Source organism: Furipterus horrens, unplaced genomic scaffold (genome assembly GCF_987537825.1).
Source record: "Furipterus horrens unplaced genomic scaffold, mFurHor1.1.pri manual_scaffold_2, whole genome shotgun sequence".
NCBI classification, from domain to species: domain Eukaryota; kingdom Metazoa; phylum Chordata; class Mammalia; order Chiroptera; family Furipteridae; genus Furipterus; species Furipterus horrens.
This window is the reverse complement of record NW_028327172.1, coordinates 193,783,904-194,003,086: the sequence shown is the minus strand read 5'-3', so window position 1 is coordinate 194,003,086 and position 219,183 is coordinate 193,783,904. Positions and strand designations below refer to the sequence as shown.

General features: G+C 38.4%; 2 protein-coding genes and 1 pseudogene across 2 annotated transcripts; 2 read left to right on the top strand and 1 right to left on the bottom strand.

The window, feature by feature from the left end:
- Window positions 1-8,643: 8,643 nt before the first annotated feature.
- Window positions 8,644-51,832, top strand: LOC150020226 (kelch-like protein 5). The gene is made up of 10 exons (XM_090268188.1): window positions 8,644-8,822; window positions 12,251-12,387; window positions 12,910-13,106; window positions 17,390-17,602; window positions 23,559-23,745; window positions 29,803-30,027; window positions 35,844-36,006; window positions 43,638-43,850; window positions 47,427-47,598; window positions 51,774-51,832. The coding sequence occupies exons 1-10, from the start codon at window positions 8,680-8,682 to the stop codon at window positions 51,828-51,830; spliced, it is 1,707 nt and encodes a 568-aa protein (XP_090124314.1). The 5' UTR covers window positions 8,644-8,679; the 3' UTR covers window positions 51,831-51,832.
- Window positions 51,833-66,629: 14,797 nt separating this feature from the next.
- On the top strand, window positions 66,630-129,707 carry LOC150020225 (WD repeat-containing protein 19-like; annotated as a pseudogene).
- Window positions 129,708-132,176: 2,469 nt separating this feature from the next.
- On the bottom strand, window positions 132,177-189,973 carry LOC150020224 (replication factor C subunit 1). The gene is made up of 25 exons (XM_090267392.1): window positions 189,965-189,973; window positions 189,224-189,352; window positions 188,218-188,293; window positions 186,430-186,552; window positions 172,528-172,760; window positions 171,634-171,711; window positions 166,520-166,597; window positions 160,659-160,746; window positions 157,306-157,586; window positions 154,785-154,892; window positions 152,944-153,123; window positions 151,673-151,777; window positions 148,674-149,073; window positions 146,922-147,034; window positions 145,495-145,609; window positions 144,082-144,173; window positions 143,740-143,877; window positions 143,510-143,605; window positions 143,289-143,387; window positions 141,640-141,794; window positions 141,395-141,512; window positions 139,836-139,981; window positions 137,062-137,275; window positions 133,749-133,940; window positions 132,177-132,646 (listed from the first exon to the last, which is right to left on the bottom strand). Exons 1-25 carry the CDS (start codon window positions 189,971-189,973, stop codon window positions 132,566-132,568), a joined length of 3,447 nt encoding a protein of 1,148 aa, XP_090123518.1. The 3' UTR covers window positions 132,177-132,565.
- Window positions 189,974-219,183: the final 29,210 nt, after the last annotated feature.

Below are 219,183 nucleotides of genomic sequence, written 5' to 3'. Positions count from 1 at the left end.
AGGTGCGCATAACGCCGAAGAGGTTGCACCACTCCAAGATGAAGGGTCGCCCACGCATCAATACCAGTTGTGCCAGCAACCCAGTTAAGACCCAGCAATTCATCAACAGGATGGAAGATGCACTCGGCGAGGGAATGGCGGCAGATGACATTATCGAATCCAATTGGCCACGTCTCCGCGACGCCATATACAACTCCGCCATTATTGCTTACGGGAAGAAAGAGCGGAAGAACGCTGACTGGTACGAGGCTCACTGGGAAGAAATGGAACCCGTGATCGAGGCTAAGAGGAAGGCCCTACTGGCTTACAAGGCCACGCCCACTCCCAGTACACTTCAAGCTCTACGGGCTGCCAGAAACAAAGTCCAGAAGACCGCCCGCCACTGTGCCAACACCTATTGGCTAAACCTGTGCAGAAGCATCCAGGAAGCCGCCGATATAGGCAACGCACGAGGAATGTATGAGGGTATCAAGAAGGCAACAGGCCCAATCCCCTCCAAGATCGCCCCCCTTAAGTCCAAGACAGGTGAGGTCATCACTGACCAGGAACAGCAAATGCGGCGGTGGACCGAGCACTACCTCGAGCTGTACGCGACGAGGAACACCGTAACAGACACTGCTCTTAACGCCATCCCAGACCTACCAGTCATGGAGGAGCTAGACACCTCACCTACTGCGGCAGAGCTCGGCAAAGCCATCGACCGCCTCGCTTGCGGGAAAGCACCAGGAAGCGACGGAATCCCTCCAGAAATCCTAAAGAGTGGGAAACCAGTCCTGCTACAGCCGCTCCACCATCTACTCTGTCTCTGCTGGAAGGAGGGTTACATCCCCCAGGATATGAGAGACGCCAACATTATCACCATGTACAAGAACAAAGGAGACCGCAGCGACTGCAACAACTACCGGGGCATCTCTCTCCTCAGCGTCGTCGGCAAAGTATTCGCCCGGGTCGCTCTTGCCCGCCTGCAGACCCTTGCTTCCCGCGTCTACCCAGAGTCCCAGTGTGGCTTCAGAGCTGGCCGATCAACAGTGGACATGATCTTCTCCCTACGCCAGCTGCAGGAGAAGTGTCACGAGCAGCATAAACCACTCTACCTCGCCTTTATCGACCTCACGAAGGCGTTTGATCTGGTCAGTCGAAGCGGACTCTTCAGCTTGCTACGGAAGATTGGCTGTCCACCACATCTGCTTGCTGTGGTCATGTCCTTTCACGACAACATGCACAGCACGGTGTCCTACAACGGCGCAACCTCTGAGGCCTTCCCAGTCAGCAGCGGAGTAAAGCAGGGCTGCGTCCTCGCGCCTACGCTGTTCGGAATCTTCTTCTCCATGCTCCTCCAATACGCCTTTAAGGACTGCAGCGAGGGTGTCTTCATTCACACCAGATCCGATGGCAAGCTCTACAACCTGGCCCGTCTACGAGCCAAGACCAAAGTCAAAGAGGTGCTCATCCGTGAGATGCTCTTCGCCGACGACGCAGCCTTGACATCACACTCCGAAGAGGGACTCCAGCAGCTAGTCACTTGCCTTTCCCACGCATGCAAGGAGTTCGGACTAGCCATCAGCCTGACGAAGACGAACGTTATGGCTCAAGGCACGGGGACTCCCCCATGCATCACCATCGACGGATACACCCTGGAGGTTGTCAACGACTTCACTTACCTCGGGTCCACCATCTCGAGCTCTCTGTCAGTTGACTTGGAGGTCAACCGGAGAATCGCCAGGGCAGCCACAGTTATGGCCAAACTGAACCGGCGAGCGTGGAACAATTCCAGCCTCACTGAGAAAACCAGACTGCGCATCTACAAAGCCTGCGTGCTCAGCACTCTCCTCTATGGCAGCGAGACGTGGACCACCTACGCAAGGCACGAAAGGAAACTCAACAGCTTCCACATGAGGTGCCTGCGACGCGTCCTGCATGTCGCCTGGCAGGATAAGGTCCCCAACACCGAGGTGCTGAAGCGAGCCAACATGAGCAGTTTGCATGCAGTTCTTAGTGAGAGACGCCTCAGGTGGCTCGGCCATGTCAAAAGAATGGATGCAGGCCGTATTCCCAAAGACCTCCTCTACGGCGAGCTAGCAGAAGGCCAGAGGATGACAGGGCGCCCAAAACTGCGGTTCAAAGACATCTGCAAAAAGGACATGACACAATGCTCCATCAATCTCAACACATGGGAAGTTCAAGCAGACAACCGCCTAGCCTGGAGGCTCGTGGTCAGGCAAGGTACGTCACGCGCAGAGGCTGCGCGCAACGAGGAGGCGGTCCAGAAAAGATCGAGGCGGAAGCAGCGTCAACAGCAGCAACAACAGCCATCTGCCTTCACCTGTAACAAGTGCAGCAGGGATTGTCACTCCCGAGTCGGACTGCACAGCCATTCTCGGTGGTGCAGATAGACTCTCAAGAAGCTACGCCATCGTCTCTCGAGACGGACGGCTGCCAATGATGATGATGATGACGATGAATTTAGTTATAAAAATTGATAATGCTGACATCATTTTTAAACAGACAACCAACCAGTCCTGGCCAGGTGTCTCAGTTGGTTGAAGTGTTATCCCAATTCACCAAGGTTGCAGGTTCGATCCCCAGTCAGGGCACATATGAGAATTAACCAATGACTTCTGGTCAAGATGGAGGCATAAGTAGACATGCTTTGCTTCCTCACACAACCATAGAAAAAATTATAACCAGATCTCAAGAACAAATAACAATGAGAACCATCAGAAAACTGAGCTATATGGAAGTCCAACAACCAAGGATTTGAAGAAGCCACAGTCATCCAGATGGATAGGAAGGGCAGAGAGGTGGTGTGGCTTGGACAAGTGGCAGTGTAACAGATGGTCCCACGTTCACGTGTGGTGGGTAAAAATCAGGAGGGATACCCTGGGAGCAGCCTCAGGTAATCCCAGCCCCAGGCCAGACTCCATAGCCAAGGGTTCCAGCACCATGAAGATAAACCCCTATTACCTCTGGCTGTAAAAACCAGTGGGGGTTGGGTCGGCAGAAAAACTGCAAGATTTTTCCACTTAAAGGGCCTGCGTGGTCTTAGAACATGTGCAAACCCCAGGGCAGCAACTGGAAGGGCACCAATCGCATATGAGAAGTGGATGAAGTGACTGGAAATGGGGCAAGTGCCAGGCACATGACCAGAGTCACGCAGTGGCATTGTCCTCTCTCCGAGCCCCGCACCACAAACAGAGCTACAAAGTGGTAAAGTGGGTGGCCCCACCCTGGCAATTACCTAAGGCTCTGACCCACACAGTTTACAGGTGCCTTTGCTACATAGGCCACGCTGCTAAGACGGAGTAAAAGCAGCTCTACCTAATCCACAGAGACAAACACAAGGAGGCTGCCAAATTGAGGAGGTGAAGAAATAAGGTCCAAATGAAAGAACAGAACAAATCCCCAGAAAAAAGAACTAAGTGAAATGGAGATAGCTGACCTATTAGATGCAGAGTTCAAACACTGGTGATAGGGATGCTCAGAGAACTCATAGAGTATGGGAAAAAATAAAGGAAGAAATGAAGGTTACACGAAGTGAAATAAAGAAAAATCCACAGGGAACCAACAGTGAAGGGAAGGAAGCTGGGATTCAAATCAACGATTCTGAACAAAAGGAAGAAATAAACATTCAACTAGAACAGAAAGAAGAAACAAGAATTGAAAAAAATAGAGGAGAGGCTTAGGAAACTCTGGGACAACTTTAAACTTACCAACATCTGAATCATAGGAGTGCCAGAAAGAGAAGAGGAAGAATGAGAACTTGAAAACTTATTTGGAAAAATAATGAAAGGAAACTTCCCTAATTGGCAAAGGAAATAGACATACAAGTCCAGGAAGCACAGAGAGTCCCAAACAAGGTGGACCCAAAGAGGACCACACCAAGACACATCATAACTAAAATGCCAAAGGCTAAAGATAAAGAGAGAATCTTAAAAGCAGCAAGAGAAAAGTGGAGTTACCAACAAAGGAGTTCCCATAAGACTATCAGCTGATTTTTCAGAAGAAACTTTGCATGCAAGAAGTTTTTCAAAGTGATGAAAAGCAAGGACCTACAACTAAGATTCCTCTATCCAGCAAAGCTATCGTTTAGAATGGAAGGGCAGATAAAGTGCTTCCTAGACAAGGTAAAGCTAAAGGAATTCATCATCACAAAGCCATTATTACATGAAATGTTAAAGGGACTTACTTAAGAAAAAGAAAAAAATCAAAACTATGAATATTAAAATGACAACAAACTCACAACTCTCAACAACTGAACCTAAAAAACAACAAACTAAGCTAACAACCAGAACAGGAACAAAATTATAGGTATGGAGAGCATTTGGAGGGTTATCCACTGGAGGTGGGAGGAGGGAATGGTGGAAATGGTGCAAGAATTAAGAAGCAGAATTGGTAGGTACAAAATAGACAGGGATGTTAAGAATAGTATAGAAAAGGGAGAAGCCAAAGAACTTCCATGCACAACCCATGGACATGAACTAGTGGGGGGGAGGGGCTGGAGGGAATGGGGGTACCAGACAGAGAGGGGCAAAGGAGGAAAAATTGGGAAAACTGTAAAAGCATAATCAATAACATATACTTAAGAAAGAAATCAACCAATGAGTGCATAAATAGGTGGAGCAACAAATCGATGTTTCTGTCTCTCTTTCCCTTCCTCCTTCTCTCTCTAAGATAAATAAATAAAGATGATTAGCCAATCAACATTATATAAAGACAAAAGACTGAGATTACAGGCCTTCTCATTGGCCATAAAAAGTGCAACTCTACCAAAAGTAGCTTACCTTGTTTACTTATTTTTTGCTAGGGCGGTGCATTCTTTATCTCATTTAACAATCCCCCAATAAGGGATCCTGTGAAAGAAAGTACTAAGTATTATTTATTCCTGTTCTGCTATTGAAAATGGTAAGGCTTAAAGGAGTTAAATAATTTGTGCAGAGTGATACACAGTGACAGGGAATTTGAATCAGCACTGTGCAACAGAACTTTCTGCATTGATAGAAATGTTCCATATCTGCACCACCCAGTTTGTCATCCACTAGCCCCATGGGGCTATTGAGCATTTGAAATATGACTAGTCCAACTAAATAACTGAAATTTTTATTTTAGTTAATTTTAGCTAAATTAAAATAGCCACATGGGGCTAGTGACCACTGTATTAACGCAGTTCTAGAACCTTCCTAAATGCTCCTAATTACTACATCATACCTGTTCAGTTCAGCCCTCCAGACCAAAGCACATAAGGAAAATAAATGGTAAAGAAGTATTACCACTGTAAATTACACAAGAGCTGGAGTTCTAAAAGCAGTTCTACCTCTGTCCCATGGTAACCTAAACAACTCTTGCTCTCTTATACCTAATTAAAGAGCAGTCATGTTAGCAGTAGGTTTTTGTCTAACATTCTTAATTCTAATGTCTTTTTTTTTTCCTGTTCAATTATCCTCATTCATAGTGTACCATTTCTTTCCCTTCACCCCCTTGTGCTCACGGATGCCTGTGGGTTAAGTTGAGCAAGAATTTTCACTCCTTTGTGAGTTGTTGGCCAATACTCTGAATGCCTCCTGGTTCTGGCTTTGTAACCAGCTGCCTTTGTGTCCACGATCATTTTAGCTACTTAGGGCCTGGAATGTTCTCGTCTGCAAAACAAGGGAGCTGAATTAAATGATTGCATGGGTTCCTTCTAGATGTAAAAATTCTGTATGTAGCCGTTCGAATGCCTAAGGTCGTATAGTTGTATGGATATGCAGTAAATAATGTAGTAGTAAATTTTTACATTGTTGATATGTATATGCAAAGTCCCAAATTTTTAAGTAACCAAGAAATGCTCAAAAGCTGTGCAGCCCTTAAATCTATTGGGTAGCTGTTCCTCCCTCTTTCATGCTCCTTTTGTGAATGAATGGCTTCCCTTTTTCATAGGTTACAGATCAGAAGCCTGCACTTCTTTGGTCTTTCATTTGGAGCATTGAAAGTGATTACTATACCCAGAAATCTCAGTGATTTCATTGTCACATTGAAATAATATGTTTATTTAACATGTGAAGGCAGTTGAAGCCTTGAAAGCAAATAATAAAGGTTGAAACATTATTTAAGATGCATAAATTGTTGTTTTAATGTGTCATATATATAAAAGATTTGATGTTTTACCTTTCTGTTCATTTTGAAAATAACAAATATTCCATTAAGTTCTAGTTCATTTAAAATACTTTATTCAAAGAAATTAACTTTACACATGTTTGAAGTAAAGTATCTATTGTGTAAATCAGTGTTTTGAACATGTAAGTTCATCACATGCTGATTTGTGAAATGTATCTGTCTCCTACCTAAAGTGCACATCAGTGGTCTTCAACCTGTGATGTTAGGATCACCTATAGGGCTTTTAAAAAATACAATGTTCAGATCTCACCTCAAACTTAGTAAATCAGTTTTCAGGAATGAGCCTCTGAACACAGATGGTAAAAATGCTCCCTTGGTTATCTCACTTCATGTCAGAGGTTGAAGAACCAATACCCTGAATATTCTTGATGAAAAAAGAGATGGTCTCTTTATTAATTGAGCTTATATAATACTAACATCAAATAGTCTGTAAAAAGTTAGTGATGATAGTATTATAAAAATTCTGTTGCTCTTTTAGAACTTAACATTAATTAGCATTTATGTTCGATGATGGCACTTCACTCAAAAAATATTCAACTAATTCATTTTCTAGCTTTTACTGAGAACTTAATATAAGAAATGTGATACAAAATATAGAAACCCTAGGAAAGAAGTACTTGATTTATTTACTTCACTTTATCTTGTTCTTGAAAAAGTTGGATCTTATGAAAATCAGATGTTCTAGTTTTCTCTAATCCTTAGATTATTAACACTCTAATAATCACTTGTCAGTATTATGACAGTATGAAACTTTGTGTTATTGGAAAAATGTTTTAAATCTTTGAATTGTTATTTATCAAAGTCACCTTTTTTTGCTTATATTTTCTTCTAGATTTTAAAGTGATTTCTAATTATCATTTATATATATAAGCAACATATAGTTACACATTACTCAAACATTTTTATGTTAATGATCTTAAATGTAAAGTTGAGTATATTATACTGAACTTTCCAAGTCATTACAATAATAATACTCACAGTATACAATACATCCCTTCTATATAATATATATATTTTGCTTCTATTATCATTATTGACAGTTATCCTCCAAGAACATTTTTTAAGTCCTGTTTTTTTTGTTTTGTTTTTGTTCGGCACTGAAAATGCTCTAGGCTGTGAGGACTTAGGTAGAAATGTGTATTAGTCAAGGCACCACTAACTTTCAAAACTGATAAATCTCAATGCGATGTGAGAGCTCCTGCGAGTACAGTCTGTGTGAGTGCTCTTGCTTGAGTGACCTTCCATGTGGGTATTTTACCTCTTCCTTCGTCTGAGTCCTCAGTCTTCTCCATTCCGCTCAGGGATAGAGAAAGAAAGAATGGAAAAGGCGTACCTGCTCTTAGCCACGTCAGCCTCGAGGTGATACAGTTCATTCCACCATAAGACCACACCTATCTGCAAGAAACACTGAGAAAAATAGTCTAGGTATATTCCGAGGTGGAAAAGAAAAAGCTGTTTTGGTGAACACAGAGCAGTCTCTACAACAGCCCTGTTTCTGCCATGAATGAACTCTGTGACTCCTGGCATGGCACTTAATCTCCTTGGCTTCAGTGCCCTTTACTTTAAAAGTAAAAGATCCAATGACTTCTTTTTATAATGTTATTAGAGGTTTGTATTAAGAAAATTCTCTTAAGATATATTGAGACTTGACTCAACAAAGCATTTGTCAGAATCATAATATCCTTAAAAGTGAATCTGATGAGAAATGAGAACTAAGTTATGGCACAGTTGGTAGTTGTAGAGTTAATTGCATAGCCAACAGACATTCATTACTTAATTCTCAAGTGATCTTGGAGAAGAAATCTTGGAGGGCAGGGGGAAGGTAATGAATTTATTATTTCATTCTTAATCCTCATCTTTTTAATTTTTTACTATCAGTAAGTCATATAGACAGAACTCACATTCTTCAAATTATAATTTGTAAATTTCAAATAATTTTTAGGTTAGGGCATCAAAGTCCTTTAATCTATAATATAAGTTATAGTTTAGCTGGGCTTTGGAAGACTGACCAGAAAATGAATTACTTATAACATGGCTTTTTAATGATAATATATTTCATATTTTAAATATTTTATAAATTAGCTGTAGAACATAACCCATTTTTAAGTAAAGGATGACTTGGATTTATATCTGCTTTTCTGCCTACACAATTAAATATAATGTTAGAAGCGATGGTTATTAATATGAATATAGCTTGGCTCTTTTTCAGCAGAGATGTTGCGCTGACCAGAGAAGAGACCTCAAAAGCAGGCACTATGTGTAGCTATTAACTAACGGATGTCACATTCATTCACAGTGTTTGCGAGACACATGTGTGATTTGAGCCATCATTGATTTTAAAAGACAAAAATGATGAATGATTATACATTAACAATGGCAGGTAGCACTGATTACTTCTGTTGCATTGGAAGGGTTGAAAGGGACTTGATAGGAAAGATCTTTTTAATGGAATAGTGATATTTCAAAATGTGTGTTCTCTTTTCTTCCAGGACTTCCAATAGTAGTCAGACGTTGTCATCCTGCCATACTATGGAGCCATGTTCATCAGATGAATTTTTCCAAGCCCTTAATCATGCTGAGCAAACATTTAAAAAGATGGAAAACTATTTGAGACATAAACAGTTGTGTGACGTAATTCTAGTTGCTGGCGATCGCAGAATTCCAGCTCATAGGTAGTTGTTTTCTAAGTTTTTATATGTGTGAAGTATTTCCTTGATAATTGAGTTATGTATATTTAAGGTAATTTACCCCAATTTGTTATTAGGACAGAATGTTTTGAGGAAGAGGTATATTTCATGGAATTTTTTTCAAAGAAAATAGTACATATGAAATTATTACACATTCAGTGTCCCCCGAAAGGTCACGTTCCCTCTGTAGAACCACAGAAACATAGCACATTAGCCTCAGATCAGTCAGTATTGTTTGCCATAAATTTCCGTTACTATAAGCAGCATTCACCCCATCTAATTCTACATATTAAATAACTTTAAATAAACTCAATGGAAATGAGAGCTGTGGGTATTTAGAAGCAAAAGGCTGGTGGAATTGAGTGGCAAAAACTTAAGAAGTTTTAAATAACCACAGATCTCTCAACTTCTATTTGCTGACCTCCAAGAAATATGAAAAGCAGTGGCGCTAGGGACCAATAACCTTTGATGCAAATGACAGAAGAAAAAGAAAAAAAGAGCTGTTTAGTAAAAAACAAGACATTATCTTTCTTCTGATAATTCTATATTCAGTTGTTCAGTGTTAATCACCATTATGATCCCAAACATTTTGTTATGCCTTTAAAAATTAATTAACACTCTGTCCCAGAGGTTTTGTTAAACCCTCCAAAGTGGAAGTAAAATCAGAAAGAATGGCCTTGGTCTTACAGTTTCCAGTAACTTAATTGGCATGAAGTGCTTCTACATACTGTGACAAAAAGTTCAGGTTATGAGCATCAGTTTATTAGGAAAGATATTTCAACCTGAATTTCATAGAGGCATCTCAAATTCTGTATTTCCACAACAGAACTCATTACCTTACCTGTCACACACAGGCCATCACCATGTTGTTACAGAACCCCTGGGCTACTCCAGTTGAAAACAAACCCACGGGCTCTTTAGTTAGGGGCCCGATTGCCCGCCGCCAAAATTATAACTCTCAATACCAGAGTTTAGTGAAAAGAAAAAGAATTGTTTATTTAACAGTTATATAGATTTAGTTATTTGCGGATTTCTGTTAAGTCTTATGTTCTTTAAAACACCCATAAACACATATCCTTGCCTCCCCCCTACCAAACCAGGCTAGTTTTAGAAAAGTCAGAGAAACCCTTTCCCTACTTTCCAAACACAGTTCAGCTTTACCAGTAGCTGCCAATCATTCAATCCTGATTGGGGAGACCTCGTCTGTGTTATGGGATCCACCAGCTTTTAATCCAGAACCTCATGGATTCTCAGCCTCCTTGTAAACTGTATAGTTAGTCCTATTGTAATCCGCACAGTCCGCCTTAACCTTAGTTAAATCCGCACAGTCAGACCGCCTAAAATGTCTGCCGCTTATTTTTTTAAATCCCGGACTACATCCTCTGATGTCGTGGGTGCGGTAACCAGTTCTGACCATTCACAGAACCTTACGCAGGTTCTGTGTGCTTTCTCCATACCATCCCCTGGTTCAAGACTCCTCCCATCTACCTGAGGCTTTGGATGCATTAAAGCCATTTTGCATAAAAAAGACACTAGCCACCGGCCTCAGGCATGTGGAGGCATTCTGAAAAGCTGCTTCCTTCTCCCCATCCCCCAGCTGCAAACTCTGGGGTTTTTTGGAACACCCCTGTTTCTGTAACAATGTCACGTAGGTTACCAGTGTAAAAAACCCCTAACCAGTCTCCTTCCTTTGATCCCTTTCCTCTACATCCTGTTTTGTACACAGCACCCAAGTGAGCCTTGAAATTAGAACTCGGATTCGGTCACTCCTCTTGATCACACCGAGTGTGAAACCCAAGTCCTCACAGAGGCTGTGTGAGCCAGCCTGTCCTTCCCTGTGTGCTGTTCTGCTCCACGGCTCTCCTTGCTCACTCTGAGCCTCACAGACCCTTTAGTGTTCCTTATATGTGCCGTGCATTGGCTGCTCTGCTGCCCGCATGCTGTTCCCAGGTCGCCGTCTGACTAATTCCTTCACGGCCTCCAATTTTCCGCCCAATTGTCACCTTCCAGCGAGACCGTCTATTTAATTAAACCCGCCTCCACCCTCCATTTGCCTTTACCTGACTTTTTCCCCCCATGGAATTTATCACTTTTAAATGTACTACAGAGTTTATTTCTGCTGTGTATTGTTCGTCTCCCTTCTTTTTAGAATGTAAGACTCAGTGGGGAAGGGATCTTTTGTCTCTTTTTTTGCACTGACTATATATATCTCAGGTATCTAGAATAGAGCCCATTACTTACTAGACATGCATTAGCATTTGTTCAGTGGATAAATGAATGAACAGGCAATTCTCAGAAGAAAACTGAATGACCAGTAAACATTTGAAAAGATCATCAGCCTCACTAGCAATCAGGTGAATTAAACGATGAGATACCATCTAATACCCTGCAGAAGACAGTATTCTGGGGAAATATTAAAGTAACTCTTGTACAATTCTGGTAGGGATCCAAATAGGCACAGCACTTTGGAGAGCAGTTTGACAAATCTTAGGACTCAACAACGCACTCTTGGGGAGGGCGGGGAGTGGAATTACAGAGGAACACAGAGGGAGTTTCAACAATGATTTGTATCATAATCTATTTCTTTAAAAAAATGAATAAAGTAGATCTGTATAAATGTGCTGACATGGAAGTATGATATCTTCAAAACATATTATGAAGTGAAAAATGCATGTTTTAAAAGTACACATTTATAACCTATTTTGCTTATATGTAACTATCAAAAATCTGAACACAAACATAGCTAATATAGAATATTATATTATAACAAAATAGTATAGTTTTGTAATATTACAACAAAATATTATAACTTTATAACAAAATATACTATAATAATAATAAATATCATAGAAGTTAAAAATAACTTGCTAAAACCATTTTCAAATGTCTCCCATATATTCACTACTTGTTTGATTAAATAAAAAACTTAGTTTATTTATGAAATGATAAACAGAAAACAACCTTTATATTTTTCCCCCTTTTTTCATATATAGTCAGTTTAATGCTGTGGGCTTGTAACTTTTTTTCTCTAGATGTTAGAAATTGATATTTGAGTAATAGAAGAATAAATCATTTACCTTAGCAGAAAATTTTCAGTAATGATAATTTATTATTCAAAGGAGGGAACTAGAGCATAAAGCAATTTGTCAAACTTAAAATGCATTTCCCAGTACCATGCACTTTTTATGGGTAACAAAGTGTGAGAGAAAAAAAAGTAGAATTTATTTTTTTCATCTCACTTAGAGTTTATTTCATGTGATTCTCAGCACACAGTGTACTTTCTTGGCGCAACATTTTTTTTGTTCACATTATAAATTATTTTACAAATATAGAACTGTGCCAAAGTGCCATTAATAATGGACATCATCTTTAATATGGTCATTGATTTTTCTTTTCTTCTAATATGTTCTCAGATTGGTGCTCTCCTCTGTCTCAGATTATTTTGCTGCCATGTTTACTAATGATGTTAGGGAAGCAAGACAAGAAGAAATAAAAATGGAAGGTGTGGAACCAAATTCACTATGGGCCCTGATTCAGTATGCATATACAGGTAATAAAAATGTAAAGCCTCTTAGATTTATGTTGTATTATTAGATTTCAGACTTCTGCTTTTAATAAAGCCTGCAATAGCTGACAGTTAATTCTGCTATTATAGTCACCACCCCTTGGTGAAACCTGTTTAAGTTAAGGTCTGTGTATTTGAACCTTTAAAACAGTTATCATAATTAAGCTTTTGGATTATATTTTAAAATGTTAGTATAATAATTAAATAAATTCTATGTGTTTTAAATTATTGCATTAAAAATTTTTTATTATGCACACTATTTTACTAATTAAATCATCCTTTAAAAATCCTGAAAACTAGCTATTCGTTTTTTATTTTAGCAGGAGTAACAAAAAGTGAATTTTTTTATAGTTAGTACTTTCTTTCTTTTTGGAATGTATTAAATCATCTAGGTCTGAAATGCATATAATGAGTTGTTATTAAGAATTATTCCTATTAACACTGATTAGTTTATAAACTGAGGTTAATATAATTCCATAGTTAATGGAATTTCTTTTTATCATTAAGGCCGCCTTGAATTAAAAGAAGATAATATCGAGTGCCTGTTATCTACAGCTTGCCTTCTTCAGCTTTCACAGGTTGTGGAAGCATGCTGTAAGTTTTTAATGAAACAGCTTCATCCATCCAACTGTCTTGGAATCCGTTCTTTTGCTGATGCCCAAGGTTGTACAGATTTGCATAAAGTGGCTCACAATTATACTATGGTACGTATTTCTTGAAAGGCAGGAAAGCATACGTTCTTTGGCTATTCTTTATTGTTGCAGGCTTATCTTCGTGTTGCTGTTTTTCCAGGACTCTGCCATATGTCTTGAAGCTCAGGTTCACTGTCAATGTGTTATATGTCATTGAGTTATGAGGGGAAAACACCAAGTAATATATCTCCTGGGATTACAAGTCAAGCCTTACATTTTCACAGTCAGTAAGAAGCAGAACGGTGGCCTAGGACTGTTCCAGTTAAGATTTTCAGATCTGGTGTTTTTAATGCAGAATTTCCAGCAAACATTTTACTTGTAGCACATGGGTGAATTTCAGAATTTTCCCTCGTATTCACTGTGGAAGTTGGTGATTGTGATTGTATTAGTGCAGTACTAGTACAGAATACAGGAGGCTGAAGGGGAGACTTTTAATCACAGAGAAACCTCTTATGTAAGAAGTGTTTCTAGCTATATAGAAAGATGCTGTTATGAATTGTAGCAAATTATATGCTCAAAATAAATCACAGTGGGGCTGTGATTCAGAAGCCTGGGCCTGGAGGATAATGGGTACTGATCGATTTAGGATAGCAAGAAAATAAGGGCATGTTGAGAGCCTATTGTTAGGACGAACCTCCATGGTCTTAATAGTAGAGGGACTTGGGGAAGGGAAGGTGTGTGGATTTTTAAGGAATAACCATCTGTCCACACGTGGGTCTTTACTTCTGGACACTGGTTGAAGACTCTTGCTTTAAATGCTTCATTTAAGGCAATACAGTGCCTAAGGGAAGAGAGAATGTGAGCATACACATACACATAGACAATTATCCATTTTACTAATTTTATCAGCCTTTAGGAGATGTTTTTGTTTACCTTCTCCTCCATCCCCCGTCCTTCTGTTGAGTTATTTTGTCTTCAAGGGATTGACAAATACTTTAGGAATCTTTCACTAGAGAAATAAGAGACCTGGAAAAATTCTAAGAATCCATATTTACAACTATTGAGAAGGTTAATGCTACCTATTTCATAAGCTTACTGTGAGGATTAAGTGATTTAATAGAAGTTTAGCACTTGAAACAGTGATTGACACATAGTATACCCAGTCACTAACTGACATCATTGTCGCCATCATTGTACAGATTTACTCTCTTCAACACATAAGAGATGTATGTGAATGAACAAAAGCACAATCTTTATGATCCATTTTGCTCCCTGGGGTGTAATTATTTGTCAGAAATTATCTTGTTTGTGATGGTCACAGTGTTTCAAGTGAAAAAAATAAGAAAGAGCGTGTACAACAGGGCAACACTGGACAATAGCCCTAGCTAGCATGGTAGTAGGTTAACATCCTTTCAATTAAGTCCTTTGAAAGACTCCTCTCTTTATTCTTCCTTGTAGCGTTCTCATTTTAACCTTGCAGTGTTCTCATTTCAAGGTCAAATATTTTTTGGAATAATATGAATATGAATAAAATGAAGCTGGATATTTTTTACCGTTATAATCAATTCATAATTTAAGTAATATCTCTTTCCTAGGAAGGAGTTTTATTCACGTGGAAATATTTCTATGCATTTAGGTCATTCCTGTTGTTTACAGTAGAGGCTCTGCTCTTTTAAGACTTAGACATAAATTAAATTTAAATTAACTTGATGTTTTTAAAGCTTTTTTTGTAGCCAATTGGTTGTGGTAGTTTTTTTATTTCCTCAAGCCATTATTTGACATTATTCAATTACAACAGAGACATAAAACTGAATTCTAATAACAATAAGTAATTTAAAGGTAGATTATGTGATTTGAATTGTTGCTATGGGAACTGAATGCAAATGTATAACAGAATTCAATCTTCAATTTAAATAAATCCCTCAGTAATTTCATTTGCTTAAAAACTATTCCGAAGGGGAAAAGGACATAATGCTAGCAAGTGTTTGGTAGCATGAAAGCTATTTGTATCATAAAGTGGCTTCAAAATATGAAGTAAGCATAATTCCACACAGTGAATTCAGTTGTCACAATCAGTAAACGGTGCATGTACTTGGGATGTTCACTGATCCTGAATGAAGGCAAGTAGGAAAGAATGAGGAATTCCTTCCTGTAATCCTAAAATCTGGAAACTTTTGTTTTTGTTCTGACTGCCACTGAAGTTGATCTGGAGCAAGTCATTAAACCTCTACAGAAATGTCTGTGACTAGTTATGTCATTACAGATGCTTAATGTCATTATGGATTCATAAAATAAATATAAACATTTAATTTTAAAACTTGAAGTTTTGTTTCATGATCTAGGAAACCTATAAAAACATCAAATTCTGCTAAAAATGCCTGCTTCAAAACCAAATACTTTTGAAAAGCACTTCGCGTTTAACCTTAAATTCAGTAGTATTTCCATAAGTTATTTTAAAAACTCAATTTTCACTAAATACAAATTATACTAAAATGTAAAAGGTACTGTTCTGAAATAGATATATCAACAAATAAAACAAGCAAATGAATATTTATATAATAGGTTTTCCTCATTGATGAAATGCAATGAATACCATATGAAAGTATGGCAACAGTTATATCAGTGTTGTATAAATGTTGACTATACCATACACTATACCTTTGAGCGATTAGGAGTGTGTATTCTATTTCTTCAGAATCTCATCTAACATTTTAGAATAAGCATTTTTCCATATATCTTTATGATCTTTGTTCTTTAAATGTTTAATGTCTACTTAATAGTCCATTGAGTTACAACCTCCTATCACTGGACATTTAGGCTATTTCTCATTTTTTACTATTATAAGTAATAATATAGATAAGCATCATTAGAAAAGCATCAGCTTTTTTTTTCTCTTGTGAATTATTCATTAAGGATTAAACTACTTGTGGAATAACTGGGTTGAGAACTTCAGCATTTTTATAGCTCTTGCTATGTGGTACCAAATCATTTTATAATGTCATTATACAGTGGCATAGAAAATTTTGCTTGAAGCCATTCCAGCATTGAGGTTTTATTAAAATACAGTTCTGAAAAGGATAATCAGTCATTTAAAATAGATTGTTTTGGGCATCTTTAACAAATCATGATGAATTGAAGCAGTTGAATTTAGTTAATTATTCATGTATGGTTTCCCTCTTAAGAATTTCTGCAGAAAAGAATGTCAACCCAAGATATATTTTATATCAGTACCTAACTAGGGTTACTTGAGACTGTATGGAAAATATAATTCTCATTTTAATATAGAAGATAGTTATTGATAGTCCTTATCTGTAGCTCTAATTTAAACAGCCTTAGCTTATTTTACTAAAACTCTGTATGCTGAGACAGTCTTAGCACAGTAGGAAGTATAAGAAAACCATTAAGGAACAATATATCTAGCATTTGCATGTATAACTATGTAATCAATCCATGCATTAAGACTTGTAATCTTGTATAGCAGAGAGTAAGCTTCCCTTCTCTTTAGATTGCTTAGCATAATAGCCTCATGAAAGTCACTGTCTCGTATCTAAAGACATTTCTATCTCCCATTTCAAATTAAAGTCACATGATTCTAGCATGTGGCCAGGACTGAATCACCTTCGGTATAAGACCCTGGAGTCCCAGTGCATTCTAGGTCAACACTTTTACTTGGTCTCTTTTTCCTATGAGACCAGTAGAACTTTGTACATATATCAGAGAAAATTAAAGTTTTCAAACAGACCTCAAATCCTGTGTGATCTGACAGGTAACGTGAAAACACTCTTAAAGGCCAATTTGGTTTTCGGATAGCCCTACAGACACACACTCTTCCCTGAGCAGAGTCTGAGAAGATTTCTGTGGTCCAGAATGGTCTTGGGAAATCTAGGCAGCCTGGAGGTCATTTCTGGGTAAGAGAAATAGCTTCACAGCTCACCCAGGTATTGGGCTCCACGGTTGGTCAAATTCTACGACAACCACAAATCTAAACTAGCTTTTAATGTTAGAGCACGGTACATCTCAGTGACTAATTTGTTTATCTTCCTTTGAAAGACATGGCAGAATTAATCCCTAACTTGAACAAAGCTATACCTAAAAGTCCCACGTCCATTTTTAAAATTAATAGGTGATATTCTTTAATTCTACTTAATATAGAAATAAAAAGTTTAACAACATGGTTGTAGTTTACTTTTTATTTTCTACTGTGTTTCTTTCCTAGCAAGCAGTAATAAATTGTAAGGAAGGTTTAAAGTATAAACTGGGTTTTGGCATCTAATTCAGAACTGTTTAGTTTCTTTTAAATAAACTTGATGGACAGAAAAACAGTATTGTTTATATGATATTTATTTCCTCTCTAGGAACATTTCATGGAAGTAATTCGAAACCAGGAATTTGTATTATTACCAGCCAGCGAAATTGCAAAGCTCTTGGCAAGTGATGACATGAACATTCCTAACGAGGAAACGATACTGAATGCACTTCTTACTTGGGTCCGTCACGATTTGGAACAGAGACGGAAAGATCTCAGTAAACTTTTGGCTTATATTAGGCTACCTCTTCTTGCACCACAGGTAAGCAATTTTTGATTATTTAAAAACAATGTCATAATTTCAACAAAATTTGAGTATTTGCTTTATGCTAATTACATTATATATACTTGTCTATAGGGTTTTTTTCCTTACTATTCTATCCCATAGGGTTATTTCACATATGTTCTCATGAAGTGTTTAAGTGAAAAGATAACTAAAAAAACATTCTGTTTATGTTTTCAACTCAACAGGTCTGGCTGCATCAATTAAGTAACCTAAATTGCATCAATTAAGTAACATTGTTGCTTTGGGGTTAGTAATTTTATTTGACTCAGCTACAAACCTACCCTAGCAATTGAAGAATTAGTAAAACTGCTAATAAAAGGAACATTACATGCTAGGAACCAGAAATTTTAGATTACTTCATTTACAACACACTTATTACGTATTCACTAAATGCTGAATTCTGTGATACATAAATTAATGAGACACGATAATAGTTCCAGCTCTGAGATTTTAAAATTCTGTGACCTAGCATATTCACACACCTCAGTTTCTTCATCTGTCAAGTGGGGGTAACATCCTCTCTGACCATGTCACAGGATTATTATGAGGATCAGAAAAGTGCTCTGTGTGCTATAAATAATAGTGGTACGGAGAGATCCAAGACAGTAGCAAACTAGGTAGATGTTATACTCACCTCCTTCCAGGACCAAACTGGAATTACAGCTGAAATGTAGAAGAATCAGCCTGAAAAACCAACTGAAGACTAGCTGACTGGAAGTCTTATAACCAAGGATTTACAGCACAAGCTACATTGAGATGTTAATGGTGAATGGCACCAGATGTCGTAACTCAGTCCCTGAGTTTTGGCTAAGAAAGAATTCAGAGTTGAGACTTAAATACAGGCAAAAGTTTGTTTAGAAAGTCACAGAGGTAGAAGAAGTGAGCCAGATGGGCTATGTGGACTCAAGAAATAAGTTATAGAGGCAAAAGAAGGGCCCCTGGAGCTTATGAAAAAGGCAAAGAAAACGCACCTGGGGAAAAGATAGGAAAAAAGACACAAACGTGCTCCAGAGAGAACATGCCTGTGGATAGAAGGGGCTGGGGAAAGGCATGGGCATGAGAGAGAGAGAGAGAAAGAGAGAGAGAGAGAGAGAGCGGGCGAGAGAGCAAGCGCCTGCAAGCATACACTGGGTCCTTTGTCTTAAGGGTTTTTTATCTGGAGGTCTCAGGAAAGGATCTCAATAGAATATTCATCAGCTTTTCAGGTCTGTCCTTTCAGAGTCGGAACCTCTGCTGATTGGTTGGCGCTGTGTGTGTGTGTGTGTGTGTGTGTGTGTGTGTGTGCGTGTGTTGGGGGGTGATAATTAGTCATTGCAGCTGGTCTTGATGTCAGCCATGGCATAGCTTCATCTGATTTTGCTGCTTTTCTGGGCCTGGAGCTAAAACACAGCTGAAACCTAAATGTTATCTCTAGTTTGACCAAAACTCTGTCTCTGTTCAGCAGACTCGAGGCTTTGTCCCTAAGGCTATTTGAGGCAGGCCAGATCCTCACTATTCTTGGAGCTTAATGCTCATGGGAATGGCCATGCAGGGGCTATATGGGAGTCATATGAGGCTATTCTCTGGCCACCTTGTTCCTCCTTTAAGGGGGTCTAAACCACATGACTAGTGATATAAAATACCAAGGGTCTAAACCGCATAACTAGCAATGTGAAAGATCAGGGAGTCTAAACCGCGTCAGTAGCAATGTGCTAAGGGTGGAAAGGTCAACCTGAGGGATCAGGTAAGGTCCTAGCCTAAAATACTAATTTTCTCAGTTTGCCTGTTGCTAGGCACTCAGGACTGTCCATCCTGGATGACCTTCAGTACTTGGCCTGTCATTCCTACTCTGTCCATGCCTGGCTAACTGCCTATGGCAGAGACTGGTGGGAAAGGCAAAGATGTGAAAAGGGCTCGTGCCACTCCTGCAGGCAGTGGCTGAGGTTCCAGAGTCTCAGCTACAAATGTTCCCCCTGAGGGAGAGGAGTGTGGGCCCTCAACCCCACATCGGGCTCCCCAGCCCAGAGCCCCAGAGCCAGGAAGAAGCACCCACATAACATCTGGTGTTGGGAAAACTGGACAGATATATCCCCCAAAAATGAAATTAAACCACCTTCTTACACTATACACAAAAGTAAACTCAAAGTGGATTAAAGACTTTGACATAAGACTCAAAACCATAAAAATCCTAAAAGAAAACATAGGTCGTAAAATCTTGGACATTTCTCTTAGCAATATTGTTTCTGATACAGCTCCTCAGGCAAGAGGAACAAAAGAAAAAATAAATGGGACTATATCAAACTATAATGTTTCTCCTCAGCAAAGGAAACAATCAACAAAATAAAAAGACAACCAAAGGAATGGGAGAAACATATTTGCTAACTATACAACTGATAAAGGGGTTACTATCCAAAATTTATAAAGAACTTATAAAACTCAACACACACACACACAAATGCAATTTAAAAATATATCAAAGGACCTGAATATACCCTGTATTTACCTTTAGTGTTTTCTTTAATTTACAAGCTTATGATACCAAAACATTTTTTAAAGCCTACAGAGTTCATAAGTCATTCATATTCTGTATTGGAGAGGGGACAGTTTTGGAGAAATAGTCATATGCTGAACAAGTGTGTAAGTAGAGGTAAAATTTACAAATTGAAAACATTTCTTTTATTTTCAAAATACTTTTATTTTTCCCTTCTTTTATGGGAGAGAAGGCACATAATATTCACCTAAAATGCAGAATATACCCCGATCTATATTTTGTGCTTCTCCCTTATTGCCTTGTGAATGATTTCCCAGATGATCTGCGGTATCTTCCATTTGATTAATTTGATACGTGGATTAATGGTTTCATATTTTCTTCTATTACTTTTCTCTTTCTACTTAAATATAATTAATTCCTTCGGGAGGAAAAAATATATAATTAATCCCACTTATTCATAATTATAGACTGTCAGCATGCTAATATGTTTTACTTCAAATTGCAGTAACCTAAGTCTCTCAAGACTTTACTTTTTACAATTTTTTTCACATTTATTTATTTATCTTTATTGTTTTTCTATTACAGTTGTCCCACTTTTTCTCCCATTGCCTCCCCCCCTCCCTGCCCACTTTTTTCACCTTTATTTTTATTTAGAAAAGACTAACGTAATGTGTAATAGAAGTAATATAAACATTAAGATTAACCTAAACAAACCAACTCAGTTTAAATTCATTAATGCTTTCTGGAGCAAGCATAACTGTATTTGTGTGCACAGGAAAAATATGGAATAACTAATACCAAAATGTATACTTTAACATAAGTCCTGAGGCTTATGTCTTAATTTGGCTTTTTGGCCTTTACTGTGGTGTTCTTGGTTTCCAAAGGCCACAAATTATTTTACAATGACTTCTTTTGGAAACTCTTTAGTTTCTTCCATTATCAAAACATGAACATGTTCTCCATATTGTTAGTCATTAGGGAAATGCAAAGTAAAACCACATTTCCCACTCACTCAAATGTCTGAGACAAAGGAGATGGTAACATTTGTCGGTAAGAATGTGGAGAGATGGGAACTCTCATACACTACAGGTGGGAATGTAAAACGGTGCCAGCACCTTTGCGTACAGGTTGGCAGTTTCTTAAAAAGTTAACATAAATGTACCATATGCCCCAGCAATTCTACTCCTAGATGTCTACTCAAAAAAAAAAAAAAATGAAATACATATATTCACATGAACACTTGCTCACAAATGTTCTTAACAGCTTTATTCATAGTGGCCCGAAACTGGAACAGCCTAAGTGTCCATCAGCTGATGTACAGATAGACAAAATGTTGTAGAACCATACAACAGAATATTCAACAATAAAAAGAAATGAAATACTGATACATGCCACACATGGGTGGACCTCAAAACATAGTGGGCCTCAAAAACAAAAATTTAAAAAGCAAGATATAAGAGACTACATATTGTAGGGTTCTATTTATATAAAACATGTAAAAAGGCAAATCTATTAAGACAGATTGGTGGTTGGGACAGAAGATGGGGAGAGAGATTGACAGTAAACAGGCATAATTTAATTGAGGTGATGAAAATGCTCCACAACTGTTTTACGGTAAATTCCTCAATTTACCGTAATTGCTCAATTACTAGAAACCACTGGATTGCATACTTGAAATAGTAAATTATATGATATGTAAAATATACCTTCTTATTAAATGCAATTCTGTAGTGTATCAAAAGGAAGACCAGGAACGTCTTTTTTCAGGAATGCAAGAATGGTTGAGTTTCAGGAAATCCATTGAGGTAATTATTAATTATATTAATAACTTAAGTGAGAAAAAAAAGCCATATGATCATATCAATAAATGTATAAAAGATATTTGGAAAAAAATTAACAATCATTCTTAATTTTAAGACTCTAAAGTAAAATAGATAAAGAAGAAAACAACCTAAATATAATAAAGATGGATTACTAAATGTTACAGCAACTATTATCCTAAATAGTGGAACACTGAAACCATATCAATTAAAACCAGCAACAGAAATACTCTGTCACTCGAATTACTTAACATTGCTTGGAAGGGTTTAGTAATTGCAATAATAAAATAAAACTGGAATAATAGGCATACACATTAGAAAAAGATGCCAACTGGTGATGATTACGATTGTATGCCTAATAGCTAGAAGTTTATAAGGGAATGTGGTAAAGTGTAGGTTATAATACAGATATAAAATAATCAATAGATTTACCTCTTTTCCAGTAAAAAAAAATATGTAAAACAAATTTAAAACTTTATTTTCAATAGCAATAAAAATAATAAAATACATAAAAATATATTTAATAAAAGAAAGGCACAAGACCTATATGAAGAAAGCAGTACAACAAAAGGAAAGGCTTCTTCAACAGAAAAACTTAATAGCATAAAAATGTAAATTCTCCTAAAATTAATAAAGAAATTTAATGCAGCTTTTATTAGAATTCCAAAAGGACCAAGATGGTGAAGGGGAATTAGATAAATTTATCTCAAGTTTATATGGAAAGTAAAGATTCAAAAATAGCAAGAAAACTATTAAAATGAACAATGAGGTTCAATTTATATCAGATAATTAGAAATGCTATAAAAACACTAAAACTATATGGTATTAGAATAGGAATAGACAAATAAGATCAATGGAACAGAACAAAGATTCAAAAAATAGATCTCATTTATCCAGAATCTATTTATGAGAATGTAATATATGACCAAGCTTCAACTGGTTGGAAATGAAGGGGATCATTTCATACATGGTGCTCATGCAGAACTGGCTGTCTATCTGGAAGAAAATTAAAATGTTCTTCAACTCATACTCTATTTAGAAATACATTTTTTAGAGGAAGGGTATATGCATTTACATAAAACCACACAAGTTAAAAAAATAGGATTTGGTGACTCACAAATGATTTTAATTCTCTTAGAATAATCACCAGTTAGAGTTCTTTGCTCCTTAAGAAATTGTTAAGTTTGTTTTTGCTGTTGTTTGCAGATTGTAAAGAGGACAGATAAATGCAGTCTATAATTAGTCAACTTATAATTATTCCTCTTCAGTTAAAATTATTTATAATTAAGAAAATAAGATGATTTATTTTAGAAAATCTGGAAAACATAGAAAAATAGTAAAAAAAAAAAAAAACAATTAAAAAAGCACCAGTCTCCCTATTACCCAGAGATAAACACTATTAAGATTTTAGAGCATACCGCTTATCCCTCACAGTTTTTTTTTTATTTTCAATGAAATTTAAAACATAACTCTTATAAGTGTTGCATATCTTACTTGGAATAGGTGTCCAGACTTGGAGTTTTTAAAATTAAGATTAAAATTTAAATGAAATTATTTCCATTTGTGAACTATGTAGTTTATTCTTTTACATTTATCATTTTCTTGATCATTCAGTATATATACTCACTTTTTTTTTTCCTAGTTCCTGGCAGACATGGAAAATAATGCACTTTTTCGGGATGATATAGAATGTCAGAAACTAATTATGGAAGCAATGAAGTATCACTTATTACCAGAGAGACGGCCCATGTTACAAAGTCCTCGGACAAAACCTAGGAAGTCAACTGCTGGTACATTATTTGCGGTTGGTGGAATGGATTCAACAAAAGGTATTAAGTAATCTCTTATTTGGGGAAACAGAAGAAAAATGGATTTGAAATAGTAATAAATATGGCCAAAGAGCTCTTTGGAGAAATGGTTGGCTCTAACGTTGGGGTAGAAAAAGTACAACACAAGACTAGAACATCTTGTAGAGCCAGAAAGTAGGAAGTGCTCAAAGAATGATGAAGATGGGTCAAGGAACACAGTCTGTAGGGGCTATCATGGTCCAATCTAGGATAATTTCAGCATCAAAATAAATAAAGATTATAACTTTTAGATCAATAAGTATTGATGATCACACTGATTCAGATAAAGAAGGGAGAAAGGAAAGCTCTTCCTTATAATAGTAGAATGCCAACTAATAAATGTAGAAGCAAAGATAAGATGAGAAAAATCACCATATGGCAACCGTCATTATAATAACTAATTCAGTCAAGAATCATCAATGGATGCTGAGGCTAGTAGGTGAAAGTTTGGCAACAGGATATTTAGCCTCAAAGGATCTCCCAACCATCTGCTTGTTAGTTACAAAGGGTAAAATAGTATTACTACGTTGGAGAAACCTGGCACGTAACACCTTAACCAAGTGATCGGAGGTCATATGCCAGTAATGAGACTACCCAGCAGCATGTGCACTTTATAAGACGCACAGGGAACCCAGCTGCACATCTGTGGTGCTCATGCAAAAGTGTATAAACTGAATTTATTCATGAGAAAAAGACAAATCCAAGTTGAGAGACATGCTACAAAATACCTTGTCTGTAATATTCCAAAATATCAGTGTCAAAAATACAGAAAAGATTTAGGAATTGTTTCAGGTTACAAGAAACTAAGGAGATATGACAGCTATTATAATGCATCATCTTGGATTTTCTTTTGCTATAAAGGACATAACTGGGACAAATGACAAGATCCAAATAAGGTCTGCAGATTAGGTAACAGCATTGTATTAATGTTAATTTCCAGATTTTGGTGATTGTATTATGGTTTTGTAAGAGAATTTCTTTTTTTGAGGAAGATGCACTGAAGTATTTAAAGGTACAGGGGCATCATTTCTGCAATTTATTCTGAAACAATTCAAGGAAAAAATACATACATACATAGAAAGAATATGTAGTAAAATAAAAAATTTGGGAAATCTGGGTCAACAGCATCTAGAAATTCTTTGTACCATTCCTGCAACAGTTATTACTAGTAATAATGATAGACCCAACACCGTACATACTGCCTACCCAGTGCCAGGTATTGTGCTAGGAGCTTTCTAGGTATTATCTCTCAGTATACATTAATCTCTTCCTCTGAATTCTAACAGTCTGCAATCCCCTGACAATACCGCCCTGATTTTGGCTGCCTCTCTGATCTCAGCTCGTTCTCCCTGTCCCCTCCCTCCTTCTGCTTCAGTCCCATTGGCCTCCTTGTTCCTCTAGCATGCCAAGCATCGCATGTCAGACTTATTACCCTAACTATTCCTCTCATGGATGTTCTGTGCCTTACAGAAATTACTCACTCAGATCTCTCAAATGTTAAAGAGGACTTCTGTAACCATTCAGTAGCAACCTCTTGCCCGTCACTTTCTAATCTTTTGCTTACCACTTTCTATCTCTTTACTCCGCTTCATGTTTCTTCGTAGCACCTGATACTTTCGTTTATTAAAGTGTGTCTACCTCTTCCCCTCAAGCAAGCTCCAGAACAGCAAGGATTTTGCTGTGTTCACTAACATATTCCCAGAGCCTAGAACAGTGCCTTGCACTTAGACAGCCTCAGTAAGTATTTGTCTAATGTATGAAGATTGTCCTCTGCCTTCTCTTGAATTACTTGTATGGCTAATGCACTTGATGCATTAATCACGTCTAAAGGTTTCTCTTCTCTGCGACATTTCTAAGGAATATAAAAATATGAACTCTTATATAAAGTCTTATATTGTTACTTAACTTTTAGGTTTGTGGAGACAAAGATAGATATAGATACAGACATATGGATATGATTCCATTTAACACATAGCATAGTGTTATGTATATATAGATGCTTAAGTTCTAAATATAGGCTTGATGAGTAAACAGTACAGAAATGCATAAAGTAAGATAATTGATTTGAGTTATAGTATAAATAGTAGATCTCCACAGTCCAGATAATCAGTCTGAAAAACTAAGTATTAAGTATCTGCTCTGAACCTAGAACTGGTGCTTAGCTTTGTAGTGATTCCTAGCGCTGCTTATCTTTCCCTCTCTTTTCCAAGGCTTTAACTGTTATCCCCATATTAATTATACTCTCTAGCTTTGATTTTATTTTTATATTTCCAGCTTGCATAAAATACATTGTTTCGTGTTCAACCTTCACCTCAAATTTTGTGTGTTCAAAGCTTCTCAGACCACATCTCCCAGACTTGAGAACTTGGATTTATAATTCATCATTCTTCGGTGGACACCAACTCTGCCTCGTATAAGTAGATAAGAAATTTATTGGAAGGCTATTGAGAAACAGGCAGGAGCTACATCTTCTTTCTAAATCCTGCTTTAGATTTTAAATACTAGCTGCAAGCATCCATTTGACGATGTTTAGCTCAGTCCTGTACCCTAAACTTCCAAGAACAAAGAAAATGTTTATCTGTCTTTTCATCTTTCCGGGAGACGGGCTCCTGCCTCTCATCAAGACTCATACATACAGTGTAACATTCCCCAAGCATGGGAAGGGAACTCAGATACCAAGTACCCAAAGTAGACAATATATATCTACTGTTGCCGCCCCCCCCAACCCCTTCTCAAACCTTAAAATCTGCAGTCACCAAGTGACTTTTTTCAAATGGGTCTTATATTTCCAAATTTCCATTACTATCTTTCTAATTCCAATGAGCCTCCTAGCAGCCCACATATTTGGATCATGTTTATTTATGTTGTTAATGTGGGCAAGGCATTATGCTAAGCACTTGACCTGTATTATTTCATTTTAATAGCAACTCTAAGAGTGTTATTATTACCCTCTTAAATAGACGAGGATACCAAGACAGAATTTCAGTAACTTCCCCAGGATCACGCAACTAATTAATTAGTGGTGAAGTGAGGATTCAGTCAGTTTGACTATGGAGACTATAATGTGCTCTGTTAACTCTTCTGGTAACTTGTTACTACTCTGCTCAAAAACTCCTGCAATTTTTTTATTTCTTACCACAGAAGGTGTTAATTCCTCTTTCTAGATTTTGAGTCTTTCTGTAACATGGCCCTTGTGGTTTGACCAACATTATTTCTGAGTCTTTCTTAGCAAACAAACACTCAGACCTTCCACCCTCTTCAAGCTGTCTTCCTGGGCCTTACCTTATTTCCAGTGTCTGTGTAATGAAAAGCATTAGTTGGATAGTAGTCTGCTCATTGGGTTCTTGATCGCTTCTGTTTAATATAGAGCCCAACAAATAAACTGGGGCTGGTTCTAAATAGCTACTAAGAAAATGTTAGAATACAGTAGTTCCTCTCTATATTGCAGTTCACTTATTGCCGCCTCGCTGTATCACAGGATTTTTAAAAATTATATTTAATTATTTATCGCGGATTTTTCGCTATATTGTGGGATTCTGAGGTACTGTATACATATGTTGTTAAAGAGACATAGGTTTAAGAGTGTAGAATATGTTTAAGACATAGGAGTGTTTATAAAAGTGTGGGAAAGGTTAATAAGGGACTGGGAACAGTTTATAAGTGTGTGGGAAGGGTTTATAAAGCCTTAAAATATATATAAATACTAAATAAATGCAAGGTTCCTGCTTCGCAGATTTTCACTCTCGCGGGGGAGTCTAGAATATAATACCCGCGATAAGTGAGGGAATACTGTATATTTGTGCCTACTCTTTTTAAAGGTTATGTTAGGGCCAGAGACCCCATGCTGCCTGCCCTGTAACCTGCTGCCTGTGGCCAGTGGTCACTGTGTCCTTGGAAACTATGGCCTGCAGTCACACAGTACCTGAGCCACCACTTGTGCTAAAACAAAAAGGGTCTGTGATGCCGGCCATGCACCCAATTACAAGGTTCCCCATTAACAGCGGCAACTATGGCATAGCCGCCACATCCTACTGAGAGCTAATTACACCCCCATTGCCTCTTCCCCTCTCTTTAATCACTTACGTGAGTCTCCTGACAGCCATCCCCAATCAGGGGACATTGTTCTTTCACAAACACCTGAGCTGACCAGCAGGGTGGCCCATCCCGCTGAGGGTTTGCTTCAAGCCCTTAAAAATCCCTCTACCCCTTCCCCTGGTGCTGTAGTCTCCTCCGAGTCAGTCACCTGCTTGAACATCCTTCAATAAAGGCTTTGAACTGGCCCACCCAGCTCCTGGCACAAACCTAACAGGTTAATTCTTTAGTATAAATTAGGGAAGTTCTAAACTTTTACATAGAATTTTGCAGTTGTTAAGAATTTATTATGCTTTGATATATACTAAGATACATGTTTTAGACAGTGTTTTCAGATTTCATATAAGAATTATGTTTGATATTAGCAAAAGAATTTTTAGTTACCGATATATAAGACTATGATACTGTTGAGTGAACTAGATATAAAGAAATAAATTAAAGTTAAAATATTTCTTAAATCCATTAGTGAAGAAGAATGATTGGCATTGTCTTCTTATTTAACAAAGAAAGTTTTTAAGATCAGATTTAGAGTGATGAGTCAAGAATACTATTATTAAAATAATCTGAGTGCAGGAGAAAAATCTCCTTATAGCTAAAAATAATAAAGATTATTCAAATTCAAAAATATTTTTGAACAGCTACTATATACTAAGAAGTCTATTATATGGCCCTGTGAGAATATAGAGATAGAAAAAGACTTGGGATTTATTTCAAATAACTTAAAAATTTTTGTAGAGGAAATAAATAATAGAACTACAATAATAAGAAAATATATAATAAAACTATTTCTAAATTTTAGGAGATTATCAATAGTATCAGTGCTCTGATGACCTAATTATAACAAATTCATTAGGATAAATGTTTGTCCTGATTGTAATTCTATAAGAATAGCACCGATTGCATAGTGTATTAGAAGCTTAGAAGAGGGGAATAAAGTAGACATTAACCAAACTCTTCCTAAGTGGGGGTTGGAGTTTTTTAAGAGGGGTGGGGCTTTTCTTCCCCTTAACTCCACTGGTGTCACTTAATAAAGACAACAAGAGTTCTTTGAATCTTCCAATTCTTAAAAAAATGTAGACCTCATCAGGCAATTACTCCCTAAACTTCCCACACCCATAGTTCCCAAAGCACATGATCCGAACTTTCGCTTTCACCCTTCCTGGTCGCAACAGGATGTGTATTCTCTCCCTTCTGTCAAAATCAGCCCTCACCTGTGCTCTGACCCTGCCCTGCCCTGCCTCTCAGGATCCCGTCAAAACCTATATTTTCAGCTTCTTTCCTTATAACTAGATCCTTCTCATTACCATTTAAGCAAACTCAAGTTTCTCCAATTTTAAAAGCAAAGCAAGACAAAACCTCTCTCAACCCATCTAGTAATTCCCATCATTCTCTCCTCCCTTTTAGAGCCAAACTTCTCCAAAGGATCATCTCCATTCCTCACCTCCCAATCCTATCTCAGCCACTCAAACAAGGGACTCTTCTTAAAGTCACCAGTGACCTCCACGTAGCTAAATGTAGTAATACTTTTTAGATTTCATCTTACTTGACCCTCTCGGTAGCATTTGATACTGATACTATTCATAGTCCTATCTGTTCTAAACATTTTTTCCTTTGGTTTCCATGACACTAGACTACCCTGCTTTTCTTCCCACTTCTAGCTATTGCTTCTCAGCCTCCTTTGACAGATAATTTTTCACTTACTTTTTGATACCATAGCATGGTGTATGCCATGGAGAATAGTAGGAGATCTATGCTCTCTTGTATGCCCTGGAGAATATTAGCAGACAAAGTCAAGGATATAAACAGGGGCCAGATCATGAAAGGGTTTATTGGAATGTAATAAAAGTATTATCATCAATGCTAATAAAACTATACTTTTGTATGTATGATTTCATAAAATAATCATGGTGAAATTTTTATTCACATAACTTATATATTACCATTAAGGAGCAACGAGTATTGAAAAGTATGATCTCCGTACAAATATGTGGACTCCTGTCGCAAATATGAATGGGAGGAGGCTACAGTTCGGTGTTGCGGTGTTGGATGACAAACTATACGTGGTCGGAGGGAGAGATGGACTGAAGACTCTGAACACTGTCGAATGCTACAACCCCAGAACAAAAACCTGGAGTGTGATGTCGCCTATGTCCACCCACAGGCATGGCCTTGGTGAGCGCAACTGCAGATTGGTGCATAGTACTGTGTGTTTGGGCTCCACAGCGTTTTTACATCTGTACCAGGCAGAAGAAGATCAGTGTGGCAGCTGCAGGGTCAGCAGCAGTCACCACGCATTCCTTCACGTGATCTGTTATCTGAGAAGTGGGAGCACAGAATACAAGCATATGCATACATGTATATGTGCAATGAGTACAAATAGAAGCATGAATATTTTTTTTTTAATCCAGAGGATATGTTTATTTGATTTTAGAGAGAAAGGAAGGGACAGTGAAAAAGAAACATCAATGTGAGAGAGAAACATCGATCCTTTGCCTCTCATATATGCCCTGACCAAGGATCGATCCCACAACCTAGGTATATGCCCCGACCGGGGATCAGACCCACAACCTCTTAATATAAGGGGTAACACTCCAAGCAACTGAGCCACCTGGCAAGGGCAAAAAAAACATGAATGTTTTAGTGTAGAATGATAGACCAACAAGCCACCTTTGGACATGTATGTTTCATGTTGACAATTAGTATTATCTAACTTAATTGAAATGTTATTTTGAAAATTTTTAGCATTATGGTTTTCTATCTGTATCCCATGGTTTTTAAGCAGAAATGAGTAAAACCCAGAACAATTTGGAGGTGGCACAGAGAATGTAATGATAGATACTTTTCATTTTTACATTTAGTAATTCACTGAGCAGACACCAATTAACATGTGCCGTGTGCCATACTCTTTGCTCTGTAGGTATGTAAAAATGTGGAAGACACTATCTTTACCCTCCAGAAACCAATGGCTCACTCTGAGATGATAAAAGAGAATTTAGGGATCTTGTATCAGATGACCTCTCTTTTTCTCATAAGAGAAAGAGTAGGTGAAATAGAAAGAATTATTTGGTGAGAGTGAAAGAGGTGGAAATAAAATGACATGAGGCTTGAAATACATGAGTATCACCCAGCTTTTGCTGTATAACAAACCACTGCAAAACTTAGAGGCTTACACCAACTGTTTATTTAGTTCATGGATCTGCAGGTTAGGCTGCTCTGGTCTGGGCTGTCTTGGATCATCTGTGCTCTGTTTTCTCATTAATCTGTGGAAGGCTGATGGGTTGACAGGCTGGCCTCACTCACATGTGTGGTGGTAGGCAGGTTGCTGGCCTGTGAAACACAGGCAGCTGGCCAGCACCGCTAATGATTCAGCAGGCTAGTGCAGGCTTCTTCATGTGTGGCAGTCACAGGATTCCAAAAGCAGCAAGCAAAGGCAAGCCCAGTGCACAAACACTTCCAAGCTTCTGTTTGCATCATGTTTGCTGACACCCCACTGACCAAAACAAGTTACATGGGCAAGTTCAGATTCAAAGAGTAGAGAAATAGACATCTCCTCTTGATGGAAGGAGCAGCAGAGTCACATCGCACTCAAGGAGAGGAAGAATTGGTGGCCCTGTTGTCAATTTATCACAGTTTGGAAAACGTTTAAAATAGTTGCAATAAAGAATTTGATAGGCCACCATAAAAGATGAGTTTAAAAAATGGATGAGTAACAGTGAAGGCATAGTTTGGATAGCGTTCTACTAACTCACTTTATTAATACTGAGCACCTGAGTAGAAGCTACCCCAAAAAGCCAGTGAAAATTATCTAGGCATGAAGATACCATCTAGGTAGTGGTAGAGAGTATAGCAAAAGGTCAAAGAGACAAGGGACTCTACTATTTGCAATTAGGTTTCAGTAAAAGGTGGTCTTAAGTTTCAAGTTTGGTAAGGAAGTAAACCAGAGGGTCACAGCTAAGGTGCAGAGAGGGAGCTTAAAATTAACTATATGATTTTAAAAAGAAAACTATAAACATTGCCCTTGAGTCCATAAAATTGCCTATTACATAAGCACAGAATGTGGGAAGATATATCTTAAAAGCAGCATGAATGAGGCTTATAAATTTGAGTTAACCATAAAATTCAGGGACAATGGTGTGATTCAACTGCAAACCTTCCCCTTCCTTGGGGAAAAGAAACTTAATTCTAACTTAAGGTAAATTCTTATACATATGGTACATGGAATGAGAATGTCCGTGATCCAGCTATGTTTTATGCGAACTAGATTGAGCATGGAATCCTATCATTAGTCCCAGGTACCCTACAAAAGACATTTTTTAAAAACTAATTTTATTTATTTATTTATTAATAATTTATTTGTTTGTTTATTTTATTTTTAGAGAGAGGGGAAAGGAGAAAGAGAGGGAGAGAAACATCACTGTGTGGTTGCCTCTCACTCACGCCCCCAGCTGGGGACCTGACGTGCAACCTAGTCATGTGCCCTGACTGGGAATCGAACCAGCGACACTTTGCTCGCAGGCTGACGCTCAATCCACTGAGCCACAGCAGCCAGGGCCTACAAAAGACTTTCATTGAACTGCAGCAAGTTCAAAGGAGAATGATTACATAGCTCAAAGTGTCTACTTTAAGCCTTTACTTTAGATTTTTGCATCTTTTAAAACAGCCTTGTTCTTATTAATTTACCTTGTAATAAATGTTTTAAATTTATAAAAGTTCTTTATAAAAGGAACTTTTATGTAGGAAACACTCCTTTTATCACTTTGCATATGGAAATTATATGAAGACTTCCTTTGAAAACGTGGTTCTGCTGCTAATATTTCTTATCAAAGATACTATTTAAGGTGTTGGACTAAATGGAACCATTATTTTTTCCTTCCTGTCCTTTGATTAGTTGTACACACACATATAATTGGATGTATATTATATATAATAGGACCTATAGATACATTGGCGTGTCTGCAATAGCCAATACTGACTGGTAGGGCACCAATGAGTAGAATAATATGTTAATTTGGGACATGTATGAATGATGAATATTTATATCACATCTGGCCATGATTTCACAAATTAAAATGTATTTGTAGTGCAAATTTTGTATTTTGACCCACTAGTGTTCATATTTATATCTCACCTGACTGTGATCATGTCACACCTCATCTCAAAATCTTCTACTGGCTCTGTCTCATTTAGAATAAAACCCGAAACCCTTGCAATAGCCCCAACCATGCTGCATGATCTGGCTCCACACTCTCCCTCACATCCTACACTCTCTCTGTCACTCACCCTGCCGGCCCAGCTGGCCTCCTTGCTTTATTGCAGACATGCTGAACAAGCCTTGGGCCCTTAGTACATATGATTCCCTTTACCTCACCGTCTCTTCCCTCACATATCTCCATGTCTGGTTTCCTAACTTCACTTATGTGTTTGTTCAAATGTCACCTTATCTGAGAGATCTCCCCCTAACTCTCTACCATTAATAAATTCAGTTTTTCTTAATAGCATTAACAATACCCAAAATATTTGTTTCCCAACTGAAATATTAGCTCCATGAGGGCAGAGCCCTTATCTGTTATGTTCTGTTGAGTAAATGAACAAATGAACCTGCCTTAGTTTCCCGATGATGATTCATCAACAGATAGTGGTATCAAATATAACTGCAATAAAAATCTCACAAATCTGAATTAATGGGGGAAAGGAATAAAAATGCTTTCTCAAATATATCTTAAATCCATATTATTGAAAAATGTTTTAAATATGGGAATTGTGCACTTTGTGTAGTTTTTAATAATTTCCCACTATATGACCTCAAAACATTGCCTCTAAAATATTTTTAAAGTATATTTTATTGATTATGTTGTTACAGTAGTCCAATATTTTTCCCTTTGCTCCCCTCCGCCCAGTACCCCCTTCCCTTCAGCAATCCCACACCCCCTAGTTAATGTCCATGGGTCATGCATATAAGTTCTTTGGCTTCACCCTTTCCTATATTATTCGTAACTTCCCCCTGCCTATTTTTACCAACTATTTATGCTTCTTAATCCCTGCACCATTTCCCCATTTCTCCCCCACCCCCCTCCCAGCTGATAACTCTCCAAATGATCCCCATACCTATGATTCTGTTCCTGTTCTGGTTTGCTTAGTTAGATTTTGTTTATATTTTTTAGATTCAGTTGTTGATACTTGTGATTTGTTGTCATTTTAATGTTCATAATTTTTATCTTCTTTTTCTTAAGTAAGTCCCTTTGACATTTCATATAATAATGGCTTGGTGATGATGAACTCCTTTAGCTTTACCTTGTCTGGGAAGCACTTCATCTGCCCTTCCATTCTAAATGATAGCTTTGCTGGATAGAGTACTCCTGGTTGTGGGTCCTTGCTTTTCATCACTTTGAATACTTCTTGCTGGTCTCTTCTTGCCTGCAAAGCTTCTTTTGAGAAATCAGCTGATAGTCTTATAAGCACCCCTTTGTAGGTAACTCTGCTTTTCTCCTGCTGCTTTTAAGATTCTCTTCATCTTTAACTTTTGACATTTAATTATGATGTGTCTTGGTGTAGTCCTGTTTGGATTTAGATTGTTTGGGACTCTCTGTGCTTCCTGGACTTGTATGTCTATTTTCTTTGCCAAATTTGGGGAGTTTTCCTTCATTATTATTTTCACATAAGCTTTCAGTTTCTTGCTTTTCTTCTTCTCCTCCGGCACCCCTATGATTTGGATGTTGGCATGTTTAAAGTTGCCCCAGAGGTTCCTATGCCTCTCCTCATGTTTTTCAATTCTTGCTTCTTCATTCTGTACTTGTGTTCCAGATCTTTAATTTGAACCCTGGTTTCTTTCCCTTCACCATTGGTTTCGTGTGGATTTTCCTTTGTTTCATTTAGCATAGCCTTCACTTCTTCCCCTATGCATTTGCCATACTTAAGCATATCTGTCAAGCCTGTGAGCATCTTTATCACCATTGTTTTGAACTGTATGTCTGTTAGGTTGGCTATGTCCTCATCGCTTAGTTCTCCCACTGGAACCTTGATCTATTCCCTCTTTTGGGCCATATTTCTCTGTTTCCTCATCTTGACAGGTTCCTGCGTTTGTTTGCCTCTGTATCTTAGGTAGAGCTTTCACACCTGTTACGTTGTAAGGGGCGGAGCCTTAGGTATTCATCAGTACAGGCGACCTGTTTCACCACGTTGTGGCGCTGTATATGGGGGAGAGGTCTGAAAGGGAACAATGCCATTTGCTCAGCGCTTGCCCCTTTCCAGGTACCTCTCCCAATTCTGTATGGGCCTGACGCCTCTCTAGCTGCTGCCCTGGCCATTGTTCCCAGAGTGGGTGGGTCTGCAGACATTCTAGGACTGTGGGGGCCCTCTAGTAAGCTGACTCTGCTGAGAGAGTGGCAGCCTCTTCCTCTGCCCCAACCCCCAATGGTTTGCACAGTCAGAAGCAATGACGCTTTATTTTTCCTGGCGCTGGGACCATGAGTTGTGTGGTCTGGTCTACTGCTGGGAGCACTCCCCAGGTGTCCCTCCCTAGTTTTTAAAATGTGTGACCATGCTTTCCAACAGCTTGCTATTGCCCCCGCTGCTTCCACCGCCACACTGTGTCTTCTCCGCCCCGGCTCCGCCCCTTCTACCTGTCTGGATGAGTATTTCTTCTTTATTTCTTCAATTATTGGACTTCCGTGCAGCTCTATTTTCTGGAACTTCGGTTGTCTCTAGTTGAGGTAGTTGTATTCCTTCTTAGTTGTGGAGAGAGATGCAGCGTGTCTGTCTAGGCCTGCATCTTGGCTGGAAGTCTGCCTCTAAAACTTTTAAGACCAGAGTTGTAGTGCTATTTCTTCCACTCACTCACCTGCCAATATACTAAGAAGAGCTGTGAATAAACCAGATATCCATATTATAAAGTTTTGGCTTAGTTAAATTTGCATGTTTAAGATTTATTGTACTTACATTTCAGTTAAAATGCCATTCTTAAGTGAGTATTTTTTCCTGTCTCCTTGTAGGTGTGGCTGTATTGGAAGGTCCCATGTATGCAGTCGGAGGGCATGATGGCTGGAGCTATCTGAATACAGTGGAAAGATGGGACTCTCAGGCTCGCCAGTGGAACTTTGTTGCCGCTATGTCCACCCCCAGGAGCACAGTCGGTGTGGCAGTACTAAGTGGAAAGTAAGGAAATACTTAAAGTTCTATTTGAAACACAATAAACTAAATTTATCATGCTGTGTCATATCCAACTTAAAAACATACATAAATAAATCACAAAAAAGAAATACTAAGTGATGTAAACAAATTTTCAAAGATGGAGGTGTAGGTAAACATGGCTCTCCTCCTTGCACAACCACATCAAAATTACAACTAAATTACAACTAATTATGGATCACTGAGAAATTGAGTTGAATGAAAGCCCAACAACTACACAACTAAAGAAACCACATCAATCCAGAAGGGTAGGAGACATGGGGACGTGGAGATGTGGGGACACAGAACAGGCAGGTCCACAAACCCATGTGTAGTAGATATAAATTTGGGAGGGATATCTTGGGAGCAAGGGGTCGCAGTCCCACACTAGGCCCCCAAGCCCAGGGTTCCATTTCCTGGAAGATAAGCCCCCATAACTTCTGGCTGCAAAACGAGCATGGATTGAGTTGGTGGAAAAGTTTCTGGAGTCCCAAGATGTTCCTCTTAAAGAACCCAGACATGAACTTAGACTCACTCCCTATGAGCTCCAGCACCACTGGGGTAGCAGCTTGAAAGGCACTAGTGGCATATGGGGAGGAACTGAAGTGTCTGACATCAGGGCTTACACTTTGCCTAGCCCTGGCGTTTACCTGGGCCTCTGCCCCACACAATTATGGCTTGCCCCCAGCCCTTCTATCTCTGACTAAGCAGCCTCAGGGCCAGCACTAGCAGCAGCCAGCTTTGGATCACAGTTTGGCTCTACCCAGCACAAGAAGCAGCGAGCTGCAGATTGCTTTGTAGTTCACACTGGGAGTCCCTAGGCATAACACAGGTGGTGGCTGGTCCTGACCTGTACCACTGAGGAGACCCCAGAGCCTGTGTACCCAGTGGACAGCTACAGACAACCTCAGAGCACCACCACCTTGCCCTGGCACAGCTGTTCCTCCACAGAGGGTGAAGGTTGGTGGTCATTGGTCACAGCCAGTTCTTCAGCTTACTGACCTGGGTAAATCCCTCCCATAGACCTGCCAACAGCAATCAATGCTCAACTACAAGAGGAGGGTTTACTCAGCCCACACAAAGGTGCACCTCCTATACCCAGTTTGGGTGATAGGGGAGGCTATGCTACTGGACCCTACAGTCCACTCTTCCAAGACAGGGAATCATAGAGGCTCTACCTAATACATAGAAACAAGTACAGGGAGGCTGCCAAAATGAGGAGGCAAAGAAACATGGGCAATTGAAACAAAAATTAAAACTCTAGAAAAAGAACTAAAGAAAATGGAGATGAATAATCTGTGAGGTGCAAAATTCAAAATACTGGTTATAAGAATGCTCATGGAACTCAGTGAGTACTTCAACAGCATAAAAACGTGCCAAGCAGAAATGAATGAAGCCAAGAGTCAAATCAATGATATGGAGCATAAAGAAACAAAACACAACCAAGCAGAACAACAAGAAGAAGAAAGAATCCAAAAAAAATGATAGTGTAAGGATCTCTAGGACAACTTCAAGTGTTCCAACATTTGCATCATAATGGTGCCAGAAGGAGAACAGAAAGAGTAAGGAATTGGAAATCTATTTGAAAAAATAATGGGAGAAAACTTCCCTGATTTGGTAAAGGAAGTAAACATGCAACTCCAGGAAGCACAGAGTTCCAAACAGTTGGACCCAAAGAGGCCCACACCAAGACACATCATAATTAAAATGCCAAAGGTTAAAGATAAAGAGAGAGTCTTAAAAGCAGCAAGAGAAAAGCAGTTACCTACAGGGGAGTTCCCCTAAGTCTGTCAACCAATTTCTCAAAAGAAACACTGCAGGCTAGAAGGGACTGGCAAGAAATAATCAAAGTCATGAGAACCAGGGACCTGTAGCTAAGATTGCTCTCCCCAGCAAAGCTATCGTTTTAGAATCAAAGGGCATATAAAGAGCTTCCCAGACGAGAAAAAACTAAAGGACTTCATCATCACTAAACCATTATTATAGGAAACATTAAAGGAACCTATTTAAGAAAAAGATCAAAACTATGAATAATAAAATGGCAGTAAACACATACCTATTAACAACTGAATCTAAAAAACTAAGCAAACAAAAAGAACAGAGAGACGATCAGGGATACAGAGAGCATTTTTGACGGTGCCAGGTGGGAGAGGGCTATGGCTGAATGGGTGAAAGGTGAGGTCATAATTTTACAAGTCAGGTAAGAAGTACAAAAAGGTAATTACAGAATAGTCTTGGGGATGTAAACTACAGTATAGGAAGTGGAGTAGCCAAAGAACATATACGCATGTTCCATCCCATGGACATGAACAATGGTGGGGAGATTGCCTAAGGGAGTGGCAGGTGTTGGGTGGAGGGTGACAGATGGGGAAAAATTCAGGCAAGTGTAACAGCACAATCAATAAAATATTTTTAAAACAAAATTTTTAAATACTCTCTTTTATAAGGAACTAAATATAACCATCTCTACAGTAAGTTGAAGTGCGCAGCTTTTCTGAGACTATCCTGCTGCCCCTTAGCTGCAGTGGTGCTCAGGTCACCCCAAGAAGAGTGTGTGTTCTCATCAACCAGCATTTTGCTAAGCTTGTTCTAACAAGGTAGCAATGTTTTAAACTATTTTGTTGGTTTCCAGTATTAGGTACATAGTCAGAATCAGGAAAAAAATAGAAACTATGTTGTTTGAAAATAAAGCATGCTGCTGGTTGAAAATTTTTAATCATGCATCTTCTATCATTCTTTTGTGATTTAGAACAAATCATTTCTTCGTACCTCAGTTTTTAAAATCTATAAAATGAAAAGCCTGGATTAACTACCATTTTTGTTATTTTAATTTATGTTACAGTGCTTCCTGATCAAAACGTAGTTGTTTCTTTAGGGAAGACCTGTTTCAATGTCCTACAAGTTTCATTCTGTATCTTAAAAATTTTTTAATGTTAAAATTTTTCTTTCTACCATGTTTGACAGAAAGAAACTTTATTTAAACTTCCAATTGCTCAGGCTACTTTTAAGCTTACAAATATTTTTGGCAATAGAATCTCTCTTTCTAATGAAATCTTATGGAAACCTCATTACTTAAGGCAAACAGAGGTTCAAATTTATTATAAGCTTTAAATTTATTATAAGTTCAAGTTTATAATATTTACTTATAAATTTTAATGTAGAAGAATAAATCTGTTTTAAAGATTATTTCTATGTTTTGTTTTGGTAGCCCAGTGTGAAAAAAATCCTGATTCACAAAAAAGCTGAAAACAGTTACTTTAACTACTAGAGCAATTTAATTGGAATCTCAGGAAACTTCAGTTAAATTGTTCAAGTAGTTTGCAGACAGGAGAAAAGTTTTTTTCTAAGTTTAATCTCAAATAGTATCTACCCACTGTTGGCATTCTTGATCATAATTTTACAAGTCAGGTAAAATGTAATTATAAAAGTTAGGCAAGGCCTAAATCTTACATTTTAAAATATTTAGTACAAAACTATCACAATTTGACATACTATTTCTTTTTTTATTGTAATAGGTACTGTCATAAGAAGGAAAGATGAGTTCTGAATTTTGCATGGTATTTAATTAAGCCAGCTGATATTTTTGAAAATTAAAACTACTTTTTAAAACTTGAGGGGGTCCCCCAAAATGGTTCATTTGAAATTCAAGTCCTCAGAATCCTGTTCTTAGAATACAGTTTGAAGACCATTGCTTGAGATAATGATTCTTCAGAAGTGTAATCAATGCAATTTAGCCATTAATATTAGCATAGACTAAATGTTGTTCATACATCTGCCATTTCCTAAAAATGCAATTTTCTAAAAGAATGAAAATAGAGACAGAATTAATTTTCCCCTCAAATACTTATGCTGTATTTACTGTGTGTAAGGTATTGTTTAAAGTACTTGAAATATGATCATTAGTAATCATCAGAGGCAGGGCTTCTAGATGTTATGTATGATAAAATTCAGGCAGGTGGAGGTTAAATAACTTGTCCTCAATCACAAATGGTAAGTGATAAGTGGCAGGACCAGGGTTCAAACCCAGAGAATCTGGCTTCAGAGTTCATGCACTTTTCATAGTGAAGACCCATGAATTCATTGTGAATAGCGTAAGGTGCCTTGAAGCCTGTTGCAGAATGTGTGCACGTGTGAGTATGTGTGCATGTATTTTTAATTAGTGATATTTTCTAATTGTTGATGCTTTCTGATATTCTGTGATCAGTATTTAGATAATTATTCCATCAAGTATTGATTAAAGATTAAAATAGTTTAATATTAAGAATAGTAACACAACTTCTGGCCAAGATGGAGGCCTAGATAGACACGCTGCATCTCCCTCCACAACTAAGAAAGAATACAACTATCTCAAAACTAGAGACAACCAAAGTTCAGAAAATCGAGCTTCAGGGAAGTCCAACAAACAAAGATATAAAGAAGAAATACTCATCCAGACAGGTAGGAGGGGCAGAGAGGACATGATGTGGTGGCGTCAGCAGCAGCAGTGGCAGGGGCAGGCCGGCAGAAAGTGCAGTCACACATTTTAAGAAGTCAGGAGGGACACCTGGGGAGCACTCCCAGGCACCAGACCAGACCACACAGCTCACAGTTACAGCACTGGGGACAATAAAGCCTCATTGCTTTGGCCTGTGAAAACCAGTGGGAGCTGGGGCAGAGAAGAGGCTGCCACTCTCTCAGCAGAGTCCAGTTGTTTAAAGGGCCCCATGGTCTTAGAACATCCGCAGACCCCCCGATTCTGGAAACGACAGCAAGGGCAACAGCTGGAGAGACGCCAGGCCCATACAGAAGTGGGAGAAGTACCTGGAAAAGGGGTGAGTGCTAAGCAAACAGCAATGTTCCCTCTCAGACTCCTCCTCCATATACAGCGCCACAACGTGGTGAAACAGGTCGCTCTGTACTGACGAATGCCTAAGGCTCCGCCCCTTACAACGTAACAGATGCGACAGCTCTACCTAAGACACAGAGGCAAACACTGGAGCCTGTCAAGATGAGGAAACGGAGAAGTATTGCCCAAAAGGGGGAACAGATTAAGGTTCCAGTGTGAGAACTAAGCGATGAGGAGATAGCCAACCTAACAGACATAGTGCTCAAAACACTGGTTATAGAGATGCTCACAGCTTGACAGATATGCTTAAGTATGGCAAATGCATAAGGGAAGAAGTGAAGGCTATGCTCAATGAAACAAAGGAAAATCCACACAAAACCAATGGTGAAGAGAAGGAAACCGGGGTTCAAATCAATGATTTGGAACATAAGGAAGAAAAAAACAGTCAACCAGTACAGAACGAGGAAACAAGAATTTTAAAAAATGAGGAGAGGTTTAGGAGCCTCTGGGACAACTTTAAACATTTCAACATCCTAATCATATGGGTGCCAGAAGGAGAAGAGGAAGAGCAAGAAATCAAAAGCTTATATGAAAAAATAATGAAGGAAAACTCCCCAAATTTGGTGAAAGAAATAGACATACAAGTCGAGGAAGCACAGAGAGTCCCAAACAATCTAGACCCAAACAGAACCACACCAAGACACATCATAATCAAAATGCCAAATGTTCAAGACAAAGAGAGAATCTTAAAAGCAGCAAGAGAAAGCAAAGAGTTACTACAAAGGGGAGCCTATAAGACTATCAGCTGATTTCTCAAAAGAAGCTTTGCAGGCAAGAAGAGACCAGCAATAAGTATTCAAAGTGATGAAAAGCAAGGACCTACAAGCAAGAGTACTCTATCCAGCAAAGCTATCATTCAATGGAAGGGCAGATGAAGTGCTTCCCAGACAAGGTAAAGCTAAAAGAGTTCATCATCACCAAGCCATTATTATATGAAATGTCAAAGGGACTTACTTAAGAAAAAGGAGATCAAAATTATGAACATTAAAATGACAACAAACTCACAGCTATCAACAACTGAATCTAAAAAATATAAACAAAATCTAACTAAGCAAACCAGAATAGGAACAGAATCATAGGTATGGGGATCATTTGGAGAGTTATCAGCTGGGAGGTAGGTGGAAGGGGGAGAAATGGGGAAATGGTGCAGGGACTAAGAAACATAATTGGTTGGTACAAAACTGACAGGGGAAGTTAATAATACAGAAAAGGGTGAAGCCAAAGAACTTATATGCATGACCCATGGACATGAATTATAGGGGGTGGGATTGCTGGAGGGAAGGGGTTATTGGGAAGAGGGGAGTAAAGGGAAAAGAAATTGGGGCAGCTGTAACAACATCATAAAATATACCAAAAAAAAAAGAATAGTAACACAAAAAAGTGGTTTTTAACAGATAAAAAAGTTTCAAATAAATTTAAATGTTCATATTACAATATAGCTTAAGCTTACAACAAGGTATTGCTACAACCTTATATTGCTGTTTAAAATATGGTCAACCTCTTATTTAAAAACCAGCTTGAGTGTCATGGTGTACTTTAAATTATAAATTAAAATTATGAAAATTCGTCTTTATAATATATATATTACCCAAATATAAATACTTAGTGTTTTAATGGGCAGAAAATTGGTAGTTTAAATATTATTTCTTGAGACTGTAACAATAGTTAAATATTATCTAAAGTCTATAAATTACAACTGTATGATCTTTAGTATTAGCAAAGAACTGAATTTATTACTCTTTTAAAAAACCTAATAGAAAAATATCTATAAAGAGCTTCCCAAGTAAAAAGTAGGTACAAGAAGATTTTGTGCTTAATAAAAAATACTTGAATGTTCAAATATTTAAAGTACTTTACATATATTTAGAGTAAAAGACTTTCAAATTAGTATTATATGTTAATTGATAATGAATTTAAATTGATCAAGGGAACATTTAGCTCATTAACATACTACATTTATTTTAGATAACTTACAGTATCTTTATCTGCAGTAATTTAAATTAATGGAGGATCACTGTTTATATATAGTAAATATTAATTTATATACCATTGTTTCAAGCTATCCTTTTATTCTCCTATTTTATTACTACAAGTACATCCCAGATAACTGCTCATTGTACAGTTGCTCATTATTGTAAGTCTGTATCCTGATTCTGCTTCTTCGTGGGTAACCCCATTCAAGTTTCTTAATCTCCATGAGTCCCAATGTCTTCAGCTGTGAAACAGTGATACAAATGGCTTCTCATAGCATCGTTGTGATAATTAAATACATGTAAAATGCCTTACCTGTGATAGGTGCTGAGAGGTTAGTTTCTTTCCTTTATAACAAAGTCCTATCTTAGTTATTTAGGAAATAAGGCATGGTTTATTTATATACCATATGTTCTATATTCTAAAATAATTTCAACATCTCTAAAAATGCAATGGCATCTTACAATTAAGGGTGATGTATCAGACAGATGTCAAACAGATGGCATCTGTGAAACAGCTGTCATTGCTTTCATGTGAGCTTATTTTCTTTCTTATGTGTGTGTAGTGATATCTGATATATACATATATATATATGTGTACATATGACATTTAATTGATGGCATATCACCTTCCTAATGAAACATAAATTGACACTGTGTCTTATAACTGATGGCACTTTAAATTCAAAGAAAGACTGTTAAGAATAACCTCTTTGTCTTAAGCATAGATATCTGCTTTATCATTTTGCTTGTTCTTTTTACAGACTTTATGCAGTTGGTGGTCGTGATGGAAGTTCTTGTCTCAAGTCAGTAGAGTGTTTTGATCCTCATACGAATAAGTGGACACTCTGTGCACAAATGTCAAAAAGGAGAGGGGGAGTAGGAGTGACCACCTGGAATGGATTGCTGTATGCTATTGGAGGACATGATGCTCCCGCATCCAACTTGACTTCAAGACTCTCAGACTGTGTGGAGAGGTAATTTCTTGTGAAGGAGAACTAGGAATAAAAAAGAACAAGTATAGGCCTCTGACACTTTCAGAAAAACTAGTAATTCTTTACTGATCATCCACCATATGCAGTTTTCCTTAGGAGCTTTGTAAATACTGGATTATCTGCTCTAGCCATCTCTCTGTCTCCTCCTCAGAGCCTCTCTAGGTTCTGCTTTCATAACTGCCTACTTAAACTGACCTTAGAATTGGTAATATAATTTATTAATTGAATCAGAAGAAAAACATTCATTGTATACCATTTTGTACTGGATGTTGTACCTAATAAAAGAAAAGGAGCTTTGTGAATTTCAGAGATAATGAATTAGAGGCCGGAGGCTGAATAACTGAAAAGGAGCAGGGCATTTCTAACATATTTGGATATAAAATGAAATAATAAAATAAAAGGCTCATGAGGTTTAGAAGCTTTATCAAGTCATCCAGACTGGCCTCATGAAATCCAAGTGTGCAGCCAGGTAAAGAAACCTAACATCAGTGGAAGATTTAGACAGTAGTTCAGACTCCACCTTTTGTGCTCAGTGTAGTTCAAGGGATAGAGAACATTGAGTGGATTTAGGAAAGCCAATAGGAGCATGTATGAATGCTCCAAAGCAGAAAGGAATATGACTCATTCAGAAACTCAAAGGCAGCCGCTGTAGTCACAGAATACAGAGTGATGGAGAGAGTGGCAGGAAAGGAGGAAGACTGGGATGGAGGTAGGGGCAGGTCATGTAAAGTATCGAGGTTTTATTAAGAATTTTGGCGACTTCTGGTCAAGGAGGAGGCATAGGTAGACATGCTTCACCTCCTTGTGCAACCACAGACAATTACAACTAAACCTCAAAACAAATAACACCCAGAAGTATCAGAAAATCAAACTGTAATTGAAGTCCGAAAACCAAGGATTTAAAGAAGCCACACTTATCCTGACAGGGAGGAGTGGAGACGTGAAGATGGGCAGAGAGGTGAGGAGACATGGTGTAGCACAGAGAGGTGGCAGCAGCAGCAGAGTAGGAATCCCACATTCATGTGTGGTAGATACAAATCAGGAGGGATACCTTGGAAACAAGCGATAATAGCCACAGGCAGGACAACATAGCCCAGGATCTCAGAACCAGGAAAATGAATCCTCATAACTTCTAGCTGTAAAAACAGGTGGGGGGTTGGGGTGGCAGAAAACTGCCAGATTATCAGGAGACTCCTCTTACAGGGCCCAACAGTCCTAGAATGTAAGCAAACCCACCCACTCGGATTCAGCACCACAGCAACAGCTGTAAGGGCGCCAGTTGCATACGGGGAGTGGGTGAAACAAAGTGACTAGAAACAGAGTGAGTGCCAGGCAAAACTCCAGAAGTCAGGCAGTGGCACTGTCTCCTATCTGAGGCCTCCCCCCAACACAGAACCACAAAGCAACGAAGCCAGTTGCCCTTCCATGGCAATTACCTAAGGCTCTGCCTCACACAATTTACAGGTGCTTTTCTATTATACAATAGGCCACACTACTAAGACAGGGAGTCAAAGCAGCTCTACCTAACACACAGAAACAAACAGGGAGGTCACCAAATTGAGGAGACAAAGAAATATCGCCCAAACAAAAGAACAGAACGAAACCCCAGAAAAAATACTAAACAAAACGGAGATAACTGACCTTCAGATGCAGAGTTCAAAACACTGGTGATCAGATGCTCAAAGTACTCACTGACTATGGCAACAACATAAGGGAAGAAATGAAGGTTATTCTAAGTGAAATAAAGAAAAATATACAGGCAACCAACAGGGAAGGGAAGGAAGCCAGGATTCAAATAAATGATTTGGAGCATAAGGAAGAAATAAGCATTCGACCAGAACAGCAAGAGACAAGAATCAAAAAAAACAAGGATAGTATAAGAAGCTTCTGGGACCTCTCCAAAAGTACCAATATCCGAATCATAGGGATGACAGAAGGAGAAGAGGAAGAGCAAGAAATTGAAAACTTATTTGAAAAAATAATGAAAGAAAATTTCCCTAATTTGAGAAGGAAATAGACATACAAGTCCAGGAAACACAGAATCCCAAACAAGTTGGACCCAAAGAGGACCACACCAAGACACATAATTAAAATGCCAAAGGTTAGAGCTAGAGAACCTTCAAAGCAACAAGAGAAGAGCAGAGCTACCTACAAAAGAGTTCCCATGACTATCAGCTGATTTCTCAAAAGAAATTTTGCAAGCAAGAAAGGGCTGGCAAGAATAATTCAAAGTGATGAAAAGCAAAGACCTACAACCTAGATTACTCTTTCCAGCAAAGCTACCCTTTAGAATGGAAAGGCAAATGAAGTGCTTCCTAGCTGGATGAAGCTAAAGGAGTTCATCATCACCAGGCCGTTATTACATGAAATGTTAACGGGGCTTATTTAAGAAAAAGAAGATCAAAACTATGAACAATTAAAATGGCAACAAATTCACGACTGTCAACAACTGAATCTAAAAACACAAACTAAGCAAACAACAAGAACAGGAACGGAATCATAGATATGGAGATCATTTGAAGGGTTATCAGCTGGAACGGGGATTAGGAAGTGTGATTGGTAGGTACAAAATGGACAAGAGGATGTCAAGAATAGTAAAAGGAAATGGAGAAGCCAAAGAACTTATATGCATGACCCATGGACATGAACTAAGGTTGGGGGTGGGGATTGCCAGAGGGAAGAGGAGTACTGGGTGGAGGGGGACAAAGAGGGGAAAATTGGAACAACTGTTAAGCATAATCAATAAAGTATATTTGTTAAAAAGAATTTTGTAGTTTTAGAGCAATGGGAATATAATGTATTTATGTGTGTTATTTAATAAATTAGAAATAACTAAAAGAAGAATAAAAAGTAAAGTTGCTGGGACAATAATTGCTTTCTGTGAAATAAGAAGCAGAGTTGGTTTTTTGGGTGTGTGTTTTTTCATTTTGTTTTGTTTTGTTTTTTGTAGAAAGAAGTAATGTTACACCTGCATTTAACCTGCACTGGGGAGAAACTAATTCAGACTATGCTTATTGAATATTATAATCCAGGATAGGATTATGGAAGTTTTTATGCACTTTGCCCCATAAATTATCACTGGTTCAGTGTTGTACTGCACACAGTGAAAAGTTACTCATTGATGTGAGACAGTAGAAACAATATAGACATCTAAGCATGTATCTGATCTTAGGTACACAGCTTTAGGCAGTTCTAGTAAACATACTTCATGAAGGTCCACAAATGAACAGCTACCATGGTTGAAGCTATAAGTTATCCTATATAGATCTGCATGTATTGATTTCCTCAGATTTTCAGTAGGCAATCTAAAACCTTAAAGCAGTTTTCAGTATTTTCCTTAGCATGTTTGAAAAGTTCTAGTGTTACACATCTGCTAAATGAATCTGTAATGTTGTAAGTTAAAAGTTTTCAGGAAAACATTGATACTGTTCTCTGAATTATGTCCAAATGTACTTTATATAGCAGATAATAAGACAAATGATAAGCTTAGAGAACAAAACTTTTTACAGAAAATATTGTGAGAATGAGGTCAACTCCAGTTCTAAAATTTTCTTTCAGATATGATCCCAAAACAGATATGTGGACTGCAGTGGCCTCTATGAGCATCAGCAGAGATGCGGTGGGGGTCTGTTTACTTGGAGATAAATTATATGCCGTTGGAGGGTATGATGGACAGACTTATCTTAATACAGTGGAGGCTTATGATCCCCAGACAAATGAGTGGACCCAGGTATGTCATTTCATTTTTCATTATTCCACTTACTCTGTTTTTGTTTTTTTATTTTATTTTTAAATTTAAGTATAGTTGATATACAGTCTTATATTGGTTATTTAGTTTTAGTTGTACAATATAGTGATTGGACATTTTTATACCTTACAATGTGATCACCTCACTAATTCAAGTTATCATCTGTCATTGTGTGAATTTATCACAATATTATTGACTATTCCCCTTTTCTTTTTCATCCATACCCTCTCCCTTCTGGTAACAACCATCATTTTCATCTCTACTTATGAGTCTGTTTTTGTTTTGTTCATTTGCTTATTTTTGTTTTGTTTTTAGACTCCACGTATAAGGGAAATCATACAATATTTGTCATTCTCGGCCTAACTTATTTTACTGAGCATAATATCCTCTAGATCCACCTATGTTGTCACAAGTGGCAAGATTCATTCTTTCTTGTTGTTGCATAATATTCCATTATATATATATATATATATATATATATATATATATCGTCACATCTTCTTTTCCATTCTTCTATCAGAGATACTTAAGTTACTTTCATATCTTGGCTGTTGTAAATAATTCTGCAGTTAACATGGGTTGCATATATCTCTTCAAATTAGGTTTTCTCTCTCTCTCTCTCTCTCTCTCTTTTGTTTTTGGATAAGTATCCAGAAGTAAAATTGCTGGATCATATGGTATATGTTTTTAGTTTTTTGAGGCATCTCAAATACCGTTTTCCATAGGGTCTGCACCAGTTTTCACTCCCACCAACAGTGCACAATGATATATCCAATAAAGACTTGACATCCTAGCCCTGGCCGCTGTGGCTCAATGGATTGAGTGTTGGCCTGCGAACCAAGTGTCACTGGTTCGATTCCCAGTCAGGGCACATGCCTGGGTTGCAGGCCAGGTCCCCAGTTGGGGGCGTTTGAGAGGCACCCACACATTGATGTTTTTCTCCTTCTCTTTCTCCTTTCCCCTCTCTCTAAAAACAAATAAAATCTTTTAAAAAAAAAAGAAGAATTGCTATCCTATATATATAAAAGAAACTCCATAACAAAAACAACAACAATCTGATTGAAAAATGGGCAGAGAACACAAAAAGACATATCTCCAAAGAAGACATACAAATAGCCAACATACATATGAAAAGATGTTCAATATCACTAATCATCATGGAAATGCAAATCAAAACCACAGTGAGAACCACCTCACACCAGTCAGAATGGCTGTCATCAAAAAGTCAACAAATAACATATGTTGGCGAGGATGTGGAGAAAAGGGAAACCTCATGCACTTACTCGGTTTTTGTTAAAACAATTCTTTTGGTAAAACATATCCTCTCAATTTTGTCCAGTATCAAAATATATAGCATCAACATGATAAAGTCATCTCTTAATTAAATATAAGAAAACAAGAGGAAATGTTTAATTTTATAACATAAATAAAATCCAAAATTACCTTTAAAGAGTAAGTTAATACTACTCAAATTATTAGTAGTTAGTCTGCCACCATTTGCTTGCTGGGAAATTGATGAGATGTTGTAGCATTGCTAGAGCTGGTAGAACCACAGGAGGGCTCTAAGAAAAGGAGGGGAGACTGTGGAAAACTAGAAACAAAGACAGTAGTCAGAAAAATTTGAGCTGCTTACCCATACATGACCAATAACTTTTAAATACTCGAGTCATTGATATTTGGTAGCAGATCAAATGGCTGGTCATAACCTAATTAAGATGATAATCCTAAATTACATTAACAAGTAAGAAATTTGACCTGGCAAGTTTATTAACAGAAAGCGTTCCAACGGTGCCTATTTCTGGGAGGGCCTAACACTTCTAGGAATGATCTCATCACCAATAACAGGATCAGGACTTTTGTGCCCCAATTCAGTATATAGTTCATAAAAGACATTCAAATGTTTAACTGAGCCAAAACTTACAACCTCAACTGTCGTAAAACTTAACTACTTAGGTAGGTATGGTCTGCCTGTGTAAGGAGAGAACCACAACGTAGAGTGGTTGACAGGAAGTGTCCCATGGTACAGGCAGTGAGTGGTAGGGAAAATCAAAGAGAAAAAAGAAAAATGTTATTGAGAGGGCTTCAGTGAGATAAAGTTGGATTTAAGCAAAGCCTTAGTGTATCCCATTCAAAAAGGTAGGAGTAACCTTGTGAAAACATGAAAGAAATAGCACTGAAGCCGGACTATGTGGGCTACATTGAGGCAGTGCAGCTGGTTGTAAGGATCCGTGCCTGAGAAGAGTAGGAGTTCTTATTGGAGAGAAAGTTTGGGGTCAGGATGGATGTCTGTGAAGGTCCAGCTAGAGAGTTTGGTATGAGAAGCCAGTGGAGACTTTGAACCAAGAGAGTGATACAGTAATAAAAAGTTCACGTGGCAACAGTTGGGGACAGGATAAATTGGGTCAGGGACAGAACAAGTGAAGGTTTGAGTGAGAGCTACAGGCTTTCATTAGAAATTACGTGATTACCTCCCATCGTCCTTCTACCATGGCAGGAGCAGTTGTGAATGATAACCAGGGAGCCCAAAACAAGACAGAAGAATCTCTTTCTCAGCTGTACTTGATTTAAGCCCTTAGGCCAGTTATAAGGAAATCTATTGGCCAGTATTTGAGCCTTGTTATTACAGATAATTAACACTTTATGCTGAAACACTCTGTATCAAAACTAATAGTCTATGACCACATAGCTATTTTACATGGATGCTACCTCTATTACTATTTTAAAGCACCTAAAAGTGAATTTAGAACCATAGTATCTGAAAAATTAATATTTTCATTCAGTGTTCCAACAAATAGATGAGAGCACATTTGTGCAGGAAACGAAATGAGATTACTAACTCTTAAGCCACTACCCACTCTACTACCAGCCTTGACCAAAAGCAGGTGTCTGCATTGTATTTAATAAATTCTCTAAGCTAAACTTTCTAGCTGGTTGTCCTGACAACATGTACATTAACAGTGTGGAGACTTAGTGTATTGGGTGTTTTGAGAAAAGTTGCTAATTACAAACAGATGCTTTGATTTAAGTGACTTAGAGGTCACTCCTGGAATATTATAAGTAGATGATGGCATTAAAATAGATTATTTGTTCAAGAAGATATAACAGTGATCAGAACAACTGACTCAGATAGAGAATAACTGAGAATTCTCTTATAATTGAAGTCTGATGTGTTTTTAAAATCCTCTCCTTGGTACAAAGCAAACTTTCTTAGTACTTTATATTAGTTACTCTTTCCTAAATGCTAATGTTTTATTTCTCTTAGGTCAAATGATTGGATTCTTACTATGTTCAAAGTAGTCCTTCTTTGAAAATTATTCTTCCTACACTTATTTTCTCTATTAATTGCCTACTATCTAGGGTACCTTTTTTTAATGAAAATAAATGTGAGATTTAAGAGTTGTTTCTTATCCATAATAAGTTTATCTTCCTTCACTTAGCACCCCACACTTCTCTGTCACTGTCATAGAGTTTGTTCATGAGGTTTGTTTCCACTACTAGGGAGTTGAATAGATTGTATTGATTATTCATTTACTCTGCTAAAAAAGCAGTGGAATGGATTTAGACTTTTCAGTTACGCACAGAGAAGGGAGCCAGTAAGTGGGAAGTTACTGTTTCCTCTGGAGTAAGCAGATCTCAGGCCTGCAGTTACTCTCTCTGAGATAATACTTCTCTTACAGGGCCTCTCAAGATATTACTTTATATTTTCTCCACATTGCTCACAAAGTTGCTTTTAAATACTCGGCATTTCCTCACATCTATGTTGTACATCATTGTGCCCAAAACTGTGCTTCATGTAGAACAATTTCTGAGCTATTAAAACACCTTTTTCACAATATATATAAATATTGAATTATATTGTACACCTGCAATTAATATAATGTTATGTGTGAATTGTGTATCAATTAATAAAAGAGAAAAAATCACCTTTAAAGAAAAGTGAATAACACATAATTATGTGATGTGCCCATGTGATATGGGGTGTCTGTGACAGTTTGACATCAGGAGCGGGGTTTGGGAGAAGGGACCGGGCCGGCAGTAAGCCTGGGGCAGCAGCTCTGCCAGCAAGCGTGGGCCGTTTCAGTGTTTCACCAACTTGTCTAGTGTTATCAACATTTTTACCTACAACTCCAACATGTATGTCTTCTTGTTTCTTCTAGGTTGCTCCACTGTGCCTAGGAAGAGCTGGGGCTTGCGTTGTGACTGTAAAATTATAATTTAGTGCTATGGTTTCTAAATGAAGATATCCTCTTCTTTTATGAATTTAGAACCTTTATCCTACTATCGATGGGTACATTTTTAGTAAATTTACAGTGCCACATTCCTGGGCACAAAGTGCCTGCTCTGAAAGTGAAGATTTTAAAACAAAGGAGGATGAACCAGGATTACATACTTTCATGTCTTAGTAAACCAAAACTATAGCTGGTAATTATGAACATATATTTCACATATAAAATATGAGAACAGACACACTGTTCCTAAACACAGCCCTATGTTAATTGGGAATTTCATTTCTTAATAATCAAGCACATTTTATTCACTTTATCCATATTTCTTTTATTACAGTGCAAACACACCAGAAAAAAACTTGTAATATTATCCTTCTTATCATACATGAGTTACAGTAATTTTTATTCATTTGTTTACTTGTTTGTTTAACCACAACTGCTCTTTTAATGATATACTAAATACTAGGCCATTTAGATTTTTCAGAAATAGCTGCACTATATGTGCTTTGGTTGCAGATATTATTTCTAAAATTGGATTAGTCCAGGGAATAAAGAAAAACATTAAAGAGCTAAAACAGTAATGACCAAGTAAAAACATATGATCGTTGGGGTCTATTTAAAGATTCATCCTATTACATCTAGATTCACCAAGAACTACGTGTTATAAAAGTCTCAAATTGGAATTGAAACATGGTATTTTGTGTTAAGATATGCAAATTTATGTAGAGAAAATAAATGTTATATACTCTATAATGTTCTTTCACCTAACAAGTATTTAATTATATGAATTTCTTTTCTTTTATAAGAGATGTTTTGATTTTTGTCTTTTGATATTGACAAAACTGGTTAAATATTCTTATTTGCCTCCCTTGCCTTGTTTGTTATGTTTTGCAACTTAGTAACCCTTTGTGGTTTTTTGTAATCAGTTTGGGGGGAATGGGCTTATTGAATGTTTGAAAAATAAGTTTTAAATGTTTATTACCCAATGTTTTGTACATTTGTAAACTCTAATCACATATGTGAATGTTAATACTCTCAGTGAATTGTTTATTATTCGCAAAAATGCACTGGGCAGTAACATTTTATGATAAATCCTCTATGTTCATTAATTTATATCTTAATATAAAATGAGTATAATCTAAATGCCCATCTTTTAAAATACCAATGTTGTGGTTAATGTGTTTTTGCAATTTATACCAGGGTAGCCTTTATTTTAGTTGCTTTCTTTAAAAATTAAAACAAACTTTTTTAAAGCTAATTTTGAATGCTCATGAAATGTTTCTTTATTCTTTCTACTTTGGAAACACCAAGAAATTGAGTACTTCTGTTCCCACAAATAAAACCCGTAGTTATTTTACTTGTGTGGCTGCTAAGAAAATAATAGTGATAGTGACAAATACATTAATATATTTATTATATTATGGATATGAATTCAATTATTTTCCTGACAAGAAGGGATCAGCTGTGGAGTATATTTATGTATTTAGGAGAAGGGAGAGAAGAAGAGGAAAAGCTGTAAGAAACAAAACAGTTTTCAAAAGCAGAAACATGTCAGTACATTACCCCTTCTGTGGAGGCTTAGACCTGTGACTTGAGAGGAAGTACTTGGACATGTACTTGTGATCATTCCTTTGAACACTCAGCATCCACTCTCTGGTTCCCTGTGCCCAGAGCGGAGCCAGACTCATATTACAGTAAAGGGACTGATTCCCCTCTCTTCCTTTCTTTTATGCGATTCACGAGAAGAGCAGTCCCTTTGATTTTCTATCTCGCTAGAGGGCCTCTCTGATGCAGTTTTGTAGTCAGTAGACCTGCTCTCCTGGATACTAGTAAAGAGAACCATTTCTTTTCTAGTGATAGAACATTTGCCAAGCATTCTTTCTCCTAGCCCAGTATCTAATAAATCTAGAGGAAAAAATGGCTCTACCTTGTAGCCATCATCCAACATTGATGTCTTCACTTTACTATTAGTCTCTCCAATGAGATGTCTAGTTGCTCTTCATTTTAACCCCAGTTAATGACCATCTTATGAAAAACAATATTTGCTAATAATTTTTGAATGCTTTTATGAACTAGGAACCAAGTTATTGCATGCTTGAATGCACTTAATCCTCATAACAACCTTATGAGGCAGGTTCCATTATTCTTTTTATATATAAAGCGGAGGAAGCTGGGGCACAGAGGTTGACCCAAGATTATATATAGCAAGCAAGTGGCTGAGCAGGGGTTTAATGCAGGCAGTCTGGCTCAGGAGTCCACGTCCTTATCATTCTGGCTTCTAGGTAGAAAAAGGGAGGTTTCATTTCATATGGGGAATCATACATTTTAGTCAAAAGACAAATGAAGTTTATGCTTTTTAGAAGGAAAATTTATACCAGTCACACTCCTCCCAGAAAATTTTCGTTCCTTAGTATTAAGGGAGATTTTTGCTTAACTGTCTTATGAAATTTTATATGCATTTTACTTTAGAAAACTAAATGTAAGAAAACATGACGTACATTTCAGGTTCTACAAATATTAAATAAATTGCACAGTATTTTCGATGACTGAATCATACACAAATTTGTTCACCAAAAATAAGCTTTATTACCTACAAATTAGGTACTCTATATGAAATGGACAAATTCCTAGAAAAAAAAATTACCAAAACTGAATCAAGAAAATAAAAATCTAAACAGATCAAGAGATAAAAAATTTTAAGTAAAGATATTGAATCAATAATCAAAAATCTCCCAACAAAGTACAGAACCAGATGGGTTCATGGATGAATTCTTTCAAACATTTAAAGTATTGACACCAATTCTTCTTAAACTCTTCTCCCTACCCCCAAAAAAGAGGAGGTAACACTTCCTAATTCATTCTATAAGGCAAGCATTTCCTTGCTACCAAAACTAGACAAAGACAGATTATACACCATGACAAACTAAACTTTATTTCAGGAGTACAGGGGCGGTTCAATGTACAAGAATCAAATCAGTGTAATATACCACATTAATAGAATGAAGGGAGCAACAGCTAGAAGAATTTAGGACAGTAAAATGAAAATAAAGCTCTTTGTTATTAAAAATAGAATAAAGAGAAAAATAACATTTCAATAGATAAGAAAATGCATTTGACAAAATCTAACACCCTTTCATGGTAAAAACACTCAGCAGACTAGGTAGACAATGGAATTTTCTCAACCTGTTAAAAGGCGTACATGAAAAACCCACAGCCAACAACATACTAAATGGTAAAAGATAGAAAACTTTTCCTCTGAGATCAGAAAAATGCTCACTTACACCACTGTTAGGCAACATTTTACCAGAAGTTCTAACAAGAGCAATTGGGGAAGAAAAATAAATAAAGGAAATTCCAATTAGAAATAAATAAAACTATCTCTATTGGCAGCTAATATGATCCTATATATTAAAAATCCTCAAGAATAGACACCAAAAATAAAACTTTTAAAGCTAATAAATAAATCTAGTAATGTTACAATACAAAAATCACACAAATGTCAGTTGACTTCTACACACTGGCAAAAAAAAAAAATCTGAAAAAGGAAAAGAAAACAATGTTATTAAAATAGCATCAAAAAGAACAAAATACTTGGGAATAAATTCAGCCAAGGAGGTGCAAGTCTTGTACACTGAACAAAACTAAATAAACATTGCTGAAAAAAACTAAAGAAAACCTAAATAAATGGAAAGACATCCCATGTTCATGAGTTAATAATGTTAAGATGGCAATATTCCCCAAATTAATCTACAGTCAGTACAATTCCTGTCAAAAACCTAATTGCCCTTTTTTTTGGCAGAAATTATAAAAGCTGATCCTAGAATTCATATGAAATTGAAGGGAACCAAAAGAGCCAAAACAATCTTGAAAAAGAACAGTCAGATTTTCTGATTTCAAAATCTGTTACAAAGCTACAGTAATCAGAAACAATGTGGTCCTGATGTAAGCATAAACATATAGGCCAATAGCATAAAACAGAAAATCCAGAAATACTCCATAGTAAATTGATTTTTGACAAGGATGCCAGACCATTCAATGGAAAATATATCACTAGGATTCGTCGGCAGCCGTCCATCTCGAGAGACGATAGTGTAGCTTCTTAAGAGCTGAAGCTACAGAGCCTGGGCAGGGTGATATGGAGGGTCTGCTGTTGCCCATGCAGCAGACCCCCCCCTCTCTTCGCAGCTGAAGGGTCCAAGGGAAAGACGGAGTCAATACAGCTTGGCTTCAGGTGCGCCGCAGGAGTTGCCGGTGTTGACTACAACGTCAAACCGCCTTAGGGACTCCGGCTCCTGATTTTCTGTCGGGGTTTACTCCCTTAGCCTTTCCCCTGAAGAGGTATGCCGCAAGGCAGCGGAGGTTTTTTGGAGTCAGAGTTTTCCTTCTCTGATGTGCCCTGACTGGAAGATCGAACCAGCGACACTTAGCTCGCAGGCCGACGCTCAATCCACTGAGCCAAACCAGCCAGGGTTTCACTAGGATTAAAACTCAGCATTTATAGCCATCTCAAAGATAATTTTTTAATGTAATTTGCAAATAAGTGAATTTTAAGATCTGACAGAAGGGCTCTTTAGATCTTAATTCTAATCTAAAAAGAGAGTGATAAATAATGAAAAACAGAAGGGGAAAGTTTAATTGGGAGCTCTTCCCCAATGCCTGGTACACAGTAAGCATTCCATAAATGTTGAAAATCAAGATAGATATTTTTAAATAATCTATAATGTTTGGAATTGTTGGTAAAAACTCTTACTCAGGAACAAATATTCAGTAAAATGATATATAATTGTACTGTGACTAGATTATTAATTCACATGGGATATTTTCATTCTATTTGAGTTTTTAATTAGAGTAAAAGAAATCAAATACCATGAAAAATTAAAGCCTACTTTGGCATTTCAGCCTTCTGGATCTCAAATACCTTTATCTATCTAAGAATGCTCGAAATCACCCATCAGAAACCCTTACTGGGCCCAAGCAACTCTGACACCTTGTGAGTCTCTTAAAGATATGAAGTATTGATTGATGCGTCATGATTAGCCATGACTGCCACCCTATCTTCACCAGCCCTGGGTAGTTATTTCTTTTGGGCTGATGAGGTACATCTAGAAGTGAAGCCAGGGAAGCTTAGGAACCATATCCAGTGCCCTTGGTCTTTGCCCAGGCTGAAGCTGGTTTCATTTGATGACATTTCTTTGTGGATAATAGACAATTATATTTAATTGAGGTATATTAAAACATTTTATATTAGAGAATAAATATTAATTATATAATATTTGTGCCTTAAAATTCTGTAAGTTGCGAAGGCATACAATGGCTCAATGACAGTTTGGTTATGCTGTAAGTGATGGCATGCTCAGGGTATTAAAAGTTATCATGATGACCCTATGTTTCAAAACTAGTCAGGTTGTTTATCTTTTTGAGTGAAGCCTACTCATAAAGAGTCTATTGTTATTTTTTAAGGTAGTAAAAACATTCTACTTGAAAATAAGGAGAACCAATATTTTGTATATTCACCCAATTAAATTTATTGGGTGACATTGGTTAATAAAATTATGTAGGTTTCAAGTGTACATCATCTGTTATACTGCATTGTGTGCCCACCACCTAAAGTCAAATCTTCTGTCACCACGTATTTGACCTGTTTTACCCTTCATTGACCCCACGCCCTCTTCACTTCAGTAATCACCCTCCTGTTGTCTGTGTCTATGAATTTTTGTTTGCTTGTCCCTCTTGCTTGTTCATTTGTTGCTTTCAGATTTATTTCTTTAAAGTTACACATCCTAAAAAAAACATATATGCATGACCCCTAGAAACTGACAACGGTGTGGGGATTGACTGTGGGAGTGGGGGGAGGGCAACTTGGGTGGAGGGGGACAAAAAGGGAAAAACTGGGACAAGTGTAATAAAATAAACAATAAAAAAATTAAATTAAAAATAAAATTATGCATCTGCATAAGACTACATGATCAACTGAGCAGTTCAAAAGAAACAAATGGAGTGAATTTTGTGGAAAGAAAGCGGACCTCACTTAGTGGTAGCAGGAGCAAGGATGTTGGAGAGAAACTGTCATTCAAAGAGCTGCCTCTGTGCCAGTGACAAGAATAGCTGTGCTGTGTGGGAGCTTCAGAGAAAGAAAATGCTAGGTAGTAAGTCTGGCAAAAGCTGACCTACTTATTTGTATGATTCTGTATCAGAAACTCAGTAGCAGAACCACAGAGGAGGACTGGGGGAGTGAATTAATCCAACTGAGATTTCATTTACTCAGAAACTTTCTGATCAATAGGACATCGAGCAACACAGGAAGACTAAAATCTTATACCATAATAGATCATAAAGATGGGCAATATTAGTTCCTTAAGGGCACATACTGGGGTATATTTTTGTATCCCCTGAAGCACTTAACATTTTATTCACTTTTATCTTGACAGTAATAGGCTCTCGCTAATTGTTGGTTGAATATAAATAGGAACTAAACTTGGTCTTTGAGGTAAGTCACCACTGAGTTATTGGAATGCAGGTTTACAGTATTACAGATTCTGAAACACAGAGCGAAAAGAATTCATGAAGTTTCCTTTTTCACATATGGGGTGTGTATGTGGAGGGGGCGGGTAATGAATTTAGGAGAGGGCTGGTAAGCACGAGCATGGAAGTGGGAAAGTCAGAGATGTTCGGGAAGTGAGGAGGCCGACAGCAGCACCACATGCGCGCAGAGGAAGCTCATGCACTGTTGTATTCAAATTGAGGATGACAGTTATGTCTCCTCTCTGTACATGACTTGAAAATAACTGGGGAAGCCCAGATGATCATAACCATCAGGGAAGCAGTTTGCAGGCCGTCTCCATATAGAGCATCTACTTGCTCTTCCCTTCTGACCTTATGTAAGTAGCCATATGGACCACTTACCGCTAAAACATAGTAACAGAACGGACTGTTTGCTCTCCTCCCAGCAACGTTACAACTGATTTTCAAATGCCATGAACATTCTACCCAATATTTGGATGGTAGGGATACTTTATAATAATTTATCTATGTTACATAAATCTTTCACACTAAGAAATTGTCATTGCTTACTGGACTTAGTGTGGCGATCACATTGTGAGGTATATAAAAGTCAAACCACTATATTGTGCAATTGAAACTAGCATATCATTTTTTTACTTTTTTTTTTTTAAGAATTAGTCATTGCAAAGATTGTACAAGATGGTTGCTCAGGTCCCTTTCAGGCTCCAGTATTCAGTAAAGCAGGTTGCATATTTGACTCTATAATGCTCATACCCATTCGACATGACATTTCGGGATATTTACCCCAGCTGGAACCCAGAGTGCCACAAGAGTTACCAGCACATTGCTTGTACTACCTAGTCCGGTGAGTCTATATCACGGTATCACACTAGGATTACGTAAAGAACATTAAAAATACCTAAATGCCTGGACTCTACCCCAGATGTGATATTTCAGGATGTCAGTCCAGTCAAAACCCGGGTGACCCTAATGTGCAGTCACAGCTGAGAACTATTACCTAGGCAAACCTCACACAATGGTGGCTTACCCTCCTCTCAAACAGTCACCGATTTACCAGTTTCTTCAAATCAAGGCCCTCTTGTTTTGCTATAGTCTGAGTGTGCCCCGCAAAGGTCATCTGCTGCAATCCGATCCCCGAAGTTATGGTATCAGTAGTTGGGGCCTTTGGGAAGTGCTGAAGTCATGTAGACCCCTCATGAATGGCATTAGTGTCCTTTGGAAGAGGCTCTAGAGAGATCCCTGGTGCCTCCCACCACGTGAGGACGCACGGAGAAGTCTGCAACTGCAAGGGGGCTCTCGCTGGATCCTGCTGGCGCCCTGCTCGCAGACGTGCAGCCCCACAACTGGGAGCAAGGAATCGCTGCTGCCTATAAGCCGCCCAGTCTGTGGTATCTTGTTATTGGACCTGGACAGACTAAGGCAGTGTTACACCAAGAGCAAGCTTTTCAGGCAAACTTTTCAGGCACCCTCAAGCGCTTTTCGGAGAGCCATTTATACACATCGCCAGTCACTCTTATGTGCTCAAGTTTCCTGAGGGCCCCTATGAGATAATACTTTCCTGGCTTTACTTAGTATGTGCAAGATAGTTAACTTATTTTAAAACAACATACTGTTAAGAGGTTTTCACTAGTTTAGATGAGCTTTTCCCAAATTATGCAAAATTAGTGAGGCTGTCTAGTCTTTGTGTAGAAGAAATGGAGTATTTCTAACAAAAGTTATTTAAGAAGATTTTTGTGGTGGTCTAAAATGGAAAGTAGCTTTTAAAAACATGGATAAGAAGATAAATAATAAATGAGATAGATTGTGACTGTTAGAATACAGAGGAAAAAGTGTGGTAACTAAAATAAGAAAAATGAGGGTCCCTTCAATGATCAGTGCACCCTAAATAATATATTAAGATTTATGCCACACATTAAATTGATTATAGACAAAAGCATCTTCAGAAATTGGTTCAGTTTAGTCTAGCAAACATGTGTTTAGTACCTACAAGATACAGGTTGAAGAATGCAATAATTTTATTAATTGACATAACTTCGTAATAGTTTTCTCCAACCACCTTATTAATCGCTGCTTCATGTGGCAACAATTTTATAAATTTTCTGTAGAGAGAATAGAAAGGTAGAAAGTGAATTCATTCTTCTCTACCATGGTTAATGATATATATCTTTTTATTACTGATGGTTTAGAAAAGCCCCTTTCAGCTTCACAACCCGTTATTGGTAATGTCATGTAAATTCTTAGGATTGGGAAAAACATCACGTTTGTCTCACGTGTATGCTGTATCTCCTCTATTTCCCCATATTTCTGTGCTTTCCCTGCTTCTAGGACGTATTTCTATCCTGATACAATTCCTGGAGCACCTTTACAGCATGACCTAAGCCAAGACTGCTTGCAATAACTTAATTATGGCAGTGGTGGTGCGGGGGAGGCTGAAAATTGACCACTGATTTTGGCAATTAGCAGTTTCTATGAGGCAGAAGCAGTTGTGTCTTGGTAAATGTTTAACAATGGACTCCCTGTGCAATAAAAAAATCTCTGACTAGTAGCATTTGCCAATTTCAATGGCAACAATATCAAGCTGCTGACAGGACGTTACTAAATACTAACTTGCGAAGAGATGCACAGCTTTCACGAGCCAGTGTTGTTGGGCCCCAGCACACCGTTGAGAAGTGGGAATAAGAGCTAGAATGCACAACCTTGAGTAAAAAAAAATAAAGAAGTGAATGGAGTACTTTCTCCCAGAGAAAAATGAGGTATCTAAGAGAGGTCCATTGGGACTGTAGTTTTATTCATTCACATCCCCCCAGAATAATTTTGTCATTTCTTTTTAAAGCATCTGAAAATGCAGATTTGTGATTGCAAGAAGCTGGCGATCACAAATCTGCATTCTATCTAGTCTGGATTTACCTAGTCTAGATTATTTCATATAAATAGAATCATACGATTTGTGACTCTGTGCCAAGTTTCTTTCACTTAGCATATTTTCATGATTCATCCATGTTGTAGCATATAATGTATCAACACTTCATTCCTTTCTATGGCTGAATAATACTCTGTTGTATGCGTATATCACAATTGGTTTGTCCATTCATGGACATTTGGGTTGTTTCCACCTTTTGGCTACTGTGAATGGAGGTGTTATAAACATACATGTACAAGTATTTGAGAACTTGTTTCAGTTCTTCGGGATATATATGTAGGAGTGGAATTGCTGGGTCATTTGGTAATTCTATGTTTAGCTTTTTGAGGAACTGCCAAACTGGTTTTCAAGGCAACAGTCATTTCACATTGCTGTGCATAGGCTTTCTTTTTAAGAGAAGAAGCTATTTGCCTTCAAAAACAAAACAGGTTTGCCATTCATTTCCTTGGGTTTGGCATACTCTATAATAAATCACTGGTTTTCAACTCTGGCTGTGTACCACAGAGTTTAAAAGAAAAGAAAGAAAGGGAGGGAGGGATGGAGAAGGAAGAAATGAAAAGAGGGAGAGAGGGAGGTGCCAGGCTCCATCTTTAGAAATTGTTTCAATAAATCTGGGTTGAACCACCCGGGGTGACCCCAAGTAATTCTAGTAGCAGCCAGGATTGAGAGCTACTATTCTATATGAACTCAAGTAATGCAAAAATGTTCCTCTTGAGAATAGAAATTATTAAATTGTAATGAATCCAGAACTAATTTTAATTTCTTAATTTCCTTGGCTGTTTGATTCATAGCCATGTATCTGCACCTGGAATTATGCTTAGCACAGAAGTGGACAAAAATAATTGGCTTAATGTCCAATATCAAATTTTATTTTAAGCTTAAAATTAATGATTTTTAAGAGTAATTAATAATCTTTAAATGACATTAATATATTTAGCTACTGATGTGAGTTAGGAAACCAAACGGAAATATCTCCAATTTAGTATCTCCTAATCCAATGTTATTTCTGAATACACTGTCTTTCCCCAGTTATTAATTGTTGTGCTCATTAGACTTTCTTTCTATATAATATTAGTAGGGAATTATTTCCCCAAATTGCCATCATTTTAAAAACTGGAAGTCTGATAAATTGGAAGTAAAAATATAAGATGATCAAATACTAACATTTACTGGAAATTAGTGTGCAATGAGAAGCTCTCTATTTTTAAAATCTGAATTCTACCTAGATTTCCTAGTTTATTTATCTAGTTTTAGTATTAAAGGTCATTATTTTTCATCCCCAATCCCATGATATCCATCTTTCTCTTCACGTTGGAAAGTCTCCTTTCTCTCTGGAAATTCATTTTTCCGATATTACAGCAAGTTATGTTATTTGGGTTTTTTTTTTCCAGTATCCTTTTGACAAGCTTCATGCAATTCTTACCAGTTTTTATAGCAGATTTTGACAAAAATGCTTTTTCCTAATGCCCTATTTTTCTAAGTAAATTATAGGTTTCTGAAGATTGCCATATAACAGGTATTTATTCCTAAATAAGCAATCAAGTTGAAGGTGTATAGCTTAAAAACAAAACAAAACAAAACTCTGTGCACTCTAGAATTACCCCTTTCACAGGTTGTATAATGACTTGACTAACTCTTCAATGAATTTCTCCCAGACAAGTGGACACAAGAGCCTTTCCCAGATGGACAGGCTTAATCATGTTGCTGGATTTCCCTCCTTTCCCAAATATTATATTACAAAAGATCATTTCCAAAAGTGCAAATACTTCTAGAAGAATACCACAAATTAAAACAGTTCCACCCCTGGCTGCTGTGGCTCAGTGGATTGAGCGTCGGCCAGCGAGCCAAGTGTCGCTGGTTCAATTCCCAGTCAGGGCACATGACTAGGTTGCACGCCAGGTCCCCAGTTGGGGGCACAAGTGAGAGGCAACCACACAGTGATGTTTCTCTCCCTCTCTTTCTCCTTTCCCCTCTCTCTACAAATAAATAAATAAACAAACAAATTAATTAATTAATTTAAAAAAAGTTTAAAGAAAAAAAACAGTTCCATTAATTTTCAAGCTCCACTATGGATAAGAAAACTGAAGCTGATAATTATCACTACAATGGCAATTATATTAAAATGTATCAGATTAACATGTGTATACCTTACACCATGTTATATGTCAAATATATTTCAATTTAAAAAAGAAAAGTGAAGCTGACAAAGTTAAGTACATTATCTAAATTACTAAATGGTTATCACAAATTAAAACAGTTCCACCCCTGGCTGGTTTGGCTCAGTGGATTGAGCGTTGGCCTGCGAGCTAAGTGTCGCTGGTTCGATCTTCCAGTCAGGGCACATCAGAGAAGGAAAACTCTGACTCCAAAAAACCTCCGCTGCCTTGCGGCATACCTCTTCAGGGGAAAGGCTAAGGGAGTAAACCCCGACAGAAAATCCGGAGCCGGAGTCCCTAAGGCGGTTTGACGTTGTAGTCAACACCGGCAACTCCTGCGGCGCACCTGAAACCAAGCTGTATTGACTCCGTCTTTCCCTTGGACCCTTCAGCTGCAAAGAGAGGGGGGGTCTGCTGCATGGGCAACAGCAGACCCTCCATATCACCCTGCCCAGGCTCTGTAGCTTCAGCTTCACCCGAGAGGACACTCCAGCGTCATCGCAAGATGTCGATTCAACACGGGAGGAGACAGATACCATGTCACTCCCGAGTCGGACTGCACAGCCATTCTCGGCGGTGCAGATAGACTCTTAAGAAGCTACACCACCATCGTCTCTCGAGATGGACGGCTGCCGCCGCCGCCGCCGACGTATCACTGGGTTCAAATTACCTTGTCTACTTCTTCCACTCTACTTCACTACTTCTAAATTCCTTTCTTCTCTTTTATCCACCAGCTGAAATCCTACCTATTGTCAGTCTAATGAGAAAAACAAAAATAATTTTTTTAAAAAACAAGGCATTAATTAGGACCCCTGATTTATATAAAATAATACCAAATGCTTCTCAAAGCTTAAAAATAAATTGAATAGTGACTTTCAATAGGCATATCTAGGAAATTTGTTGTAAACAATATCAATAATAGACTGCTTTTAGTATAACACATATGGAAAAAAGCAAAGGGGATTTATGAAACAATTAACTAGAGATCAGTGGCCTCCAAGTGTAATCTGCAGGTGGGCATGATCAGCATTGCCTGGGAACCTGTTAGAAATGCAAATCTCCAGATCCACCCCAGAACTACTAAATCAGAGACTCTGAAGATGTGGCTGGCAGTCTGTGTTTCACCAGGCCTCCCAGGCAATTCTAACACACACTGACCATATCGGATACGTACTGAAGTTAGAGAACCAATGGCCTAAATGATTCAGCCCAAAACCAGCAGAAGGGAGTTGAAGAAGAGTGGATGTACTTGACATGGGAAAAACTAAAAACCCATTTTGTTAGGATTGTTGCTTTTCTATTGCTCAGGACTGAGCAGCCTAATAAATGTGTTATATTTATTATTTGACCTAAAGAAATGTGTTAAACACACACACACACACACACACACACACACACACACACCATAGTTATAAATACATAGTGCAATTGGCATACTTAACGGCAAAAACTGGAAATATTTTAAAAATTTATGTTGATAATGGGATTTTGTTCTCTTTTTTAAAAGTAATTTCCCTTGAATCAAATTAGGTAGGTATCATCACTCTCATTTTAGATGTGAGCGCACAGATTCAGCAGAGGGAATTGGCCCAAGGTCAAAGAACTAGTAAATGCCATGAACTGGGTTTAAACAGGGAGTTTATGACAAAGTTCAATTCACTGTTATACTATGCAGTCTTTAAGGGAGTAATATTTTACAATAGAAAAACATTTCAATATATAAACACATATTATGAGGCAATGTCCCAAAATAAAATCATTTGAAAAATCCAAATGTGGTACTTAATACTCATATTTAAATGTTAAATGTGCCATAGACATTACCTGCCAGCTTTGTTTAGTTACTAGGTTATTGAGAAAAATTGTTCTCAAGCCTGAAAAATTTCTCAGCCTATTTCTTGAAAACACATTAAATTGACCATATTATGTAATTTTCATCAACTTGAAGTAAAAGTGAATGTTAAAAATAGAAAAATGGCAGCACAATTTTATAACACAATAAAAAAGATAACAATGGGTACAGCATATCAGTGGGTTCTAGGATTCCTAAAAGGATCTCCACTCTCACTAAGAAAAGGAACTAAATACCATCCAGACTGGAAGGAATAAGTAATACTATCTCTATTTGCAGATGTAGGAAAAATAAAATATATAAAATTCCAAGGAATCCATTAAAAACTATTATTACAAATCAACAAGTTGAGCAAAATTTGCAGGACACAAGATAAATATAAAAAAATCAATTCCCTTTCTCTACACTAGAAATAAACAAACCAAAAGTGAAACTTTTAAAAATTCCATGTATAATAACAGCATCAAAAGTAAAACAGAGTGCATTAGAATTGAACAAAATAAGAGATTTGTATACTGAAAATTACAAAATTTGTTTAAAGAAATTATAAAAGAAAGTAAATGTAAAGATACAGCACATTCATGAGTCAGGAAACATTCCCCCTCCTCCAAGCTTAGAGGGAAGGCATTTAATATGTTTTTTTTGTTGCTGTTTTTGTAGCTGATCTTCCTCAGTTTCCTTCTTTCCATTCCCAGTCCGTTACCACGAATGCGTGTTGAATTAAAGGTATGTGCTTTTTTTCTGTGTCTGTTAATATGAACATGCTTTTTTTTTAATCCGTTATTCTATGCCACTCAAAGTGGTTAAGAGGTCATTCTTCCTGCCCACTATAGCTGGCTCATTTAGTTGGCTTCTTAAAGCCTGAGAATAAACTGTCACAGCTCATCCTTTCTAGCCCAGAAACCTGGAAGGGGGAAATAGAGAGATGACACCTGGTCGGTCTCATCCAAGCCCACTTTGCGTGGAGTGTGTCAAATATTTCCCCCAAGGGCCAATTCCCGCCTCTTCCTATACAGCATTCAGCGCCTTTCTCCGTGCTCCGAGCCACCAGGGGACTCCTATTACTCGGAGGCCGAAATTCACGCAGTGCTCCCAGAGCCCGCTTCCCCCAGGCCAGTCTTCAGATCTTATCCAATCAGTGCCCAACCAAGAAGCCGAGACCGAGCAAGGCCTCGCGACACAGAAAACTCTGGACCAGGTTTCCTTGGCATCACGTGATCCCAAGGCACGTCTCCCTCTCTCCTCCCCGGAGCACCGCCCTTAAGCTGGTACTCGCTGATTGGTCACGGCTCGCGCGGTCTCCTGGGTGACGGGAACGCGGTAGCCTTCTTGGAGGAGACTAAGTACGCCTGCGCATTTGCTGGATCGCCCAACCGCTCTATCCTGGAGATGAAGGTAAGTAACTTACAAGCCCCGGGAGGATCGGACCACTAGCCTTTCTCTCAGTCCGCAAAGCGTCACTTTGAGGATAGGGGTGTGTGATCCTTCTCCCCGATTCCCGAGTGCGTGGTGGACTGGGGTGAGGGGCGACCAGGGAGGTAGAAAATGGGGCGCAATTGAAGGAGCAAGGGGGAAGGAAAGAAAATAAAGTGGAGTTGAAGTGGTGCGGTGAGAGGGAACCCCCTCACGGCCGGAAATGAGCAGCCTGGGGCTGAAGAGACCCCGAACTTCACTCCGCGGAAGGAAGGAGTCGTGTGACTGCGTTTGCAGGGTCGAGATAAAATTGACTCGTTCGGGTGTCACGAGCTGCCTCATTTCTTGCAGCGAAGCCCCTGGCAAGCCGCGCAACTGACTAGCTCCTTAAACAGAGTGAAAAGCCTGTGATTGGTACTATTTACAGATCACCTGGTGGCAAGTGTAGTGTTCACGGAGAAATCTGCACAGATTTAGATGCTGAAGAGCGTCATTCTCTGCACGCATGGTTTCCAGGCGTGGGCTTTTGGTGAAACCCCCTCTTGGGTCACTGGCTACAGCTCCTTCACCTTTCCTCTTTCCCACAGCAATAGCCCCGTGCTCTGATCCGACAAAGAAATGGAAAGCTTAATTTAAAAATTATTTTATACGTCCTAATGCGTTCTCGTTGCTTTTAGTGTGGAAATTGGAATTGACAGACCAGTAACCACAACTCATATTTAAAGCTTTTCACAATTTGTGAAGTATCTGAAGGGAGATATTATTATTCCTGTTTTAAAATTGAGAAATCTGTGCTTGAGTCAATTTAAGCGACTTACTCTAAGCCCTACAGGTAATGTAAGAAGCAAAATTTAAATCTTGGTTTTCTGATTGTGAAGTTAGCACCATTTCCACTGCACTCTATGTGGAGCATCTATATAGCTCCTTTGAAGAAAAATAATATGTAAGATCCCATGGAAGTCTACCATGAAGCTAATGAAATTCAAGTTTAAGGATCCCTCATTTGCATGAAGGAATTCCAGGGCAATGTAGTCACAAAGTTGTAAAAGTAAGATGCTTTTATACTCTTTTTTTCTTCACTGGTGTCCTCCTGCTGCACAGAATTGGATGCTCCTGTGACTAGTGCACTTCTGTTTTCAATAGTGGTGGATTTCATCTCTTTTAACATATGGAATACCTATTGATTAGTGGTTAATTTTGAGCATTGGAAGAATTGCCACTGAGACATTTAAGCCACCTGTAGTAGTATGTAAATTTCATATGCCTAGATACGAGCATCATTGTTTAATCTGTAATTTAACCTAATATTTAAATTTTTTTCATTTCTCTTCTGTGTTCCTAGGTGTTCTAGATCAGCACTGTTTGATATAAATATGTGAGCCAATATAATTTTTTAAATTTAATAGCCACATTAAAATACTTTTTAAAAATCAGATAAAATTAATTTTAATAATATATCCAATAAATCAAAAATATTATCGTTTCAACATGTAATCAATACAAAAGTTATCAACGAGATGGTTTGCATTCTCTTTTTCATAGTCTTTGAAATCCAATATGTATTTTTTATTTACAGCATATTTAAATTTGTTCTACCCACATTTCAAGTCCACATGTTTGTGGCTTCCATAACCACAGTTCGGGATTGTCTTAAGTGGAAAGAATGATTTTTTGACCGATACTTTGTCCAAGAGCCAAACTAAACACACTTATTGATGAAGTAAATATAACTGATGGGTAAAGGAAGAAAATAATTTTGAATGAAGTATATCCATTTTGTATTTCTATCATAGTTCAGATTTCTTGAATAGCAGTTTTGTTAAATTTAATCCCAAAGAATTCATGCTAATAATTAGACAAATTCAGGTTTAAATTATTTTAATCTTAAACATCTGTAAAATGTGAAACTTATACATTTTTATAAAATTAATATTTAAAAATTTTCATAAGCAAAAATGTTTTATAATAAACTCTCCCCGATATATTGAGTTCCATACTTTATCAATTGGGTTGTGATTTTTTTCTTTTGTTGATTGATTAATCATGTTGTTTGTCATAGTGTTGACTTCTTTTGGATAAGCCCTAAAATGAGCCTTCACCATCCTGAATTCTACTATTTACATGATCATATTTTGGCATCTTTTCTGACTAACCCTTAATTATATGTTTGAAATATAAATATATGTTTGTTTTTTTTAGCGTGTCTTCTCACTGCTAGAAAAGAGTTGGCTCGGCACACCAATTCAGTTTACCTGGCAAAAAACGTCAGGAAACTACCTTGCAGTAACAGGGTAAGACACCAGTGAATGTTTTTCCTAAGTCGTCCTGACTCCAGATTGTTGTATGCTCATGTAACCACACCATCTATTCAGTAGCAGTTGTTGTGAGATGGTTGTATGGTGGGAAAAGTGATATCTTCATCTCTGTAAACATCAGAGTTCATGGAACCTTTTCCCTGGAAATAACTTTTTAGATACAAATTATGAAACTATGATGAGTGGACATTGAAAGCATTTGTATGGCAGCTAAATTTTTTATATATATAGGGAGATAAAGAAAAAGAAACCATCAAATCGTATTTTTGTGTTCTAATTGCTTTTTAGAGCTGATCATATTGTGAAAATCTTTGATCGCCATGGTCAAAAAAGAAGTGAAATTAACTTATCTGGGTAAGTACAGAGGTAGATCAAAAACTTTTTCAAGCTTTGTTGCCTAAAAGAGAAAAAAAAAGTATTGTCTTAAAACCATAATAAAATAGAATTTTATAACATGTATAACCTGCATCTCCTCTTTTGGTTTTTCCATTTGCAAACAGGTTTCTTTTTTATACCATAAGTACTTAATGAAATATGTAAATAAATAGCATACAAGTTTGAGTTTAGAAACACCCATACATTCACAGGGAAACTTAAAGGCAGGATTACAAATGAGTTCATATGGAAGAATTTTTATTTAATTATAAGCATGCCTTAGATGTGTATGGGCAGACAAGATAAGCCTGTATCACTGTAGTATCTCCTGTCTAATAAATTTTTGAAAAATAGTTACTTTCACATACTTCTTAAAGGACAACAAATTTATTTTATCTATATTCAGGAAATCAGTCTAGATTACACTAAGTATAACTTAATCATTTTAATGATTTGGTGTAATCATTACTGGCATTAGTTATTTTTACTGATAGTCGCAGTGGTTATTAAGATGTATAGACACTCTCACCTCAATGGTCTTATGCTGCCATGCTTTTAAAATCCACATCTTTCTGTAGTTGATTGCTGCCCCCTTTGCAAATCTCTTAACAGCCTTTCCAATTCCTGCTCTGCCTCTACCCACCTGATGCCCCCATTGCTCTTAATTGTTTCCTCTGTTTTCTATATTCTGGGAAACAGATGTCAAGGTAGTTATAGTTATGTCTAAAATAAAGTAGGGAGGCACTTAGAAAAATCTTTTGAATAAATTATATGATCTTTATTACATAAGCTCTGCGACATCTATTTTGGTTACACAATGGCCTCATTTTTTTATACTTCTGAATTCTTTTGCTATGTTCATTATAGTTGAGTTTGACTGACAAAGGATCTCCAGATAAATAAAATGCCTTTATATGTTGTCTGTAATTGACAGATGATTTTAAAAAGAATTTGAAAGATTTCCTCTTTTATATTTCCCAAGTCTCTGAGACTATTATAGAAAATTTAGATCTCAAAACATATTTTAACAGTTTGAAGAATAACTGAAGTAATTCCCAGCTGTCTTAAATGTGAATCCGTGCAAGAACAAAAACTGTCAAAATGAAAAATAGCATCAGAGAAGAAAGGCTCATCCTCAAGGAATTTTTTTAATTATAATAAACATTTTTGGAATAATTTTGAATAGTAAGAACCATGTTAAGCTGAGCATTTTCTATTTTAGCAGTGTTTCATTTGTCATCTCAATTGAATCACTCTTCTCATTCCATTAAGATATAAAATAAAAATAACATTTCTTATTCACCACTTCAGAATTCAGTCTTTCCATTGTTTGCAATACTTCAGCTACCCAGCCTTGAACACACAGTTTACTAAATATGACTTCATTATAATATTTCAGTACCTTCTTTTGCTTTCTATAAGTCTGAAGTAACCTTTCAAAACTTGATCAAATGACCTCTTGAGTCCAGATAGGATTCATTTGTAGAGGTGCTTGATGAGTGTGTTTTACCAAAAGGCCAGATCCTTTAGAGGATCCAAGAAAATCTGCTAACTTATTAGGTATAATCGTACTTAATACAGCATATGAAAGTGATATTTAAAATAAAATAAAAAATTTTCCATCCTCTCAACAACAAAATTTTAAGTTAGTATTATCCATGCAATGAGTAGTGAGTTGACTCTAGAAATTTTATGACCTATTCAAAATAGCTTGATTGTTATAGACAAGAAAGTCACAAATAGGTGAGTATTTCAATTTCTTTCCTCTACTTTAAAAGAATATATAATGATGTTTTCCTCTCCTTTTAAAAAGTACCTGTGTTGCTATGGATTGGGATAAAGATGGAGATACCCTAGCAGTGATCGCTGAGAAGTCTAGTTGCATTTATCTATGGGATGCCAACACAAATAAAACCAGCCAGTTAGACAGTGGCATGAGGTAAGGGTAACTTTTTCATTTTTTAAATATTCACTAGGGAATATTATTTGTAGGTTTGATGCTAACAATACTTACTACTTTCATTGTAAAGACACATTGATGAGTTATTTTTTATGAAAGAAAAAAATTCATCCTGTCATATATGTAGTCCTTTTGATTTTGCCCATTAGAATATAATTGTTATAATTGTAAAAATATATATAGCTTCTTAAAAAGTTGTTTTTGATGAAACAGACTGATAAGTCCAAAGATGAGACCAAACGTATTTGGGAAAATCTGGAGATGGGATTGGCTACAGAAGGGCTGGACCTTGGGTTCCTTATGATGCAATTAAGACTCTATTTCTTGCATTTCCTGTCTCTGAATGTTATCCATTCTAAGTCAGACACTCCATGGCTGCTGGCTGCTATTGACTTGTATATCGTTCTTCAGAGCAAGTTATGCCAGAGAAGAGCATACTCCCGTGCTCCCATTACAACACCAGTGTCCAAGCAGTTCCTCAAAAGGTCTCTGAGTAGGCAGGACCATGGAATTGATAATTCCACCAAGTGAGGAGTGGGATGAGGTTGGGCAATTCTCAAGTGGAAAAAATCAAGCAGACAATAAATTTCAGATCTCTGCTAAAATAGAAGCCATTTCCATTTTCCCATTGGAAAAGAAAAACTTGTCAGTATTTACACCTTAAGTTTTGCAATTTTTACCAAGTTTCTTAACCTCTCTCTAGACTTCAATTTATTCATCTATATTAAGTGGGTATAAAAGTAATATCTGCCTCCTGGCATCATGTGGCCCACAGGTGGACAGGAAGAGATCCCACACATACCATAATATTAGTCTCTATGCTCCCAGTTTATTTTCCAAGGAATAACAACCCAGAGGAAGCAAGGTGTCCATGCAGAACAGGACCAAATGTAATCTTAGCACTGTTTCCCTTGACCCACCAAAGTGGTACACAGGGCAAGCACCCACAGAAGATATTGTCTGCCCAACATAAGGTCTAAGAACCTTCATTCCTTGTTCTGTCCTTTTACACTTTGGATATACATCCCTTTTCCGAAAGAGTTTACATGTTCTTTGTGCTTCCATTTAAGAGGATGTTTATAAATATCAAGTGCTAGTTCTTTAACCAAGTTCAGTATCAGTGAGGACACATCCTCACGTAGAAAAAAATGTGTAATTGATCCCAGGTATTTTTCTAACTGATGTAGCCCTCTGCCTCCTGCTGCCTGGCTTACCACAGATTAATTTCCTCACATTGTTTTAGGGTTGTTGTGATGTTTGATTTCATGGCATAGCCAGGCATTAAAATAAGAACTGAGTGAATGGTAGATGTTGTTGTGATTACCATTAAGGTAAAATTTGGGGTGTTTTACTATTGATATTAATATTTAATGCCTAAAGGACTTTTGTATATACAAAACTATACTCACTATTTGTTTTTTATTTAATGGTCAATCTGTTACACTAACAGATTTTCTTAAATATATTTTGCAAACTTAATTACATTTCCCTCAAACAACTTATATTCTGTTTACAAATTCAATCAGAATTGATTCTTTTGAGCATTTCAAACAATATAAATAGTACACAAAACGGTCTCAAATATAATTATTACAAAAGTTAACTACAGTGCCACTTAACTATCTGAAATTATTATGTTAATACAGTGGGTTGAATTTACAGTATTTTCTTTTTACTAGATGAATTTTTATACCTTCTTAGGATTATAGTGGTACTTACCCTGATTCAACCTAAGCTTACAACTATTATGTACTAGGGATACAGCAATCTTTCCAGAGAAAACTCTAAAATACAACATCTGGTTCATGAACCAGTTAATTCTGGTTGGATCACGGGACATGGTTTCTTCTCCCAAGGCCATTTTGACCTGCGCACCAGGCATCCTACTCAGCCTTGTTTCTAATTAATCTTCAGTTGTCATAGCGCAGGGCCTTTTTAAGCCTGGGCCCTTCACATAGGATGCACCTCTTCTTTTTTTGTATCCAGGTGCATTTCCCTAGAATAATATATTCTCTAAGTTTGCTTGGCCAAGAAATACATATGATTTTAATGCATACACATCGACCTGATTTGTTAGCATTATTGGAAACTTATGTATGCCTTAGTCTCTTAATTGTAATTTGTAGGGCCTTCTAGAGGCCTTATCTCCTAAGAGAAGAAATGGAGTCTGTTGTGTTAGCAATTTTGAGGACATTTGGTTACCTGATCTTTTTGGAATACATTGTTTAACTCACCTTCTAGTGGGTTGTGGTGTGACTGTTAGTAATAATAAACTATTGGATGGACTCATGTTACACTACTCTTGCTATATGTGACCGCATTGCTGATCAGACGTTCTTGTCATACCGTTCCTCTTCTCTCTGGTACCGTTTAGCCATTCACACTTCTTTTTGCTCATGTTTTCTAAGAAGCAGACTTCAAAACCAGTTTAAATGTATGAGATTTATTACAGGAAATGCCTGTGAGGGAACCCAGAGTGGGGAGGAAGAGGTTAGAACAGTCATCAGACCATGGTACATGTTCAGGCCCATGTGAAGGAGTGAAGGAAGGAAAGAAGGTCAGGTAGAAACTTCTTAAACTGCACCCTACTTCTAAGAAAGGTCAGCTAGGCCTGTGGAGAGATTTTAAGCTAGAGCTACCCATGAAAGGAATCCTGTGTCTCCCAGGAACAGGCCTCAGCAATATCCCTGCCAGGCTCAGTCATTGTCCGGGAGCAGCCCGTTGGAAGGCATGGCCCCAGCACACTGAGGTGGTGGATTCCAGTTCCTACCAGCTGGGGCCGTGATCAATTCACTTTTGTAGTTGGAGATCTGAGAGGCATATTCTCATGGCTGACACACCTATTTAAACAAATAGAGAAAAATGCATATTTATCTTTTTTTTTTAAATTTTATCGATAGATTTTAGAGAGAAAGGAAGAGAGAGAGAGACAGAGACATTGATTTATTGTTCCACTTATTTATGTATTCACTGGTTGATTCTTGTATGTGACCTGACCAGGGATCAATTTCCCAACCTGGGTGTGTTGGGATAATTCTCTAACCAATTGAGCTACCTGGCCAGGACTCATATTTATCTTTTATAATATATACTTAGTAGAAGACACCTAATATCTTGATATGTAATATTTCCTTATAACAAATTTTAAACTAAACATTTTATTATATTCATCTATTAATATAACTAACTTCTCATATACTTTCAGTGAATTTTTGTCTTCCAAATATGATCGTGGTTTTATGGCCTTTCACAAACTCAACTTGTTTGAATTAAATATGTAATTTTTAATGATCAAATTCTCCTTAGCCAGACAAAGCTCCTTTAAGCTTATGCTTTTGCCCTTTTATCACTGCCCTCAACTTACTTGCAGTGTTGCTTTCTGAAAAGAGTCTTATGATTGGTGGTTCTCAGAGCTTAGCTGCATCCAAATCACCTGGGAAGCTTATTAAAACGCAGATAGCTGGGCCCTGGCAAGGTGGCTCAGTTGGTTGGCATATCATCCCATCCATACACCAAATAGGTTGTGGGTTTGATCACCAGTCATGGTGAGAATGGGAGGCAAGCAATTGATGTTTCTCTCTCCTCCCCACTTCCTCTCTCTCTAAAAAATCAATAAGCATATCCTCAGGTGAGAATTTTTTTTAAATGCAGATAGCTGGGCACCATCCCCCAGAGTTTCTCATTCACTCGGACTGGGGTGGATTCTGAGAACTGGCATTTCTAAAACTCCCACGTAATGCTGCTGGTCTGGGATTACATTTTTAGAACCAGTTTTCTAGATCCATTGTGATTTCATGCCTTAATATATAGAATCAGGAATCCTGATTGCCTTTAGTAGGGAATTATATTGTGTGAGTCCTACAATGCACATAAGAACTGGTAGTAGGCAGATTGCTTTTGACTTCCTTTTGATCTACTAGTAATAGTGACAGAGCTGGAAAAAAATATATTCTTAATGAATTCCCAAATATTTTTCCAATTTAATATATCATGTTATTGGATCCTACTTTTTTTAAAGCACAGGCTGTCATTATCCATTAAGATTCTTACCACATTTAGAGTTACAACTGTCATTAGCAGACGAATTAATAACCATTCCATCATGTCATCTCATGAAACTTGAGGTTCCGTTATGACTGAATTGAAGTCTATATTCATTATACATCTGTATCTCAAGTCTAACTGACTATACTATGTCTTTAGTATTTAGTCTTTGTATAAAGCAATAAGTTGTAACTTTTTACTTCGGCTTCTAAATAGATATTAAAATTATTTATGAAGTACTTCTTAAAAGGACGATTTAGAGGTTATGATTATGAATTGTTCAGTAATTTATATCTTAATGTTACAGGGATCAAATGTCTTTTCTTCTTTGGTCAAAAATTGGAAGTGTCCTGGCTGTTGGAAGTGTTAAAGGAAATTTGCTTATTTATAATCATCAGACATCTCGAAAAATTCCTGTTCTTGGTAGGTTATGGTTGAAAACACTGCTAAATATTTGAGAGGATTTACATAAATGTAAATTTTACTGCCTCTGGTTTTCCTGATATTGCAAGGGAACTTTTGCGGTATTAAGACCCCTGGTCAAGCCTAGCATATAGCTAAACTAGAAGATTCTTCTTCACCACCCACTAAGAATTTCCCAGGCTACACAGAATAGTTGCTCTAAGGTCAAGGTCAGCCTTTGTCTTTGGACACCAGTACATTAATGACATGGCTTCTCTCTGTCCCTCCCTCACCTAGTTTGTACCTCTGGACATGGAATAGCTCATATGTGTATCAACACATTGTAGGTGGATGAAAACATTTGGTGACCGCTTGGACAGAGTATATCCAGGTTCCTAATTCTGACCCCTCATTCTCTCCAAACACCAGTTTACTCCAGCTGTGGACTGTGAGTTATATTTGCCTCAGGGTATACGACCAGAAGGTGTTTGTTCCTTGTTTGGCCATCTTGGCTCTTCAGTCTCTGGTTCTCTCACCCCTGGTCACTTAGCATCTGTCCTCTGAATACACCAGAGGAAACAGTATCGATTCTTTTCAATTACTGTAACATCATGCTGGTGAATGGTGAAACCAGTGGCTAAATTACATCCACACAGCCAGAAACCGTATAATTTACTGCTAATGAAGGAATTAAACTCTGGAGAAAAGAATACCCACAGACTACCTGAGGAAGTCCCTTTCATTTAAGGATTCTTGGTCATTTTAAATTATCTTCACATATATGTATATCTATAATAATATTTTTAATGCTACAGCTAAGCAGTAATTTCACCGATTCATTTGAAAATTAGACTAAAAAATTTTGAGTTACAAAATATCAACTTTCATCATATAAATTAGCTGATTTGACTTCAGTTAGGCGTTTTCTGTGTCCCACTTCATCTGCAGGTGTGTCCTACAAGTTATTTTGACACTTGAAGTTAAGAAAATAGTTTGTCAGTGCCCTGACTGCTGTGGTTCAGTGTGTAGGGCATCATCCCACAAACTGATAGGTCACCAGTTCAATTCCCGATCGGGGCACATGACTGGGTTGTGAACCAGATCCCCGGTTACGGGCATGGGAGAGGCAGCTGATCAATGTTTCTCTTATGCATCAATGTTCCTCTCCCTCTCTTTCGCCCTCCCTTCCCCTCTCTCTGAAAATAAATAAAATCTTTTTTAAAATTTATAAGAAAATAATTTGTCAAAGCATGATTATTTTGTATCAGGTATTTGTCATACACACATGATTTTATATGTGATCTTTGTATTTAATATGAATATTGATTCTGCTCTCAGACTTATTTATGAACTGTAAAATGGGTCTGAAAAGATTCAGGTTAATTACATATCTTAGGTTAAATATATAGCTGTCTCTTGCAGAGCCGGTTGTGATTTGAGTCTCTGCTGTTTTCCTTTTCAATAACTTATTTTCCTAAAACCTAGCCATTGCATTTTAGATACCTACTACATGGTAGCATGATCTGTCAGTGTTTACAGTAACTAAATACCTGTTCCCTTTTATTTATCTTGCACTGATTTGTTCCCTTGAACTAGACCAGGTATAGGCAGTTCTCACTTTGCATAGTTCTCATACACGTGAATTTCATTTACTATAGTTTAACTGTTACCAGTCTCCCAATGACATGGTTCAAACTTCAGTTACCTTAGTATATTAACTATGAGTTAATCTTAATTAAATGAGTTTGATACTTGTAAAGTACCCAGAACACTATAAGTAAGCACACAAAATGTGTTAACTATTATTACTGATGTTAAGGTTAATCTGAATTCTGAGCACTGGAAGCAAAAGGGTCTTGAGATATATAGGAAGGAGAAAGAAGAGATAGTCTTCTCTTTTTCTTGATATAGAAGGAAGTTTGTCTTTGACATTTTCCACCTCTCTTCACGTACTCCTTTTTCCCTTCCTAATACCTGTCTCTTTGGATGCCCAGTTCCAGTGTAGCACGCAGGCCCACTCATCTGTGACCAGCAAAATACCCTGTATCTCTGTCTCTTTCCTGAATGTTCCCTTTACTTTTGCACTGTAGTCTCTTGATTTGAAATACCGTGTATTTTCCTGACGACTCCCCTATTTATCTCTTCCAAACTCTAGACTCATATCCTAATGCTTACTCAACATCTTTGATGAGAGGTCAGATAAACACTTCAGATTTTAATATCTCCAAAACCGTTTTTACATACAGCTTTTCCTCTCATCATTGATGATATTTCATCCTTTTACATCTTCAGGCCAGACCTTAGCATCATCCTTGGCTTTTCTCTTTCTCACACCCTCCATATCTAATCTTCCAGAAAATCTTGTGCAATCCACCTTCAAATATCCCCAGAATCAAGCCTCTTAGCACATCATGGTGTGGGCCTCAAACATCTGCCACCTGAATTTCTACAATCTCATGACTGGTCTCCCTGCATCATCTCTTGCCCATCTATAGAATATTCTCACCATATGGTCCAGAGTGAGCCTTCTGCTCAGAACTCTCCAGTCATTTTCCATCTCACCCGGTGTCAAACCGAAGTCCTCACAATGGCCAGCCAAGCCCTGTGTAACCTGGTTTCTGCAGGGTGTCTGAAACCACCCCGTACTCTTCTCTCCTTCCTTCCCCTTCTCCAGCCCCATTGTCCTCTAACGCACCAGGCACACACCTGCCTCGGGGTCCACTCAATGACTGTTTATTTAGCATATTCTTTCTGCATAGACACTGTATTAGATTCTATATGGGGTACAAAGAATAAAATAAACATGGTCTCTTCTCAATAACAGCTAAAATATCTAACACGTCTGTAGCACTTCTTACATGCCTTGACACACTTCCAAGTGCTTTAACTCATTTGATCCTCAGCCCTATGAGATAGCTCCTACCATTATACCCAGTTTGTGGGTGGTGTGACTAGGAATAGAGAAAGGTTAAGTAGCTTACCCAAGGTTTTCCATTAAGTGACGAGCCTCTTATTCAAATATAGGCAGTCTGCCTCCAGAATCTACACTTAATTAACCTTGGGACTTGAGTATTTGTCTATTCCATCCAGGACTTTCAATAAATGCCCACAATGTCAAGCATGTGATTTTTCCACTGGCTAAGAAGGCTCAATAAAAAAAAAAAAAAAATCCTGACATTAGTGGTTATTTAATATCACTGTAGCTTAGTGGCTTAATTCTTAACAGAAGTCTCACTAAGGTGCGTGCATATTTGTACCTCAGTATTATCATGAACCACTGGGTTCTTTAGCTGTATATGCATGGTCCAAGCTCTGAATGTTGAGTGACCGACCACACCACGAAGGTGGGTATCCTAACAACAACTTCAGTGCTTTGGGATTTACTTCTCTTGAGACATTATCATTACAGGTTTGGTGAAATGGTAAATAAACTTGTCAAGGAGTAGAATATCTTTTTATTTTAGAGCCTATGCTCATATCCACATAAAAACTTGGAAAACATTATAACCCTCATATACCATTATCTAGACTTACAACTTGGTAATAAACTGTTTTAAGTAAGATTTCTTAGACACTAACTGATTCGATGGTATATTAAATGCCTTATCAAATTTCCATGGTGTATTACCTAGACTTTCAGATTGACATTACAGATTTTTTAATTTTTTTCTTTTTGAGAAATCCATGTGTTTGTACAAAAATAATCTCTTTTTCAGGAAAACATACTAAAAGAATCACATGTGGATGTTGGAATGCAGAAAATCTGCTTGCTTTAGGTGGCGAAGATAAAATGATTACAGTTAGTAATCAGGAAGGTGACACAATAAGACAGGTAATACTGTAACATCTCTGTGGACGGATATATTCAAATTTTTACCTAAAATAAAGTTTGTCTAGCAAGCTAATCTATAAAATTGTTAAATCTCTATGTGAGATATGTATACAATATATTCTAAACATCAAAAACTTTATATGTTAGTATATTTTTCTGTAATATGACTACCTTATCTAAATCTCCTTCTTTGTATGTTTCCCATTGTTGAGTATTAGTATGGATTGTCAACTCTGGTTAATCAGACAGTATATTTGTGAAATAACTATTTTATATATGTATATTTATAATATAAATGTTAATAACTAGGCTCAGATTCATGTCTGCCTAATTCTACAGCCCATACCTTTAAGTGACGTGTTAAATTATTTCTAGACTAACCCTAATTACATGTAATTTTAGGATTAAATTTTACTGCTGTTCAAATTTCCCATTTGATTAGATCTTCAGTGGCTCCTCCTTTAAGGAATTTGTGTGACCAATAGCTATATAATCTAACCAATGGGAACATTTCACTTTAAACTACTTGGCTTATGATTTAATATGGCTAGAGCAGTATGAACTAACACATTTTTTAAAATAACTGCTAGGTACATGACACTGTGCAATATGCTTTAGAAAAAATATGAGCTACAACCCTGTATTAGTTATCCCTGTATAAGAAACTACTGTCAAAATTAAGCAGTTTCAGTCAATAAACATTTATTGCTTCACAGTTTTTGTGGGTAAGGAATGTAGATGCAGCTGAACCAGTGCTTCTGCCTTAAGGTCTCATATTTCCATCAGTCAAGGCTGCAATCTCATTCTGAAGGCTTGACTGGGGAAAAATCTGTTTCCGAGCTCACTCATGTGGTTGTTGACAGTTTAATTCCTTATGAGTTGTTAAGCTCAGTTCCTCTCTGGCTATTTAGTGACTGGAAACCTGCCTCATTTTCTTGCCACGTGGATCACTCCATATAGTGCCTTGCAACATAGCTGCGGGAGAAACGATGCTAGCAGGCATTCAAGGCTTACACCACAGTCTCTTCACAAGTAACCTGATGGCAAAATCATTTTTGCCATATTCTTTTCTCTGGAAGTGAATCACTAGACCCAGCCCCACACTCACGAGGGCAGGGAAGGGGATTAAACAAAGGCATAAAAACCAGGAGGTGTGAGGATCACTGAGGACCATCTTAGATGAAACTAATCATGATAAAACACACATAGCCTCATGCGATTGCCAAATTTTGTCGTAGAGCTTACAAGTCCTATCACATTTATGAGATGGAGGAGATCGATGAAAGTTGTATTTGTGAATAGTTAGAAGACAGAAGGTAATCTCAGTCAGGGTATAGGCTAACCTATTGTAACAGAGAGACGCAAAACTACAAGGGGTCTAAGAATAAGGTAGTTTGGGTGGGTTTTTTCCCTCTTTTTCTCATGTAGCAGAGAGAGTAGGCACATCATCCATGTATCCCTGACTCAAAAGGTTGTACAGAGTCCCTTGTTTTTTTCCTCTATTGCTCTGCCATTGTCAAGGGTATTTTGCCCTCATCTGCATGATTATAACTAGCTTACCCACACCACATCTAAATTTCAGCCCAGGTAAGGGAGAAAGAGCAGTAGAGTGCAAGAAATTTGTGAAGGACCTGATCTGGAAGACGTATTCATTGTTTCCATTCACAGTATATGAGTAGAACTTAGTCATATGGTCACACCTCACTGCTGCCAGGGAAACCGCCAAGTTTAGTCTGCCTACGTGACCAGGTGTCTTTCAACGCAAGCAAAACAGCACGAACCAAGATAAGAGGAAAAATGTATAGCTTGTTTATGGCTTGCTCGGAATTGGCTTGGGTGAAGGTATGGGCTTTGAGAATTTACAGGAAATCAGGCTGAAGAAGAAAGTCTATTTCCATATCTGGAGAGTTTTGAAAGTTAAGCTGAAGTCAATAACTCAACCATGCTGGATAGAACCATAGCATTATTAAAGTGGTTCTTAGGGAAGATTAATCTGGCATTATTGAAAAAAATATTTGCTAAAGAAATTTTGTAATTTTGATTATTCTATTTTGGGGCTAATTAGAATAATAGATACATAGTTCAAATGCTTGAGCTCCCTGCCCTGGTATCCATATTAGAATCATTAGACACTGGCATTTTTTTTTTCCCACTGAATCAAGACATGGCCTTACGATATTTTTCCATATAACATCCCAGGAAGCCACTACCATTTAGCTGTTATTTACATATAAGAGAATTATTTCCCATTTCTGGTTGCTAAGAAGTGTACTTCCAGAATTTGACGTATTAAGATCATTTGGTAAGCAAAATATACATCAAAAGTATTGCTTTATTTGGTATGGTCTTTGAGTGGCTTTGACTTTTGACTATTCTGTAGGTCACTGTAGTGTTACCTGTGTAGATTTGTTTTTATTTATCCTGCTGAGGACTGTCTTGCTTCCCAAATGTAAAGATTGCTGTCTTTCATCAACTCTGCAAGATTCTTAGCCATTATCTCATTGAATATTACCTCTTGCCCTTTCTATTCTGTCCTTCTGGAATGTCTGCTAGATATATATTGGACCTTCTCATATCTCTTTAATTCTCTTACAGTTTTTGTCATTCGTGTAACCTGGATAATTTCCTCAAATCAGTTTACTTATTTTCTTCTTCAAATTCCTCTGCTCTTCTGTCTATCCCATTGAGTTTTTGTTTTATGACTATACTTTTTATTATTGGAAAGTACTTTGTAGTTGTTGTAGAAATCTGTCTGGATGTTTTTTAAGTCTTTTCTCATACTTATGAGTCCTTTTATGTCTTTAGTCATTTTTAAAGTATTTTATGATCTCTCTCTCAGATAATTCTGTTATTTTTAGGCCTTCTAACATTTGCTTTTGATGCACTGTTTCTTTGTGAGTTTTCTCATTTTGAATTGTGAGCTCGTATTCAGCAGGGCTTAGCTGTGGACATTTTTTTCAGGGTTGAAAGAGGCTTTGGATTTGTTTTTGCTAAACACTGCAGGGAGTTTCTAGACCACTCAAAGTATTCATACCATAGTGAGGATAGGAGGTAAAGTCTTTGATTTGAACTTTTTCAACTTTTTTCTGACCCAAAGCTGAGCCCAAGTCGAAAGACTTCTTTACTGTCTCCTTTTACCAGCTGCTTTGTGTAGCTGCAGCATCGGTTTCTACTCGCACTTTGGTTTTTAGTTTGATCTTTACTTACGTCCCTGGAAATTTTCCTTCCCTTCTTTCAGGCTTATCTATGCATTTAATGAGCTATCCATTGTGTGTCATCCAGGATTTCTAGATATTTGTAAAAGTGGGAATTTCACGTTATTAGTCCAACATATAACAGAAATTAAAGCGAGGTACCTGTTTATTATTCAGAGTGACTTTGAATGTTGGGTTTATTTGTGGTGATAATATTTTCATTCCTACAGTCACCGGTGAGATCAGAGCCTAGCAACATGCAGTTTTCCATGATGACCGATGACCGAACCTATGCTGCTGAAAACACAGTGAGAATTAAAATCAAATTTATGCCCAGATTATTTTAATAATTTTGTAGACTGTACTCTCTCCTTTTCTTGGGTGGTTCGGAATCTATAGTGATTAATAAATTATGGTCTGTCACTTATTAAACCAGTGTAGGACTAGAAGTTGTTTTCCTGCTGCTGGCTACTTCGTATTACAGCAAAGAAGACATCTTCCTGTTGCAGTTAGTGTTGCTAGTAGGGGTACCTTTATAAACAGACATTGATTTCTGTATAACTTTTTTATTTTCATTATCAGATGTGACCAGAGCTCTGGAAATTGTAGCTGCTTTTTTTAATACCTAAGATGCATTTCTCTGCCATATTTTAACACCCTAAAATCTACAGCTTTTACAATCAATATGCCTATATTTAAGTGAAGTAATGTCTCTATTTCTTAAAAAGCTATTATTAAATTGCTAATGACTTATAATTGATAACTCTTAGAATCAATATTGGGTTGGCCAAAAAGTCCGTTTAGTTTTATTCCATAAAATAAAAGACACATTTTTATTCTTTCCAATAACTTTATTGATTTGGATATTTTGGGTATGTCAGCTATCTCCCACGTGGTATAACATTGATTATTCTAGTTAATATCTCTATTTGGTCACTATCAACTTCAACTGGTCTACCCAACCATAGAGCATTGCCCAGTGAGAAATCTCTAGCACAAAACTTTGCAAACTGCTTTTGAAACATTCAGTCAGTCACAGTACCTTCTCCATACACTGCTCAAATTTTTTGCATTTCAATTGTGTTATTACCTTTCTTGAAATAATAAAGCATAATATGCCAAAAATGTTGACTATTTTCTTTCATCTTCAATATAAAAATGGCTACACAAAAATTCAAAAATTTTGATGTCTTTTTTTTAAATGCATGCTGATATGACAGCTGTTACAATACAATCTAACAAAATTGTTTCAAATGAAGTTCAAGACAACTAAGCGCTACTAGAGCCATCTTACAGAAAAAGACAAATGAACTTTTTAGTCATCCCAATATATCAGTGTTTCTCTTTATATATATATAAATCACTCTTAATGAGCTAAGTAATACACTCTTTTTTCTCCCCAGCACAATTACACCCTCCACTAAAAATTACAGTTAAGTATTGACTTGTGTGAATAACAGAGGGACACTTGTCTAATCACATTGACCAACAGGTGATGGAAAGAGTGATGATATAAAAAGCCAAGCTAGCATATCCACATGGGTGTGGACGTGTCATCCCAGATGGTTCAAAAGGAGAATGACCTTTTAGGATAGAAGACTCTATATTCTGAATATGAATTCAATTTTGATGAAACTGTTTCAGTCCTGTATTGCACAGTACTCTAATGAGAGATATAGAGAATTTAAAATAGCTATTCTACCTAGCTATTTTAGTGTACTTTAAAGGATGTATTAGATATGTATAAAGCCAAGGATTCTTCTCAGATTATAGGTTAGTAAATTGTATTATTTTAGTTATATTGTTCTCTTAGTAATTATAGCATTTAACACATCTAAATTTGACCTGTTTTCATGAATTAGGTTCACATATTTGAATTTGCTTATTGTTCTTTTCATGAAGTACTGAATAAGTCATTTAACAATCTCTTGGTTTTTTCCCCCCCGCAGATAAGCATGGTGGTTGGCAAGAAAACATTATTTCTTTTTCATCTCAATGACTCAGATAGCACAACTTATCTGGAATTTAAGCAGTGCTATGGCAACATTGTCTGCTATAGTTGGTATGTACAAACAGATCATTACAGAAAGATATCCATGAGTTTTCCCTTACTAATTATATTTAAATTTGCCTGTATCATTTTCACTTCTTTATGTAACATTTTCTGGATTACAGACTATGATTCAGTATGTGTAACTACCTATCATATGGTATCTGGCACATAGCCCTTGATGAAATATATTCTCTAGTTTCTTCGTTTTAAGGTACTTGCTTATATACTGTAATTTCCAATGATAGTTTCCCTTTTTACTGTATTATTGCCTTTGTTCCTATAGGTATGGGGATGGCTACATCATGATTGGTTTTTCACGTGGAACTTTTGTGGTAATTTCCACTCATATTCGAGAGATTGGCCAAGAGGTATTTCAAGCTCATGATCACAAAGATAGTCTAACCAGTATCGCAGTATCGCAGACCCTTAACAAAGCTGCTACATGTGGTGATAACTGGTAAGTTATATTTACAAATTCCCAGGAAAGCTTATATAAAATATAGTCAATAGATTCAACAAGACTTTTGTAGCCAATATGAATCTGTCGCCCCAGCTAGTATGGCTCATTGGATGGAACATCGTTCCATAAACGAAAGGTTTCAGGTTTGGTTCTGTCAGGACACATACCCAAGTTGCAGGTTCAATCCCTGGTCCAGGTGCATGTGATTGCCAGTCTGGCATCTACAGTCCCTGGTCAGCGCACAATGTCCCCAGTCTGCACACACTTATGGGAGGCAACCAACTGATGTTTCTCTCTCACATCAATGTTTCTTTCTCTCCCTTCTTTTCTTCCCCTTCCTCACTCCCCCTCTCTCTAAAAGTAATGGAAAAAAAAAATGTCCTCAGGTGAGAATAAAAAAAAAAAGAATATGTCAACCATACTTTCTTGCACTCTAAGAACATGTTTGCAATGAAAATTTCTAAGACTCCTTGCCCTTAACACTGATGGCAAAACCTAAAATACTTAATGTAAACTAAATATAAAACTTAAATGGAATATACTTGATAAGCACTTTTAAAAATAAAATAGGAAAGACTTCCAGCCAAGATGGAGGCTTAGACACACACACTGTGTCTCCCTCCACAACTAAGAAGAAACACAATTACCTCAAAACTAGAGACAACCAGAAAATCGAGTTCCAGAAAATCGAGCTTCATGGAAGTCCGACAAATGAAGATACAAAGAAGAAATACTCATCCAGACAGATAGGAGGGGCGGAGCCTGGGCGGAGAGGACACAGTGTGGTAGTGGCAGCAGCAGCAGCAGGCCAGCAGAAAGCACAGTCACATGTTTTAAAAAGTGGGGAGGAACACGTGGGGAGCTCTCCCAGGACCAGATCGGACTGCACAGCTCACGTCCCAGCGCCAGGGAAAATCGAGCCTCATTGCTTTTGACTGTGGAAACCAGTAGGGGTTGGGGCGGAGGAAGAAACTGCCAGTCTTTCAGCAGAGTCTGCTTGTTTAAAGGGCCCCACGGTCCTAGAACTTCCGCAGACCCACCCACCCTGGGAATGATGGTCAGGAGAACAACTAGAGGGGCGCCACTTCCTTATGGAAGTGGAAAAAGTGCTTGGAAAAGGGGTGAGTGCTGAGCAAGTAGCCTTGTTCCCTCAGACCCCTCCCCCACACACAGCGCCACAACGTGGTGAAACAGGTCTCCCTATACTGAAGAATACCTAAGGCTTTGACCCTTACAACATAACAGGTGTGACAGCTCTATCTAAGACACAGAGGCAAACAAACACAGGAGCCTGTAATGATGAGACAGAGAATTGTGGCCCAAAAGATGGAGTGGATCAAGGTTCCAATGGGAGAACTAAGCGACAAGGAGATATAGCCAACCTAACAGACAAGGAGTTAGCCAACCAAAAGATGCACAGTTCAAAACACTGGTGATAAAGATGCTCACAGGCTTGACAGACATGCTTAAGTATGGCAGATGTATAGGGGAAGAATTGAAGGCTATGTTAAATAAAACGAAGGGAAATCCACACAAAACCAGTGGTGACGGGAAGGAAACCGGGGTTCAAATCAATGATTTGGAACATAAGGAAGAAAAAAACAGTCAACCAGTACAGAATGAGGAAACAAGAATTGAAAAAAATGAGGAGAGGCTTAGGAACCTCTGGGACAACTTTAAATGTGCCAACATCTGAATCATAGAGGTGCCAGAAGGAGAAAAGGAAGAGCAAGAAGTCAAAAGCTTATGTGAAAAAATAATGAAGGAAAATTTCCCAAATTTGTCAAAGGAAATAGACATACAAGTCCAGGAAGCACGGAGAGTCCCAAAGAAGCTAGACCCAAAGAGGACCACACCAAGACACATCATCATTAAAATGCCAAAGGTTAAAGATAAAGAGCGAATCTTAAAAGCTACAAGCAAAAAGCAGAGAGTTATCTACAAAGGGGTGTCTATAAGACTAAGGGGGGTGCGATTCCTAGACGGAAGGGAGGTACTGGGCAGCGGGGAGCAAAGGGTAAAAAATTGGAACAACTGTAACAACATAATAAAATGTACTTAAAAAAATAAAAATAAAATAGGTGACTTCTAGTCAAGATGGAGGCATAGGTAGGCACACTTGCATCCTTGTACAACCACTAAAAGAATTACAACTAAATCTCAAAACAAATAACACCCAAAACTTTCAGAAAATTGAACTGTATAGTCCGACAACCAAGGATTTAAAGAAGCCACATTCATTCAAGTGGGTAGGAGGGCAGAGATGTGGAAACATGACAGAAGGACGAAGAGATGCAGTGTGGCATGGAGAGGCAGTGGCAGCAGCAGAACAGGCATGGGAGACCCCACATTCATGTGTGGTGAATAAAAATTGAATACCTTGGGAGTGAGTGATCTCAGTCCCAGGTCAGACTGCACAGCCCAGGGTTCTAGCACCTGGAACATAAATCCTCATAACCTCTAGCTGTAAAAACCAGTGGGAGTTGGGACAGTGGGAGAAACTGCTGGATTTTCAGGAAACTTTGCTTATAGGACCTGCATTGTCTTAAAAGGGATGTGAGCCTACCCACTCTGGGATTCAACACCATGGCAACATGTGGAAGGGCGCCAGTCACATATGGGGAATGAGTGAAGTGACCGGAAATGGGGCAAGTAATGGGCAAACCCAGGTAGCCCAGCAGCAGCACAGTCCCCTCTCTGAGCCCTCCCTGCAATGCAGAGCCACAAAGTGATGAAACAGTTGCCCCACCCTGGCTTTGCCCCACACATCATACCAGTGCCTTTTATAGGGAGTCAAAGCAGCTCTACCTAATACACAGAAACAACACATGGAGGCTGCCAAGTTGAGGACACAAAGAAACATGGCCCAAATGAAAGAACAGGACAAAACCCTTAAAAAAAAGAGCTGAATGAAATGGAGGTAACCAACCATAATATGCAGAATTTAAACACTGGTGATCAGGATGCACAAAGAACTCACTGAGTACGGTAACAACATAAAGGAAGAAATAAAGGTCACACTAAGTGAAATAAAGAAAAATACACAGGGAACCAACACTGAAGGGAAGGAAGCCAGAATTCAAATCAATGATTTGGAACACAGGAAGAAATAAGCATTCCTACCAGAACAGCAAGAAGAAACAAGAATTCAAAAAAACAAGGATAGTACAAAAAGACTCTGGGACATCTTCAAAAGTGCCAACATCTGAATCATAGGGATGCCAGAAGAAGAGGAAGGGCAAGAAATTGAAAACGTATTTGAAAAAATAATGAAGGAAAACTTCCCTAATTTGGCGAAGGAAATAGACATACAAGTCCAGGAAGCACAGAGTCCCAAACAATCTAGACCCAAAGAGGACCACACCAAGACACATCATAACTAAAATGCCAAAGGCTGAAGATAAAGAGAGAATCTTAAGAGCAGCAAGAGAAAAACAGAGAGTTACCTACAAAGGAGTTCCAATAAGACTATCAGCTGATTTCTCAAAAGAAACTGCAGGCAAGAAGGGACTGGCAAAAAGTATTCAAAGTGATGAAAAGCAAGGATCTACAACCAAGATTACTCTATCCAGCAAAGCTATCATTTAGAGTGCAAGGACTGATAAAGTGCCTCCCGGACAAGATAAAGCTAAAGAAGTTTATCATCACCAAGCCATTATTATATGAAATGTCAAAGGGACTTATTTAAGAAAAAGAAGATCAAAACTATGAGCATTAAAAAGGCAACAAATTCACAACTATCAACTATTGAATTTAAAAAAATAAAGTAGGCAAACAACCAGAACAGGAACAGAATCATAGGTATGGAGATCATTTGGAGGATTATCAGTGGCACAGGGGAAGGGAGAAAATGGAAATGGTGCAGGGATTAAGAAGCATAATTGGTAGGTACAAAATAGACAGGGGGATGTTAAGAATAGCATAGGAAATGGAGACGCCAAAAAACTTATATGAATGACCCATGGACATCAACTAAGGGGTGGGGGGGATTGGTGAAGGGAAAGGGGGTTACTGGGTGGAAGGTGGGCAAGGGGGGAAATTGGGACAACTGTAATAACATAATCAATAAAATATACTTAAAAATAAAATAATAAAATAGGCAGTCCTGGGTAATGGAGTAAGCATATTCCACCCCGTCTCTCACTGAATACAGCTATAAAACCTGTACAGAATGCATAGAACAGCTATTTAAGGACTCTGAAAAGTAAATAGTAGCAGGCAGAATGACTAAGAATACCAGAATTTGAAGTGCGACAACTAGTGTTGAGTCTCCCATTTGTCTCCCAGTCTCAGGATTCAAGGCAGCCTGAAATCCAGAACTGTGCACCAGAGCATAGACAGAGGAGCTCTGAGAGAACCTCTCTAGTTCTGGCTCAAGTGGCAGGAAAGAGAACTCCTAACACTCAGAGAGAGGTGGGGAGATCCATCAGTTTTCTCTCTTGTTCTTTGTTCTCTCGTGCCCTAGCAACCAAGCAATCTCACCATGGCAGCGGGAACCATGGCAATGTTTGCAAGGACCCACAGGCACCTAAAACTCAGATAGAGGGTAACCTTCCTCTAATTGGGGGAGCTATGGTGCCCAAAAGGCAGGACAAGCTCCTGTTGCTTTGTTTTCTCTCTGTCCTCTCCATGCTTGGCCACAGGCACTGGTGCAGTTGTGGGAAATACAAGGCAAAACATGGTAACTAGAGCCCCAGGTTCCAGCTGGAGAACCAAAAAGGGAAGCCCCAGGAAGCTGAAAAATACCAGGTAGATCCCAGAGAGAAAGGAGCTCTGGAAAGTAGCCCTATAAAGGTATTTATGAACTCCCAGATTTACCCCTAAGCTGTGTATATGTATCTCACCCTAAACACATACCAAAGACTTTGAGAACTGAACTAAGGGATAGGTCATAGCCCAGGTTCTATACTGGCCACTGAGTGACCACATAGGGCCACATCCAAATACCACCACAAAGGCTTTGAAAATGGAACTGACATTGAAACCATAACCCACAGAAGGCTGGTTGAAATTTGCGGCCTTAACCCATCTGGGTTGATTGCCTGCTTTAATAATAATAAACTTTCTCCTTGGGATTTAAGCAAGACAGACAGCCTCATAACATAATATTCAAAATGTCCAGAATATAACCCAAATTACTTGACATACAAAGAATCAGGAAAATTTCAACTCACTGTGAAAAGGCAATCAAAAGAAGCCAAGGCCAAGAGGATAAAGACGGCAGCTATTATAAAAATGCTTTTAGAGGTAGAGACTAGCATTCTCCAAACAAATGGAAACAGTTTCAGAAAAGAAATAGAACCTATACAGAAGAACCAAATGGAAATTTAAGAACTGAAATATACAATTAATAGCAGAATGGAGATCACAGAGTAGAGAGTCAGTGAGCTCGAAGATAGACAAGTAGAAATATTCAATCTCAACACAGAGAAAAAGATTGGAAAAAAATGAACAGAGCCTCAGGGACTGAAATAATGCCAAAAGGTATAATGTTTGTGTCATAAAAGTCTTAGAAATAATGGCTGGAAACTTTTCACATTTGGCAAAAGACATAAACCTACATATTACAGAAGCTCAGAAAATCTCCAAAACGATAAATCCAAAAGGAATCTGGTCCCAGATACATCATAAACAAACTGCTAAAAACCAGGACAAAGAAAAAGCCTTGAAAGCAGCCAGGGAGCAACATTTTGAATGACTGGATTTCTCATATTAAACCACAGAGGACAGAAGGAAGTGTCACATTCTTAAAGTGCCAAAGGAAGAGAACTATAAACTGAAATTCTGTATCGAGTGAAAATATCCATCAGTAATAAAGGAATAAAAACATTCCCAGATGAAGAGAATTTATTGCTAGCAGACCGGCTCTAAAACAATTGCTGAAGAAAGTTCTTTAGACAGAAGAGAACAGATGACAGAATTTGAGGCTCTCAAATTTCCTTCTGTCAAAAAAGAGCAATAGAAATGGTAAAGAGCCTGGGTAAATATAATGGGCTATTTTTAAGTTTTGAGATCCTTAATGTATATGTGGCCACTGAAAGGAAGAATTATAATATTCTCTGATAGTGTGTTCATTGCATGAAGATGCAATATATAAGAACTACAATATAGAGGGGAGAGTTCTTATATGTGCAATTTCTATATTCTGCTTGAAGGTAGTCTAAATGTTTATTATAAATAGAGAAATTAAGTATGTATAGCTTATAATTGTGAACAAAAACAATTTTACTTGAAGCTCATGTTTAATTTTGTTTTTTATTTTTGTTTTTTAGCATTAAAATCCATGACTTGGCAGAATTAAAAGACATGTATGCTATAATCAACCTAGATGATGAAATTAAAGGTACTGATTTTTCTGAAGTAGACATTTTATCATCCCAATTACAGAGTAGTGTGTTTGTTATTGTATGGTTTACATCTTTTGTAGGAGGAATACTATTAACACCCATCACTAGAGTTTCCTAAAATAGCCTCCTTATTTTAGTAATTATGTTGAGTCATACTCCTTGACTAGAAGTTCACTTTGATCCAAAGACATAGTGAATTTTATCCCAATTACAATGATAAAATCTAAGTTCTGATACACATTCCCTTTAAGTCAGTATTGAACAAATTAGTGCTTATGTTCATATGTCAACCCATGGTGAATTTCCTAGTCTAAATAAAGACTCTTTACACTTAAAAAATTTTGGAGATTTTTATGCCTCTGGTAGCATAAGGGAAAATAATTTGCTTGTTTATCTGCAACAGTGTATTTGTTTTTTAATAATCCTTTGTTTTGTAAATTATTTCAGGGTTGGGTACCTTGTCCTGGACAGATGATGGCCAGTTGCTGGCACTGTCTACCCAAAGGGGCTCCCTCCACGTCTTCCTGACCAAGCTTCCCATACTTGGGGATGCCTGCAGCACAAGGGTTGCGTACCTGACCTCCCTTCTTGAAGTCACCGTAGCCAACCCTGTTGAAGGAGTATGAAAATTGTGTTACTTTTATTTTATTAATAAACTCAAAGTCGTTTTAGCAGTTGGTTTACTAGTAACTTTTCTATATTATAGGAGCTGCCGATCACAGTTTCTGTTGACGTGGAACCCACCTTTGTAGCAGTAGGACTTTATCACCTGGCTGTGGGAATGAATAATCGAGCTTGGTTTTATGTCCTGGGAGAGAATGGCAAGTCTAAATCCAGTTGTTTTCTTACCTAGCATATAATTTCTTATCTTATTTGGGAAGCACTTGTTCTCAAACTCTGGGTCATGTGCCATATACTTCAAAAGACCAAAAGTCAAAATGTCAGCTTGGTGTAAGGAAAGATTTATTGATCAAGAAGGCGTCAACCAAGAAGATGCAAGACTTATCAATGCCTCAACTCTATTTTACCTGCTGGACTAGGTTAAGGATTTTTAAGCAGGAGAAGAGGAGTGGGGGGGGGAGTTAAGGTAAATTCCTTAGGTCTTCAGTCTCTTGATAAGGTTTCAAGTACATTCTAAGGCACTATTCAGGTCACAAGCGTCAGGGGTGGTGTTGAGTCTCCATTGTTTTTTTGCAAAGTAAGCTTGTAAATTATTATTCCTTTCTGTGAAGAACGATAAACATTGAACTGAGATGTTATCTATAGTTTTCCCAAAACTGTTGTTTGAGGAGTAGGTCACAAGTTATCGACCCAGGAACCGGTCAAAGTCTCCCTGAGTTCCACAGTTTAAACCTTAAGCAACCTCTGACTGCAGGGGAATGGGGAAGTTAATATAGCTTCGTTAGGGGAAAAGCAGAAGATCTAACTTGTGGAGGTGAGCAGAGGGTCTTTAAAGACCAAGTCTTCCACTTTCTTCCTTCAGACATGTCTTTCTTAGTTTAAAGAGTTTTATGAAGCTTCTAAAGTTTTTGCATAATTTTTGGAAAGGTTTTGTTCTTTATCTTAGTAGTGAAGACAGCTTGGTATAAGGGGTAGAGTATGGTTTTTAGAATTAGGCTCTGGGTTCAAATTTCCCTTCTGCCTCATTTAGTTAGACAAATTCTGTAACCCCTTTGTGTCTTGGGTTACTCATGTGGAAAAGGAGGATTCTTCTACTTGTAAGGAGTCGTGTGGAAAATTAAAATTTGTGCTCTGCCTTTGCACAGTGACTTTCTTATGTACTCCTTGGTCCGGTAGGTATTTAATAAAAGCTGTTTCCCTCCCCGATTTTATTGTTTGAATAATGACTATTAGCATCTGAAGGGAACCTTGCTTTTTCTTCCCCTCTGCCTCCCCTCCCCCATCCCTTCCTTACCCCACGGGAGGTCAGATAGCCCTCAGCAATAGAGCAAGCCTGAGCATTATTCTCAGACAGAGTACACGGTCAAGCTTATTGTCACCAAGATTTAATATTTGGTTGTTTTGCATGTGACTTTATTTTCTATTACTTTGTTTCATGAGAAACATGGAATTCCTGAAGGCAAATTTATATGGCAACTAGGATTTTCTTTATGATGGCTGAAATAAAAATTTTGGTTCAGAATATTCTTGCAAAGATGCCCATTTAAAATTATTTGCAAATATTTATATAATTTTATTCATATTTTAATGTGCTATTTGTTCTTTTTGATTGTTAAAGGTGTTAAAAAATTGAAAGATGTGGAATACCTGGGGACAGTCGCGAGTGTTTGCCTTCACTCAGACTACGCTGCCGCACTTTTCGAAGGCAAAGTTCAGTTACATTTGGTCAGTATAATTTTGATGTCCTGCAGGCCTGCTCTGTTAACTTAATGATGATGATGATGAACATTCTTATTATTAAGAACTTTGGTCAGAAAGCAACCATGTACAGACTGGCTAGAAAGCCAGGTGTGAATAAAGGATTAACAAAAATCTTTACTCTGTTCCCAAGAAACCTGACAGTTTATCAACTGTGCTACTTACAACATTGCTCAAGGTAAAAATGACCTTGTTTGTAACTGTATCTAGAAAGTATAAATAAACTATAAAAAATGATGGGAACGCAATACATCTGGGTTTCCTGGAAGGCACTCACTCATACACTTAGGTCATGTTGCTTGTGGCGATCCCTGAAACTATGCCTCTTGAGTTGTTCAAGAGATATTGGCCGTGAAAGATAGGGCTTCTAAACCAGGGCATGTTCCACATCTATTTCTTGGCTCTTTGCTTCTGGGAAGCCAAAGGGATTAGTCTCTAGACGGCTTCAGAGCCCGTGAAGACTATTCCCAATAAAGAGGGATGTCTAGTGCTACCCTGCTCACAAGCTGTGGATCCTGTCTGATATCTTTCTGTGTAAACTGGTCTCTGGCAGTCTGGTGAGTCTGGTTTCATGGAGCTAAAGGAAAAGATCCTCGCCTACCCACTAGACATTGCAGACTAGGTTTACTCAAATTAATCTATGAGCCACTGTTATCCTTTGTTTTAGATAGAAAATGAACTCTTGGATACTCAAGAAGAACGTGAGACTCGACTGTTCCCAGCAGTGGATGATAAGTGCCGTATTTTATGTCACGCCTTAACTAGTGATTTCCTCGTCTACGGCACAGATGTACGTACTGTCCTCTTTACAATGGAGGGCAATTTCTAATTTTTACTTTGTAACAACATTTCTCACATATGTATATAAATGTGTATCACATAGTATATGAAAACATAACTATTACAAATAAATATGTGTAGCGCACATAGGTGGCATGATTTGCTAGTATTGAGTGCTTTTGTGTTTATAAGCAATTTTGAGACCATAATAAAAAGGGCAAACATTGGAGTCTAGAAAATCTGGGTTTAAACATCAGGTCTTTTACTTGCTCGTTGCTGCATAATCTCTCCGAGCCTCATTTTCCTTGTGTAGATGCTTTAATGACTTAATCTGATGATGAATATAAGACACCTCATTCAACTTCAGATCTAGATTCAGTAGGCATTTAATAAGTATTAAAGTTAATAGAATATTGAGAATCCCACTCCTTCAGTCTGGTGGTCCTTGACCCACCAATACCCTAACCCTCTAAATATTACGTGAGCCGCATGGACATAAAGCATAGTTACAGTAATAGTATCTGATATTTGTAACAAGTTCTCAAAGATTTTCTAAAAGCTCATCCTACCTGTTATGTCGTTCAGTCTCTAAATTCAGTCAAGTTGGTAGGAAAGCTATCATTTTCCACGTTATAAAAACAACTTTCACCATTTTAAACATTCCATTTTCTCCCATTAAATGGTTTTTTAAAAAAGAGTATGTTTAAAACAGGCTTCTTGCCATAAGAGAGGATTTATAAGTTGAAGTTTGACCTGAAATAATCCGTCTTTGTGCTAATTTACACCAGTAGGGGAGGTCTGGGGTATCAGGTGAAGTAGTGAGGGATATGGTCGATAATATTAAATACATTTGTGTGACACCTGACATTATAAAGCCTGATCTCACTTATCTCATTAACTCCATAAAACGAGCAGGGAAGTTTTAGAGATAAGCACACTGAAGATTGAGAGGATAGTAAGTTTGTGGCACAGGTGGAACTTGAACAAGCAAGATTTCCTGATGGGAAATCTGCTTTTTCCACTACGCCACATGGCATTTTGAAGTAAGAACACAAAGTGTCGTAGTCTATCAATAAAGCAGTGTTTATCTGTCTCATTCATTTTTTAAAATTGAAATATAATTGGCATAGCATTATGTTAGTTTCAGGTGCACAGCATCATGATTTGATATTTGTACGTATTACGAAATGATCACCACAGTAAGTCTAGTTAACATCCGTCACCACACAGAGTGACAAAAATTTTGTTTCATATGCTGTATCTCATTCTTACGTGCTTCTGAAAATACTGGGGGTTTTAGCAGCTTTATTGAAGTATAATTGATATACAATAAACTACACAATTTAAAGTTTACAATTTGATAAGTTTTGACATAGGTATACACCTGTGAAACACCATCAACTCAGTCAAAATAGTGAACATATTTGTCACCTCCCAAAGTTTTCTCATGCCCTTTTACCATCCCTCCTTCCTGTGCCCCCACACTGAGGGGTTTCTGTCACTGTTAATTCTAGAGTTTTATGTAAATGGAATCGTATATTAGGCACCCCTTTGTGTCTGGCTTTCGTGTAATTATTTTGAGATTCATCCGTGTTGTGGTGGTGTGTGTCAGCAGTTCAGTCTTTTTTCTTGCTGAATAATATTACATAGTCTAGTCTTCATATATCATAATTTGCTCCTCCATGAATCGATAGATGGACATTGGAATTCTTTCCAGTTTGGGATATTTACAAATAAAGCTGCTATAATTATTTGTGTTTAAGCTTTTGTGTGGCCATATGCTTTCTTCTATCTTAGATAAGAATACCTAGAAGTGGAATGACTACATGATATGGCATGTGTATGTTTAACCTTTTGAGAAATTGACAACCTGCTCTCTCACTTGGTCGTACCGTTTTACATTCCTGTCAACACTGTATAAGGGTTCCAGTTCCTCTATATCCTCACAAACGGCTACTCTAATGAGTGTGTAGTGATATCTCATTGTGATTTTAATTTGCATTTCACTAATGGACTAATGATGTAGAGGCATCTCTGTGCTTATTTGCTATCTGAATATCTTTAGTGAAGTGTTCAGATTTTTTTATTATTTCTTAATTGGTTTATTTTCTTATTATTGAGCTTTGAGAGTTCTTTATATATTCTCCATTATATTAAATAAAAGAAGGCAGTCACAGAAGACCACATATTGTATGATTCCATTTATATAAAATGTCCAGAATAGGCAAATCTAAAGAGACAGGCTGGGGAGATTGGGGAAAATGGGGATTCATTACTAAATAGGGTTTCTTTTTGAGGTGATGAAATATTATAAATTGCCGAGTGTTGTACAACTATGTGAATATGCTAAAAACCAGGGACTTGTACATTTTAAGTGGGTGACTTATATGGTATGTGAGTTATTCTCAATAGGCTAATATTAAAAAACAAAAGTGAAGGAGTCTTAAAACAAAAAAAATAATTAGTTAGACATACCTATATAGGTCTATCTCTGGTTTTTCTTTTCTGTTTCAATGATCTGTGTGTCTGATCCTCCACCAGTACTATGCAGTCTTGATTACTGTAGTTATTAGGAAAAAAAAAGTCTTAAAATTGAATAGACTAATTTTCCCACTTTATTTTTTTTTTCAAAATAGTTTTAGCTGTTCAGGTTCTTTGCCATCCCATATGAATTTTAAAGTAACCTTGTCTGTATCTACAAAAAATCATGTTTAGATTTTTATTGGAATCAAGTTAGACCTGTATATCAGTTGGGGAGAATTAGCATGTTTACTGTGATGCCAATCCATGAACACAGTATACCTCCCCTTTTATTCTGAGCCTCTTTGATTTTTGCATTGGTATTTGTAGTTGTTAGCATACAAGTCCTGTGCATGTTCTGTTAAACTTACACTGAGGTATTTCATTTTTTAAGTGATTATAAGTGGTATCATATTTTAAAATTTTGTTGTCTACATGTTCATTGTTAATCTATAGAAATACAATTGATTGTATCAGGTGGGTTTTTGGTTTCTTTTTATTTTAAACTTAATTTTCTAATTTGTAAATTAATAACAAAAATATTTAAAATAATATGTTTACTCTTAAACAATAACGGTGTTTCTTTAATTCAACTGGAAAATCTGAAAATCAAGCTTTAATATCACTAAGAATATGAGAATTGATAGACTGTTGAATCACATGTACTTCTCATTTATTTTCTTCTGCCTCTACCTTGCAAATATAGTAAACGTTGTTCTTAGACTCTTCCTTCATCAAAAATATGATTTTTTTTTCTCTTTAAAGTAGAAAGTATGTTTAACTTAAATTGCTGAAAGTCATTGTTTTCTTGACAACCTGTGTTTCTCTGACTGGACTTTTTTTTAGACTGGCGTCATTCAGTATTTCTACATTGAAGACTGGCAATTCGTTAATGATTATCGACATCCTGTTGGTGTGAAAAAGATTTTTCCTGACCCAAATGGGACCAGATTAGTTTTCATTGATGAAAAAAGTGATGGATTTGTCTATTGTCCAGTAAGTCTAGAAAAGTTTGAATGCATGTTTTTAAAAAATGCAACATACGAAGAAAAGTATTTTTAAAATGTTTTATACATAAACTTACTTTCTTGTAAACAGAGCCAATGATTATAGCACTTTGTTATGATGTTTGTGATCTATTTCATGACTATTTACATCGAGAAAACTTTTTTCCATTTTTCTTTCATTTTTCATAGTATCAGCCCCAGAGACTTTTTTTTTTTTAGGGGAATAAAACAGTTATATTCTGTTTCACTTTTAACCTTATTTACTGCAACCAGCCCCAGAGATTTTTTTGGGGAAAAACAGTTACCTTCTGTACCACTCTTAACCTTATTTATTACAATATTACAGTGTATCATCACGTACATGGCTTTTCTCTCCAGGTATGCAGTACGCTTCAGAGGGCTGGGATGACACCCTGTCCCTTTCCCCCACCTCGATTGCTTTTCTTCTTCCCTTAAAGATCCTGAATATAAAGAAAGTGTATTTTTGTATTAGAGGATTAAAAACAGATAGACCCATTTTAGTTACTCTTAATTTTACACATCTTTAACATTTTGAAAACAGATTTAGAAAATGTGTTTTTACATCATTTACTATACTTGGAGTTTTATTTATTTCTGGTATCCAGTGAATGATTTGGTATGTTCTTGGTCACAGTTCACAGGACCTACAGCTGCTCTTGGCCGCCCTGAGCCGCTGGTCCCCAAGTGTCTGTGCTTCACCTTAGAGAAGACACATTTCCATGAAGACAGCTTTTGCCTTGTTATGCACCTCCCTAGATACTAAGACTTCCTTCCTTTCTTTCCCTCTCTCTCTCTCCCTCCCTTCCTTTCTTTTTTCCTTCCTCTTCCCTTCATTTTTCCTTTTCTTTCTTTCTTTGACAGATGTAACAGGTTTCCACAGGAGTGACTTGATTATTTATGCAAACTTTTTAATGTGCTAGCTCTTACTCAACTCAATGCCTCTCTCCCAGTCACCCCACCAATGAGGAAAAATGATATAAACGTAAAGATAACCTTGAGTTCCCTCTGTGCAGTAAGGCAGCTCACTCTCGTGCAGCTGTCCTTCCTGTAACAGGGTGTGAGGGGGCAGAGCTGCCTTGTTTCCCCAGTGGGGTCACCGCAGGTGGAAACCGCTGCTTAGGTTACACAGAAGGGCTGGAGGTCAATCAGTATCTGACGGGAGTTAGTCAGCACTGCAGTCTGACTGCTAGAGAAAGGGCGAAGGGTAAGGCCTGCCTAAGCAACTTGTTACATCTTTCTTTTTCTTTTTCCTTGATAATTTCTGTTAAAGAGGCTAGTGTGAGCTCCGCCCAAGTATATCATCAGGAACAGGTAGCGAATGTTAGTTAAAGCCCTGCCCTCTTTATCCCCTGAGACCCCTCAACGTCCAGAATTATCTCACTTGTTGCTGCTCGTCCCCACCCCCTTTTCCAGACCTAACCTGCAACTCAGTTAGGTATTAAGAAAAAAACACACTGGTAAAACAAAGTCCACACAGGGAAGGACTCCATGAGAGTGTAGGCTCTCCCTCACCCAACCTGTAGATAGATGGTTGTTTGTTTTTATTCAAATTAAGATTTTATTGGTAGGTTAGACTCTTATGTGGTTGGGCAAGATATCACAGGGGAGCCTTTTCTATGAGTGAGGCCAGCTTGGAAGGGAGGAGAAAGATGGGCTGTGGTGCAGACCCTTCCCCATGGCCTCGGGCACAGCAGGAAGTCGCGCCAAGGCCCTTGGACTCCTGACCAGAGCGCTGTACGCTTAGTGACTTGAACACCCGCCCTGTCATCCTGTGCTAGTATTGCAGCCTAATTTTCTACACCAAATAATTTGAGAGAAGCATCGCTCCTGTGATGTACATATATGCAAATATATAACTATTCAGACTACAACTATTATTTAAAATTCTTAAATTTGACATTTACTTTCACATATATATTTATTCAACCTACTATTCCTCACTGTGTGGATAGTAAGGAAGTGACTCGTGTTGTACATTACAACTGGGAGAGGTGACTTTTTTTCTTACACATGCCCTAATAAAACAATCTGTATACCCGTCACTCCTTATATGCCCATGAAGGATGAACTGAGATATATTCTATAAAGCTTATAAACATGTTGCCCTTGAGAGAGGCAGTAGAGTGCGGTAGTTAAACACAGACCTTAATTTAAGATTAATAATAATAACAACTAATATTTCTGTACTGAGTACTCTTTACATATAGCAGGGATTTCTTTCAATCCTTATAGCAATCCCTAGAGAAAAATACTCGTATTATTGCCATTTTATAGGTGAAGAAACTAAGGCATAGAAAAGATGATAACCTGTCCAAGATCACATAGCCAACCAATGACATCATTGGTATGAGCCCAGAGTGGCTTCCTCCTGAGCTCTCACTTTGATTGGCATCCCAGTTTTCCCATCTATAAAATGAACTCAGTTCTAGTACCTACTTTGTAGGTTGTTGTATAAAAATCAAATGGATGATGCACATAAAGCTGTTAGTACACAGAATAAGCACTCAACAAATGGTTACCCTTAAAAAAAACAATTCTACCACCAGCCCACTGGCACTGGTGTGCGGTCCTTACAAACTGAAAGTCAGTCTAAACTCGTGCTTAGAATCAAACACGGGAGCCACACTGCCTGACTGCAAATCCTGGCTCTTCAGCTTACTAGCTGTGTGACTTAGGGGAAATTTCTCTGTGCCTCAGTTTCTTCATCATGAGCATAACAATATAGTGTCTGTCTTACAGACTGTGAGGTTAGAATCAAAGGTTACCTATATAAGTAATTGGTACAATTCCTGGTAAGCAGCACTATCCAATGGAAATATAATTTGAACCACTACATAATTTTTAATTGTCCACCAGCTACATTTTTTTAAAGTTAAAAAGAAACAGGTAAAATTAATTTTAATAATACATTTAATTCAATATTATCATTTCAGTATGTAATCAATATAAAAAATTATCAATGAGACTTTTACACTTTTTTTTTGATACTAGGTGCAATCCAATGTGTCATTTACACCTGCACACATCTCAATTCGGACTGGACACCTCTCAATGCTCAGTAGCCCAGTAGCCACCTGTGGATTTCAAACAGTGCCTACTGCACCGGACGGCACCACTCTGTAGTATTAGTTATCATTTGCAGGAATTTTACATTTTATTCTTAATTTTAGAGGAAGCTAGATTAAGGAGGAAGCAGGCATTTCTCATCTCCACATTCAGCATATTTATTAGCCTACCTGCCTGAGTTCACAGGAATAGGTGGATTGATTTTTTTTTTAATAGCTTATATTATTATAGCAGTACATTTTATGTCAGAGTACTTTGTAGAGAAATTTTTTTAAATAAGACAAAGCCAGGGGAATTGATTTAAATTTGAAATCATATATGAGTTAATTTCTGTTTCTTCTCTAGTTGGAGCATTTCTATGCCCAGTACTGAAAAATTTCTAAACACAGGTATTCATAGTTTAATTTTATGACATATTAAGCAGCTTCAGCCTTTTTTTTCCCCTTAACTTGAAGCTTTGTGTCCAGACTTGTAGTTTTTCCTGCAAATTCACCAAATTTTAGATGAAACCCTTGATGTTCCATAGAACTCTTTTTTCAAGCCAGACCTAGTATAAGAACGGGAAAAGAAATTTTCCTTCCTGTTATGGTTGAGTGTTGTTGGGTTGAATATGGGTCGCCAGCTAAGGCTACAAATAGGCTCCTACCATGACAAATGATAATGATTTATGTACAGACTTGGGGCAAATCTTTAAATCCTATTTTATAGGTTAATGATGCTACATATGAGATTCCAGATTTTTCACCAGCCATTAAAGGTGTTCTTTGGGAAAACTGGCCATTCGATAAAGGTGTATTTATTGCTTATGATGATGATAAGGTATACACTTACGTCTTTCACAAGGACACTATACAAGGTACTTAATCACTTCTTTTGTACATTTGTTGATAAATAAATTTCCATTGCAATGAAATTAAAACATCCCTTTCTGTTGTTTGTGTTGAGGATTACCTTTCAGCATTAAAATACCTTTCTTTGTAATATAGGATCCAAGGTCATTTTCGCTGGTGGCACGAAAGTTCCCTTCTCTCATAAGCCTCTGCTGTTATATAACGGAGAGCTGACCTGCCAGACACAGAGTGGGAAAGTTAACAACATCTACCTTGGCACTCACAGCTTTCTCGACAGTTTGAAAGATGTGGGGCCTAATGAACTGAGGCAAATGCTGACACAGACTTTATTGCTGAAAAGGTAGGGTTTTAAATGCTTCTCATGCAGCTCATTTGCTTCTGTGATTTTAAAGGTCAACCCCTATTAAAATAGATGGAGATAATAGTATTTACCTCATTTACTTCGCAAGATTATTGCGAGGCTGAGATAAGATAATGAATATGAGAACATGCATGAATTCTAAAGAAAGTCATAGTGTAGTATCGGGACTTTAGTCCGAGAAAAACCCTTCAGAACCAAAAGGTTTCTAATCGCCCAGATGGTGCAGTTATTGTGAAATTCTAATAAAAACAGTTATTTCAGCAATATCTTCATTTCATTATAATAAAGTTTGATGTTGCCTTGCTTGAGATGTCTTCTTCCTGCTTTTTTCTCTTACATCTTAGGGCCACTATGAATTTCTTTGTGATTGTCATTCTTCTGACCATCTCTTAAAGGTTGCCATTCCTCAGGGAGGGTCCCATGAGCTTCCTTCTTTTCTCACTTGAATTATTTTTCCTGCATGAATCTCCTCTGCTTGCATGACTTCAATACCATCTGTACAAGGCTGATTCCGAAATGTGCATCTTCAACTTAAACCTGCGTTTACCACTTCATACTAGTCATATGTAGCTCCTCATACTTGCCCTGTTTAAGACAACTGGTTGTCTTCCCCAACCCCCTTTTCTCTACCATTCTAATCATACATGCACATGTCCTAACACACATATCTACACACACACACACACACACACAGATCCTTTTCTCCCTCCATGTTCCCCAGTCTTAACTCAGTCCCTCACTCGGAATAATGTCCTGTGTTATAATGTCACTACTTTCTGACTGCTCTCTCGGCTGATAGCCTCCTTACAGTCTCACCTATTCTTCACACACTTGGAAATGGGAGCCTGACCTTCTCATTTCTGGGCTGAAGATCTTTCAGTGACTTCCCATTGCCTTTAGGAAGAAATCCCTACCCCTTGGGGACCTCGGCATGACATACGAGGCTCTTGATGGTTTAATGCCAGCCTCAGCCTTCCACACTCCTCTTCTTCCTCCCTCTTACACGGGCGCTTGAATCCAGTATTTTTCATTCTTTGCCTTGACACATGCTCTCTCTTCCTGGAATGCTCTTCCCTCTCTATATGTAGTAACTCTTCATTCCTCACTATTCACTGGGACCCTCTCCTACTCCAGGAAGCCTTCCCTGAAGCCCCCCAACCACTGGCAGTCTGATGTGTTGTCTCAGAGCCAGGGTGCAATATACAAGTACATAGTGGTTTAGAGAACTTCATCATTTACCACTGTGTGACTTGGGCTAGTCTTTTAAGGCCTCAGATCCTCACTTTCCTCACCTATAAAGGAGAAATAATAATACTAGTGGGTAGGGTTGTCAGGGTAATCCAGTGAGAGAATTTATACATAGTACTTAGCACAAAGACTCACAAATTGTAAGCACTCAGTTACTTCTATTGTGCTATGTTACAGTCATCTGTTTACTTATCTGTTTCTTCCACCTTCCCCAGTTACAACACCTGAAGGACAGTGTGTTTGATCTTTGTATCTTGGTTCCAAGCACAGTTCCTGGCACATAATAGGTGTTCAATAAATGTGAGTTAGAAGGAAAAATCCAGAGGTGAATAGATGAGTAGGTGTAATATGATGTATTCATTAATGTAAAGGTTCCATAAAAAGTTTAATTGGCATTTATGGTCAGCAAACATTTTCTGTTATGGGCTAAATGGTATGTATTTCATGCTCTAAGGCCGTAGGGTCTCTGTCACAACTACTTAAGTCTACTGTTGTCGCAGGAGAATTGCTGAGACAATCCATAACGGGCGGGCTGATGAGTAGCTGCGTTCCACTCAAACTATTCTCACTCACAGGCAGCTCACTGGACTTGGCCTGTGGGCCATAGTTTGCTGACCCCTGTTTTAAACTCCCAAATTTATAGGACTAGAGTACTAATTTTACTAGACTTATGTGAGAACAAAACTAATTTTCATTTGTGTATGAAATAAACCAAAAATAAACAGAATTAGTTGTTAATGGGGGAAGGTGGTTACTCAGAGTAGATTTAGATTAATAAAAGAAATTCAAGAAAAATCATTGGTACAACAAAAGGAAGAAAAGTTTATGTAATTTTTCATAACTTGGAAATGATTACAGACTATGAAATGTTTTATAAAATTTACCTAGGGCATGACATTTAAATGATGTATAATCTGAAAATTGTCTACTAGGGGGCACACAGAGCTTCCTGATAAAACTTACATACTCCAATTCTAGGTTTTCTGATGCATGGGAGATATGCCGGACCCTGAGCGATCATGCTGCCTGGAATGAGTTGGCCCTGGCCTGTCTCCACCACATGGAAGTGGAGTTTGCGATCCGCGTTTATCGGACAATTGGAAATGCCGGCATGGTGATGTCCTTGGAAGAAATAAAGGTAAACAGCATCTGGTGAGAATAATCAGGTTAGGTTTTAAATGGTATTTATTCATACATTGTAAATTTCTGTAGTTAATCTTCCAGAACTCATAAACAAGTTAATTGCTACAACATTACCACTTCTTACTAAGCAAAATCTTAAAAAAAAAAAAAAAAAAAATTAAACCCTTATATTCTCATTACAACTGCTTTTATTTTTAGGGAATAGAGGACTACAATCTTTTGGCAGGACATCTTGCCATGTTCACTAAGGATTTCAACCTGGCTCAGGACCTGTACCTCGCCTCCAGCTGTCCTGTCGCCGCTCTGGAGGTATGGCAGCCCACGAGGCGGGGAGGAAAGAAAGGAAAGGAGGGTCTCCCCTTTCACATGGTTGAAATTTCTCGCACCAGATACCACATGCCTTGCCCCTCCTAGAATTTAGACTCCAGCTTTAAGAACCCCTGAGTACTCATTAACTTCAATTTTTTTTTTCATTCTGCATTCTGTGGAGCCATAAAAGGCATGGTATTGTAACTACCAAATAACTTAAAGTCTAAATGTGTCCAAAGAGAACAGATTCTATAACTTACCAAGATGCATACAAATAAAAACAGCCGCCATTTATTGAGTGCTCACACATGCCAGGTACTTTTCTAAGCACCTGACATATTATAATTCATTTAGCCCTCACAACAATCTTATGAGGTAGTACTTTTTATTTTCTCTCTTTTCCAAATGGGAAAACTGATACGCATTTATCTTTTACTTGTTGTATGAAATTCTCCTCTGCATTCAAAGGTGGGCTACAGACTAATGCATCATCACTGGTTTCCCAGAGGTGAGCATAGCAGCGGAAGGACTAGAACAGAATGAACAACCTAGTTCAGCACAAGGAAGAAGAGAGAAGTGGCTGTGTGGACTTCAGAGCCAGAAATGTCTGCGTTCAAATCCTGGCTCTGCGTAAACTTAGACAAGTTATTTCATCTTCCCGTGCCCTAGGTCTCATCTCTTTAAAGTAGGGATAACACTCTCTAGCCTGCAGGGTTTTTTCAAAGATTTTATTTATATTTAGGAAGAGCAGAAGGGAGGGAGAGAGAGGAGAGAAACATTGGCCTGAGAGAGAAACATCAGTCAGTTGCCTATCGTAAGCACCTGACCAGGGGCCGAACCTGCAACTCAGGCCTGTGCCCTGACCGGGAATCGAATGGGCAACCTCCAATCAACTGAGCCACAAGTCAGGGCTAGCTCACAGGGTTATTGTAAAGATTTTTAAATGAGATTAGATATTTTGGAACTGTGCCTCATCAGTAGAAAAGACAAAAGTGGTAACTGCTGTCATTAACGTTATTCCACCTCAAACCAGCATTTCCACAGCCACGTAGAGGAGGTAGTTTTGAAGACATATTTGCTACTAACTTCACCTTTTTCAAATTGTTCTACAGCAAATTTTTATTTTTTAATTTTTAAGTGAACCAAATTAATTTTGTCTTAAGAAAAGAATTTAGATAATTTTACAATATTATATTATTTGAGGTAGTTAGAGAGACCCTGAAAAATTTTCAGAGCTTGGATTGGTACGCACTGAAGTAGGAATATGGCTGCAAGGAGTGAGGGCAAAGACATCATCTTAGTTCTTCAGCATTTAGCTATGGACACTTGTCATGTGATACAAGATTTGTAAAGCATTTGGGGTGATGGCTTTACAATGGAGAGAGGGGATTGTACCTTGTCGTTCCTTGAACCTCACTCTGAAAGCAGGCGGGTTAGCCAGGGAAAGAAGTCAGAGGCAAAGCCCTACTGCCCTGCTCTGCCACACACTAACAGTGTGACTTTGTGTATAAAACTAAGCCCCTTTTGCCTCGGTTTCTGGATCTCTAAAATGAGCACAAGAATGGTTCATTGCAAAATGCCTAGTTGTGAAAAGTAAATAAGCTAATGCCCTAGAACATTACCTGGCAGAAAATAGCACTTGAAAAATCTTAGCTATTATTAATTCTTTACAAAATGTGAATAAAACCAAGGAATAAACTCTAAGAAATTCTTGATTAGTTTATATTTGGGATTGCGTACAAGATACAAAGGACCCCAGGAGCCAGGGAGAAAGACACATTCACATGTTATTTATATTTGCTGTTATTCATGTTGTGATATAGCTTCAGATTTTCTCTGAAAACAACTTCAATTCCTGTAGTAAAGTATTTCTCAACTTTTTAAATTATCTCCTCACTAAGGAAGAAAATGAACAATTGGTTGATTGAATTAATTTTAATTAATTTTGTTTCAATTAAATTTTTCCTATTGAGAAAAATTAAATACTAAATAAGACTTAGTTGGGTAGAATTGAGTTTGGGTGGGCCACAAACCGTTGTAATAAGAACTAAGATGTTTTTTTTTCTCCCCCTCAAAATCAATTTCTACCCCCTGGAGGTTCAATCACTGCCCACTATAGTAATGTGTTATCTTTGCAAAGATCAAGTTTCATCTTTTAGACAAAAAGTTTTTGTATTACTTTTATTAAAAACTACCGCTATGTGGTAGACTGCAAAATAATTGGCTGGTTTCTTTCTCTTAATAGATGAGAAAGGATTTGCAGCACTGGGACAGTGCTCTGCAGCTGGCGAAGCGCTTAGCCCCAGACCAGATACCATTTATATCAAAAGAATATGCTGTTCAGCTTGAATTCACGTAAGTCCTCATCTTTATATGTTCCAACTGGTATCTAATTGCTGAATTACTGATTACTGAAATAATTACTGTATATCTTCAGTTCTAAAATTCCATTTGTTATAAGGCCCTCCATTGATTTAATAATTCTTTTCAAGTGGAAAGAGATTAATTATGCAAACAAAAATATTTTTCTAACAAATGATGTCTTATCCATGCATTTATCCACTTTCAATTTTAGCATCAAATTCTAAGTGGAGGTCTAAGCCTTTTCTACATTTATAGTCTAAATGTTGTTTTGAATCACATTTGGCCAACAACAGTTATACGTATTATCAGGGTGACATATTGCTTTTCATAACCTATGCTCATGATCTTGACCTCTTTGAATACTTGGAGTATTTATAGTGTAATTTCAAGACATAGTGAAAAATACAACGATGGTCTACAACTTTATTTGCTTAAATTTGTATTTTTTCTGTTTTAAATTGAATTGCATTTGGATAAAATTGAACAGTTAATGTTAAAAATGAAGCCAGAAGCTTTCCACAGGCTAATGTCACTGCCTGAGTAATAATCATTCATGGTTCATGAATAGACTTCACAAAATTTTTCTTCCTTTGGAAAAGACATAATCTATTCTGAGAGATTTAGAATTTTCCAGTGCACTTAATTGCTAATCAGTCTTAATTATCAATAGTCTTAATTGCCAGTCTATACATTTTTATTTTAATGCTGAATAAATGTGTAATTTTGCAAACACTCAAGACCCACTTTTAATTCACACTGAGCCATAGTTAATATTACTAATGCAAATAACTATAGAGGCAATAAATGAATTATTTATTGGGTTGGCCAAAAAATTTGTTTGTTTGTTTTATAATATAGCTCTAGTATCGCTTAGTTGTCTTTCATTTCATTCGAAAAATTTTGTTAGATTGTATTGTGACAGCTGTCATATCAGCGTGCATTTTTTAAAAAAAACATCAAAATTGATTAATGTTCGTGTAGCCATTTTAATATTGAAGATGGAAGAAAATGCTCAACAGTTTCAGCAATTATGCTTTGTTCAAGAAAGGTCAAAATGCAACTGAAATGCAAAAAACGATTTGTGCAGTGTATGGAGAAGGTGCTGTTACTGATCGAACATGTGAGAAGTGGTTTGTGAAGTTTCGTGCTGGAGCTTTCTCATTGGTCGCTGCTCCACAGTCAAGTAGACCAGTTGAAGTTGCTAGCAATCAAATTGAGACATTGAGAACAATCAACACATACCATGAAGGAGATAGCCGACATACTCAAAATATCCCAGTCACTGAAGTTATTGGTGAAAATGAAAAAGGGGTCTTTTATTTTACATAAAAACTAAATGGACTTTTTGGCCAACCCAATATTTGCAAATATATGTTCTCACACCTACGTGAGATAACTACATCACAACTAGACAATTTCTTTTGACATTTATTATAAGATACATTTTAATTTCAAAAATTCTAAATCTGGGAAAATATTATTTTATGAACAAAGAAAACATTGTTCTAATATTTGATTTAAAAAAACTTTTATATAATTCCATTTTATTTTCATATAGACTTTGAGTGCATTGACGCACAGATTATAATCATAGAATGACAAAGATTATCTTATAAATCTCATTTATGTAAATAACATACTTGAATATGTATTAAAACTCTGATTTTTCTTTCAGGGGTGATTATGTAAATGCTTTGGCTCATTATGAGAAAGGAATAACAGGTGATAATAAGGTAACCTTGAAGAATGATAAGATATGCATTATTATCTTTGGACTTGTTATTAATTTCATTTAAAACATGATCTTATTTGAATTATACTTAATATTTAGCAGGTAAGCCTTTTTTCAGTTTATTAACAGTTTTGCAAGGAAACAGTTAAATCATTTTAAATTCTTAAAAACTGAAGATGACTAAATTTTATGAGTTTGAAAAAGATGTTTTCCATTGCATCCTAAACATGAGCTTCTTATTTAGGTTGGAAGTAAGATTTGTATCTCTTTCCACTTACAGGCTATGTTTTCATAAGGTTTTTCCTTTTAGTCTTAAAAAACTTCAGTAAGCGCTTTGAAAGTGAATTCTCAGGCCATAAAAGTTCTGCCATTCCATCTCTCATGCTGTCTCTTTTAAGATGAACCTGGTAAGCATGAACTTTACCCACTGCTCCAACTCATTTTCCCATCCCAGAATTTTAGCTCAAGAAGCTGGATCTTGCAATAAAAATTGATGTTTTTATTTTAGGTGATGTAAAGATTGAAATTGTTTTTTCCTGTTTTATATCTAGCTTCTTTTTTTTTTTAAGATTGTATTTATTTCTTTTTAGAGAGGGGAAAGGAGGAAGAAAGAGAGAGAGAAACATCAGTATGTGGTTCCCTCTCACACACCCCCAACTAGGGACCTGGCCCATAACCCAGGCATATGCCCTGACTGAGAATTGAACCGGCAACACTTTGGTTTGCAGGCCAGTGCTCAATCCACTGAGCCACACCAGCCAGGGCTATATCTAGCATTTCAGCACAAAAGTAATACAATTTTTTTAATAGTCAATTTAAAAAATCACCTAAGTATGTTACCATGAAAAGTGAGGGTACTTCTGATCAAGGTGGCAGTGTAGGTAAACACAGCTCACTTCCTCACACAACCACATCAAAATTAAAACTAAACTATAGAACAACCATCATTCAGAACTGTCAGAAAAGCAGCTGAATAGAAATGCTACCACTGCAGAATTAAAGAAAAAACCAAATCAAGACTATTAGGAAGGGCGGAGACATTGAAGGGACTGGTCCCACACCCAGGGATCTCAGGAGCAAGGGGTCCAAGCCCCACACAAGAGCTCCCAGCCCAGGATTCCAGTGCCAGGAAGATAAGTGTCCATAACATCTAGCTGTAAAAACCAGCAGGATTGAGACTGTGAAAACAAGAAACTTCTGGAATCCCAGGCAATTCCTCTTAAAGGGCCCAGACACAGACTTACTGGGACTAACTCCCTCTGTGCTCCAGTGCCAGGGCAGCAGATTGAAAGGCACCATGACATACAGGGAGGAACTGAATTGTCTAGCATCAGGGTGAGATCTGGGGCAGGGAGCAGCTTTCTCCCAGACAGAAGTGCTGGCAAATGCCATTGTTGCTTTTCTGAACCCTGGTGGTCGCTGATGCCCTGCCCCAACCAGCTTTCAGGCCCATCCAAGCGGTTTCCAGTGACTTTTCTATATGAATGGCTTGTCTTGGCCCATGCTTTGGATTTTCCTAAATTCTCTCAAACAGGCTGCATCTGGGTTCAGCAAGCCCATTAACTCTCTCTAAGTTGCCCTGTCCTGGCACTAGCAGTAGCCAGCCTTGGTTCAGAGGTTACAACTCCAAGCCCAGCACAAATAGCAGCTATTTGCAGATCTCTTTATAGATAATGCTGTGTGAACCCAGACAGAACACAGGCGGGGGCTGACCTTGGACATGCCATCAGCAATCAAGGCTCAGTACAAGAGGAGGGTGTACACCGCCCACACAGTGGGCACACCTGGAGTATCCAGCATGGGTAGTAGGGAAGGCTGTACCACTGGACCCTACAGAACACCTACTACATTAATCCACTCAAGCCTGGGAGACATAGTAGCTCTACCTAAGACATAAAAACAAACAGGGAAGGTGCCATAATGAGGAGACAAACATGGGCCAAATGAAAGAACAGAAAAAAACTCAAGAAAAAGAACTAAACAAAATGGAGAAAAGCAATCTTAACAGATGCAGAGTTCAAAACACTGGTTATAAGGATGCTCAAGGAACTTAGTGAGAATGTCAATAGCATAAAAAAGATCCAGTCAGAAATAAAGGCTACACTAACTGAAATAAAGAAGAATTTACAGGGAATCAAGAGTAGAGTGGTGAAGCTGAGAATCAAATCAGCGATTTGGAGCATAAGGAAGCAATAAACAACCCATCAGAATGGCAAGAAGAAAAAGGAAGCTTAAAAAATGAAGATAGTATAATATAAGCAGCCTCTGGAACAACTTCAAGTGTACCAACATTCACATCAAAGGGATGCCAGAAGGAGAAGAGAAACAGCAAGAAATTAGAAACCTATTTGAAAAAATAATGAAAGAAAACTTCCCTAACTTGGTGAAGGAAATAGACACAAGTCCAGGAAGCACAGAGAGTCCCAAACAAGTTGGACGCAAATAGGCCCACTCCAAGACACATCATAATTAAAATGCCAAAGGTTAAAGATAAAGACATAATCTTAAAGCAGCAAGAGAAGTTAGTTACCTACAAGGGAGCTTAGGTAAGACTGTCAGCTGATTTCTCAAAAGAAACTTTGAAGGCTAGAAGGGATTTGGCAAGAAATATTCAAAGTGATGAAAAGCAAGGACCTACAACCAGGATTACTCTACCCAGCAAATTTATCATTTAGAATCAAAGGACAGCTAAAGACCTTCCCAGACAAGAGAAAGTCAAAAGAGTTCATCACCACCAAACCTGTATTATATGAAATGTTTAAGGGTCTTGTTTAATAAGAAGATAAAAAATATGAATGGTAAAATGTCAGTAAATACATATCTATCAACAATTGAATCTAAAAAACAAAATAAGCAGAACAGAAACAGAATCATAGGTACAGAGAACGTTTTGATGATTGCCAGAGGGGAGGAGGTCAGAGGGAAGGGTAAAAAAGGTGAAGGGATTAAGCAGTACAAATTGGTAGTTACAGAAGAGCTATGGGGATGCAAAGTCACGCATAGGGAATAGTGTAGCCAAAGCACATGTATGCATGACCCATGGACATGGACAACGGGTGGGGACTGCCTGAGGGAGTGAAGGGTGCTGGGTGGAGGAGGATAAAGGGGGAAATTTGGGCAACTGTAATAGCATCAACAATAAAATATAATTGTTTTTTAAAGAGTGAGAGTACAACATTCTTTCTTCTATTCACACCCCTTAATGGTAGCCACTGTGAACAGTTTCATATGTTTCCAACCGGACTCTCTCCATATGTATATAACATGGATTTTTACTAAAAATGAAATCATTTCCATTTATTAAGCAAAGATCAGCTGTGACTTTATCCTGTGAAAAGCAGCCTTTTGCTTTCTTCATGGTCTTTCCAAGTCAATACATATGATTTTTTTTTTTTTATAAAATTGACCTTTTTTTAAAAAAAGATTTTATTTATTTATTTTTAGAGAGAGATGGAGAGAAACATCACCGTGTGGTTGACTCTCACGTGCCCCCAACTGGGGACCTGGCCCGCAACCCAGGCATGTGCCCTGACTGGGAATCAAACCAGCGACCCTTTGGTTCGCAGGCCAGTGCTTAATCCACTGAGCCACGCCAGCCAGGGCTGTTTTTGTTTTAATATTAGAGCAGTAATTCTATTGTTGGGGGTACAGTAGTCCCCTCATATCTGTGGAGGGTAGCTTCCGAGACCCACAGTGGAAGCCTGAAACCACAGATAGTACCAAACCCTGTATATACTGTTTCTTCCTATACGTATATACCTGTGATAAAGTTTAATTTATAAACTAGGCATAGTAAGAGATTAACAATAATAACCATAATAAAATAGAACAATTATAACAGTCTACTGTAATAAAAGTTGTATAAATGTGGTCTCTTGCTTTCTCAACATATCTTATTTTACTGTACTCACCTTTTCACTTAAAGGAAGTACCTACAGCTTCTCTTCGGCATGTCCAAACATCAGCAACACTACTCTTGTACTTTGGGGCCATTTTAAGTAAAATAAGGGTCCCTTGAACACAAACATTTCGATACCGTGACAGTGATCTAACAACCAAGGCGGCTACTGCGTGACTCACGGGCTGGGGACATACATAAGTAGATACGCTGGATGATCATGTCCTGGGTGGATGGCATGAGATTTCATCCTGCTACTCAGAGTGGCCCACTTTAAAACTGATGTTCGTTTCTGGAATTTTCTATTTCATACTTTCAGACCACAGTTGGCAACAGAAAGTAAAACCATGGGTAAGAGGGGACTACTGTACCATAGTTTTTTCATCTGTGCTCTTATTGAATTATAGTTGTTTCTGTTTCTATATAAAACACTACAATGAATATTCTTCCTAGTACATGTACCTTTGGTTACCTAAGATAGTATTTCTGAAGGATATATTCTTAAAGGTAAGATTTCTAGGTCATATAATGTGTGTTTTTTATGTTTATACTGCTAAATTGATCTCCAAAAGAAACAGTAATAATTCATACAGCTGCCAGTCATATAGAAACATGTCCATTTCCCCACATTCTCAACAGCACTGAATGTACTCAGTTGTTTTATCTCTACCAATTAGATCAGCAAAATAATGGTGTTTCATTTTATTTTATGTGTGTTTGATTATTAGTGAAGTTGAGCATGTTTTATTTATTGGCCAGTTGTAATTTTTTTATGAATTGTCTGATCATATCCTTTGCTCCTTTATCTCTTGGCTTTTTGACATTTTCTTTGTTTGGCTATATCTGATTTAGTTCGTTCTTTATTTGTGTTACTAAATACAGCCACCACTACCACCTGTGGCTGTTTGTTATTTTTAATTAAATAAAGTTTACAATTCTGTTTCTTTGTCACACTCACCATATTTTAAATGCTTAGTAGCTGCCTGTGCCTGTTAACAGGGCAGATATAGAACATTTCGATCATCACAGAACATTCTAAACCAGACACAGTGCTTTACATAAATGGAATCTGACATGGTATTTTACTAGTGTAGATTAGTTATCTGAAAAGTCCTTTAGTTATACTTAATGAATTAAACAATTTAAAATAAAGTTTTGATGTTTAGTCATTCCTAGTAGAGAAATCTTAAGTTGATAAATGGTGTTTCTTTTACTTTTATTCATAGCATTTATGCTACATATCCAGTATATTTCTTCTTACATAAAATTTTATAGCAAGAAGACATACAAAGATATGCAAGGCTATTAAGACAAAGGGTATTAAAAATTTGATCTTAAGTACAAACGACCTAGACTTCTCAAGAAAGACATTGTGCTGTGGCTCAGTGGCTTGAGCGTCGGCCTCCGAGCCAAATGTCGATGGTTCGATTCACAGTCAGGGCACATGACTAGGTTGCACGTCAGGTCCCCAGTTGGGGGCGTAAGTGAGAGGCAACCACACAGTGATGTTTCTCTCCCTCTCTCCTTTCCCCTCTCTCTAATAAAATAAAATAAAATGAGCAAATTAATTAAATTAAAAAAAAAAAGAAAAACATCATTACTACAACAGGTGGTTTGTTTGTTTTTTAAAGACTCAATGTTTTTTTCAAATTCTTGACCTTTGCCTGAAAAGATTAATGAAAGTTAACCCTAACTTTTGGGCTCATTTTAGATTTAAATCATTGTTTGACTAAAATACAGCACTTTTAAGTTAGGGTCTGATTTGCTGGTTCTTCGCCTTGTAATGACAGGAACAGGATGAGGTGTGTCTGGCTGGAGTGGCCCAGAGTCCATAAGAATGGGTGACATACGCCAGGGGGTTAACCAGGCCCTCAAGCATCCCAGCAGGGTCCTTAAAAGAGACTGTGGTGCCATATTGGAGAATATGAAGGTATGCTTGTCGGTGTTTAAATATTCATGTGGTCTTATGCATAATAAATTTAGTATTTTAATAATCTCATATCTTTTTAGCAATTTTCAGAAGCAGCCCAACTCTATGAAAAAGGTCTCTACTATGACAAAGCAGCATCTGTTTACATACGCTGTAAGAATTGGTGAGACATTTGCTGAAATTTGTTCTGAGCAGATATAGAAATGTGTCCTGGTGGTCTCCCCACCTGTTTCCTTGTTGCCCCTCCTACCTGTACATCCTGTTCCCCCTTTCTGGGCCTTCCCTGTCTCCTTTTCTTTTTATATGAGTTCATCTTAATAATTCTGTTCTCAAAAAACAGCACATTCTATTGATTTAATACAGAGAAATTCCTGATCAGATAAGTTACTAGAAAAAAGAAAAGCCCTATTGCCCCAAAGAGATAATGAACTAACCTTCATTTTCCAGCTGAGGGTGGTCTTGTGGAAGAAGGGCGTGGTCAAGAGAAAAAGCAATTAAATCTTTTACCTATAAGAGCCAAGATTTTTTAAAGATCACGATCACTGTTTGTTTGTTTGTTTTTGAGTCCTGAAAACTAACAATTGATTGTAGGAAGCTACTTTTAGAATGAATATAGTGGTGATACTTTTCTCCTAAACCTACCTTTCTAGGGCAAAAGTTGGTGAGCTTCTGCCTCATGTGTCTTCCCCAAAGATTCATTTGCAGTATGCCAAAGCTAAAGAAGCAGATGGAAGGTTTGTACAATTTCTCAGATTTTCACAGATTTGAAGTCATGTTCTATAAATTAACCGCTGATGTTTGCAGCCCTCTAGGAAGGTCAAAACAAAGGAATAGAAAACATCTTTGCATTTCCCCTGGCCTGAAGCGCCAGACTGTTAAATTTTTCTCATACTTTATACGCCTCAGTTGATTTTTCATGTATTCAAACATAGAGTATCGTCCCTTTATACTTGAGGTTTAAATACTGGGAGTTGAAATTTTAATATAATACAGCATAAACATGAAGTTAAGTAAGTCATTTTTCTTAAGGAGGATAACTTACTGATGCAGAGGGGAAAAAAGTGAAGAAATGTGAATTCTACACTTGTGGTTGCACTTTTTAAGCTTCGAAACAATATTAAATATAGCAGTTGATAGTTAATATTCTAAATACACAAAGATCTGCAACTTAATACAAGAAAGTCAAAGATGCTGGGAGGAAAAAAACAAGGAGACCCAGAGGAGAAAATACAATTATGAAATAGTATTTCATGCAAATGTGAAAAAGCTCTACCTTACTAATAGTAATTAAATTGAAGCAACAGTGTGTCATTTTAACCTATCACATTAGGAAAGATTATATTAAATTAATAACCATACTGTCCAAATGCACTTTTTTCACCTGAGAGATAGAGTGTGATTTCTAATGCCTTTAGACAGTTATTTGGCAATATGTATTAAGATATTTTAATACGTATTAAGATAGAAGGTTACTTTTAAAAGTAACCTTAGGAAATATAGGGTAGACTCTAAATGTCTTGTTAAAAGTGTAATAGAAAGCACTGGAGCGCTAGAGGACTGAAGAGAAGTTGAGCGCCATCTAGAGATCAGTGCAAAGATTTTATGTATCACTGTTAAGCTCCACCAGTAAGTGTGAAAAATTGTTTTCCAAATAAGCCTCATTAATATTATATTTGAACTTTAAAAAAAACAACAAAGTATAAAAAATTGTAGAGATATGGTTCACATGAGAGAATTCACTATTGGTATTTTACTGTTAGTTTATCAAACCACTAAAAAGAACATATTTTAATGAGATGGCTCCTGGTATTCTTTCTGATGAAAGAAAAAGAAGTTTAAGAAAAATAAGCAATTACCACCAATAAAAAAGGGTCCCAAACTCTTATTGACATTTTTGCCCCCAAAGTCTGTCTGAACTTAAGTGTGTCTTACAGGTACAAAGAAGCTGTGGTGGCGTATGAGAACGCGCAGCAGTGGACCAGCGTCATCCACATCTGCCTGGATCACCTCAACAACCCCGAGAAGGCCGTCAGGGTCGTCAGAGAGACCCAGTCTCTGGATGGAGCCAAAATGGTAGCCAGGTAATGTAAGGCATAAAGGTTTTTGGACTTCCGAAAACTAGCCTTAAAAGAAAGCCCTTGCTTCCCTTTATCAAATAAATTTAAATGGAATATTTATTCTTTTGTATCTTTTTTTTTTTTTTTTAGGTCTAAGTGTGTAAATTCAAAGGCTGTGTGTGTGGTCAGTGTATGAGAGCATGTTTTTCAAATATAAACAGATAGTATAGAACTGCAGTTCACCTAGTGCATTTTAATTGTTAAGTGCTTTCTCATGGTTGAAAAATATTTCCTTTTGTAAATGACAAACTTATCTGAAATGAGTCAAGCTAATATAATGAGACTTTGTTTTAGGTTTTTTCTCCAGTTAGGAGACTACGGATCTGCCATCCAGTTTCTTGTTATGTCCAAATGCAATAACGAGGCTTTCACGCTGGCTCAGCAGCACAACAAAATGGAAATCTATGCAGACATCCTTGGTAAATATCATCGTTTTCCCTCATTTCTGTTAAAGATTTTAATCACAGAAACACCTTGACTCTTATAATCTAGTGCTCAGACTGATACCCACAAGCACAGGTGCACCCATCATTTTTACATGGATACACACATATCTGCTATATGTCACTTATTAGATTTCAAGATTCCTACTCTCACAATATGATATAGAAATATAAGACAGTTCGCAAAACTTAAGGATTTTTGAGCAACTTCCAGGAGGAGAGAGGCCAGATTTCCCAAATCCTGCTATTGATCCACTGGTGGTAAAGTAAGACTCCAAAATGAAGGTGATTATAACTACAGAATGAGTTTTGAAAAAGTAAATGTTTTTATAAATTTTAAAAATTGAGTTACAAATTAAGAATATATGATTAATTTGACGAAGAGTAATACACAAAAGATATGGTTTTTGAAGATTTTGAAAGTCCGAACGAGAATTTCACATTCTGAGAACATTTGCTTATATGTTTTTCTTCCCATGTTTGCAATTATTCTTAGAAACTACTGAAAGAATTTTCAGATTTTCATTTTATGGACCCTACATGACATTATGTTGTGTTGTTTTGCTTTAGCTTTCTTTGTGTGTGGTAAAACATACATAACATTTACCATTTTAACCATTTTTCAGTATGGCATTAAGTACTGGGTTGGCCAAAAAGTTCATTTGTTTTTTATTCTGTGAAATGGTTCTAGTAGCACTTAGTTGTCTTTAACTTCATTTGGAACAATTCTGTTAGATTGTATTGTGACAGCTGTCATATCAGCGTGCATTTTTAAAAAATTATCAAAATTGGTGAATTTTTGTACAGCCATTTTAATACTAAAGATGGAAGAAAATATGCAACATTGTTGGATTATGCTTTAATATTTCAAGAAAGGTAAAGATGCAACTGAAATGCAAAAAAAGATTTGTGCAGTATATGGAGAAGGCGCTGTGGCTGATAGAACATGTCAAAAGTAGTTTGCGAAGTTTCTTGGTACTATTGACATTTTGGCCAAATAATTCTTAGCTGTGGGGCTGTCTTATGCATTGGGAGATGTTTAGCAGCACCCCTGGCCTCTACCCACTAGAAGCCAATAGCAGGAGGTAGATGACGTACTCAAAATATCCAAATCAATAGTTATTGGTGAAAATGAAAAATGTGTCTTTTATTTTATGGAAAACAACTAAGTGGACTTTTTGGCCAACCCAGTACATTCACATTGTTGTGCACCCTCCACCACTTCCCTCTCCAGAACTTCATCGTCCTGAACTGAAACTCTGTGTCCATTAAACAAGTACTCCCATTGCCCTCTCCCCTGGCCCCTAGTAACCAGAGTTCTGCTTTCTATCTCTATAAATTTGACTATTTATGGAACCTCATGTAAGTGGAATCATAAAATATTTGTATTTTTGTGTTTTGTTTTGTTTTGTTTTAATTTACTGACCATAAGAATTGATGATAGGCTTCATGAGAAAATTTTTGTTTCGGTCTTCAAGGGAAGAAATAGGTAAAAGCATCTTCTGATATCATAGTCATTCATGGAGAAAATAAAGAAAAACGGTAATTTTCTTTAAATAGTGCCTACTGGCCACTTGAATATCATCTTTTTTACTTATACAATGAATGCATGCAGACTTGTTTAAACTAGGCATTGCTGAGAAAGGGGGCGGATTACATGAGTATTATGGATAACTTTGCTTCTGGTTGTTCTGAAACTAGGCAAATCATAGCTGAGATTATAGTCATAGTTGTTTCTGTTTTAGGAAATTATATTGAGACTCTTAAAGAATGATAAAATTGCTAGGAGTAATGTTAAACCATAACCTAGATTCTCACAGAGCCTTGTAATTTTGTCTCTTAATTCCTGTTTAGAGTGAAAAGTTGAACAAAGTTGATAAGTGGAATAATTACGATGAAGTGTTTTTTGATGAAAACAGACACTGATAATAACATTATTTGCTGTTAAAATTTTTAATCATCTGTTTTTAGATCTTATTTTTAGGTTAACAGTAAAAAGTAAACAACTTCTGCCCAGATATTTTACTCAATGAACTTCTGTTGTAGGTTCTGAAAACACCACTAATGAAGACTATCAAAGCATTGCCTTATATTTTGAAGGCGAAAAAAGGCACTTTCAGGCTGGAAAATTCTTCTTGCTGTGTGGTCAATATTCACGAGTTAGTATCTGCCAAGAAAACATACATTGGACTCCACAGGGATGACTACAAGAAATAATGAAAAATATATTATGATCCCAGACACCCAGATCTGAAATCTCAAATTCAACTTGAAAATCTCTCCCACAGCTAATCCCATTCTTCCTCCATAATCTTTCTCACATCTACCTCTCTTCATTCTAACTACCATCAACTTAATCCAAACCCAGGTCACCTCGCTTTAAATTATTGCAGTGGTTTCCTATTTTCCCTGTTTTTAGTTTCTCTCCATAACGCTTATCCTTCACTTTGTTTCCAAAATGGTACTTCCAGTGCTTAAGCGCCCCTAAAGCAGAGGTATGTGTTCCTGCGAGGACGCAAACAAGCAAAGCTGCAGGGGAGGCTGTGGGTCCATGTGTGACAGACAGGAGTTACTGGGAGGCCCCTGCTTTGTCTGAAGAGAATGGCTGCTGCTCAGCCCCCACAAGATTGTTGCCATTCAGGAGTTCGGCCCCCGTCGTGCCACATCATTTGGTCTTTAACAAGAAACAGAAGTCTTGAGTCTCCCGTTTTAAAATATGGCACAGATATTTTCAAAGAAACATTTGTGTGTGTGAATTTGCCTTCAGGCCATCAATGTACTGTTTCTGTCTCTTAGATACTAAGTCCAAACTCCTTCCACAGTTTGACCAACCAGCCTGAGCTTCCCAGTCTGCCATCCAGCTATTAGTGTTGAAGAACCCTACACTCCCGCTTGCCTTTTCCCATCCTTGTCTTCCAGCTAGATTCCTCTCTGCCCTCTTCCCCACTTCCCACAGTCTTTTAAGCTGTTCTAACCTTACATTCCTTCATAAGTGGGGTGGTATGATGTTCAGGAGTTAGACAATTATGACTTAAAATAAATGGTTCCTTATAGTACCATCACATCAGACAGATCACCCCAGTTAGATTGTACGTAGTACAAAAAGATACCACATCATATCCTTCCTGGTCTTCCCCTAGCATCTAGCAGAGTCTCATATATACAGTAGCAGGTTGTCTGTAAATATTTGTTGAATGAGTAAATTAAATCAAATCTTCCTACTGAAGGAGGGCACATTTTTTATTTTTCATTTCATCAGGAATCAGAACTAGATTCTTCATAGGGTTAACTGGATCCTTCTGTTTTAAGCTATATTCAGCCCTTTTAAGTACGTAAGATCCAGCACTGTGCAAGCCCCTAATTGAGATGAAGACCCTTTCACAAACTATTATTACTTTGTGCGTGTGCAGGCTTTGTTCTCCTCAATGGGAAAGCAGTCCAAAGATTTCTGATTGCTATTCAATTCTCATTTCAGGCACTTAAACACTTCCTAAAATGCCCAAGCTCAGAAGATAATGCAGCAATAGAAATGGCAATTGAAACTGTAAGTAAACTCTGTAATGAAACTTGCAAGAAAGCCAGTATTCTTTAAAACTTTTTGAAGAGATGTTCAAACATATACAAAAGTAGACCAAACAGTGTAATAGACTCTCATATATCCATTAGCTAACTTCAACAGCTGTCAACACATGGCCCGTCTTTTTCTTTTCATACCCGCCCCCCTCTTCCCTATGTTATTTTAATCCTCACCTGAAGATATGTTTTTATTGATTTTGGAGAGAGAAGGAAGAGAATGAGAGAGAGAGAGAGAAACATTGATCAGTTGCTTCCCATATGTGCCCTGCTTGGGGATCAGACACACAGCCTAGGAAGGTGCCCCGACCAGGGATCAAACCTGCAACTTCTGGTGCATGGGACAACACTCCAACCAGCTGAGCCACCCAGCCAGGGCTCCCTGTATTATTTTAAAACAAATCACAGGTGTTTTTCTCTAGGTTTCATGGTCATTTACCTTAAAAGTTTTTATTGAAACATCCGAGAAGTATATTCTCTCTTGTGTGTAAAAAAAAGGTACAGTATTTTGAAATAGCAACTTTAAAAAGCTACAGTTCAAGGATAGATTTTTATTAATGGCGACTCTACAAATGAAATGGAGTAAGACCCTGAGCTATATTTCAGGCCCTTGACAACAGGAATTTTTGCATATTTTTAAACTTCATTTCCTTAGCAGATTATTTGTCTTTTCCCCCAGCCTCTTTTTAGGTTTAAGAGTTGAATTTACTCTTTCTTTTTCTTCCTAAACAGGTTGGTCAGGCCAAAGATGAACTGCTGACCACCAGTCAGCTGATAGACCACCTCATGGGAGAGAGCGACGGCATGCCTAAGGTACTGAAATGTTTTCTTCACTTGGATTTTAAGTATCTTGGGTAGATTTTACTTTATCTGCCTTGTTTTCAACTGCTATCTATGGCTTTTGCATCATAAACTTATGAAACTCTCTCCGAATGTAGACTTAGGTCATCCAGACAGACCCTGCAGCTTAGGGGATTCTGTGTACATTCTCCCTTTGACATTGGCATTGCTACCTCTGAAATAGCCACATCCCTCTAGGTGATAATCCTCACCACCTACAATCTTCTCAAATGTTCTAGAGTTTTATTTATTCTGCAACTATGAAAAAGGATTATTACAGCGGTGACTTAGCACAAATTCCTAAAAATTAATGTACTTTGTTCATATTTCCAAAATTATGGTAATTAATAAAAATCATATTTAGCATAAAAGTAACTCACTAGAAATACAAAGTAAAAATAAATCAGTAGGAACCTATTTTCAAAATATATGACTCTCTTGGAGTTCATGCAGAAGTCCATCTTCTCTCAGTCCCTACTCCTTTGAGGATGTTCCCAGGTATTTTTCTTCCCTTTAGCCTTGGTGTTCAAGGGGGATCTGTTTGTGAAGAAACTAAAGTCACAGCTTTGGAGAGAAGGCACTGAATGTCACACCTGGAGAAGATTGTAACAATCCTGATCTCCAATCTGTTATCCGTTTCTTAAAGAACTTGTCAAAGGGCACAGGCCCTTGAACATCCACTTATAATAATCAGGAGATAGCACCGAGTATGTGACATTGTCCAGAGTTAAGGAGGATAGAAATTGAAAATCCTCTAAGGCCAAAGAAAATTGTATAGGCCAGAGAAATTTATATAGGTGTAAAAATTTTTTATTTTTGTGAAGTTGCTATATTGTGTAAGAACACATTTCATTTTCAGCATATGAGAGAGAACGCTATGGAGTAGCGTTAGGGACACAGCCCTGGAGAGGTGCTGGTGTGTTTCAGTTTTTCATCAATGAAGTTGTATAATTGTGCCTTCCTCCCAGGGAGGGTATGAATATTTAAACAAGCCAATATTTCTCAAGTACGTAGAATACCACCTGGCACATATTTAACTCTAAATAAATATTTAGGAAACTAATTCTTTGTTCATTCGGTTTTTTAAAACAATATCAGCCCTCAGTTACTGGAAAGCGAATGTATTCTGACTCTTCAGCTAATGAAGAATGATGTTTCTCTAATGGTTTGTATGGCAGGATGCCAAGTACCTGTTCCGCTTGTACATGGCCCTGAAGCAGTACCGAGAGGCCGCCCGGACAGCCATTATCATCGCCAGAGAAGAGCAGTCTGCAGGTAGGTCTCTAATGTTCATGTTTTTCTCCCCAAGCAGGCAGTAGAATCAAGCTCCCCAAACCTCCTCCACCGAGGGGAGAGGAGCCAATTCTAATCTAGGCTTGCTTTGAATCAAGACTAGGGAGATGCCCGTTTTAGTTTTCTGAGACATAAAATAATTCACCATCACAGGAGAATATTGAACCCCAGTGAGGCCTGCTCCTGTCAGGTGCGGCTTCCTCTCCTTTGAGGCCACGCAGTTGCTGTCCCCGGACAACGACTTCTCTGAGCGTCCCAGCTTCCTGCCCCCACTCAGCGCTTTCCTTCCATCCCGCGTATTTGACCGTAACAATATAAAAGATGTTAGAGATGGAAGATGTGTCATTAGTATTGATCTAGTGCTTTGTAATAGGGACTATTTGTCGTCGTCGGCAGCCATCCGTCTCCAGAGACGATGGTGTAGCTTCTTAAGAGTCTATCTGCACCGCCAAGAATGGCTGTGCAGTCCAACTCGGGAGTGACACGGTATCTGTCTCCTCCCGTGTTGCATCGACATCTTGTGATGACGCTGGAGTGTCCTCTCCAGTGAAGCTGAAGCTACAGAGCCTGGGCAGGGTGATATGGAGGGTCTGCTGTTGCCCATGCAGCAGACCCGGGACTATTTGTAGAATCTTCTTAATGGTTGTGCCCACTTATGTGCTCTGTAAATATTTATTGAATAAGTGAGAGAATTTGGTATCCTCACTAATGTTTGCAAGCTGGTTCTTTCAGAAGTTAATAAGGAACACAATTTTGGAAAAACAATTAAATAACTGATTACTTTATTCAGCTCATGTTTAACACCCACTTCTGTCAGATACATGCTAGGAGCGCAGGATCCTGAGAAATGAGCCACAGTCCCCCGCCAAGGATTCGTGACTTGATAGGACAGAAAGCTGTTACATGGGATGATGGTGCCAGATACCAGGAACGGGGGCTACCTCACCCTGGGGGCTAGGGACGGGGAAGTTGGAGGGTGGAGGTGCGAGAAGGCAACAGAAGCTTCTGCTAAGTTTTGAAAGGATGCGCTAGCAGGGACAAGGGGAAAGGGGGGTGTGGGAGAGGAACTCACGTGCCGGAAGGAGCGAGGGACACCGCTGCCCATGACGGAGCGGGAGGGGCGGAGGAAGAAAGGGTGGGAAGGCAGGCACAGGCAGACCCTGCGGGGCGGGCTTCAGTCCTCTGCTGAGGAACTGGCACTTGATACCTAAGGCCTGGGAAGGGTTTTATGGTGGGAGTGGTCTTGAGGGTTCGGGGTGCAGGGTGAGATTTGGAGCTTTGACAAAGACACTGACGGCAGCATCGAGGCAGGCGATGCCGGGGAAGAATACTGGTTAGTGCTCTCCTGAGAGATGGCAGGAAGCCCTGAGGGCCGGGAAGAGAGGTTGGGTTGGGAGACTCAGCAGGTAGGCTCCGAACTTGATGGCCCCTTGGACTTTGGAGGGGCGGGGCCAGGGCTGGGGCGGGCGGTGCTGAGGAAGAGGAAGGCATCTAGGAAGATGCCACCATTTTCTTCCGGAGGCTCAATATTAGTACGATAAGTTACAATGGGAAAAACTAAGTTTCTTCAAGTAAGAAATTAGACTACTGCTAATAACATAATTAAGCCATTTATAAAATGAGGGCCCATAGAAAGTCCTCATAAGTCATCCTTTACGATAATATCATTTTACCCCCTTTTCTCAAGGAAACTATCGGAATGCACACGACGTTCTCTTCAGTATGTATGCAGAACTTAAATCCCAGAAGATCAAAATCCCCTCGGAGATGGCCACCAACCTCATGATTCTGCACAGTTATATACTGGTCAAGGTGAGGCCCGTTGAGTGACCTGGGATATAACCTGCCAGGTGTGTTTAGCACCTGTAAGGATCTTCTGTGGGTGCCTCTCCATTGGTTTCGTGATTTCCTCCATCTCTATATTGTTACGTGAGAAAAGCAAGATACAGAATAATTTACAATAGGCTGCATTTTGTGTGCAAAAAATAAGAATGAATATACATTTCAAATAAAATTAGAAATACATGTTTAAAAAAAAAACTAGCAGAAGTAGCTTCCTAAAGGAAACAAGGCAGGTGCAGAGGAGGCAGGGCCCCCCAACCAGGGAGGGAGGGAAACAGAAGGAGAGGAGGCTTCTCTGTGTATATTTATCTCGTTTTCATTTTGAAGCATATAACTATATGAGCTGGTCAGAAATAATTTCCAAAAAAAAAATTTTGTTTAGTCCGAGCTTGCTAGTTTATTCTAAGATTGTGGATTTTATACAATTCCACCAATTTTTGGTAAAAAAGAATTTATGACGTTAGAATTGACATAAAACATTACACTGATTTCAGGAGTACCCACTGCAAAATGACCACCACAGTCAGTCTAGTTGCCGCCCGTCACATACAAAGTTAACTTCAAGGACACTCTTCAATGTCGTTAAACTGTCGTCACCATGGATACAGATTCCAACTTACCCGTTTTTCCAAATTTTCACATATGTCAAAGAACATCTCCCCATACTGATGCTAGATTGGTTTGCAGGCCAGTCCACGGAGCTAATTTAGCCTTGACGGTACCCAGCACAGAGCGGTCATGTAAGGACTGGTCTAGGTCCTGACCTCCGTCTGCAAGGACACTGCCCGGCAGAACTTTCTGCAGAGGTGGAGTGTCCTGTATCTGTGCTGGGCAGTATGGCAGCCGCTGGCCTGGCTATGCAGCACTTGGGGTGCTGCTCGTGTGAGTGTAACTGATAAACTAACATTTTTATTTTACGTAATTTTAATGTTTGAATTTAAGTAGCCACATGTGACTAGTGGCTACCACATTAGACCTCACAGACCTGAATTTCAACTTGCAACCCCCAGAGCACATTTCCCTTCAGAGCAATAGGCACCCCCTCTCTCTGACAGAAAGGAGTAGAAGGGGGTGGTCCTTCTCAGCTTCAGACAGCTGTGGTGGTGCCCTTGTCCTAGGGGCACACAGTCCAGCAAGTGGGGCTCTTTAGAGGTTGAGGGGGGAGGGTAGAAAGTTGGTGAGAGATAAGAAGCAAATATAGGGGTTCCCCTAAGAACCCCTCCAGGACCAGAGGGGTGGTTCTCGAGCCCTTTTCTTTTCCTCCGGCCCCAAGGGCGGGCCTGCCACCTCCGTCAGACAGTCATCCTCCCCTCCCACCCGAGCACCCTCATGACAGCCCCCCTCCTACCGCTCTAATCTCCTGTGCAGGCACCAAGCATTTCAAGGTTTTCTAGGACTTTTAACTCCTTGCGTTGTTAAGAAGGAAACTAACAGACCCTGTTAATTAAAAAATATTGATGCAAAAACATCACAGATGGCATCTTGGACAAAAAGGACTGGAGTCACCCACATTTCAGGGAAGATCGGGACTCAGCTTTTGCAGATGCTTCCCCCCCGGAGCTGAGACAGGGAGATCAGCTGAAGGACATCCTGGGACCTTTGGGTGTGGACGGCTGAGCTGGGCAATCTGAGGCCCATAAAGTCAGCAGAGAGTGAGGGAGGACAAGCAGCCAGGGCTTCCCTTCCCTTCTTTAGATTCAGTTACTACCTATTATCGTGTTGAGGTTCTCAGGAAAGTACACACCATTTGCTCAGACCTGATGCCTGAGTCATTCTATACTCGCCCTTCACATTCTGACCAAACATCAGCTCTGACTCCCAGTCTGCCCACTTCTCTCGTTCCCCACATCCCCACCTTCATGGGTAACCTCCTCTCAGCCGATGACTGCAGGGGCCTCAGGGCCTGGCCGTCAAGTCTCGAGCCTCATCGCAGCCTAAATGCACCCCCTCCTTGCATCCCAGACCCCTAATCTCAGGTACCTTTGGCCACCGTTGCCTTTGGCCTTAGGACAGACAGTGCCTCCTCCTTTAACAACTCATCTCTCTCTCTCTGCCTCACTAACAGCTGTCAGGTGTCACAACTTGGTAGAGTAGGCATTATCAGTCCCTAACAGCTGTCAGGTGTCACAACTTGGTAGAGTAGGCATTATCAGTCCCTGAGTATTGGCCAGTCAGAGATGGGCCAGGGGTCTGAACTCATGTCAAGTGGTCTAGCTCAAAGTAAAAAATGGAGTGTCAAGTACAGGCAAGGCTCGTGAGGCCGCAGGGCCCGCAGCAGCTGCCGGGAGGAGCAAAGTCCCAATGGCATTAGTCAAGTAAGTCTGCAAGGATCTCAGGACCCTATTCAGGGTCACAACCAAAGGTTGTTTATTTGGAGGAATAAAGCATGAATTAGCATTACTAATCAGAGTATCTAAGAAGAGGATTAAAATACGTTATTTATTTCAGATTCATGTTAAAAATGGAGATCATATGAAAGGGGCACGTTTGCTCATTCGGGTGGCCAACAACATTAGCAAGTTCCCATCACGTGAGTACTGAGAAGAGCCTGTTGTCCACGTTTCTGCGTCAGTGTAGCGTTCTGCACTGTGAGACCTGTACTCACGAACTCTGCCGGCCACTGTTCCCCATGTATAGTAACTCACTCGTCCTCAGAACCACTTCATGAAGTGGTAGAACTCGTATGAGACTTCACTGGGACTCACACAACTCAACATGTAGTAGTGCTAAAAGCTAAGACTTATCACAGCGAAAAGTCACAAAGGAAAACTGGCAAAGGGAAAAGGCACATGGCTGCAGTCTGGGAAGCAGGTGCATGCTTCTGGGGGCCCCCTCCACGTGGGGTCACACAGGACACACCTAAGGGGTGAGTTGTGCGATAACACGTGTAAAAAAGTGACTCAGTGCCCAGGGGCTGTACCCTGCTTACATGTACCAAACTTTCCAGACTCCCAGAAAGCGGGTGTTCAGCATAAACCGCATTGTTTGTATGAAGAGGTTAGGCACAGTGAGCCCATCATATCAGTTCTGGAATGGCAAGAACACCTCCAAAAATCCAAGTTCCCAGATGCCTGCCAAGGACCAACCTTTCAAGCAGGTCTTTCTAAGGATAGCAGTCTCAAGACTGCATACATGGGCACTGTTATTATTTTCCCTATTTTACAGAGAAGCAAACTAGGGCAGAAGTGAAATAACGCTTGCCCAAGATTACATGTCAGCCAGTAAGTCTGCAGGCCATCGCCTCTGAAAAAGGGTCCCATTATTCTAAAAGACATATCATCAGAACGTTCTTCAGTGAATAGATTTTAACACATTCTGTAACAGGTGAACAAACTTTTTCTGTCCAGGGTCGGATGTCAGATGTTGGGGGCTTTGTGGGCCACTGTCGTCACAGCTATTCAGCTCTGCTGTTTTGGCCTGAACCACATGTAAACAAATGGCCGTGGCCATGTTCCAACAGAACTTTATTTTTTTGGACACTGCAATTTGAACCTATCTTTCATAAAATATTTTCACAAAATATTATTTTAATTTTTTTCAACCTTTAAAACCATAAAAGCCATTCTTGGCTCATGGGCAGTATAAAAACAGAGGGCCAGGTTTGGCCCACAGGTCATAATTCACCAATACCTGTTCTTTAAATGGATTCTTTTTTTGTTACATGAAAAAAGACTTAAACATAATTGCATTACCTCGTGGGCAAATGGTGTGCTAGGACAGGCACTTTTAAGTGCTGATGGGAGTGGGCATTGGTGTGGCCTTTCTAGAAAGCAGTTTGGCAATTTGTGCTAAGGATTTTTTTAAAGGTCATGTTTTTGAGCCAGTAATTCTAGTTGTAGGTATCTGTCCTGAAGAAATAGATACATGCAGAGAGGTTAGTACATAAAGACAGATCCCTCCCACCCATCCACCAGCAGTCCTGCCGATGTGGAAATGCATGTTGAGCCTGTGGAAGGATACACATAAGGTGGCCTCGGGGGCGTGCAGGCCCTGGTGGTACAAGGCAGAACACTGTACAGTCAGGGGAAAGACATTTTGATGAGCAGTTAGCCTGACCACTCCTCATTAAACAGATACCGGTTCTTTGCCAGGGATGGAGTCCTGCCAGTAGAGGCACTCTGCTTTCTGCTTCCCCGTTTGTATTGCAGACATCGTGCCATTACTGACGTCTACTGTCATCGAGTGTCACAGAGCAGGCCTGAAGAACTCAGCTTTCAGCTTCGCAGCTATGCTGATGAGACCCGAGTACTGCAATAAAATAGATGCCAAATACAAAAAGAAGTTTGAGGCAATGGTCAGGTAGGCAGTGGCGGCGAGTTCCACTGTTTAATCACCTTTCACAAATGTACTTTCCAGAATGTAGCTGCTAATGTGCAGACTCAGTAGGAAATGGATGGAGGCAGCAGTTAGGATTGTATTCAGCTACCAGCAGCAGAAGACCCAGCGTGACTTGAACAAGTCGGGATTTATGTGACTCACTTACAAGGTGGTGTAGTCCAGGGCTGGTGCCGCTGGGTCCTGATGCCACTAAGGACAGATCCCTCTGTCTTCCAGCTTTGCCATCTGGCACATAGACGCTTCCTCCCCATGGCTGCACAGTTCTGGTTGTCTGCCACAACTGCAGACATCATGTTCCCATTCAAGGAAGGACGAGGGAAACTAACAGATGGAAGGTCTTTGCCTTTTAGAAAGGACACCACCCCCAGAAATCCATTTACATCGCACTGGCCAGTACTCTGCCACATGGCTTCTTTTAGCAGCAAAGTGAACTGCTGATTAAAAACACAGTTTGGTTGGCAAGGAAGAATGGCTGTGAGGTAGGCAGCAGTGTCTGCCAGAGAGACAAACAGTGACTGTTTCTCAGTGTAAGAACCGTGGTCATTACACAGCCTACTGCCAGGAGAGAGTTCATTTCCAGACCCTGTGTAGGTCCAAAGGCACATATGGCATGTCCTTACTTGACAAAGCAATAAGCAGCCTAGCTTTCCAAAGCAAAAGTAGGAGTAGCACTAGTGTTTACAGAAGGAAAAATTAATTGCAATCATACAGTAATTCCATACTACCCCTTGTTCAAAGTAGTAATGACATTTGAGGTACCTGTTAGATACACTATGACCAGAGGACCCGTTTCTCAGTCAAGGGAGAGAGCTGCAGTAATGGCAGATGGAAGCAACACCACTTTACTGTTAGCTGGGCTTGGGACTAGCCCTCCTGGCAGAGAACTCTAAGCTGGAGAGGGCTACATGGAACGCTCCCTCTTTCAGACTGACCCACCATGCCCGCCCACGTGGAGTGTGAGCTGGGGAGGTAACACCAGAGCACATTTACCAGACAGCCTAGCTCTGTGCTGTCCTAGGTGCTAGGACGTGCTCGGTATTGTCTCCCCATGCCCAGAGTGCTCTGTAGCTATGAGGTCTAGCACAGTATGCATCTCCAAAAAAGCAAGTATGCAGTTTTTGCTGCAAAGATGATGTATGGCACCTAGTACCTCCAGTAAGGATTTATTGGTCACTCCAATAAATATACAATCCCAACGCAGACCCCTCTGATTAGCATCCAAACTGCTGTAGACCCATCAACTCCTCCCCAGCATTAACCTCATGAGGGCTTCAAAGAGAAATCAAACAGACCCATTTTGTTATTTTTAAAGGGCATATTTACAATCTCTAGTTCTAAAAGAAATGTTATTTATCTTATACACAAATTATGCCAATCGTGTATAAAGCATTTATCATTAAAATCATAACAAGTAAGACACTATTCCTTGTTCTGACTGCAAGGACATTATAGTCCTTTCCTGGGGAGTACAGGGCCAGGTAGGAAGACATGCCTTGCACATCCAAAAGCAGCAGAAATAGTAGGAAGTTGTGTAAGAAACTCATGCTCACCCCCACTGGTTAGGTGAGGCAGTCATCGATGAAGGAAGCCCTCACTGAAGCAGAAGTTTCAAGCCAGGCTTCCACAAAGCGCGGGGCGGGGCTGGAGAGGCACAGGCTGAAGGCAACGTTTTTCCCATAAGGAACTTAATCTACATGAGACATTTTTCACACGATAAATACACTTCAAATGTATATCTCACCTTCCCAACAAGACTCAGTTCCTTGGAGGCAGGAATCATTATCCTGATTTTACATTCCTTTTACACATTTAGTCTGAGCATTTACTGGCAAGATTAAAAAATAGCTAGACACCTAAATTCTAGGCTAGTTCCACAGCCTGCGGGCCACTCAGCAAGTATGTTAGAGTCTAAAATCCCAATAGGGCTTGTGGAATCCATCACAGGACACAACCAGATCTCCCACAGACAGAGGAAACAAAAGCCGGTGTTCATTTTGTCCAAAGCCAGAAAGAAACAGACAAAGAGTCTAACCTACTCTAGGCCCCACTGGTTTGGACCTAATGGGCTGAGACCCTGGAAGGGAAAGAATGACTAGCGATCCTTCTGCAGCCACCCACCCCTCTAACAATAGCAGAGGCCTCACCATAAACCTCACAGCAGAGAGGTGGTCAGCACTCATAGCTGTAACAGCTTCAGAGTTCTAACTCTTTCAACTGCCGAAGTTATGTTCCCCACAACCGGTTAGTAGTAAAATTAACTTTTTTTAATCCAATCCTTTGCAAATTAATAAGGAAAGTCATGTACCAACGTAATATTTTACTGTACAAGATGACAATCTTAAGAATTTGTACATGTATCATGGAACTTTTTTATTCCTAATTTATATTTTGCAAGATACTTGGCAATGTATAAAGAATACCCAGTTCTAGGTGGTGACTGTTTTGTATTATGATTTATTTACAAAATTTCACCACATAATAGTAACTACCTTTAAAAAAGTCAGCACTGATCCTATGAAGGCCATCAGAATAAATTGCTAAGCTTACAAAAGTCGCCTTAGTACCACTGTTCTCAGGCACGTTGCAGCACAATCTAATGAGACTGACATGGGACAGTGGAGGGCCTGGGCAGTCCTATGAACCTCTATAAGAGGCGTACGTTAGCCTACTGGTTCCATCTTGCTAGCTGTACCACCACTTACTTATAATGGGACCACTCAGTTGCCCCATTAGCTTTCCTTTGGAAAAACAAGGCATCCTCTAGACCAGCTAGACTGGTCAACAGGGTAAGTACAAAGTGACTGTCAGTAGTGAAAAATGGTTTCATTTCTTTGAACTTTTTCCTTTTCCTTTTCTGGACTCATCTTTTTCTGATTTTGAAGGCTTTGAAGACTTTGTCTTTTTCTGTTGGGAGGAAAAGATACACAAAACAGTTAATAGCTGTGTTTATGAGTAAATGAAATAAGTTCCTCTATATACTTCCAAGAAACACTTGGGCTAGCTGTAGCCTTTAAAAGTTAGCAGTAAAAACTAAAAAGCTATTTAGAATCTAGAACTCAGATATGTTCCCTATGTATGCAGTTTCTTGGATTTAGAACAAAGGTATATTTAGGAGACACAAAATAAGCAAGACAATTTACAAACAGGGTATAAGACTTTTCAGATTCAAGAGTCTAAACGCATTCAGTTTGAGGAGACAGGAGAGACAACCCCTTATGTGTACATAAGACTAAAGCAGGGAGAGAGCTACACTATTCCTGCGTATACAAAACCAAAGTGAGGGGCAAGGCCCTGGCCAGGTAGCTCAGTTGGTTAGCGTGTCATCCCAATATGCCACAGTTGTGGGTGCAATCCCCGGTCAGGGCACACAAGAATCACCCAGTGAATGCACAAGTGGTTGGAACAGCAAACTGATGTCCCTCTGGCACTGTCTGTCTTCCTATCTCTCTCTTTAAAAAAATCAATTTTAAAAAAAGTGAGGGGCAAGAATGATATGCTCACAAGAGAGGAGAATACACACTACATTCCTTTGCCTCAGCCAATGGCAAACACTGGGCTGATACTATAAATGATTTTAATCTGTCCTAGGAAAAACAAGGATATTTTGCTCTAAAAACCTTCTATAGGCAGTTCAATGGCTATTGCAAAACACAAGAGGAGGAAGAAATGGTTTCATTGAAAATGCTTTCCTTGGTTGTGCTGTGAAGAAAATGTGTGTCTGTGGGTAAAGCACAAACCAATGACCAAAGAAATAAAAATCAGCAAATGTCCATCAATATGATTTCTTGCTATTTGGGTCTTCCACTATTACATGAAGCTAACTGTTAATAAAAATGAAATCTATACCTATATACCCTCAACTGTGATGAACAAAAAACTTAAAAGTATTTTAACAACTTTACTTACTAAACAGGCTCTGAATAATTTCTGAAGGCAAATAATACACAAAAAAAGATAAACTATTTTGAGAGAGTATCATAGGTTTTCCTCTAACTTAAAATGCTACCTTGATCATAGCATCAGTTTCCATAGAGTCTTGATCTTTCTCATCAGTTTGAGAGTCATCTTCATTTAACTCTTCATTGTACTCAGAATCCAGTGTGGGGCCTGTGCTGTGTCTGGATGTCTTTACCGCCTGAATTGAGTACGGAATAAGGTGGACTCCCTTATTGTAAGCTCTCGTAAAGGCTGCCTTCACCTAAAGAAAAGAAATGGAGTTTTTAAAAATCTGAGTGCCAAGTAGTCCGTTTGAACTCTGTAGGCCTAAAGGCTTTGAAAGACCCTGGAAGCCCCTTGAAATTGTTTGCAAAATATTTATGCATATACATGTGTGTGTTCGTATATATAAAAGCATTTTTCTGTGGACAAGTTTCATATTTTTCATGATATTCTTAATAAGAGTCCATGACTCAAAAAAATAAGAATCGGTGTTTGGAAACTTTAAGGCAGGCAAAGAAAAGTCACTGTAAGTCATCATTTTTACCTATTCAATGGTCTGCAGTTCTACAAAATAACACGCAAAGTTAGTGAGCAATCAATAAGTAATCAAAAAAAGGCTCACAATAAGGTACAAGTTAAAGCTGGCCTTTAATTACCCCAAAATAACTTCACTAATAGTGGTTACTTCAGTATACTAAGTAACCTGAAAAGCCTTAACATCGGGTTTCTAATAATTGCAGGAGTTGTCCATGAACTCTTAACTGTAGACGTCTCAACTGTAGACGTCTCTTGTGAGAAATCACTGCAACCATTGAATCAGGTCAAAATCATGGAGAAGGCAAGCCAGAGAATGTCTTCTTAAACAGCACCAAATAAACACGCACAAGAGTGAGGTATTTGATACTATGTATTCATGTTATGTCACTTCAGATTGTTCGTGCTCATTAATAAAGAAAGTAGGGGATGTACGATTACATAACAGATTGTCCAATGGGAATACTGAATCTACAGATCAGACCGACTAAGAGTAAAAAATCCTCAGCCAGTAAACACTTCTTTTCCTAATGCATTACTACCACCTCCTGTTATTCACCTGGCTCATCCCACCCTTATTCATAAGGAATACATTTATATTAGTTCCTAAGCTGTTCACGTCTTGCTTTTCACTCAGCTTAAAGCAAAGATAAACATACAAATTATAAAGTCGAATCCAGAAGTCTTTTTTTTAAGTATATTTTATTGATTATGCTATTACAGTTGTCCTAATTTTTTTCCCTTTCCCCCCCTCCAACCAGCAACCCGCTTCCCTTCAGTAACCCCCCTTAGTTCATGTCCATGGGTCGTGCATATAAGTTCCTTGGCTTCTCCTTTCCTATACTATTCCTAACATCCCTTTGTCTATTTTATTCCTATCAACTATGCTTTTTATTCCTTGCACCTTTTCTCCCATTCTTCCCCTTCTCCCTCCCAGCTGATAACCCTCCAATGATCTCCATATCTAGGATTCTGCTCCTGTTCCAGTTGCTTGCTTAGTTTTGTTTTTGTTTTTTAGATTCAGTTGTTGACAGTTGATTTATTGTCATTTTAATGTTCATAGTTTTTATCTTCTTTTTCTTAAATAAGTCCCTTTAACATTTCACATGGCTTGGTGACGATGAACTTAAGCTTTACCTTGTCTGGGAAGCACTTCATCTGCCCTTCCATTCTAAATGACAGCTTTGCTGGATAGAGTAATCTTGGTTGTAGGTCCTTGCTTTTCATCACATTGAATACTTCTTGCTTGCAAAGTTTCTTTTGAGAAATCAGCTGATAGTCTTATTGGAACTCCTTTGTAGGTAACTCTCTGCTTTTCTCTTGCTGCTTTTAAGATTCTCTCTTCACCTTTAACCTTTGGCATATTAATTATGATGTGTCTTGGTGTCTTGTGTGGTCCTCTTTGGGTCCAACTTGTTTGGGACTCTCTGTGCTTCCTGGACTTGTATGTCTATTTCCTTTGCCAACTCAGGGAAGTTTCCTTTCATTATTTTTTCAAATAAGTTTTCAATTTCTTGCTCTGACTCTTCTCCTTCTGGCATCCCTGTGGTTTGGATGTTGGCACTTTTGGAGATGACCCAGGGTCTTATGGTCTCTCGGGTTTTGTGTTTTTTGTTTTTGTTAGTTTTTAGAATTCTTGTTTCTTCATTCTATACTGGTTGACTTATTTATTTCTTCCTTATGTTCCAATTCATTGATCTGAACCCCAGCTTATTTCTCTTCACTATTGGTTCCCTGTAGATTTTTCTTTATTTCACTTAACATAGCCTTCATTTCTTCTATTATGCATTTGCTGTACTAAATGAGTTTCCTAAGCATCCTTATCACCAGTGTTTTGAACTCACATCTGATAGATTGGCTATCTGCACTTCACTGAGTTCTTTTTTTGGAGTTCTGATCTGTTCTTTCATTTGGGCCACATTTCTTTGCCTGCTCAATTTGGAAGCCTCCCTGTGTTTGCTTCTGTGTATTAGGTAGAGCTGCTTTGACTCCCTGTCTTGGCACCTGTTACATTGTACGGGGCGGAGCCTTAGGTATTCATCAGTGAGCGGCAACCCACTTCACTGCTTTGTGGCGCTGTATGTGGGGGAGGGGTCAGAAAGGGAACAATGCCACTTGTTCAGCACTTACCCCTTTTCCAGTCACTTCACTCACTTCCCACATGTGATTGGCACCCCTCTAGCTGTTTAGCTGCTGCCCTGGTGGTGGTTCCCAGAGTGGGTGGGTTTGTGTTCATTCTGTGAGGGCCCTCTAAACACTCTCCTGAAAGACAAGCAGTTTCTTCCACTGCCCTAACCCCTACTGGTTTTCACAGCTAGAAGCTATGAGGCTTTATTTTTCCGGTACTGGAACCCTGGGCTGCGTAGTCTGGCCTGGGGCAGGGATCGCTCCCCAGGTGTCCCTCCCAGCTTTTATCTGCCACATGTGAACGTGAGATTGCCCTTTTTACCTGTCGCCACCGCACCACATCCTCTCCACCCCTCCTAACCATCTGGATGAATATTTCTTCTTTAAATCCTTGGTTGTCAGACTTCTATATAGTTCAATTTTCTGGCAGTTCTGGTTGTTTTTTTGCTTTGAGATTAGTTGTGATCCTTCTTAGGGCTGTGCCAGGAGGCAAAGCGTGTTTATCTATGCCTCCATCTCAGCTGGAAATCCTCAAATCCACAAGTCTCTTCTTAATATTGTACTCAAATAATACATTTGGAACACATAGGCCATAAGAAGCAAAAAGCACTGAAGGAAGAAAACTAAACCTTTTAAAGCATGTAAACACCTCTGAAGTATTCCCAGAAGAAACCTGGTAATTACAAAGTGATGGAGAACCAGTGGGTTATACAAGTTACCTTGGAATCCAGCTTGGAGAAGGGACTATTCTTGCCTCCCCAGCTGCTAATTTCCATGATATTCTCAAAGTCTTCTTTCATCAAATAATATGCATCCATAAGGGCAACAACATCCTGTACTCCTTCTACCCCTTGTGAGGTCAAGGGCTGTACAAGTGCATCCCTTATATGTGACAGATAATCCATATTTATAGTCCTTTTGCTGGAGTAAGTTCTTAAACCAAAACAAAAGAGACACACCTGTAGTCAATGGAAAACTACCACCAATTCAAGTCACAGTGTGCATATCAACAGAGTTAATCTGATGGAGTTCAATCACTTTTAATAAAGTTCAATGGAATGCCTACTGTCCAACAGCTGGTGTAGAGAAAACTCAGTGCTACCCCACCAGAGTGATACATAGATTCCAATGTGCTCAAGGGGAGCTTTCTATTTTCCTGGATCAGAGAACGCAAAACACAAACATAGGTTCTCCTCCCACTCTACTACTAGGGCCCAGGCAACGAAAGTGTCTCAATGTGCTCATACTTCTCATAGCCAAAGATCACTCACTCCCAGTTCCAAATACTAAAAGCATCAGTAAAACACAGGGAGATTTCCTGCCTGAAGTGCCCTGCCACCTCCTAATAAGGGTCTTAAACACCTTTGCATATAACATACAAAATTACATATGAAAATGCTTCCCTTGCATTTCCTAATGCTGTTACTCTTAAATTTTTAGTGCTAGAGCAGGGTTTTTCCCAAATATTTTTTTAAAAGAACCTGCAGAGAATGTTCCTGCAGAGTCACAAGGTGGTCCACACACGGGCCAGGAAAAGACTTAGGGAAATAGCCTCTGATCGGCTGAGAACTAGAATGTTACCATGAAAGGGCTTTTTTCTCCTTAAATGTAACTTAAATACAGAAAATAGCTGAACAAAATAGTATCTCTAATGTCACCACCCTAAATCTTCCCAACCCAGCTGCCTCCATCTTCAAACCAGGCAATTATATATGTGTGTGTACTTTAAAAAAGAGACCTCAAAAGCTGATGGTTTCAGAACCAACATTAAAATCAGAAAGGATGGGATGATGAACAATACAGTGTACAGATGATGTGTTGTAGATTTGTGCACCTGAAACCTGTATATCTTGTTAATCAGTGTCACCCCAATAAATTCAATAAAAAGAAAACAATAAACGGAAAGGAAATGAAAGGTCCTTTTAAAGATTACCTATGGGTCCTGCTCTTGCCTTCAGGTAACTGAATGTCTGAATCACAAGAACCCACATAGCTCTATCAGAAGTCTAGAACCTTGTCCCACAATTGTTTTATTAACTAGGCAAAGAATTCAAACAATGCTCCTATTTTAAATTCACCTATTTCCTCTAGAGTCCCCTATAATTGAACATACCAGTACTTGAAGACAAGTATAAGTCAATGAGCTACAGTGCCCAGGACAATCATGAAAGCTTTTCTAAAATTATTCTCATAATTTGTTATGTATTTGTTACCTTCTAGCAAAATCATATAACAGTAAATCTAGAAAAGTCTAAAGGGTTCTCATCCTTAGAAATGTATTACTTCCCCTAAAATTATTCTTGACCTTGAGTGCATTTGGCAAGAAATCAAGATCAAAGCTTTCAGATTCTCAAAGGCATCTATGACCCAAAAACGGTTAAGAGTAATAAAATCACACTTTCCCATTTTTAAAGATAAAGAGAAACCTGGCCTATAAAAGTTCTGTGGCTTAATCAGGGTTTAAAAATTAAGTAGGAACATTCTAATTTACTTTAAAAAATTGAGAAACTCACTACAGATGTCCTTGATGATGACAGTGGCCTGTATATGACTCCTTAAGAAACAGTTACAGTAGTCCCTCTCTATATCGCGGTTCACTTATCACAGGCTCACTGTATCACGGGATTTTTAAAAATATTATTTATCGTGGATTTTTCGCTATATTGCGGGATTTTGCGGTACTATATATGTATGTTGTTAAAGTTATGTAGGTTTAAGAGTGTAGAATAAATGTAAGGTTCCTACTTTGCGGGGGTGGGGGGGGGTGTCTAGAACGTAATACCCGCGATAAGTGAGGGAACACTGTATTCAGCAATTTTATGTGCCAGATGAGTAAGCCTCAGTTCCTACCACCACAGATGTTCAGTCAAATGGGAAAAGGGGACAGACACAGAAAAGGACAGCCATAAAACAACACAGAAGCCCAGGGCTCAAAATCTATATGAGCACAACAAGAGCATCCAAGCAGACAGCCCTGCGGAAAAGTGAGGCATGACCCTTAAACTTCTCCAAGCACACTGGTTTTCCATTATCTGAGTATCCACTTCCTGTATAAATTAAACTGTACGCCCTATCCCAAATGGCTAGGATAGGTAAAAACTAGTTCATTTATTCAAATAGTTCCCTTTTCCAATTAAATTACTCTGAAGCAAAGATATTTTATATGCCTACTAATAATAGGCATGGTCACTATAACAATAAATAATAGCACTATCTCAGATATATATAGTTTTAAATTTTATCTTAAGAGTTATGACACATCTACCACCTGGCATTACTCTTCCAAAGTATTCTTTTAAGTGATAAATGTGTTATAATGATTATGGATAATAAAATGGAGTCTCACAAGATAAAAAGAACTTATTCAGGGTCATTTATCTATTTAGCAATAAAATCAAATTAAAATATAAATCTTTTGACTAACTCTATCCTTATCAGAAAAAGGCTACATACACTACACTGATAAAATACCAGAAACGGAGTAACCACGTACCTGAGACTCATATGCAGTGCGAGGTCCTGAATAAGACGATCGTGTTTGCCTGTAGACGAGTGCTTACCCAGCCAGCTTGGGAAGGTGGGAAACTGGCTCAGGGAACCCCTCATTAACTCTCCGGGAAGAACGCTAGCATAAATGGCCTGAAAAAACCAAGTGCAGACCACATTTTAAATTCTGTACGAAGTTGCTTCCTTAGCAGCAGTTGGCTTCCAAGCAGTCTCTGTCTGGGAAGGGAAGCCACACTGTCCCACGTACCTACTTCCAGAGCAGTCAGGCCCTTTCCCTCCATCTCTGACCTGTGGGTGTGGGAAACGTCCCAGAGAAAACATCTCATTATGGTTAATACCTTGGTCCACAACACGTATGGCCCAGAGAGATCATCTTGCCAACTCAGCCTCCTCAGCCAACTGACCTCAACACACCAGTTACCTGGTGGAGGCCACTGTCACAGAAGAGACTTTTTTCAGAGGAGCATGACTGTCTTTAACACGAGCTACTGATGGCATAGGTGCAGCAAAGCATGAAAAGTCTATAATCATCAGAGAATCAAGTCAACTGACACTTGAGAAAAGTAAGAAAGGGTATCCTTGGATAGCTCTATTTCAAAGGTTTTCAGTTTTTTAAAGGCTGGAATTATACATAAACTTTGTATCCTGCTTTATTCTAATAATTAACTGAGTTTTTCATATTAATCTTTAAAAATAAAGGTGGCATAATGTTCTAATCAAGAGAATTTACCATAATTCATCACTCTCCTGTTGCTGGACATGGGGATTTTGTCCAATTTTTTGCCATTGGCCCTAATGATTGAGGGAATATTTTTGTACATTAAGCTTTTCTGTGTTTGAAATTATTTTTTAAGATAAATTCTCAAAAGCACAATTACTAGGTTAAAAAATGAACACTTTTAAAACATGAGGAAGAATTATTTATCTCCAGAACGTGTGTTTTTTGTTTTTTTCAAGCAATGTGTGGTAGGACTGAGAGAAGAGCAGGCCACGATAAGTCCCTTATTATTCAGGCCAATAATACTGTATAAATACGTAAAACTCAAACAAGAACAAATACTCCTAATTATGAATGTTTACAAAACTATTTTGAGTAAAAGATATCAACTGAAATGAAGTACCCAATACAAATCTACCTCTTTAGCAAAAGAGAAGAAAATCAAAATCCAGGCATCAGAAAGTGGCTGCTGCCTGTCTGGCTGCACTTCTTCAAGGAGAAGCTACTTAGGAATCATCTGGGAGAGCCAAGAATGACAAAAAAGAAAGATTCTTAAGGTAACATAGAGGAAATGACACTTCTGACTCACATCTCAATTATGACCAAAATCTAATGTTATTTCCATATGTCTATTTACATAAAAATATTATAAACCACTGAAAAATAATGCCAGGTTAACAAACAGACTATAGTGATCACAGAGCATTTTCATCTACAACACGCTGCATTTTAGCCCTAACGGCCGTAAGGTTTATCCCGTATTTTAACTAACCACAGGAGCTAGAAGCAACTTCGCTCTCCCGAATGGAAGCAGAGCCTGGGCTTACTTGTGTGGGCAGGAGACTCCAGTTCTGCTGACTCCGGATCTGCCGGTCCACTAGGTCACCATCACATATGCTATCTGCTGCTCTGCTTAACAGCATCAAGTGCTTCTTCATGTCACCCCTGCAGGATATAAGCCAGACTGGATCACAGCCCTGTCCACACTGCACACCCCTCCCTCTCAGTTCCTTGGCCTTCACAGCGCCGGGGAGGGGACTACTTCTAACCCTCACCAGCTCTGAGAACTCACCCTGCGGCTACAGGCTTCACGTGTATGTAGTTCTCCTGGACAAAGAGGGGCGCTATCGAATAATCGTGAAAAAAGAGATCTGATTTGTCCACAAGTGACATATGTGCAGTCTCCTCTCCAGCTGCAAACACCTTCCGGGCAACATCAAAGGGGCCCTAAAAAGAAAGAGGGACACTCCTAGTAGAAGCGCCACTACGCAGATGCTGACAAAGATGTGCAGCAATAGGAACTCTCATTCACTGCTGGCAGGAATGCAGAGTGCTGCCGGCTGGAAGTCCGTTTGGTGGTTTATTATAAAACCAAACATACTCTCCACCATACTCTCCCGTAGTTGTGCTCTTTGTATGTACACAAATGAATTAAAAACTTGTATCTCACACACACACACACACACACACCTGCACATGGATGTTTAGCAGCTTTACTCATAATTGCCACAACTTGGAAGTTATCCTTCAGTAGGTGAACAGATAATCTGTGGTACCCCCAGACAATGGAATATTATTTAGCACTAAAAAGAAATGAGCTATCAAGCCATGAAAAAACATGGAGGAAAAGTTAAATAAATATTATTAAGTGAAAGAAGCCAATCTGAAAAGGCTACCCAGTATGATTCCAACTATGTAACATTTCCAAAAAGGTGAAACTATGGAGACCATAAAAAGATTGGTGATTGCCAGGGGTGAGGAGGAAGGGGTGGGATGAACAGGCAGAGCACAGAGGATTTTTACTCTGCTATCATGGCAGATGCAAGTCATTATACATTTGTCAAAGCCCATAAAATGTACAACACTATGGACTTTGGGTACTAACGATGTGTTAATGCAGGTTCATTAGTTGTAACAAAGGTACCACACTGGCAGGGGTACTGAGAGTAGAGAAGGCTGGATATGTGTGCAGACAGGAGGTATATGGAGAATCTGTTTTAATTTGGCTGTGAATCTAAAATTGCTCTAAAAAATGTAATCATTTTTTTAAAAGGTGAGAATGAAAACACTGCTCTAACTGTAACAATTTCTGACTAGTGGCTAGGTGAAATAGGACACAAGAGATAACTGATAAGACCTCTAGTTTCAGAGAGATTATTAAACTATAAACCATTGAGAACGGATTATTCTGAACAGTTGCAAAACCACTGAAAACACGAATGAAATCCATATGCCAAGGACTCTGAAGAAGCCCTTTTAGAATTATTGAAGCATGTATAATTTAAAACTTCCCCTTCTCAAAATTTTCAATATACACTGAAAAATTTCATTTGAATTAGAAACATTTTTAGCAGCTGTATCTCTTATTATAAATATCCAGCCCTGACCAATGTAGCTCAGCTGGTTGGAGCATTGTCCTGTAAAGTGAAAGGTTGTGGGTTCAATTCCTGGTCAGGGCACAAACCTAGGCTGTGGGCTTAATACGTCAGGTGCATACGGGAGGCAACTGATCGATGTTTCTCTCTCTCACATCAACGTTTCTTTCTCTTCTTCTTCTTCTCTCCCCCCTCCCCCCACACCACCCCCTTCCTCTCTCTCTAAAAGCAAAATGTCCTCAGGTGAGGATAATGAAGAAAGAAAGAAAGAAATATCCACAGGTTCCACAGGTGTGTCAAGGAACTACAGAACAAGAATTAACTAACAAACAAAAACTCATTTTACCAGTTTGATATCCTTTTTGGCTCTATGAGAATCCGCCTTGGCTTGGTCATAGGTTAGTGCCTTGCTCTGTGCACACCACATACTCAGATTATGTAAAACCTAAAAGAATCACAAATAAGACACTGTCAAATGGGACAAAACAGCCACTCCCACTCCCCAAAAGGTTGAAGGCATCAATTCAAAAGAATTATCAATTGTCATACGATATATATTTAATTTACCTGTCTGATATCTTGATTGGCTCCCAAAATTATTTCATTCATAGCCGGAGGAGGAACCTTCAAACCCTCTTTAAATGCAATAGACATCATAGCAGCCTAAAAGGAGAATCTTCAATGATTTTTTTAAACTTATATAATCAGATATTTAAAAAATATTTATCAGATACTTTTAAAACTGACCCTTCAATAAATAGAATAACGTGATGGAAAAAAAATTCCAAACACCATACCTTAATCTGTTCAACCCGAGGTCTTTGAAAACGAAGATCAAAACAATGATGAACCAAAGAGCGAATCTTGGGATGATTTCTATCATTGCACATACAAATAATGGGAATTTTTGTATGCTTTATCAGACCAATTAATTCCTAAAAGGCAAATTTGCAACACAAAAATAATTATTTAAAAAAACAAAATACCATGCAATGCATTTATTTTCAGTTTTAAAAACCTCCTCAGCAACATGGTTTAATTGTCAAACTTATCACAGCATAATAATTAGTTCTTTATATTTTTCGTGGAAAAAAATTAAAATCAACAGTAAAACTGCAAAAATATAATGCTTTCATTACCTGAATTCCACCCCTGTCCTCACTGCCCGCCATGCCATCTACTTCATCCATGATGAGGGCGTGTTTCCTGCTCATGGGAGAGGCTGCTCCACCTGACCCCACGTGGAGAAGCAGAGGGATGAGACAGAAACAGAAGAGCCATTGTTCAAACACTGCCGCTTTATAAACAATTATATAACACACTGTAAACTGAGAAGAACACGTTAAAATCCAAAAGGTACAAGAGTACGCAGTGAGCAGTGTCCCTTCCACCCTGGCCACTGCGGGTACCCAGCTTGCCTCTCCAGAGGCAAACAGTGTGAACAGACTCTTGTATATCCTTTCAGAGCCATTCTACACATGTTAAAAATATGTGTGCATAAAAATATACAGCTGGGTTTGGTCATTTAATATAGTTTTGTGATCTATTCCTCATTATAGATATAGAACACCTCATTTTTCAAGGCTGTTTAATAATGTTCCATCTTACACATGTATCATAATTCACTTAATCTCTATCTATTGATAAAATGTGAAGATTCTTCCGCTATTATAAATCACACTAAGTGAATATCCATGTATATGTCATTTTGCATATTATACAAGTATTAACAATGAACAGAGGAGTTAGAACTTCTGGGTTAGAGGATATGTGGAATTGAATCTTGAGAAATACTGCCAGATTGCCCTGCAGAGTTGTACCAATTTACACTCCCACCAGCCATATATAACAGTGGCATTTCCTGAGCAAGTTCTTTTTAACAATGACTTTCTACCATTGAAGTACCAAGAATTCAGGTGACCATGCAATTGACCATAGGTTCCAAATATGCACGATTCAGTCTGTAACGGGGGCATCCCATTTTCCCCATAAACTCTGATCACATCAGACCACTAGCCAACTAGCCATGACCTTCCACACAGTGGTACATACTTCCACACTGTCTTTTCCTCCCCTATTACTCTCGTCTGAAATAACCCTTCTACCCACAGAGGAGCCTCTTCCTCATTCTTCAAGACCCTTCAAGCAAATGTCACCCTTTCCTGGTAGTTGTCCCCAATGCCCCAAATAGAATCACTTCTTCATCTACAGGCCTCTGTCATCTCACTCATCACACTGTATTAAATACAGTTTCTTTGCCCTCTTCACAGGATTCAACTGTGAATCTGCTAAAATCATATGCAAAATACATAAATATATTCATGTGTGAATTTTTATCACATTCTCAGAAATCTCTAATACCTAAAAAAAAAAAAAAAGGTAATTATTGTCCTATTAAGTTACATCAGAGGCTTTTCTTATTCTCTCATTAGCCCCCGGATATGGCAGGGTACCTAGTGTATAGTAGTAATTACTAAACATAGAAATGAACTTGTTTTTCTTACATAACCAAAAACAAACAAACAAAAAAAACAGTTCAGTCAGCCACATACTTGAATAAAAGCCTTTGATGCTGGTATTGTTCAGAGACTCCGCGACAATCTCCTTCAAACTGTTCTTACTCCGGGTATCACTTGCATTCAGTTCCACGTAACTATATCCCAATTCCTAATCAATATATTGGAAACCATTACTATCACAATGTAAATTATTAATCCTCCCCCCCAAAAAAAGAGCAGTTAAGGAAGAAAGAGTGTAGAAAAATCACATAAAGAAACATGGGTAAAAGATGAAGTATGGTAATAACAGACAATGAGATTAACTATAATATGCCTCACAGTCATGAGATTTTTAAAATATCATATTCATACATACCACACACACATAAACACACAGGTTTGGCTGATAAATCACTAACCTAGAAGAACATATTTGAACAAGCAATTTTACTGTTTGCTTCTTGAAGTCTTAAGAGTTAAATATAACCATCCCAAGATTTCAATATCAGATAAAGAATTAATCTATTATAATTGTTGACTTCAAGATAAATAATGAAGTTATTATCATTTTTTTGTCAAATTATCCCTTTATAAAATTGTTCTCTGAAATCATGAAAAACCAAGTTATTCTGGTATCTTTTGCAAAACTGGTCCTCGTAATCATAAAACATTAAAAAGTCTTAACTGAATTCCCGAAAAAGTAATGACGATAATGAAAGAAGAAAAGAGTCATGTTCCCTATCGTAAAGACTAGGCAAAAGTATATATTTCTTTGGTTTTTTTAATGTTTATAGAGTGGAAATTTCATAGTTCTTACACAAGCTAAAAATCTGTGCTCTGGTCCCTACAACAAGGATCAAGCAAAACTACTAGCTTATGGGAGAGAGGACTGGTAAATCCAGCAATAAATTTAAAATAAGTTCAAAGTCCTTCGTTTTTATCGTTCTGATACTATTTCATGCATCATTTCATACCATTCTGATATACGTCATCTGTGGTTTGCTTTAATGCCTTGTCTTCTCACTGTCTAGAAATGGCAGCCACAGAGACAAGAGCAAAGGCGGGACCCCATATGCCTGGGTTCACAGTGCCACTGTCCTCCTCTCTAAGCCCATTTCATCTGTCACATGAGGATGGTAACGGTACACAAAATTTTTAGAAGAGTATATAAGACATGTGTGTCTATAAGACTAATATCTATGAAATAATCACCCAAAAGCTTAATACACTGCCAGGTACACAAGCAAATATAAGCAAATATTACCTATGATTATAATTATAAATATATTTTTTTTTAAAGAATGAAAATGACAAATATCCCAAAAACCAAAGCAAATTCTAAAGGTTTAATTTCAGGAAGCTATATACACAACAGGTTAAAATATCCGTACACCACATCCACACTCACACACACGTGCACATCCCCTACACATGCCCACGCCTATGGTACCTTTCCAGCCACACTACAAGAGAACACCCACCTGACAAACCAGAGAGGCCGTGGTTGTTTTGCCAACACCTGGAGGGCCTGAGAGCAATGCTGCTTTAAAACTAGAGCCATCATCTTTGCCAGCAAATTTACCAAACTTTGCTGCTGGGAAGAAAAAAGTTCCAGAGTGTTAACCTATACTACCTCACAGAAAACTCAGGATTAATTGTGCATCAATTTAGCATCAAGAACAGCCCTCCAGTTTAGTTCTAAATTCCCAGAATATTTTCTATAAAGTATAAGCAAGAGTTCCCAGAGAGCTTAGTAAAATTCTACTCCCTAGATCACCTCCACCCAAAATAAATTAACTTCTAAAACTCATTAATGTCAGAACTTTGATTTGAAATAATACTTTTATGATTTCCTTTACTACAAAAGCACAGTCCATGGAGCAGGCCACCTGGGCTCCAATCCCAATTCCACCTATCCTGAATGCCATCTCTCACCAGCGGGGAGAAGTGACTTAGCCCCTCTGGCCTGATGGCTTCTTTATGAAATGAGGGTAACAACAGTAATGTGCCTGGAAGGGATGTTGTGCGGATGAACATGCCTGAGCACAGAACACACCTAACATGCCTCAATAAACGTTAGCAAGCATAACTGGTTTACATGATCACAAAAAGAAAAGTGAAATGGAGAGGCAGTGTCTTCAGCCACCATGCACAGCTCTATAGCGTTCTTCGTCCCCTTATGACATGGATACCTGGCACATCAAGGGTACTCACACACACACACACATACACACACAGCTACTGGCAGATTTAAACCTACGGCAGGCATGAGCAAAAGGGACTATGGATCACTGGAAGCCTTCAAGTTTTCTCCAGGCACACAAAGCACTTATGCCCCCTTTTAAGGTCGATTTTGTGGGTGTGGAAAGAGAGACAACTATTACAATTATCTAACTGTTATAAATAAAATAAACTGGCATCATCAGCCAATGCCTAGTGACCACACACACTAAGAGCCAGTTACCCCTTTGTCTTATTTCTTATACAATATCCTCCAGGGTTGCAGCTGAAGCTCAAAAAAAAAAAAAAAAACAGTACGAACATCTGTGATCTGAAACCTCAGTTCCAATATTTTGGACATTAAATATATATTGTGGGTGTTCATATTCCATGACAAATACATGGTGAACTAGCACAGAAATTAGAGAAGCTCAGGACTATGAGGCCTACCAGGAACAAACACGCTGCTGGGTTTTGGGGCTGCCTAACCTGTAGGCGTGCCTCGGCATTTTACTTGCACCTTTCCCCCAAGTCTCCTTGGTACTCTCAGCGGTCTTGCTCACGTTTACCTTCAGACCTGGGTACGTGTGCTCTCTCCCGGCCAGCACTCACCTCTCCCTTCCCCTAGCTAACAGCTGCCTGGTTTCCAAGTCTCGGCTTAGACAGCCATTCCTCCAGGGATGAAAGCACACGTCCCCATCCCGGACTGCACCCTTCCACCCCTAACACCCCATACTTTACCCCTATCACAGTATTAGCTCATTCCAACTTAACGGCTGGTTCATATGCCTCCCCACGGCCTGTGAGCTCCTTAGGGAGACTGTACTTTGTCACAGCAGCATCTCTGGGATCTAGTACAGCACCTGGGCTCAGAGCAGGTGCTCAGCGAATGCTTGCTGAGAGATGAATGAACCAACTATCAGACTTCCTCACATGTGTGCCACTGAGCAATGATATGGTGACGGACACACACACACACACACACACACACACGAATGAAGCTGTAAAATCACCGTGTTTCTTGTCTTCGGGTGGACTCTTGTGCCAGTTTTGGAGCCAGCGTAGGAGCTTGTTGGCACAGCTCTGGTCCCCTTGCTGCCCAATTATGGTCTTGAGCGAGGTTGGCTTGTATTTATCCACCCAGAGCAAAGCTGCCACTTGGTTTTCACTGCTGTCATCAGCCAGTTTCCTAGCCCGGCTGTCACCCTTTGTCTCCTCGGCCACCTGCTCCTCGAAGTCCAGGCCTCTCTGAAACACACTTGTTTCCTTTTTTACTGACTTCATAGAGACGTCCTTCTGGGGAGTCGGTTTGCGCTTTTTGGATTCTGATTCGTTCTTAGTTGGACTACTTTTCCTTTTTCCTTGGTTATTTTTTGGGGGTGTTCTCTGCAATTTGGACTTTCCTTTATTCATCTTGAAAGTTGAAAAAGTGAGGGAAAAAGACACTTGGTCAGATAAATAATTCCCATCCTGCTAAATGTACTCGAGAGGATAATCTGAGATGTCCAAATAAGCTACCCAAGCTGAGGGTGTCTTTTCACAATGGACCCTGTGCTATCTGTGGAAATCATCAGCTCCCAAACTTTATAAAAATCAACAGCAAACACAAATGAAAAGCACCCAAATGCAATTTTTAAAATACATAATCCAATATTAGTTTGAAAAAGACAAGATAGAGAGATTTTGTTCTAGTTTTCTAAATAAACGTTAATGCCTCCAAATAATATATACATATGTCAGGTGGGTGCAAGACTTACTGGAAGGTCACTCTGTAAGCTACATAATATCTAACCACCCTGCCGCATTCCATAAACTAATATAATATTGAACGTAAATAGAGACATTTTTTTAAAGTTAATGCCTCCACAAAAACCCATATGCGAATGTCCATAGCAGCAGTGCTATTTATACATAATTATTTTATATCATACTCCAAAAATGGAAGTAACCCCAATGTCCATCAACCGATGAAGAGATAAACAAAATGTGGTATATCCACACAACAGCATATCAATCATCAATAAAAAGGAATACTTTTTACTAAGTGACAGAGAAGCCAGGAAGGGCTGAAGACTGCATGATTTCTCTAAATGAAATGTCCAGAACAGCAATTCCACAGGCTGGCTGCTGGGGGGTAGATATGAGTGACTGCTAAAGGGTACAGGGTTTCTTTAGGGAGTGATGAGAATGTTCTGGATTAGGTTGTGGTGATGGTTGCACAATCTTCTGAATATACTAAGAACCACTGATTTATGATTTATAGACTTAAAAGGATGAATTTTGTGGTGTGTGAATAATATCCAAGTAATAAATTTTTTCATGTGAATTTTTAAAAAGCCCTGACCTGTGTGGCTCAGTTGGCTGGGCATCATCCCGTGAAACAAAAGGTCGCTGGTTCAATTCCCGGTCAGGGCAGATGCCTGGGTTGCGGGTTCAGTCCCCAATGGGGGCACATACAAGAGGCAGCGGAACAATGTTTCTCTCACATCGATGTTTCTTCCCCTCTCTTTCTCCCTCCCTTCCCCTCTCTAAAAATAAATAAATCTTTTTTAAAAAATAGAATAAATTAGTGCCTCTTTACCAGTGAATGGATGATAAAATTAGTGAGTGGATATTTGAGGAGAAACAAGATATTAGCACAGTCATAAAATATCTCGCCAGCCTGGGCCTGCAAATCAAAGGGTTGCCAGTTTGATTCCCAATCAGGGCACATGCCTGGGTTGAAGGCCAGGTCCCAGTTGGGGACGTGCAAGAGGCAACCACACATTGACGTTTCTCTCCCTCTCTCCCTCCCTTCCCTTCTCTCTAAAAATAAATAAATTTTAAAAATAAAAATAAAAAGTATCTCCCTAATAAATTTATCAATTACAAAGGGGAAGTAGTCACTTTACTAATGGAAAAAGCTGGCAGACATTAACTTAACCAAGTAATGAAGATTATTATCACAAATAATAAGAGCTATCTGATGTGTGCAGTATGAAAGAGTATCACTTCTGTGACATTCTTGTCAAAAGCATACAACCTCAAGCTAATTATAAGAAAACATCAAAGAAATCCAATTTTTTTTTTTTTTTGTAGAATGGCTCCTCCAGGAATGACAAAAGAACTGTCACAGATTGGAGGAGAGTAAGATACTACAACTAAATGCGTGTGGAATCCTGGAACGAAAAAGAGAATGGGGGAAATGTAAAGTCTGAATAGTCCGTGTGGCTTATTTAGCAGTGTGGTATCAATGTTAATCTCCAGGGTTTGATAGCTGTGTGAGGATTACATAAGCTGTTAATACAAGGAAACTGTGGGTGAAGGGCCAATACAAATCTTTCCCCAAGATTTTTCTAACTGGAAAATACGTTAGGCCACCTTGCCACCTAACAGAGCTGGGGACATTACATTTGGGCTATGGCACACCTGCGTCCTGCACCCGGAAAAGACCTGTATATATGGGAATGAACGAGGCTAACATTAGGAGAAGCAGAGAGGCAGAAACTGAAAGGGTCCTAAAAGCACTCTAGCCTCCAGACCTAGTAATTCCTACACCAGACCCACCCTGCCCAGAGTTCAGTTATATGAGCCAACATTTTTCCCTCTTTGCTAAAGCTAATATGGGCTGTGTTTCTAGCACAACTGAAAAAGTTCTAATATAGTTTTGATTGCAAATGAATTTATCATGCTGATACCTATTAATGTATCCTTTAAAGAACTCTTAAGCAATAACCTTTGCACAAAGTCACTGCAAGAATATGGAACATATGGAAAGTTTAATAAGTAGACCTGGTAAATGCAGTACACTGTCCTCTCTCTCTCCTCATATTCCTTTTAAAAAGGTAGGAAATACACCAGAAAAGACATCCTGAAGCAGAGTCCACCTGCTCAAAAGGAAATAGGTAGGTTCATCTGCAGTAGAAGGGGACATTAATCTTTCAGCCAACGGGCCTGGTACCCATCCAAGAAATGTCTATGAAACAGGAAAGCTGCTATAAACCAATTTAAATCAAGTTCATTTTATACAAACCTCAGCTTCAACTGCTATTTCATATTTGGACTTCTTGCCTGGCATAGTTCGAATCAGATCCAATAGGCCATCCTCATCAATAATTTTTGTCCCCAAGGCTGCTGCCTAGTGATTAAAAATGCAAACCATTAAAAACCCATATTCTAACCATTACTTTCTGCTAAAAAAAAAAAAAAAAAGATTCTAAGACCTCTTCATAGGTGAAAAATCACATATGTAAACTAATGCTGGAATTATTTTTTGAAACCATATTTATGAAAAAGTGCCATTTAAGAAGAAAGAAAATGACAGACGCATCCCTAAGAATAAGCTGGTACCTGAGGTGTCACATGACCACTTCTCTGGAGTGCTTTACCTTTTCCTCCACCCTAGAAAGGGCAAAGTCACCAGGGCCTAGGTCAGCTCTTCATCCCCTCTCCCTGGACTGGCCTGTCTGGCAGGCACCTTCCCCCACTTTCCTCTCTGCTTACCAAACTCTAATGTGTCCATCTCCAAATGATCGATTATGATCGATTGAAGGCAATCAGAAAAGTCCTCATCCTCCCAACTTCGTTTACAGCACTGATTGGCCATGTGACAGCTCTGGCCAATGAGACTTAAGGGAACTTTTACAAGAGGAGTCTCGGGGAGAACTCCTGGAGGGCCAGGCACAGCTAGTATGACATCTTGCTATTGCTCCTTTATTCCTGCCATGAATGCCTAGAGCCGTAACCATCTTGCAACACAAAACAGTATGCACAAACTCTAAAGTTAACGAAACAAGGACAAAAGCAGCAGAAAATGGAACTGGCCTAGCTGCAGTACTGAGCTGCGAACCTTCCCCAGAACTGCCTACCTCGGAATTCTTGTTACATAAGTAAATAAGCAGCTCTTTGCTTGATCTAAAGTTAGGAGAATATTCTGTTACTTGAAGCTAAACACAAACTTACTTACAGAGCTCCAGTAAAAAACTTAGGTGGCATATATAAGAGTACTTAGGACTTAAAAAGCAAGAAAACTGTATTTGCTTATGTCTTCAAAAAATATTTAAATTAGAATACTACACTAAAAAAATCAAGTAAACAGGGACTGTGCCTTCAATTGGAAAACCAGACTCCTGAGATCAAAGCCAACAACACTTCCATGGAGAAGAAATGACACAGGGAAGAAATTATTTTCCATTTTTTTCCTCTCTTAACTCTATGTAAAGGGCATTATTACAAATGGTTGTATCAAGAGCCTGCCAAAACAAGCAGGCTGTTTCAGTGTGTTAAGAATACAGCAGCACCCACCTTATCACTCTTGGACTGTCCACTATCACGACCCATGACAAGGTAATTTGTCTTCTTGCTGACATTTCCAGTTACTTTTCCTCCATAACGTTCAATTAGAGACTTGGCTTCGTCTCTTTCAATGGACTCCAGCACTCCTGTGATTACAAATGTAAGACCTTCCAAGCAATTTTCAGCTCCCTAAAAACCAAAATGTTCAAGCAGAGAGGAAATTATATGGTAGCTTTCCAAAAAAATATTTGGCATTAAAACTGCAGGAAGTTGATTTTTCCCATTTGATATCATAAATAATCTCAGCATGGAAAACCATGCCGGAAAGTTACAGCAAATAAGCAGAACCTGAAATTAAATCCTGAGAAATTCTCATGTAGGCTAACTTTTAATAAACTTAAAAAACCAGCAATAGAAAATATACATTCAATACAGTTAGAAAAGCTTATTAAAATTATCTGTTCATACTATTTTCATTATTATTTTTAATATTTAAACTACTAATGAGCTTGTATAACTTTTAAGTAAAATGCTAGATGCAATCCACCTATAGAAATTCTTGCTATTGTTAAGAAAGAAATGCTTCAATGCTGAGAAGCTAAACAAGTTTGAGCTCCTGCCCTTCCCTCTGGCCATTTACCCTGTGATAGTAAATCTAACAGTTTATGCATAACTTAAAAGCAAGACCACACTGTCTCTTGCTTAGAAAGGTAACTTGATAATATACAATACCCTGGCCAAAGTGAGCTGGAGACATTTACTCTTAATTGGAACTGTGTATAGTTATAGACATTTTTTATTTTTGCAATGGTTCAATAAAAAGACATAACCAAGCAAAATGAAAATTATGTAAACCATCCCAAGTTACTTATTACCCTTTGAACAGAGAATTGAATGCAGACTTAAAACAGACTTGAAAAGAAGCTAAACAAAATCCAAAGACTAGCACAATATGAGTTTCATCCTTTACCATCAAGGTGAAGAATCTTTTGAGGGGAAAAAGAAAGAATAGCTCTGAATCAGCTACGAGAGAAAAGGTTTGACTAACAACATCTCAAGGTCCCTTCAAGCCTTATCCCATGATAGTAAATCTAACAACCTGTAAATAACTTAAAGGCAAGATCATATTATCTCGACTGGAAAGATTCTACAATTAAAATTATCTTGTGAACGCTACAAGTACTTAAACTCTTCTCAACAAATTCAAAATAACTTTATAAAACTCAACTTGCAAGCCCCTATCCCACAGCCCAATCATCTATCATGCCCTGAACTATCACCCATTGTGGCTCTGAGTATCTTTTTACCTATCCAATCTCAGCACTTCCAGCTTCCCTCTCTAGAACTTTCCACTCTAGAACTCTCACTGCGAGATCAGCAAACCACCCAATATCCTCAGCCTCTTCTCCAACTGCCCCCATGGCCTTGCCATCACTGAAACCTGACTGTCCCCTAAGGACACCACTGTGCCTCACGTCCTCTCAGGCAGAGGTTTCCATACACCTTGTACAAGAGGCAAGACTGGCAAATATATCACAGTTATAAGAAAATAATTTACTTAAGGTCTTTCCTGGGTTAGAACGTAAGTACCATGAAGGTGAAGAGTCTTGTAACTGCTAGATGCCTCAAAGCCCAGCCCTACTAGGGCTACTTGTAGTTACAAGAAAATTTTTCTAAGTACCAGGCAGTGAGTCATGACAGGAATAAACATCTCCAATTAGTAAATATGGTGACTGCAGCTCTCCTGTCAACTTCGATTATTCTCTGCTGCTGCTGTAAACACAGTGAACACATACATGGACCCACTCGCCAGAGCCTGACCCGACGCCAGGCCTTCTCAGCTCTCTTACCTTTGGGATTTCTTTGGAGCCTAGAGCTTTAGGACCTTCTCGATTTAAGTAACTTCGATAAGCTTGGTAATTAGTGCGTCTCTTTTCAGAATCTTCTGGACTTACAGACTTTATGGATAAGGAAAGGAAATTGAACAAAGTCATGTAAAATTCATGTAAAATTCAAAATACATATTAAAAGTAAACATTAAGTCATTCTGTATTTGGTCCTGAAATTAACACTTTTAGCTACAAAAGTACTCCCCAAACTACACATGCCTGGCTTATAAACATCCCTGCATCAGCCCTTGTCAAACCTTTCTACTCTCCTAAAAGGCACATTATCTTAGAGCAGATTAGGTGCATAAGTCAAGCTGCCAGCCTCAAGCAAAAACATCAAAAGTGTATTTTATAATATGTCAAAGATGCATGTGAATTTTGAATTCTATTTCATAATATATTCATGTAAACTTGATCGCACAAGAAGATGCCCCATGTTTATCCTGGGGCTTTGTGCTCCCCTAGAACAACCTAAATGGCTCTATACCCCTGTGATATACACACCATAGTCTGAGAGTTAATGGCCTCATATGAGCAGCTGGCTCAAACAAGGGGCACACTCTACTCCAAACAGCGGACACATTCTATACGCCACAACCCTCCCTTTTAGGTTTAATCTCTCCTAGTCTATTTCAGGAAATCTTACATTGGTTGCCTCTCAGAAAACCCTGGGGAATTTTGTCCAACTAAAGATCCCTAGACTCACCCCAAGTTTCCAACTCAAAGATATATAGTTATGGATAGAGCATGTGTATTTGTGGGAAAATCATCCTAGATAATTCTAATTCAAAATCCATTACAAAATGATCTCTGCTGTTTTTCTACTTCCTATTTTACATTACTTTTAATTAGTAAACCACCTCAAATATCTTTGACAAAGCACCACAGTATGGTGAGAAGGGTTGCCCAGTTGTGACAAGTGCACGGGGTTCCGCCCAATATAGGGTAGGAGGTGTGACAACCCACCCCGAGAAGGAAAGATAAATAAAACAGTCAGAATGGCAGAATTAATGATTGAAATACCAATCACACAGCTAACCAAAAAGCAAATAAAGGACCTGACTGATGAACAAATAAAGAATCTTTCTGAGGCTCAGTTCAGAGCAATAGTCATAAGGCAGCTTAGAGACCTAACAGCGGGACTTAATCAAGACAGGGAAGGAATGAAGGCTAGTCCTGTTGAAATGAACAAAAATACATATAAGACAAGTGGTGAGGAAGGGAAAGCCAGGGATCAAATCAACAAATCGGAACATAGGGAAGGAACAAACACTCAACCAATGTAGAAAGAGGAAACAAAAAGTGAGGAAAATGAGAAGAGGCTTAGAAACCTATGGGACAGCTATAAGCAAATGAACATTCGAATTATAGGATTGCCGGAGGGTGAAGAAGAACTAGAAATTGAACAATTACACGAAAAAATAATGAAGCAGAACTTCCCTAACTTGGGGAGGGAAATAGACTAACAGGTCCAGGAAGCACAGAGAGTTCCAAAATACTGGACCCAGGGAGAACCACACCAAGACGCATTATAATCAAAATGTCAAATATTAAGGATAAAGAGAGAATCTTAAAAGCAGCACGAGAGAAGAAGAGAATGGTTCCAATAAGACTACCAGCTGATTTCTCAAAAGAAACTGCAGGCCAAGAAGGGACTGGTAAGAAATATTCAAAGTAACGAAAAGCAAAAACCTACAACCACGATTACTCTATCCAGCGAAGCTGTCATTCAGAATAGAAGGGCAGAGAAAGTGCTTCCCGGACAAAGTAAAACTGAAGGAGTTCATTAGACCCAAACCACTATTACATGAGATGTTAAAGGGACTTTTTTAGAGAAAGAGGATCAAAACTATGAACAGTAAAATGAAAACTATATCACAACAACCAACAGCAGAAGCTAGGGAATCGAAACAAAGGCAAACTAAGTAGGCAACGAGAGTGGGAAAAGAAATATAGGTATGGGGAACATATTGGGGGGAGGACAGCAGGGAGAGGGAGAGGGGGAAAAGGGAGGGAGATGATGCAGGAATTAAGAAGCATTAGTAGGAGGGAATGGAGTAGACAGGAAGATGTTGAGAAGAACTATATGCACAACCAATGGACATGGACTAAAAGGGGGTGGTACAATTGGAGGGAGGGGGGCTACTGGGTAGAGGGGAGCAGAAGGAAAAGAAACTGGGACAACTGTAACAGCATAATCAATAAAATTAAATTAAATTAAAAGTTGAGTAACAAAAATAAATCTCTCACAGGGTTGTTGTGAAAATTACATGAGATACCATATGTCTTAGCACAATATCTGATACACTATAAGTACTGGCTAATTTAGCTTATTAATAACCTACATTCAGCAGCAACATCTAAATAAGAAGGCATCTAAAAAGTACTATAATGACTTATAAAATTAGAAATCAAACACGAAAGTAATCAAACCCAGATCAACCCATAGCCCCAACATGATACACTTTTAGAAAATGTCTACCTCTTTTTTAGCAGGAGAACTTTTCATTTTCTTGGGACTTTTTGTCTCTATCAATTCAACAGCATTTTCTTTCCTTTTTGTGGCCACAGGCTCTGCTTCTTTAGAAGAACTCTCTTCCTTTTTATTCATAAGTGCCAGCTTAGAACTAGCTTTAGCAGATGTTTCTCTTCCTTTGTGAGCTGCTGATTTGGAATGTTGCTGAGATTCTTTTGAACTTGCACATTTAGTCTGCTTCTTAGGACTACAGTTCTTTTTTTCATTCTGAAATTGTTCTGTTTTTACTGGGAGGACAGACAAGATTATAACTCATTTTTAGAAAATAATACCCAATGACAAGATTATTTTTTCATTTTTCAATTGAGTAATCTTAGCAACGCGCAATGTCATAAGTGATTTCATAATGTTTACATTAAGATTTTAGTTCTTTATATGGCACATTTACTTTTAAAAATTAAACATTTATATATTACTTCTCTGTATAACCAGTTCAAATTAAGGTCTGTTTTTAAATACAAATTACTCATTAATTGAAATAATATTGTAAACTACATCTAAGAGAACATGGACTTTATTCCTCGGTGATTTGAAATCTACAGATAATCCTCGGTGATTTGAAATTTATAGACGTAAGTTACTGGCTAGAATACGTCACATAAAAACTCTCTAACAGACCTGGCTGGTGTGGCTCAGCTGGCTGAATGCCAGCCTGTGAACCCAAGGGTTGCGGGGTTGAGTCCCAATCAGGGCACACGCCTGGGTTGTGGGCAGGATCCCCAGCTGGGGGAATCTGAGAGGCAACCACACACTGACATTTCGCTCCCTTTCTCCCTCTCCTCCCCTCTCTCTAGAAATAAGTAAAATCTTTAAAAAAAAAAAAAAAGCTTCATAATATAATCTGAAAGCCATAAATCCTAAAATTTCAAGCCTAGAAGTTACTATATGAACAGATTTACTTACAGGATTAAGACCATCTATACTAGCAGATGGTTAAATATCAGAACCTCTAAAAAATAAAACCTACAGACAATCAGCAGGAGAGCTTCAGGTGACCTGAACAACTATGCACAGGGGAACAATTTTTAACATAATTCCTGTTGAGTTCAATTTTTCAGCTGTTTTAGACTTAAATAGGCATGCTGGTTTCAAAACTGCAGTTAGCTTTCTTCTTTCACGTCAAGTTTTTTCTCTACAGCTTATCTTAATGTGACTACTCCAGGCTGGATCCAGTGGTCACATTAGTGCTCTCCTATTGGCTGAGAGCAAATCTCCCTCAAGTGGGGAGGGGTGGGGGGGTGACCTTGGAGACCAGCAACAGGTTCATACTTGCCTAGGCTATTCGGTTACACATGAGACAGTGTGGTGAGAGGTTGTGTGCCATTCTATATAGTGAGTCGTATTCTGAAATGTAGTCCAAGTTCTTGTCTGTATACAAGGAGTTAGCAGAATTTATTTTTTATTTACATATGAACTTATTTCCTTTACTTCAGATCATGTCTGCCTCTGCTATTTCTCATCATACATGCCTAAACAACCTTGATTTGTTTTGTTATATCTGTGACAGTTTCACCATTCCCAAAGGACAAACATCAGCGCATCTGTCAGGCAAGCCTATTTTACATATTTTAAAGTAAAACTTGGTGATCAAGGTAAGTCTTGGGCCCCTCACAAGGTATGCAAGCAGTGTGTCAAGAGTTTACAGATATGGACAAAAGGACATGTGATAAATTGTCATTTGGTATACCTATGGTTTGGTGAGAGCCCAGAGATCATTCAAGTGACTGTTATTTTTGTATAGTGAAAACGTCAGGATAGAACAAGAAAAATAAATGTAAAATAGAGTATCCTAGTCTGCCATCAACTATACGCCCAGTGCCTCATTCAGCTGAAATCCCAGTGCCAGTTTTTATTGAACTACCCTCTTTCGAAAAACAGGAGTATGGTGAAGAACTAAGTGACAGCAACAATGAAGATTTTGAAACTGAAGAAGATTCAGTTCATAAGGGATTTGATCAGCATGAGATGAATGATTTGGCACGAGATTTGGGACTATCCAAAGAGGCTTCAGAGCTCCTAGCATCAGGACTGCACAAGAAAAACTTACTTGAAAAAGGAGCAAAGGCATCCTACTTTCAATCAAGAGAAAGTGCATTTCTGCAGTACTTTCGAAGTGATGGTGGCTTTGTGTATTGCAATAACATACATGGTTTAATGGCGAAACTGGGAATTCCAATCTATAACACAACTGAATGGCAACTGTTTGTTCATCGATAGCTCAAAGAGCTTGAAGTGTGTCCTCCTCCAAAATGGCAACTTATTTGGTGCAGTCTCAATTGGTCATTCAGTTTGTTTTCATGAAGAATATGAAAACATAAAGAGTTTTGCAATATCACAAGTACAACTGGATCATCTGTGTTGACCTTAAAATGGTCTGTTTCCTTCTTGGTTAGCAACGTGAATACACCAAGTATCCCTGTTTTCTGTGTATTTGAAACAGCAGAGCTCCAGAGAAGCATTGGGTGGAGTCAAATTGGCCTCCAAGATCTGAACTCAAACCTGGTGATCCAAACATTCTACATGAGCCATTTGCTAACAGAAAGAACATTATATTCCCACCTCTGCACATAAAACTGGGTCTCATGAAGGAATTTTTTAAAACTTGGCCAACTGAAGGAGACTGTTTCAAGTGTATCATTTTGGCATTTCCTAGCCAGTCATTTGAAAAGATAAAATACCTTACTATGTATGTTTGGTAGCAGAACTTTACTACTTGTACACAACTTGACTTACAGTAACATTATATAGCCTTTAAATGAATAAAATAACTAAATAAACAGTATATTTAGGTAATTTTTTCTTTACTTTCCTTTGTATGTACATTTAGTATAATTTTTGGGACAAAGGGAGAGTATCCTATACCTTAAAAAGTTGACATGATAGAGAAAAATGGGTCATTTTTGGATTCAGGTGCCAAAAATTAGTCTAAAACAAGTGTCAGATCTAACTCAACAAAAATTGTGTTCCCCAGTGAGTCCACTCTATGAGCTTGAAACATCTAGTTCTTTGTCTTTATATTGATGTTCACGTGTTGCACTACTATACTTGGAAATTAACATACAATCAAGAGCTGTAAAACATTTCTCTCAATGATCATGAAGCAGATATGTATCCTGCACCATCTAATTACCTAAATAGCTTTCAAAGTATCTAAGTAGAACATGCTCCAATATTCCTATGAAATAAACTCTACTTAACGATATTAGGGAATTATTAAATTGGTTCCTTAAATAAGATTACCATAAATTTTCTTCTATAAAGATAAATGTTGCAGCTTACTTTTTTTCTGCTAGTATTACCTTTATAAGGATATTTATGTTTTTCTGCTTTAGTTAAATTGTCCTGGACAGATGAAAATGCTTCTCTCTCTTCTGGGTCCTTTAGAGCCTAAGGAAAATTTAAAAGTGTCAAATGTGACAAATAATAGATAACGATTATCACAAAATATGTTAACATGGACCAAAACTTTTAATTTATGAATTTTAAGATTAAGGGCCATCTTCCAAAATAGCAAGACAATACAAAAAAATTTCACTCATTCATCTACAGAATTTCTGAGGCAAATGAAAACATGTTTTTTATTACTTTCAATTTTACAGATGAGAAAACAAATGAATGAAAAGGGTATAAAAAACACATTCTATAAAAAATTATCCCAGTTCTTCCCAAGTTGTGAGTCTTTCATCTCAATTCTCAAACTGTTGGCATTATGAGGTTAAAAACTAAAATATAGGAAGGAAAGAAGGGGAAGGGACTGGTCAGGAAGTATGCATGAACGACGCATGGACATGGAAGACAGGGTGGGACCTGACTGTGGGAGTGGGGGGTGGGCTTGATGGAGGAGGGCAAAGGGGGAAAACTGGGGACAACTGTAACAGAATAACAATAAAAAATATTTTTTAAAGAAACACCCTGGCAAAAAAAAAAAAAAACACTAAAATATAAACCCAAAAGACTACATTAAAAACAATCTAAAGCTCAAAAGAAAAATAAGAGAACACTTTCTCAAAAGAGAAGAAAAACATCCATTCTCTCTCCACTGCTCTGAGAACTCCCTTTTACAAAGAGGTCACAATTGAGGTTTGTGACACAGTATTTGTTTTTAAAATAATTATAATTTGAATGTCTTTAAATGGAGTAAGGCTTTGCAAATGATGAAGTCCCCACCACCCACTAGTGTCTTACATCTGAATGCTGTAAAATATTTTTAAATAGTCAGGTAGTGATATTGACAATATCAACAACGGGATTCAAAATAAGTAAGTCTCGTCGACGTCGTCGTCGTCGTCGGCAGCCGTCCGTCTCGAGAGACGATGGCGTAGCTTCCTGAGAGTCTATCTGCACCGCCGAGAATGGCTGTGCAGTCCGATTCGGGAGTGACAATCCCTGCCGCACTTGGTACAGGTGAAGGCAGATGGCTGTTGTTGCTGCTGCTGACGCTGCTTCCGCCTCGATCTTTTCTGGACCGCCTCCTTGTTGCGCGCAGCCTCCGCGCGTGACGTACCTTGCCTGACCGCGAGCCTCCAGGCTAGGCGGTCGTCTGCTTGAACTTCCCATGTGTTGAGATTGATGGAGCATTGTGTCATGTCCTTTTTGCAGATGTCTTTGAACCGCAGTTTTGGGCGCCCTGTCATCCTCTTGCCTTCTGCTAGCTCGCCGTAGAGGAGGTCTTTGGGGATACGGCCTGCATCCATTCTTTTGACATGGCCGAGCCACCTGAGGCGTCTCTCGCTAAGAACTGCATGCAAACTGCTCATATTGGCTCGCTTCAGCACCTCGGTGTTGGGGACCTTATCCTGCCAGGCGACATGCAGGACGCGTCGCAGGCACCTCATGTGGAAGCTGTTGAGTTTCCTTTCGTGCCTTGCGTAGGTGGTCCACGTCTCGCTGCCATAGAGGAGAGTGCTGAGTACGCAGGCTTGGTAGATGCGCAGTCTGGTTTTCTCAGTGAGGCTGGAATTGTTCCACGCTCGCCGGTTCAGTCTGGCCATAACTGTGGCTGCCCTGGCGATTCTCCGGTTGACCTCCAAGTCAACTGACAGAGAGCTCGAGATGGTGGACCCGAGGTAAGTGAAGTCGTTGACAACCTCCAGGGTGTACCCGTCGATGGTGATGCATGGGGGAGTCCCCGTGCCTTGAGCCATAACATTCGTCTTCGTCAGGCTGATGGCTAGTCCGAACTCCTTGCATGCGTGGGAAAGGCAAGTGACTAGCTGCTGGAGTCCCTCTTCGGAGTGTGATGTCAAAGCTGCGTCGTCGGCGAAGAGCATCTCACGGATGAGCACCTCTTTGACTTTGGTCTTGGCTCGTAGACGGGCCAGGTTGTAGAGCTTGCCATCAGATCTGGTGTGAATGAAGACACCCTCGCTGCAGTCCTTAAAGGCGTATTGGAGGAGCATGGAGAAGAAGATTCCGAACAGCGTAGGCGCGAGGACGCAGCCCTGCTTTACTCCGCTGCTGACTGGGAAGGCCTCAGAGGTTGCGCCGTTGTAGGACACCGTGCTGTGCATGTTGTCGTGAAAGGACATGACCACAGCAAGCAGATGTGGTGGACAGCCAATCTTCCGTAGCAAGCTGAAGAGTCCGCTTCGACTGACCAGATCAAACGCCTTCGTGAGGTCAATAAAGGCGAGGTAGAGTGGTTTACGCTGCTCGTGACACTTCTCCTGCAGCTGGCGTAGGGAGAAGATCATGTCCACTGTTGATCGGCCAGCTCTGAAGCCACACTGGGACTCTGGGTAGACGCGGGAAGCAAGGGTCTGCAGGCGGGCAAGAGCGACCCGGGCGAATACTTTGCCGACGACGCTGAGGAGAGAGATGCCCCGGTAGTTGTTGCAGTCGCTGCGGTCTCCTTTGTTCTTGTACATGGTGATAATGTTGGCGTCTCTCATATCCTGGGGGATGTAACCCTCCTTCCAGCAGAGACAGAGTAGATGGTGGAGCGACTGTAGCAGGACTGGTTTCCCGCTCTTTAGGATTTCTGGAGGGATTCCGTCGCTTCCTGGTGCTTTCCCGCAAGCGAGGCGGTCGATGGCTTTGCCGAGCTCTGCCGCAGTAGGTGGGGTGTCTAGCTCCTCCATGACTGGTAGGTCTGGGATGGCGTTAAGAGCAGTGTCTGTTACGGTGTTCTTCGTTGCGTACAGCTCGAGGTAGTGCTCGGTCCACCGCCGCATTTGCTGTTCCTGGTCAGTGATGACCTCACCTGTCTTGGACTTAAGGGGGGCGATCTTGGAGGGGATTGGGCCTGTTGCCTTCTTGATACCCTCATACATTCCTCGTGCGTTGCCTATATCGGCGGCTTCCTGAATGCTTCTGCACAGGTTTAGCCAATAGGTGTTGGCACAGTGGCGGGCGGTCTTCTGGACTTTGTTCCTGGCAGCCCGTAGAGCTTGAAGTGTACTGGGAGTGGGCGTGACCTTGTAAACCAGTAGGGCCTTCCTCTTAGCCTCGATCACGGGTTCCATTTCTTCCCAGTGAGCCTCGTACCAGTCAGCGTTCTTCCGCTCTTTCTTCCCGTAAGCAATAATGGCGGAGTTGTATATGGCGTCGCGGAGACGTGGCCAATTGGATTCGATAATGTCATCTGCCGCCACTCCCTCGCCGAGTGCATCTTCCATCTTGTTGATGAATTGCTGGGTCTTAACTGGGTTGCTGGCACAACTGGTGTTGATGCGTGGGCGACCCTTCATCTTGGAGTGGTGCAACCTCTTCGGCATTATGCGCACCTTGCTTACCACGAGGGCATGGTCCGTGTCGCAGTCTGCACTGTGGTAGCTGCGGGTGAGGAGGGTGCTGCCAATATCCGTTCTTCTGGTGATGACGAGGTCAAGCTGGTGCCAATGACGGGAGCGGGGGTGCCTCCATGACACCTGGTGGATCTCTTTGCACTTGAAGAATGTGTTTGTCACACACAGGCCGTGGTGACACAAAAGCTCAAGCAGTCGCTGACCATTCTCATTGATCTTTCCTCTCCCAAAGTTTCCGAGGCAGGTGGGCCAGGCCATGTGGTCGGCTCCTACTCTTGCGTTGAAGTCTCCAAGGAGATAGAGAGCGTTACTTCTGGGAATCTTGGATAACGCTTCGTCCAGTGCATGGTAGAACTGTTCTTTCTCTTCGGTGGTGGCGCAGAGGGTTGGGGCATACGCGCTAAGAATGCTGACTGGGCCAAAAGTTGTTGACAATCGGAGGGTAAGTAATCTCTCTGTGCCTCCTGTGGGTGGCTCTATGGAGTTAACAAGCGTGTTCTTCACAGCGAACCCAACACCGTGCTGTCTTGGTTGGTCCGGAGACTTCCCTTGCCAGTAGAAGGTGTAGTTGGTTTCTCTGATAGTTCCGTTGTCGGCCAACCGGGTCTCCTGTAGAGCCGCAATGTCGATGTTTAGTCGTGCCAGTTCCCTATCGATGACAGCGGTTTTCCTGGCACCCTTGATCCACGGAAGGTCTGCAGTAAGTCCGGGGCACATGGTCCTGATGTTCCAGCTAGCGAGGCGAAGAGCCGGAGGCTTCTTTCTTGTTGTTTGCTTGGAATTAACTGGTGCGGGTGTTTTGTGGCCCACTTTTCGAGAGGCGCCTCTCTGATCCCCACGCACCCAGTGGGGCAGGCGAGCCATGGCGAGACGGTAGCTGTCCAGTGAGGTGCGATGACCTCTCCCACCGTCAGAGGAGACCCCTGGCGCTCGTTTCCTTCGCCAATCGGATGAGCTGATAACCGGTATCTGTCTCCTCCCGTGTTGAGTCGACATCTTGCGATGACGCTGGAGTGTCCTCTCAAGTGAAACTGAAGCTACAGAGCCTGGGCAGGGTGATATGGAGGGTCTGCTGTTGCCCATGCAGCAGACCCCCCCTCTCTTCGCAGCTGAAGGGTCCAAGGGAAAGACGGAGTCAATACAGCTTGGCTTCAGGTGCGCCGCAGGAGTTGCCGGTGTTGACTACAACGTCAAACCGCCTTAGGGACTCCAGCTCCGGATTTTCTGTCGGGGTTTACTCCCTTAGCCTTTCCCCTGAAGAGGTATGCCGCAAGGCAGCGGAGGTTTTTTGGGGTCAGAGTTTTCCTTCTCTGATTTTAGAGATGTCCTTCCTCTTTCCTCCTTTACAGTCTTGAGGGCAGCATTTACAGGCTAAAATAGAAAACTGGCAGTGTAACCTTCTAAGCAGATACTACCAATACCCTGCTTGGGTATACTCACCCAACAATAAACATCTCTTAAATGTCCTCCAAGTGCCATGCCTCGAATTAGTAAATGGCAGTGCAATGGCAGCCAAACATTTGGATCAGTTTCACTAAGTAAACCACCAACACAAGTAGGTTTTTAAAACAATAGAATAGTGTCTCATTTTATTAAAAATAATAACTATTTTTAAGCAACTTACCAGCAACACTGAATAAAAAAAAACCTGGCTGTGTTTCCCACTGTTTCAACTGCTCCTCAGCTGGCTTTAACACAGCAGTATCCTGACTGGCGGCCTGAGTTAAGACTTGAAGAACAACAGTGCTGGCACTACTGAGATCCATGGAAACCAATTGACTCAGTCCGAATAGCCCGGCTCTCCAGCTTCCACTGTCCAACACGAAGTGGCGTCGGTTGGTCCCGCGCCCCACGCTTGCAAGTCCACGCGCCGCCGCCCACTGATGCCGAAAGCGGCTTCTAGGAACGTGCCATGTTCTGAGTCTAAGTAAGTCTAATCTTTTGATAATCAAGTGCTTAAAAAAAAATCTTGATGCTTTTAAAGATTTCCAAACATACACTCATCCTTTGAGACAGCCCTAATATAGACTTTAAAGTTAACTAATTAGAAATGGAAAAGTTGTGCTTCCCAAAGACAGTAAATATTAAACGTTAGGTTCCACAGGAATCTTTAGAAGCATTATTCTCAGAATAAGTACATAAGAACCCCTTTGTGACACAGTAAGCAGAAGTTGAAATTCATTGTTTTGGGCAACAGGGTTCTGGTTGGTTTTGGCTCTATGGACCTTCCTTTGGGAAGAATAAGTTCTTTAAAGAGCTTCCCCCAAAACATGTTTATAAATTAAAACAATTTAGCTTCTTTCTAGAAGAGTTACTCATGGTTCTATCTCCAGAGCTTAGAATACACTGGAATGAAAGGGGACACTGATCTGCACTGTATATTCAGAGTGCAAGGAGGCCAGTACACACGTCACCTTTTGGTTCTTAGGTTCTTCATCCAACATGGCTAACGTTCTGGCAAACTCTTCATCTTCATGCAGTTGTCTCTCCAGCTGTAAAAAGTGTCAACAGAGTGAGCTGCTTTTTGCCTTTTTGTAAATGAAAGTTTTTAAACATTTGATCCATGATAAACAGAAGAAGCTGGAAAACATTTTCCAGAAAGTAACTATGACATTTTTCCATTTAATATTAACAGTTAAATATCACAGGTTTGTTTCACTAAGCCACATTAGATTTCAGAACAAATACATCTACTTTTGCAAGCATGATAGATGAATTGAGCATGTTTTTAAAGCCATATTGCTCACCTGCAAAGTTTAAAATCTACAGTTTTTTCTTAATGGTCCTAACACAACACAGATCTCTTATTTCTAATTATTTTAAACTCTAGAAAAAGCTCTGAAAAGAATCTCATCCTAATAGGAAAATAATAGTCTGGAAGGCACAAAAAAGATGGAATCTAAGAAATCAGGAAAATTATAGTTTTTCTCTTCACACAATAATAAGCTATATACAAATATAATTATCACTTATATTATCAAATTCCTACTTTCAATTACTAATTCAAATATATCTGTTCTGACTTTTGAAAATTTAAGTCATCATGTCAGAAGTTTTCCTACCATGCTAAATGTTAGCACATAGACATTCCAGTTACCCTTGCTGTTATTTTCAAATATTTTCACTTTCGGCAAAATGGAGCTCTTCCAGAAATGAATGTATAACAGTGGAATACATTTCTCATTAGAAACTAAATGTTTTTATGCCCCCTGATAAAATGACCTAGTATAATATTGAACAAAGGCATCCCTATATTACTCGAACAAATGACCTCAAAATCCACCCAATCCTAAAAAGGCTTAGAAAGTGGCATAAGTCTGATGAGGAGATGGTAACCAAGCCTTTCTTATTAATAAATGAACTAAATCAAACTACGCAGAACTATAAGCCAGACAAATGCACATCAGTATATTCTGTTATTATTTCCTTACCATAACCTGAACTACACATCTAATTGCTAAAAAGAATATGAAAAACTTCACCATAAAAAGGTCCTTCAAACTCTAAACCTCCAGTGGCCCTGCAAGAATTTCTGGTTGAACCCTAACCTGTTTTTCCAAAATTTCACACTTCTAGCACTGAGGATTCTAGATGATTTAGATGACAGAAGAGAAGAAATTTAAATACTTCTATCAAACAGTCATTATTGGTGATTATGACATCATGTATTAAAAAGTCTTATGCTTTAATACAATGTTTAGCACAACAGATGGTGTTTAACATACTGTCTACACACTCACTGATTTATTTAGATACTGACTTAGGTATTTAACTAAAGGAATAAACAAAGAGGTGAAAGTGAAGGGAAAAAGGAAGAGAAAAAAGAACTTGTATTAAAAGGGATAATCAGGAAAGATATCATCATTCACTAACACCCTAAAAATTATTCCTGAGACTAATAAATTACTCAAATAAGATTCTGAAAGAACGTAATAGGAATAAGAAAATAGGGACTTGTGACACAGAGTACCACACCTGGTTTGGAAAGGACAGGGAAAGCCTCCAGTATTTGGCACAGGTAAGAAGTCAGGTCCCCAAAAATTACTTCACAATTTTACCGAGACCATTTGTGAGATCTTGAGTCATGCGGATACCTGGTTTGTAGTTTGTGTAATCCAGTGTAATCAAATAAGATGGAACAAAGATTCTGAAAACACGAACTGTAAACTGTCAAATTCATAAAATACGAACAAATCCGTTATGTTCCAGAAGACCAGAATACTATTCTCTCACAACATGCCAAGCACTAAAATGAGCAGTGATGGCACAACAGCTGAATGAGACATAACAACCCTCATCAGTGTGGGGGACAGACAGGCATGGGGAGATGTGGGAAGCAGACAGGCTTGGTTTAAGAGACTCTGACCCCTGTGCCGAGCCGCCCCCAGCTGGGCCCTTAGCCAGCAGGTTGTCTCCCAGGCCTGCTCTGAATCTCACCCTCCGGGGGATTTTAAAGATAGAATAGAAATACAAAGTGGCTTTTAAGGGAAAGGGAACCTGCTCTGTTTTTCTCTGTACAGCCTCAAATCCTTGTCAGTAAAATGTGAAGAACAGAACGATTAAGTAAGAGGAAGTGCTTTTGAACCTTGTGTAAAATACCTGGATGTTCCAACCCTGTACTGATCTGCACTTCCCTTTCACTCCCTACCATTTGGGGAAGTGCTGCATATTTCCCTTAAGTACTTCCGCATGTGGAAAGTGGATAAAAACCCTGGATAATAAAGAAAAGGGGGCGATTTTCCACTAGAGAAAACCCCCTCCCTTCCTTCCTCTGATGGAGAGTGTCTGAGTAGTTTCTTCATCCACTCCGAGGGACCCAGAGTCTCTCTCACGTGAGTGAAGTTTACAGCCTATATGTCAGAAGACATTTAAACAGCAATTCTAACAAATAGTACTAGAAGCTACAATGAGGTACCATAGAGTACGCAGGAGGGGTTTCTAATATGGTTTAGGGAATATGAGAAAGAGACACTGAAGCTAATAAACAGAAAGGGGGTTCAAGCAGAAGGCACCAAAGAGTGGAACCTCTGACAGATGAACACTTTATTTGGCTCCCATAAACACCAAGCTTTCCTCGTTTCCCTACTTCACTAGCCACTCCTTCTTTCTTTTTTTTTTTTTTTTACTGATTTTAGCAAGAGGGGAAGCAAGGGAGGAAAGAGAGGGAAAGAAACATCGATGTGAGAGAGAAAATCGGTTGCCTCTCACATGAGCTCTTCTCCTCCTCCTCCCTGACAAGAGCTCAATCCTGATGTTTCTCCACGAACTTTCTCTACCCATGATCTCATTCAGATGCTAGTGATTCCCAAATATGCATCTTCAGCTCAGACTTTGCCCCTGAGCTCCAGATTCCACTATCCAAGCACCCACTCTGCATCTCCATTTGGAAGCCTATCAAGTATCTCAAACTTAACACATCCAAACAGAATTCTTGATTTCTCTGTGCCAGTGCCCCAGCCTTAATAAATGGATATTCAGTCACTCAAGCCAAAAAAACATGGGGTCTATCTTTGAATCTTCTTTTTCTCTCCTACCTACATCCAGTCTACCAGTGACAACTCGAAGGTTGCATCTTCAGAGCACAGATTATAACCACTTCGCACTACCTCTTCCATCTCCATCCTGGTGCAAGCCAACCCAGCCTCTCACCCACCTACCCCATCAGAGCAGTGTCCAAACTGATCTGCTTTTGCTCGTGTCCCACCCTGGTTCATTAGCCTCACAGCAGCCAGAAGAATTTTCTTTTAAGATTCATCAGTTCATGTCACATCTATTCAACACTCCAATGGCTTCTCATCTCAGAAATTAAAATCCAAAGTCTGTACCATCCCAAGTCCTTTTGGTACATACTGAAGACCTATCCTGACTTAAGAGTATTTGCTGCTGGCCACTTCTCAAACTCATCAAACGCAGTCTCTTCTATCTGAGGATGCCTGCACCTGCTGTTCTCTCTGTTTAGAGAAAATCTTCCTCCAGGTAGAAGGTTCACCCATGGTTCACCAGTATCACTTCATTCTGTGCCCCGAAATCACTTCCTCAGAGAGGCCTTCCGACCCCTCTACATAAAACAGAATACTCATTCTCTTTCCAGTCGGCACCAGGCCATGGGCATCTCCCAGGACAACTGGCAGAAGCTCCGTAAGACTGGGGGCAAGAGCAAGCCCCACCACAAGAAGCGAAAATATGAGCTGGGACCCCAGCTGCCAGCACTAATCTGGCCCACTGCCCCATGCACACAGACCACATGAGAGGAGGAAACAAGTACCACGCCCTGAGGCTAGACACGGGCAACTTCCGCTGGGGCTCCGACGTGAAACAAGGACTTTTGATGTGGTCTGCAGTGAATCCAACAAAAAACAGGTGCACACCAAGCCCCGAGCAAAGAACAGTGTGGTGCTCACTGCAAGCACACCATACCAACTATGGTACGTGTGCCTCTAGGCACTGCTTCTGGGCCGCAGAAAGGAGGCCAAGCTGACTCCTGAGGTGGAAGAGATGTTAAACAAAAAACGATCAAAGAAAATTCAGAAGAAGTATAATGAAAGGAAAAAGAATGCCAAAATCAGCAGCGCTCCAGAGAAGCAGTTCCAGCAGGGGAAGCTTCTGGCCTGCATCCTCCAGGACCAGGCCCATGCGGCCCAGTGGGTGGCTAAGTGCCGGAGGGCAAGCAGCTGCGGCTCTGAGGAAAATCAAGGCCCAGAAGGCAAATCCTCTTCCCCCCTATCTTAGCTCATGTAATACAGGTGTTTATTCTAAAATATACTCATAATCCTACTGATCACCCTAAAATTATCCCTTCAGTTTTCTTCATAGCACTTATAATGACCTAACCTTTTTAACCACAGTATCCGAACACCTAGAACTGTGCCAGGCACTCAGTAAGTGCTCAACAAATACTTATTGAATAAATATATAGGTTTACTGTTCAAGAGAGCACTCTGAATTAGAAACAGATTTAGGGGTTATCAGTATATCTATACTGATCAAAGCCACAGAAGCAAATGAGGTCATCCACAACGAAGAGTTATGACCAAATTGAATTATTTTAACTATATTAAACAAGGCTTCCATTCAAAGAAATGTAATAATAAGTCTCTAAATAAATTATGCCCTGCTGTTATCATTTATTTTATGTAAATTTAGATTTTTATGTTAGATTTTTATTTATTTTACACATTACTCTTACAATGAGGCTCAATCCAGAACTAGCCTAGAACAATCTTTTTTTTTTTAATTCACACCTGAGGATATAGTTAATGATTTTTGCGGGGGCGTGGGGGGGCTGATGTGAGAGAAAAACATCAATCAGTTGCCTGCCATACAAACTCCAACCAGGGATTGAACCCATCACCTAGGTATGTGCCCTGACAGGACTCAAATCTGCAACCTTTCAGTTGAAGGGACAATGCTCCAACCAACTGAGCCACTGGCCAGGGGACCTAGAACAATCTTGATTGTTTACCAGGATGGACTAAATAACAAGTCAGAACATCACATTGTTAATGATAGATAAACAAAATGACAATACCTCTGCATCTTCATCAAGTTGCAATTGCTTGGCAATGGCTTCATCATTTAATCTGGAATCATTTGCATTTTGTGAAGGCTGTATGTCAGAAAAATCAAGCAAGATCAGCATAAGCCTTAAGTTAAAAGTGCTTTCTCTTGACTGCAGCTGATTAAATACACCAGTGAGAATTAAGTGAATCAGTAGTGAAATAGTCAGTCTCAATGGACACCAGCCAGAAAGTCATGGTTCTCGCTTATTCTATTAAATGTTCAAGGAAAGCACCCCCCACCCTGCCCCCAGAAAACTACCTGTAGACTAGTTTCTTGGCTTAAGAAGTAGTCTAGAACACTGGCAAACCAATACGTGAGACTGTTACGTTGTCCTATGGAGGCGCTGATGAAATCAACAACCACACACCATTCAGCAGCCTTTAACTGGGGACTACTTTCACTATAATTTATCTTTATTTCTGTCTCCTAAATTTGCAGAGAAAGGTGAATCCAACATCAGCCAAGGTAGAGCATATCAAAAGTGTAACACAGGTAGGCTCTAGTTATAAGTTATGTACTTATTAACCTCATTTGGGAACAAATTTAGTGTCCAGTTTTGTATGGCTGAGATCAATAGTGAAATGAGTATGCATTCTGAGTAATTAACTTAAATTCTAAGAATTATAATTTTTTCTTACAACTTAAATAATCTTTCCCCACTTTCAAATATAAAAAAATTAGTCTAACTTCCTTTTCTTCTAAAATGATGGCAGTACATTTTTCCCATAATCATAGGAAAATTGTTTTCACCGATAAAATATGTTGGCCTACTATAACATCCAAATTTCTCCTCTTATTAATAACAGTATATTAACATTCTTCAACATTCCTGAACATTCTTACTTACATGTAAAATACTCACCTCTTTTCTTTTGCTTGCCACCATCTTCTTCTCTGATCTTTGGACACTTGCAGTTCCAAAATAATCAAGCACTGATGTGGGGGTAAGTTTTATTGGTGATAAAGGCTTATTCTTGGTCTTAGTGCTTTCTTCATTCTTTTTCATGGTTGATGCTCCAAGATAACTATTTGTAGATCCTCCATTCTCTTTTGATTTAGAGGCTGCCTTTTTACACGTGAAGTCATCTTCTTCATCTTAAATGGAATATAACCAAATATTGTTTGATAAAACATCAATTCCAATTATATCAAGCAACCACTTCCACCAGCTTTTTTATTTGGTTCAGTGATTCACAAGAGAAAATGCCTTTTGCTTTGGCCTAATAACAAACCCAATAAAAACAAAAATCTAAACGGTAATCATGAAGACTAGGGTACTGTGGAGGTGGGAAGGCTGGCTTCATAAGCTGGTGTGTAAGGCCACATATGGAGTGGGTCTTAGTTCCCCTCAAGTACTCCGTCTCTAAATCAGGAGCATTTGCCAAGGGCCTTATGTACCAGGTACGCTGCTGCTCCTAGGTGAGTACCATCTCAAACATAAACATACCTAATGTAAAATTCAAAGAGAATTTAGCCTTATTTTTTTAATTTTTATATTTATATTAAAATGAAACTATAAACTCTACAAAGCAGAACTCTTACAGGTTTCTGATTACTAAAGGTAAAAAGGAATCCACCATTTAAAAGTCAGTAGTAGCCCTGGCTGGTGTGATACAGTGGACTGAGTGGCGGTCTGCAAACCAAGGGGTCACTGATTCAATTCCCAGCCAGGGCACATGCCTGGGCTGCACGCCAGGTCCCCGACTGGGAGTGTGCGAAAGGCAATAGCACATCGATGTTTCTCTCCCTTTCCTTCGCCCTCCCTTCCCCTCTCTCTAAAAATAAATAACATCTTTAAAAAAAAAAAGAGAGCGAGCCAAGAGTATACAAGACATCTGAAGGTGCCCACAGAGTTCCCTACAAGCCAACTTTCCCTCAACTTATACCTCATCCACCCTCCAAAGGCCTCTAATAACCGTTGTTAACCTGCAGCCAGAGGACTGTAATGAAAGCACTGTTTCATTTATCTTCAACTATAGTCAGTCTACCCTCAAGCTTAATTTAAAGTGCACTCATACCCACAAAGAACAAGTTGATGGTTGCCAAAGGGGAGGGTGATGAGGAGATTGGAAATTTTTTTTAATGGAAAACTCAAGATTAAAATTCAGAATTCCAGCTTATTCTGGAAAAGCAGGAGCTCACAGAGGAGGGAGGAGGATTCATTCACAAATCTTTCCAAGCAGTCAAGCCTTGATATACTCCCAGATTTCAATTGAACCCTATGTTAACAGGAGTTGCAAGTCGGTCACTCAACGTATCTGCTCTCCCCACCTGACAACCATCTGTTCCAGAGGTGGAAACGATGTCCCTTTCAGATGGCTTTGCAAGGCTAGGGGCCATTATCATCACATCCCACATCAGCACAACAGCCACATGCATCACCCATAATGGTCCTATTAGCCATTGAGAATGTAACCTGAAACTCCTTTCCTTTTCTCAAAAATAATAACATAATAAATTATTTTATAAAAACCCAGAGTTTTTCATAACTTATAGCTGGTTTATTTGAAAACCCTAGGCTCAGTTAAGCTGTAGCATAACCAAACCGTAACATTCAACAACAAATTTTTCTGCTTAACAATCAAAACAAGTTATGCAAATTGCCCTTAAAAGAAGATTCAAAACAACATTGTGCTGATATCCTGGCTTTAAAAAAAAAAGAAGAAGAAAACCACAAAAGTGAGACCTGCAAAGTATAAACAATCAATTTATCTCCTTAGGCAGTAAGTGCAAATTTAGCACATATAAAGCTTCTAATCTTATCTGAAAGCTTGTTAACTTTTATAATTTTTACTTGGTTTACTTTAAGTTCAACATCTGTACTTCTGGACAGGAGGGATTCCCTTAATGGCAAACAAAATTATATTGTCTTTACAAAATGATAGCCCTCAACTAGTTTTCCCCCCACTTTAGAAATGCCAAAAGCACCAACACTCCATTTTCACTGCAACTAGCCATAAGCAGTATGACAGAAAATCCCAGACTTGAGGACTCGCTAAACTACTGTGTCTTCCTGTTACAGTTCTTCCTTAATCACTCAAGAACTTCTTTGCAATCTAAAATAGTATATCTGTCCTTAATAACTTAATTCAGACAATATCAATCACTGCTACTTGGTGCAGCCTCAGAAAGAGAAACAATAGTATCATAGGTATTTGCAATACCCATCTTCACCCTTCCTCCAGCAACCCCATAAATATTTGCAGGTAATAGACTAGCACAAAATTTAGTGAGATAAGGAATTTCTAAGAACATCAGATTTAAGACTGTTGGCAAGGCTGTAGGGATATGGGACCGACACACACGTGACAGTGACAGTAAACTTTCAAAAATCTTGCAATACAGGGTGGAGCAAAAGTAGGTTTACAGTTGTGAGTACACAAAACAGTTTATTCTTGTATTATTATTAATTTATTGTATTATTTTCTATACAAACAACTATAAACCTACTTCTGCCGCACTCTGTGCATGACAAACCTTCCATATACACCATGCCAGTGTGGCTCAGTTGGTTGGAGCATCATCCCATACACCAAAAGGTTGCAGGGTACATGCCTAGGTTGAGGGTTCAGTCCCTGGTCGGGGTATGTACGAGAGGCAGCCAATCGATGTTTCTCTCTCACATTGATGTTTCTCTCCATTTCTCTCTCCCTCCCCTCCCCCTCTCTAAAATTAATAAGCATGTCCTTGGGTGAGCATTAAAAAAAAACAAAAAAAACCTTCCATATTAACTGAATCCAGGAATTCCATTTCTAAGATATAGTAAAAATAAGTCAACAAACAGGTACAGAAAAATATATTTACAAAATGCTTATCACAGCATTGTTCATTCAAAAGTATGAAAAACAGATTGCAAGAGAGCAAGAAAATAAGAAGGAAAAACAAAGGCACTAACAGTTTAGACCAAAAAAATGACAGCCTCAAATACAACAGGGACACTGCAGATAGGTAAGTCTTTATCGTTTATGAAATGAGAAAAATAAACAGCCTAAATGTCTATTAATATGTTCAATCTTGTAATGGAATTCTATGCAGCAATACAAAATTATAATGTATATTGATATTTACTAACAAAGATATTCATATGTTTAAGTGACAAAAGCAGGTGACATAACAGAATATTAAATGATATATTTACATCCATCTATATTTATCTATCCATTCACATATACTTTTATATTCATATTCAAAGACTTGAAAAAATAAAATGTTAATTTTTATCTCCAGATAGAAGATGATGCGTGATTTTTCATTTTTTTCCTTTTTTTTTTTAAATCTGGGTACTACACTTCTTTCCATCTAATATTTTTTACAACAAATTGACTATGTCCTAGAGACTCTGACTGCTTAGCTTTCTGAGACAGAAAAGGCCTGGCTCTGGTTTCTCCCTCCTCTCCAGTTTTCTTTGCTTACTTCTTTCATTGTTTATCAGCATCTCTGCTTATTCTGTCACTAGCATCAGAGACTGCATGGTATTTTTCTACCTAATTGCTATTAATAATAGTTATCATTAGTGAACATTAAGCTACTTCCACATTCTTTATAATGCATATCTTTACTCAACTAGTTCTACCTCATATTTAATACATGGACCCCCATTTTCCACATTCCTTAAAGAAATCCATAACCTCTAGCATAGTAATTATTGGAGATAATCAGAGGTTCTAACAAAGATTTATAAACAAATATGTTCATCACACTATTAAGAACATGAAAAATGTAAACTGAAATCATCAAAACCAGGAAAAATGCTACATAAATTGTAGTCTAGCCATATAATGGATTTATAAAATCATTAAAAAGACCAAATTTCAAAGCCACCCCCCCAAAAAAACTTATGAGAACAGCAAAAACAAGCCAGCCATAAAAAATAAAAAATAAATTTTAAAAAGACGTATCATTTTGTTCTTTTAGGTTAGCCTTAACACTATAGGTATAAATATCACCCCTAAATGGGGGGCTTCTTTTCAGGATCCTTCTCTACTAGAGATTGCTTTACAATAGTGGAGGGTAATAGCCATTCTCTAAATTTTTGGCTTAGAATACATGAATTTTAACAATGTCTTAAAGCTGTAAATCCAGGAAATGTACAGTCCCTAAACACAGACATAATTTGACAAACATTTTCATAATTTCTGAGTGAAAATATAGTTCACATGAATTTTCAAGGAAAAAACATGGAAGTGTTCTGCATAAAATTTCAAGCACTATTTCATTGTACTAAGCAAAAATTGCTTACATGGCCCCCTTTCTCTGCTAACCACAAAATAAATAGCTCTCCAGGCCCCCTGGAAAGTAGGGGCATTTCTACTGAAATACAGTTATGAAAAAATAAAAAAGACCAACTTCCTTGATTTGACACTTAGTGTCTTCTGATTTGTGAATTTCCCTAAACTCTTTACAGTTATGGGACTAACATAAAAAAAGTAAATTCATGATCCAAACATAGATATTTCTTATAAAGATTTCAGGACTTCCAGCCAAGATGGAGACCTAGACTGACAGGCTCCATCTCCCTCTACAACTACCGCAAAACCAGAAATAATCAGAAATTCCAGAAAATAAATGGAAGTCCAACATATGAAGTTATAAAGAAGCGGTGCTCGTCCAGACAGGTAGGAGGGGCGAAGCCAGGGTGGAGAGATCAAGCTGTGCTGAAGGCAGCGGCGGCAAGATGGCAGTAAGCATCGACACCCATATTTCAGGGGAGGCAAGTGGCAATTGGGGAGCATGCCCAGCTGCAAACCAGACCCATCAGCTTGCAATTCCAACGCTGGGGAAGGCAGACCCCCATTGCCTTGGACTGTGAGGCCCAGAGCGGGTGGGGACACAGGAGGAGGCTCCTGTTCTCTCAACAGAGAGTGAATGGTAAGAATCCATCTTGGGCCCCTGCTCCCACAGAAAACGTCACAGCGTGGTGAGAAGGGTCGCCCAATTGTGATGAGTGCACCGGGTTCCGCCCTCTATAGCGTAGGAGGTGTGACAGCCCTGCACAGGAAGAAAAGGTAAACACAAAACTGTCAGGATAGCAGGGATCATGATAGAGATCCCAGTGACACAGCTGACCAGACAGCAAATATCTAATCTAACGGCTCAGTAGATAGGAAATCTTTCTGAGGCACAGTTCAGAGCTTTGGTTATAAGAATGCTTACAGACCTAACAGCAGATCTTAAACAAGATGGGGAAGGGATGAGGCTAGTCCTGCTGAAATGAATGAAAACACATACGAAACTAGTGGTGAGGGCAAGAAAACCAGGGATCAAATCAACAAATCGGAACATAGGGAAGGAACAAAGAGTCAACCAGTGCAGAAAGAGGAAACAAAAAGTGAGGAAAATGAGAAGAGGTTCAGAAACCTATGGGACAGCTATAAGCGGGCCAACATCCAAATCGCAGGGTTGCCAGAAGGTGAAGAAGAACTAGAAATTGAAAATTATGTGAAAAAATAATGAAGCAGAACTTCCCTAACTTGGGGAAGGAAATAGACTTACAGGTCCAGGAAGCACAGAGTTCCAAAATACTGGACCCAGGGAGAACCACACCAAGACGCATTATAATCAAATGTCAAAAATTAAGGATAAATAGAGAACCTTAAAAGCAGCACGAGAGAAGAAGAGAATTACATATAAAGGGGTTCCAATAAGACTATCAGCTGATTTCTCAAAAGAAACTGCAGGCAAGAAGGAACTGGCAAGAAATATTCAAAGTAATGAAAAGCAAAAACCTACAACCACAATTACTCTATCCAGCGAAGCTGTCATTCAGAATAGAAGGGCAGAGAAAGTGCTTCCCGGACAAAGTAAAACTGAAGGAGTTCATTAGACCCAAACCACTGTTATATGAGATGTTAAAGGGACTGGTTTAGAAGAAGGAGGATCAAAACTACGAACATTAAAATGAAAACTGTATCACAACAACCAACAGCAGAAGCTAGGGAATCGAAACAAAGGCAAACTAAGCAACGAGGGGAAAAAGAAATATAGGTATGGGGAACATATTGAGGGGAGGTCAGCGGGGAGGGGAAAAGGGGGAAAAGGGAGGGAGATAATGCAGGAATTAAGAAGCATAGTCGGAGGGAGTAGACAGGAAGATGTTGAGAAGAACTATATGCACAACCAATGGGCATGGACTAAGGCGGGGGGACAACTCGAGGGAGGGGGGTCACAGGGTGGAGAGGAACAAAGGGAAAATAAATTGGGACAACTGTAACAGCATAATAAATAAAGCATATTAAAAATAAAAATAAAGATTTCATTAAGGTGAATATAGAAAAGAAATATGGTGCTCTATAAAATCACAGGCATATCTGAAAGCATTCTGTCACCTTGCCTTGATAAAGCTAGAAAACCCAAAGAAAGAGCAGTCTTGCTGTTACTAAAGTATGTATGGCTTCTGAACTAGTTGTCTTTAAACTGCTTTAGCCTTCATATTGAAAGGTTATACCAATACATTATGGAGAAAAGAAGGCAAAAGAGGCTGAAGAGTAGAACAATGCAATTAGCCCTGGCCGGGTATCTCAGCTGGTTGGAGCATCGTCCTCTACACCAAGAGGGTGAAGGTTCGATCCCAGCTGGGGCACGGTTAGGGCGTGTTTAGGAGATTTACGAGGCAACCGATCGATGTCTCTGTCTCTCTCTGTCTCTCTCCCCGTCCCTCTTTCTCTTCCTCTCTCTAAAATCAATAAAATTATCCTTGGGTGAGGGTTTAAAAAAAAAAAAGAACAATTAGCTGCTTGCAAAAGGCAGTCATTTAGCAGGTGTTTCTGTGACCATCCTCATGTAAAATAAATATTTTATGATCCTACACACTGTGTAGAGATTAATATTCCAAATAAAAGTTACGCTGTCTTTTTTTTTAACATTTGTTCTTATTTTCCAATGAGCCTAAATTTGTTCCTGCCTTGTCAGAAGCCAAAGGCAAAATATGTTTGTTCTCTTCTCCCCAGAAACTCATAATAAGACAATGAAAAATAAATCTAAGTCAAATTTCTGACATCTAGTTTAAACTCATTGGCAATTGAACACTGAGAATCTCCCTCTAGGCTATCTGTCTCCTTATAAAAACACCATTTATTTTTAATTATATACAACATAATGGCAAATGTGGTAACAATCAGCAAATAAACTAGCATTATCCAACACACAGGAGAGGAATTGCCTGGGAGAGAAGATTGCTTTGCCACTCTGAGTTAGGTACATTCATTTATTTAAAAGGATAACAAATAAGAGAGAGAAAATAATGTGCAGGTTCATAAAAAAATCTATTTACAAGCCAAGGGAAAAAAAATCTATTTCTGGACTTCATACTGCTGAGAGTCTGGGATTCTGATTTTCTTACCTTCAGTCTGGAACACACAACAACCAAATTAATGGAGACTATGCTAGAGAGATCTGGTTAAGAGATTAAAAATAATTTATTTAGCAACAAGTCAAAAACTAAAAAGGGAATCTAAGCCTTTTTCTACAAAGTTCCCTTTCAATACTCCTTGAGTCAAAAACCTAAATTGTCATTTTGGTTGAGAAAGATTCATGCATGTGCCAAGTCTTCAACAAATATGTGTTAATGAAGTGGACGGATGTCAAATGAAGCACACCACACCTGCAGCATTTCTGTGCTGAACCCGATACCCTGCACTTCAGTATGCAGGGGAGCTCCCCACTGCAAATCACTGTCTGGCTCAAAATGTCAATCATGCAAAGGTGAGACACCCTGACATAGCCTGTCAGAAGAAATCTGGTGGGTGTGCAGACATTCCTTGTTCTAGCGCTCATCTCACCTGCCAGATGCAATGGCACCCACTAGCTGTGATGAGCAAAAATATCTCCAGAGGCTGCTAAAGGTCCCCTCAGGGGCAAACTCACCCTTGCTGGAGAAGCACTGAGTTACAGCAAGATGGAGAAATAAGAGTTGAAATAAGAGTTAAGTAACAGCGGTTACTAAGACTTATACATAATAAATGAACACTTATTCATAAGAAATTGATAGTTATAATGGATGTCAATTTTGTCAACTCTGTAATAAGTTTATTTGTCCCTTAATATTAAATAATTTTACCAATGATTCAGAAAGAGACACAACAACAGGTTTATCAAATTTATAGAATATATGAAGTCAGATGATATAAAAGAAATGAGTTAGGGGGTTATATAAGGGGACTAAATGGTAATGGAAAAAATACAATAAAGATTAAATTTTTAAGAAAAGAAATTTAAAAAATAAGTAAATAAGAGACATCCAAAGAACTACTGATTCTTCTTCAGGACGCTTTGTGCAACCTTAGACTGAAAATTGCTTTTTTCACTAATAAAGTGTTACTTAGGTAATTTAAAATAATTTTAATGTAAAGACTTTAGTCATCCTCAAAAATGCTAAACTAGTTTCTTTCTACAGAGTTTTAGCCCACAAATCAATATTAATTTTGAACAAGTATAATCAAAGAAATATAATACAGTGCTTAGTTTCCTCTCACTTCAAGGAAATTTTTCTCTCTGTCACTCTAGATTTCCCTGAAAACACCTAAGGAAAGCTATCCTACACAGACTCTATTCCTATTTGTCTGCTATATAAAACTATATGTCTCTAAAAATTCGCAAAAAGAATGTTACACACACATTCCCAGTAATATTTTCTGCTACTATTTTTTCCAGTCACACGTCACTAATATTACACGGTAACCCAGAGAACACCACATTCCCAATTTCTTTTTTCCCATTTAACATCCCCAAAACTTCAAGAGCACTAACTGCCTCTGGAATTATGTCTCAATTAAGATCTCCAGTCATAAACAATTCTCAACATAGGGAAAACCCCCACCATTTTCAACCAAACACCAGCCCCTGATGAAACTGGATAGTAAAAGGTCATCTTTGCCAAACAAACCCAAGGTCTCTCACTTCATTAAACAGCTAAAAGTAAATATATTTACCTGGTACAACAAGTATTTGGTTTTTACCAACCTACAAGAACATTTTACTAGAGTCAATGGTTAGCTATGAAGATACTTATCTGCAGTTTTTTCCTTTTCCTATTAATTTGGAGATTAATGTAGTTAAGGTACTTTAAAAATCAATAAACAGTACAAGACAGATTTAAACAAAGTGATAAAAAAAATATGTCATGAAGCTCAATGGTAAGCCTAAAGATCTGTATAATAATATAAACAAAAGCCCTTGAATTAGGTTATTTCCTAAATGTTTCTCATTTTTTATAAAGCACTGTTCAATAGGAATAAAATGTAGGCCACATAAGTAATTTTATATTAAAGTTAAAAAGCTGAAATTAATTTTAACAGTATATTTTATTTAACCCAATATGCCCAAACTGTATGATTTCAACATGTAATCAATACCAAAAATATTTTTAAGATAATTTTCCTTTTTTTGTACTACATCTTTGAAATGTGTATTTTATACTAAACACACTATCAATTCAGTTTAATCACATTTCAAGTGCTCAATAGCCACGTGTAACTAGCAGTCCCCATAGTGGACAGCATACGTAACATAAATGACATAAGTGAGTCAAATACAATTTCTAAATTTCTAAAGCACAGTTACATAATCAATGCAGCCTTAAGCAAAAGCAAAATGTCTTTGGCACAGTCTTTAAAGGCAGATAAAAGTATACAATAAAGTTAAAACGTAAGAATAATAGTTAATACTTACAGAGCATTAACTGTGTGCCAGACCCTAATTTACAGTGCTTTTTAAGCATTACCTTATTTGATCATCTCAAAGGCCTCTGATACAGTTACTACTAATTGTCACCATTTTACAAATGAAGAAACTAAGACACAGGGGAAGGTAAACAAAGATTTAACCCAGGCAGTTTGACTCAAGAATTTGCGCTCTGTTAGAACACTACATACACGTGCTACAGTGCAAGAAGAATACCCCAAATAACAAAGATTGGTGTATGAAAGATAAAATACGGAATAATACAGCAATAATTCTTCCTTTTGGAATTAACAGGTTTTAAAGCTAAAATCATGTCACATAATCCTCTTCCACAAGAAGATCCAATCCCCAAATAATAATAATACAATTTTAGGTTAGAATTTTTATTTTTAAACTATTATTACCACAAATATTTTTTTTAGGTTTATGCTGGTAATGTGAACATTTATTCATGACAAGTATTGAAAAATTATAGTTTTAGCTTAATAGGAAGTAAATAATAATAAAAGAATTATTTTAATGTCAAGAACTTCCCAGTTTGTGTGTTAATTTGGGGAAACTGCACTTTTTTACTGAAACATGGCATTTCTGACTTTATTATGCTAATTATATATTGTGGACTTCTTTTTAACAGTTTCATTCTCTTTTACAGAGGAAAGAAAAAGGGTTTATTTTCCTCTCTTCGCCTATCATATTAAGGAATAAAAAAAGTATGAGATCAAACAGGCAAAAAAAGGGCTAGCTCCTTTTCTATTTCTCAATTCTAAGAAAAAGCAGAATGCTCTGTAATAATGAACATCACTAGATGAGTACAAGGTACTGCACGATTTTTAGCTAAAACAAGAGACAATGTTTACTTTCACATGTACATGTCATCAGCAGAAGGGCATGAACACTGCCTAATGTTTATAAAAATTTCAGATAAATGCTGAATATCTCTCTAAAAAATAATATTCAAAAATACCTGATCTGAAATAATCCCGTGTTAAAGAGAATCTGATCAGAGCTTAAATCGTCTGACCCTTCTGTGTACCCAAAACACACGAGAGCAACAGCCTTGATCCACAGTTGAAGGCCATGGCTGTCTGCTCACTAACCAAGGCATCTCTGGAAAGCGTGATCACACCACCTTCAGTTGCATAACAAACCTATCAACATACTGTTTTTAGTATCCCTCCCACATATTCAAAACTTCACCAAGGTAGGGAGAGGGGGGCAGCTCTTAATGCAAGAGTCCATTTGCACAATGTGCCTGAGCAGGTATTTAGCAATAGAACAAAAAGGTTAAAGAGTTAATCCACCACCTGTCATAATGAACAAATAACTCAGCTTACCCAAAATTTTACAAGTAATGTATTCCCATCATTTACATTTTGTCTTTGATCACGAACTTTATGAAATAAATTGTCTCAGAGAACCTACAAAGTTCACCTGTGGGCTTCTTTTGTTTTTCTTTTTCTCTTTTCTTTTTGACTGCCTATTTTTACGTGCCAGGCACTGGGTCTGGCCCTTTCATATATATCACTCCAATAAGTCTTTCCAACAAGCCTATGCAATCAGTGTTTCTGCTCTACAGAGAGGCAGACAGACTTGATGAGCTTTGGCTCAAAGTCATACAGCTGTCAAAAGGGAACCAAAAATGTACTCCCCAGGCAGGGTTTCTGACCTTCCAGTCTCAGGTTTCTTCTAAAGTGCAAGGGGTTTCTTTCTTATTTCATTATGTGTACCTTCATATTCTCAAATAATGGCCCATACATGTAAGCAAAGTTTTAAGCTACTCATCTCGGAAAACCTTTACCTTTATCTGCAAATTCCAAAAACATTAAAACTTTCGGTGAACTGTATGGTATGTGAATTATATCTCAATAAAGCTTTAAAAAAAAAAAAAGAACCTTAGGCATGCTAGCAACATTAACTCTTCAATTATCCTAAATAATAAGACCACAGATAGCAAGACTGAATGAAGCCCATAGGTAATCCAAAAACCTAATCTATAACTCATCTATCAAAATGTTTATATCAGTCCCTTACTATTGCTAACCTTTTTTTTTTAATTTACTGATTTTAGAGAGACATCAATTTGTTGTTCCACTTATTTATGCATTCATAGGTTGATTCTCATATGTGCCCTGATCAGGGATCAAACCCACAACCTTGGCATTTCAGGATGATGTTCGAACCAACTGAGCTACCTGGCCAGGTACTAACTTTTTGAGACTCTCGTTACTTCATTTCTAGATTACTATAAGTGCCTCGACCTCCCTAGTTATGGTTTCTCCACTCTCCATCCCACGCTGAATACTAGTAATCTAACATCGTAGTGATTTGATATTTATATACATTACAAAATGATCACCACAATAAGTCTAGTTACCATCTATCACCATACAAAGTTATTACAATATTATCGACTATATTCTGTATCCTGTACATGACATCCCCATGACTTACTTATTTTATAGCTGGAAGTCTATACCTCTAAATCCCCTTCACCTACTGTACCCACTGCCCAATCCCTCTCCTAGAATAACCCTTAAATACTACTTCCATCATTCCACAACTCTTGTTTAAAAACCTTAATAGTTTCCTTTTCCCTGCTACGTTAAGTCTAAATGTCAAGCTTTCAAGGTCCTTCCTTCAAACCAGCTTCACTTACCTCCCACTGCTCCTCATTATATGGGCAAGCAATCTCTTCAGTGTCCTATCAACATATCAAGACTTGTGCTGGATGTTGTGCTTTAAATAACGCCATCCCCTTAACCTGACATGTTCTTCCCCACCATCACCTGCTCATCCTTAAAGAGCCAGATCAAACCTTAGCCTCACCACCCAGCTCTCCCCCTAACTATTGCATACTGCAGCGCCAGGTAACTCCTACAGGACTTGGAATCTATAGTCATCTTTTAGATCCCTAGTACCTATATCTGAAACAAAAAAAGACATGCAATAAATGTGTGTTGCAAGTAAATTATAACATGCTATGCCAAAATAATGTGGCTTTTACCCTCTCCCGTCAAATCAGGTATACGCACTTCACTAACAATATAAGTAGCAGAGTGCAAAGATAATGATTTCAGAGGTTTTCCTCAATATGAACAAATCAATAAGGTATCGGATGCTCTCCTGGCTCCTTCAAACATTGCTATGTAGGAACCAATTCAACAGGTTCTGGGAATTTGAAGCTGAATAGAGCTGACCTTTAATTCCTGCCATGGTCTCCTCTGGGAGTTAACAATGCTAGAATCAAATTTACAACAACTGAGTTTTTTCCTACAATGACAATATAATTCAGGGCTCCTCCCCATAAAAGAATAATACATATGAAACAATTATTTATACTTTGAAATGTTAAGATCAGTGCATGATTATTTATAAATGTTTTCTGCTTTCTGACCACTCAAAAAAGATAAACAGAAATTTAAGTACAGAAAAATCTTTTTTTTTTTTTATTAAACTTATTGGGGTGATAGTGGCTGATAAAATTGTATAGGTTTCAAGTGTACAGTTCTGTAACACATCATCTGTACACTGCATTGTGTGTTCACCACCCAAACTCAAATCTCCCTCCATCACAATCTATTTGACCCCCTTTATCCTTTCCCTCTGGTAACCAACATATGTTGTCTGTGTCTATTAAGAAAAACAATCTTTTTTTTTTTTTTTAAGCCAATGCTAAAATTGTCAGTGTCGCCAGAGAATACCAAGAATCCTGGTTACATCTGTGCAAATTATAAATCACACATATGAAAATCATTATATACCTAAATTATTATGACTTTAGCATGCTAGAGATAAAAAACTTCCATAAAAAAGTTCTAAAACAACCCAACAATATTCTAATATATGATTCAAGACAGAGCCTCAACTTATATGATTCAATATAGAGCATTTAAAAAAATTCCATTTGCCACAGAAAATGACAAAGATAATTACAGCTTTCCCCTTATGAATATAATTCAACAAAGTGAAAAAAGAAATAGAAACTTAATTCAATGTGAAGGAGGTACATTTAGACACCAGAGAGAAGCACAAGAACGTAACACACACTGCTTCTCTCTAACACATTAAACATACTCAGTGTCCTTACCTGTTTCTGAAATGTATGTAACAGGATGCTGTCGTAGAATTTTATCAGGTTTAGGAGACAATGGCAATTTTTCTGGTTGCTTTTTAGCATTTTTTTCCTGCACTGCCTCCTCTGGTTCTGAGTCTGTACGTGAGAGGAAAATAAAACAAAATTTTGAAAGAAAGAAATACAGCATGTTTTTTAAGTGATTATTGTTAACCAACTCCACAAGGCCTTCCCTTTCAAAGCACATCTCTTCTGTAATTCTCACAGGTTACCTCTACCCAGTGTTAAGTCTTTTATTATTGTTTTCTGTTGCTGGTGTAACAGATCACCATAAACTTAGTGGCTCAAAGCAACACAGATTTTTTTTTTATCTTACAATTCTAAGGGTTAGAAATCCGAGTCTCACTGGGTAAAATCAACGTGTTAGTAGGACTAGTTCCAGTTTCCAGTAACCACCAGCACTCCTTGGCCCATGGCCCCCTTACTCCATCTTCAACATCAGGCAAAGTCCTTCTCATGTAGCCACCTCTCTGGTTCTCTGACATTCCTCAGTCATTCTATTTTCTTCTGCTTCTTTCTCCCTCCTGACTGCATTGGGCCCACCCAGATAATCCAAGACAATCTATTTTAAGGTCATCTGATTAGCAACTTTAATACCACCTATAACTTTAATTTCCCTTTGCCATGTAAACTAACATAATCACAGATCCCAAGGATTAGTGCAGACTTTTTTGGGGGCCATGATTCTGTCTCCTAATTGCCAAGAGCACTTAAATACAAATTAGGAGAAAGTATAAGTACCCAGTATAATGCCTGGCACAAAACAGGTATTTCATAAACCTCAGTGTCCTTCCTCTTCACCATGCATTTAGAAATGTGGTCTCATACTACTATAAATTGTATCAAACAATTAAACTTCCAGTTTCCAAAATTATGGAAACTCATAAGAAATGGGAATATGTTCTTCTTTCAAATTCTTTACAATATACAGCAGTAAGTCTCATAATAAACCTAAAGTACTTTTAGAATTGAGTCAGAATTCTTTGCTATCACTGTCAAAATCCTAACAATCAATAAATGCTTCCTTATGTTACTTTTTTAATTTCAATAATTCACACCAAATGGATCTTTTCCACAAAAACAAAACCTAAAATTTACTGAGTTCTACCATTATTTAGATATAAATTATATTCAAAGAGAGCTTTTCAATTGTGTTTGTCCTATTTTAAATGCAACAAAAAAGGACAAGCTCAAAAGCACAAAAATTAAAATTTAGATCTCTGTTTCTAAAGCAATATTCCAAGGCACTATTTTTCAAGTTCAGTTTCAAAGCACCTTAGCTGGACAAGAAGATAATTTTTTAAAATAACTTATTTATTTGTTTATTTATTTTAGAGAGAGGGGAAAGGAGAAAGAGAGGGAGAGAAACATCACTGTACAGTTGCCTCTCACTCGCGACCCCCAACTGGGGACCTGATGTGCAACCTAGTCATGTGCCCCGACTGGGAATCGAACCAGCAACACTTGAAGATAATATTTTTTCAAATAATACTCAAATTAAGTTTGAGACATACTATATACTCTATCCCTGAGAAAATCTTTAATGCATTAATATATATAGGCTCTGACAAAATCTGTGGTAAAATAAAATTGTTTTCAACTTTACTTGAACAAAGAGCCTTCTTCTCTCAGCACTTAATTATCATAGATTGCTGTGTGTCTCAGAACATCAGTTTAAAGAACTCTGTTCTAAGGGGCAGAAAATAATTTTAAAACTTTAAAGCTCCTCAAAAGAAATACTACCTGAATCATAGATGATCCTCTTTTTCTTGTTTGATTGCTTCTGTTTAGAGTCATCTTCTTTACAAGAACTATTTACCTATAAACATCACAGTATAATTAGAACACAAAGAAGCCTATATAACTTAGTAGTTTTTTTCCTCCTTAGACTTAGGCTCAGTGATTCTCAACTAGAGGAAACTCTGCCCCCAGGAGACAGTCTTGCTTGTCATAGCTGGCAGTGGGGGGGGGGGGGGGGGTATATTTAGTGGCATCTAATGGGTCGACTAGGGATGCTACTAAACATCATACAATGCACAGGACAGTTGTCCACCAAAAGAATTATCCAGCCCAAAATGTTAATAATGCCCTAATTATGCTAAAGAATAGGCCAAACCATAAATGCATTAAATGGGAAAGAAATCTAGAAAAAGCTGTGTTATCATTCAGCTCCACTTTCAACATTAACCTATGTATAACAAAGAGCAAAAGGATGTCAGATGTTACAAGGTAAGTATTTCCAGAAAATGACAGACAGGGACAGAAATAAAAGCTAAGGAGTTATGAGCCTACCACAAACAAATGCCTGTTGGAAAACTAAATAAAACCAGAGCAAAGGTATTGTTTATATTTTCTACTTACACATGGTATTACTAACATATTCAAAATATCCCAAAAACCATCAAGAAGGCAGACAGGAAAAAACTGACTATTATCAATTATAAGGTAGAAGTGTGTTTCTAGCCATTATAATAAAACATCAACATATAAAAATAATCAACTAACTTGCAAGGAAATGAGATGAATGAATCATTATAATTCAAACACACCACTGGACTAAAGGACAGTAAGAGAAGAGGGGATTCAGTAAGCCACAGTAATGAGAAATAATATCTTATTACTTCTCTTCTTCTGCTGCTAAGTGAGTTGAAATCTCTATTTACTCAAAGCCCCCTCAAGTCCTATTAAGTCTGGGAACTGAGTTGACTTAATTTTTCATGCAATTCTAAAGTATAATTGGAAAACTGACCTTGATTTCCTTTACTCCTTTCTTGGCTTTTAAAGTTTCTTCAGCAGACTTTGTTTTCTCATTCTTCTTTACTGTTTCACTTGCAGATTTCTTTCCACTTGGTATAACCCCAAAGAATTTCCGAATATCCTAAAAGCAAAAAAGGAGGTTCGTAAATATACATTAACTGCACAAAATTCTAATTTCAACTGTAAGAAGGGCCAGCTCTATACATACACTGGTTCATCCAGGGTAATTGCATCATCATGGGACAGTTCCATGTGTGTAGTAGCATCATTTTTACATGCAAAAGTTAACTGATAAAACTACCTGAGTTAAAAATGATTTGCCTAATTGAAAAGCAGTATTAATTCTAAGAATCTAGCCAAAAATAAGCAAGTGAAATTTTTGTTAACAGTGACACAATTACTAAAGTGGCAAGTAGCAGGTATTTACTGACCCCGCATGCACATACCCATCCCACCAACCCAGGTACAATGGCGAAGACAAAGAGTTGAAGAATATAATCCTTGCCAATGGATTTATACTCCAGTTTGATAGAAGCATAACTCTTACAACCCAGATTGTTTAAGACTTTAACAACTAAGAACCTTGACATTATTTTCCTTTATGTGGTTTTCCAAATTCTGAAGAAAAATTTTGATGATTACAATGTTCTCTTTAATCATTCTACCCCCAGTGTTAAACTGCAGAATTCAAATTAATCATACTGAAACATTTACAATCACTTACTTTTCTTACCTTTTCCATTATGTTTTTCCCTACCCTTTTAGATTTTAGCTTTGAAGAAACTGCTGTAGAGAAAAGGGAACAGAACCTTTGAATCAAAAATGGGCCGAGGACCTGAACAGACACTTCTCCCAAGGCATACAAATGGCCAACAGATGTATAAAAAGATGTTCAACTTCGCTAGTCATAAGGGAAATGCAAATCAAAACCACAATGAGGTACCACCTTCACACCTGTTAGAATGGCTATCATCAACAAGACAAGTATGAACAAGGCTTGGAGAGGCTGTGAAGAAAAAGGATCTCTCCTTCACGGCTGGTGGGAATATAAACTGGCTCAGCAACCATGGAAATGGCAGTTCCTCAGAAAATTAGGAACAGAGTTACCCTATGACTCAGCAATCCCTCCCCTGAGTATCTACCCAAAACACTTGAAAACATTTATTTGCAAAATATATGCACCCCTGTGTTCACTGCAGCATTATTCATGTTGGCTAAGACACGGAAACAACCAAAGTGTCCTTCAATAGATGACTGGATAAAAAAGATGCATTACATACTTACTATGGAATCGAACTACTCAGCCAAAAGAAAAGATGAAATACTGCCATTTGCAACAATGTGGATGGACCTTGAAAATATTATGCTACGTGAAATAAGTAACACAGAAAAAGCTAAGAACCATATGATTTCATTCGTATGTGGGATATCAAACTGAAACTCGAAGACAACAGTATGGTGGTTGCCAGAAGGAAGGGGGTAGGGGCCTAGTGAAGGGTAAAGGGGGCCAAATATATAGTGACAGAAGGTGATTTAGTTTAGGTGGTGGGCACACAATGCAATGTACAGATCATGTATCACAGAAATGTACACTTGAAACCTATATAAACGTATTAACCAATGTCATCTCAATTTAATTTAAAAATATAAGTATATTAAAATTTTTAAGAGGGCTTTGGTTCAAACCTCTGCTGTACTGCCTTCTATCTGTGTGAGCTTGAGCAAGTTACTTTAATTTATGAGTCTGTTTTATCATCTGTAAAGTGGAGCTAATGATACCAAACTTATGAGATTATGCATCAATCATAATTTTGACTCAGTAAAAAGCCTCTCTTCCCTTCCTTTATGAACTATTATCCCTTCATATCAATGAAACATCTCCATTTACAATGATCTTTGCTCACCGTCACAGGTATAGGGAACACAAAATGAGAATTTAGGCTCTGAATTCCAAAGAAGTGGGTTTAAGAACCAGTTTGTACCTTTTTCCCTCTTCTTATCCTTGATGATTATATTCTGAGTTTTTCAATCCTTTTTACCTGTTCCAACCTCTCTCTATTTATTGTGGTGACAAATATGCCTATAAAAGTATTTTGTGCAGTACAAGAAAGTAAATAACCCATCATCTCCTAGATCTGGCAATAATTGCCATATTCTTAAAATGTGAAAAACCCCAAACAAATGTTTTACACATGCACATAACTAACACTCACACAGCTTTGTGGCTAAGCTAATAAAGCAAATAAACAAGGTACACAGACATGTTAAATTCTGCTAAAAATGACTGAAGATTTCCCTAGTTTTATACTTTCTTATATGAATTTCCCAATATAGAAAAGTCACAAATCCATCCTAATACAATCTCAGTCTAAGAAATGCTGTTTATGGAATGGATACCTCAGCTGTGAAGATGGGACATTTGTGTCAGGTGCTAAAGAAGAGACGCATGGTAAAAAAAAGCCACAGTCTTCCGTATAACTTGCAAAGTATCGAGTTTGAGGCTGACAACTACTTACTTTATTGCTTCTGGAGGAAATGAGAATTTCATATTAGAGTTTCACTTTTGAAATTACCAAGTAATTCTTCATTTCAAACGGTGGTAACTGTTTAAAACAGACAAAGACACATGCACACACATGTACACACAGAGTGCACATGCACCATGGAAATACTACAACTGAAGATTAATAATCAGATTAAAGACAGTAGTGTTTTTTCAATGTTTCAGAACCAAAAATGCTTAAAACTGCCAAGAGGAAGAAAACAAAACATAGTTAAGGAAACGAAATGATAAGGTTGAATAACTGTCGAGCTCTCTGATTTTTGTCTGTACCACACTGCCACTCCTCCACATTGTTACATTTCCTTCCCAAGTCATTCTATTCACATACCCTTTCTTTTCCGTTCCCTTTATTCTTCCCTAGTGTCCCACACTTTCCATGCCTTATATCTGATGGCAGCAGGAGAGTTAAAGAAATTACAGCATCCTGGTCTAACTAAAAATCTAAGCTTTTGGAAAAGAATTTTCATCAGCATTAAAGCCACTTTACACATATGTTTTTAATATTATCTCTAATGAGAGCGATATCTTGTGTATAAACACCTAATAGGCAAAGGTCACCAATTTGGCTTTACTTTATAGAATGTGACTTCACCTTAGTCTTCAATTAACATTCTCTGTCTAGTATTCCAGGTCTTCAAAGAATTCAAAAACTGTCAAAGAACAAGTCCAGTTGCTAATCATATTCTCAAATAATGAATCTAAATATCACTTTACCTGCACAGAATAATATACTTGCTAAGTATATGAGCAGAAAAAGGGATATATTTTTAATTTACTTCTCTAATCTTGGCAAAGGTCAGGCCTTCCAAGCAAAACATGAAGGCTAGAAACCATCCATAAAGACAGATTTGACTACATAAAAATAAAAGATGCCATAAACGAAGTTAAAATACAAGCAACTAATCTAAAAATGTCTACAAGCATATATATAAATGTTCCTATAAACAATAAAAGATAACCCAGTAGGAAAATAAATGCTACTACTAATAGGCAAATTATAAAAGAAATGCAAATATCCAACAAACAAAAAACTCTCAACTTCACAAATAAACATAAATTAAAACTTGATTATTTTTCTCTAGGTTTTAAAAGATTGATAATGCCCAGACTCATCAAGAATGTGGGAAAACAGATGCTCACACACTACAAGACTGATAAAAGTGAAAACTGGTGTAGCCTTTCCACAGGACAATCCAGCAATATTATCAAAAGTTTAAATGTGCATACCCTTGGTCTCAATAATTCCATTTCCAAAAATGGTAAAGAAATAAAGATAATACTTTTATTTGGTGAAACCAAAAGAGTAATAATTAACACTTCCTATTTTCTTATTAATTGAACAAACAGGTCAGCTCAAGGAATGCAAAATATGCAGGCAAAGATCACATAAAAGTGAAGACAAATTTTATCAGAGATAGTCAATAAATTTTTCATGATTTTATTCACAGCTATTGTACACACTTATCTCTTTTGAAGATCATATGAAGTAAATAAGGCAAATATAATGGCACATCTCCACTTCACAGATGAGTAAGTGGAACTGCAAAACAATCAGAGGCCTTTTCTCAATTTCGCCACTCACTACTAATAAATTACTTGACTTCTCTACCCCTTTGTTTCCTCAAGCTGCCACTTGCCTCAGAGGATTCCTACACGGATTAGAGGTGGCAAACCAAAACCTCCAGAATGAAACCCCGTCCTCCTCTTCCAAATCTCTTTCATAGTTTTCCACTTGACCATGACCGCCTCTTCAGTTTTCGCGGGACTCTCAGGATCTATACAAAAGCAGCCATTCCCCCACAAATAGCACGCTGCCCTTCCAATCTCCTTATTCCTGATATACCTGCCGTTTGTATGTACAGACAGGCACCGTGCTAGGGACTTAAGACACGAACAGGAAATAACTCCCATGTAGCTACCTGGGAGACGAGTTAATACATTAAGGATTAAACACAAACCAATTCTAAGAGCTAATCACAAGACTATAAGGGCACCAGGAGCACCTGACACAGAATGTCTCTGAAAAGGCTTCTCAAAAGAACCAACACCTGGAAAACAGAATGGAGGTTTCCCAAAAAATATAAAAGAGAACTACCATATGACCCAGCAATCCCACTTCTGGGTATTTACCCAAAGAAATCCAAAACACTAATTTGAAAAGATATATGCTTTTCTATGTTCACTGCAGCATCATTACAATAGCCAAGATATGAAAGCCATGAAAGTGTCCACAGATCAAAAAAAAGAAGGAAATTTTACCATTGCTACAACATGGATGGACCTAGAGGACATTATGCTAAATAAGTCAGACAGAAAAAGGCAACCACTATATAATTCCACTTATATGTGGAATCCAAAGAACAAAAACAACCAAAACAGAAACTCATACAGAGAACAAACTGATGCTTGCCGAGCAGAAGGGGGGCTGGGAGAAAAAAGTGAGGGGATCAAGAAGTACAAATTGCAGTTACAAAATAATAGTCACAGGGATGTAAAATACAGCACAGGGAATACAGCCAGTAATACTCTAATAACCAGGTATGGTTTCAGGTAGGTACTAGACTTATTGGGAGAAACACTTCATAAGTTACATAAAAGTCTAATCACTATGCTGTATACCTGAAACTAATATAATGTTGAACGCCAAATGTAACTGAAAAAAATTTTTAACTTAAGAAAAAAAAACAAGGAACCTCACCTGGGTTCTAAAGTGATTAGAAGATACTTCTAATAGTCATAGAAATTTAAGTTTGAATACATTGCTTTAAGTTCCATAAAGCAAGCTTATCTATCTTACCCCTGTATCTCAAGTAGCATCTTAAATAAGTAAATGCTTAATTAATATTCACTGAACACATAAGCAGCGTTCCTAATGTCACTGACCTTCACACCTGGGCTCATGGAGATTCTTAATTATGTTAAATAAAATTCATTTTAGATTTGTTTTTAAAGATTGTATATTAAGAGTCTTTAATTGGGATTAATTTTTTGCTATGACTTTACTGACTGCTTTTTAAGAAATTTTAATTGCGTATTAAAGTAACACTATGGTATTTCTGAGGTAAATTATTAAAATTGATCTTCTATAATCGATCCTTATAATATGGACTCGTCATATTAGTATATTGTGGCTCCAAAAACCAAAATACTTTCACTTTTAGTAGAATACTTCCTCTTCGTCAAACTTTTTAGCCAAAGAAGTTACTTATTTTTAGAAATCAGAAATATCTCTATGTATAACCTATATTAACGATGCAGCAAAGTCCAGCACAGGCCTCAAGAACTTCTCTAAGGAAGACAGCAGCGAGTGAAAAAAGTATCTTAAAAAGCCTTTGAACAATAACAGTTTCTAGCTGGAAATAATTTAAGGGCCTGCATCAACTTCCTTCATTCAGTCATTCATTTATTCATTCAACAAATATTTAGTGAGAACCTTCTATGGGCTAAGAACTATTCTTCATGCTTGGAATAAACAAAACAGGCAAAACTCTCTGTTCTCACGGAGCTTTCATTCCGCTTTCTGCTCTTGGTCTTTCTGCCTTTAGAAAATGGGGCAGAGCATAGGCAATAAAGAGCAGACACAATGAAGCACAGCAGGGGAATAGTATGGAGACTGGGTGACTATGGGGAACACAGTGAATAGAAACTGCTCCCCCTATTCGCTCTACAATCTATTCAATACATCTCAGAGGCTGCTCCCAAGATAATGAAAGACCAACATTCATTCTTAGTTGTGTTGAGATAGATGTGTAAGATTCTGAAGTCATAATATTTACATCATATGAGCCTTAAACTACTCTCTCAATCATATATTGTATCACAGAAAGTTTTCAGCTACCTGATCCAAAAGCATAAAACACTGGCAAAATTAAACAGAAAACAGAAAATACTTTCCTAATTTAGGTTTAAAATAAGTTCTTCATACCTACATAATTGGGATAACTGAAGCATTCGAAACTGTTTATGCTTTATCTAATGGTTTATTTCAACATTTTAACATTTTCTCCAGGGCTAATGACCTCTGTGGTTTTTACTCAACAAAAAGTCAAATTTTACAACTGACTTCTAGTCTAAAAATATCATACTTAAACTACCTGAATGAATGAATGAATACTGAAATCAAGCTCACATCAAAAACAGACCTACAACCTAACAGAGTAAATACTGTATTTCTCTAGGCTACATTATTCATCTTCATTTAATGTTCAACAGCTCAGACACAGTCATGCAGAAAGGGCTACACAAGGTGTTTCCATACAAGTATTAAATTCTAGTTGGCTTCTCTTTTTTGGAATTACAAATGTATTTGTACTTATTCATTCATCATTTACTGAAAACGTGTCATGTGCCAGGTGCTATACAATAGTTCCCTACCTGTGTTGCCCCTATCTTGGCAGAGCTCACTGCTAGTACAGGAAGCTGTCAATAACTGGTAGCCTATTAAAATATGCCAAAATGTGTGCCAAAGAAACAAAGTAGGTCGTCTTTTCACTAACCATACCAGTCACCTTCACCTTCTTCTGCACTCTGGACCTCCTCAACTCTGAGCTCCATATTCATGTAGTGTCTGCCAGATTCATCTGTCCAAATGCCCCAAAGGTTCGTCCAACTCATAAGCTCATATTTTTCTGAGACATGTTTCTCTCCCTTTATTTCCCACCTCAATGCAGAATATAACCATTCACCCAAAGAGAAAAATGGGCACTGTTTTTCCTCCCTCTCTGACCCTCCACCTAATCATCCCCCCTAACCTATCTCCCGAATACTGCTGTCCTCTGTCCTCTATTTCCATTGCCACTGCCCTGATTCAGGGCTTCATTTGTTTACTTATTTAACAAACCCTTACACAGAACTTATTCTGAACAAGGCAATGATTTAAGCATCTTAAAAATATTAACTTATGTAATTCACAAAACCCTATGAAGTTTTTTAACCTCAGTTCGCAGATGAGAAAATTAAGAATGCCAACAAGACATTCTCTAGTAAAAACTTTGAAATTTAAGATGCTCCTAAATGTAAGCAGGAAGACTTCTTGCATTTTCCTACCCTAAGGTATAACAATTCTACAAAATGTGATTTTAATATACATATGCCAAGACAAAGTACCAGACTTCGCCAAGTACTCAAAAAAGTTTTAAGTCTATTATCCATACCAAGACATTTCCAACTTGATTTGTTATAAATCTATCAGTATTAAAAGATAAAGTTATTTGCAATAAGTACTCCTAAACCCATACAGAAGTAAGCTATCATAATACTGGATTGGCCAAAAAGTTCATTTGGTTTTTTCCATAAGATGGCTCTAGTACCAGAGTTGTCCTTAACTTCATTCAAAACAATCTTGTTGGAGTGTATTGTGACAGCTGTCATATCAATGTACATTTTTTAAAAACTTACCAAATTGGTGAATTTTTGGACAGCCATTTTAATATTGAAGATGGAGGAAAATATAATTTTCAGCATATTATGCTTTTTATTTCAAGAAAGGTAAAAATACAACTGAAATGCAAAAAAAGATTTGTGCAGTGTATGGAGAAGGTGCTGTGACTGAGCATCTCAAAAGTGGTTTGTGAAGTTTCGTGCTGGAGATTTCTCTCTGGACATGCACTAGTCAGGTAAACCAGCTGAAGTTGCTAACAGCAAATCAAGACATTAACTGAGAACAATCAACATTATACCAGCAGGAGATAGGTGACATACTCAAAATATCCAAATCAATAAAGTTACTGGTGAAAATGAAAAATGTGTCTTTTATTTTACAGAAAAAACTAAACAGATTTTCGGCCAACGTAATATCTTTTGCTTTCGAAGGCCAAAGTACAAACATTGCTATTTTATTTACTTTCACATATACCCAAATAGCTCTAATTACTTTTTCCCACTGCTGATGTTCTCAATCAACAAATAAGTTATATCAATACTTGCTTATCAAAATGCACAAAGAGCCTTGGCTGGTGTGGCTCAGTGGGTTGAGCACCCGCCTAAGAACTGAAAAGGTCATTGGTTCAATTCCCATTCAGATCACATGTGGGGGTTGTGGGCCAGGTCCCTGAAGAGACAACCAATGGATGTTTCTCTTCTTCTCTTTCTCCCTGCCTACCCCCTTTCCAAAAATAAATTAAAAAAATATTTTTTAAAATAAAAAGAAAGTGGCTAAGAGACTAACTAAAAGTTCTCTCACACACTCCATTTTTTTAAAATGCAAATAAGAAAGCAAATTATGTCATTGTCTTAATTTACCTTTGAAGAATACAGATCTTTAAGCAAAATAAGTACTGCAATGGTCTGCATATTAGTTGCCAAAATATATTTCAGCTTTACTTCTCTATTTTGAGAGTAACAAAGAATTATGAATGTCTGATTATTTTTATACAGTACACCGAATCTACAGGTAAAAACTAATTATTAATAACACACTTCATAAAATCTATCCAAATGTAAAATTTTTTTATCTTGAAAACCACCAAAAGGCAAAATTATATATCTGACTAAAACATACAATGATATAACTGATAGCAGCAAAGCAGACAAGCTATGAAATAATTTTAAAATATTTTAAATTACATTAAGGCCTTATATTTTGAAAGCAAAAAACAAGCTGTCAGAATGCTATCCTATAACATCAGAAATAAGACAGATCTGCTCTAGCCTTTTGTGACTTTTATCCAACACTGTAGAAGTTCTAGCTAAAGCAATTGGGCAAAATAAATAAATAAATAAAAATGAAATAAAAAGCACTTAGACTGAAGAGGAAGAAGTAAAACTCTCTCCATTTGCATATGAAATAATCTTATATATTAAAAGTCCTAAGAAATCCACTTTAAAAACTATTAGAATTACTAAATGAGTTGCAGGATACAAGATCAATATAAAAATGTCAACTGTATTTCTAAACTCTTGCAATGAGCAATGCAAAAGTAAAATTATGAAAACAATTCCATATAGGGTATAATCAAAAAGTACAATATATATAAGAATAAACTTAACAAAGGAAGTGTAAAGCACATACTCTAAAAATATAAAACATTGTTTAAAGAAATTAAAGATCTAAATAAATGGAATGATACCCCATGTTCATGGAGCAGAAGACTTAATATTGTTATGATGGCAATACTGCCCAAATTGATCTACAGATTCAAAACAACTACTATCAAAATCCCAGCTGGATTCTTTGCCGATTCTAAAATTAATATGGAAATTCAAGGGGCCCAGAATAGGCAAGACAATCTTGAAAAAAAGAATAAAGTTGAAAGAGTCTTATTTCCCAATTTCAAAACTTACAACAAAGCTACAGTAGTAAAGACTGTGTGTTATTAACATTAGGACAGACATACAGATCAATGGAATAGAACTGAAACTCCAGAAATAAAAACCTCACACTTAATGGCCAACTGATTTCTTAACAAGGATGCCAAAATAATGCAATGGGAAAAGAAATGGTGCTGCAGCAAGTGGATATGCAAAAGAATAAACTTGGACCCCTACTTCATACCATATACAAAAATTAATTCAAAATGAACCAAAATCCTAAACGTCAGAGCCAAAACTATAAAACTCTTAGAAGAAAACATAGGCATAAATATTCACGACCTTGGATTAGGCAATGGTTTCTTAGCTATGACACCAACATCCCTACATGATGACTGAAACTTGAATGAAAAAGACAGAACCATGCAAGGATCTGGAGGAAGAGTATTCCAAAGAGCGGAAGAGTATTCCAAAGAGAGGAAACAGCAAGAACAAAAACCAAGACAGAACCAGCTTAATATACTCAAAAGAGAGAGAGAGATAAAATCAGAGAGGTAGGCAGGGTTCTTATAGGCCAGGTACAGTATTTATGCAAAAGCTTTATTACAATAGGGCCACAGCACCGCTCCAGGGCCAGCATTCACATAGTAATCTGAAATGTGAAAGGTGCCCCCTAGAGTGGGGCAATGAAACAGCTCCAATTACAACGTGTTTTGACTTACCTGGCAGCTCTTCCAAAAAACTATCCCATAAATTTCTTGTGTGCTTATTAAACCTTATTTTTATATTTTCAATAAATAATTATACCAGACACTGAATTATGTTTACTGACTTCTTAAAAATGGCATCTCTCAGGTTTTCTTTGCATTTTGACTAATTGATTAAATCCTTATAGCAATCCAAATTGTTTACATGGCTTCTTATTTATTGTGGGTTCAGTTCCAGACCACCACAGAAACGTGAGTATCACAATCAAGCAAGTCGTAATCGCTTTGCTGGTAGAGGTCTTGCCTTCTAATTTGTAAAAAAACAACATCTGTGAAGCATAATAAAGCAAAGCACAAAAAGACAAACGATGCCTGTATTCCTTTTATTTTCAATTTTCTTTCATTTCCTTTAATAGACATTATAGTCATATGGTTCAAAATTCAAGAGTAGTCTCCCTCCCACCCTGCCTCTCAGACACATACTTCCCATCTTTGCAGGCAACAGTGCCCTCAATTAGATGCGTCTTCTTCCGGAGACATTTTATGTCTTCAAGCAAATATGTATATATTATTTTCTCTCTTTTTACTGTATAAAGTGGTAGCATACACCACATATTTCCCACATCTTACTTTTTCACTTAATTAACTTGGCAATTGTTTCATATAAGGGCACAAAGTTCTCCCATTTATTTTTTAAGTCTTTAGCTGAGGATATGTTGGGTTGTTTTTATTTTAATTGATTTTAGAGAGAGATGGGAAGGGAGGGAGAGAAACATCGATTGGTTGCCTCCTGTACTTGCCCTGACTGGGGATCAAACCAACAGCCTGGTGTGTGCCCTGACTGGGAACTGAACCCACAACCTTTTGGTGTACAGGATGATGTTTCAACCAACTGAACCACCCAGGCCCCGCAAGCTTTTTCATTTTTAATGGCTGCATAGTATTTCATTTTACAGGGATAGTATTTATTTCTTTTATTCATAACTTCTAAATGAAAAATATTTGAGAAAAAATGCAGCTCCTGGAGCAAGAAATGTTAACCTTGTGTATACAAAAAGGCTTCAGAAAATGTTCTCTCCTAAAATGGTATATATGTGCCCACATACATTTCTATGGGCAGAAAATCTGCATACCATTCACAGTATCAAAGGGGCATATGACCCAAGCAGAAGTTAGGAACTATTGCACTACAACTTGCATACAAATGTTCAGTAAACATTCGTTGAACAAAATTTTAGTCTAAGGTTTTGCTAATTTTTGTACTAGAGACAGAAAGACTAAATTAAATACCAATATAATCAGAATTTCTTATCTACTTTATTGAACATGAACTGCTGTTTCCCATTAAAAAAGAGCAAAACTGACCAATTTGACTTTTTCTTAGAAGGGCTTTATTTTTCATCTCTACCATGAAAGAAAGCCTAAAGCAAAAAAAAAAAAAATCCACAATTTAAAGTACCTTGATGAACAGGTGAAAATGATGAATAAAGCTGACAATACAAGCTGTTGTTTACCGTAACTGACAACAGCAGAGGCTTCTATGATGGCCCTTAAACTCTAGGAAATGGTCCATATAGAGTCCTTCCTGAGAAAATTAGATCATTAGTAGCAAGAAGCTGTATGCCTACCACATGGAAGGCACCAAAATGGAAGCTTTGCATGTATTATTTGTTTAATCCTCAAGACCATCATTTAAGGCAGCTGTTATTTCCCCCACTTATACAGGTAAGAAAATGGAGGCTTAAAGAATGTAAAGTTAAACTATTTACCTGCCCCAAACCACAAAACTATTAAATGGCAGAGCAAGACTAAAACATCTCATTCTCACCTTCCAGACTCCTGATCTCATCCACTTTCCACAACACCCTAGTGCCTAAAGTTCAAAATGTAATTATGATCATTTTAGGGAGGCAGTATAAACTAGGGTCAGAAGACCCTAGGTGCTAATTCAACAATTTATTAGTTGTATAACGAATTGTTGAAACTCTGAAAGCCTCCTTTACCACCTATAAAACTAGATTGCTGTGAGGTTTAAATGAGAAAAGGCACGAGAAACAAACAACTCATATACCTGAAACAGATACTTACAAGGGAGCTATAATCATTATTTTATCCTTCTTTGAAAAGAAACAAAAGAACTGCAAGTTTTATCAATTTGGCACAAAATATTTTGCCCCCGGAATGTTGGCATTATGACAAACTAAAGAATAACTGAAAAAAAATGTCTAATTATTAAGCAGATTATGCCTTAACGAAACATCATAAATTGCCCTTTAAAATATTTCAAACACAGACCTGTATCTACTGCCCTACCAGCATGAATGTTTGTTTTGATGGCTGCATAATTATTTCACTCTTAATTTAAATGCTTTATGCACAATTATGCACTGAGGTTTCTGGGGTGTTTTGTTTTGAACTTTTTAACATCAGGTGATAAACGAGGACAGCTGTATCGCCCCCCCCCCCAGTAAATCATATTAACCCTTTGAGTTTTGTGAAGTCAACATAACAAAACATCCTCCCCATATCCTTAGTCTCAAAATGCCTATGTGATGAGCTCATGAAGCTGTTAATGACAAAAGTTGAAGGCCTTAGATAACTTATTCTTAAGAAAAGAAAGTTTGTTATTCTCTTCCCTTATGACCTACAGCTTTAACAGGACTCAAACGCTTCGGGTAGGACCTAAACTGAGGTTCGGGCCAATGTTGAACACGTAAACACCTTTACAGCTGCACCCCAAAGACTTTATTTCCTCCCTTCCCCCCCCGAGTGGAAAAGAGTGAATTACCGCGCAGCACCAAAAACCCTGCGCGGGGGCTGCCACCGAGAGCTGGAGCCCGCGGTCCAAGGAAGCTCTGCACCAGTGCTCGGTCTGTGATCCCTTCTGTGCCTTGCTCCTCTCCCGAGCCCCGCACCACCGCCCTCCCACATTCCTCCACCCCGCGAGTGCCCCGTCCACACCCAGCCTGCAAACTCTCCCAAGCCCCGGAGCCGCTCAGTCTCCCCCTGGGGCTCACCATCGCAGCCCAAGGACTAAAGCGCTGGCTGGCAGGCCGGCGGGCTGGGCAATCCGTTACCGGGGATGAGGAGCCACTCGCGCCAACAACTTCTCCGTCCAAGTGGGAGGAGGTGGAGGCAGAGGCGCCTGGTGATGACGTCAGGAGGCGTGCAGCACCCCTTCGGCTCGGACTCGGGGCGGGAAGTGCGACGTGGACGCCAGTGCCGCGCCGAAAGCCGGCAGGACGCAGCCATCGCGAGGAGCGACGGGACTGTGGCCTGAGCTCGCACTTGCGCCTTCCGGTTGGGGCGGGGAGGGGGGCGCACGTAGAGTTCCTGAAGTTGGTTTCCTTGTTGAGGCGGGTCACTGGGTTTCTCCAGGCTTCCTGTCGGGGGCGCTGGGTGGGGGGAGTGTGCATGCCCCACATTAGCTTTCAAACGTTTCTACCCACAATAAGAAATACATTTTAGAGGACGGTTCACACATACATTTAAATATCTATTCTGAAACAAGAGTTTCACCGAACAGTATTTACTCTGATTTTTTTTTTTTTTTTTTTTTTAACATTTGACCCACTGTTTGAAAACCACCAGGCTAAAGGACCCTCTTTAGGTGTACAGTGTCAGAGGGAAAAAAAGCCTGGGAAAGTCAGCTAGCCAACACCACCCACTCTGTTTCATAAATGAAAACTATATAAGTTCAAACAACCTAAGGAGTCCAACTTTATTCCAAAACTAAGCCAGACGAGGAACTTAGGCCTGCGCATTTCCAAACGCGCACAGCCAGGCCCCTCCCAGAGCAGTGGTGTGTGCAAAGCCCAATCGTACCCAAGGTGCATCTACACAGAGAAGAATTCCCAAAGCTTTCGGAGTACACCAATTTTACATTACTAGATAAACAACGAGGTTGTGGAAGAGAGTGTGGCATTTGCATACAATTTTAAGAGAAAATATGAGACCCTAAGGAGTTGAGTGGGAAGAGCAGTATCTCCAGCTTCAGCCCTAGACGTTCAAATCCAGCCACCTCAGTAAGGACATGCACTTGATCACACCAATCGATATCTCTACAGCTGAAGACGGCAAAGCCTCCAGAACACAACAATGCCTAAACATGGAGAGCTGGAATTTATTAAGCGCCCGCTGTAACCTATGTTAGGTTTACAACTATGCACAATCCTAGTTCGGCTCATTTAATCCCCAGAATGACACTGGCTACCATTATTTTCCTCAGTTTGCAAAGGAGTAAACTGTTACTCGCGAACAGGGCCTCATTGAAGCCAACATGCTAGGGTTCCCAGGCTCACCACTTGGTAGTTGGATGACCGCAGGCAATGCGCTGTGCCTGAGTTTCCTCATCTGTAAAATATGGATAATAGTACTAATCATAGGCTTGTTCTGGGACTGTTCCTGGCACATAAGCAGGTAATAATTTTTATGTCAGCTATTATCATCATTATTAATTATGCAAGGCTAAGTATTATCAAGGGAGATCATTCCAAAAATGAACTTTACTTCCCAATTTTGCTTGGAAATACTTGATTAGGGTGGAGAGGAGTCATTAACTCTTTTGAGAGGTTAATAAAAACTATGAACCTACTCCTCAGAAAAATGTTCATAGCAGACACATTACCCAAATCTTTGCCAATAGGAATCCATACATGAATCCACATATGAATACAAATATGGAAATATCCTCACACCAATTAAGTAAATGGGCCTGGCTAAGAGGAAGTTGCATTTCCCACTAGCAAGCAAGGGCACAATAAGAGCCACTCACAACACCTTTCCCAATACAGGGGGCTACACCCTGCCCGCGCCAGAGTGGTTAGCAGACAATATTTGAAGATAATGGCTGGAAACCGCCCAAATTTGATGAAAGACATGAATATTAACATTCAAGAAGCTCAGCAAATTCGAACTAGGATGAATTCAAAGCCAGCTACATACACCAAGACACATAAAAGACAAGAGCTCAAATTATGAACAAAGTCATTCTTTGATGAGAATAAAATGATAATAAGTGTAACTACTTTCGTGTCTTTGTCTTCATTGAAAGACTGCAATAATGCATCTCCAGGAAATTGAGGATACATAAAGAATATAATAAACTAGGGCTACTGATTTTTAGATAGTTTTTCAGAGAGGCACAGAAAAGTCATTTATTGGCAATATAAAACATTAGCTAACAAAGGTTCCTTGCATGTTTTATTAAAAGTATTTTTATGAAAAGCTTTCCTCATGCTCACCTTATTGATTAGTTCAGCTCTTCTTAATATAAATATTTATCAAACCAGCTGATGAATAAATAAGACTAATATTATCTGGTAACAGAAGATACAGCACTGCCATTTCCAGAATTAAGGACACCTATTAAAATTCTAAAATATTTTTTCTTTTCCTTTTAATAATGATTTCAGATCTAGCACAAAGAAGACAATTTTTAAAGCACATATTATATATTGGATCTAACTAGCTCATGCTCACTGGCCTTGTCTTAATCCTTTAAAGAAAAGGCTTCAGGAAAAACTTTGTCAACAAAGCCAATTTTGTGAAACTCAGGGATATCTTTCCCTCCCCCATTTAAGGACAGATCACTGATGGAAGAATTGTTTACATTCCATGAAGAACTCTACTCCCAAAGTTAGGATACTGACATTAACATCTTTATTAGTATGTTTCTAAATTTTGTGAATAGTTGGGATTGTGCTTATAATAATTGGCTCTCTTTCCATAACATATACAAAGTTAAATCATTGCCCTCCTGAATTGACTGAAAGCTGTGTATTCATTAAGGAGGGCATGATTTGGCCCTGGCTGGTGTGGCTCAGTAGATTGAGTCCCGGCCTGTGAACCCAAAAAGGTCACTGATTCAATTCCCAGTCAGGGCACATGCCTGGGTTACAGGACAGGTCCCTACCTGGGGAGTGTGCAAGAGGCAACCAATCAATGTATCTCTCACAGATCAATGTTTCTCTCCTTTCCTCCTTCCCTTCCCCTCTCTCTGAAAATAAATAAATAAGATCTTTTTTTTTTTTAAGTGCATGATTTGTATCTGGTCATCCTTTATAATCTAACTTAATGCCTGTGTAAGTGAAAAGCAACTGCAAAGGTCACTATAACTTCTCAGTGTTAATGCCGCTGCCTGGGTTATCTAAGTTATGTAACTTATCTGTGTTATAGGAATAACTCTTTACTCAGATTCACTTTGAACTGCTTCTCAGGAGCACAATCGTTGCATTGTCTTTCACATAGACTTTTATACGTCAGGAATCAATCGAATTTTCACTGTGCAACAACAAATGTGACTTACTGCCCTCTGGATAAATATTAGCATGTCCTGCTTTGTCAGGGTTTATTGCAATATTTTCCTTATAGAAAACAGTCCGTTAGGCAGCTTGTCCTCTTCTATGATTTTGATGACTACAGATCCAGACCGGTGATGCTGATCTTGTAATCCATTTATGGACATAATCATTAAGTCATAATCTGTTACCATTAAGGTGCACATATTCCAATTTAGGAAATTAGGAACTAACTATGTCATTTATCTTAATTCTTGGATGATATCCAGTTAACCTTAATAGGATTATTCTTAAATAATTAAATTTATATAAACTTGCCTGATGATTTTTATATCCTATAAATAATAGAAAGTTTCTCCTAAGTAAATCAGTATCTTCATTTAGGTTAGAAGAAACACATTTAAAACAGTAAATTTATCAGTCTCATAAAATAGTAAATTTATTAAAATAAAACATGTAACTTTACTGTTGACATACACATTTGATTATATATAATATACCTCAAATTGTGGGTTAATTTCCTAAAATATTCATCAGCAATTTTTAAGGGTGTGTATAAACAGAGCAACAGGAATACTGACATCATTTTGTAGTGATAGATTTTATGATTAAGATAATCTTTCATTCTCCAAGTCCTACAAATCAAAGTAATTCCATAATTTTGGTTGTTGCTGTTTCATAGAAATAATATGAGGCATGGTGAATAAAGAAGACTGCTATCAGTTATTTGAGAACTACTGTTATAGCAAGACTAACCTCATACCTGGAAATAAAAGACCTATAAGACACTTGAGAATTTGAGATTCTTTGATAAGGTATGCCCGGAATCCTCATTTATATTTTAACAATGTTTGCAAGAAAAAAAGTTTTTGAACTTCCATGAAAATTTCACAGGTCATATTTCTCAATATGCAGTTTAAATAAAATTGAATATAATCACTGTTTATACAGAGTAGTGTATATTGGAGGTAAAAATAAAAATCTTGTAAATGAACACAAGTCAGAATAGAAGACACATGAAACAGGAACTTCAATAAATTCATATGTCCCACAAAATATACAGCAAAAATCTTATCAGATAAAGTCTGATTTATTGCCACATAAGAGATATAATCAATACTTTTTAACATATACTTATAAACTGATACCTGCTATAGAGAGAACTAACCTTGCTTTAAGACAAATAAAGTCAAGTGCTTTAGACTCTACATTTTAAAATATTATACCTTTTTGATGCCTTTATAGAAATATTATCATTAGCTCTAGGATGATGGAAAGCATTGTAAGTGGTGAAGTAAATGCAACATTATTAATAATACCCTGAATTTCTTAGACATTTTTTAGAAAATGTTCATAGTAATGTTAAGTGGTTTACAACACTTAACATTACTATATGTTGAAACTCACTACTACAGTTGACTTCCACCTCTTTTCCTTCCTCCCACCATAGTCTAAATCTGATCATGAGACAATATTAGACAAGCCAAAATTGAGAGATATTCTGTGAAATAATTGACCAGGATTCATCAACAATGTCAAGGTCATGAAAGATAAGCAATGATTGAGGAACTATCACAGATTGGAGAGGACCAAAATGAACAGTAAGTAAATGCAGTGTGGGATCCTGGACAGAAAAAGGCCATTTGAAGGAAAATTGGTAAAATTTGAATGAGGTTTGTTTGTACTTAGTACATAGCAATGTTTATTTCCTGGTTTTGATCATTGTAAATAATCATTGTAAGTTAACATAAAGCAAAACAGTATAAGATATGTGTGAATTCTCTATGTCTTTGTCAGTTTTCTAAATGTATAAAATTTATTTTAATTTTAAAAAAATGATAGACTTCTGGCCAAGACAGACACACTGCATCTCCCTCCACAACAAGAAGGAATACGACTACCTCAAAACTAGAAACAACCAGAAGTTCCAGAAAATCAAACTGCATGGAAGTCCAGCAAACAAAGATATAAAGAAGAAATACTCATCCAGACAGGTAGGAGGGGCAGAGCCGGGGCAGAGAGGATGTGGCAGCAGCGGCAGGCCAGCTAAAAAGTGCAATCACACATTTTAAAAAGTCAGGAGGGACACCTGGGGAGCTTTCCCAGCTCCTCAATGGACCTCGCAGCTCACGGTGCCATCACTGGGGAAAATCAAGCCTCATTGCTTCTGACTGTGCAAACCAGTCGGGGTTGGGGTAGAGGCAGAACTACTGGCCTCTCAGCAGAGTCCACTTGTTTAAAGGGCCCCCATGGTCCTAGAACATCCGCAGACCCACCCACTCTGGGAACGATGGGCAGGGCAGCAGCTAGTGGGGCGCCAGTCCAGTTTGGAAGTGGGAGAGGTGCCTGGAAAAGGGACGAGTGCTGGGAAGGCGGCATTGTTCCCTCTTGGACCCCTCCCCCACATGCAGCGCCACAACATGGTGAAACAGGTCGCCCTGTACTAATAAATCCCTAAAGCTCCGCCCCTTACAACATAACAGGAGTGACAGCTCTACCTGGGACTCGGAGGCAAACAAACACAGGAGCCTGTCAGAATGAGAAGACAGAGAAATATGGCCCAAAAGGGGAAATAGATCAAGGTTCCAGTGGGAGAACTAAGCAATGAGGAGATAGCCAACCTAACAGATGCAGAATTCAAAACACTGGTGATAAAGATACTCACAGGCTTGACAGATATGCTTGAGTACGGCAAACGCATAAGGGAAGAAGTGAAGGCTATGCTAAGTGACACAAAGGAAAATCCACACAAAACCAATAGTGAAGGGAAGGAAACCAGGATTCAAATCAATGATTTGGAACATGAGGAAGAAAAAAACAGTCAACCAGTACAGAATGAGGAAGCAAAAATTGAAAAAAATGAGGAAAGCTTCCTAAATTTTGTGAAGATGGACATACAGGTCCGGGAAGCATGAAGGGTCTTGGGCGAGTTGGACCCAGAGGCGACCACACCAGGACGCATCATGACTGAGATGCCAAAGGTGAAAGATAAAGAGAGTCCTGGGTGCAGCAAGAGAGAGGCAGCGTTCCCTACAGGGAGGTGCCTATGGGACTATCAGCTGATTTCTCAGAGAACACTTTGCAGGCAGGAAGGGACTGGCAAGCAGTATTCAATGTGATGAAAGGCAGCCTGCAACCAGGATTACTCTATCCAGGAAAGCTATCATTTGGAATGGAAGTGGAAAGGCAGATGAAGTGCTTCCCAGACAAGGTAAAGCTAAAGGAGTTCATCAACACCAAGCTATTATTATTATATGAAATGTCAAAGGGACTTACTTAAAAAGAAGATCAAAACTATGAACATTAAAATGACAACAAACGCACAACTATCAACAACTGAATCTATAAAATAAAAACAAAATCCAACTAAGCAAACCAGAATAGGAACAGAATCATAGGTATGGGTATTATTTGGAGGTTTATCAGCTGGGAGGGGGGAGGGGAAGAAATGAGGAAATGGTGTAAGAACTAAGAAGCATAATCGCTTGGTACAAAATGGACAGGGGGATGTTAAGAATAATATAGGAAAGGGTGAAGCTGAAGAACTTATATGCATGACCCATGGACATGAACTAAGGGGGGTGGGATTGTTGGAAGGAAGGGGGGGTACTGGGTGGAGGGGAGCAAAGGGGAAAAAAATTGAAACTACTGTAACAACATAATCAATAAAATATACTTTAAAAAAAAATGATGACCCCCAAGGTGAATGGTTGTGGTGTTGAACAGACAGGATTGGAAGTAGGAAACAAGAATTTGTTTTTGGACATTTTTTAGTCTGAAATGTCAATTAGATTTGGGATGAAAGAAATAGTCATGAGCAAAGAAATCAGAAATTTTGTATTTGTCTAAATAATGTATAAGATGGCTGTGAAGCTTAATGAAATTTTTAAGAAGGTGCAATTAATAAGTTATTAATAAGAAGTTAAATCTCTATGATTTCAATAAAATATCTCTTTATGAGGAGTTTTCTTGATGAAATACTTTCTTTGCCTGCTTTCAAGAACTCTGTAGTCTCCTGGTTTTCTTCCTTCTTCATTAGCCACTCCTTAAACTGCTGATTTTCCCATCCTCTTACCACCTGACCACCCTAAGTGTCATTTCTAGACTCACTGCCTGGGGATCTTATCCAATCTCATAGCCTTATATACTAGCTGAATACAGACTTGAATATAAATTTTCCAACCTTGCATCTCTATTTGGCTATCTAATAGATATATCAAGGTTAATATGTCCACAACTAAACTGATATTCCTTCAACAAACTTGCATCTCAACTAATAGTATTTCCATCCTTTCATTTGTTCAGGCCAAAAATTTTGAAGTTATCCTTGGCTCGCTCTCTCTCTCTCTCTCTCACACACACACACACAGACACACACACACACATGCACCCACACACATCCAAGCCATCAGCCAATGTTGTTGGCTCATTCTTCAAAATATAACAAGAATCCAACAAATCCCACCACATCTACAACTACCATGCAGGTCCAAGCTACCATCATCTCTGTCCTTGTTGTTGTCTCTTGACTAATAACCCCGATTCTGCCTTTGTTACCTTTACAGTACACGCTGAACACAGCATCCAGAGTGATTCTTTCCAAAGGTAGTTTAAATCATGTCACTCTACTAAAAATTCTCCAATGTTCCTCTTCTCACTAAAAACAGATTCCTCCTCATCCTCCTGTACCATCTGGTCCCATTATCTCTCTGTACTTGCTCACTACTACACTCCTTCATTCCACTCTGCCCACATTGATCTCCTCATTATTTCTTGAAGGTGCCAGACATGCTTCTGCTTCAAAGACTTTTCACTCCCTACACATTATCTACCTGGAATGCTCTTTCCCTGATATCTGTATGGATCACCCTCTGACCACTTGCAAAGTCTCTACTCGCAATCAAAGATGACCAAGCACAAACACCATGAGTGACTCAACAAAAACAACCAAAAACAGATTTACATTCCAAATGATTAGCAATTCAGACTATAGTCCAGCTATATAGACAGTATTTACAGATACAATAAAAAAGAAGAACATTGTATCTGTTGGCCTTCACTGCAGCAAACAGAAATCACTCTGGGTATTTTGTTCAGAAAAAAACTTTTTTTTAAAACAGGAAATTTGGTACTTAATATGTTGGAGGGACAGGGGCTGAAGAAATACAGTCAGATGCCATCACTAGGCTTTTGTTTAAGGTTACATTTGGAAATAGAAACTGATGTTGCTGTTGTCACTACCACAGCCATGGCCATAGCCTCCCTCACTCATGAATCTGGAGACATTCCAGAGAATGCGAGTCTGGCTGCTACAAATACCATTGGTGCCAGATGTGGTCGTTCATCAGCCTCTACCAGCACCAAGCATCACCTCTGTCTCCCTTCAAGAGTTTATATCACAAGGAGCCCCAATCTAGAATTCTAAACTCAGTCAAACACCCAAACAAATGTGTGGGTAGAAAAAGACATGTACAGTATTCCCTCACTTATCGCGGGTATTACATTCTAGACCTCCGCCGCCCCGCGATAGGTGAAAATCCGCGAAGTAGGAACCTTACATTTATTTTACTATTCATATATATTTTAAGGCTTTATAACCCTTCCCACACACTTATAAACTGTTCTCAGTCCCTTATTAACCTTTCCCACTCCCTTATTAACCTTTTCCACACTTTTATAAACACTACTTATGTTCTTAAACATATTCTACACTCTTAAACCTACATAACTTTAACAACATACGTATACAGTACGCAAAATACCGCGAGATAGCAAAAAACCCATGATAAATAATTAAATATAATATTTTTTAAAATCCCACAATACAGTGAGGCTGCGATAAGTGAACAGCAATATAGAGAGGGACTACTGTACTGTACTTCCCTCCAAACCTACCTCCAATATTGATTCCCTGTATAACTTCTTTCAGAAAGCTACTGGAGAACATGCGTCATCAAAATGAGGGGGTAAAGAAAGAAGAGGAAGACATGGGATACAAAAAACAGGTCATCCAGCACAGTAAAAACAGGAGACGTCCCAGGCAGCGGCTCTGCACCAGGTGTAGCGGGCAAGCAGTCTGGATGCAGCAACACTAAGGAGACAGGCACCATGCCCTCTGGACAAAGCTACTGGGGAGTATACTCCATAACAATGAGCAAGTGAACCAAGATAAATGAAAGAATGAGATTCAAGTAACAGAATGCAAATCAGGGGAAAGGTAAAGGAAGTCCTAAGATGTTAGCAAAGATTAGTCCCAAGATGGCAAATAGGCAGAGCATCACTAGATAGAGGGGAACACAAGTCTCCAGGAGGGGTAACTCCAAGAGAAAGAATTGAAATTAATAATAGAGGAGATGGGTCTTATGGAAAATTGTACTGAAAGCTATTGGTAGGTATGGGAAGCATTAAAAAATAGCTACAAAGACAATTAAGCAAATGAAAAAACAAAACAATTATTCAACTATAAGAAAAACAAAAAGAGAACACAATTGTAGTATAGTACAATACTCAGCAATGAATAATACTTAGGTAAAAGTATTATAAAACATAAATATTGATTTAACCAAAAAATTAAACTTTTTACCGAAAGGAAATGGTAATATGAGAAATCTAAATCTTCATCCACCATACCAGGAAATCAATAGATAGTCTGAAATTAACTACTTGAAAGATAGCAGTACCTGAATGTTATGCAAAGTATACATATAAAGTTGTACAAATACTACAATAGCTAAAAGAGTTGAAAGTGGAAAAGAAGACCAGGGAAGTAAATACCTTTAAGAAACAAAAATTAATTGTAGAAAGATCACACATAAAACAAAACTGTAGAAGTACTAAAATGAAAATATAAGAGACCATCAGTATGATCTTAGAAAGGCCATGGCTTTCCTAGCCCAGACACATTATAGGAAATGAATAATAAATTTGATTGCACAAAAATGAAAATTTTTTGCACATGTAAATACATTAAAACAGTTAAATATTGTTCTGAAATTGATTGTGGTAGTGGTTCTAAATAAGACTAAAAACTTGAATTGCACACTTCTAGTGGATGAATTGTGTAGTATGGGAATTATATCTCAATGAAACTTTTTTTTTAAGTTAAAACATAAATTGTTGGGAGAAAATATTTACATTTATATCACACAAAGGGTTTACTGCTTTATATATAATGAGCTCTTTCTAATTCATAAGAAAAAGACCAAAAAAATAGGGTAGTAAACAAAGGAGATGAAAATACCACTCACAGGAGAGGAAAAATATGCAAAGATCAGTGATCAGAGAAGCTGGATGAACTCCAAAATGAAATGCCATCTTGTCCTGATCGTATTGACAAAACAGAAAAGGACATGTAATGCCCAGTATTGAGAAGAGGAGGGGAAACCGGCTCTCCTGTACTAATGGCAGGAGCTTAAAAGTAACTGCCTTTCTGAAAGGCAGTCAGGAAATACCCATTAACAGAAAATGCACATACCCTTTAACCAGCAATTCCAGTTCTAGCAATCTCTTGTCTCTCTCACATGAATTCAGGTCTGTTAATTTCTGAATTGGTTGTAATAAAAAAATGGAAAAATTTATATGTTTACCCACAGGTAAAAATAAAGTATGGTGCACATTGAGTTAGATTTCTGTGTAATGACAGAAAGATCTTGGAAATAAGTTATTAAAAGAATAAAGCATGCTGTAGAGCACAATTTATGGTGTGTGATCACATTTATGTTTCTCAGAACTACAAAAATGTGCATGCATGTGTGTATTTATGTGTGTAAAGAGACACTCCAAATGTTAATAAGGGGACTAACTTTTTGCTCCATATTCTTTTGTTTTCTCTTTTAAAACCAACTATTACTAATTATTACTAGTATTTTTAGAAATACGAATTCTAAGAAGAAACAGAAGTCGGGTGTCTACTCAGATTTACTGAATCACAGACTTCAGGGATGAAGATTAAGCATTTTTATTTTTTAACCCTTAAAAGGTGATTCTGACTCACAGCAGGAACTGAGACTGGAAAATAGTATAACAGTTCCTCAAAAAATTAACATAGACTTACCATATGATCCAGCAACTCCACTTCTGGGTATACCCTCCAAAGAATTGAAAGCAGGGACTCCAACAAATATTGGCACACCCATGTTCATAGTAGCATTATTCACAATAGTCAAAAGGTGGAAACAACCCAAATATTCATCAACAGAAGGGTGGATAAACAAAATATGGTACATACCTACAATAAAATATTATTCAGCCTTAAAAAGAGATTATACTCATATTCTGACACATGCTACAACATGGATAAACCTAGAAGACATAATGCTTAGTGAAATACACCCAACACAAAAGAACAAATATTGTATGATTCTACTCATATGACATACTTGGAGTAGTCAAGTTTATAGACATAAAGAAGAATGGTGGTTTCCAGGGGCTGGAGGATAGGAATAGGGAGAGTTACTGTTTCTTGGGGGTGTTTTTTTTTTTTTTCAGGATTTTTTTCCTCTTTTTTTTTAATTTTTAATTGTTTTTCTATTATACTTGTCCCACATTTTTTTCCCATTGCTCTCCCCCACCCCGTTGTCCATGTCCATGGGTCATTTATACTAGTTCCTTGACTAGACCCTTCCCCTTATTTCTGTATTTTGGGGGGAGGAGGGCTGCTCTGTAACAATTCCCCCTTCTCAGACTTAAGACCCTTTATAATCTTATAAAGGACAATGGGTGAAGGTCTCATGCTCCTCTAGCTGCTTCAAGCTGGACATGGTCATCATCCTACCTACCCCTGGGTCCAGAAATCCCTAATAAGTGTGTGGATGTGTAGGGGAGGGTGGCCTTCCCACATGGAGAAGGATCTTGCAGACTCCAGGTCAATTGGCTGTCCCTGGGCAACCACATGCTTAGTTTAACAGGCTGGCATCTTTGTTGTATTCTGGGGGCAACAGATTTGGCAACAGGGTTAAGAAGGCATCATTAAAACCATAACCACTAGATGACAAAAGGCAGACATTAATTTTTCGATGTCCCAGATTAGGGGGGAAAAAAAGGCTTCTTTGGAGGAAGGTGTGCAAGGCATGTCACACCTGTCGAAAGCCCTTTTGCCCATTATACTTAGTTTGGGCTGAGGGGAATATTTTAGGTTTCCCCCCCCTCTCAGACCTCTGGGCCCTTTCTGTCCAAGTCATTAGGATAGAAAAGAGAAACTTATTTTAAAGTGAAGCCCACAGACCACCCCATACTTCACCAATTCAACCACTTAGTTCAGCCAAACCATTAAGTCTCAGGACACAGCAATGCAGACAGGATTAAGTGAGGCCTATATGTACTGACAATCACTCAGATAATGAGATCATAGGCTTACGCCCTATGAAAACAGAACGCACATGTTAATTTATGCAACATTACCTACAAACCAGTCTCTAAATCTGCAAGACTGTCTTTATTACCTTAGAAAGTCAATTCCATTTCCTCAGGGATTTTTGGTAACAACGAGAGCCCAGACATGCCTCCTTTAGGCATGACATTCCAGTCAAAGTCTTGGTTAACAAAACCTCTATTAATAACTGGTCTTATTAGTTTTATGCAAAGAATCTATGTCATTACTTACTTCTTCAGAATGCCAAATTCTGGGGGGATCAGGTAGGGAAAAAATATACAGTGTGAAGGAAAATCCTTGTCCTTCTAATATTCACTAAAATTGCATTTTCATACTTTACATTTTTGTTTGTTCACTTTCCTACATGTAAAATTTGGGGGCGGGGGGGGCGTTGCTGGCTTATTTATTTAGCTTTCATTTTTCTTTTTTTTCCCCCCACTAAAAATTTTCATTTGTTTGTTTTTCTATCACAGTTGCCTTGGGGAGTTTTTATTTATTGGGTACAGAGTTTTAGTTTGACAGGATGAAGTAGTACTACTGATAAATATTGATGATAATTGAAAACAATCTGAATATACTTAAGGTCACTAAACTTTACACCAACAAATGGCCAAATGGTAAATTTTATGTTATGTATATTTTACTGAATTGAAAACATTCTTTTTGAAAGACTAGGAAGAAACATATACGAAGAAACTGTTATGATGGCAATGACTTAATGCTGAGGTTTTAAAAATTCTCAAATATTTATAAAGATAGGATGTGAGTTTATGAACTATTTATCAGGATAGGGGCTTCATCTTTCCTAAACAATTATTAAACATTGAATATTTTACTCATGAAAGGATCCCCCATACTCTCACCCACGGTAGCAGCACCATTGTACATCCCCACCAAAATGGCACAAGTCTTCCAATTTCTCTCCATACTCACCAACACTTGTTATTTTCTGGTGTTTGGGGGCTTTTTATAATAACCAACAAAATGGGTATAAATTTATGTTATTTTTATCTACTCAGTCTTATTTAATCAGCTAATAAACTTGCCCTAACAATAACCTATTTCTTTTGTTTTTTAAGAGGATTTTATCTTATTTTAATTATATTTCATTGATTATGCTATTACATTTGTCCCACTTTTAACCCTCTTTTTCATCCCTCTATCCAGCACATGCCACTCCCTCAGGCAATCCCCACATTGTTCAGGTTCATGGGTCATGTGTATAAGTTATTTAGCTACTCCATTTCCTATAGTGTATTTTACATGTCCATGGCTATTCTGTAACTACCTATTTGTACTTCTCAATCCCCTCACCTCTTCATTCATCCCACACACACACATCCCCATCAGGCAACCATCAAAATGCTATTTGTATCCATAATTCTGTCTCTGTTCTTCTTGTTTGCTTAGTTTGTTTTCTGGATTTAATTGTTGATAGTATTTTTGCCATTTTATTGTTCATAGTTTTGATCTTTTTTTTCTTAATAAGTCCCTTTAATATTTCAAATAATAATGGTTTGGTGATGATGAACTCCTTTAGTTTTTTCTTGTCAGGGAAGCTCTTTATCAGTCCTTTTGATTCCAAATGACAGTTTTGCTGGATAGAGCAATTATGGCTGTAAGATGCCTGTTTTTCGTCACTTTGAATAGTTCTCTCCAGTCCCTTCTAGCCTGCTAAGTTTCTTTTGAGAAATCAGCTAACAGTCTTAGGGGAACTCCCCTTCAGGTAACTACTGCTTTTTTCTTTCTGCTTTTAAGATTCTTTCTTATATTTAACCTTTGGCATATTAATTATGATGTGTCTTGGAGTGGGCCTCTTTTCATCCCTCTTGTTTGGGACTCTCTGTGCCTTCTGGACATGCATGTCTATTTCCTTTACCAAATAAGGGAAATTTTCTTTCATTATTTTTTCAAATTGATTTCCAGTTTGTTGCTCTTTCCCTTCTCCTTCTGGCACCCCTTATAATGCAAATGTTGGATCTCTTGAAGTTGTCCCAGAGACTGCTTACACTCTCCTCCTTTTTTGGATTACTTTTTCTCTTATTGTTCTGAGTGGATGTTTTTTTCTTCCTTATATTCCAGATCATTGATTTGATTCTTGGTTTTACCCACTCTTCTGTTGTTTCCCTATAAATTGTTCTTTATTTCAATTAGTGTATCCTTCATTTCTGACTGGTTCTTTTTTATGTTGTTGAGGTCCTCACTAAGTTCCTTGAGCATCCTTATAACCAAGCAGTTTTGAACTTTGCATCTAATAGATTGCTTATCTCCATTTTGTTCAGTCCTTTTTCTGGAGTTTTGATCCGTCCTTTCATTTGGGCCATGTTTCTTTGTCTCCTCATTTTGGTAGCCTCCCTGTGCTTGTTTCCATGTGTTAGGTACAGCTGCTATGATTCTGTGTCTTTATAGTGTGGCCTAATGTAGTAGGTGTCCTGTAGGGTCCAGTGGCACAACCTCCCCTATCACCCAAGCTGGGTACTCAAGGTGTGCCCTTCATGTTGGCTGAGTACACCCTCCTCTTGTAGCTGACCCTTAATTGCTAATGGTAGGTCAATAGGAGGGAAATAACCAGGCCAGTCAGCTGCAAGGACTGGCTGTGACCACTGACCACCAACCTCTGCCCTTGTGGAGGATCAGCTGTGCAGGGGCAGGGTGGTGGTGTTCTGATGTGGCCTGGAGGTGTCTATTGGAGGTGCAGGCTCTGGGGTTTCCAAGGTGGTACAGGCCAAGGTCTAGACCCACCTATGTTCTGCCCAGGGCAATTCTTCATGAATTATAAAGCAATCTCAGATGGCTGCTACTTGTGCTGAGCTTAGAGATTCTCAGGTAAAGCCAAGCTGTGAATCTAGGCTGGCTGCTGTTAATGTTGGGCCTGGGTCCACTTAGCAAGAGATACAGGGGCTGGGGGCTGACTGAGGCTGGCTGTTGCTTGTTTGATAGCATTAGGAAGTTGTGAAGTATGAGCTAAGACCTGCCATTCATATGGGAAAGTCACCATTAACAGCTTGGGTAGGCCTGTAAGTTGGGTGAGATGGAGTCTCAGGGGATTTCCAGGGCAGGATAAATCTTGTTAGCCAGGTTGATGGAGTCTCAGATATGGCACCCACCTGCCAGCTCTATTTGGGAGAGGGGTCAGAAAAGGGACAATGGCCTCTGCCTGCCTTTCTTTCTGGGAGAAAGCTGCCCCCCAGTTCCTGGCTTGATACCAGATGCTTAAGTTCCTCCCTGTAAGTCACTGATGTCTTTCAAGCTGCTACCCCACTGCTGGAGTTCAGAGGGAGTGAGTCTGAGTAAGTCTGTGTGTGGGTTCTTAAAGGACTCCAGAAGTTTCTTCCACCTACTCATTCCCCACTGGTTTTTGCAGCCAGAAGTTCTGGGAACATACCCGCCTGGCACTGGAACCCTGGGCTGGAGGCCCTGGTATGAAGCTGGGACTCCTTGCTCCCGAGATACTCCTCCTGAATTTTTATCCATGACACGTAAGTGTGGGACCAGCCCATTCTGTGTCTCCACCCCTCCTACCAGTCTGGATGGTTATGGTTTCTTTAATTCCATTCAATTCAATTTCTGATGGTTCTGAGTGAGGGTCGTTCTATTTTAATTGTAATTTTGATGTGGCTGTGCGAAGAGGTGAGCCATGTTAACCTATGCTGCCATCTTGACCGGAAATCTCTTTTATTTTCTTATATGAAACCTGAAATAGCTTAATGATTGGTCACTTGTAAATAAAAAGTAATTCACATTTCAAAACTTAGCCTTTGTCAA

What these genes read in the sequence shown, in the direction of transcription:
- LOC150020224 (XM_090267392.1), bottom strand. An exon ending in TACATACATTTCAGAAACAG is followed by an intron (nt 172,761 to 186,429) that starts GTAAGGACACTG and finishes ATTCCATTTAAG; the next exon opens with ATGAAGAAGATGACTTCACG. An exon ending in CATCAAAGGCTTTTATTCAA is followed by an intron (nt 144,174 to 145,494) that starts GTATGTGGCTGA and finishes ACGTGGGGTCAG; the next exon opens with GTGGAGCAGCCTCTCCCATG.
- LOC150020226 (XM_090268188.1), top strand. Translation starts at nt 8,680, where the DNA reads ATGGAGCCATGTTCATCAGATGAATTTTTCCAAGCCCTTAATCATGCT. An exon ending in CACCCACAGGCATGGCCTTG is followed by an intron (nt 30,028 to 35,843) that starts GTGAGCGCAACT and finishes GTCTCCTTGTAG; the next exon opens with GTGTGGCTGTATTGGAAGGT. An exon ending in CTCTCAGACTGTGTGGAGAG is followed by an intron (nt 43,851 to 47,426) that starts GTAATTTCTTGT and finishes ATTTTCTTTCAG; the next exon opens with ATATGATCCCAAAACAGATA.